This window comes from Sciurus carolinensis, chromosome 5, assembly GCF_902686445.1.
Source record: "Sciurus carolinensis chromosome 5, mSciCar1.2, whole genome shotgun sequence".
In the NCBI taxonomy this organism is placed as follows: Eukaryota; Metazoa; Chordata; class Mammalia; order Rodentia; family Sciuridae; genus Sciurus; species Sciurus carolinensis.
In genome coordinates, this window is record NC_062217.1 from 121,310,004 (window position 1) to 121,582,719 (window position 272,716).

General features: G+C 51.8%; 1 protein-coding gene and 1 non-coding gene across 2 annotated transcripts; both read left to right on the forward strand.

Moving 5' to 3' along the window:
- The first annotated feature begins 14,078 nt into the window (after positions 1-14,078).
- Positions 14,079-14,151, forward strand: Trnaa-ugc (transfer RNA alanine (anticodon UGC)). Its single transcript has one exon. It is a non-coding gene; the product is annotated as a tRNA-Ala (tRNA).
- A 46,402-nt stretch (positions 14,152-60,553) lies between these two features.
- Positions 60,554-201,047, forward strand: Col13a1 (collagen type XIII alpha 1 chain). Its single transcript, XM_047553785.1, has 41 exons — positions 60,554-61,368; positions 77,938-78,007; positions 119,182-119,246; positions 123,680-123,706; positions 126,523-126,558; positions 129,909-129,935; positions 132,040-132,090; positions 139,304-139,339; positions 140,128-140,154; positions 141,147-141,173; positions 142,516-142,542; positions 142,638-142,664; positions 143,299-143,325; positions 146,401-146,466; positions 149,959-150,066; positions 152,348-152,374; positions 153,147-153,182; positions 162,527-162,571; positions 163,467-163,532; positions 164,201-164,227; positions 166,848-166,901; positions 167,871-167,957; positions 169,441-169,494; positions 170,631-170,675; positions 170,984-171,052; positions 172,112-172,135; positions 173,383-173,445; positions 174,210-174,254; positions 174,574-174,726; positions 175,297-175,395; positions 176,585-176,629; positions 179,077-179,118; positions 180,162-180,188; positions 181,023-181,103; positions 184,559-184,594; positions 187,384-187,437; positions 188,539-188,592; positions 189,955-189,990; positions 194,759-194,845; positions 198,910-198,948; positions 200,596-201,047. Exons 1-41 carry the CDS (start codon positions 61,075-61,077, stop codon positions 200,596-200,598), a joined length of 2,313 nt encoding a protein of 770 aa, XP_047409741.1. The 5' UTR covers positions 60,554-61,074; the 3' UTR covers positions 200,599-201,047.
- The last annotated feature ends 71,669 nt before the right edge of the window (positions 201,048-272,716 follow it).

Here is a 272,716-nt window from a genome sequence, read left to right on the forward strand (position 1 = left end):
CTGCTCTGTCCCGTGAGCAACTCCCAAGGGTTTCTGGGGGCCCAACCTAGGCACTCTTCTCCCCACAGCATCATCTGCATGTGGAGAATTTCGCATGGAGCCAGTGGGCTGCCAGGGGCCATTCCTTTTCCTCGGCTGGAACTCGGGAGAGAGGGGCAGCAGGAAGTCAGGCCAGGCCCTCCTCCTAGGCTGGTGGGCGGCAGGGGGATGCCATGTTCCCGAGGTTCCAAGAGCAGGGGCCGCTTCCCGAAGGACAAGTTGCTCCCTGTGGTAGAGGGAGCTGTGGCCAGCAGGCTATTTATTTCCTGTCCCTAAGCCTTTAAGTCATCTGTTTACACAGGGAGGAAAGGGAGCTGGGCTCCTGTCCCTGCCCAGGCCCCCTCCCCCGCTGAGCCTTGCAGGCTGAGTCAGGGACCCTGAGAGCTAGTGGCAGTAGTGGACAGGGGACAGTTCTGGGGCCTGGAATCAGGGCTGAGATATGGACTGGTCCTGGCCAATGCCTTTCCAGGGACAGGGGAAGTCCTCAGGCCTGCCAGGGTGGGGCGGGCCACACAGGGCCAGGCCAGGCTGAAGGTAGCCTCACTTCCTGTGCCTCCTCCCGCACTGCCCTCCTGGGCCAACAGCCTCCGGCCTCTCCCCTCTCCTCATCCCAGCTCCAGAGCAGTCAGACAGCAGCCACTCACAACCTAGTGAGAAAGCTCACCAGCCCACGTCACCCTCCCCTCTTCCTCCTGCTGGGAAGGGACATCGAGTCCCCACAACAGAGGCCCTCGGGGAAGGCCACACAGGGGTCAGGGCCAGGCATGGGAGCGGGGAGCTTCCTGGGCTCTGAGCACCTCAGAAAGACAGGTTCTGCTCCTCGAGGCTGCTCTGGACACCCCGACGGAGTCCCCAGGCTTGAAGAAAGACCCCGAGCTGGCTGGGCCAGGTCAGAGGCGCGGCTGCAGTGTAGCGGGCGGTGGGAGGGACCTCCAGGGCTGTGGACAAGCCATTTCTAGAACATGCAGGCTGTCCACCAGGAAAACACAGGAGGAAGCCGCTCGTTTCCAGAGGGGAGCTGAGGCACCGCGGGAGGAGCGGCGTCTCCCCGCGCCTGGGGCTCCCTTCTCTCTGGGGCTGTGTTTCTGGAGGGTGGGGGACCCTATCAGCATATCTGAAACAGCTCTGGACCGCCAGTTGGGGGCCGGGGCTGCCTGGGCTCATCGCTGCCCGGTGGGGGACCCCGTGCGCCCACCTCGCCTCGGCTTCCGGTGAGTAAGACCAACCGGCCGTCCTGGGCCAGGTGAGGTCAGCCCAGAGCTTGTGCAAGGCCACACTGACAACCGGCCACTGGAGAGGCCTCCCGGGAGGCTGCCCCGAGGCTGGGCCTCCTCCCAACCACTTCCCCACCCCGGGCCGCTGGCTGGGTTGCACAAAGCAGCAAAGGGATCAAAGAGCTGAGGCCAGGGTCCGTGTGATGTCCCAGGGGCCTGGCCCACCTGGCAGTGCTGGAAGGAAGCCCCCACCCCGTGGCTCCCCTGACCCTCATCCCCTGGATGCTGGAAAAGTCACAGACAAGAAGGGTCCAGTCTCTGTCCTCCAGTGGGGCAGGGGTCCTCACCTTTTCCTGAAGGATGAGGGTAGGATTTCCTGGGGGTTCCCAGGCCAAGGCCAAGGCTTCCTGGGCTCCTGCAGGCAGGCCTGTTGCAGAGGACCCACAGCTGGCCTGGCCTGAGATGCCCAGGAGGAGAGGGGCGCTGCCAGGAGGGGCCCGCAGCAGCCTCGGACCCCACCTCCCGCTGGGGACTGCCAGGGGGGCCCTCCAGGCTCTGGCTCCTAGGCGTCAACTTAGGTCTGATTCGCTGGGTGACCTCAGACCACTCACGTGTCCTCTCTGTGCCTGAGCTTCTCCTTGGGACGATGTCAAGAAAACTTTTTGTTTTTCTCTTCCTTCTCCCACTTGGAAGGTGTGGGAGGGTCGGTGAGGAGGCTCCGGTCGACGCGGCTATCATGAGTTCCACGAAGGGTGCAGGACAGACACGTGAACCCGAAGCCCCCTCTGCCTCTGAGCCCTCGTACACACAGGCACACCCTCGTGGACGCAGTGACACACACACACACCTACGTGTATCAGCACGCACGCTAATCTGCCTCCCCTTTCATTCCTTCAACTTTGCCAATTCAGCTCGACTTTTTGATACCAGAGACCAAAGAAGAGGCCCCAGGTCTTGAGTTCGCCTGTGAAGGCACAGAGTCGGGCGTACCCACGCAGAGGCAGTGGTACGGCTGTGTGAGCCATGGAGGTGGCTGGCGATGTGGTGATTATGGAGGCAACAGAAGCCGTGGTCTACGTCTCCTATGATCAGATGATATGATGATTTATTTGGTACTGGGGATTGAATCCAGGCGTGCTTATCCACTGAGCCACATCCCCAGTCCTTTTTAATATTCTATTTAGAGACAGAGTCTCGCTGAGTTGCTTAGGGCCTTGCTAAGTTGCTGAGGCTGTCCTCAAACTTTTGATCCTCCTGCCTCAGCCTCCCGTGTAGCTGGGATGACAGGTGTGCCCAGCATGATCAGCTTATTTTCAAAGTCCTAATTTCATTTCTGAAGATATTAGCACTCTGTCTCCCAGTCCACCCCTCCTAAAAAAGCAATCCCTTCATAACTTTAGAGTTAAGGTCAAGAAGTCACAGAGAGGTACATCTGCTGGTCCAGGGTCCCACCGTCGGTTTCAAGGAGAGGCCAAAGCTGCCTGGTGCCCATGCCTGACTCAGCTTCCCTGTCACATCCAGGCTCTCACTGAAAAGACCTTGGAGATCAGCTCATTCAGTCTGGGGTCTTGTCCTGGGTCTGAGACCACACTGGGGACAAACAAGGGACCAACGCTGAGAGCAGAAAGTGGCCAGAAACAGAGTGGACTCCAGAGTGACTCTGCTCCTGGCATCTCCTGGGGGCTGGCCAGTGGAGCAGCTGTGGCCGGAGGGCTGGCCTGAGCCCCTGACCTGGCCCTGGAGCCGACTGGCAGACTCCGGGCTTCCTCTCTGGGGCCAGCACCTTCCACGAGCCACCCTGGCAGGACAACTGCTGCCCGGGCCTTTGCAGATCGAGAGGGCCCAGCCATGAGGTCATCCAACTGCCCTCTTCTCTCCCTGTGGTCAGTCCACAGAGGCCTGAGGTCACCACACCTGTCCCCTGGCACTCCTGGGGCAGGGCCTGGCAGGAACCTTCTCTGTCCACTGAGCACCGTCCAGTCTCCCCGTCCCCTCCCACGATGCTGGTTTGGCGGGGCATGTTGGGAACGGAGGGGCTGTTCCTGGCGCAGAGGAGGGCCCAACTCGGCCTGGCACCGAGCTCCTCAGTACACTCCACCGCTGTCAGAGGCAGAACTCAGCACCAGCAAAATTGCCACGGCTGTCCCTTTAGTGAGCATGCAAGACTGTGGGGACAAGCGCAGGCAGGCAGATGGGTAAGGAGAAGGGGTTGGCCCATCTGCCTTCATAATATTAAAGGTGAAATAGCAACAACAATGGCTAATTCCTCTCCTACTGACCATTAGCCAGACACTCTTAGCACCTCTCACATTAAAACAGCTCATTCTCATCACCCTATGATGTGGGTATTATCATATCATCCCTATTTCATGGATAAGGAAAACAAGGCTCAGAGAAGTCAAGTGTGTCGTCTGAAGTCACACAGCAAGGGGGTCCGATAGCAGCAGTTGGGCCCACAGCCCCTGCTCTAAAGCACTTTTGCTGACTGCTTCTGCATGCTTAGGTGGTTCAGCGGTCCTGCCATGAACTTGTTGAGTCCTAATCGGGTCCTACAAATTCTTCTTGGATGGTGCAAAAGCCCATGCCAGCCCAGACTGACGTCCAGGTTGTTTTGTGAAGAACTGACATCACTGGGTCCTCTTAGGTCCTTCTTGGCCACTGCTGCCCACCCTCCTGCCCGCCCTCCCTCTGCCTGGCCTGGCCCCACCGCTCTTCTGCTGGGATCGTGGCACCCACAGCGGGCCTGGTTCTGCCGGGGTGAGGATGGCACCCTCCTGGGGAAAGTCTCCTGCTCCCCCCCAGCCCCCACCCCTCGTCCTCCCCAAATAGCTGAAGCTGTGCAATGTGAGAGGAGAGTGGACTTGCCAGAGGTTTCCGGAAAGCATCCAGAGGTCGCTCTGGTGGCTCCAGCCCTGACCACCGCTCTGAATAGCCACCCGTCTCACGCTCCCTGGGCTGGCTCCCTCAGCCACCGGGTGGGCAGTGGAGGCTGGGCTGGTGTGCTGCTGAAGGGAGGCCACGGGAGAGCTGAGCATTTGACTCAGCAGCTGGCCAAACCCGGAGGCCAAAGGGAGGGAGGAAGGAGCCCCCAGCCTCTCCAGCCTATGCCTGCCATCCCGGGTCAGTCCCCGTTCACACCTGGCCCAGCTGCACCTCCACCTGCCAGCTGACCTCCCTCACCTCCCAGCCCACCCAGCACCCGAGCATCCCCAGGGCTCCCCTCACACTACCTGGCCTAGGTGCCTCCATCAACCACGCTCAGCCCCTCCATCCCCAGGTCCGTTCGTTCCATGCCCAGCCGGTGGTTGGCTGGATACCCAACACCCATTGCCCCCTCCACAGGTTCAGCCCTGACTACTCGTAGAGCACCAGGTGACTGCCACACGCTCACCAGCACCTGTCCCCCATGGCACGTGGCCTAAACTGGAGCCACTATTTCCAGATCCAACTCCATCCAGGCTCCAAGGAGGTAGCTGGGCCCACACTTCCAGAATGCCCAAGAGTCATCTCGGGGGCTTCGGATATGGACAGGTATTCTCTACCCAGGTTGCGGGGCAGAGCAGGTGGGTGGGGCCACCTGAGAGAATTTGCCACTCCTGGGGAACCTCAGTGGCTTTCCCCACCTCTCACCCCCTCGGCTGTGAGACTCCTTGGGAAGACAGGAAGTTTCAAACATGAGGGGACAGGCTTAAGTTCCCAGCAGGTAACAAGTGTGGGAGGCCCAGGAGAGATGGACAGAGCTTCTGCGCCCACATGGCAATGCAGGGCTGGCAGAGTGGAGTCCTAGAAAGGTACCAGGTGAGGTTGGGCAGCTGGATTCCTTCCGCCCCACCATGCCCAGTGACCCTGGGCACTGCACCGTGAGGTCTGGGCTAACAGTCACCTTGTGGTTTGGTACATCGCCTGTCTCTCTGAGCTCTTGCATAAAACAAGAGTGTTGAACAAGACGGTTTCCACCCTCCCCAGGTGCTGAGGACAGGTGGAGAGCCCTCTCTGGCCTTGGTCTTCCACTACCAACCATAGGACTCCTGCTTCATCCATTGGCCAAGTCCCCCAGTACCTGGGTCCTGCATGGCAGGCTGGGGTTGAGTGGAGGACAAGCAGCAGGGAGCCGTCTCCAAGGACTCCCACACAGAGGGCCGTGAGCAACATCACCATGAGGGGTCCCCCAGGCGAGAGGGAGCACGTAGGCTTTCACAGGTCAGTGCCCTGGACTGCTTGGGGCTGCCTGGAGTTGTTCTGAGAAGGATCCTGCGCTCAGTGAGAAAGTGCCAAGATCAACTAGTGATGTCTGCACAGGACCTGAGTAGGAAAAGGAGACTCCATGCCGGAGAACTTGGAAACCCTCAGGGAGGTTCATGCTGGCCCCTGGGGTTATTTCCCTAGCACAGACCTCAGGCCTACAGCAGAGTCTTATTTGAAGACTCTCAGTTATATTGAAGAAAATTAAAACTGAAAAGTAAGAGTACCCCTGGATCAGATTCCGACTGGGAGAGAGCACCATCCCTGGGGTCACCAGGGTAACTCAGGGGCCATCCCAAGGAGATCTGCTCAGAAAAGCAACTATCAGGCAGCAAGGTGGCCCACTGTGGGCCTGTTTCCATTTTGACATTTTTTTAAAAGGATCTTATTTTTCCAAGAAAGTGCAAGTTCCCTGAGTCTTGTCTCAATCTGCTGTTTCCAGTGGAATCCCTACTGGCCCCGGAGGACCTGGGTGTGACAGTCATCATTCATTCATTCCACGCAGCAAACACTTGCCAGCCCATCTCACACCGACTGCCTGCAGAGGAGTCTGTCAAATCTTTCCAAGCCCGGAAGCACTCTGCAGATGATTAAAGGCGCCATTGGCTGGCAAGGTGGGGCGGGGCCTATCAAGACTCACGGTGTGGGCGTGGTCTCCCATCAGCCACGCCCCTCTTCAGCTCGTGTTCACCTGCTGGTGGCCAGTGGGCAGCCTGAGAAGGAAAAGGGAGGAACTTAAGAAGAGCAAGTGAAATGAACTCAAAAACCGTAACACCCACAATACAAATAACCCAATCAGTAAATGGGCAAAGGAACTGAACAGGCACTTCTTAGAAGAAGAACTGCAGTTGGTCTTATTTCTTCTTCTGTGAAGTGCCTGTTAACTAAAAAGAACAAATTAAAAAAAGAAGAAAAGAAATAAGATCGGTCAGAAAATATATAAGAAAGGGCCAACAATTCTAGCATTTAGAGAAATGCAAATTAAAACTACACTGAGACTTCACCTCACTCCAATCAGAATGGCAAGGATCAGGAATACAAGTAACAATAAATGTTGGCGAGGATGTGGGGAAAAGGTACACTCATACATTGCTGGTGGGACTGCAAATTGATGTGACCACTCTGGAAAGCAGTATGGAGATTCCTCAGAAAACTTGGAATGGAACCACCATTTGACCCAGTTATCCCACTCCTTGGTTTATACCCAAAGGACTTAAAATCAGCATACTACAGTGACCCAGCCACATCAATGTTCATAGCAGCTCAACTCACAATAGCTAAACTATGGAACCAACCTAGGTGCCCTTCAACAGATGAATGGATAAAGAAAATGTGGTACATATACACAATGACATATTACTCAGAGTTATGGTTTGGATGTGAGATGTCCCCCAAAAGCTCATGTGTGAGACGAGGCAGCAAGTTTGGGAGGAGAAATGATTGGATCATAGTCTTAACCTAACCAGGGAAATTAATCCCTGATGGGATTAACTGAGTGGTACCTGGAGGAGGTAGGGTGTGGCTGGAGGAAGTGGGGTGTGGCTGTGGGTGTGTACTTGTATCTGGAGAGTGGAGTCTCTCTGCTTCCTGAGCACCACATAAGTCGCTTCCCGCCTCCCTCTTCCCTCTGCCACACTTTTCCGCCATGATGTTCTGCCTCTCCTTCAGCCCCAAGGAACGGAGCTGGCCTTTTTTAGACTAGACCTCTGAAACTGTGAGCCCTCAATTCAAGTTTTCCTCCTCTACAGTTGTTCTGGTCAGGTCATTTAGTCACAGCATCTAAAAAGCTGGCTAAGCACTCACATAAAGAAGAATGAAGTGATGGCATTTGCTGGTAAATGGATGGAACTGGAGACTACCGTGCTAAGTGAAATAAACCAGTCCCAGACACCAAAGGCTGACTGTTCCCTCTGATATGTGGATGCTAACACAATAAGTGGTGGTGGGGGTGTTCATTCACTGGATTAGATAAAGGGGAATGAAGAGAAGGGAGAGGATGGGAATGGGAAAGACAGTGGAATGAATCAGACACAACTTCCCTATGTTCACATGAGAATACACCACCAGCGAAACTCCACATCACGTACAACCACAAGAACGGGATCCTAATTAGAGTAAGTTCTACTCCATGTATGTATAATATGTCAAAACACACTCTACTGTCATGTATATCTAAAAGAACAAATAATTTTTTTAAAAAAAGAAGGGCCGATAGCTCATCGTGTAGCGTGCTCGCCCAGCGTGTGCACGGACCTGGGTTCAAATCCCCGGCACCTGGGAGGAGAACCAACAGACCGAAAAAAGAAGGGCAGGTGAGACCCTTCCTGGCGATGATAACAGGGTCCAACTTCCTGCCCAGACCCGAGGGAGGGACAGGAGTGTCAGGACGGGCTGCGGGGACACCCAGCACCCAGGAGCTGTGGCCATGCTGACCCAGCTCCCAGCCAGGGGCACTCGTCTGAATGTGTGTTCATGTGGCAGCCCCAGCAGAGAGGGGGTTCCCAGCCTTCCTCAGAAGACTCTTCCTCAGCAGGAACCAGCAGCTCCCATCCCCCCTTTCTTCCTCCAAAGTCCGCCCCTGCCTCTCCATTGCAGGCGGCCTCTTTAGCAAAGTAGCAAGAGCTCGAACTGCCTGCTTCGAACCCTGGTCCTATCAACTGCTGGCCACTAGGCCTCAGGCAAGAAAGCTCCCCCTCCGACAACAGAGGAGCACTGGGATATTCTGGGAACAGGGGACCACAGTGCCTGCCCCTCTCTCTGCCCCCCTGTCTCAGTAAACACTGGGGCCTCCACTAACCCAGATGGGGAGGGGGAGGGAGCAAAGACCCATTTCCCAAAAACATTGGCTTCGACCTTGAACCCGAGCAGCTGGTCAGAGCTGGTGGCCTCTTTCTGGAAGCATTTGTGTAGTTCTTCTTGTAAACACAAAGGATGGAAAACAAACCCCCAAATTTAAAAATAAATGAATGAGGAGTCATCCGTGGGTAAAAGAGCAGGGCTGGACAGATGGGCCGCAGAGCATGGCCTGGGGATGAGTCTCTGGGTGGGGCTGGGGGCTTGCCCAAGACCCTCCGGTCACCCCCCACTCCCTGTTCTTGTTATAAACCCCAATTTTTCCCACCGGACAGGCCCAAATCCTACAGTGCTGTTACCCGGTCACCACCATGTTGAAAGCTATGGGCTCCTGCAAGGAACTGGCCCTCCCTGTGTGATCATGGGAAAGTTACTTTCTGTCTCTGGGCTGGTTTTGAAGACTTCCAGGTCCTCTTTCGGACTGACCTGCAGACAGTCTGTCCTGCTCAGAGGGCAGCTATGAGGACTTTGAGAAGAATAAAGAATCTCTTCATTAACCCCATGCTGGGGGATGAGGCGGCCCCGCTCCCCTGGGGATTGAACCCAGGGCCTTGCACAGGCAGCTCTGGTTTTCAAGGTCTGGTCTGGAATGGGGGATAGAGGCTCTGGGGTCATTGCCCTGAGATGGAAATATCAGTGTTCGCCAAGGGGGTAGGAGGAGCCCGGGGCTGGACAAGCAGCAGCAGGTGGTAGTCAGGAGGCCCTGGTCAGGCCCGGTCTCAGGGGGAGACTCGGCATTCTGACCGTCTGGTCCTTCATAGGTAACGTGTAGTTACTGAGCACCTACCTTGTGCCGGGGGCGTGGTACATTAATGAACAGCCTCGACCTTTGTCCTTGTAGAGCACCCTTTGGTACAGGGCCTGCCTCTCCATCACACCTGCGTGACCCCTCCTGCTCCTATGCCCCCTGCAGACATCACTAGTCAATCACAGCCCCTTCGTACCCAGCATGGCCATGACCTCAGGCTGTCTTCAAACCCAGCACGCCAGTGTCTCCAATCAACACCTCCCAGGTGGGGACTGTCCCCTGCTGTGCCTTCCTCACATGGTCACCCACAGAACAAAATTAGACTGTAGCTGGGGGAGGGGACCATGTCCAAAATCCAGGACAAGGGCCTGGAGTAACCCTGAGCGGCATGAGCATGCAGAGCTGCCAGTGGGACAGGAGGGGGCGCCCTTCCTCAAATGTCCTTGAGAATGAAAGGGCCGGGAGCGGTTTCTGTGCAGGCACCATGCCTGTCCCCCAGGTCCAGATCACGGCCTCGCGCCCTGCCTGTCCCACTGACGCTGGCTGGAAACAGCAGCGTGCCTTCGCATCCCAGCCCAGCCACGCTGTCACATGCCAGGACAAGGGGCCCTGTTTCCTGGCTCTTCCTCTGGAGCAGGTCAGCCCTGTCCCGAGGGCTGCAGGGACAGCTCCTCAGACGGCAGATCCAAGGCCCCGGGTGCGGGGAACTGCAGCCACGTGCCCCCGGGCCTCCCAAGCCTCTTCCTTTCCCTCTTGGCTGCAGCCTCCGGGGGTCGAGTGGGCCTTCCCAAAGTAGGGTGTGTGTCTGGTGCCTTCTCCCTCCCCACTCACCAGCTGGACGGCGGGTGGAAGCCCCTGGGGCTCTGGGGCCTGAGGATGCTCCCGGAATGTGACAACACCTAGGCGCTGACAGAGTGGGAGGGGACCACTCAGCAGCCTCCCTGGCTGGCCTCCACGGCCTGTGTGTTTCCAAAGCAGACAGGTGAGGATCGAGGAGGTGGCTTTCCCCAGGGGACAGAGTCTGAGCTCGGCGGGGCCTCTGCTCTGCTTGTTTATGAACTGGAGTCTGGCCGAGCAGCCCTTTCAACGCTCTCTCCCACCCTGTAGCTGATGTGAGGCGTATGAGGTCCAGTGAGAAAGGCAGACATCGTGGATCACCACTGCTGTGCCTATGGGAAGCTGGCCCAGAGAGGCTGAGCATCTCATCCTGGGTCACACAGCCTTCTGAGACTGGCCACACATCCATCCTTTCTGCCCACTTCAGGGAAACTTAGAGATGTCACAGCTTCAAAGTCCACAAAAGACTGCCCTGTGGGTGTAACAGAGGACTCTGGGTAAGCGCCTGGGCCCTGGACAGGCTGGACTGAAACCTTGCTCCTCTCACCTTCAAGACGTGGACTTGGGGCACATGGCTTAACCTTCCTGAGACTCATTGTCATTTGAAAACTTAGGGAATACCACCCAATTCATGAGGGGTTTAGATAATCAATCGATCGATCTCTCTCTCCCTCTCTCTCTCACATGTATTGGGATTTATTCTTTGCTACTGAGGCATAAAGCTGGACAATCTGTCATCTCTGCCCTTGAGCTTGATGTATAAAGACCACAGATAATAAATACATGGCTCAGACTTGCTCCTACTAGTGGCCTAGAGATGCTGAGGAAGAAATTGACGGGGGGCAGGGGGCCTGGGAAGTCACGGTGTGGGGGTGAGTAGGAGCTGCCCTAGGCACAGTGGGTACCCAGGCTCAGGGGGCCAGACAGCTTGTAGAGACGTGAGGTGTGAAAGGGCACGGCAGGTCTGGACAGTAGGAAGGGTTAGGGGTACTTGAGCTTCACCTTGGAGATGAGGCCTGAGCACAGGGGGCTTTGCAAAAGTCCCGGGCCCAAGAATACAGGGCCCCCTCCCAGAGGATCTCCGTGTGCAAGGGGGCCGAGACTTGGTTGGGGGCTACTGAAGAGATCCCAGAATCCTTGAGGCAGTGAGACGGGGTGGGGCCAAGGAAGGACCAGGAACCAGGGCCAATCCAGGAGCACAACCAGGAGCCGACCCCCAGGGCACCCAGGCCCCTGGGCCTCAGGCCGACCTGGGAAACTCACACTGCACCAGAAAAGCTGGGGGCCTGCCGGAGCAGCAGCCCACCCTTTGTGGTCTTGTCCTAGGGCTTCCCTTCCCAGGCATCACCCCAGGGAAAGAGGCCTCCTGGGCAGTGAGGACCAGATACCCCACTTCCCAGAGCAGAAGCCTCAAAGTTCAGAGAGCTCAACCAGCACATCCAAGGTCACACAGCAGGTCTGGAGCAGAGGAGAGACAGTATGGAGTGTTTCCAAAGATTTGAATACGCAAGTCTTGGCTCTGATCTCCCTGGGGAGGATGTGGAGCAGGCTGAGCAGGAGAAGCCACATAGGGTGCCTCACAGGAGCATGGGGGCAGCACCAGAAGCAGAAGTGAAAGGACAAGCCCAGTTTGGGGACTTCCATCTGTAAAACCCAGTATTTCAAAGGTCACGGTGCTGCTGTCCCGTGGGGTGGGGGCGGGAAGAACAGAGGGAAGGTGGGAGCTCTTCTTGAGAAGTTTCCTGACCCCCCAGTAGAAGAGATGGGTGTTTGTGGGAACCAAGGCTACGGAGAACAAAGCCCACCCTGGGGCAGGGCTCCTAAGATCTCTGACGAGGAAACCAGGGAGGCAGGAAGAGTGCCCGTACCCCTGAGAGCTGCAGACAGGCACCCTGGAACCAATGCAGCCCACCCCCAGATCCTGTGACCCCAGAGAGGAGCCCCCCCAAAACATGACCCTTTCTGGGCTTTTTCCTCCTCCCCTGGGGAACCCAAGGTCATCTCTAGAAATGACGACTCTCCCCTGATGCCTGTCTTAGTCCATTTGGGCTGCTGTAACAAACATCGCGGACAGGGTCATTTGTAAGCAACAGAAAGTTGTTGCTCACAGTTGTGGCATCGGGTAGTCCAAGATCATGGCAAGAGCAGATTCCGTGTCTGGTGCGGGCTTGTCCTCTGCTTCCAAGATGGCGGCCTCCTGTCCCTGGTGGACGGCTGCACCAGGAGCTCCCTCAGGAGAGTTTTATGAAACACTAGCCCCGTTCACAGGCGGGGAGCCCGCCTGACCTCGTTGTCACAAAGGCCCCCCCCTCGATACCGCCACGCTGCAGATCACGTTTCAACGTATGTTTTGGGGGGACAATGCCTAACTCAGAGCAGCGTCCAAGCAGGGGATCCTTCAGGCAAAAGAGGGTGGAGGTCACCCCAGGGAGGCGGGGCAGGAGGAGAAGCAGCTTATTACTGAGCCCTGGGAGGCAGCAGGATGTAATGGAAAGAGAAGGACACTCGGTGTCCCCCGCCTCACTCTGCCGTGGATGGGTTCTGTGTCCTGGGACATGGTGGTATCAGCCAGGATCAGTGCTGCCAGGCTGGGTTGAAGGAGCGACACACGGAGAGAAAGGACTGAAGCGCACTAACAGGGAGGGGCGGAATCCATCACCGGTAAGTGGAAAAGTGGACGAGGCTCTGAACAGGGATCGCAGGGAGAAAAACCAGAGGACCGACACCCAGGCACGCTCAGCCCCGTCAGTTATCAGGGAAATGTGAACCCTCAGTGACAAAGCGGGACCCTATAATGGTCAAAGGAAAGTAGACAGCGTGGGGCTGGGACCCAGACTGGAATGGAAATCGGAAGGGCTCATTTCCACATCAGTTCCACATGAACTGTTAAAACCGAAAATGCACGTAGCCCGTGATGCCTGTAGTGCACTTCTGGGAACCTACTCTAGGTACCTACCCTGAAGAAACACTAGCAACTGCACAGGGTTTTCACTGCAGTGTTGATAAACAAAAATGGAAAGCAAACTAAATATTCCCAGTACAGAATAGCTACCAGAAATGGGATCTATTCCAAGATGGAACACAATTCACTAGTTAAAAGAAAATCCCTATGTGCTCTCGTAGATAAATCTCAAGATCACTGTTAAGTAGATAAAGCCACATACATATGCAGTACAATCCTTATAATCCTGAGTCAAGATTCCTTTGTGTTGTAAATAAGAAAAGACTCAAACTACTATAGTTTAAATGGGGAAGAACTTATTTTTTTCAAATAGCAGAGTCCAAAAGTAACAGTTGCTGGAATTGGGATGGCAGCTCAGTAATGTACCCCAGTGATTCTCAGTGGTTCTCTTGGCTTTTCTCTTTTGGTCATTGCCTTATAGTCATGAAGTGGCTACTGTAGCTCCAGACATCACATTTGTATTCAATGTAGAAAGAAGGGGAGAGTGAAAGGGTTTTTTGTTCACAAAGCTTTCTTGTCTTTTTCTTTGGTAAGGGACGCCTTCCACCATAAAATTTCCCCTATGTCCCATTAGCAAGAACTGGGTCATCTGTTCATATTTAGACCATTTCATTAGAGACTTTTTGTTTTGGTTTAGTTTTTGCAGCACTGAGTATTGGTCCCAGGGGTGCTCTATGACTGAACTGCTTTCCCAGCCTTTTTATTTTCATTTTTGATTTTGCAACAGGGTCTTAGCAAGTTGCCCAGCCTGGTCTTGAACTTGTGATCCTCCTCAGCAGCGGGGATTGCAGGCATGTGCCACCATGCCCAGTTAAGAAGGGAGATCATTAAGACCCGCGTAGGCAGTCCCGATTCATTTTCTAGTGACTGGGAAAGGGACACTCCTGGCTGGAGAGCAAGAGATGTCTGTCCCCTCCTTCCATGTCAGTTTCTGACTGAGAAGAGAGGGTGTCTCCGTCTGCGAGGGCAGGTGGGCACGGCCATGTCTGCTGCAGACGCGGTCCACACAGAAGAGAAAACACACCTAAGTGTGCCACCTACTTTGCGCCAAAGGCAGTCTTAGAAGTGGGGGTGGTGGAGACAGAGAGGAAGCGCGCAGGGAAGGGGCTTGGGAGGGACACTCGAAGGACCTCTGGTCTTACTTGCAATCCTTTAATTTTTAAAGAATAAAGACATCGGGGCTGGGGATGTAGCTCAGTTGGTAGAGTGCTTGCCTTGCAAGCACAAGGCCCTGGGTTCGATCCCCAGCACCCCCCCCAAAAAAAAAAAAAAAAAAAGAGTAAAGACGTCACGTGTTCCTGTAAAATCCTGGCGGTGACCAGCTTTCCTGTCCCCGGATTGGTCCAATCCCAAATGTGCAGAAGCAAATGGCTGGGTCCTCAGGGGAGGGGAGGGGCAGGCAGGAGAGGAGGGAGGGATCCAGACAGGTGGGCAGGGGTCCCTTAGGGCTGAGCACCCTTTCCACCAGGTTCTCTGTGACAGACAGAACGTCAGAGGTGGGTCTTACCTTGCAGATTTCCGGGACTTCCCTCTGGGATCCTCCCTCGTTCTTCAAATAGAAACTGCGGTGTCTGATGAGCCCGCCTGTCAAAGACCCAAAGATGGACAGATGCAGCTGGCATCCTTGATCCCACTTACAAGGTGATGCAGGGCACAGGGGTGGCCGGGACCCACGGGGTGCTACCTTCACAGGCTAGCAGGACCAGGATGGGGCCGGGGGCCCCTGCAGTCACTGGGTCCTCGGGAGTGGGCCAGGCAGAGCTGAGCGGGGCACAGAGTGGTCCTGCTGCTTACTCCACCCAGCGTCCACTGCTATTTACGTTTCAAGAAAGAGGGACTGGGAAGGAAATCGCCCAGCTTCACCCAGCACAGAGGGGCTCAGATCAGTCACTGGGCCCAGGAAAGACCCCCGGGATATCTGGGGCAGCCAAGGGGAGACCGTGGGTAGGACGGCTCCTCCGCGCCCCCTCTGCGTTCTTCAGGCACCCCACACGCTCAGCTGACATCCCCAGCCAGAGACCGCAAGGTTAGCACTGAGGAAGGTCCTTGGAGTCACGTTGTCCTGGGTGGATTTTCAAGAGTAGGTGCAGAAACCAGCTTCAAACACAAAATAAGCCAACCCCAAAAAACCAAAGGCCGAATGTTTTCCCTAAAAGTGGATGATGATATATAATGGGGGTGGGGGGATGAGGGGTGAGAGAAGAATGGGGGAGCTTTAAATTACGTAGAGGGAAATGAGAGGGGGAGGGCTATGAAAGATGGTGGACTGAGACAGACGTCCTCACCCTACGTACACGAATGGTGTGACTCTACATCGTGCACAGCCATAGAAACGAAATGATGCACCCCATCTGTGTACGATGAATCAAAATGCAGTCTGTAAAAATAAAAAATAAAAAAATGAGAAAATATCAGCATGCATGGCAAAGGTGTTTCTTACTCTGATTGCAGTTGAAGGAAAGAGGAAGGAAGGAAGGAAGGAAGGAGGAGAAGGAAATGAAAGAAAAAGAAAAAGAAGGGAAAGAGAAAGAAAAGGAAAGAGGAGAGCTGCTGTCTGGCCCGAGGCCTGGCTTCATGGAAGGGAGCCTGAGGCCAGGAGGCATGTGGCTGTGCAGGCCCTGCGGTGAGCAGGGGCCAGGACTGTCCCCACTGGGAGGGCGTCCCTGGGGCTGCCTCTCAGTGTGGCCCTGTCTGGACCTGCAAACCCGAGTCCTCATCCTGCTGTCCCCCGCCTTGCTGCCTGACGTTGGGTTTCCTTCCCTGTTAAATCAGGTAGCTGTCTGCCCCCAGCGCCCCGGCTGCAAGGAGCACGTGAGATCAGCTTTGATGCACCATCTCACCATCTGGGACATCAGTGGGTTTCTCCTGACCTGTGTCCCTCTTCCTCTCTCCCTTTCTGCCACTGGTACCCAGTGTCCCTTGGAGAACCCGCTTGTCTCAGTTAGTCCCTAGGGTTGATGTGGCTGGCCACCCCTCCCAGGTGCACGCTGACCCAGGCTTAGTAAATCAGCATGCTCCACCTCCCTCCCGGCCTGGGGTGTTTCAGGAATGAATGGGATTGAGCCTTGGGACCCCGGCCAGCCCTACCGCAGGATGACTGGGTTGGTACAGGAGCCCGAGACGCAGGGAGCCACAGTTGGAGGAGTCAGATCCAGGAGCCCAGAGAGTGTTGCCAACATTGCTTGGCCCTCTAATCCAGGTAGACCAGAGCAAACCCCAGCTCTGTCAGCCTCTTAAAGGCAATGAATTCTCCTTGTGAGTTAGTTTGACTTAGTTTCTTCCATTGGCAGCTGAGAATCCTGACTAAGCCAGTAGTCAAATATATACATAAAGTGTTAATCAAAAAAAGGTACGTTTTCTCCCACGGGGGCCTCCTAGACCCCTGTCTCCTCCTCTGCCGGCAGCAGCATCCACTGCCTTTCCCAGAAGGCACCTCTGTATTCAATGGCTGGGGAAGGGTCATGCTCTCTCTCCTGTGAACCCATCCTGGCCACACTGGAAGGTAAGAGGGCCATTGACAGCCATTATTAGTTTGGACATTGATTTCCTGTGTAGGACCCCAGCCTGCCCAGTTCTGCTCCTCCTGCCATGTTGATCCCATGCTGCTTTGGGAGGCCCAGCAGGCCTGCAGGCCTCTCTGACCTTCTCCGCCATGCGGTATCTACACTCTGCGTCTGAAATGCCTCACACCCACCAAGCGGCCCAAGCGTGTGCTGGGCTCCAGCCCCGCCCCTCCTCGGCTCCAGCCCCGCCCCTCCTTGGCTCCAGCCCCGCCTCTCCTCCCCATCTCTGCTCCCATTTCCACCTCATTTGGAGTCTGGGCCTTGGCTCTTTCTTTCTGACTCCACCTTGGCAGCCTCTGCTCTGGCTTTTGGTGCCTTCCAGGTGCAGATGGGCAGGGCCTTGTGTCCCATTGTGGCTTCTGGGCCTCCCTCGGGAGTAGGGCCCCTTCTCCCATCCCCTCCTGATGGGATGGCGCACCATCCACAGACCTGGCCCTTCACGCTGGGTTTAACCCACTGACTCCAGAGTGGGCTGCTCCAGTCTGGACTTCCACACCTCCTCTCCTGAGGGCCAGGAGAGGTCCTCCCAAGTCCCTCCTTCAAAGCATGGGTCATACATCCACAGTCCACAGTCAGCATCAACCTGAGACAAGGTCAAGGGTGGCTTGCCAGAGAAAATTCAAGACACCTTGTTAAAAGCCCATCACGTTGAACTGGAGACTATCGTGCTAAGCGAAATAAGCCCATCCCTGAAAACCAAAGGCCACATGTTCTCTCTGATATTGGGATACTAACACATAACCAGGGGGAGGGGAGAATAGAAGTTCAGTGGATTAGACCAAGGGGAACGCAGGGAAGGGAGGGGTGGGAATGGGAAAGATAGGGAATGGATCTGACATTCCTTCCCTATGTTCGCATATGAACACAGACCGGTGAAACTCCACGTCACATAAAACCACAACGACGGGATCCTCATCAGAATAAGTTATACTCCACGTATGTATAATATGTCAAAACACGCTCTACTGTCATGTTCATCTAAAAAGAACAAATGTTTTAAAAAGTACATCACAAGTAAGTAACAAATGGCTTTGCAGTATAAGTATATCCCAAAGAGTGCATGGTATATACTTATACTAAAATTGTTTCTTGCTTATTTAAAATCAAAATACATCTGAACACCCTGTTCATTTGTTTATGCTTTAGTTAAATCTGGCAACCCTAGTCATGAGGGTAAAATGGGAGTTTGCCGTAGGTGGTAGAAGCAGCCCAGATCTTGGAACTGGTACCCAGGGTGCATCTACCCCTGCAGGACTTTAAGAAGAGAAAAAATTCTAAAAAGCAGATCAGTCCTCTCTTTAGAGGTGGATGCTTCCAGGACTCTGCTGGCTCTGAGTGGGTGACTCCGGGATCCCTCGAGCCTGTGTTTTGGGATCTGGTTGTGTTTCAAGTTCTTGAGCTCTGAAGTGCCCCCCAACCATCTTCTGTAGGAGGATTTCACGGTGTCTGTTGGCACTGTGGAAAGCAAGTGTGAGTGACCCTAAATGCCCAAGGCCCTGAAGAACAAAGCGGGTATAGGAGGGGGGTTGCTGCAGATGTTAGCAGGAGGGAAATCAGTCTTCAAATCAGTTTCCACATATTGAGTCCTAATTTTTCATTGATTTTAATTGTCAAGTTAGAAATGGATTCCTCTGGAAGGAAAATTTTGAATCCCAGATGTAATTAAATGACAGTTTTCCCCCCCCAAAGCTAAATTAAATATTTAAAGGGAAAATATTTTTCCAGTGTAAGAATGGTAATATTCAAAATAAGTGGCCAAGCATAAACACAAAGTGACCAGAAGTGAGTTTTTGTGTTTGGCCCGTAGTTTCTGAACACCCAGGGGCAGCTGCGAGGAGCCGAACACTAGAGCTCATGGAGATCATTCCTCAGCTTCACACAGCCGCAGACAGGGCTGCACCTCTTGGCTGCGATGAGTCACATTTAAGGGCACTGTGGCAGCCCCCACGGGACCCGTGGGGTCCAAGTTCCTCCAGGCAAAGCCAGGCACATGTGCTGGCTTCACAGTTAGGAAGGGAGGCGCCCAGGAGCAGCAGGCCATGGACAAAGACTGTGTGGCTGCTGGGAAGAATCAGGGAGAAGGGCTGCCATGGAATGTTCTAGAAGGTGTACCTCTAGGTTTCGCATTTAGACCCAACATCTAGGTGAACAACAAAACAAATGCATGGCTCTGTTGGTGGCATTTCTAGGTTCGAAGTTCCATCTACAAACAGCAAGGCCAGAGCTGGATGACTTCTGGAAGGCGGAACTCATAATGTGAGAGGTCCAGCCCGGGCGAGGAGAGAGTGGCTGGCGGGCAGACCTGCAGCCTTGGCCACAACGCTTGATATTTGCAAGTCTGGACCACAGTGTGTCTCTCTGCTTCTCGCTGCCCCGCCCCACCTGGCTCCGTCACCTCCAATTTCCCCATCTTCCCCACTTGGGCCTGCTCTTCCCGAAGGGCCCAGGCGGGGGTGTATCCTGGGCTGGGCCGTCCCTGGGCTCTGGCCTGAGTGGTGTGTGCCGGTGGGTGTGCTGGGGCGGGCTGGGCTCGTGAGCATGGAAATTCTTTTTCCCAGTGCAGAATCTCGCCTCGGTGGGGGCTGGCAGATCTTTCTGGACACAGTGTACCAGGCGCGGCTCTGGGGTGTCGACCGAGCACGAGGAGGCTCAGGTGGGGATTCGGAGGAGGATTTAGGCCTGTTTTCTCCCTCTGAAGAAGAGGCCAGTAGTAAACAACATTCCCAAAGAAAGAGGTAAACAGAAGGCTCTGGGTTTGGGCCAAACCCGCAGCAGAGCCCAGAGGTGACTAATAAATGGGTCAATTCTGAGGAAATCGTGGAGGACGGGCGAGGGAGAGCTGGGAGCATCTGGAGAGGGGATGTCTGAGCTCCTGGAGAGAAGGGTGGGGGGAGAGGATCCAGGGGGAGCCTGCAGGGCCGAGGAGGAGTCCCAGAAAGGCCACGTGCAGAGGGGGACTCCTTCCCCAGCCAGGAGGCCAGCGTCCTGAAGACGGTGAGGGGCGCAGCGCCTGCTCTCCATTCGTTCTTCCTTTCTCACTGAGCGTCTCCTCTGTGCCTGGCTGTGACCTCGAGCTTCCTGCTCGGGAAGCTCCTGGCTGGTGGGAAGCACCGTGCTGAACATCTCCATCCGCCACAGCCTTGGAGAGGTGGGGCGCTGCCCATTGTCCATCGACCCCTCTGGGGCTCACTGGGCCAGCTGGACTCCCCCATCTTGGCCCATTCAAGTGGGGCTTCCTGTCACTGCTGGCGCTGGGACGATTCCATTCCAGCCCCCGGTCGCCCTCCCACAGACATCCCCTCTGAGAAAGAGGAGTCGAGTCAGACGTCAGGGCTTCGAGGACAAAGGCAGGGAGGCAGGGGAGGAGCAGGCCTCACCAGGCTTCTCCAAGTCCCTCCAGTCCTTCCAAAACCTGCTCTGGGAATGCGTGCCCCGACATGGACAGGCCTAAAAACAGTGGGACCAAATAATCTGGGACTGAAATCCCCAAACTATAAGCCAAAGTGAACCTTTTCTCTTTGTACATTTATTATCCCAGGTTATTTGTTATAGTAACAGAAATCTAACTAAAACTGTCTACCTAACACCTACCTATATCTATCATGTGTCTGTCCATTTACTTATCTATCTATAAGCCTACCATCTAGTTATAATCTCTATCTACTAGCCCATCTGTGTCTATCATATAACTCTATCATCCATCTATCTATCATCTATGTTACAAAGCTAGAACAGAGGGAAAGATCCACCATGACAAAAGAGCATGGAGTCAAACCTGGAGGTTCACTTTTTGTGAAATGGAGCTCATTTCCTCCTAGACTTTTCACTTTGTCAGATGTATTGAATATGCAGACATATTGAATATCTCTCTGTACATCTATACATTTTGTGAAGATAAGGACACTTTTCCAGAGTCTAGTTTGCTCCCTTGCTTTTATTTCGTGGTGTGGCCTTTCTGGGGAATCCAGGCCTGACAGAGATGGATTAGAGCCAGAGGGTGGGTGGGCAGCACCGGCTGGCGGGTGGGAGAAGGCCTGGACCCTCACCTGTTCTGCCTCCCCTATCGGGTCTCAAGGGGCAGCTGAGAATGGGGGTGCCCCATGCACCTCCAGGGGCTCTTTCAGCTCCTAGGCATAGGGAACTTACGGTACAGTCTCCATTTAGCTCCCACAGGACTCTGCATGGGCACCATCACCATTTAAAACCCAGGTACAGTGACCAAGGTGACTTCAAGGTCGTTCAGCAGTGCATGATCTGTTAGGGTTGGAACTCGGGTCAGTGTGATAGAGCCTGTGCCTGCAGCCACCATACCCTCTGCCTCTGCCAGAGCACATGTCAGAGGCCCTGGGAGGCACACTCCAGGACGAGGAGGGCCAGTGGTACATGGGCTGGTGAGGACTTTGGTTCCGGGTCACTGGGTCAAAGTTTATACAGTAAAGTAAGGCAGACACTTCTCCCAGAAGGAGTTGGCTTTAACCCTGAGCTCGGTGGATTCAGGGGGCAGCGATGGCAGGGAGAGAACAGGTCTGGGGCATAGCTCAGCTGCCCTCTGGGGTAGAACCAGTGCTTTTAGTCCAAACTGAACCCTAAGCCTCCAGGAGTTTGTCAGGGGGAGTGCAGGTCTGGATGAACCCAGCCGCCCAATCCCCAGAGAGCCCCAAACACAACTCTCCTGAGGCTCAAAGGTCTAAGGGTGGTGTTCATTCATCCCTGAGAGGGTCTGTCTACCAGGAGACCCCGGGTCAGCATCCAGCTGCCTCTGCTGAAACGTCACCCCTCCCCCAGACCATCATCCCACACAGACCGACATGGCCGGTCTCCGTATCCTCTGTTATTTATTTACACCCCGCCACCCCAGCTATCCGCATCTTCTGGCTGGCCTCAAGCCACGCGGCTTTCCTCCGGGTCTTGGCTGCAGTGACCGGAGAGGAGAGGGCAAGTGCTTGCCGTAGCTCTGGGCACATCCGCAGCGGGACCTGGAGCCCCGCCCTCGCTTTCTGTCCCTCCCCTCCCCCACTGCCAGCCGCCCACCAGCACACGCTCCGCCTGCGATTGAACCCAGATGCCAGGAAATGGCTGGTTGTACGGCTGAAGTGGAAACACGTGGACCGGGCGCAGCGCTTCTCCGTTAGTTCCGTTACTGTCATCTTGGAAACTTGCAGATGGAGCGGGTCCTGGGAGCCCCGGGTGGAGCCAGCATGCAGGGGCTCGGTGGGGACGCCCCAGCCGCACGCAGTGCCCATCGGCTCCTGGGCTGGGCCCACGGGGCTTGAGGCGGACCGGGAAGGGACAGGAGGTCCTCACTCCTCCCCACTCTGCTGCTTCCTTCTCAGGGAATTTAGGATACCAGCGCCTCAGTCTTGACCCTGACATTCACTGGCTGTGTGACTTTAGGCAAGTCACATCACTTCTCTGAGCATTCATTTTGGAATCCATAAGGTGATGATAAAAATGTCTTTTTTTTTTTTTTTTTTTTGGAGTTGCAGCGTAGCAACAGGTAATTTGGGAACAGAAAAATAATCTGAGGCTATAAGGGATTCATAATGCAGCCCCACGATCCCTAATCTACCATGGGCAAACCCACAACTTGGAGAACGCAGGCTTTCTGTGGTTCATTTGGTGGGAAAGGCTGAGCTGAAGGGCCCCATATATTGCACATATTTATCCCCCTGCTGTAGAAGTCTTCCCACGTAGCATAGTGAGGTCAGGGTCTCCCGTGCGCATGCTGGTAAGCACTCTGCCGCTGAGCTCCCAGGGTTAGTGCTTACTAACCCTCTGAGCTGTGGAACCAGGCAGGGGCTGTCTTGGACAGGGCACTCTGTGAGCCCACGCCGGAAGGGGGCTCTTCTGCTCGCCCCTCCAGAGCTCTGCCTGGCCCAGCCAAGGCTCTCTTCCCAGACCCAGGCCTGAACCTCCTTCCTTCTCACACGTGTCTGCCCTTTTCTTTCCGGTTGCAGGAAAGAAAATCATCCCTGAGACCTACTTCCTCTTTCCTTCGGTGGGATGAGGGGTTCCCAGAGTCCCTCAGACACTGCCCTGTTGGCTGTGATTCTGAGTCGCCCATCCACCCAGGGGGTCTTATAATTTCCACAAGACTCATTCGGACCAGCTGGATAAGGTCCCAGATGGCCATGGGCCTGTCGAGTGGGAGGCAATACTGACCCCAGGAGCCATGTCCAGCAGCTGCCTTGGGGACATCGCTCTGGGGACACCCCAGGGATCTCCCAAGGGCTCGACCCTTCTCTGGTCCATCTGCTCAGCTGCCCCAGTGGAAACCCAGCTCCCCGCCTCCTGCCACCCAGGTCACCTCCACCGAGAGCAGACAGCCTGGGCGTGGCTCTGGGTTTGAATCACACCAGAGAACCACGCACCCGTCCTCCGTGGGAGGAAGCCATCCACCAGCACGCAGTGGACAGTGACCATCCCCTCACCCAGCCTCTCCCCGGGGTGACTGCTGTTTACAGCGGTGTCCTCGCAGCCTGTTTTCTTGGTGTCTGTTCACACATGGGTGTCATTTGGCTTTGGGGCACTTGGTGTGCACAGCTCACATCGTGTCCAGCGGCTCATCCTCTCCTGCACAACAGGTCTTGGGGACATGCCCAGGTCAGTTCCCACGAGGTGCCTGGTTCGCTCTCCCTGCTGCCTCCTCCTCGCTGGGTGCACGGGGCTCGGGGAAGCCCCCACCCTGACTGGCCCGGGAGCTGTCCCCCGACCTCCTTGCAGCGGCATGATGCCCAGGGTGGCTGCCGGGAGCCCTGCATGTGTGTGGACCCAGCACCCACGGGGCGTGCCAAGTGAGCATCCCTGCATGTCCCCAGCCCGTCAGGAAGGGAAACAGCTGCGCCAGAGAGTGACATTCTTAATTTGTGCTAACTTGTGCCAAATCGTCCTCTGACAGGCTGAATAAATGGAGGTCTCACTAATGGGAGTCAGCCTGTTGGGGAGGGCGGGTACCGCCGGCCAGTCTGGGGTCGAGGCTGCCCCTCTGTGGCAGCGTCCTGGTGCCTGGGTCACACGTGGAGGTCAGCAGAGTGATCAGATACCACGGTGATTAAAAGCAGAGGCTGCGGAGGCTTTTGAGTCCTGGGCCGTCACCCGCAAGCTGCGTGATTGACCCGGCTGATTCTCCTCATCTGAAAAACAGGAGTGACGGGTCCCCAGGAGGCGCGGCCCTCGGCGTGGTCATGCAGAGCAGGTGGGGATGCTGGGAGACGGGCCTTTCCTATGATCGTGAGCCTGACCACCTCTGGGGACGTGGCTCCCTGTCCCCAGCTTGTCCCCACAACCCCTGCAGGTACCGCGTGGGTCTACCTGTAGCTACCGCGTGCAGAGGGCAGAGCCCACGGGGAGCGGGTGCTGGTCCCCAGGAGGAAGGACTCGCGATCTGGCTTGGCTGCCGGAAGGGTAGACAGGACACAACCGGACAAACACCAGTCGACAGAGGCGGCCAGTCCTGTGGACAGGGCCGTGCCAGGGGGCGTCTCCCAGATGGACGCGCCAGAGCCAGCGGGGCAGATGCGGGGTGCGGGTGGGTGGGGTGTGGGCAGGAGGCGGCAGGAGGGTGCAGCCAGACAGACGGAAGAGCCCGGACAGGCAGAGTGGAGGACGGACGTGGCCGGGGTGCCCGGGCAGCCAGTGTGGGGTGGGAGGGTGCCTGGACCGCCAGCCTCAGGACCCACAGTCCAGGTCCCTGCCCTGCCCTCACAGGCGCTAGCCTTGGCTGAACCCGCTCCCCTTCCTGGGCCTTGTTTTGAGCATCTGTAAAATGGGACAGGGGTGTGGGGGGCCTTAGACACCAGGGGCTCCGTCTAGAATCCCTTCCCGCAGAGACTTCCAGGAATCCCTGCCCCATCACGAAATCTCTCCTGGAGCTCTCAGCCCACCTCTGAGTCACAGAGGCCCCGGCCTAATCCCTCCAAAGTGCCCGCACTCGACAGTTGGTGACTGTATTCCCACCTGCTCCCTCGTCCAGTTCTGCCACCAGCCTTGGGTAAAGGTGAATGTGAGATTCGAATCTCGCTTTGCAGAGGAGGGTTCTGGGCTGGACCTGAGCAGAGGCAAGCAGAGAATCAGGAAGGTGGGGGACTGATGGAAATAGTACCAGCAAGAGTCACTGTTCACCTAGGCCCTGTGCTCAAGACTTGGTTGAGCCTTTAACCATTTATACTCATAAGAACCTTATAAAGGCAGGTGTTTGCCTCAGAGGTAAAGTAACTGGCACAGAGAGGTCAAGTAACTTGCTCAAGGTCACACAGCTCTAAATGACAGTGTTAGTTTGGCCTGAGCACTCGGCTGCTGATGGGAGGAAAGGGTGGAGCAGGGCATTCACAGATAGGAGTCCCCCTCCCGGTCTGAGACCTGCCAGGGTCCCACGTCTCCTAGAGGGAGCAGGGAGAGTGTCCCGTGTGCCCTCTGGCCCTCCACTGGGTCCTTCCTTCCAGCTCGCGGGAGGGAGGGGAGCCCAGCCCCCTCCTTTCGCTGCTGACTGGAGACCTGTGCTGAGCAAAGAAGCCGCTGGCTGCCCTGGCCCGTCTGCCGGTGGCCCTGAGGCTGTGAGCCCTGGCGTGGCTGCCGGGAGGCAGTTCACACAGCTGCTGTGCACAGCAGCCAGGCTCCCGGCAGCTCCCCGGGGCCCAGAGAATGTTCCAGAACATCTTGGAGTCATTAGGCACTCTGTGCTCACCGCTGGTGGTGACAGCTGGAATTCAGACCCAGGGGCTCTCTGCTGCCCACCCTTCTCTTGTTCCCTCACATAGCCGGTGAGCCCCCACCCGCCCTGCAGGAAGCAGGGACAGGAATATGGCTCAGTTCCCCAACATGACTTCCACTCTTGAGCTTGGCCTCTCTCTGATCCCCCATGGTGGCTTCTCCCACTGCTCAAGAAATGAGTCACTGTGGCCCTTGGAAGGCCATGAAAGGAAGGCTAGGTTCTGGGGCTGCTTCTGCTGTGTGACTTTGGGCAGGTCACATAACCTCTCTGGACATCTGTCTCCTTTGTTTGTTGGCAGGAGCTCTTGGTTCCTGCCCTCCTTCCTCCTTTGTGGAGATGAGCAAAGCATGCCTGAAAAATACTGATGTGGGAAAACAGATGCTCACAGAGGGTGAACTCATGTCATTTGGTGTGTGGGGGTCAGGCCACGGTGAGCTCAGGGGACACTGGCGCGCAGAGCTGAACGGGGGTTCAGGAGCACACGGAGAAGCCACCTCACTGTAAGGGTGGGGAGGCTGAGGCCAGGCCAGTGCCAAGAAGGCTGGAGTTGGAAGCCAGCCGCCGTCCCCTGCGCCACGTCCTCCTTGATGGCAGTCCAGGAAACATGGACTTGAGGAACTTTCTGAGCGCTCTCTGTGTTCCGTGTCCCCTCGCCCTTGGGAAGTGGGTCTAGTGGCATCCGGGCTGGGCCTGTGGACGGGATGTCCCGTCTGCCGGCTTCAACGGCAGTCCTTTCTAGACCTAGAAAACCTAAGCGGGAATCTGTGCTTGGCGGACACAGAAGGAACAGGTCTCCCTGTGGACCTCACTGTCCGGTTGGATGAGAGAGGGGGTTGCTTTCTGGCCCCCGCGGGCAGTCTGCCTTCTGGGGTCAGTGTGGCTGGCCCGGGACCTGCTGCCGGGACTCTCTCCCAAGCCGCCTCCTCAGCCTGTGGTGGGGCAGGGCGGGCAGGGCCGGGGGCATCGCCAGCAGAGGAGGGAGGACGGAGAGAGGCCAGGGCCCGCCCGGGTCTGGACCCCGACTGCCTGCACTGCCTTTGCGAGTCTGACGTTAGGCGCTGTGACACCTCTAAGCTCCTCTCCCGTCTGTAAAACCATCCCCGTTAACGATCTCCTTAAAAGATTTGGAGTAACTCATGGGGTGCATGGGACGTGGGTACCCCATCGCTGTCACGGGACCACTGACAAAGACAGCGGGGCTGCATGGAGAGGGCTGGCGTGGCCTGCGGAAGGAAGCCGGGCCGTCAGCGGCCAGCTGGGAAGAGGGGCAGGTGGCAGGGCCTTTCGGCCCTGGTGTTGGCGCCCGCCGCCACTCAGCCACCTCCCGGCTCGGGGCTCTTGGGGTCCAGCCCCGCCTCGCTCAGTCACACGGGCTCTGGCGGAGACCTCGATTTCTCCTCTGAACCCTGTTCTTCCTGCCAAGGGCAGCAAGAGGCAGCCAGGTCGCTGGCGGCACTGGAGTCCTGCTGGCCCCCGCTGCCCTGCCTGGTCCTCGGCCTTGGGGTCCGTCCTCAGTCTGGCCTCCAGAGGCTGCGCCGTCTGGGAAGCAGTGAGAGAGTCGCCCCAAGGGCTCTCCCTCCACCTCTGGCTGCCGGGCTCCTCAGGAGGGCCACAGACGTCCAGGTGGCTCTGGGCCTTCTGGTGTGAGCTGAGGGCCCCCAGGAAACTGCGTCGCTTTCCTTTTTCAGGCAAAGCCCCTGAGTGGAGGGCTCCGGCCCCAAGGCCATTCCCGGGGTGCCAAGAAGAATGGCTGCCTTCCCCAGCTCCGAGCCACCTCCAAGGCCCACGTGTGTGTGCACACGTGAACAGGGGTGCGCTGTACATGTCTGCGCGCGTCTGCGTGGTGTGCACGTGAGTGTGGCTGTGTCGGGTGGCGTGGGGGGTGCCCGAGTCTGGGGACCGACACCAGGCCCTCAGAGGGGGCGGTGGCTGCAGTGAGCTGAGCCCACAGGCCAGCCGCCCCTCTGCCCCTTCTCCTTTCAAGTCCCGGACCGGCTCTGCGGCGGGTGCCTCAGGGACAGTGTGGAGGAGAGCGTCCACCCCGTCCTCAGGGAGCTTGCCTTCTGAGGGGACAGAACCAACAAACGGGCGCTGTGGCGGTCACCCTGCCGTTTTCTCTTCCCTTCTGCTCTCTGATCTTGGGGGGCAGCAGGTGAGGGGAGGCGTGCCAGCCAGGAGGTCATGGGAGGCTCAGGGTGTGGGCGGGGCCCTGTGGAGACCACAGGGACACCTGCTGGCCTCGGCACCTGTCCAAGGTCTTGGTTCCAGCAGCCCGTGTCACCGCCGCAGGGCTTCTGGTGGCAAGAGGGGTCCCACCCTTTCATTCCAGAGTCTGGTGAGTTTGCAGCTGGGGGGAGAAAGAAGAAGCGGGAGCTCATTTCGACTCTGGCCCGAGCGCACGCCCCGCCTGCCTCCCGCCTCTCTCTCTCCTTCCCTTTCCTTTTCCTTGTTCTAAGCGTAGAGTGACCCCAGGGACACAGGCATAAGGCTCTCAGGATGAACCCCACTTTCTTGTTCTGTGAAGAGCAGAGGGACACGGGCAGCAGCAAGGACGCTGGGGGACTGACCAGGGACCCGGACGCTACCTACCAGAAGGAAGGCCCCCAGGAGGCCAGAGGCGGCACGGAGGCCTGGCCCCCTGCTCTCGGCTGTCGGGAGAGGTCATCCACTTCATCCACAGTGGGTTGACACTGTGGCTCAGTCACCTTCTCTCTCTGGTGACATCAGTTGGTCTCCCTGTCCCCTCCGCATTGTGCCTGGGCTCTGAAGGAGGACGCTTGACACCGGGTTGTGGAGGAAGGCCTTGGAGACCCCGGCGTCTCCGTGTGGTGCCTCCCCTTCCCACGCTGCCTTGCACCTTGCATGCCTGACGCTCAGACTCTGCAGTTGGCGCCTGAAGGGGCCAGCACTGCAAGGGGCCTGTTGGCCTCCAGGGAGAGGCCGGTGGAGGGCCTTCCAGGAAGCGGGTGTGGTGGGAGTCTCCTCCCCTGGCATCATGGCGGCCTGCGATGATGGGGAACCGGCCATCCAGAGGCACCGCCTCCTGGGAGAGTTGGAACCTCCCTATCTCCTGATCCAGTAGCTCAGAGACTCAAATACAGCAGAGGTTCCCAGGTCAGTGAGGGACCCCACGCTGTGCCCGCTGGGCCTGTATCTGCTCCTCCATCTCGCCAGCATCCAATCCCAAGCCATCTACAGCCCGTCAGGCTCTGCGTGAGCCCCGTGAGTCCAAGACGAGTCAGGCTTGAGGTCACCTGGGTTGGTCGCAGGCCCCTAGCCAGGGGGTCTCCACAGCAGGGACCATCCTCTATTTCTGCCCACTTCCATACCTCCCCACCGAGGCCAGGGAAGGAAGGCGATGGGCAGTGTCTGTTCACCCCCACAACGGAAACCATTTCTTCCAGGCAACCTGTGTTCTTGCAGCCTGAAGCCCGGAGCCTTTGACTGTGGCAGTGAACAGGGAGGGTCACCTCAGAAAGAAGAGACCTAAGGAAGGGCTAGATCTCTCACCGGAGGCACAACAGAGAGGCTGGGAGGGCAGGACCTGGAGCTGGACAGTCTGACCCAACCTCAGCTCCACACTGAGAAGCCGCATGGCAGAATCCTGAGCCTGCTGAGCTGCAGCCTCGGCCGTCAAACGGAAATGGTAAGAGAGGCTTCCCCACAGGATCGCCGTGAGCCGAACCGTGAGCCGAACCGAGCAGACGTGGCGGGCGTGAGTCCAGCGCCAGGCACACACGTGCACGTGGAGAGCTGGATAAATAGGAGCCTCTATTATTTTCCCATGGAAATATAAATATTAATTATTAATTATAAATAAATAATAAATATTATTTTCCATAGGAAATAATAATAGATGACAGGTGAGCACCTGAGAATAGAGTCCCTTTACAAGATCAGGCTATGGAGGCTGGCCTGCTGACTGCAGTCTGGGCCGGGGTCCCCCTGCAGGATATTTGGCACAGGGAGAAGTGGGGACAGACAACACCAACACTGTGCGTCAGGCCTGGAGGTAGTGTCTAAGGCGGTTATTCCAACATGGTCATTTGACAGAATGGAAGACTGAGGCCCAGACATGGGAAGGGACTTGCAAAAGTCAGGCTGGTGGTTGATAAAATGTTCCGTTAGCATTAACCCCCGAGTCTGCTGGCGTGCTACCTGGTTCCCTTGCGTCTCTCTTTTGCTCAGACTTTCTGGTGAGGGACCCCAAGAAATCCCTTCTGTCTCTGTCCCAGGCTTCCCTCCTTCCCTAGCTCTTGACACAGCAGGCAGACTGCTGGGCTGTCCCCCAGGGAGAGCTTCAGAAGCCGGGTCAAATCTGAACCAAAGAAATCAGAGTGTGCAGAGGTGGCTCTGCAGGCCCTGGGGCTGGGAGTGACAGCAGAGAGGCACAAGCTTGGGGCACAGAGGTGCCCTCCCTGGAGCCCTGGGCCCCTCCCTCCCCCAGCCTCCGTCTGAAAGATCTCCACGCTGTCGGTGCCCTGCTTGAGGGCCCGGGGAGACCTGAGGTTAATGATGACAGGTGAGCGCCCGAGAATATGGTCCCTTTACAAGATCAGGCTGCGGAAGCTGGCCCGCGGGCTGGGGTCTGGGCTGGGGGTCCCGCCGCAGGATATTTGGCACAGAGGGAGATGCGGGTACAGACAAAACATCCCCGTTTGCATCTGGAGTCTCGTCTCGGGCCAAACCTTCTTCCTGCCTTGTCTTCCTGCTGCTGCTTCTCCCTCGCCACCACTGCACATCTGTCAAGGTTCCAGCATGATGACATGCAACTCACACATGTGGCCAGGGAGGAAGCAGAGGAAGACATGGCTATCATCAGGCTGGCCCACGGGAACGGGGAAGTCAGTGCAATGCGGTGAGGAGCCACCAGCCCTGAACCCTAGCTTAAGTTCCCTGGCAAATTCCCTGTGTGGCTTTGAGCAACTCACAGCTCCATTCTGGGGTGGGCCCTCCAGCCTGCCTTCAAGGGCTCTTGCAGTTCTGATAGTCTAGAATCAGTGCCTACCAGCAAGGCTCAGCTGACAAGCAATTACTGAGTGCTTACTAAGCACTCATCATGTGCTATGCACCTACTAAGTGCTCTACTCTGGTCTTCAGGCAAGGAAGGTGTATCAGTTAGCTATTGCCACAATACTGGTGTATAACAAATGACTCCAGACTTGGTGACTTAACATAGCAATCATTTATTCTCAAGGAGGTTGGCTGAGGCTAAGCTGATCTGGGCTAGGCTTGGCTGGGTGGCTCTGCTTCAACCCACTCCTTATTGTAGGTGGAGACAGTCAGAGGGGGACATTCTGCCTGCAGAGACATTGTGTCTCTCACCCTCCGGCACAAGGGAGTTACTGGGACATGTTCCTTCCATGACAGCAGCGGAGGCGTAGAGGGATGCAGAAGCACATGGAGTAACCGGTGCCTTTTCATTTCTGTCCTAGGCTGTTGGCCAAGCAAGTCACATGGCCAATCCCAGAGTCAAGAGGCAGGAAAACACTCCACCACCGTGAGACTTGGCAAGGACCAGCTGCCTTGAGGAGCCAAGAGCTAGGGCTATACCTTGCCAATGCCCCACGGTGGTGGAGTGTGTCTTCCTGCCTCTTGACTCTGCAATAAAAGATTCTGCGTCTTTTATTCTGGAAGTTAAACCCTTTTGCTCTCTCCCTGTTGCACTGGAAGAAACTGAGTGCAAACATGTCCCTTCACTCACTGGAGGGTTTGAGACTTGAGACTGAAGTATTAAACAAACCATCACGAACAAAGGAAAGAGAGCTTTCCCTTTGCTGGGAGGAAGGGACAGGTCACGAGGTGGCAGGACCTGAGGGGAAGAGGGTCTAAGACCAGCCCTGGGGTGTGGAGGGATTTGAGGGATGTGAACCGTGTGAATGGGGGAAAGCTGGGGATCTGAGTGTGGGGAAGTCACTGAGCTGATGGGGTAAGAGACCTCACGGAGCACCATGTTGGACAGTCTGGGAGCTTCGAGGCCACACCCACCAACCCAAGGGCAAGACACTTCCATTCTCCTGGGTGTGCACCTGCCCTGGCTGACTGACCCAAGATTTCATGTTACTCCTTATGAACTAACTAAGCATCAGGCCAGAGAGAATGTCCACCCAGGTCACTGGACTTGACTGAGCCCCTGTCTGGTCATCCTGTATGACATTTTCCATCACCCATGGCTAGGTACCTGTTATGGTTTAGACATGAGTATCCTCCATCAGAGGTGGCAGGATTCTATGATAAGAGGTGTAGATCAGTGGATTAATCCTCAGATGTGGGTTGGGTGATTCCTTTAAGCAGGAATGTTGTGATTGCAGGAACTAGTTCACTGAGGGTGTCCTTTGGGGTTATATTTTGTCCCTGGTTGAGCAGAGTGTGTTCCCTACCCTGCCCCCTCCTTCCTGGTTGCCATGTCCTGAGCTGCTTTCCGCTTCCACACCTTTTGACCATAATGTCCTGCCTCACCTTGGGTCCAAAGTTATGAAGTCAGCAGACCAGAAAACCATAAGCCTCTAAAACCATAAGGCAAAATAAACTTTTTCTCCTTTAAAGTTGTTCTTTTCAGGTCTTATGGCCCCAACAACACAAACTGACTAAAACAGTCCCCATGAGCAGGTCTCATCAGGGGGCCAGAGGTAAGAGTATAAATGGCGTCCCACACACCCTAGGCTGGAAGTCTTCTCCTCACCATCCGATCCACTGAGAAACTTCCCAGTCACCTTCCCAGGCACCTCCCAGTCCCTTACGCCCCAGGGGAATCCAAGAAGGCAAAAGGACAGTCCCTGCCTGTTCAGAATCCACCAACCAGCTGAGAAAACTAGCTCATGTTCAGAAAGCCTTCATGAGTCACATGCGTAAGAACCTCTCAACAGAGCGACACCCAACCTTCCACAAGGCATGGAGATCACCAGGACCCAGAGAACAGCATTGACGGAAGCATCCAGAATGTAGGAGGATGGAGAAAGGATCGTGCACGGAGCTAGTTAGACCCAGTTCGCTCTTCATTTAGTCCACAGCCACCCCGTGCCAGGCTCTGGAGCAGGCACCCAGAGTCGCATTGACTGAGACGCACTTTCTGATCTCAAGGTGTTAATCATCTCCGACAAAGATCTGCAGAGGCTTCTTGGGAGGGAAGGAATTTCATCTACCTTTGAAAGAATATAACAAATTGGGGTAGACAGAGGAGGGGTCCCTGGAAAGCAGTCCCTGGAAGGAGAAGAGGGACTTCCTTCCACAGGAAATTTGACTTGCAAGAGTTCCACAGGAAAGGGGACCAGGCGGTTGAAAGGAGTGACTCTGGATGGCAGGATAGTGCTAAGTAGGCCCGTCGGAGACGGGCCTATGGGATACCAACCAAGGCACTGGGTTCGCAGCCACCCCTCCACGGGCGCTGCCGCCCAGCCTGGTCATCACGGCGTGGGCAAGCTTCCACAGCTTCTCCGAGGCATGGCAGGCTCCCTCCACAGTCTCTCCTCCCAAGCCATGACTCCTTGCTTCTGGAAATCCAACACGCCTTCCGAGACAAGTACCATGGAAACCTCCTCACAAACACAAGCTTCCCTGATTGTCCTAATTAAAGGGAAAGGCTGGTGGAAAAACAATTTGAAGGAAACACGCTTTATTATTTTTAAGTTAATCCACTTACTCCAGAGAGCTAACCACTAAGCATTGCACAGGGAGGGTCTGCAGGGGACCTGCTCTAGTGTTCTTTGTTCATTTATTCAGTCATTCAGCTTTCTTTTTAAGGTACTGGGGATTGAACCCAGGGGCACTTGACCACTGAGCTCCATCTCCAGCCTTTTTGTATGTTTTGTTTTGAGACAGGGTCTTGCTAAGTTGCCCAGGATGGTCTTGAACTTGCTCGTGATCCTCCCACCTCAGGTCCCTGAGTAGCTGGGATTACAGGCGAGCGCCACAGTGCCTTGAGCTAATAATAGTCATCCCAGGCTGGAGGCCAGCCGTCCAAGGCTGCGTCAGTCCCCACCTCTGCCCTTGGGAGCTCAGACTGGAGAGAGTAGGTACAGAACCATAATTACAAAGCCAAGGATGAGAAGACAGAACAGGAGCAGCGGTGGGGGCTGCAGGGCATAGCCCAGGATGAGCATATGAGGGGTGGGTCATCGGGAGCTCGCTCTTGGAGCAGTGATACATGCTTGCAAGAGAAAAGTTGGAGGTGGGGACAGGAGTGTCAGGGAGGCCTCTCGTGCGATGGGCACAGCATGCTCGAAGGTTCAAAGGAGAGGCGCAGGTGATGGATAGGACCTGAAATTGGTGAGGCTGGGATGGAAAGAGAAGCCAGGCAACAGCGAGAGGTGGCACTGGAGCCGGCAGCAAGGCCAGACCTGGGTCACCTGCAAGCTCCCCTCAGGGTTAGACAACAGGGGGGCTCTGGGTAGTTCAGCAGGGGAGTGAGGCAGGTAAATTCGTGTTGCAGGAGCAGAGTGGAGGATGCACTGGCAGCCCAGGGTCAGCGGCAGGAGGCCAGGAGAGAGAGCGCAGGGTCTCCTCCCAGGGCAGGGAAGGGGATGGACCTGAGAGACAGTGGAGCCTGTCAATTTGTGGATACAAGAAGGAGAGGGAGAATTCTAGAATGACAGCCAGACTTTCAGCTTGGATTGGAAAGTGGATGGTGGTAACCCCGACTAAGGTTGAGAATTTTGAGAAAAGGCAATTTAGAAGGGGGAGAGACATTAGGATGGGTTTCAAATGCTGAATTTGAAGAACCTGGGGGCCTGGGAACCTGCGGCCCTCCAGTGGAGAGGATCCGCAGGCCGGGCGTTGAGCTCGCCTCTGCGGAGGAAGAGCCAGGCTGCAGACAAAGCCTGGGCCTTTAGAAGCCACATAAGAGGTGGGCACCCGCCTGTTCAACAGGATGTTCTAGGTGACAGGGAACAGAACACACTTCAAAGCGGCCCCCAGGATAAGGACTTTTATTTATTTACTTGGCCTTTTTTTTTTTTTTTTTTTTGGAGGTGGGTCGTAGGTTTCTTCATCATCTTACCATGTAATCGAGGATCCAGATCTGGATATACCTTAACTCTGCCACCTCAACTCATCAGTGAGTGTATGTCCTGCAGTAACAGGGAGGCACCTGGAGGGTGTGCACCGGGGAGGAGCTGAGGAAACGACTTGTTAACAGATGCGGTGTCTGCCTTCGGTCGGGTTTGATGGTACACACCAAGGATCGGGCTTACCTAGGAACGGGCTGCCCAGCCAGCCGGGAGGAGAGGAGGTTACAAATCCACAAATAGCGCCCGAGGGGTCGGAAGAGGCAGCTACTTCTTAAGCTAAATGGGAAAAGGCACAGTTGAGACATGCTTTCCGTAAGGAAGGCTGGTGGACACTGGTCCCTGTGGACATCTCTGCTTTAAACTTCGATGGAGGAACTGATACCCAACCAGCCCCCAGCCACCCCTACAAGTAGGAAGATGGATCAAACAGAGGAAACATCTGGATTCTGATATTAGATAGCCAGAAGAACTAGACCTTGTTCCCTAGGAAAAGGAGAACAAATAAAATGAACTCTGGCCAATCTGACTTTGTGCCTAGAGGCAGTGAGCCAACCGCAGCCCCAGGAGCAGGGAACCCAGCAGAGCAGAACGCTTGCTGTGGTAGGAGACAGGGATCAGAATTCTGAGAACTGGTGCAGCTGGAATTTGCAGGGCAGAGTACTGGAGAGGAGGGAGCTGTGAGAGAAGGAGCTTCAGAAACAGCATAGGGCTCATTCTGAGTCTTTGGCTAAATACTATGTATAGGATGAGGTCCACGTTCACGTTCATGGGGTCAGGCAAAGAAGACATTCTGGAGAAAGAATCATTACTGGAGAGTTGTAAATGAACAACACTCTGAACTCAAAGTTAGGATAAATTCATGTTTAGGGCAACCAGAGTGCAAAGATCCCATTGAGCACCCAGAGTATCCAGTAGAAACAGAACAGCTGTACCATAGGGGTCAAGCTCAGCTAGCAAGCCCTAGCATGAAGGCCATTCTAGACCCTAACAAAGTCTCGAAAGGATCAAATAGCTCCAAGTCAGTTGCTAGAATACAACTCAACACTCTTTAAAGAAAGATAAGAAAATTGAACACTCAGTTATCATAATATTCAAAATGTCTACCTTCCAATCAATAATTACTAGATATAAGAAGTGAAGAAATGAATGGTACCATAACCAAGAAAAAAATCAGGCAATAGAAACAAACCCAGGGACAGCTTATGGAATTCTCAGGAGAGAACCTTCAAATAGCTATTATAAATAGATTCAAGGATTTAAAGGAAAACATAACCATCATGAGGAAAGAAAAGGAATATATGAAAAAAGGGGGGGGGCACACAAAATCTTTAAGAACTAAAAAATGCAGGTTTATTCCAGCAATTTTTAGGAAATAAAAATTTCATGGTAGGTTTAAAAGCAAATCAGACATGGCAGAAAAAAAATGTCAGTGAACTTGAAGACAAATTGAAGGCTAGAGAGGAAAATAAGTCTGAGAAAAACATTAACAGAGCCTCTAACAGAGCCTCAGTGACTCATTGGACAAATGGCCTTAAATACATGATGTAATTAGAGTCCAAGAGAAAGAGTTGAGTCGGGGAGCAAATATTTGAAAAAATTTGACCAATTATTTTCCAAATTTGGTGAAAACTATAATCCAGTAGATTAAAAAAAAAAAAAACAATGAATTTCAACCAGGAAAAACAAAGAAAACCATACCACGGCATATCACAATGGTGCTTTAAATTTTTTTGTCCATTATTGAAGATTAAACCCAGGGTCTCAGTTATGCTAGGCAAGCAGCTCGACCACCACTGAGCCACCTCACCAGCCCAGAAAACCAGTGACGAAGCAAAGTCTTCAAATACAGCCAGAGAAAGACATGAGCCCATGACCAAATTAATGGAGCGGTTATCACATCCATTGTTGGAAACTCTGATCAGACTGAAGTGAATCTTTTTCTCCCTTTCTTTTTCTTTCCTTTCCTTCCTTTTCCTTTTCCTTTTCCTTTCCTTCTGGGGATTGAACCCAGGGGTGTGTAACCACTGAGCCACACCCCCAGCCCTCTTGTGTATTGTATTTAGAGACAGCATCTCTCTGGGCCTCCTAAGTTGCTGAGGCTGCCTTTGAACTTGTGACCCTCCTGCTTCAGTCTTTCGAGTTGCTGGGGTCACAGGCATGTGCCACTGTGTCCAGCTGTGAATCTTTTTAATCAGACATATTGGTTCAGGAAAAAAAGCTTGCAGGAACGGCCTTCCTACCTGAGTCTGTTAGGCTCATCTTGCTGTAGTTAATTACTCCAAAAACTTAGCAGCTTCTAGGAAATGGGACCAAAGGGGACAAGAGAGAAATTCAGAAAATTTGAAATATGTTTCTGAAATTCAGACCATGAATGTGACTCTTGATACCTGCAGTTGCCCGGAATCAAGTAAATAAGAAAGCTATGTCTTTAAGTGAGTTATGCTGGGAAAAAATTCACAACCCTGGACATCAGAGATTTAATATTTGGACTTTCAAAATTCTACAGGCTGGAAACAGGCTGGTAAAGCTGCTCACCACCCAAAAAGGGCCTGTTCACCAGTGGTGACTCATGACGGGGCCAAGGAGGTTGGTGGCCGGGAGGGTCACCGCACAAAGGCAGACGTTGTCGCTCTGGGCATTACGTGGACATTTGAAAGCTGCAGGGTAAAAGGAGAGCCTTTCCTTAACCTCCCTCTTTTCAAGGAGGGGCTAAGACTGGGCCTTGTGGCCACACTCTAGCTGCAAGGCAGGACGGTCGAGTAGCTAGCTATCTGGGCGTTCCAGCCTCAGTTTTGGGAGGTGGATTTTTCCAGCAAGGGAGAAATGGGGAGTGGGGTTGGGCCGGCAACTGGAGAGGCGAGCCGTGGTGTCTGCCTGCCCCAGGAGTGCCAGAGTGAGAAACCAGCAGAACCCCAGGGGACAGCGCGACACTTTGTGGGACTCCATGGAGGCGGTCAGGAAAGGGAGTCTGGTTTCTGAGTAACAAGGGGCCCCCAAACTTAGTAGTTTAAAGCGACCAGCATTGATTTCCTCGTGCTGGGAACAGCTTAGCCGTTTGGTTGTGACTCAGGTGTCTCCTGAGGTGCAGTCATCTGACAGGTGGGGCTATGATCACCTCATCTGGGGCAGGATCCGCCTGCAGGAAGGCTCACTCACCAGCCGGTGACTGGAGTCCTGTTCCTCACTGTCGACTGGCCTCTTAGGCTGCCTGAGGGTCCTCAGTGTGTGTCACCTGGCTTCTCCTGGAGTAAGTGAATGAGAAAAGGACCAAGATGGAGACCTGCTGTCTTTTATCGCCTTATCTTGCAGGCGACATACCATCACTTCCACCATATTCTCTTGGTTGCATTCTCCAGCCCTGGTACAGCATGGGAGGGGATCGTGCAAGGTGAACTCCAGGAGGTAGACATCTTTGGGGGACTCTGTGGGACCTGGCTAGGACAGAGCCCTTGAGCGAGATAGAAAAGAAGACATGAGACCTAAGGTGAGCCCAGAGAAACTGGTATCCCAGGGGTCAAGAGAGAGAGTTCCAGAAGAGAAACATTCAATGCTTTTTAATGCAACAGTGAGAACCAGTAACAAAGGGCTGGAAAATGACCACTGGATTTGTCAACCAATGTCATTGGGGTCATTAAGAGCGACCAGAAGCAATTCCCATGGGCCAGTTTGCAGTGGACTGAGATCTGAGCAGGTGGGCCGAGCAGGTGTGGACTGCTTTTTCAAGATGATTGGATAAGAAGGAGAGAGGGGAGATTTGGACAGAGCTAGAGGAGAACAGGGAAAGATTTAGTTTTTCTGGCTATAAACAGACTGATTCTCTTTGGGGGTGGGAGAAGCAGCCTGAGGCCTGGAAGAGGTGAAGATCCAGGGGCGGGGAGGATGATGGATGAGGCAGCCTCTTTCAGGAGGCAGGAGGACGGGAGGTCAAGGACACAGGTGGGCCAGTTGGCTTTGTACGGAGATGAGGCCGGAGATGGGAGGCTCTGGGCTGCGAGACCTGAGGGCGAGGACGCCTGGGAATTGGGAATTCCTACCTGATGGTCTGGATTTTCTTGGGAAGAGAGGGAGGCAGGGGTGCGAACTGAGTGAACGTGGTGTGATCTCCCTGGTGATTGCTTGCATATGACGGAGGCCAGGAGACGGTCTGTTCTCCCTCGGGAGCTCACGTACTCTGTCTCATTTTTCATGGTTGGCGATGCCTCCCGACAGCACCTGCCTGAGTTGCCACAAGGTATGAATTAGTGGAATTGAAATGAATGAGGTGAAAGATAGTGGAACTCGGTGGGCGCCAAGAATCACGACATCACAGGGAGCCGGGGACATCGGGGTCTCAACTGATGTCCTACCATCCAGGGTTGGTCCCTCCTCTGCTTCATCAACCCCCTCGCAGGGAACCCTTCCCCACAGAGGTCTTTCCATTTGCAAACGGATCCTTAAGACTTTGCTTTGCAGGAGCTGAAGTCTGACTCCGCGTCCCTCAGGTCCTCTAGGAAGTCCCGGAACTGGCCCTTCCCCTACCCTCCAGCCCTTCCGTGACGTGAGTCTCTCCTCTAGAATAAGCATTCTCTGTTCTTCCAGCCTCTCTCCTTCACCTTCTCTCCCAGATTTTCTCCAAGGCAACAATGACCCTCAAGACTCAGCCTCGACCGGGGTCTCCTTGCTTCTTGAGCTTCCTAAAGTTCTTGGAAGGGTGCTCAGCAATTTGCCACACCCAGGGCCTGTGCCGCACTTCCTCTCCCAGGAGGGTCTGATGGGCCTGGGGTCCTGCAGGTCTCATCCCCTCCGTCCTGACGTCAGGTCCCCGGGGCACCCTGGCTGTCGACAGCGTGCCCGAGTGATAGGTTCCTTCCGGACCCTACATTTCTGTGCCCAGACTCCTTCCTCATCATAAATCAAAGAGATGCTCAAATCCTAAACTTTGGCAAGCAGAAAGAGGTCCCAGGTTCCCACTTGGAATCTGTCTGTGACAGTGGCGTTATCTTTGCAGGTTCTGTCTGGTTTTCAGGGGAGACTTCAGGTCAGTGTCTTGAAGTATAAATCAACATTTCGCCCGATGACATTTCCCCTTCCCACACCTTACCCCATTCCTAATCACCCCTCCCAAATTTTGTCCATTGACTTGGGGAAGGGGCGTGACCCCAGAAAGCAGAGGAAGGTGTCTCCTGGCTTTGAGTTGAAAAGAGTTGGGCTGTAAGGCAGCAGAAGGGACTCCTCAGCAAGATTTGGAAGGAAACCAAGCAAGGGAATGTGTCCATAGCAAAGTCTTCAAAGGAGCCGCTTCCCAGAGGTGGGAGTAGGGGCCTGGGGGAGGGTCAGAGGCCGCGGGAGTGAGGATCGTAAAGGTTTCAGGCAGAGGGTCCCAGAGAACTTTGGAGAATCTTAGAGTGGAGGAGACCTGGGTCCCCTTATCCAGTGATCCCTGGGAAGTGTCAAGGCCTCAGGGAAAGAAAATGGTTTTGTGGAATGTTCTGGAAGCAAAGTCTTAGGCAGTCTTGCTACTCCCAAGATCAGCCTGAAACAAACACCAAAAGGGGCGGATCAGGGACAAAGGCCACCTACCTCCACAGCAACCTGCAGGGATCCATGAACAAGGACATCCATGGTGACAGACAAGACAGATGACAAGGACCAGAAGCCTGGGTGCCACCATGGATGAGGAGAGGGACCCCAAACCGACTGCGTTGCTCCCACTGGGGCAGGACGAGGCCCTGAAACACGAGTCCAGTGGCAAGGAACAGAGACAGGGCGTCCTCTCTGCCTGGGTCTGACCTGGGATTCACCCGCCCTGGTCACGTCCCCGTCCTTCTGCTTTCCCACAGCCCTGCACACGCTCAGCAGGCAGGGCCCAGCAATGAGAGGCTGCTGGGGCAGGAGGACGCAGGTGGGGACCTCACAGGGTCCTAAAACCAGTGGGTCACATCCAGGGAATGAGAAGAGAAGTGGGACTCAGGGGCCAGCCGTGGCAGGTGGGCTGGGGACGGGGCTGGGAGAGCCGCTGACCCCCCCAGAGTGCGGGAAGTTCCACCTGCAGCCTCCAGGAGATGAGGGTAAGGGTCCTGGGGGCTGGCCAGAGGTCAGCGAGCCCAAGCCTGTCCACCCTCTGCTTCTGCTTCCGCAGCCCCTTCCCTCACCCAGGGTCCCTGCTCCAGGGCATCCCTGCCGCCTCCCCCAGAAGCAGCTGAGGTCAGGGGAACCCCGGGATGTTTTTGGGGAGGCTGCTCCCGAGGGCCCCATTTTCCTTTCTGACCGGCTGGGAGGCTGCCCTCCTCCTCTCCAGGGCCTCCCAGGCTGGCTGAGCATGCCTGGCCTCCCCCCCACACCATCCCCCTGCAGAACAAGACCCTCCAAACCCCCTCGCCCGCAGCACAGCCTGGCGCGGCCCCGCTTGGATGCTATTTGGGTCTCCTACCCTGCTCCTGTCTCTACTTCTGAGGAAGGTAGCAATGACTTCAGTTCCAGATCCAGAAGCTTCCCTTCCCCTTTGCCTTCTGTTTGACCAAGAGACAACTCAGGATTTCTGAGCAGCCAGGGTGACACCAGCCACCCTCCCCTTTCATGCCTCACACAATTCATGTTGATCTGGCTTCGCAGACAGAGCCACTGGCTCACATGGCTCCTTTGGGAAAATTAGAAAAATACATCCCTCTAGGTCGAGCAACCCTGCAATGCGACAACTTGTTAAGTGGAGCACGGCTGACTTTCAAGACTCACCTAGGGGAAGGCACATTTGTGCAGTGAACATCCTGCAAAACCATACATGGCAGCTGTGACCACAGATATTGTTTTATTTGAGTTTAACAGGAAGTCTTAGGAGGTAGGCAGGGAAGGTGTTTACTTCATGAGATGTGTCAAGGTCACACAGTGAGTAAATGGAAATGACAATGATCACCAAGCCGTTTGTACTTCCACCTTTCTCTGTGTAGGTAACAGCCCATTGCACAGTCCCCAGGTCACTGCTCTTTGACTCTCAGGCAGCTACTTGTGTGGATAAGGAACTCTGAGTCAGGTAGGGTGTGGTGGTAAGCACCCACCAACCCAGCACTCAGGGGTTGAGGCGGGAGGCTCACTTGAGTCCAGGAGTTCGAAGCCAGCCTGGGCAACACAGAGAGCCCCTGTCTCCCCCCGCAAAAAAAGGAACCCGACATACACCTGAGTGCTGTGGTCCTCTCTCCTACCTCCTGTGCTCTGAAGTGCTTTTTTTTCAAATGTCTTTGACCATTTTCTTGCCTTAAAGCACCATGAATTAGCTGGGTGTGATTGCGCACACCTGTAATCCCAGCAGCTCAGGAGACTGAGGCTGGAGGATCACGAGTTCAAAGCCAGCCTTGGTAATTTATCAAGGCCCTGAGTAATTGGGCAAGACCCTGTCTCAAAATAAAAAATAAAAATGGCTGGGGATGTGGCTCAGTGGTTAAGCACCCCTGGGTTCAATCCCTGGTACCAAAGCAAAAACAAAAACAAAAACCCTATTGTTACGGTTTGGATGTGAGGTGTCCCCCAAAATCTCACGTGAGACAATGCAAGAAGGTTCAGAGGAGAAACGATCGGGTTATGAGAGTCATCTGTGCATTAATCCCCTGATAAGGATTAATCGAGTGGTAACTGAAGAGGTAGGTGTGGCTGGAGGGGGTGGGAACTGGGGGTCCCTTTGGGTATATATTTGTATCTGGAGAGTGCAGTCTCCGCTTCCTGGTCACCGTGTGGGCTGCTTCCCTCTGCCTCACCTGGATCCTGGAGGCCCGGGGCAGGCTGTCTATGAACTGAGACCTCTGAAACCGTGAGCCCTCAAATAAACCTCTCCTCCTCTAGAATCGTGCTAGTCGGGTCCTCGAGTCACAGCGGCAAAAAAGCTGACTAAAACCCCTCCCGTGAATGATTTTTGCCACTAGAGAATGACCCTGGTTCCGGGAGCCTGGGTGTGCCCTGCGGGATCAGTGCTCTGCAGAGTGCGTCTGACCACAAGAGCCCTGAGCTCTCGGGGGCGGGGGTTTTCACTGTGTGCTCAGGGTAATGACCTTGGGTTACTGTTATTTTGCTCATTTTCCTAAAAGGACTTGAAATAAGCATGAGTGATTGAGGCCGACGTGGAGAGAGAAAATGAGCTTTCCTGTCCTCGGGGACAACAGCTGGCAGGCTCTGGCGACACCCAAAGCCCCCTCTTGGGCCGTGCTGGCCGCTTCACCTCTCAGACCCATGCGCGGGGACTCAGCTCCTCTGCAAGACGTCAGCCCCTGTCCTTCGCCCCCTCCTCACCCACTCCCCATCCCTGCTGGCCCCTTGGCCCTGCGTCCTCAGGTGACCCGTCCTACAGAAACACCCTGGAACTCCACTGGCCCTGTGTCTGCTCTCGGTGACAAGATCCCGCACTCCGGGCTGACACGGGATGTCCGTCAGCTTTTTCTTGCCGTGACCAAAATATAGGACAAGAAGAACTAGGAGGAGAAAAGGCTTCTTTGGGCTCAGGGTTTCCACGGTTTCAGCCCGTGGTCGGCTGGCGCCATTGCTTTGGGCCTGAAGCAAGAGGACATCATGGTGGAAGGGCCTGAAGAAGGAATCTCCTCATCTCATGGCAGCTGGGAAGCAGAGACACGGAGAGGAAGGGGCCAGGGACAAGACAGAGTCCCCAAGGGCATGCCCCCCCACGGTGACCCACCTCCTCCAACTAGGTTCTACCTCCCAGAAGTCCATGAAGCCACCGGTGTAGTGACCCACTGATGAGGTCAGAGCCCTTGTGATCCAATCGCTCCCCCAAGTCCCTACTTCTGAACACATGAGACTTTGGGGGACATTCTAGATTCAAACCGTAGCACCCTGTAATGAGACGAGGCTTTGGGGGACTCAAGAAGGGTGAGTGTCCTTTTGAATGTGGGCAGGTCACGCATTGCCAGGAGCCAGGGGGAGCATGGTGGCTTCCACGATGGCGCCCATCCTTGGTGGTGGTAGGTGGCTTCCAAGATGGCGCCCAGTGGCCCTCAGGTCCTGATCTGCATCCTTGGTAATCCATCCCTCGCGAAAACAGGGCTAACCTGTGTGACCTGGGTGGCTTCTACAAGTCAATCATAAGAGGTGTGGCAGTCTCTGCCTTGGTCTCTTGGATCCCTGGCACTGGGGGAAGCCAGCAGCCATGTCATGAAGAGACTCAGCAGCACTATGGAGATGACCTGAGAAGAACTGAGTCCTATCACACAAGCCCCAGGGCCACCTTGGAAGTGGCTCCATTCCATCAAGCCTCAGATAAGTTTAGTCCCATCTGAGAGCTGGCTTCAGCCTCACAGGAGACTGCAAGCTGGAACTCTGATCTCTCCTAAATTCCTCATGTGCAGAAACTGCGAAGTCATGAATAATTGAAGTTGCTTCAAATCACTAGGCTTTGAGCAATTCAGTCACTAACACTGCCTTCTTCACTGTCAGAGGTTTCAATGTTTTTCTCCCTTCTAAATGAAGCACAGAGATGTTGAGAGGCAGTCCCAAGTCACACAGCAACGTTATCAGGTTTCAATATAATACTCAGCTCCTATGCTCTTATATAGAGCGCCTAAAGCCACAGCAACCTCTTCAGCACCCTCTCTCCTTTCTGGGCCTTATCTTCCTTCAGCTCATGCCCCCCACTTCCCAGTACCCCACTACTGTCTCTTTGGCAACAGGCTCATTCTTCGTTTCTCAAATCCTCACGCCCCAGCCCACTCCAAAGTGGAAATGGTTAACAAGCCCTGCTTGTGAGCTAATAAAATCCAGCATGGTCAACTGGGACAGATGAAGCGAGAACTGCCAGTAGGTTTTCCCCTAGAAGGCTGGTTCACAAACCCCTGTGCTGCTGCCAAACACACAGTTCTTGGTTTTGCTTTGAGCTTCTTGGATGGGCTCAAAGAAAGGAGAATCCTGGCCGAAGAACAAGAACTTAAAGATAAGAGCCACGATGTGACCACAAAGGCCCAGTTTCAACCGTTCGTCCCTTGAAGGTGATCTTTTCATAACTCCCTATGAGCTTTAGAGGTAGAAACCCAGCCGTGGAAACAGCCCAAGGAAGACAGGGGAGGATGAACACATGGCCTTGCATCTTGCTCATCTCTGCTCCCACGGTCCCCTGGCCTTCCAGCCTCTCTCTGGAGTGAAGCTCCTCAGACCTGGAAGGTAGGCCCCACTGGGGGGCCCTGCAGAAGCTGCCAGACCCACCCCTGCACACCCCTCCCCCCAGCGTCCTCACAGGGCAGGGCTGCACCTCTCCCGGGCTGTCCTTCTCTCCACCCTGCATGACAGTTTGTTTTTCAGTATCCTATCTTCCCCATTCGGATCCCTTTGAGCAGCAAGCATCACCTCAGGCAATGCCAACACTCCCCAGGGTGCCCGGCCAAACCTGGGCACTCCTGGATGTGTGGATAGAGAAGATGCTCAGAGACATGTCTGCTGATCCAGGCACAGCTACGCAGTGGGCCAGTTGACACGTGGTCGCCCGAGTTATGGAATTCTATTAACTTGAATTCCACAAGAAGAATGTGTCTGTCGGGTTGAACTTGGCTGGCGGGACAGACTGACCGGGCAAAGAGCATGTGGAATGAAAAATACATAGCAAAGCCCTTCGGATTATTTAGCCATTTGAGGAAGGACTTGCGTGGAAACAGCCGGCAGGCCGTGCACATTCTCTTGGGAAACAGTCCCAACAGGCCTGGCTTAATTTCCCCGGGGAGCGACCTACGCAGCACCCCCGTGATGCCTTCGTAAGGGGGTGGCCTTGCCTGTCTTTGGCTTCTGCTCCCTCTGGAGCGCCTCCTTCTCCCGTATTTTTCAGAAAGGACCCTGTTCCTCCCTGGCCAGGGGAGATGGCCTGGCAGGACGACTCTGACCCACTGCAGACAGCAGCGTTCGCTTCTCAGCCGGCCCAGTTTCGACAGTCCCAAGCAGAAGTGGCTGGCAGGGACACTACCCCCTCGCTCACAGGCGAGGCTCTGCGCAGGCCAATCAGTTGTCAGCTCACTGCCAGGGCCTGAAAACCCAGCTCGACTGGCTTTGGCCCAAAGAGAAATCGCCGGAATGTGCTCTGAAGTGTCCAAGAGAGCTATCTTCAGGTGAAGCTTGCTCCAGGTTTCAAATGGTCACTAGGGAGCAGTCTTGGTCCATTCTCGGCCCCGCTCCTTTTCAGGCATCAAATTGTGGTTTCAAGGCTGTCCGCAGCTCCAGGTCACCCCCTCCCAGGTTCAAAGGCAGCGGAAGGGAAGAACCGATCCTCCTCCGTTGGTGGGAGGCCAACTCCTGCGCTGGCCGCCATTGGTCCAGAGTGGATCACGTGCCTCCCTCCGACCCAATCCCTGACGCCGAGAAGCTGGAATGCACTGATTGGCTAATCCTAAATCACATGGCCCCATTCAAGTCCCAGGGGCGAAGAAGGCGGGTGGGTCCATCCCCAAAGGGAATCTGGGGTGCTGAGCAAGGTGTGAAGATTTGAAGTGTAATAAAGAACAAAGCGCCCACCACACCCCGGGGAGAAACTCGGCCCTTTCCACAGCCACACGCAGGGCAGCCTGGGGCATCCACAGCGCTAGCCTGGCTGAGAGGCATCGCGAAACGTCTTATGCTATTCTTGAGGTATTTCAATGTGTTTTGACTGAAAAAGAGGTCGTGCACCATGGAACACGCAGGCATTTGCTGGTCGTCCCTCGGGACCCATTCCTAATAGCTCTGTTTTCTGTCTGGGGACAGTAGCTCAGGAGAATGGGCTCCATCCTCACTCTACGCCAGGAAAGAAGCCGCTGAGCCCTGCCCTCCTCCTGCCCAATGGCTAGCCTAGTGACCCAAGCTAGGCCAGTTGGAGGGGCTCTCAGGACTTCGTGACGGTGTGGAGGGAAGGAAGCAGGATGTCAGTAGGAAAGCCTGTAACTCTGGGAGCTGTGGGCAGTCATCTTGGAACCACGGGAAAGTGGGGCTGAAGGTGATGGTACCTGGGGGAAGAAGCAGGAGGGGTAGTGAGGGAGGGAGAGAGAAAGGAATGAAAGGAAAAGAAGGAAAGGAGGGAGGGAAGGAAGGAGGAAACAGTCCTTGCACTCTGGATCAAGCCTCACTTGAAAGCAGACCTGCTTCTGGATTTTTCAATCATATAGATCTTTATTGTTCCAATCCACATGGGTCAGGCTTCCTGTAACTTGCAACCCAGAGCATTCTAACTGATACACTTCAAACACTTTGATCTGTTTCCAATCCAGGCAGCCCATGGAAGTGGCTGCATACATGAGCGTCCAGCACTGGTGCAGTGACACTACCTCTATTCAGGGTGGTATGGTTTGGATGTGAGGTGTCCCCCTAAAACTCATGTGTGAGAACATGCAAGAAGGGTTAGAGGAGAAATGATTGAGTTATGAGAGCCTTAACCCAATCCAGGCATTAATCACCTTATGGGATTAGCTGATGGTAATTGAAGTCTGGCTGGAGGAGGTGGGTCACTGGGGGGCGTGGCTTTGGGATATATATTTGTACCTGACAAGTGGAGTCTCTCTCTGCTTTCTGATCATCATGTGAGCTGCTTCCCTCTCCACACTCTTCCACCCTGACATTCTGCCTCCCTTGAGCCCAAACCAGCCTTTTATAGACTGAGATCTCAAATAAACTTTTCCTCCCCTAAAATCGTCCTGGTCAGATCTTTTAGTCCCAGCAGGGAAAAAACTGACTAAAACACAGGACAACTCTGGAGGGTATCTGAGCTCTGAGCTCCTCTAGGGCGTGGCTGAGATCTCTCTTGGTACTGCATTGCAGTTGAACTTTGACCTCCGTTCCGCTCACATGCCCACCATGCCTTCTGCTGCACTCTCCTGTCTCAGAGAGCATCTCCTGAGAACCGAAGCCACAACATCAGGCGAGGCCCGTGTCTGTCCATGTGGCACGATGTCAGAGGCCTGATTCCAACCACACATCACATAATGGTGGGAATACATGCAGAGATCTGCTTCACTATTTAATCCTTGTGCAAACATCACAAAGTGTATTCACGTGCACTATGATGGCTATGACGTCCTAGGCAATGTCATCTCACGGCACCCTGCTATAGATGCAGCCTCTCATGGACCACAGTGACACCATGCTGTGCGTGACCGTCGCTTTTCCCAGGCTGATGGGAAGAGTGTTCAGAAAGGAAATGCAATTGAGAAGCACAGAGATTTTGTTTGAGTTTTATTTCAAAATAGAAGAAATATTTTTATTAGAGAAGCAATGTATGTTCATTGTATTTAAAAAATCCCAAATAACTAAATAAACAAATTAATTAAAAGACCCCCACAGGGGCTGGGGTTGAAGCTCCATGGTAGAGTGTTTTCCTAGCATGTGTGAGGCCCTGGGTTCAATTCTGACCACCACATATAAATAAGTGAGTAAAATAAAGGTCTATCAGCATCAAAAAAAAAAAAAAAAAAAAAAGACCCCCACCATTTTCCACGAAAAACAGTGATGGTTTTGTGTGATTTAAATTTGAAAATATGTATCAAGTCCTTTCCATATTGAAGGCACTTTGTGCTACCACCAGCCTGAGAAGCCAGGACACTTATCCCTGAGGGGTTACACCGTGGGGTGCAGAGGGCAAAGAGCAGATAGAGCCCCTGTCTTCTGACTCCAGATTTATCACTTTCCTCATTAGGTCGACATCAACAGATTGATGTCAGAATTTCTGAGCATGTGCTTTGATGGGGCAGATGTTGGTGTGTTTGGAAGAGTCTTTCTAGGCCAGGAAACCAAAACCTCTAGTTCTGGCTCTGCCATTTACTTTCTGATTGACCTTAGACGAGTATTTCACCTGGTGGGGGTCTCTGTGCACTAACCCTGGGGTCTATGCGCACCATGTTGGAAACCATAGATAACTATCAACAGGATTAGGAATGCAGTGACCCTGCCTGCCTGCAGGGGGCACCACTAAGAAGAAGAAGACAAAACTAAACTTGGGCATATGGGACACCCCTCCCCCAACAAAAAGATAGTATCTCAAGGAAGACTCCCCATAGGCCTCCCAGGGCACTAGGGAGGGGACTCCAATAAAGCCAGCACCAGGCAGGGTGGGGCCCAGAGCTGGAAGCTGGTGTGTCTGAGGAAAAGGCTTAATTTATCTTTCTCAGTCCTCTTTGGCCAAGGGAGACGACAGGAGTATGTTTTACTTTCGTTCTTTTTTTCTTTTAAGAAAACTTTCCATTGTGGAAATGGCATGTGTTTATTTTTAAAAATCCAGCCACAGGGCTATGTAACTTCTGGGGGCGGGAGGAGGCTCAGGGGCCAATACTGACCCTTTCTGCTCTTAAATTCACGTCTGGGTTTCTTTAGCTGGTTGATCTTTCCCTCCTGGGCCTCTCTCCTTTTAGCAGAGCAGAAATCTTGCTCCTGGATGAGAAGGGAGATGACAAAGAGGAGAAGTGAAGTCCAGGGAATTAAAATGCTGTTAGAATAGTTATGGCTGACATTTATTGAGGACTTCCTAGTGCCAAGCCGTGGGCTAAGCGCTTGACACAATGAATGTTCCAGATAACCCTGGGAGGTAGGTATTGTTATCTGGACTTTACAGGTGCGGAGATCTAGTCTTAGAGAAGTAGTTACCAGCCCAGGGTGGTGAAGTGAGAATTACACACAGGTCTGACTGACCCTGGAGCAGTGACTTATGTCTTCTTTTGCGGCAGAATCTTGGAGCTCTGAGCTTTCAGAGGCAGGTAGGATCCTTCTTCCTTGGATCCTGAACTCCAAGGAAGGGGGTGCCATCCCAACAGCCCAGCCCGCCTCTGTCAGCGCTCCCCCTACCTTAGGCCATTCAGTTCCCTAAAGCAGATAGCCTCTTCCAAGGGACCCAGCAAAATTCACTTCCTCCCTCTTGTTCTCAGGCCCTCCCTCTGGAAAGTTGTCTCCTGAGTAGCAGGGGCTGAAGAAAGGAGGCAGTTGAGGAAGAAGGCGGATCAGAAGCATTGCTCAGGGGGGGTATAGAAGCTCCCCCTAACTGAGATGAGTTGGGGGAGGCACCCAGAGTCCGGACCACGTGGCTTTCCACCCTCCCTTCTGAGCAGCGTGACTTGGTGAGTTACATAATCTCTCTGCACCTGGGCTTCCTCATCTGTCAACTAGGGGATAGAAACCCCCACTGTGGTGAGGATTTCATCACGTGCAGTGAGGCATATAAAGCACTTAGAACAGTGCCTGGCCCATAGTAAATGCTCCGCAAAAATTAGCTCCTGTTATTCTCCAGGAGCAACTCATTTTTTCACCAAGTAGAACATGGTGAGCAAATATTCATAGATATGTACAGCTCAAGTATAAATACTCTAGGTCAGCTCTCCCAGGGGCCGGAGTATAGCCCTACCCCACGTTCTTCTTGCCAGTTTGAACCTGGCTACTCCTCTTGGTTGCAGGGGCTGACATTCTTCCAAAAGGATCTGAAGGGGATGGGGAACCCCAATTCTCTCTGTTCCAGAACATTCTGATATGGTTCTGAAGGTCTATGGGACCCCATCTGTTACTCCTCTCCTCTGCAGGCCCAGGTTGAGCTAGGAGTTAGCCAGTTAAGAACAAGGACAGCGCCTGACATTCTGGAAGGATTTGTTCTCCCTGCTCCACCTAAAGACCCTTTTCTAATGATCCTTTCTTGGGTGAGTTGGGCCTGTATATCTACATTCCAGATCAGGCTGGAGAAGATTCAGCATCTTCTCCATCACAATCCACCACATGGTCACTGCCGTCATCAACGGTGTCATCTTGGCAACGTCACCGTCATCTAAGCCAGGATTGTCACCAGCTCCGCATCTCACAACCCCCTCACTTGTGTGGTCTTTGCCATTTCCATCTTCCTCTCTACCATCAGCGCTGCTGGAATCTCTCCTACACAAAGAGTTTTACACTCGCACCATCACCTGCTGCTCACGGTCAGTCAGAATCCTCTGGCAGGAACAGGTAGCAGAAATCCACGTCAATGAACTTAAGAAAATAAAATGTGACTGGGGGTTTATGTCTCACCCACCCAAAACAGAGGGAGTAAGACTAGCCTAGTGACTGAGCTCAAGGCACTCAAATACCCAAACACAATTAGGAAGATTTCTTTCTGTCCATCTCTGCTTTTCTCCTCTGTTTAGTTCATTCTTTTTTGCAGACAGACCCCTATCCATGTGAGCTTCATGTATTTCTATGCTGACTGTATAGTGAGTGACCCAAAAGCAAAAGAAATTTCATCTCTCAAGTTCTTACTGAAAAATCCCAAGAAAGTTCTCTGATTGCTTGAACTTGGTTACCCTTTGGGCTGAGATCACAGGGGTTGGGATGTGTGGTTCTGTGATTGACCCATCTCGGACATGTGCCTAGCAAAGACAGGGAACTGGAACAAACTTGGCAAACAGGTGATCGCCTTAGTTTGTGTCCATATTCACACCTTCCACCAGCACCATCACCACCACCACCACCATCACCATCATCACCACCATCATCATTACCACCACCACCACCATCACCATCATCACCACCATAATTATCTCCATCACCATCACCATAATCATCACCACCACCATCACCATCACCACCACCATCATCATCACCACCATCATCATCACCACCATCACCACCATCATCACCACCATCACCATCATCACCACCACCACCACCACCACCATCATCATCACCACCACCACCATCACCATCATCACCATCACCACCACCACCACCATCATCACCACCATCACCATCATCACCACCACCACCACCATCATTACCATCATCACTACCACCACCACCACCATCACCATCATCATCACCAACCATTATCATCACCATCGCCACCAGCCTCACCAGCATCACTGCCACCATCATCATCATCACCATGGGCATCATCTCCACCACCACCACCTCTATTATCGCCCCCGCCACTGTAACTGTTTTGCTAAGAACTATCCTATGCCCAGCCTTGAACTTCACATTTGGAACTGCAACAAATTTGATTTTGATGAAGTCTCTCAGACCTATGGGAACTTATCGTTTGGGGGAAACAGAGTTAATACATCAAGGAGTTCGACTCCTAGCCCTTGGCCACGAGGGGAGCATGAGGAGAAGCATGAGGACAGAGCCTGCCCTGCAGCACTGGCCCTAAGCCCTAGGCAGGCCCAGCATCCTTGGAAACCTCTGAGGCTCTACTGATGGGCCAGGCTATTTGGTAAATGGCCACCTGTGCCTGGCCCAGAGAGGGACACATTCCTTCATGCCTGCACAGCTCCTACCCCAGCCCGTTGCCCTGTGCCCCGCCAGAGCCCTCACCACAACTGCCCCTCCCCAAGGGCTGAGGCTTGTTTTTGGCTCCAGGCCTTCTGTTCCTGCTCCATCTCTGAGCAAACATCTGTTTCCAGATGTTGTCCCAGAGCCTTATAAAGTTAAGGAAAGGCCCGAGTTAATATATCTACAGCAGACCCGCCTGCCGGCAGCGAGCTGATGTCAGGAATGGATCACTCAAGGAAAGCAAGACCCCTCATTTCCTGAGGGGGCGGGGTGTACAGGAAAGACGAACAGGGCATCCCCCTCCCCATTTCAGAAATGACCTTAACAAAGTCACCGCCTTCAGGAAGAAGAGAGAAAAGGCCTTTGTGATGAGGTTTGCAGGAACGAATGTTCCAGGCTGTTCTGCCTTCACAGCTACTGCTGGGGAAGGAAACAGAGGGAGAGAAGCTCAGCCGGACAGCGGAGCCTCCTCTGGATTTACTGGCCATTAGCCACAATCTGAGTTTGACCCTGGGGGCTGTGAGGTGCCTGGCAGGGAAGAGACCGGCTGGAGTCTGGCTTTGACACCAGTGCGCTGGATGACCTTGGACCACACTCTGACCTCTCCGCGCTCGGTGTCTGCAGGTGTCGCACACAGTGGAGCCTTGGAAGATTTATGAAGGTCTTTCTGGACCAGAGTCGGGGCTCCTCTGCACTTCAAACTGGGAGAGCGACTCCTAAGAAGAGATTCCAAGGCAAAGGGTTCAGAGTGGCGGGGTGAGCCCAAGGCCGGGGGCAGGAGACAAGCAAGGACCCCGGGCCTCGACTTCACCTCCCAGGGACTAGTAAATAGGATCGGCTTCAGTCGACGAATCCAGCTCTTTGTTATGTGTCTGTCATCAACCAAAAGCATCTGTCTCTTGACGGCAGTGCCTGCCTTCCCGGCAGATCTCCCGCCTCTCATGGGAACTCGGGTCCTGGGCTGCTTCTCAGGCACATGCTTGGGGCGCCCTTCCACCCTCTCTGTGCTGAGGCCCAGATTCCCAGCCCTGTTTCCACAGGCTGACAGCTCGGAGGGCCGGCGTCTCTCTCACTCCTCAGATGAATGTACTTCCTCCAAAAAGCTGTGAACGGGGCCCTAACGGACGTGTTCGCTGATGGTTTCTGACGTCTGGCTGCAACACGGCCATCGCCATCCCCTCTTCTGGGTTTTGTGCTTTATTAGGGCCTCGCGCACATGACCTCATTTGAGTGTTTCAGCATTCCCCGGAGTGGGAGCGAATATTCCCCCGCCCTGGACAGGAGGATGAGTTCCAGAGAGGGTCAAACATTTACTGAAAGGCACATAGTTTTCAGAAATTGGAGCTTTTGGGTGCCTTGTTTCAAACAGAATTAACAGAATGGTTTTATCTCCAGTGCTAATCTCACTAGATTGATAATAGCTTCCTGTTTTGAGAAATTTAAGAAGTGTGTGGGTGTGTCGAGAGTGTGCGGGTGTTCTGTAGTTGATTAGTGATGTCTGCCATTGGTGTGGGAATAGGAGTGTTGGCATGGCCAGACCATGCCACAGAGAAGGGAGAAATGGAAGCAGCTAAAGGTTGAGGACATTGGCATTAGGAGGTCATTTATGCATCCCAGTCATTTGCAGTCATTTGATGGCAAAGATGGACCACAAAGTTGGACCTTCTGTTCGATTCTCCCAGTCCTCTTCTCTATCTGGATCCTTCCATGCTCTAAGGCCCAACTCAGGACTTCCTCATCCAGAAAGCCTTCAGGAACCTTCATCCCAACTCTGTCTTCAGTCCCCTTCTCCAAGTCCCAAGGCACTAGTCATCTGCCTGCTTCCTTGGCCCTCAGTTCATGCTGCTGGACATAGCTCTTCTCTTTCCTGAAGTCCCCAAAGGCCCCACAGGATTGTGAGCCCTGTGAGAACCTGGTCTGGGTTTTGTCCCACCAGGAGCTCAGTACCAGATGTGGGCTGACACATGGATCAAGGGCCTAGACCCTAGACTGGGCAAGCAGCGGCCTTCCTCCCAGCCACAGGAACACAGACTTAAAGGTAGGCGAGACCCCCGTTCCATCTCTTTTGTCTGATCTTCGTCATGTTTGCCCGTCTCTGCAGTTATCATGGTGACCCCACAGGCTAAGCTGGGGACTCTGCACCTGTACACATGGCTGCATCCAATTCTCATGCTCCCGGAGAGAGAAAGCTATTCTCCCAGAGATCAGAATCCAAGCTCAGAGTTTGAGCAATTCGCCCAAATCACATGGATGGAAACAGCGGAGTCAGTTCTGGAACTACCTGCAACAGCCTCCAAGTGCAGAGAGAATGAGTCCCCGCTCCGCCCATGCCCAGCCCTGGGGAAGGCCAAGTGGGAGACGCCCGCGGAGTTATTCTGAAACCCCCGAGACCAGAGGGACATGGGCTGCTGGGGGCTTCCAGCTGCTCCTGGAGGAAGTCAGCAGGAGGAGAGCTGGGCTGGGAAGGAAGGCTCTGGCTGGCTCTAGGGTTAGCAGCTGGGCATGGCCTTTGCTGACCACAACACTCCTCAGATCCATTCTTCAGGACCAAGTGGTGCTGGACAGGCCCACCCCACCAGGCCTTTGTTCCTTACGGGGGTAAACACATCTGTGGCCTCCAGCGCACCATGCATCTTGGTGTCCTGGGTAGTTCTGGGCTTGGCCCTGTGACTCGCACCACATGTCACATGAGCAGAGGAACTTGGAGCTCTCCTTTGAAAGTCAAGTTCCCATGCCGTAAAGCAGCTCAGGAGAGACTGCAGAATGTTCCAGGGACATGCTCAGAGGGTGAGAGAGGATGGTCCCAGTGGAGCGCCCTGCCAAGTCCCCACAACGCAACCAGCCACACGAGTGACCTTGGTCATAGTACCTAGAGCAGAAGAACCACCCCGCTGAGCCCTGTCAATTTGCAGAATTAAAGGAAAAAATTATTCCGTGTGTAAGCCTCTGGGTTGGAGCTGTTTGTTGGCAGCTACGGGTGACAGAGATACTGTCCTCCTTGCCGTCATTTCTAGACATGGTTGGGGACCTGACCATTCAGAAGCATGAGCATTTAGACCAAAGCAAGCCACACACAGGGGGTCAGCACACATCCCTTTCGGGTGCATATAGGGGCACACCCTCCCCAACACACGCACACTGAGAGCCAGCCACGCGTGCCTTGGGACAGCCCTGGGCATCCACCACATTTGCTCTCTGGCACACGCCTGCAGAAACGTACATGATCTCCTGGGCCCCAAAGCACCACAGCAGATAAGACCCCGAGTAAATGACAGCGAAGGGTCACACCCACGTAAGCAAAGTCACTCATGGCCTGACAGCATAAACACCCACCTTCCTCGTTGGGCCCGCTGCCTGTAGAAGAGGGTCCCTCAGTGTTTTCATCAGCCCTGGCTCTGTTCTTAATTAGGGAATTTGTTTTGGCTCCAGTTAATAAGGCTCCCAGGGCCGGCCAGGCCCTCCTCCGCACATCTGCAGCCCTGCCCCTCGACCCCAGCCCCCTTTCCTGCAGGGTCACAGCCAGTGACCTGATGCAGGCAGCTGAGTGGGAAGGAAGTGAGGCCTCGGGAAAAGGCATTTCCACATGTTGATGTCCGGATTGCAGCTCACCAGCCTTCTCAGGCCGGGCCTGAGGCCCCAGGTGCCCTCCCAGTGACACTACATACTGCCATCCTGGGGTAAGAATTTAATTTTACAGCCTGTACCAAGGCAATTCGGGGAGTCAAAGTTCCAGAGAGTGGCTGCCTTGTTCGTACTGGCTCTTCTTGGGGTGGGCTTCAGTTCCTATTCTGTGGGCTCCATGTCTGGCACACATCAATAGCACCCGCGGCCAACGGAGGAGCATCACATCTTTGATGGGCCCATTTGCCTTCAGGACCAAGTCCAAAGCCCCTACAATGCTGGGCCCCTTCCCTTTGCAGGCCGCATTTCAGCCACAATGAGCCACACCACTTCCCCCAAAGCACTATGGGCTTTTGTGCCTCCGGGCCTTTGCACAAGCAGGTCCCTCTGTCTATGTCTTCACCTGGCTACTTTGCTTACCTCTCAGGTACCTGCCTGACCTGGCAGGGCTCCACGTCCACACTGTTGCCTGCACTGCGGTGCCTAGCAGCCTTACTGGCACCACCAGCTGGCCTTGTTCGTATCTGTGTCCCCAACACCCGTGCAGAGCCCAGCACTAAGAAGGGCTCCGTATTTGCTGAATGAATGGATTTTGGAGATGGAAAGGCTCTTACCCACTCCCTTCCTTGCCCACCAGTCTCTGCATGTCACACAAGAGGACACGGAGGCTGGGGTAGTGACTGAGCTGGGAGAGCGCCAGAACTAGAATCCACCTGTGTCCTGGTGGGCGGTGCCCTCGTTCAGTCCGGCCGCCATTTCCAGGACATCTGCAATGCTGAGGGCACAGAGGTGGACACAGGCAGCCGGTTGCCCAGAAGCTTACAGCCTGGGGGACAGACACGGAGGAGTTAGGCTAGAGCTCAGACCCAGAAGGACCATGGTGATTTCTCATTCACCGCAAGTCTAGGCTTGCGTGGCGACTGGACTCCACCCAGCCACCGGGCCCAGGGCCCTGCTGTCCTGCTGCCCACCACACACAGGAGTCAAAAGCAGGAAAGGCCGGTTGTCCTGCCAGAAATCAGGAAGCCTGGGAAAGAAATACGGAATGGGGAGTCTGGAGCGTGCGTGGGAGGCTCTGGCAGGTTCCTGATCCCGGCCTCCCTGGGTCAGGTTTGCCAGTTGCAGTGGGAGAGGGGCGGGAGGGTTGGACCCGGGCGAAGGGGTGGGCTGGCCAGGCAGCAGGAGCGGAGAAAGAAGCGAGGCAGAGCGGGTCCGAAAGAAACGCTGCAGAGTAGCCCACGGGACCAGGCCTGGCTGGTGAAGGAGGCGAGGTGGGGACAGAGCCAATGTCCAGCCTGTGCCACAGTGTGATGCCAGTGGTTCCACCAAGGGGACAGCCGGGGAGCCGGGGGAGCTGGAGGGAGCTCCTCCATCCCCCCAGGAAGCAACTGAGATGCGGGGGAGACGTCCAGGGAGCAGGACGTGAGCTGTAGGTTTGCAGAGGAGGCTTGTGGACGGAGAGAGGGGAGAGAGGCCAGGAGGGACAAGTCCTCCCAGGGCCAGCGTTGGGGGGCAGTGGTTCTCTCCTGGAGGCACCTCTGTTCCCCCGGGAGCTGTCCCGAGCAGGACAGGGACTTGGGAACTCCTCCCACCAACCCAAAGAGTTTGGGGTCTGTAAGGTGGGATAGGACCTCCATGGTGACCTCCGGGTGTGCAAGAAAAGAAGCCAAATTCACACTGGCTCCAGCAAACCCACTCATAGCACTGGACGGCTCGGCCTTAGCGGGCCTCTTGCTGGTGCTCCAAGGGCACAATGTCTTAAGGACTCATTTCCCATGGCCTCCCTGTTGGCTTCATCTCAGGGAGACATCACCCCCAGTGACAAGGTGCCCCCTGCAGCTACAGTTGGGGCCATTTTAGAAAAACCTTGCCAAAGGACTTCTCAGTCCTTCCAGCCCCTTTCTTGTGGCCTGAAATGAGCCCTGGGCCCATCTCTGACCCAGTCACTAGCCAGGGGAGATGGGAGAAGCTGACTGGTTAGTAAGGTTTTATACCCGACAGGGCCAGGTATGGCGTTAAACCATCACAGTCACATGGACTGAAAGGAAGAGGGTTCCCCAAAGGGAACCGAGTCACAGTTTCTAGGAGAATGGGAAATAGGCTCACACTGGATAAAACGACAGATGTCTGCTCTCCTGTGACTCGGGGTGATTCCGATGTGCAGCTGGGTCAGGAACCACGGGGAGAACGGCCCACCCAGGGGCCGTGCCAGTCCTGAGGAGGCTCGACTGCCACGTTTGACTTGGTGAGTGGGAGAGCAGTGTTTGGGGAAGACTGGAAAGCAGGCAAGAGATGCAGGAGACGGGATGGGAAGGTCGAGAAGAAGGTCACGGCCACAGGGAGAAGAAGTGGGTTCGTTTGATAAAACCACACTTGCAGCCAAAGGCAGGATTGATTTTTATTTTTGTTTTTTTGGTACTGGGAATTGAACCCAGAGGTCCTTAACCACTGAGACACATCCCCGGCCATTTTTAATATTTTATTTAGAGACAGGGTCTCACTGAGTTGCTTGGGCCTCACTAAGTTACGAGGCCAAGTACAGAGGAGAGTAAAGAGTGGCCTTCTGGGCAGGGGTCCAGCAGGAGCAAATGTGTAGAAGAAGAAAAACACAGAAAATTCTTGAAGAACAGTACCTGCTATATTTGTGGGGGTATGTTTCCACTTAGTTTTCCATCCGGGTACCCCTAAATGTCCATTTTTATCTGGGAGTATAACCAAGACCACAGATCACAGTCAAATTCCTTGGCTTAGCACTAAAGTCCCTCTCTTCTTGCTGTGAACAAGAAATTCTGTTTCCTAGGGACTCTGCTGAGGCCATTCTTCCTGGGGACCCCTGAAGCTTCAAATGGACTTCAGACAATCTGTGGATGACTTAGTACCTACTGGACTCTGAGCTCCTGGAAGGCAGGGTCTTTTCACCTCTGAGTCCCCAGGTCCTGGCTCCCACTTCCTAAGAAAGAGGGATTCAAGATAAGCCTAGTTACGCTGTGACATTCATTTGGGGTGTGCAATACTAAGGCTGAAGGGAAAATCTCCAGGGTCAGAATTTCAGACAGTGTTGGAAGAAGGGGAGCACGTCTGGGGATAGGGCACCTCAACCCAGGTGAAGGGTCACTTCCTATACACTGCTAGCTCTCAGCTGTGGAAAATCGGAGGCTAACAGTGACCCATTTGCTTTCTCCTGGGATCCAATTTTTTTTTTTTTCACATTACAACTGGGAGCCCAGAAGTAGCTGAGTCTTAGCAACTGTGATTTCCAAGCAGATACCATTTATCAAGTCCCTACTATGTGTCAAGTACCATTTTAAGTGCTTATATGTATTTCTTCATTACGTCCTCCCAAGCAGGTATTTTTGATATGTGTCCATTTTATAAATGAGGAAACTGAGGCTTAGAGGCAGTAACTCACGTATTGATAGAAGTGGGATGTATATCTGGATGTCTCTGACCCCAGGGTCCCCAGGAAGGCCTCGGATTTGGACATGCTTCCAGGGCTGAGCTCAGGTCAGGCTAGCACAGCACCTTCCTCCTGCAGTTCCCAATCCCCAAAATGCTGCAGCTCCAAACTTTTTCGGCTTCACTGCCTTTGCATTCCTGGGAGCCCCAAAAGTCCCGAAAAGGAAAATATCAACTTGCAGAACAAGGAAGAAATGAAACTGACTCCCTAGTTCAAATACCTTCTTTCAGTTTGGTCTGGGAGGAGGGCGGGGGAAGCCCCAAATCCCTGAATTTCCTGGCCTCTACCTCCCTGCAGAGAAACTCTCCAGCTCCCCCTAGTGGTCTTTTATACCACTGCTTTCTCAAGGACTGGTCCTCAGGGTACCCTGACTGGTACATCCTAAGGCCTCAGAGATGGGGAAACAGAGGTGTCTTCCTCAGTGAGGTACCTCAAGGGAACCCAGAGCTCCTGGCCACCAGCCCTTTCTGCAGCATCCCTTCCCATCCCAGTAACCCTCCATGTTATTTGATTGGCTCAGCAATTGTTATAACATTTATCATACATGTAAGTACTGTGTTACAAGGTCAATGCACTCCGACATATCTATTAGATGTGCTGCGATACTGGATTGTGAATCAGTCTTCCTCCAGTCAATATGTAAAATGTGAGGTTCGTAATGGCCCGTTCTGTTATCACAAAAAGAAATCCCAATTCCCCTGTCACCTCCGCCTCTATTTCACATTTCAAAGGCCAGCTTCTCTCTTCAGCCTGCTGTTCCTGAGTGACTGGCTTCCTCCAGAAACTCAATCCCACCATGTCATTTGCAGGAACGTCAAGAGACACAAAGAGATACACTCACTTGGGACACAAATGTTACTTAAAGTAGGAAAGGTGACAAAATATGAAGAAAACTACGAAATGCAAAATACCCTTCAGACCACCAGTTTTTCTCTTGTGGAGTTCCAATAGGAAATGACAGTAGCAGAGTGTGGTGGCACACACCTGTCATCCCAGCAACTCAGGAGGCTGAAGCAGGAGGACTGAAAGTTCAAAGACAGCCTCAGCAATTTAGCGAGACCCTCAGCAACTTAGTAAAACCCTAAGCAATTAGTGAGAAACTTTCTCTAAATAAAACATTTTAAAAAGTCCTGAAATGTGGTCAGTGGTTCACCTCTGGGTTCAATCCCTGGTACCAAAAAATTAATAATAAGGAAGCTAAATGTGAATTGACAGCTGGAGGGAGGAGGGGTAGCCTTAAGGTGGGACTCACACAGGCCTGGAGGATGAGCAGGTGTAGGAATTGCTTGCCTTTGATGACTTGGGATGGTGGGGTGGTCTGATCTGGTAGCAGAGCGATGGATGGAATGGGAAAAGGGGAGAAATTAGGAAATTCCAGAAGCAGGACTGACCTGCCTCTAGATAACCTGGAATTAAAACAGCGGAGGGGGCAAACTGCCTCACAAGATCTTGGTCCTGAAAGAGAGAAGGGGCATCTTTTCTCTTGTCCCTGGAAGGCTGGCTTTTCACTCCAGAGTAAAGATGCAGCTGGCAGAATGGGTCCACCCATGGGTGCTGGTGGAATCATTGGACTCAGGAGATATGGCACCCAAGATGCCAGGGGTAGAGGAGAGAAGCTGGGGTGAGAGTTGGCGGGAGCTGCTAGGACAGCGGAAGGGATTCAAATTGTCCTGCCGGGGATGTGAAGGTCCATCAGACGCCCTGGTAATAACGCAGTGGGGTGTCTGTAAGTGGGGTGTCTCAAAGGCTGGCTTTGCCAACTTCTTGAAAAATGGAGTGGGGTGAGGCGTGGCCCCTTGACTTTGGCGGAAGGCGAAATGGGCCCTCGCTGTGAATCTGGAGAAAGGGAGAGAAGTGCAGCCCCAGCTCCACTCCACACCCCCTTCCTGCCTATAAATAACCCCAAGTGTCACTTCAAAGAGGACAGGGAGCGCGGGAGAGGGGCTCCTGGCCGGCTGATGAGGGTAGCGGCCCTGCACACCACGCCCCCCACCCCGGGCGAGTTTGCATAAATAAACAAATCCAAGCAGGAGGCGGAGGGGGAGTGGAGGGGAGGAGGAGGGAGGGGGCGGGAGAGATTAGTTTGGGAAGTAGCAGGGATTGCTCATCCGATCCGTGCAGCCGCAGAGAGTGTGTCAAGTTACAGAGGCGCCGGAATCTGCCCCAGCGCTCCTCGGCAGCGGCCGCGACCCACCTCAGCCCATGGGGCCCTCCATGTGCGCCCCTTCACCCGGGGACTGAAACTGGCTCTCCCGGGAGAGGCAAGACATCCAGAAGGACCGGCAGCGCGGCACCAGCTCGAGGACTCTGCAGACTCTTGAAGGGGAAGACAGGCGGGGAGCCGGCCAGATTCCCCTAACTTTCCTGGACTTGGAGCGTTCTTCAAAATAACTTTTTCCTCACTTTGGTGTACCCCGATTACCGCTGGTTGTGATTTTCGGCTTTCCGCCTCCTACTGCTAATTTTTCCGTCCTCTTTGCCGGAAGCAAAGGAAAGGGACGTTTTCCAGCCACACAAGTCCTTTCCCCCTGCCCCACAGTTTGGATCGCGCCTTTCTCGGCAGCGGCTCTTACTTTTATTTATTCTATTTATTTATTTATTGGTTCTCAAGACGCAAGGGGATGGTAGCGGAGCGAGCCCGCAAAGCGGCAGCCGCCGGTACCCGCGACCCCGGGGAGCTGGGCGCGCCCGGGACTGTGGTGCTGGCGGCGGCGCGAGCCGAGCGCTGCGCGCGGCTGCCCAGCCCAGGGTCGTGCGGGTTGCTGGCGCTGACCCTCTGCTCGCTGGCGCTCAGCCTGCTCGCCCACTTTCGGACCGCGGAGCTGCAGGCCCGGGTGCTGCGCCTGGAAGCAGACCGCGGGGAGCAGCAAATGGAGACGGCTATTTTGGGACGAGTCAACCAACTGCTGGACGAGGTCTGTGCTCTTTGTTGCTGACTTTTATCCCTCCCCGCGGCGCCCCCTCGCGCAGCCTCCAGGCCGTCCACAGCCAGTGCCGGTGGGTGCTCGCCCTCCGCGCCGCCGGGTGCGCCCTGGGCTAGCACGAGTTGTCTGCGGGACGGGTGGGGGCACAGATCGACGCCGTGCTGCCAGGGATCCGGAGAAACTGGTCGGCTCCGCTCTCAACGGGCGCCCCCATGTCCGACCCTGGGAGCACCCTGGGCGCGCCAGGCAGGTGGAGGAAGGCAGGGCGCACGAAGGAGGCAAGCTCCACTTCATCCGCCGGGACTGACAGGGGTGGTGTGAGAGGTCCCCGCGCCCACGCCGGGGGCAGCATGCCAGGCCCGGCAGCCGGCCCAGGTGATGAGCCCCTGTGGTCTCCCCTCCACCCCACCAGGTTAGGCGCTGCCTGTTTTATTGCCACTGTGGGAAGAGGGAGTGACGAATTGAGTCATCCAAGGGTCTGCGAGGAGGGGGCATGCAGGGGACAGTACTGGGGGGGGGGGGGTTGTCATGGTCTTTGCTCATTGGTCCAGGGGCTCGAGCCCCTAGTGTGGGTCTCCAGCCCCTAGTGTGGGTCTCCTGGCTCTGCTGTCGTTGGGCATGAATTAGCCCATACTTTCTTGTTCCCAAGCTGGGGTTCTTATGCAGGGGCCCTTGGAAGGGTCCCTAACCTTTTTTCTGCATAAATGATTCTGAGCTTTCTCCCGTTTCCCAAATTTCCTTGATCCAAGTAGATGAAAAACTAATTATGTCACTTAGCCATGGTACTCTTGGGAGTGCATGAAGGGATGGTGCCTCCCCAGAAGGAGGGACAGGCCTTCACCTTGGGCTATCAGAGGCAAGTTTGGACCTTGCTGGAGTCTGGACTGCACAGAGAATCCAGGCAGGTGAGGACCGCAGAAGCCGGAAAGTGGTCCTGGAACAGGTGTGGCGGTGGCGGGTTTCCACGGGGAGAAGTGGAAGGAGTCTGTTCCCTAGTTGGAGGTGGTATGGAACAGCAGAGAAAGAGCAGGTGCTGGTGTCTGGTCACTCTAGGTTTTCATTCCTGCTGTGCTACTTGGAAGCTGTGCAACCTGGAACAAATATGCTGACCTCTCTGAGCTTGCAGAGTCGTGGTGATGATGGCAAACCTCGGAGGCCAGCTCTCACAGTGGTGAATGCTGTGGCCATTTGCTTCCCTAAAGCCTGGTTCCTCCCCAGTACCTTTCCCAGAGTGCTTCTCCAGACTGGTCAGGGAGGGGGTGTTCACAGGGCCAGAGCCGAAGGGCGGCCATACGGCAGTGACTGCTGCTAGTAGTGCCACCAGGGCTGCTGCTATCAGCTCATTCCCACGCCCTCCAGGCCCCAGGGAATCCAGAGGACTCGTCAGGACGCCCACAGTCCCCTGCCCCCAGGCTGAGCAGCAGGCGCAGGCAGCCTCTGCTGGTCGGCCGAGTGTGCAGATGGGACTGGCTGAGAGGGTGTCAGATGCCGCCTCCAGGGAGCCCGGGTGCCTGGCTGCCAGTGGCAGCATCTGGCCCTGGAGACCCCTCAGTTCTCTCCACCCTCTCCCTGCCCAGGACCCCCGGTCGGGCAGGGTGAGCCCCAGCCCTTCCCAGCTCCGCGCTTTCTCTGCTGATGATGTAGCCGCACCAAGTCGCATGCTCCCGGGGCCTTGGGACTAACGACCTGCCATGCCCACCCGTCCTCTCGAGAACAGCTTCGTGTTTACCCCCTAAACCCCCAGATCGCCTCTGCAGAGCTGAGCGTCAACCCAGAGATCATCTAATGTGACCCCACTTTACAGATGGAAAAACTGAGGCCCAGAGAAGGGCAGCAGGTTGCTCGAGGTCAGATGGTGAGACCCGGGACTCCAGCCTCCTGACCTGGTGTAAGGTGTCTTTGGTGTCCTGCCAGGGCTTCCTGAGAGCCAGCTGTGGGCCAGGCCCTGTGGGAGACTCACGTCTGCCTCTTAAACTCAGTGGTACATGGGACACAGAAAGAAAATGGGTCGTGACCTTGTCATGTAGAAAATATTGCAATAACGAAAGGGGGCTGGGAACCACGTTCCATGTGACATGATCTGATGGTGGTGGTCATGGTGGGCTTCGGGGGAGTTAAGTGAAGATCGAAAGGGTGAATAGGAGTTTGCTAGGGGAAAGAGGGGGAGGGTGTGACCTGGTGCTAAGGGGCCAAGGGACCCGTTCTGGAGACTGGAGCCAGAGGGTAGGGTTTTCCTTGGGGTGCTGAGGAAATTCCAAGACCCCACGGGCTGGGAGGACAGGAGGGTCGAAGATATGGCCACAGAGAGAGATGGGAGCCGAGGCCAAGAGGGAGGCAGAGCTCTGTGAGGACAGTGGGGAGCCACCGGCGGGTTCGGAGGAGGGCGCTGTGTCCCCAGAGTGAGAGCCCAAGGCAGGCAGATGGGACACCACTGCAGGGAGAGGGGCGGTGACCTGGAGCAGAGTGGAAGCAGGGTCCAGAGGAGCGCCTGGACGGGGGCTGCAAGGGTGGGACCCGAGCTCTGTAGGGAAGGTGCGGGGACCCACGGGAGAGTGGGAGCCGTCCTGCGGGTGAAGGCCTGGCCCGTGCGGAGGGGTGGCTATAGTCCTGGGGCTTCTGGAGGGACACACGGGTCACATGGTCCCATACAGTAACCACTGGTCACATGTGACTTACATTTGCATTCATTAAAATTAAGTAAAAGTTAAATTTTCATGTCCAGTCACACCGGCTCCACTTTAAGGGCTCAGTCGCTGTGGTACCAGCAGCACAGCTGGCGGAAAGTCCTGCTGGACAGCACCGTTGGGGGCAGCGTCCAGACCTGCAAAAGTGTCCCCAGGCAACTTGGGGGGATCCACCCTCTGTTTTCTTTCCCAGCTGTGGGCAGAAGCAAAGGAGAGGCACAGGAGAGGCGGGCCAGGCAGGAGCAGGCCCGGCAGAGCCATGGGGGACGAGGAACAGGCAGAAAGGAGAGCAGGTCTGTGGAAGGTCGGGCAGAGGTCCAGCCTCGTGGGGCCACACCACAGGCGACCAGCTTAAGGCCAAGAACAGGATTCTAGCGGGACTTCGCCAAGCGGCCCTCAGGTTCCTCCTCTGTACAGAGCAAGCCCTGCCTCCCTCCTGGGATCGCTGCAAGACCCTCTGGAGAGGCAGCCGGGAGCAGACACGGAAAAGTGCCACCAGCAAGAGCTACCCAGGACCAAATGAGCGCGCAGTGGGGGCGGCCAGGCCGGGGGCGGGCAGCCTCAGGACAGTAGTCCTGGGGCGCCCACCAAGGAGGGTGGAGGGCCTTGGGCAGGACACCTGGAGAGGCACAGCCCTGCAGTGGCCTGGAGGCAGGAGCCCGGGCGCACAGTGGGCAGGGGCTGGGCTCTGTCTGCAAGGTGGAGGGAGGAGGGAGCTGGGAGGCCAGGCCAGGCTGGGGACCCAGTAGGAGAGGAGCCTGAGACAAAGGCGAGGGGCCCAGCCACTGAGCGTGTGGGTCGGAGCCGGGACGGACGGGGGAGCTGGAAGTGAGGCCTCCAGTCAGGGCCCCACTCTTCCCCGTCGGCGCCTCTCCCCTGGTCGGGGACCCTTAACGAGCACTCCAGCTGCCTGTTATTTGATTTGCTTGCTGTGAAGAAAGAAACTGGAATGTCCCAAATGGAGAAAATCAGATGACACCTAGGACAGGGCAGCGGGCGTGCAGCAAGAGGAAGGAGCGGACTTGACACCAGGCAAATGCGTCCTGAAGGGCCAGGGGGCGTGGAGGACGGTGTGGGCAGTCACCTCCAAGGTCAATTTAAGGGCCACCAGGCAGGATCCCCAGTCCCAATAATAATAACGGCAACTCTAATAAGACGTGGGGTTTCCGGGGCAGAGAGTACAGGACCCAGGCCATGCAGTTACCAGCCCGGCTCTTTCCAGCCTCAGAGCTTCCAGAAGGATGGCCACTCTCCTTAACCATCGTACAGTTGAGAAGACCCCCATCACCTCCACCACACTCTTGGTGATCCTTTCCTTCAGACGTTAAGGAATCCCCTGGGAGAGGAAGTGGTCAGGCTAAAATGTCAATGTACCCCAGGCAGACTGCGCTGGGCCCTAGAAATAGCCATGGCAATAGGAACGTCGTATATTTACAGCCTGTGCACAGGGGCCTTCTTTTGGGTCTTTTTCCAAAGAAGTATTTAGGGGTGCAATGAATGGCTTACTTACTGTGGCTCTGGATGAGGTTCCCAGGACTGAGATGGTAGGATGAGGGTGGGCACAGGGTAGTCTGTGCAGTGTCCTGGGAGTGTGGGGACCACAGCTGCCTGGACCTCAGGAAGTGGACAGACCCTAGATCCAGGCACCCTCCAGTGTAGCCTAGCACTCTCCTGTGTCAGTCCCAAATCTGGTCCTTCTTGCAGGTCAGGAGCCAAGTCCGGGCCCCTCATTCTATGGCTGGGGAAAAGATCCAAAGGGTGCTCTCAGCAGCCAGCATCTCTCCTCCACACCACCCCTTCTCCTTTCCAATTAACTGGGTGACCAATATGTGGCAAGTGTACCCTGCTCCCTTCCCATTCCAGGGCCCTCAGCAGACATTGCTAATCAATTGCAGCCTACTCTCCACCTCCTCAGACCCTGGGTTTTCAACTCCATTTTCCAGGAAGCCACTTGTAACTAGTGGGCGAGTTGGTGTTCGGCTCTGAGATTCTTTCATGATTCTAAGTATTTTTGTTTTTCCAAATACAAGGTGCTTTGTGATGGGTAAAGTCAAGGAGAGTCATTACAGCCTTACAGCTTCTCCAGAGACCTTAAAAAAAGCAAGTAACTCCAAATCAGACAGAGGACCTCATCATGTAGCCAGAGGTGGAGACAAAAGCCAAGTTCCATCTATCACAATTTGATCACTCCCAGGAAGGTGTCTTTTCTTTCTCCTTATTCTGAATCATTCTAGATTTGTCCCCAGGCACCATGGAAAAAGCCTTCTCAAATCGTCCCAACCCAGTCCAGGCTCTCTCCCTGCTCTGACTTCCTGTGGCTCTTCCTGGCTGACATTTAACTCAGAGGAGCTAAACGCTATTGGCTTCCCTGTCCCAGACCCATGGCAGACCTTACTAATCACTGCACACTGTGTCCACTGAACCTAGATGGGCCTTGGGATCCTTCTCACACAGGGTGCCAGTGAGCAAGGTAAAGTCTGCTGCACGCAAGGCTTCCCCACCCCACCGTGCCTTTAAATGTCTCATCTCTCCATTCAGCCATATGCAATCCGATGACAGAGACGGCTACTCCCTAGTCTCTGGGTCTCTTATCGAGCCCAGTCCAGGGTTTTGCAGGCAGGAGGCAGACCTGGCCGTAAGTTTCTGCTGATAGAGGCCACAGAAGTCATCTTGGCCAGTTATGCCCGCCTCGTCCCCAATCCAGGACCCAGCTATAGGCTCAGCATTTGCTCAGGGACAGTGTCACCTGGATGGAAGGTTTCCCAGCAGCCAGCAGCCAGCAGACGGTGACATGATTAACTCCTCTAAGTCAGGGCAGCTGCCTGGTCCTGGCAGGGGAGGGAGGGCTCTGTGCAATGGTTCCACAGGACGCCGCAGCGGGGGTGCTGTCCCCACCCGTCCCCTACTCTGGAGGTCGGGAGCCGCTTCTTCACCTGCTCAGGCTGCCTGGCAAGTCTTCCTTTTTCTTTCGGCAGGGGACAGGGACCCAGCAGTGAAGCAGGCTGGTGCACAGCCCTTGGTACCGTGTAGATCTCTGCAGCGAGTTGTGGGACCTGAGCCTCAGGCTCCGGGTGGGGAAAGTGGAGATGACAACGTCCTCCTCACAGGGTGGCAGGATTAAACCGGACCACGCACCCAATGTCATCTGTGACCCTTCCCACCTCATTCATTGCTGGAGGGGATGAGATGGGGCCACTCTGGGTCCACAGCTTTTATTCAGAGCTAATATTTAGTGAGCACTTACTGTGTACCAAGCACTATTCAGAGAGGTTTAGATCTATGGGTTCACAGAATCCTCACCCTGACCCTCTCAGTGGTTGCTATTTATTTATTTATTTACTCATCCCTTTTTACAGAAAAGTAAAGGAGCCCCAGGGAGGTGAAGTAACTTTCTCGAGATCACACAGCTAGGGAGCAGTAGAGACAGGTCTTGCCTCCAGGCCGTGTGGCACCACAGTTGGCTTCTGAGCCACCATCTATTCTTGCCTGCATCGAGGACCACACTCCTGTGGCTGCTGAGGCTGGCCTGGTCAGCCGGGGTCTGAAGAACCATTTGCTGGGTCTGGGGTCCCCCAGAGGTGGCGTTCACTGAACCCACTGGACAAGGGGCCTGCATTACCACCTTTGTTGTCAGAATGACCCTGAAGATGTCATTCATGTCGTCTGAGCTGGGTGATGAGGACCCTTCCTCGAGTCCTTGTCCAGCCCTGGCGTGTGGAATGCTGGGGCTCCCAGGAAGGGACGGGCCTGTGACTGTCTCCTGGACTCAGAAATGGCCGAGAGGGAGCAGAGCACCCTGTCTGGGGCTCGCGCCCGGCACAGCGTGGTCCCGGGCAGGGGTTTTGTATGAACGGCAGTCCCAGTTCCACTTGCTCGCGGACCTGCCTTTCCTTCTGTGGGCTGTCTGTCCGTCTGATCAGTTGCTCCAATGCCCTTTAGAAGCAGGATGGGGTTCAAAGTTTTGAAGCAACTGGACATTTTAAGTGACTCTCATTCCTTCTCATCGGATCTAGAAGCCCTCAAAGGCCTGACCTGGACCAGTGACCTGCTGGCTGCCACCTTCTCCCCGAGTGGGGGTCCCTGAGGGTCAGGCCCGCCAGCGCGACATGCACAGACTCCACGGGGCGCTGGCTCTGCAGCCGGGGCCCCCCCGCGCAGGAGTTTGGGTATAGCCCGGTGCTCAGAGCATCCTGTGCAATGTGACCCAGACCCCTCCCAGGGTCCCCCCAGTGCCTGAGGGGCTGAGAGCGGCAGCAGCGGGTCACAGTGGGAAGTCAGTGGGAGTCCTACTGTGTGCTGAGCAGTCTGAAAGACTGGAGGTTTCAAGAAGGGCGAGCAGTAGGTTCTTCTGGGGTGTTTCCAAAAACTGAAGCCAGTGAGGGCTTGTCATTTAGAAGAGAGGTTTCTAGAAAGGCCTGGAAATTCTTCTGCCACCTCTTTTTTTTCCCTGCCCCCAGTGCAGTGGGTCACCCCAGGGCCTCACGCGAGCTAGGCCAGCGCTCTGCCGGAGCCGCCCTTCCCTGCCGCTGGTGGTGGGATTCTGGACCCAGAGTCACCTATTGGGTCCTCGGGAAGTGAGGGGCGAACACTGCCCTCCAAGGGACACTGAGGCCCAGGGCTGTTGGGGACGCTGGGGCTCGCTGGACTAGGCTCTCCTGGGCGTCGCCTGGGCCCCAGCAGGCGCCAGCAGCAGCACCCCTGCTGACTCTCCAGCCTCCCACGTGGCCAGTGCTGCCATCGCCCTAGGGACAGGGTGTCACAGGTTCCGTGGCTCGAAGGGTGGGAGGGAGCTGCTGGCGGCCGGTGCTCCCTGGTCCTTCCAAGAGCATAGGCACACTAACACAAAGGGGCGGAACTGGCCGCCCAAGAGTCTGGGCATGACACCAAAGGGACACCGGGCTCCTGTCGCCCTCCTTGGGGGCTATTGTGGGGTTTCCCAGGCACCACGTGGCCAAGTGCACTTGGGCTGGGCCTGGGAGGCCCCTTCCCTCCCTCACCCCCACCCCAGCTGCGGGGGCCCCTGGTTGGCTGCAGTGGCCTTGGTCCGTCCCCTGAGTGTGACTCTGGTGCTCCCTCCGAGCAGGCCCTCCCGCCACCCCAGCTGGCTTCCCGCAGGGGCCTCCTTGTTCTTCACGGTGCAGCGGGAGGCTGGCTGCCCCTCTCTGTCCTGGGGCTTCCACCACCAAGAGACTCTGCGCCCGCAGCCACCTGTGCAGCTACAGGCGTCCTGAGAGGGCACTTCTTCTGTGTCGGGTCATGCTCTGACCAAGTGGCCTGCAGGGCAGGCCAGGGAGCGTGACCTCTGGGGACAGGGACACAGGAAGGGCAGTGGGTTAAAGGCCACTCTCGGGGGCTCTTCCTCTACCTGCCGCAGGCTGGCACTCGAAGTTTCCTGGGCACGGAGGAGGCTTGTGACCTAGGAAGTCACCTGCCACTCCAGCCTCCCCCACTTATAAAGTCAGAGTGTGGGAGGGAAGGGCCTGCGTGAGTCACGTGCCGCCCAGGACTTGCCCCCAGCAACCCTGGGTTCGCACACCCTGGGTGACGGAGAGCTCACTCCTCGTGCTGCGGGCCATGTCACTGGGGCCAGAGCTCCACCACGCCCACCATGCACGACTCCTGAGGGTCTCAGAGCACCTCAAACTCAATGCGTCTAAACCGAGCAAAGCCCAGCTTCCCCCTCGGCACAGACGACCACGACGTCTCGGCCTCTTCCCTCCATCACTGTCTGCCCCTCATCCACTCTGCCCTGACCCTCTTTCCCACCGGCAGCCACACAGTCACATCATCTCCCTGATTAAAACTCTTTAGTAACGACCCATCGCTCTCAGGTCAGAGGCAAATATTTTCGGGCTTACCACGCTCTCCGGTCTCATGACTTGCTTGCTTTTGGCTTTCAGAGCCCAGCCATATGGCGGTGCACAGTCATGGCTGGGGACACAGACTCTGGAGTCAGTTTGCTGGGTTCAAGTCCAACTCTGCTAATGGCTGGCTGTGTGACCTTGAGCAAGTTGTTCAACCTCTCTGTGCTTGGATGGTCTCTGTGTCAGATTAGGGTTGATGCTAATGAGAGTGTCTCTCCCTATAAGGGTTGTTTTTAGGATTAAGTCAAAACATAAAGTGCTTTGAGCGGCGCCTGGTCCTCTGGTAATGGATATTTTAATCTCCTTGAACAAGCCAAGCTCCAGCTGTCACGGTCACAGAATTAGGGCACGGGCTCTGAGCCAGGCTTCCTGGGTTCAAATCCTGCCTCTGGCCCTCCTGGCTGATGCCGACTGGCAGGTTACTGCCCCTCTCTCTCTTCCTCAGTTTTCTTGCTCATAAAATGGGTGGCTGTTGGCACAGAATGAATGAGTGTTGGCAAGAGGTTTGCCTGTTTCCTAAGAAATGCACTGTTGTGCAAGCTTTGTCCCCTTGGCTGGCTGGTGCCCGTGTCCCCAGCACAGCTACCACTTCCTTGTGATGAGCCCAGTCCCTGGCCACTCTCCCCGTCGGCCACAGCCCTGCTGACCGTGGCTGCCCCCATCACGTGCGTGGTCCTGTGTGGCTCTCGCCAGCTCAGTGGGGACAGTCTGCACCTCTCGGCTGGGGCGCGTGTCTCCAGGAAAGAGGCTCCAGCTTCTGCCCAGGACTCTTGCCGTCAGCAGCCAGCTCCGTGGTCAGGGCCCCGCCTCGTCCTGCACAGGCCCGGAGAGGAGCCCTGACCCGCTGAGCCCCTGGGGGTCCTGCACCCCATGCCGCCGGCTCCCACCCACAGCCGGCTGCGGGACTCAGCCCTTGACTCCCCAGCAGTGCAGCAGCAGGGCCTTAGGGTAGCAGAGAGGAAGGACTTCCCCATCCGAAGGCCAGAAAACTTGCACAGAGGCGTGAGCCTCCTTGTTCTAGCTTTCTGAACTGATTGGAGCTCGGGGTGGCGTTTGTCTGTGGTTCGGATGGAACGCAGTCAGTGGCAGCTCGCGGCATCCGGCGGACCCTCCGGCCCCTGTCTCATGGCCCTGGGAGTCTGTGATCAGGAGCCAAGGCCCTTGACAAAGAGGGCTGCGGAGGGAAGGAGACAGCTCCAGCACCCCCTCGCGCCCCTCCCGGCCACAGCACCCAGCCCGGAGTGACTGGGCGCGGCCTCTCTGGGTGGGCGTGGGTGGGATGCCCAGTTTCCTCTGCTTTGATTTTGCGCTGCCGGCTGCCTGTACCCTGGGGCGCGTGGTGGTGCGTGGTGTGGGATCAGTCCGCTTCTGCGGTCCCTGGGGTCCGGCCTTCGCCCTAGGGAGTCAGCACCGAGCAGCCTGGTCCTCCCCAGCCTTGAAGGCCTTCCCGCCCCTTCACCACGAGCCCCACCCCGCCGGAGCCCCGCCCACAGCCCACCTCCCTCCTCCACAGGGGCCAGGCCCCGAGCTGGCCCAGAAGTAAGGGGTGTGGTTCTCCAGGGGATCAGAGACGCCAGAGCGGCCCTGTCCTCAGGGCCAGCTGGGGCTGCAGCCCAGGAGGCCCTGGAGGAGGCCGGAGCACAGCCCTGTGCCAGGATCAGGGTGTGGCGCACCTGCCACGGTCAGACCCTGGCGCTTCCTCTACTTCAGCATCTAGTCCTCCTGCCCGCAGGACAGGGCTGGGGCCAGGAAACCTGACCACTCTGAAGGGGCCAGGCCAGCAGGAGGTGCAGGCAGTGAGGCGGGCCTGGCAGCAGCTCCAGACAGGAGTGGCCTTCACCTGGCCTGCGAGCTGCACGCAGCTGGACAGGTGCCCCCTCGCGGGCCTGGCCCCCTTCTCCTTTTCTCTTCCCGTTTTTGTCCCTCCAGCTAATATTATCCCGACTCCAGGGCCAAGGAAATCGAGGTCCTGTGGGGTCAGACCTTCCTATATGTCGAGGTGGAACACGGGGTCTAGACACCAGCTCCACCCGCCTGGCCAAGCTCCGCCACAGATAGTGACGCTGCGTTGGCGTTTGGAGTTCATCCACACCAACCCAAAGACAGTCCCCAGGGCAGGTGCTGCTAGAAGAATTCATACTCTAATAATAACAAAACATCACTCATTAAGGGACTGTGGTAGAGCGCTTGACACATTGCCCAAGGCCCTGGCTTCAATCCCTAGGCTGCTCACACAAGCACACCATGAACTCACAGCTTCTTTTTAAAAACATTAATTAAGGCCGGGCACAGAGGGGCACACCTGTAATCCCAGAGGCTGGGGAGGCTGAGGCAGGAGGATCACAAATTCAGCCAGCCTCCGCAACTTAGCAAGACCCTAAGCAACTTAGTGAGACTCTGTCTCTAAATAAAATATAAAAAGGGGTGGGGATGTGACTCAGTGATTAAGCGCCCCTGGGTTCAATCTCCAGCACCAAAAAAAAAAAAGAAAAAATTTTTTTTAATTAAGTGATTTTTTTTCCCTAGCACTTAGCACAGAGCCTGGCGTCTGGTGCTCAGTGAGTGGCCACGATTGCTATTCATGCATCCTGTGTGTCATCTCGTTCAGTCTCACGTCAGCACTTCGGAGGTGGCAGCCGTGCCACAGGCCATGGAGTGGAACTCAGAGTCCCGGCCTCTCTCTGGGCTCCCTCCCATACCATGACTGGGACCCAGCAGGCATGACAGAGGCCCCAGGAGCAGGTCCCTTTAAGAGCCCCGAGGTTGGGGCCTGGGGAGGGCCCCTGGCCGGCCGTCCGCAGCTGCATTCTCTGGGGCAGCGAGAGGCCGCCTGGCATTTCCCGCTTTGATACTGATACAGGCATTTTAATAGCTGGGACCCATCGGGCGGGCGGTGTTTCAGCTCTGGCCACACAGGGCATTCCAGGAGGCCCCGGCCACCAGCAGGGGCGAAGCAGGAAGGCTTCTCAGCTTTGGTGGCTGGGGATCCCACTTACCCCTGAGATTCTCACTAGGGGTCTCAAACTCAGATGCCTCAGGGAGCAAGCTGGTGTCCTAAATAGGTACCACTGGCCACACAAAAAGAGTGCCCCTGTGATGTGGGTGGCATATTCATGTACGGGGGGCAGCTGCCACGCAGGGCCACCTGATGGGACTGTGGCCCACGACTGCCAGCGGTCAGGCCCTGCCACTGTACAGGAGACAGGAAATCAGAACCTAATGGGACCTCACCTGATGTGTAAACCACCAATATTTACTGAGCACCTACTGGGTGCCAGGCCCTGTTCTAGACACTAGGGACGTGGTAGTGAATGAAACAGAACAGAATCCACATCCTTGTGGAATTGACCTTGTGGTGGAGAGAAGCTATAAACAAGATAAACAACCAAATACCTAAGGAGGAGATGACAGAGGGAGAGGATAGGAAGCACATGGGGGAGGGTAGTAAAAGCAAAGAAGGTCTCATTGGGAGCATGCCGGGTGGACAGCTAGGGAAAAGCATCCCAGGCAGAGAGACCAGTAAGTGCAAAGGCCCTGAGGCAGAACACTGGCAGCGTGTGAGGGAGCAAGAGGCCTGTGGGGTCGCCTGGCTGCTGTGTTGAGGATGGGCTGTGGAACCAGAGCAGAAGCAGCAGGCTCCTTCAGAAGGCTTTCGCAGTAATCCATGATGAGGCTCGGACCAGGTGGTCACGGTGGAGGTGGGAGAAGGGCGAAGTCCTGAAGTGTCCGAAAGGCAGGGAACAGGAGTTGCTCAGGAGGCCTGGGTGAGAGGATCCTGAGGTTTCCATGGGTTGTTGGTACTGTGTGGGGAAGTCACCCGGAGGCGCAGGCCCGGGGAGGGCGCTCCTTTGTGCAGGGCCTGGGTGGACGCGTGGGGCAGGTGGCTGGGTGGACGGGACCGTCCAGCAACATGAGGTCACTGGGTTGGAACCTTTGCCAGGAGGGGAGGGCTGAAGGCAGCCAAGAGGGGACCAGGACGGCAGGAGGAGGCAAGCAGGAGGCAGCCGAGGTGGACCGCGGTCGGCCGGGAGCTCTCCTGGGGAGAGAGGGAAGCGCCATCAAGCGCGGTGGCTCGTTCCTTTTCCACAGCGTGTGCCTGACGATCATGGGCGGGCAGATGGCCGCTGCGCCCGGCTCGCGGGGTGCACCCCTTTTCTGGGAACGGCCACACTGACCTGCTTTGGAATCGTCTGTCTTCTTTCACCTGAACAGTCGAGTCCTTTTGATGGGACCTAGACTATTTCCCAGGGGGCCCTGGGCAGAAAGCCTGTGCTGGCCCTGATCTAAGTGAGCGGCCCAGAGGAGGACGCTGGCCAGGCAGGAGGGCGGGGGCTCGCTGGCGGCACCTCCCTGGGCCCGCGGAGCGTGAGGCCCGGGTGCGTGGCGGGGCGGCCTTAGCCTGGAGCACAGATGGTGAGAGGGGAGAGGGGCGCTTGGCACTGACGCAGATGGACAGGCACGTGCGGGGATCATCTCTGGAGCCCCAGGCTGCTCCTGCCCGGTGCTGTTGCCCGCTCCATGGGTCCTGTTGTCCTTGACCAGCTCCACCCATCAGCAGACCTAGGTCACACACCTGCCCACACCAGGCCACAGGCCATTGGTGGGAAGGGGTGAAATAGATTCTTGGAGTCCCTTACTGGAAAGTGGCACTCATGAGCCAGGCTCAGAGTCCGGCAATGGAGGGGCTGGCACCAGACTTTGTCCTGGGAGGTCACATGCTAGCCAGTGGCCACTCCCCCCAACTGGCCTCCACACGCACCCACCTTGGGTCCTGTGCCCAGCCTCCTCTTTCTAAGTGAGGGTCTCCCCTTGGGGTGTTCCCCTTCTTCCCTTCTGCTTTGATCTTCAGCCGCCTTCTGCCCTCAGAGCCCCCCACCCATCCTGTCACTGTGCTCCCTCACCAGGGTTGGTACTCTCTTTTTTTTTAACTTTTATTTATTTATTTTCATTAATTTTTTTGACAGAGATAAATATTTTTTAAAATTCTTTTCACACATGTATATAGGATAATAATGTCTGTCTTAATCTGCCCTCTGTCCCATCCCCACCATCCCACCCCTCCCCCCACTCCCCTCTGTACATTCCAAAGTTCCTTCATTCTTCCTTACCCACCCCCCACTATGGATCAGCATCCATTTATCAGAGAAAACATTCGACCTTTGGATTTTGGGATTGACTTATTTCACTTAGCATCCTATTCTCTGGTTCCATCCATTTGCTTGCAAATGCCATAATTTCATTCTTCTTTAAGGCTGAGTAATACTCCATTGTGTATATGTACCACATTTTCTTTATCCATTCATCTGTTGAAGGGCACTTAATTTGGTTCCAGAGCTTAACTATTGTGAATTGAGCTGCTATAAACATTGATGTGGCTGTGTCACTGTAGTATGCTAACTTTAAGTCCTTTAGGTATAAACAAGGAGTGGGATAACTGGGTCAAATGGTGGTTCCATTCCAAGTTTTCTTAGGAATCTCCACACTGCTTTCCAGAGTGGCTGCACCAATCTGCAGTCCCACTAGCAATGTATGAGTGTACCTTTCTCCCCACATCCTCACCAACACTTATTATTGCTTATATTCTTGGTAATTGTCATTCGGACTGTAGTGAGATGAAGTCTTAGAGCAGTTTTGATTTGCATTTCTCTAATTGCAAGAGATGATGAACTTTTCTTCATGTTTGTTGATCGATGGTATTTCTTCTTCTGTGAAGTGTCTATTCAGTTCCTTAACCCATTTCTTGATTGGGTTATTTGATTTTTTGGTGTTAAGTTTTTTGAGTTCTTTATATAACCTGGAGATTAATGCTTTATCTGAGGTGCATGTGGTAAAGATTTTCTCCCATTCTGTAGGTTCTCACTTCATGTTATTGATTGTTTCATTTGCTAAGAAGAAGCTTTTTAGCTTAAATCCATCCCATTTATTGATTCTTAATTTTACTCCTTGTGCTTTAGGAATTTTGGTAGGTAAGTCAGGTTCTAAGCCAACATGATGAAGATTTGCACCTTCTTTTTCTTCTATTAGGCACAGGGTCTTTGTTCTACTGCTTAAGTCTTTGATCCACTTTGAGTTGATTTTTGTGCAGTGTGAGAGACAGAGGTTTAATTTTATTTTGTTACATGTGGATTTCCAGTTTTCCCAGTACCAATAGACTATCTTTTCTCCAATGTATATTTGTGGACTCTTTGTCTAGTATGAGATAACCATATTTATGTGGGTTTGTCTCTTTGTACAGATTGGTGGGGGTACTGGGGATTGAACCTAGGGCCATTTAACCACTGAGCCACATCCCCAGCCGTTTTTTATATTTTCTTTAGAGACAGGATCTTGCTGAGTTGCTTAGGGCCTCACTAAATTGCTGAAGCTGATCTGACCTTGAACTCACAATCCTCCCACCTCAGCCTCCCAAGCTGCTGGGATTGCAGGCCTTGCCGCCACGCCTGGCTAGGGGAGTGGACTTTACCTAAGAAGGCCTGAGTTCATAGCTCAGATCAGCATGGGCTGACTGTGTGACCTTTGGCAAAGCATTCAGTCTCTGAGTCTGTTTTCTTAAGTATTGAATGAGGTCCCTGTTAAACCTACTTTAGAGTTTGGTTATGAAAAATTGATGTGACTCTATATCCAAGCACCCAGCTGAGTGCCAGTCCTCAGCAGGAGGCCGAGCAGATGTTAAGTTGCTACAAATCCTCTTGAAGTTTCCCGACCTTCCCTCCCCACGCCCAGCATCAACTCCTATGGCCCCCGTGACAAAATGACGAGGTAGTGAGGAAGCAAATGTCACAAAAGTGCTTGGAGGGGGGGGGCCACTGGCACCCAGAGTGGCCAGCACCATCCAGGGGGGACTACAGTGCCCTGGATCTAGCCAGTCACTGGCCACTGGAGTGCAGACCCCCTTCTGGGCAGATCTTTGGATTTTCTAAGAGAAATTAGAAATGCAAATTTGCGTGGGGAAACACCCCCTTCAAAATGTTGTCAACAAATCCAATAATGATTTTAAAAATCACTGTGGGAACCAGGTGAAATCCACCGAGGCCCAATGTGTGTCTAGGACCCAGCACCACCCCCGCCCCCGCGGTGACCTTGGCTGGCTGCAGCCTCCTGGGTCTTCAGGTCCCTCACCTGTAACAGGAGCGCAGCAGAAGCCAATACGCTGAGGCTGAGCGCTTCCTAGGACTCGGGCGCCAATCTCTGTATGTTCCAGCATTTTCAATGGGGTCTCTGTGGGGTTGGGACTGTTACCAGCCCCGGGTCCCAGACCCGTGTGGGAACCTGGCAGCCTGACCCGGGACGGTCTCTGCAAACCCCCATGCTAGTCTGGCCGCCTCGTTGCGAGGATCAAGTCTGAGTGCTTCCTAAGGCCCTCCGCCCTCAGCCTGGCAGCGCGAGCCCACGGCAGGTGAGCACCTGCCACGCGGGCAGTTCTGCATGAACTGTCCACTTGCCACCAGGCATGTGGCAGCTTCCTGAGGCTAGGGGCCACGACCTCTTTGGAGCCCCTGCCTCTTTGGTGCCTTCCGGCGTGGCTCCAGGAAGAGCTCCGGTGGAGCCTGCCAGGGGCCTGCCCAGGGCCTGCCCAGCTCCCTTCTCCCCCACCTCTGCCCACCTGCCTGAGCCAGAACAGAAGGCACTGCCCCTCCCGTGGGATCCATCAGAAGCCCAGTCAGTCCCAGAAGGGAAGCAATTAGCAGAGAACCCAGAAAAGCTTGTCATTGCGCACATGGGTGAGGGGCCTGGGGGCTGGGGTTAATTTCTTTAAGAGCGCTCTGAAGAGACACTGAGATTACCAAGATGGGCCTTCTCCTCTGCTTCTTATTACCAGAGGCCTGGTGGCCGGTGGAGGGCCATTAACCACCAGCCTTTGATCCCCGAACGGCCCCCTGCAGCTCCCCCAGGTGGCCCCTCCTCTCCTGCCCCTCCTCCCCTCCCCCCTCCCCCGCCCCACAGCGGCTCCAGCTTCAGGGCTGCACGTTTACGAGCTCCTGGTGACTCCTCTTGTCTGTCTCTTCGTGCAGAAATGGAAGCTCCACTCACGGAGGCGCCGAGAGGCCCCAAAGATGTCTCCAGGATGTATCTGCCCACCAGGTAAGGAGCCCTGCTACTGCGTGAGGTCGGGCGTCCCTAGGACAGATGCCACGTGCCACGCCCTTCCGCAGTGGTCATGCTACGTTCCCGCCACGCTCGGGACATCAATTCTCTGTTGAATGATGGGAACAGCAATATCCATGATGGTGACTTTGCATCCACCCACTGGTGGGCGGCCCGTCCCCCTCCATCCTTCCTCTGTCAATGCGGGCACACGTTCCTTCATGAACCTCTTCCTCGGGCCTCACGCTCTTTGACACGGGTTGTGGTTAAGTCAGATAAGATGATGGACGTGGTTACGTTTGGAAATCATAACGTTGTGCAGAACCCGAGGGCAGGTCAGCCCCAGGAGGGCGAGGGTCCCCCTTGCCGTGTTCACTAGTGCTCCTGGTGTAGCCGGTGCACAAAAATGTTTGTCACTTGAACGAATGAATGACTCCCTGATGATAAGACTTGGTTTGCCCCGACTAGGTGACTTGGGGTGATGTGTGTCCATTGTGTGGCATCCAGACTGCCTGTATACACCAAGGAATCAAGACATGGCTGAGGGTTGACAGGTCACATGGTGCAGTGATTTAACCGGTCCAATCAGGATTCAAATTCTGCTTTGGCCATTTACTAGCGTTGCGTGGGCAGGTTCCTTAAGGAGGATGTCTCTGGTGCTTTGCGGGGCAAGCCTTCTCCACGCTCCGTCTTTTGATGGACTTCAAGCTGTGTGCAGAGTGTCTGCTCTGGACTGGGCACCACGTTGGGTGTTGGGTTCAAGTGCATTGTCCGTGGTTAATAGCACTGATGAGTGATAGCTCTTGAGAACCTCTCAGAATCCTGACCATGTTGGTCAACTATGAGAAGGACAGATGAATAAGTCACACTGTTCCCTTGAGTAACTGAAACGGGGCGTGCCCTAGGGGGTAGGGAAGGAAGTCTTTAAAAAGGGTTGGGGGAGACAAGATAATATATTTAAGTGAGTTCAGGGAGTTTTGTCCTGCTCAGTGTCTCTGCCACACCAGTGTGGTTTCCTTAGCACCTGTGGGGGAAACTGGCCTTGGGAGGGGTCTTACTAGGCTCTCTGGCAGGTCCTCCTCTGGCCTCAGGACCCTGAGGCTGTAGAAACCCTCACACAGGGTCCTTAAGCCAGGGAAGAGAGGCTAACAGATGTGAAGCACATGGGACACGGAGGGACCCCATTGGCTGGGAGTGAGTGGGCCGGGGTGGGAGTCACAGTTCAGGCAGGCCATCCTGGGAGACTGGGACAGTGAAGGGATTCAGCTGGCCCCAGGCAGCAGAGGGTCATCTGGGGTTAATTAAAAGGGTATCCAAAAGCCTTGGGAAGCTCCCTCCCTCCCTCCGGGCCTGGGAGATTGGGCCCTGGGGTCTGGGAACACTTCCTGGAGGGAAATGCTGAGGTGAACAAGATGAGGTAGGGGTGAGCGGGCAGCAGGGCCTGGCAGGGCCACTGTGGACTTCCAAGTGTCTGCGGCTTCTCACATTTCACATAATTGTGTCTGCCGCTCCGTAACTCTTAGGCAATTGCAACTGATTTTGCTCGAAGTGTAGAATACTGATTAAGGCCAGGAGATCTGGGGCCATTTCTTAACCTCCCGGTGCCTTCATTGCTTTATCTGAAAAAAAACAGGGACAACAGTCACGGTGCAAATATGTGTTAGAGACTCCGAGGAATGATCCAGGCTCGGCCGGACGTTAACACCTTGTCTGATCCGTAGTAAGCACTATCATTGCTATTATTTCCTCCATTGCCTCTTATACTTCAAGGACGCACAGAAATCCTCACCAAGCACCATATCCTAGGGTTCTGGGCGACCTGCACACCTGTGGCCTGGCAGAGGCTGTCCCTGCCCCGTCCCCGTTTGCTGGGGAAAGCAGAGCAGCTGTCTGGTGGCCTGGCCACCATCAGAGTGGCTGCCTCACCAACAGGCCTCGCTTCTGTGCTTCAGAAGATCCGGCTCAGGCCGTCCTGGGGAGGCAGAGCTGGGGAGGGACGAGGGATGAGGCAGGAGGGAAGGAGGATTTGGAAGAGCTCTTTGTCCCCTCCAGGCCTGCTAGGAGGTCACGTGGGGCCAGGGGTCTTGGTGTGGTGGGGAGGAGGGACACAGGGGGAGAAGGAAGGGTTTAAGCAGGTCCCGTGTGGGGAGGGGACACCAGCAGGGATTGGGCGGGGCAGGCCCAGGAGAGCGAGAGAGCAGGGCTTCGGGAAGGGTACCCCAGGGGTCGGGCATTTCCCAGAGGGCAGTGTGGCCCGATATAGAAATCAGAGCCAAGCGGGGAAGGCCAGGAGGATGGAAAGAGGAGGCCCCACCAGGAGGCAGAATCAGGAGGGCACCCAGGGGCTCCCCAACTTTCCAGAAAGTCAGGCCAAGGACTGGAAAGTCTGCACAAGGGCATGTGACATCTTGGACTCTCAGAGCACAACTGCCAGGGTGGACTAGGTCCTGCTGGGTCCCTGGACCTGCCTTCCCCGGAGCCTGCCATAAAGGAACCTCCTCAACATGAAAACCAGCCCGCTTCACATAATGGCAATTCTGTTGCCGCTCCTAACTGAGCACCTACTATGAGCCAGGCACAGTACTGATGCTGCATATTGATGGGTGACCCTCCTCAGAACGCTTGAAAATCTCAAATGTCTGAGTGAAGCCCCCTCTCCTTGCGCCAGCCTCCCGGATGTCTCTCGTTAGGGACGTGGCCGCTCCTGGTGCTTGCAGAAGGGCTCATGAAGCCGTGGAAACAGAAAGTCTCACCAGCACTTAGTCTTGCTCCCCTACATAGAGGCTCTGAATGTTTAGTCCACCCAGTAATCACTCCTGAGGACTGGATCCTCCTTGTGGTCTCCAGCTGCTCTCTGGCCTCACACACCTGGTCCCCTCACACCCCTGGTCTTGCCTGAAGCTAAAAGCACCACCATTGGGACTCAACCAAAAAACACATTCTCCTTGCCCACGGTGGCCACTGGGATCCCAGCCTCCAGCTCCAAAGCCTGGCCTGCCCTGTTTTTCTGTGTGGTCAGCTAGGCTGAGGCGGAGTCCTGTGGTGGGTGTGTTCTTCCTTGTGGCAGCGCTGGGACCCTGGGTAGCATCCAGAGGGTTGGGGACACATAATCGTGGGCAGAAAACCTGCGTCCTTCCCCTCCTGCTGACCCTGCCAGCATCCTCCTGGGATCCTCCCTGTCCCAAAATAGCCCTCCCCTGGCTGAGAGCTGGCTGCATCCTGCTCCGGGGCTAGAGGCGCTGCCTGCCAGGGAGTGATGGGCGGGCGTGCAGGCCGGGGACGGGATGCCAAAGGTCCTCCTCAGTGAGGAGGGTCACGGTGTCCAGAGGTTCAGAGGAATAGGTGTGGGCCGTTCACAAAGCCTGACCCTGGTGAGGCAGGAGAAGCAGCTCGGGAACAGAGGTACATACCGTGGGACTTCCTGGGCCACTTGAGACAAATACAAAGATCAGGAAAATTCGCCCATTCTCTGTCCCGATCCTTCTTAACAAACGAGGAGCAGGACAATATAGGTTCCAGCTGGCAAGGAAGCAGCTCCTTCAAGCCCGCCACGCTGGGGCTGGGCAGGGCTGCTCCTCACCGCGTCCAGGCTGGGCTGGCAGTGGGAACCCATGGCCAGCTCAGCCGCTGGAACCAATCACTTTGCAGCCTGGACCTCGGTTCTAAGGGGAAGAGCGGGGCAGGGCCATCTTGGCTGCCAAGCGAAGGGGCTTGGGCTGCAGCAGTGGGGGCCAGGGCAACACGGGGTGAGCTCCGTGTGTGAGCGCCATAACCAGCTCTCCTGTGGAGGACAGTGGCCGGCAGCAGCCAGCGCTATTCCCTGGCTCAGATGTGCTGGTGAAGAGCTGGGCACCCATGGAGATTGGGGCTCCAGCAAGACTTCACTGAGGAGGTGGCTCTGAGGGCTGGTCCCAAGGAACCAGGAAGCAGGTGGGAGGGTCTAGACAGTTAGGGCGGAGACTCAGCTGCCACCCGGCAAAATCCCCCTCAAACGGGGACTTCAGCAAAGCAAAGGTAGAGGTCTCCCTTCCTCGGCAGGAGCATGGCCCAGGCCTGGGATGATGCCGCTCTTCGTCTTGGGACTTCCATCTCTGGGCTCTCACAGCTGTTTTGTCCTTGCCATCCACTGGCGGGCACGAAAGGAGAAGGGACTAGGGGACTGCAGGCTCCAACCCCAGGAGCAGACCTGGAAGAGGAGACACTTCACTTCTGCTCACATCACTGGCCAGAACTTAGCTGCATGGGTGCCCAGGCCCGTGGGAGGCCAGACAGTATTTTTGACGGGTAGCCAAGACACAGATAGCACCTTGTCACTGTGGAAGACGGGGGAACAGATTTCCAGTCATCCCAGGAACCATCAAGGATAAAAGCTTGGAGAAATAGGTTCACAGATGACCAGGCAGGTTGAGAAATCTGGAGCACAGAGCAGTGATGGGGAGCAGATGGGCAGAGATGAGGGTGGAAAGAGATGTCGAGATGGCAGAGACCTAGGCTGAGGAGATTGGCTCTCTCTGTTCAATGGGAGGCAAATGGTTTCCATGCCAAGGATGATTGATTGGTAATGGCTGCCAGGAAGGTTGTGCCAAGTCAGCAGAAAATGGGTGATCGCTTAACGATGTCTGCCAGGGGTACAGGAGTGGTGAGCAGGAATGCCTGCAGTCTGGCTGCGTTACTGCTGTTGTTACTGACATTCAGACGCTCCCTTGTTCTGCTGCAGCCCAAAGGATGTGCTTTCCACCTTCTGGATCTCTGTCCTGTCCCCTCCCCCTGACTGGACAGTCCTTTTCATGACCCATCTGACATCCCAAAGGCCAGGCTGGGTCCTGCAGCAGCAGCCCTGAGGCCTCCTTCACCCTGCAACCCCTCAGTTGCTGGGGCCCGTCAGTTCCATTCCTCTGCTCAAGAACCATCCATGGCTCCATGGTGCTCAGGCGTCCCCTCCCCACCCCGGTGACGGCCCTCATTGTCTCTCCAGCCTGCACTCTGATCCATCCCCTCCAGTCCTTCTTTTCTTTTCATAAAACCAGTCTGTGCCCCGCCAGGCCTGCAAGGTCCCCCGCACACTCTTCTCCCGCAGTCCTGACACCTGTGTCCCCCGCTTCCCTGAGCCCCTTCAAGCCTGTCACCTTGTGCTGACGATATAAGCCATCCCGTAGGACGCTGACTTTGCAAGCAGAAAGGCCGGGGTTCAAATCCCCAGCACCATGGCGTGGAAAAAAGAAATAAAAAACAACAAGAAAAGCCTGTCACCCGGCCCTCCCGCCCTTCTCCTCCTGCCTTAGCCTGTCTGTCCGCTCCGCGCCTGAGCTCTGTGGACACAGCGTGCTCAGCGTAGGAGGCGTGCACCTTGAAGGTGTCTCCCTGGCTGCAACCATTAATTGCCTGATGTAGATTCTAGGTGTCTGAGACCATTGGTGAAGGATCCCGGGCTGATCCAGGACCGTGGTCGTGTGTACTTTAGAGATCAAGCTGCCCCGGCTGGCAGTTCCAAATGAGGACGCTTCCTTCGCCTTTTCAGCCCCTCCTCGGGCACCCTGCTAGCTCCAGAAAGGACGCCCTCCGTTGTCTTGAAGAGGGCGCCTGCCCTGACGGAAGCCCCCCAGTCGCAGCTCCTGCCCCTCCTGGGAAGCAGGGTCAGGTGGCTGGCGTGGGAAGAGCCCGAGCAGCCCCAGCTGCTGGAAGACCAGTGCCACAGCGACGCAGGAGCCTCCACCGGCTGCCCCCGCAAGGGCCTCTCCCTCCAGGCCCCAGCCTGGGTTTGAGAGTCGCCTGGGGAATTCTCCCAAGCTCATTTCTTCCCCATTTCCTCCCAAAGCACTTCCAGATCCCAGCCCTCCTGGACTGTGCTGATAATGTGCTTCTCCTAGATCAGCTCTGATAACGCCCGGGTGGTCGAGGTGATTTGTGGGGAAATAAAAAGAAGGAAATGGAGGGTTCCGGCAAGGCCAGAAGAGGCCCGGACTGGGAAGGATTCCCAGACCCTGAGGGACTCTGAGCAGGTTCTCCTCGCTCTGGTCCTTTGTTTCCTCAGTTACCCAAAGGGGTGAGCGACTTCCAAGAACTATTTGGCAGTATCTGGTAAGGGGAAGATTAACCCCCCAAGAAGATTTACCCCCACAGAGGAGCCAAGGGGGCCCTGGGGCAGCGCTGTTCCCACCACTGGATCAAGGGAAGGAAGAGAATAGCCAAATACTCATCAGGAGGAGACAGACAGGCATGTTGAAGGGTAGATAAGTTGCAGAACTTTTATTAAAGAAATACCACCACAGCGAACATAAATCAATAGACCTACAATCCAGCAATTCTATGGATGAATTTCATCCTGTGGAGGAAAATAGGCAATGGCAAGAGAATCTTTACAATATAATTTATTTGTAAAGTAAAAAATATAAAGGGCTGGGCATGACAGCTGGTGCACACCTGTAATCCCAGTGACTGGGGAGGCTGAGACAGGAGGATCAAAAATTTGAGGCCAGCCTCGGCAGCTTGGCGAGACTGTGTCTCCAAGGACTGGGGATGTAGCTCAGTGGGTTCAATCCCAGTATCACACACACAAAAAATTAAAGCAACATAGCACATTGTTCAGGAAATATATACTTGTCATGAACATATAACAAGTATATGGGAATGATCAACCATATTAGATGGGGAGGAGGGTCACAGTGGAGATTGAGGGTCACCAGGGGTTCTGGTGAGCTGGGTGGTATGTCAGGTCCATAACGACTTTATTGAGATATAATTCACATGTCAAACAATTCACCCCTTTAAAGTGTACCGTTTTTTGTACAGTCACAGAGTACCATCATCACCAATGGCATTTTTAGAACATTTTCATCCCCCCAAAAAGGAACACCACACCCTTCAGAGGTCACCCCCCACCCCCACCCCCGGTTCCCACCATCACTCATCTCCTGTCTGTGAATTTATTTTCCACGGTTATCCATGTTGTAGCCTGGCTCAGTACTTTGTTCCTTCAATGGTCAAATAATACATCACATTCTTTTAAGCCTGCCTGGATATCTGAAATATTTCAAGAAAACACATGTTTAAATCGGGAGGCCAATCAGAGGGTGTGGTTGGATTTGCTGTTAAGGAATCTTTCAGGCCTGACTCTCCTCCAGTGAGGACGTACCTTCGCTTGGCGCTTAAATCGCTCAGCCACCTTGGGCTGGTGGCCATAATGCCAGTCCTCCTAGAAGCCAGGACCAGGATGTTGACGCCCGCCAAGGCACATCTGGACTCCAACACCGGATGCCCGGGTAGTACTGCACGGTCCCCTGCGCATCCTCTGCCCCTGTGAGTGTCACCACCTCTGTGACATCTCCCATGAGTCCCCGGGCACATCAGGTAGCCTGTGTCCTGAGCCCCTGCAGCATTGTGTTCCTGCCACTGCTCTGCCCACCCGGGAAGCAGCAGCCAGGCTCACAGCCCAGCAGGGTCCTTCACTGTTCCAAGCGTCAGACCTCATCACAGTACAGTGACGTGGGCACCCATCTGATGGATGGGAGGGGCCTCGTCAACCCTGTCCGTCATGTGGGGAAGGACATCCACTGGAAGGTCTCCAACTGCCCCTCTGGACAGGAAGGTGGCCGTGGGCAGGTGCTGTGTTTTCTGTAGGAAGGGTAAATTGCCTGGCTTCGGTGGCACCCAGTTGACAGGGGCAGGCTAACCTGGTGGCCACAGGTAGGTGTGGGCTCAGAATTCCCACCACCCTGGGTTCAAATCCCAGGAACCCCGGTTCTACACCATCCTAGCCCTGGGGCTGTGGATGAGTCCTCTCCTGACTCACGGAACTGACATCCTGGCTGCTGGGCTGCACCTGGGGCCCGGTTTGCTGCGCTCCAAGTGACTGTCGGTCGCCATGGCCCTGTGATGATGACGTTCTGAGTGGAACAGAGCTTCTGGTGACATGGGGTTCTGAGAGCTGCAGCCAGCCTGGGGTCCTGGGGGACGATGCCACCTTTGCCACTGAGTGCAGTGGGGAAATAGGACCGAGGCTGCCCCGGCGCCGCACCTCCCTCTCTGCCCGCTGGAGGCCAGGCCCCTCCAGCGCTGAGGGGAGCTTGGTCTCCTCTACTGGCACTGCAGCATGTAAAGTGGGTCAGATGCCTGCCTGTCCCCCAAGACGGGACGCAGTACTTGCTGTGGGGAGAAGCCCTCTTCTGGATCCAGCTCTCCACCCAAGGAAAGCCTCCTCCCTCCCTCGGCTCCCATTGACTCATCTCTCACATAGAAAGAAGGATGACCTGGGGTTCTTGGGAAAGTTCTTGGCTGCTGTGCCAATGACAGATGTTGGGGAGGGTTAACTTGCCTGCGACCCCGTTCTCTTTTTTTAACATCACCTCAATTTTGTTTCATTTATTTATTTTTTATTTGCTGTGTAGTGACACATGGCAGTCGAGTGTGTTTTGACACATACACAGAGCGTAGCTTCCCACTCCTGTGGATGGACGTGGAGTGGAGTTTCACGGGCCACATGTTCCCATAGGAGCACAGGCGAGTGCTGTTCCCTGCGCTCTGCTGTCTTTCCCTGCCCACCCCTCTCCTCCCACGTGCCCCCTGGTCTGATCCAATGAACTTCTGCTGCGACGCGGTTCTTTAGTAGAAGGCAGACTGTCGAGGGCTGTGGGATATAAACCCAGGGCCGTCCGTGGACCACGGGTTAATTACAAGAAGGACGTTGGACTCACTAGTGATACTCAGGGTCAGAGCCTTGGGACCCCTGGTTCATGAAGAGAGATTCGCCCTCCCTTTATCCCACTCCATCCAGCCACCACGTGGGCTGGGAGCCACCGGAGAGTGGAGCTTGTCTTAGGGGGGCCACATTCATATCCCTTGTCCTGAAGACTCACTGTCCTCAGGGGAAATGGGCCGTGGACTCGCCGATGTTGGTTGGCACGGGGGGAGTCCTTGATTTTCACAGGCGCTCCATTGCCCATGGAATGCTGGGGACCGTGAAAAGAGGACATGAGACAGCCATCTGGCCAGGTAGACAGCAGCACGCAGCATGGGGTCATTTCTCCCCATCTTTTGGACTTCCTGCCTCAGAAGCCAGCAGAGGCAGACTGGAGACAGGAAAGGCCACTCTGTCCCTGCTCTTGGAGGCTCATACCCCCCAGAGGTGATTCCACAAGTTTGTCAGAGTGGCTCTTAGACGCTGCCCTGTCAGGGTAAAAGCCACACTAGGGAGGCAAGCGGACCCCCACCTCCCGCCCACCACCCCACTGAGCAGAGAGGACAGCGACCTGTGGCCGGATTCCTGGGCTGACCACGTGCTCTCAGGGCTCCAGGATGCCTGTGGGCCACATCAGCAAGTGACCAGGGCCCACCAGTGGGTGCAGAGCAGCTCCAGGACCCTGCTCAGGGCTGTGGGTAGATGAGACACAGGGCCTCCTGTCCAGGTGAGGGACATGCCAAACAGAAGCAGAGGCCACCTTTAGAAAATGCAAGATCAGGCATAAGGGAGGATCTGGGGGTTTCACTGAAGAAGCGGCCTTCAAGGGAGACCCTGAAGGACAAGCAAGACTTCAGGAAACAAAAACATAGATAAGGAACTAAGGCAAGGACTCAGCATAACCAAAGAACAGGACCTGGAGGACTGGGAAATGAGGAAGAATCTGGAATGGTTGGAACAAGCTCACCTGGAGGATGGAGAGAGGCTGGACGGCAAAGTGGGGTGGAGGGAGGTGGGCCCTCAGGGAGCTGGAGCCACCCACTGCTCTGGGTGGGCCTGGCATCAGCAGAAGATGTCTGCAGAGGCATGCGAGGTGACCTCCTGGGGAGCTGTAGTGTAGAGGATGCATGAGGACAGGGACAGCAGCCAGGAAGAGACTACAGTGGCCCTGCCAAGAGAAGACCTTGAAGAGCACAGGGAAGGGGTGGGGGCCGAGGGAGACATTGCAGAGGGTCACCTGCTACGCGTGGGCCCAGGAGACCCAACGTGATCATGGCACCTGTTTCAGGAGGAGACGACCTCACACCCCTGTGCTCATGCTCCGCCCCAGCACCCCCGACTCGTAGGCTGTGGTTTACGCCCAGTTCAAAGACTAAAGGAGGCTCGGAGATGCTAAAGGATCATCCGAGGTCCACAGCTAAGAGCCACAGCCAGACTTGAGGCCAAGACTTAGATGTCAGTGCCACTGCCCTCAGGGCACAGGGAACAGCGGGAGGGGCAGGATGCGGAGCTCAGCGTGGGGCAGCTGAAGGTGGGGCGGAGGATGCAGGAAACCCCTGTGGAAGCGCCCAAGGCCCTGGAAGGGCTGGTCCCAGGGAGGAGTCAAAGAGCAGCTCTGATGGCGATCTCCGTGGCCAGCGTCTGGCTGGCTGCCAGGGTCGCCGCTCAGGGCAGGGAGAGGACGGGTGTGCTCGCTGGAGACCCAGCTGCAGACCCAGGGGCTAAAGGTGTTCAGCCCCAGGAGAACCTCTCACCCGCCCAGGGCTAGCCCCGCCCAGAGCCAGGCCCCGCCCAGAGCCAGCCCCGCCCAGAGCCAGGCCCCGCCCAGAGCCGGCCCCGCCCAGAGACAGGCCCCACCCAGAGACAGGCCCCGCCCAGAGCCGGCCCCGCCCACAGGTGCTGCGGAGCCTGTCCCAGGCTGCGCTGGGCACAGAGCCCCCTCCCTTATTCAGGGGAGGGCATCTTGGTCTGGCCTCCTGCTGCTCAGCCTGCCAGGTCCTCTGAGAATGTTCCCACGGGTGACTCTAAAGAACATAGGATGGTACTTTAGAGGAAGGGGACAGTCAGGAGGGACCAGCCCTGGGTTCTTCTCCCAGAGCCCCTCTGGCTGTCCCTACTCCTTGTCACACCTGCTCCCTGGCAGATTCCTGTTTGGCCACCAGGGTGGCCTGGACGGTCCCTGCTGTGGAGGGTGTCATCACTCCCATACACCTTGTCCCCTGAGTGCAGCCCCCAAGGTGGCTCTGAACTTACCATTCATGTTGCCAACCCTTTCCTGATGAGAACACTGAAGCTCAGAGTACTTTTTTAAAAAATCTGTTTTTAGACATACATGACAGTGGAGTGTGTTTCCACATCTCACACACACATGGAGTACGACTTCCCGTTCTTGTGGTTGGACATGAGGCGGAGTTACCTGTATTCATATGTGAACATAAGTTGTGTCGGATTCATTCTACTCTCTTTCCTGTTCCCACCTCCTCCCTTCCCCTCATTTCCCTTTGTCTAATCCAGTGAACTTCTATTCTTCCCCCTTCTGCCCCCCAATCCCACCCCACTCCCACTTATTGTGAGTCAGCATCCACATATCAGAGCGAACATTGGGCCTTTGGATTTTGGGGACTGGTTTATTTCATTTAGCATGATAGTCTCCAGTTCCATCCATTTAACAGCAAATGCCATAATTCCATTCTTCTTTATGGCTGAGTAATATTCCGTTTTGTATATATACCTCACTTTCTTTATCCGTTCATCTGTGGAAGGGCACCTAGGTTGTTTCCACAGCTTAGCTACTGTGATTTGAAGCTCACAGTACTTTACTAAGGATACAGAGCTGGGAAGTGCTGGGGCCAGGACTGGAAACCAGCTCCCAGACATCAGAAGGTCATTGCCCCATGGTGACTTGAGGGCTACCCTGGGGTACCGCAAGGAAACCGAAGACAGATGATGACCACGAGTCTTGTCCAGGGAGAGTGCAGTTAGGTAGGGCCAGAGGACATTCATTAGTCATCATAACAACATGTATGAAATGCTTACCGTATGCCAGGCACCGTGACTGTGTGTTGCATGATCTCATTTCTCCCGGTAGCTGCCTAATGTGGCAGATACTATTGCTATGTCCACTTTACGGCTGAGGAGATTGAGGCCTCAAAGAGCTTATGTGACAAGGCCAAGGCCACAGAGCTAGTGTGTGGGGGTCAGAATTTGCACCCTGGGCAAAGCCAAGCACGTGGGAATGCAGAGGCGTCTCCCTCTCTCCTGCTCTGCCGCTCAGTGCAGTTCCTGAGCCCTGGTTTTGAGACACGTCCTGTCTAGAGGAAGGAAGGTAAGGCTGCCTCACCAGGCCAGGTACAGTGGTGCCCAGTAAAGCAGCCGATGCCACCGGGGACAAGGGCTCCACCGTGGGCACCTGGGCGCCCGCATGGGCTCAGTCCTGGGGCCTCACCCTCATCATCCCAGCTGCTGTGAGGTTGGTTCCAAGCAAGTCAGGGGCCAAGGCAAGGACAGGGGTCCAGAACCACGCCGCTGGCGTTTGGCCCTAAAACACCAGATCCAGGGTCAGAAGGGAGCCCCCAACTCGGTTGGTGAGGAGCAGGAGAAGCCCCCCACCCCACCCCGTGTAGCAGGGGCAGGCTTTGCATGTGGGTGGGGCTGGGGGTGGAAGAGAGGAGGGGAGGGGAGGGGCGGAGCCTCCAGCTGCTGATTGGCAGCAGGGCCCCGCCCCTCCTCCTCTCGGCTCACTTCACGGTTTCCGGTCACCACTCCAGCCTCTGCCCTGTCTCTGTGTGGCAGGTACACCCGGCAAGGCACTGTGGGAATGTCCCCAGCAGGTGGGGGACTGGTAGCTCAGGAGGAGATGGGTCTGTACCCCTGTCCTCAACCTGATGCAGACCGTGGGGAGCCCCTGGAGCCTGGAATGAGCGTGGAGCCTGGACAGGGGATCCGGCAGTGCTGGCCTGCCACTTGACACCCCAACTGGGGAGGAAACGCCATGAGCCCTCCTGGCACGGGGCCATCGGAGAGTACCAGCCCGCGACGTGTGTATAAGTGGATGCCAGCTCCCTGCATAGCTATGTGAGCTGTCACAGGGCGGCCTGGCACCGAGACGGCCGCGCGGAGGGCCGGGCAGCCTGGACACGGCCTTGCCCTGTGCGCCCCAGGCCTGCCGCGTGGTGGCGGGGAGGGGTCTCCTGGGCCCGCCTTCGTTCTCCAGGACACCTGGGGCCACACGCCCTCTTGGGTGTCCTCTGAGCTTGCCCCCTGGAGGTGCGTCCTTCTGGGGAAGAGCCTCCTCCCCTTGTGCTGGTCACGAGTCTAGACGCCGGCATCCAGGTCAGCCTCTGCGGGGCCTCTGCCGCGTGGTCGTGACGGGTGGGCCCGAGCCCGGGGCGAGGTCTTCAACTTGAGCGCGTCACCCTGACAGCGTCATCCTTTGATGATTGGCCCCCAGGCACGTGGCTGGCTGTGTGGCTTCCATTTTACTTCAGGAAATAGGAGTGAGTCAGGGGCAGGTGGTCCACTGGGTGGGCTGAGTGCTGACTCAGTCTGTGGAGAGTTTTGAAAAGCTCTGTTGGATGATCATTTTGAAGTCTCGCCCCCCTTTCTTCTGAAAGTGTGGCGCTCTGGGTAACTGAGCTCCTTTCTGGTGAGTCGAGGATGTGTCCGATGATCGGCATTCCTTTTTTCCTAATTTTATAGACTCAGGAGATTCATTTCCCATCCCCATTCTGTCCCTTTGTTTCCTCTTCACCAATCGTGAATAAAAGAGAGAAAATCTGGCTTTGGAAAGTCCTTTCAATTCTAGGAGAATCCAGCTCCCAACCCTGATGATCTCAATGCAGGCGCCAGCCCTCTGCTCCCCACTTAGCTGGGAAAGGAGCAGGAAGTCACAAGCAAGGAAAGGAGCTTTCCTTTCAAGGAAATTAATATATATATATATATATATATATATATATATATATATATATTTTATATATATATTTTATATATATATATATTCATTCTGGGGATTTAACCCAGAGACGCTCACTGAGCTCCATCCCCAGCCCTTTTTTATTCTTATTTTGAGACAGAGTCCAACCAAGTCATGTAGAGCCTTGCTAAGTGGCTGAGGCTGGTCTTGAACTGGCAATCCTCCTGCCTCAGCCTCCTGAGTCGCTGGGATCACAGGCGTGCACGCCTGCCCCTGGCTCTTTTGAGGAAATCTTACATGAGCCCCACCTACACTCTGGGTACACGTAAGAGCAAGCCCTGAGGCAGGGGCTGGGGTCCTCGAGTGCCCAGCGTGTGTCCTCCTGGTAACTCCCTCCAGGTGCCCCCAGAGACCCCAGATCTCTGTCAGCACAATGTCAGATCCACCAATGTCACCCAACCTCTTCATTTTACAGTTAAGAGGCCAGTGTGGAAGGACGCTTAATCCAGCCCACACGGCCACGGGGGGTACAAGGTCTGCCAATGAACCAGAATCCGTCCGCCATATGTTATCTCCTACATGGGTCCCCAGAGCTACTGCCGGTGTCCCAGGGAGGCAGGAGTTTGATGGAAACTGAGGCAAGGTGACCCCAGTGGCCAAGGTCAGCCAGTGCTACAGGCCCCTGTGCCTCCTGAGGCCAAGAGCTCCCGCCAAGCTGGGCATGTGGTTCCGGATTCATCCGTTCACTGACAGCTTGTCCTTCCTGACAGGTGATACCTTGGGTAAAGCGGGACAAAAGATGCTGCCACAGCCTAAAACCAATTGGCCCCTCCAGCCACCACCCACCGCACAGCTATTTCCAGGGGTGAGGTCATGTCCCACATGTCAATCTTTAGTCTCCCACGGGCAGTCCGCTGCCCCACCAGCTGGCTTCGGTAGGTCCACCGGAGAGCACTTGGCCTGACACTTACCCTTCTCCACCCTGCAGGCCCCCCTTGGGGGGCGGTCACCTGGGGCAGTGCCCTCATGTTCTGTAGAAAGGTAGACTCCAGGATGCTGCCCCCCACAAGGAACCGACACATGGGAATAAAATGAAAGCATCAGGTTTTATTAGCGAAGGAAGCTCAGGTCAGGGCTGATTTCCGATGCACGTTCTAGCCGCGCCTGGTGGAGCGGGGTGCTACTCGGAGGCTTCGCCCACCTTAAAATCCCCCTATGAGATGAGGAGTTGCTTTCTTGGTCTTGAGGGTCTCCAAGACCCCTCAGCCCTCTTCGTTCCTGTGTGACTTCACCTTTGTCCTCTGGCCCGCACAGGAGTCTGGGCACCGTGACTGGTTACTTTGGGCAGTTCCCCACTCCATGGCACTCAGGCAGCGAGGGACCCAGGAGACAGCTGCACTATGTCTGCCCCACTGTGCGTCAGAGTTGGACAGGCCTGAATGGAATCTGGTAGGAACCTGAGCTTCACAGACAAAGTCTAAAACCCAGAGAAGGCAAGGAACTTTCCGAAGTCACCCAGCAGTTCCTGGAAGTGCCTGGACTAATGAGTGGCAGGATTGTGTGCCGGCTGTGTGCTGGGATCCTTGCGCCGGCGAATCAACCTCTCTGATTCTCAACTTCTCACCTGTAAAACTGGGATAAGGACCACCTCTACCTCTCATGGGGGTGCAGCTCAGCAAATGCTCGTCCCTCTCGTCTCCCAGTTCTCCTGAAACCAGCCCACGGCTGTTTTGACCCCTGTCCCTGTCCCCCACTCCCCAGCCTCTGAAACACCGTTGCCCTGGGGACCAGCCCTTGCAGAGCAATCCGTTTGGACGTGAGCACTTCCAATTGCCTGCCAGTTACAGTACATGCAGCGTCTGCACCAGGTGCTCAGGTGGCGGCAGGGAAGACGCAGGTCTGCGCCGTGACGTGGCCAGAGCCTGGCTCCTGTGGGCGCCATGCAGCCGCAACTCTGCAGACCCCACTTCCCACCTCTGTGAGGGGGGTTCCAGCGGCCCCCGCGAGCGGTGGCAGGAGGCCAGCCGGGTCCCTGTGCGTGGAGCTCCCTTGAGCTCCGCAGTGGGTTGCTGTTCGCTGCACGGGCACCACTTGTTATTTTCAGATTTACGTGATGACGGACGAGACCTGACCCTGCCTTCTAGAAACCTTTCCCCTGCCTGGGCCTCTGAGCAGTGTCCACAGGAAATATTTCACCAATTATATCCTGCAGTCTGTCCATGCCAGCTGTGGCGCTGAGAGAGCGTGCTGGGCTCAGAGGCCTTCCCGGGGCAGGTGACGGGTCCTTTGTTCACTCATTTGATGACTCCGTGCCAGAACCTGCCCGGAGCAGGCGCGGCTCTGGGCAGAGAGGGGCCAACCTGACTGGATCTTGCCACCTCACAGGAGAGACCCACAAAATAAACCCGTACAGAAAGCTTTTATTACAAAGAATAAAAATCAAGGGGTTCTTTTTAAGGACCCCCCAGTTTTATTGGAATATAATTAGCAAATAAAAATGGTATATATTCAAGGTTTACAACTTAGTCAAGGGGATATTTTCAACAGGGCCTGGCGGGGTGCAGTGCTCTCTGTGCTAGATGGTGGTCAGAGAAGGCCTCCACCAGAAGGGAACATTCCCAATGACAAACCAGACTGACTATGAGAAGAGTTCATTTAACAATGATTCAGAGCATGAGGAGGGCTTGGACCGAGCCTGGTGTGGTGTAAGCTATAAAAGCGTCTTTTAAATAACTAAATCTGAGGATGGGGGATGAGTGTTTTGATCAGCAGGAACAGTGTGTGCAGAGACCCTGGGATAGGAATGAGTTTGGCTTGTATGAAGAAGAGAAAGAAGGTCCGAGTGGCCCTGTGAAAGGAATGAGAGGGTGAGGGCTGAGACAGCTCAGAGAAGGGGTGTGGCCAACCCCGCGGGGCTCCGTGAGACTCTGGCCTGTGAAGTTTATAAATTTCTCCCTCAGTGAACCAGGAAGGCCCTGGAGAGTCCTGAGAGGGGGAGCCACAGGTTCTGGGTCCCGCAGGTAGAGAGCCGATTAGAGAGTCAGAGCGGAGAGGCCGGGGTGGGGGCCTATTGCGAGCATGCAGGGGAAAGGCCATGGAGACAGAGGAGATGGGGACGGTGGACATCCTTGGGGTGGGCAGGCCTTGCTGATGGCTGGTTGCGGTTAGAGACAGAGGGAAGGGAACCAAATTTCAGGCTTTGGACTTGAGCGGTCGTGCGGGGCGTGGAAGGGGTGGAGCTGGGGACGGTGCAGCCCAGGTGCTGGCGGGAGCAGCTTTCCTGGCGGGATGGGGACAGGAAGGTCAGGCTGGCCCGGAAGGACCGGCAGACTTGGGGTCCCAGAGGCAGCGCTCCTGGGCTGCGGCCGGAGAAGCCTGGCTCACTCCTGCTCATCAGCGCCGCTGGCTCAGGAGCAGAGGGGCCAGCTGGGGAGGGGGCCGCGGGGGCCTGTTGGTGGTGTGAGGGGCTCTGGAGTCCCCAGTTCCCCTCCCAGCCGGCTGGTTTCCTCTCTAAATCCTGGACCACAGGACGACAGGCCCTGGAACCGCAGGAGGTGAGATGGGGACAGGAAGCCCTGCTTCCCACGGAGACTTGGCCGGGAGGGGTGGTCCTGGCGGGACGGACGTGCAATGCAGCCCCCAGGGATCGGGGTGAAGTAAGAGGACGGGGCCTCCACACCCGGGAGCAAACCTGGGACTCGCGTGACCTTTAGGTTGACGTCAGGAGGAACACCAGTCTCCTGAGGCTTCTGCTGGCAGCCAAGGCAGAGCCATCCCGACCCAGCCCAGCGTGCCCGGCCCGGGGCTCCCCGACCCGGCACCAGTGCTGCGGGCCCAGACTGCCCGGTTCGGTCTTCTCCTTTCACTCAGAAGGACACTCTTCTGTCGCCCCTCTGCGGGAACCCCATGGTGGCACCAGCCCGTCGAGGCCCCGCTTCACTGTCCTCACTGAAGCCCCACCATCTAGGGCTCGGGGGTTGGGCTCTCGCCCAGGCCTTTGCTCCTTCTCTGTCCTGGGTCAAGAAGGTCATCGTCGTTGTCCTCTCCTGGACACCCCCTGATCCTCAGGGCACAGGGAATCCTCCCAACTTCGTTTTTGTACTAGGGATCGAACCCAGGGATGCTTTACCAGTGAGCTCCATCCCAGCCCTTTTTATTTTTTATCTTAAGACAAGGTCTTGCTAAGTTGCTGAGGCTGGCCTCAAACTTTCCATCCTCCTGCCTCAGCCTCCCTAGTCACTGGAATTACAGGCATGCACCGCTGCACCCAGATTTGGAGCCTAGTCGTAACCAGCTGGGTCCTGTGACCTGTTCACACATCTGCTGCCCCTCTGCACAGTTAGCTCTGCGTGGTGTAGGGCTCTTCAAACCACCATTAAGGGTATCGGGCCCAGAGAGTTTGCCTGGCACAAAATTCATAACAGTGCCAATTCATTCATTCATTCACACATCCAACGTGCATCCCTGAGCACCTACTGTATGCCAGGCCTTTGCTTGGTGCTGGGTACCCAAAGAGAAGCACAACGTCATCCTTGCCCTCACAGAACTTAGTCACACTGGCGACTGTCAAATTGCCAAGGTGACAAGTACCACCAAAGGACCTGCAGGGCTTCATGAGGAACTAGGCAGCATCCTTAGTCAGAGATGCAGGAAGGCTGCCCTGAGGAAGGGACCCTTGAGAGGTGGCCTTGCAGGGCAGTAGGACTGACCAGGTGCAGGGAGAAGGGAGGGCATCCCGGCAGAGGGAACAGCATGTGATGTGCAGTGACCCCGAGGGGGGAGAGTGGAGAAAACGAGGCGCGGAAGGAAGAGCAGCGTGGCTGTAGTGGACCTTAGGGGCAGAGCGTGTTGAAGTGAGGTTTCGGGGTCAGCAGCAGCTGGCCGTGTGGGGCTTTGAGATTATTTTACAGTTTGAATTTTTAGCCCAAGAGCAATAGGGAGCCACTGAAGGGTCTTGAGCAGGGTCATGCCCTGACCAGATTGGTATTGTGGGAGCTCACACTGGTTTCTTTACAGAGCAGGGACCAGACCCCAGTTTCCTGACACTCAACCCCTGAGAATGTGACACCCACATTCTACAGCTCCCCCTCCCCCCAGGGCCTTCCATGGGCCCATGGTCCTTCCTTGAATGCCAGCTTTCCCGGGCCTTGGCACAGCTGTGCTCCACCAAGCTGAAATCTACTCCTACCCCCTTGTGTCCAGCAGCAGGATGGGCTGTGGGCGCCTGACCCCGTGTGGGCACTGGTGCCCGAGTGTGAGGACGACTTCACTGGGTCTGCTTCTTTGGGCACAGGGAGCCCAGCTCCCTGCCACGGCTGCAGGGTCCCGCGTGAGTGTTTAGACAGGAGCCCCGCGGGGGTCCCCGGCAGCGCTGCAGACAGAGCGGACACCAAGCCGAAGCCCTTCTTTGCCGCCCGTCTGCACATGTGGAATTGGCGGCAGGACCCGGCAAGGTGGAGTCCCCCAAGATCCCCAGCTGCAGACACACGGCGACAGGCAACTGCGTGTGTTCCCTGACCACGGAGCAGAGGCCTAAGGCTTCCTGAAAAGACACTGCCATGTGGGAACGTGGGGACCATCCCCTCCGGGCCCCGCTGTCACAGCAGGGCTGGGTCCCAGGGAGGTGCAGAGCCTCAGCCATGGCACGCGGCTCACGTCTCCGAAGGGCGCAGCAGAGCTGGGTGATCTGATTCCTTCCTCTCCACCGTGACCCAGGGGCGAGGAAAGGAGACGGAGCTCAAGGCGGGGGTTCAAAATCTGGGTTTCAGAGCCAAAGGACCCTGAGTTCAAGTCTTGCCCTTGTCACTTGTCAACTGCAGGCTCTGGGGGGAGGTTCTTAGCCTCTGGGGTCTTTCTTCATCTGTACTTCAGTGTCTGTTATGACTGCCGCAAACCACATGGACGCTTTATGCTGAAATGAAACAAAATGAAATTTAAAACGCAGTTTCTCAGTTTCCCCAGGGGTACTTCCAGTGCTCCTCTGGCGCCTTTGTGGCCAGGGCATTGGACAACATTTCCATCACTGGACAGCTTCCGTCTCTAAAATGAGGATTGTGACACTTGTTCTATGGCTTATGATAAGGATGCCAGGAGACAGTGACTGTAAAGTGACCTGGCAAAGTGCCACCATATACTAGGTGCACAACTAACCTTTAGCGTGACAATGTTGGCAGCGATGGGGTTAGTGCAGCCCATTCATGTCTGCGTGCGTTCTCTGCAGGACAGGTGCTGTAGCCAGTAGAAAGGTACTAGAGGGAGGCCACCATCCTCCTGGATTGATTGGTTGAAGATTGATCGATCGGTGGATCATTGACTCTGAGCCAGGCGCTGTGGTAGGTTTGTGACTCGGCATAAACTCAAACAAGACACGGTCTCTGCCCACTAGGAGAGATGTGCAATATGAAACGCAGCATGTGCAAAGCACCCAGGAGTGTCAGGAGGAAAGGGGAAGGAACAGCAAAGCCCTGATTATGTGAGGAACCCTGGACCTGGGGTTAGGCTTGGCTCAGTGCCTGGCACACAGTAGGCCTTCAGTCTGTGCCAACAGACATGGCCTAGGTGACAAGGGTCCTTGATGCTCAGCACATCTCCTGCTCAACTCCAAGCAGCCCAGGGGTTCCTAACAAGGTATCCTTAGCAAGATAAGGACACGTCTCCCTCCCAAGACCCGGAGTGGCCAAGCCTGCTCTGTGGACAGGGACAGACTGGCAGCCTGTCACCAGCCAGGGTGTGAGGAGACAGACCTCGGGTGGGGCCCCTCATCTCCGCGGGACTCGGTTTCCCCTTCTGTAGCATGGCCTGTGCTTGTGCTGACCCCCCGAGTCAGATTCAGGAGACGAGTGTACTTGGACTTCAGGTCGTGCCTTCCAGACAGGCTGCCGGGCAGTCCCCGCGAACCTCCTCTCCTGGGAGGCTCTCTTCTCCTCTGCAGCTCCGGCTCTGCTGGGTTTCTCATGCCTTCGCTCTCAGACATCCCTGCCACCTCCCCTGGAATCCTCGCCTGCATCCTACCCGCTTTCCAGAGCGATCACATTGACCGGCCCAGGGACTCCCTTTTCCATGGACAGCAGGTGTGGGTCACAGCGAATCAGGTTGGGAAATCAATTTACTGAGTTGGGACCACATATTTTTTCAATGAAATGAAGAAACACAGAATCGCACCTATCAAGGGTCCTGTGACTAGTCAGGGAGCGACCGACCCTGCAGGAGGCTTTTGGTTCTGGCGGGTGAGTTCCAGACGCTGCTTTTCTTATACTGGGTCAGGCAAACGTCGAAGGCCACAGACTGAGGTTTTACCAGGTTTTCCAAACCCATGTCTTCAGCCCCGGCTTCCTGCCTGTCTTCTGGACCTAAGCGTCCAGTTGTCCACTGCCCACGTGCCCCAGGAGGGCCGCAGGGTCTCCAAATTGAAGTCCAACAACACGCACCATTTTCCTCCTGAACAGCCCCAGGAGAAGCCCCTTCTGCCCCTTACCCAGCCTGGAAGGCAGGAGGCACCCTGGTAGCTTCCTCCCTCAGTCTGCCAGGCCCTCTACCCGAGGATCCAGGCTCCTTGGCATCGTCCATCCGGCCCTTCCTCCGCCCAGCCGCTGCCTTCCTCAGGGATGCTTGCCCGCCTCCTGACACCACCCTCCTCCATCGCACCCCTCACCTCTTCCCACCAGGCAGCTCAGAGAGCCCTTCCAAACTGGGGACCCAGTCAAGAGGCCCCCTTGCTTGAAGTCCAAGGCATGTCCAAGATCTCACTCTCTCCAGCCACCAGCCCACCAACCCCTTCCTCTCCGCAGCAGGAAGCAGCGTCACGTGCCCTCCTGGGGAGCCCGTCCTGCACCCACACTGCCCTCCATCCCATGCCCTGTTCTGCACATTCCGGTCTTTCTCCAAATCAGCTCTGACATCCACCTGCAGCAGAATCACTTGCTCTAATGCAGACACACAGGCCCCGGGTGGGACCTGCGCCGACGTCACACTCATCTCACCCTCCGAGGCTTGGCCTGCACGTCTGCATTGAGCTCAGCGTCCAGGTCGCCCTTTGGCCCATTAGGTTTAGAAGCCCCTGCAATCTGTTTCCATCTGAGCGTGCCCGTCCTCATCTCTTCCCCCACCAGACAGGGCTCTCCAAGGGGCTGGGGTGGGGACAGGGACGGCGCCTTGCTATCTGTTTTCCCAGGGCCTGGTGCTGAGCCTGGCACAGAGCCGGTGCCCAGGCAGTTCTGAATGAACCGTTCCTGGACATGATTCCCGTCCCTCCCTCCTTCCAGCCTGAGCCGGAAATAACCTTTCATGCAGGAGTGGTCTGTGAGCTCTCTGGGAGACGCAGGTCTCCCTTGAACAAGGAGGATCCTAGATGAAGAACAGCCAGTTTGGGGTGACAAGGGGCTGGAGGTGGCCCTAGGACAGGGAGTCTGGATGAGGAGGGGTCTGGTAGAACGGGGAGGGGTTTGGGGGAGAGCGTCCTGATTCCTAATCAACAGGAAGGGCCTTCTTCCTCCTGGATCACTTTTCAGCCCAGCTGCTTGGACAGAACCTGAGCTGGGGGTTGGGGCCGTGGGGGAGGGGCGGCGACAGACAGGCTGATGGGGAGGCCAGCGCTGGGACAGACAGACAGCCAGCCCAGCACGGCCAGCGGGCTCCCACATACCCCCCGGTGCTCAGCAAGGCCTGCCCAGGAGCGAGCTCAGCTGGGAAGCACAGAGCACCCTCCTGCTCCCTCCCCCAGCCCTCTCTTGCCTCCTGCTCTCTCCAAGTCCAGGGACATTCAATCCTTCCTTTGATGGACAGCCAAGAAAAGACTTCTTCCACATCCTAAATTTGTTAGCACCCGCTAATCATCTTAACCTTAGTCCCTCCCAACAGGCGCCTGCTTAAAGACACAGGGTGCCTTTTTTCCTCCTCAGCAGGGAGTCCCAGGAGGGAACAAATTCCCACAGGAGACAGATGTTTCCCTGGGAGGAGCCCCCCCTGTGCAGCGCTTGGTGCAGGCTTGTGGGGTGGAGGCAGTAGGAGCAGCCCTGCAGCTTAGGTTGGACTCCTCTGTCTGCCTCGGGATTCCTGGTGGGAGTCCCCAGGTCCTCCCTAGGAGCTCACCCCCAGGTGCTGCTGGAAAACCGAAGCTGACCAAATCCCGGAGGAGGCCAGCAGAGGGATTCTCCAGCTCGGACTCTCTTAACCCCCTGCTGTCTTCTCAGAGTCTCACTGTCTCTGGAAGCTTCTTCCTCCCTTTCAGCTGCACCCTGTTGAGCGCTTCCCAGGCCAGGAGCCTTGCTGAGGTCTGACGGCGGCTCCTTCAGAGCCCTAAGAGGCAGGAACTCTCAGCCCCATTTTACAGAGGAGAAATAATGTGTCTATGTTGAAGGTCATCCCTAACGGGCGAAGCTGGGGCACCGGACCGTCCTGTCCCCAAAACACATTCCCACCCTGCTCACGCCTGCGCACAAAGTCGCTAACGGTGATCTGTTAAATGAGATCACTCCTACAAACACTTGAGCTCCCCTTCCTCCATCCTTCCTCTCTCTGTCCCCTCTGCTCCCTCCCTCCCTGCTCACAACCCAGGTGAGAAAAGCCAGGACCCCAGAGAATGTGGCTGAGCTCTGGGCCTCTGGGCCTCATCCTGGCCCTAAGCCTCCCAGTAAATAACGGGTTCTGCGCCTAGGCCTCCGGCTCTGCAGCATCTCAGCGCAGGAGGTCAGGCTGGGTGAGGGACCAGCAGCCCTGGGCGGCAGGGAGAGGGGTCTCCATTAAACGGCAAGGTCCCCTCCCTTTCTCCTCTCCATGTGTGACTGAGGATCATGGCAGGCCCCTCAAAAGTACCCAAGAAACCTGAAAGAAAGGTCAATAGGTTCTCAATGTCAGTTCCTCAGCAGGAGTGGGACTGGCCCCCAGGGGAGGGTCCCCCTCTCTGCTGAGGGTGGGACTCTGCTTCCAGGGAGTGTGAGGACCTTCCGAGACCCAGTGCCCCTGCAGGGCCCTGCCCTCGGCTCCAGCCCCACCCTCCTCCCCTGTCCAGCTGTCCGGGCTCCTACAGCCGGGCTGCCTGGCCAGATGGAGCCTCGGGTCCTTGGTTGAAGTCCTCGAGGTCACCGAGCTGGGGAAAGCACGGGGCCAGCTGGACGCAGGGGCTCTGGGAGAGAGTTTCCAAGCAGAAGGAGCAGATGGTTGCACAAGGGTCTCAAGGGGGTTTGGCTGAAGTGCTGACGAAGGTAGCAAGACGTCCCCAAACCCACAGGTGGCTTAGCAGCAAGGGCTGAAGCTGCCCTCTACTCTCTGGGAAGGGCAGGACCTCGCACGCACACGCACGGCTCACCCCCGGGACCTTCCCATGAGCTCCGTTTTATCAACAGGGCGGCACCGGGGCTCAGTGAAGTGCAGGAGACTCACCTGGGTCCAGGCTGGAGAGTGGCCGGGAGCTGAGCCCAAGCCTGGCTGGCTCAGCAAAAAGCTCTGCGGCTGTCGGGAAGCATGCCCGCAGCAGACAGGAGCTCCTCAGAGTGAGAGGGCGACAGCCTGGCCCGGCCAGTCCCTGTCCCTCAGCTGCCCTCCAACTCACCTGTCCTCCCCGCCCCGATACCAGCCGTGCCTCTCTGGAGGCAAAGGGACAAGGATGCCTCCCTGGACCAGGAAGGAACGTCCTTCCCTTGTGAGACCAAATGAAGCATCCCCACAGAGGAATGGCCGGCCCCCAGAGGGGCAGCGGGGACAAATGAGGGTCATGGCCACACCACCCGCCCTCATGTCCCATCCGACAGTTCACCCTCTCCTGGGGGCCATTTCTGCTGCCACAGCTGTTACCTGCAGCCCATGATGGTTCCTGCGTCCTGTCTGGCAGGTCCTCCTGGACGCGGACTCCCGGGGTGCCCTACCCCATTCCGTCTCCCTGTTCCCCTCCAGCTCAGTTGGACCACAACCATCTCAGCACGTTTTATGGAACCCAAAGAGAAATATTAAAAACACTTCTCGATGTCTTAGACTTCTCAAAGTTTCTCACATCAGGGCACGTACAGAGAGCATGTTCCCGACCCTCACTGATGGAAGCTGGCCCCCAGGTTTCTGGTCACATCAGAGTCTTTTCTTGCCTCAGAGGCAGAGGGGGCTTCCCGCCCCTCGAATTCCTTTCCCAGTTCTTCTGAGATGCTCTGGTCATCCGGTTTGGTCTTCAGGGGGCCTCAGGCAGCAATGCCACCCTTGTCATTTCTCAGCATGGAGGCCCAGCATGGAGGCCCAGTGTGGAGGCCCAGCATGGAGGCCCACCATCAGGACCTAGCTTGGCAGCCCTCCTGCTTGTCTTTGGGAAGAGCTGTGGTTTTCTTTCTTCACAATGGCAGCATTTATTCTTATTTGTTTTTATTATAAAAGAGAACATGGTTTCTCAGTTTTTCCATCTCCTTTTGATCTTGGCCCCAGCCCTCCCACTGTCCCCAATTCTGCAGGACCGTCTGGCCCTGGAAGCATATGGGTCCTGTTCTTCAGAAGTCAACTGTGGTCTTCTGATGCGTTCAGGGCTGGGGACAAAGACGGTGTTTCCTGCCATCTCTCCAGGATACTTCCCCCTGTCCCCAGGGCAGATGGCGGCTAAGATCCTCCGGTGGCTCCTTTATGGGTGTTTTTCCCAAACGCTGAAGTCACCGTGGTCCTGGCCTGCTGCCAGTCCTCCTTGTCTAGTGTGAGCTGCCTGGGGTCGCGCCCCTGGGTGAGGTCAGAGGTCATGGGTCTGTTCCATCTAATGATTTCTTAGCCACTGTCCCCATTAGGGGCCGTTAGCACATCGCAGCAGTACTGGTAGAGGCTGGGAAAGTAGAGACCGTGACAGTGACGCGCAGCAGCTGGTAGCTGTGGCTGAGTCGTAAGATCCCCACTGGGGGAGGTGAACCAGAGGGAGGGGTGGGTCACTTTGGTCTCTGACCACAGAGAAGGCAGGCGAGATTCAAATGTCCACCTTCCTTAAGATGAACCCAAGTGCTAACTCCTGAGGCTCCTGAGCTGGCAGGGAGTTCGGGCTGTGTGGCACCGTGTGGCACCGAGTGGCACCGAGTGGCACCAATGGCCCTGGGCCTCAGGAGCAGAAGCTGGAGTCGGAACAATCTGGGTTCAAATCCCAGGGGCGGCACTGGAGGCCACAGGATGCGGGCTCCCTGGAGGCTCGGCTGTGTCTGCGGGGGGTGGGGCCACCACACCTCTCACTGGAGAGGCCTGGAGAGGGACCGGGCACGGAGCGACACCCACGGGCGCATTTCCTTCCACACAGGGCAGGTCCGGTGCGGGGGCTCTCTGGGGTCTTTCCGGCCGCCTCCCCATTTGGAGGAAGCCGCCCTCTTACAGGTCCCTGCCAGTCCGGTCAGCGTTGTTTAGCGCTGTCACCTTGGCGACCGCTCTTCCTGGACTCCTTGACGTGCTCTGACCAACACAGGGACAGGGCTGCTCCCTGTGGCGTTGAGGGGCCCAGGCAGGTGGGTTCCCCGGGAGACTGGCTTTGAAATGGAGGGAGCTGCCAGCTGAGGAGCGAGGGCAGGAAGCAGAGGGAGAGGCTCCACTCTGACAGGGCCACCTCATGGCCTCGCCGACCAGGGGCTCTGAACTGCGATGGCCCCTCAGAATCCTGAGTAGGGCTTGACAGCTGTACCTCCAAGGGGAGCCTGGGACAAGGTGGCTGTCTCCAGCCACGCCCTGAAGGGGGTGATGCCCAGGAAGGTCCGCAGGTCGCCTCTCAGTGTCGGGGACGGTCGTTCATCCCCTGGAGGGTGCCGTCAGCGCCGCGTCACTGCGGGTGCCAGGACATGGGCCGGTGATCCCGAGACCCACGCTCCCGTTCTGCCTTCACTGAGGGCAGCCGGGGATGCCGCCGCCCCGCAAGTGTCTGTGGCTTTCCTTTCTGCCCTTCAGAACTTGTAGGTTTGGAAAAATGAGACCACGGGGCTCAGCAGACCCCTCTGTTGCGCTGGGCTCTGACTTCTAAGATTCTTAGGCTCAGGGAAGGAGGAGAATTAGAGAGAGTGTCCCCGCGCCCGCTGCACGCGCAAGCCACAGCGAGTGTGCCAAAGTACAGACACCCCAGCGGATGCCCAGCGCTGGGCTCCCTGCTCTGACCTTGGAAGGCTGGCCCTCCTGCCTCTCCTGCCTCAGCTCATGTTGATCTTGTGTTTTCCCCCAAACTCCAGGGCACAGCTGCTTAATAGAGCTTTTTAAAATGTTAAAAATATTTTAGGCCTGGCTGGCGTGGCTCAGGGCGAGAGTACCTGCGTGCGCAATGTGAGTGACATCCTGGGTTCTACCCCCAGCACTGCAAAAAAAAAAATCTTCTAAAGGACACCCGAGTTGGTGATACCGTTGCCTCTAGCCACATGTGACTATTGAACACTTGAGAGATGGTTAATGAGACGAGGGCCTGAATCGAATTTTCATTTTTATTTTAGTGGATTTAATTTAATGACTGCAACTTAATTTGAATGGCTAGCAGCTACAGGCCTTTTTTTCTGTTTCCCAGACCTGCAAGCGAATTCCTACCTCAGGACCTTTGTACTTGCTGTTGCTCGTAGGGAATGATTATCCCTTGGGTGCTCTCGGGCTGCCAGGAGAGGCTGGGCTGCTGTGGCCCCCGGAAGGCCTCTGACCCCGGGTGTGGGCTCAGGCTCTAGCTCCATGGAGCTCCAGGCTGGAAGCATGGGCTGGGGCAAGGACAGAGGAATTGCCAAATAGGGCCTCAGTCACACCCTCCCTGTTCTAGGAGACACCGAGGCCTGGCGGGGGACAGGAGTGGGCCTGAGGCAGCCTCTGCCAGTCCTCAGCATGGCCATCCTCAGGCCCAGGCCCCGCTGAGGCCGGGGCTGCGGGCCTGTTTATTGTGTTTTCCCAGGGCCTCAGGCAAAGGAACCGGAGCCGAGACCACCCAGTCTTTCCCTCTGCTGAGAGCTCACGCCCACCGCCCTCCCCTCCAGAGGGCTGGCCTGGGGGGTGGGGGGACAGCTGCCGGTGTGGAGCGGCCTGTGTAGCCCAGGAGGAGGGCGAGGTGCTGCGGGGAGCTCCTTCATGGGAACCGGCGCCTGATAACACAGCCGGCCCCCATGCCCCTCCCCCCACAGCATCTTCTTTTAATTAAAAAATCAGGCGGACCTCCTGTTGGGAGGGACATTCCAGGAGGAGGGGAAGCCACCAGAGAGGCTTGGGCCTCCTGGTGATGCCTCTGTCCCTGTTTCCGGTGCCCTGGCCATCCCCCCCACCTCCCCTCCTCACACCCAGGGCTTCTGGGTAGGAAAGGGCTTTGGACCAGGACCTGAATGGCCAACTGCCAGGTCCTACCACACTTCTCTGCTCAGTGACCTGGAGAAGTTTCTTGGCCTCCCAGCCTCAGAGTCCTTGTGGGTTCAGAGGAACACAGGAGCCCTCCTAGGATGGTGGCGTCGGCGCCCAGGGAAGAAGAGTCCAGAGTCTTCACGTGGGAGGTCAAAACCAAGTGCACGCCCACGCTCCTACCTAGGGACAGTCCTGCTAGGTCTGTGTTCCTGCACCAGCTCCGCTGTCCTAGCCTAAGAAACAGTGCGTCAGAAGAAAAGTGCTAGGCCTACGGAGATGCTCATCGCAGAATGCAAAAGCCTGGACACGTGGCGGGCAGTCACCAAGAACAGGCAAACTGCTCCCCAGGCAGCCATTTCAGAAGTGGAACTCGAGGGCCGCATAACCGCGGACATGGGTCTGTCTTGCCCTGTTAGGTGGAAGAAGCGAAGGACCAGGTTACTTGCATGCTGATTTCTGCTCCAGGAACAGGTTGATGAGGTGCCCGTGAGTGGGGTTGGGAGAGGACCCGGGAAAATGGCAACAGTGGGGCGCGGGGGGTGGGGCGGGGATCAGGGAAGATGCTTGTCTTTCATAAATGTTCTTTAATGTTCTTAAAGAGCTGGGGTTTGTTGTTTTTTGTTTGGTTGGTTGGTTTTGGCACTGGGGATTGAACTCAGGACCACTGAGCCACATCCCCAGCCCTATTTTGTATTTTATTTAGAGACAGTGTCTCACTGAGTTGCTTAGCACCTTGCTTTTGCTGAGGCTGGCTTTGAACTCGCGATCCTCCTGCCTCGGACCCCCCGAACTGCTGGGATTACTGGCGTGTGCCACCAAGCCCAGTTTAAAGACCTGTTTTGACAATAAATGAATGTCAGAAAAACAAACCAATTATAAAAAAAGGAAAAAGCAAAGACAGTAAGAGCCAAAGAGTTTTCACTCTCATCAGCTCCGAGGGACACCCAGCAGTTCCTCTGCTCCTCGGTCACACGGCACTCCACACACCCAGCCTAGGAGGCCAGGCAGCCAGCTGTGCGATCCAGGCCCAACCCCCACCTCTCCGGTCTGGTGCCTGGGGACACAAAGCAGACCTTCATCCTTCTGGTTCCTTCTGTTCCGCCTCCTCTCCCAGGCTTAAGTCCTTTTCAGTTCCCAAGACAGTGCTTTCTACCACCTCTACTTGCACCAGACTCTGTCTAGAGCTTCTACATCCTCGATCAGGAAAGAGCTTTCCCTTCTAGTTGTGCTGAGAGCCAGCTCTGACCGATTGGTTGTGGCTGCCAGAAGGACAAGAATCAGCACTGCAGTCGACTAGTTATGTCTGCACGGGCTCTGGACAGAGGAGTCATGGCAGGATTCCCAGACTTTTGCCATCCCAGACGGATCCAGCCTGAAATGCAGGCCTCTGACATCTGGGCTTTCATCCGTTTTCTGGAGTATTATGGGTACTGTGTGGCCTTGTCCTGTGTACAGGGAGGGAGAGGCCTGAGTTTTCCAGGGTGGGCTGGCAGGATGGGCATGGCCTCTGTAGCCTCACGGGCCCGAACGGGAACCCCAGCTCCGTCACGCCTTGGTCACTTGACCTTGAGCAATCTGTTGAACTATGGGGCCTGGGGTTTTCTTCTGTAAGCTAGAACCCTTGCAGGTAAGCTGGGTTGAAAGATTAGAAATAGTGGATAGAAGGGCCCAGTCTCCTGCTGGCCCAGAGCAGATGTTAAACACAGAGTAGCTGTGATCGGGGTCACCTGTGACGTTCAGAGGGCTTGTCGGTGCCAGTCAGGCAGGTGGTGTGGCAGAAGGCACCCACGGGGTGTCAGGCTGCTGCCCTGAGGCTGTGTGTGTGTGTGTCTTATGTCTCTGTGTGTTTGCTTTGGTAATTCTTTTTAAATTATAAATATTAACCCATAGTAGTTCTACAAATCAATGGGTTTCATGGTGACATTTCCATAACGCACGGATGGTGTTTTAGTTCTGTCCCCCGACCTGCCGCTGCCATGTCATCGTCACGCCTCCCTGACCCACCATAGGGGGGCACACCTAACCACGGACAATACCACGGCTGCTGGAGATGAGGCGAAGGGAGACAAAGACAGAAATGATGTTTCACTCAGTTGTGGGATTAGAAGTTAAGACACTTTAATAAAACCAAATACCAGCATTTCTTTATTATCAGTCACATTATACATTTTTTTTAATTGTACACAATTGTAAATATAAGATTTAAGAAAAATAAGTACCCAGGGGTAATTCAGAGTCTCACAAATTATTAACTATTCCTGATCACTGGTCCACACAGCTGTGCTTTTCCTCCAGGCCTGGGAGAAACAGCCTTATGACCAGACGTGGTGGCACATGCCTGTATTCCCAGTAGCTCAGGAGGCTGAGGCAGGAGGATCGCAAGTTCAAGGCCAGTAATTTAGCAAGGCCCTAAGCAACTCAATGAGACCCTGTCTCTAAATAAAAAATAAAAAGAGTTGGGAATGTGGCTCAGTGGTTGAGTGGGTTCAATTCCTGGTACCCACTCCCAACAAAAGGAAGAAAGAAACAGGCTTCTGAGTCACCTGACACCCTGAAGCCTGGCCCAGCAGAAGTAGGGAGGCCCAGACAAGTGCAGAGAGGGAGGCAGAGCCAGCAGTTCCCCTGTGAGTAAAGCCAGCTGTCAGACACAAGTGCAGCCTGCACGCTGTCAAGGCGCTTCTCCTCCACAGCTACCAACCCAGGTGGCAGCTGTGGGTCCTCCCTCCTGTGATTCTACCCAAGTGTCCAGTGAGGATTTACTGCACACATGCTCTGGTCCAGAAGTTCTGGGTTAGCCGGGTGCCGTGGTGCACGCCTGTAATCCCAGTCGCTTGGGAGGCTGAGGCAGGAGGATCGTGAGTTCAAAGCCAGCCTCAGCAACTCAGCAAGGTCCTGAGCAACTCAGTGAGACCCTATCTTTAAATAAAATATTTTAAAAAGGGCTGGGGGTGTGCTCAGTGGTTAAGCACCCCTGGGTTCAATCCCTGGTACCAAAAAAAAAAAAAGTTCTGGGTTGCAGAATTCAACAGTGCAGGGGGAAGATCCCAAGATGGACAGTATGTTGTGAATTAGCAGGACTAAATGCAATTCCCTCACTGGTTTCATTTGGCTTATAGTATTAAATTGTATCAACATTTAGAAATAGGAGATTTTTGCATGAAATATCAAATATTTAAGATTTTTTTCTTGAGTAGTTTCAAGATTGGGCAATAGTAGATCTGTCTCCCCAAACTGGCAGTATTTACTTGCAGGTGAGGGGTGGTTAGTCCATCTTGGACACACACGCACGTGCTTGGTACTTTGCCACAGTCTCCACCACTCCCTATTGCATGACACCTGGTCCGCTTCCTTCATTACTGTGCTCTTCACAGCCACCAGAGCGTGAAGCCACTAGTGTCCCTCAACTCCTCTTGGAGAAATGACTGAAAGAATTAATAACTGTGCCATCATAAATCTTCTAGACTAACAGAAAAGACAAGAAGAAAAACATGGAATTGGTATCCACCCAGACAAGGACAATAATAAACTGAATATCTTGGTATCATGGGGTTGCAGTAAATGAAAGCCCACTGCCTGGAGGAGGTGGCGTGGGGCTGGGTGTGCATGCCATGACCTTTTCTGGAGCCCCGTGCCTTTTGGTTGTGGAAGAGGGACGGCAACTTGTACAACGGCTGACTTTCTGGGAGGGACCCAGGGGCGAGGGCCTGGGGGGGTGGGAAGTCACTCTCCCTGGGAAGATGTTTCCAGGTCGTGTGGGAGGATGTCACTGCTGCTGGGAGATTCAGTCAAGAGTGACAAGTTCAAGTTCAAGTTCAGAGACCCTGAGACTGCAGATCCTTGTCAAAACAGAAGCGAGGGGTCAGAGCCAGCACCACCCAGCGGGCGAGCCCTGGCCCGCAGTTTCCCCTGTGCCCACACCAGGAGGGACTTGACCAAGAGCCTGTCCCCTTGCCCGGACCTGCGGCCCCCATCCGTGCCGCTGGCCCCTCAGCCCCGTGCCAGAGGTCACGCCAGGAAACGCCCAGCCTGAGAACAATGCCTGCCCTTGGCCTGAGCCTGCAGAATGGCCTGTAATCTCCCCAGCAAGACCTACCCCAGACTTCCTCGTCCCGGGCTTCGGAGGCCGACCCCAGCGAGGAAGTGTGGGGGCCCGCGGAAGAAAGACGCAGCTTGTCCCCCAGTCCAAAGCTGGTGACGCTGACCTGGGCTGTTTTATTCAAAGGCCCACCCGGCCCCGGGCATCCTGCTCTGCTTATCTCCGTGCATCCTGAGCCCTGCCTGTTTGCCCTGCTCAGTTTCCAGGGTTTCGGGGCCCCTCGGAGAGGCAGTGCAGCTGAGTGGTTAGCAGCCTGGACCTTGGATCAGCCTGCCCCTCACCAGCTGGAGACCCCAGGCAGGAGGTGAAGACCCTCTGCACCTCAGTTTCCTCACACATAAAATGAGGGTAACAATGGTGCCCATCCCAAAAAGCAGGGAGCTGAATAGGGTGACATCCATAGAACGTTAAGAACCCATGAGGAGCCGGGCGCCGTGGCGCATCCCTGTAATCCCAGCGGCTCGGGAGGCTGAGGCAGGAGGATGGAGAGTTCAAAGCCAGCCTCAGCAACTTAGCGAGACCCTAAGCAACTCAGTGAGACCCTGTCTCTAAACAAAATACAAAAAAGGGCTGGGGGTGTGGCTCAGTGGTTAAATGTCCCTGGGTTCAGTCCCCTGTACCAAAAAAAAAAAAAAAAAAACAACCAGCGAGAACTCGCAGGAAGAGCTCCCTAAGTGTCAGCCGTTCTTCTGGGCAGGCCATGGAGAAAGGTGACCCATGCCCCTGGGATCGCAGCTCATTATTTCCAACTTCCTAACCACAGCGACTGTCGTAGCTGTCATTGTCACACACTTCCTCTACGCCAGGAAGGGTGCCAAACAGTTTACTCGTAGTCTCTCGTTTGCTCCTCCAAATCCAGCAAGGTCGATACTATGATTACCCTCATTTCGCAGAGATGAACAGTGTGACTCAGAGAGGCTCAGCAATTTGCCCAAAGTCACACAGCTCGTAAGCAGCATTGTCAAGATTCTAACCTGCGGCTCCGTGGCTCCACAGCCCATGCCCTTGTACATCTCTGGACGGGAGCCTGTTTCCATTCCTCCTAAGTAAAGGGAGAGACCGTGAAACCTGGAGGCTGCGTGTGCTCAGCTGGTTGTCATTCTGCCTGGGATGGGCCACGTCTGGATGGGGTTAGCAGTCAGGCCTCTGTGGAGGCTCCAGGAGGCAGTTTTAGGAGAGAAATGAGAGTGATCTGAATTTGGCCCAGGGATGAGGCCACATGGTCCTCAAAGGGACTTGAAAGGACGTCTTACAGATTTTCCTCCTCAGCCGTCTAAACATCTCCCACCACTGCCTCAGTCTTGGCGACTCTTAATTTGCTTTCACAGCTGAAGCAATAACTATACGGGTCAGGAGGACAAGCTTAAGGATATAGCGGATTCCAATCGCTCATTCTACCACTTACTAGCTGTGTGATCTTAGGAAAAATACTTAACTTCTCTGAGCTGCAACAGCACCATCTACTAAACGGGGCAATAAAGCACCGAGCCTTCAGTCAGGCAGTGAGGTAATGCATTCCCTCAGGGCCTAAGGCATGTCTGGGTCCCGGCTGGGCTGCAGGACCGTGGGCTGGGGACTTGACCTCCCTGCCCCTGTGTCTCTGCCTGCCAGGGGAGGGGCAATGGCGCTACTTCACAGCACTGCTGTGCCGAGTAACCGAGGCGACGCTGGTGTGCGCGGCAGATGCCAGTGTGTGTGACGATGAGGCTCAGGTCTCAGATGAAGCCAGCAGAGATGGGTTGTCAACCAGTGAGACTTTAAAAATTAAAAGCCCGTCCTTGGGAGACACAGGCCTGGTTGTGAAAACAAGACCTAAGAAGTTTGCAGCCTCTTGGCCTCAGAGGGTGGCTTTCGGCCTTGATCTGACCAGGTCGCGACCTCCCTCCGCCCTCCTCTCCGCTCCTGCAGCAGAGGCCTGGGGTGGAGGCTGATCCTCTCCGAGCAGGACCCTGCCCTGCAAAATCGGATGCAGTGGCAAGATCAGGCGTCAGGGAGTGTTCCTGGGCCTGAGGTGTGGTGTCACAGAGACTGGTCCTCCCGCAGGGACCCGAGTGACACACTGCCCTCAGGGCTCCAGGGCAGGGGCAGGCAGTCGGGGGCCCTGCTAAGCCCACGTGTCCCCACAATCCAGCTGCTGGCCACTGGGCCCAGGTCCACAGGCAAGCGCTGCTGGAGAGCCGGAGGCTGAGGAGGAGACCGGAGTCCACCAGGAATTCTCTGAGAGGTTCTGGTGGCACTGTCCCTCTCCGCCCTCAAGTCTGTCACGAGGCGGGGCTACTCCAGGGTTGTTTCCTGGCTCAATTGAGAGACAGTGAAACAGGAGCCTTGGGAGGTTCCAGGACAGGCCGCAGCTCACGGAGGAGTGGAGACCGTCACAAGTCAGGGGGGCGGGGCCGGCGTCACTCCGGAGGTCACGGTCAGGAAGCCTGAACCCGGGTAGGCGGCGTGGGGTTGCAGTGACTCTTCAGATAGCTGGCCTCAGTCTGGAGGGTCTTCTGGAAACAGGAGGTGAGCCCTAACTTCAAGGGAGAAGTGGCCAGAGCCTAAGCCTAAGGATAGAGTGTCAGGGGACTCGGGTGGGGGTAAATCCTGAGCCACACAGGAAGCCCCCCAGGACGGGCAGCACCTAACATTCCAGCATCCAGGACAGCTGCCGCCACAGAGCAGCCCCTCCTCCTCACCTCTGGGGGACACATGCCAAGACCCCCGTGAATGCCTGGGACCCCAGAGAGTGCCGAACCCCATACACACGCCTATGATAAGGTTAAGGTGTAAACTCAGGCACAGTAAGAAATCGACCACGAGGGGCTGGGGCTCAGGGGTAGAGCGCTCGCCTAGCCTGCGTGAGGCCCTGGGTTCCACCTCAGCACCGCCTAAAAATAAAATAAAGGTATTGTGTCCACCTACAACTAAAAAATAATTTTAAACAAAGAAATCAACTATGATAACTAATAATAAAAGGAGACAATTGTAACCATATACTGTAACAATTTGGGACCGCGGTTACCGGTTACTTGAGCACAATCACTGTGATACCAGGCAGTCGATCTGACGACACAGAGGCTACTCAGGGACTAACGGGCAGGTAGCATATAGAGTATGGATACGCTGCACAAAGGGAGGATTCCCACCCCAGGCAGAGCAGAGCGCGACAGCACAGGATGTCATCACTCAAGGCAGAAAGAATGGCATGAGATTTCAAATGTACGGATTGTGGTTGACTGCAGGTGACAAACTGGGAGAATGAAACCACGGATCAGGACCTCCAGTCTCTCTGCCAATCATAACTGCTGAGCGGGGGCAGGGAGGGGAGGCCTACAATTTGTTACCATCCCTACACCTGGTATGAAGGGCCTCTGAAGAGTCCAGTCCAGCCTATCCACCTCCATCTCTGCTGCCCACCAAGGCAGAAGCCCGTTCTGCCTCATACGTCAGGAAGGGGCCTTTGTGCTCCACCTGCAGCCTCCCCTGTGTCTTTCCCAAAGATGGTTCTAGCTCTAGGTTCCATCTGACCTGCCAGTCCCTGCTGACTGACAGTGGTCATGTTGGAAAGAATTGTGAAGCTTTGTCTAAACTCACTGAGGAAGAGTAGCTGTGATTGATTAGCAATGTCTGCCAAGAGTGCAGAAATGGAAAGTGTGTATGTGTCTGTGTGTGATGTAAACTGCTGTCCACACCTCCAGGGACTTATCATTTTCTATTCACCAGAGCCAGGGGATGTCTTAGGCTAAGAGACATGGTCACAGCACAGATCCCAACAAATATTGAACATTGGGCTCTTGGGGCAGGGAGGCTGCTTTGTAGATTTGACCAACTTCCACCGTAGCCATTTTTTAGCTGCTAATGAAAAGTCACCAAGTTAGGGCGAGATGCACTCCATTAGCCCTCCCAGGACTGTCTGTGCTGGTCCCGAATGGTTATGATTTTTCCCCAAGCTCTGCCAATGGCAGGCTGTTCTGGGAAGAGCGCTAGACTAGGCTCAGGATCTCTTACCACCAGAAACTCCCGGCATCCTTTTCTGAGCCTCCATCTCCTCCCCACACAAGGGGGCTGGTCAGGGTAAGCGACCCTGGGAGGGGGTTCTTGGTCAGTCACCAAGCAGGGCTGTCAGATGCACTCCAGGAGCATCAGCTCCAGAAGGTCAGCCCTCCCTGGAGAGCCGGGGTCTTGGCTGGAGGGGATAAGAGAGGGCTCAGTTGGCCTTTGATGTCAGCCTCAAAGACCAGACACTGCGACAGAGTGCGCTGGGTTCCCTGATCAACCACCACGCCCACCACAGACAGATTTCTCTAGGCGGTTCTTGAAGACTTAAGGTTTTTCTTCTTGGTTGCTCTTTTTTTTTGGACCCGGGATTGAACCCAGGGGTGCTTAACCACTGAGCCACATCCCCAGCCCTGTTTTCTATTTTATTTAGAGACAGGATCTTTCTGAGTTGCTTAGGGCCTCACTGAGTTGCAGAGGCTGGCTTTGAACTCGCGATCCTCCTGCCTCAGCCTCCCGAGCCACTGGGATGACAGGCACGTGCCACCCTGCCTGGCTCTCGGCTGCTCTTTGAGGCAGCCTGTTTCTCGGATTCCTTCAGGCCTCTGGGGGCCGCGTCCTGAGAGGCTGCACTTCACCACGCCAAGCTGTGCTTGCGCTGTGGTGGCATTGGACCCAGCTTTGAATACCAGCTACGGTGTCTGCGACCTCTGCCACCCCCAGCACACACCTTAAGCACTGTGAGCCTCATCCTTTCCCATCTGCAGAGTGGGAATGACGATCTTCGTGGCTACCACTGGACTGCTGGGCAGGCTGAGTGAAACCAGGCACGCACAGTACTTGGCACGGTGTTGGGCACAGAGTAAATGCTCAGTGTGGGAATCCCCATTCATCTGGCAAGGTCTTGGGTGGAGGCTGAACAGGCAAATCTATCAAAGAATAGGATCCCAAAAGGTGGCAGAGCACAGGTGAGTCAGGCCTGAGGTCTCGACAGGGGCATGGTGGACGTGAGCCTGAAGGACCACGTGGCAGAGTCCCAGCAGTCCAGGGCAGGGGCTTCTCATCCTGGCGCTAGTGACATTTGGTGCCAGATGCGTCTTTGTTGTCGGGGGCTCCGCACATCGTCTGTTTAGCAGCAGCCCTGGCCTCTACCTGCTGGAGACCAGGGACAGCTTCCCCATTGGGACCATTGAAAATGTCTCCAGACATTGTCAGCTGTCCCCTGGGGCAACACTGCCCTCGTTTGAGAACCCCTCCCTGGCAGGCAGAGCGTGACCAGTACCATCAGTTACCCAAGGTCCAAAGGAAGCCAGAGATGCAGAGCATCTGTCCTGGCAGAGATGGGTGGGCAGGCACGTGGCAGAGCCAAGTGGCAGGTGGTCAGCTGGGGGAGGCCTGGCAGCAGGCGCCAGCCAGCAGGCACGGGTCAGGGCTCGGACCCCAGCTGCTGGGATCACTGCGGTCAGCCAGGGTCAGGACACAGCTCAAGTGACACGGAACCTGCAGCACCCGTGCCTCCTTCACCCGCTGCCCAGGACCAGAACTGGATCCGAGACGGCAGGGATGAGCAGGCCGTGCCTTCCTCCTTGGGGACCTTTCGACCTCCAGCCTGGAGGACACAGGCTGGAGCCGGGAGACACCAGGCTCAAATCCAGGCCCTACCACTGGGAACTAGGCCTGAAAAATATTAAGATTTTGAAAAACAGGTGCCGCCTCTGGTAACCGCCTCTGGTGGGTCGCTTCACCTCAAGGCTCTGGTCTCACCTGTGAAGTGGGAACAACTGCGCCCACCTCAGCAGATGGTTGCAAGGGCTAACGTCATAGTTGTGCCACTTAGCATCCTGCCACACAGCAGGCACGCAGCAGACGCAGCTGGTTGGGTGAATGAATGAACCAACGAACGACTTCTCTTCCAGCAAGTCTTTCTCCCCAAATTCTCAGTCATTTCAATTCTCTTCTGTTGGAAATTCTCCTGCTTTCTCGCATAGAAAACTTGACATCTCAGCAGGAGGAAATGAGTTCCTTGTCTCTGTATTACCAGAGTTTAGCTTTGAGCCTGGCAGGTGATAAACCAGGCCTGGTGGCTTAGGAGGCTGAGGTAGGAGGATCGTGAGTTCAAAGCCAGCCTCAGCAACTGAGCAAGGCCCTAAGCAATTCAGTGAGACCCTGTGTCTAAATAAAAAATAAAAATGGGCTGAAGACGTAGCTCAGTGGTTAGGCAGCCCCGGGAAGTTTCCCTCCTCAAGGGGCAATGACTGCCTCGTTCAGTTATGAAACCGTAGCCCAGCACAATGAGGGACACACGGTAGGCTTTCCTACCAGAGGTGGATGAATGAGTGAATGGAGACCAAAAAGTGGCTAAAACTTGCTTCACAGGGTCCCTTCCTGCCTGTCCGTGTCGGGGGAAAAGGCTGCCCTGCTGGAGGAGGTGGGTCAAGCCCTGGGGGAGATCAGCAGGAAGCTGAAGAGGCAGGGGACAGACCTGGGAAGGAAGGTCTTAGTTAGAAGTCCCCATAGTGGTTGACCGCTGTGGACCTTCCCCAAGAATCCTGCTGCAGGTCACTTGACCCACCCTGGGGAGCTGGGACCATCTCCATAATCCTCCTGGCTACAAGGAAAGGCTCCTGTGTTCAGCATCATGTGCACAGTGGCATAGACACAGTGTCCTCTTTCCCTCAGAATGTGGTGCTGTGGGCGGCGGCTCGGCAGGATCCCCTCCGCTGGCCTTGGGACACCATGTGCTTTGTTAGGAAGACCCCTGGATGGGGACCCGGGTCACCATCCCCGTCAGTGGTCGCTAACCCCCTGGATTCCCTTTCCTAATCTGTATAATAGAGCCTTGGCGGTACCTTGGGATGACTCTGTCCTTTGGAAACACACCAAACAGCCATGTGACTGAGCCTGGCCGCACGGCCTATCTGGGAGACCAACTAGTGAGAAGGAGGCACTGCTTGATTTTGCAAGGCCATGGGCTCCCCGGCCACCGTAGAGCTGCCAGGAGTGTTGCAGACGGCCCCAGATGAAGGATCAGCTCTGAAATTCAGGGGTCCCCTCTGTGGACCTGGTTGATGAGAGTTGGCAGGGCCAAGACAGTAGCTGGATTTCCCAAGGGCCTAATGACCTTCCAGAAGGATACATGGAAGGGAGATGATCTCATCCTGGTCAGGGGAAATCTCAGTGATGGAGAAATCCTTCTTTTTAACGCCCCCCCACCCCTTGGGTCTCTTTCCCTTCCAACCACACAGTGTCAGACATAGGGACTTTTCTCTCTCTTGAAGAGACAGATGGGGACAGTGGCACCCTGGAAGAGTTTGGCAAAGTCAAATTCCCTTGCGTAAGACAAAGGAGCCAAACGAGATGAAAGGGTGGGGTCTGGAGGGAGGAGCAGAGCGGGGACTTGACGGGTGTCCCAGGGAGAAGTGGGTCCGCAGGCGATTGGGGGTGGGATGGGTTGTGTTCTGAGTGACAGGCATGGAGAAAGGCACTGTGGCCGTGGGTTGAGGAACTAGCTCTTCCAGGTACTAACTGCTTGGCCACAGGGGAGTCGCTCAATTTTTCCTTGCCCCAGTTTCTTGATCTGCAATCTGGGGACAATAGAATTTGCTTCATAATGGAAAACACTCAGAACTGTACCTGGCACCTAGTAAAGACCTTAGAAGTACATGCAGTGCTGATGGTGGTGATAGAGAAACCCTAGAAGTCTCCAGAACAACTGCTATCCCTCGGGGTGCTCTCAAGGGACCAGGCCAAGCGCCCATCCTGGATTAGCTCCCTGTGCAGTGGAGACACTCACCACAGGCGGGGCCCTGGCCCGGGTCACTGGGAACTTCCCCAGAACTTGCTGCGCTGGGAGCCCAGGTCACGCCAGGCCTGGCGGGTGCAGAACATCTGCCCTCCATGTGGCTGAACCATCCAGAAATTGCCACAGGCTGAACTTTGTCACCAGCCTGCTTCTCATGCCGAGGACACATCCCCCAGCGGGAGGCAGGGTGGACTCTCCAGCTGGGCCAGCCCCTTTGGCAGACTGCACCCAGGGGGTGTTTTTTCAGATTCTGGGTGACATTCCCCTGCCCCTCAGCCTAATAGGTCCCAGATGCTCCCTCTCCCCTCTCCGTCCCACGCTGCTGCTGCTGCGTGTCTGGGCCTTCCTGGTCGGTCACTACACCTCTTGACATTTTTTCTGTTTTGTTTTTAATTCAAAACATTTTGTCCGCCCTTCACATGAGGACTTGACAAAGGCCAGCGTGAGATGGGCCGCTTCCTCTGGATGGGACCAGGGCTGAGAACCGGGCAGACAGAGGAGAGAAGGAAACTGGCCTCGGGAATCTGAGGAGCAAGGGGAAACACAGGGAGCCTTTATTGGCTGAGCATAAAAGCAGCACAGGAGCAGCAGCTGAGTCGAAGTGGCCAGGTCACTAGGGGCTGGGCAGAGGCACAGGCCTAGCTGGAAACCAGGGCCCTGGCGCTCTGTGGCTCGCTTGCCCCAAGGCCGCCTATCCTAAGGCCTCAGTCCTCTGCCTTCCTTGCTCCGGGGCCCCCACTCCTTCACTCCCTCCTCGAAACACTTGAACTGGTCATTCTTGCCAGTAATGAGATGGGACTGGGCGGCGGAGGGAGAGGGGACCCCAGGAGGAAGGGAAGAGAGGCGTGTGTGGAGAGCTGGCTGGAGGCCCAGAGGTGGGCGCTGGGAAAGCAGCGGGCGGCAGACCCAGGAGGGGTCAAGACGCCTGACTCAGCGCCTCACAGAAATCAGGGCAGGCCCGATAGACATCAGACGTGACCGAGTGAGAAGGACTAAGAGCAGCCCCGCCCCGCCCCTCTCTGCTGGTTTTCCACCAGCGGGGACCCCGGAGCGCACTGCCAACCCTGATCTCTTCTGGTTGTTATGTTGACCTTTCTCAGGCGCCTTGGTGCCCACTGTCCCACGATGTGGAAAGCCACCTGGATGGTGAGCCCAAGCAGGTCCCAGGGAGCCCATTTTGTGGGGAGGGAAACTGAGGCCTGGGGACCACCACCCGGAGTCCAGCGGAACTGAGCCTGGGCCCCAGACCTCCGCGTTTCTCATCCAGTAATGAAAACATGGAGATGAAATTAAGAGGGAGAGGATTATATTGGTAAAAGCGCGTCAGGAAAACACAAACTTCCTGAAGAATTCCTGGATGCTGCCTCCCGTGTCCCCTCCTGTCAGCTGTGGCACTGACCAGCACTTTCTCTCTCTCTTTCAGGACCTCCTGTAAGTACTCACACGGCAGCCAGCTCTCAGGCGTCTGAAAGGCTGTGTCATCTACCGGTAACAGGGTCCCGGGTGGGGCACAGGCAGCTGTCTACCAGGGGGCTCCCAGGCAGACAGCTTCTGCAAGGCCTTCCAGAAGGTTCACCCGGGGACAGAGGCCACTGTTTTGCTCTGCACACACCTCTGTGCCCACGTAGGGCAAGACAGTGGCTGCTCCAGGGGCAAACCAGGCCCTAACTTCATGCTGAAAGTCTAGCTCGACCCGTGTTAGACCAGCTCCTTTGTCCTTCAAAGAAGCAACAGGAGTCAAAAGAGCGGCAGGTACTAGAAAGAAGGCGATCACCTGCTCACTCTGCTCCTTGAACAAAGCAGGTCGGGGAGTGGCTCTGGGACACTGGATGTCCACGCCCCTGGGTAGGCAGCTCCATTCTGACCAAGTCACTTGGGGCAGGCGGAGCTGGTGGCCGACTGAACGAGAGCAGCATTGGGCGGTCAGCTCGGGAGACGACACGTAGGTTAGAGCCACCAGGTCACTCTTCTTCCTGGGCTCCACTCCCAGGGTGGGCAGCGGGGGATCTGGGTCATTTCCAAAGAACCCAAGAAGAGCCCAAGGAGACCGTCTCCCCGTCTCCCCGAGGTAATGGATCCAGGGAACAGGAGCATGTGTTTTTGAGGGACAGCATTTGATATCCCAACAAAAGACCCAGCGGGCACTGGGGGAGGACTGAGGACTGAGCTGAAGGGCCCCAGCCCTCGCATCAGACCTTCCTCAAGGTCACCGCCCCTCGCTTGCAGAAATCACTTCCACAGTTGTTTACCCGGGAGAGCAGCCTGCCTGACTTTTAATGAGACCATGATTGATATAATATTCCATCTGTGCCCTGGAACGCCCTCAGACCCAGGCTGGGGATCCTGTCTGGTAGGCTCCCTGTCTGGCAGATCACACCAAGAGAGGAAAATCTAGTCATTCCTTGAAAGGAAGAGGGGCAATTTATCATGGCATGTTGGGAACGTCAGATTGAAATTCCTATCATCTGTCTTCCAAAATAAACTGCTGCAGCTGGAGGGTTGGGCTCCCTGTCCCCCGTCATCTTATTGATAAAGCCGAAAAGTCCTCATTGCCCACCCCCCACCCCACTCCCTGCTGGAGCTTCCTCCAGGACCAACATGCTGGGACACCCCGGGGACATCAGCTGAGTCCCCGCCCGGCTGGAGGAGCTTTTTCTCAATAGCGATCTAGCATTCTGAGAGTTCGTGCCTGCGTCACCCGGAAGTTGATCCCAGCTAGAGTGGGTGCTGCCACTCTGGGGTCTGTGGTGAAGGATCAAGTGAGGAGAAGGGATACGAGTCTCTGCCCACCTGCCCGCCAGCCAGGGAGTGAGGGGAAGGGCCAGGTAGCTCCTGCCCAGAAAAGGCACCCTGAACCTTTGCTGGCTGCAACCACAAGGCAGAAGGAGGAAGGAGCAGAAAGCAGGCCAAGGCAGGAACACCTCCTCAACCCTGTTCTCTCCACTTCCTGCAGAAGAAGGACGCTAGTGGTCAGAGGCGAGGGCTAACCGGATGCCTGTCTGCTGCCCTCTGGGTGTATCTCGGGGGCTGGCTCTGTCCTCCAAAGGGAAGATCCAGCTTCCGGTGGACGCCAGGTCTACGCATAACCATGGCAGATGGGTTGATGCTGCAGCAGGAACCACTGAAGTTCCATCACTGCCCCACCCTCCTGCCCAGGCAGGCATGGCTAATCAATTCCATCAGTTATTCCCAATCCATCAGAGTGGGTGCTCCAGCTGACACCCGTCTGCCATCCCCGAGTTAGATCAGAAGATGTTCTTAATACTGGGAACTGCAAGCCTGAATCAGATGCCCAAGGGAAGTAGGGAGGAATATAGGGAAATACTGAATGTCAGCTGCCAGGCAAGTCTGAGCATGACCCTTGCCAAAACTCAAGCTCTCACTTATTACGTGTGAAGTGCTCTTGGGTTTTCGTGCAGGCTGTGTGACCCAGTGATTAGGAGACGGACTCTGGAGTCCAACCACACATGCTTCAATCTTGTCCCTGCCACTCCTAACTATGACGTGGCAAGTTATTTAACCTCTCTGTGCCTCAGTTGCCTCATCTATAAAATGGGAATAGTGATGGTTTCCGGCTGTTGTGGGGGATACATATGTATATGAATGTTACATATGTGTATATATTTTCTTCCACTTAGAATATGTTAATTCATTTTGTCCTAGAAACAGGGCTTTCTTAGATGAGTCCCCAAAAGGTCTTTAATTTGAAGGAGGAGATTGTTATCCTGTGAACTTTTACTCATTTATTATTTTGTTAATTTCTACCCTACCTCATTCTGAGGAGGGGATTTATAAGCTGGTCAAGCAAATGGAGAGCAAAGGCAGGAAAACTTGGCCTTGAGCTCCCTGGTGGTCAGAGAAAGAGCAAAGCAGAGTTGGGAGCAGACTCAGACCACAGTGTACCTGTGGTTGGGGAAGCACAGCTTTTCTTGGTCCTGGGCCTGAGATAAGACCCTCCTGTGTGTTCTCACGAGGGTCACACGACCTGGATGACCAGGTTTTACATACAAGGGGCCGTGAGTCAAGCATCCCTTCTGTTCCTGGATAGACCCCCTGCGGGAGGCTGGAAACCCCCCAGGCTGATTCTTCCCTGGGGCAGGAGAAGGTCACCACCCCACCTCCTGTCCCACTGGGTTGTGTTAGGGAACAGGCTGGTTGGAAGTTAAAGGCATGGGCTCCTTGCTGACGGGTGTGAGGAGAGAGTCTCTGGACCTCTGCCCTCTTTGTTGGAGTCTGAGACAACTGGAGCCTGGGCTGCCAGGTTCATTCATTCACAATGACTAGGAGCTCCGTTGTCCTCTGCGGGCACATGCGTGAGAGAAGCAGGAATGCCCCTCCCCTGATGCGGGGGCAAAATCAGGCAGAGCAGGGAGATGGAGATGAGTCCCGCCCCCATTACCCAACGTTCTCCTGGCTATCGAGAGTCACTGCACCATTGCTGAGGACAGGGGACAGAAGGGGACAACTCACCCCTGGTGCTGCCTGAGTTTGCCCCAGCAGTTCCTCAGGGGATGGACTTGTCTCTCCCAGGGACACCCAGGACCCACTCCTGCCTGCCTGAGGTCGATGGGAAGAGCAGCGTGTCTGGAAGGGGAGACGCTGTACCCAGGGGAATCCAGCCCAGCTCCATGCCCCTCCCCCATTCGTTCCCTTTCCTCCAACCCCAGTGCTCCCTGCCAGGCCCAGCTCAGCGCTTTACACCCAATATCTCATTTAATCCTAAAAGATAGGGCATGAGCATTCTCCCATTTTCAAGGAAACAAAGATACAAAGAAACCAGACTGCTTGCTTAAGGTCACTCAACTAGTAAGTGGCAGAGCCAAGAGTTGAGCTCAGGTGGGCTGTTCCTTACCCATCCGTCCTGCATCCCAGACCCCAGCAAAATCAGGGCCAGGGGTCAGTTCCTGATGATCCCCGGGAGTGTCTCCCCTCCTGGCAAGGTGCTGCCTGGTGCTCAGGAGGCAGCCAGCAGGACAGCTTCTCAGCCACCCTCTTGGATCAGATCCATCTGGAAGGTGGCACCCCATGGGAAAAAGACAGACTGTCTTGGGACTCAACTGCTCTTGAACTGCTTCCCATGCACGTTGCTATGACGATACCTACTGTAGTTGATGATGAGTTTCGCTGGCTGTCCTCCTGTCCGTGGGATTTCCAATCCATTTTGCAGAGTCTTCCTGTGCCCACACTGTGCCAGGCAGAATGCTGAGGTTGTGAATAGTGGCTTCCAGAAAGACAGAGCTGTGGTCCGTGAACACAGGCTGCTGGAGCCTCGGAGCCCCATGTGCCAAGGCCCAGCCTCCCGCTTCCGCCTCCCACCCAGCACTGATCCGCCATGGAATGGGTGGCGTGACTCTGGTCAGGGCCATTAAAGGAACAACCACTGCTTCCCTCAGGATCCTCTGGGGATGGTCCCCCTGTGCCTCCATGATCACAAGCCATTGACTCAGAGGAGCCATCGACAGGTCCTACGGGAGCTTCCCAGTGGGTGACAGGAGCCCCCCTGCACGGTGGGACAGGGAAGACCAATCCCTGATGCCCATCCCCACCCTTTCCTGGGCCAAGGCCAGCACCCATGAGTGGTGAACAGAGGATCACCCTGAGCAAGGCAGAAGGGCTCAGAGAGCCGGACTTGCTCGTGGGACCCACGGTCCTAATGGTCCTGGGTCCTGAGGAGGGACAGTCTTGTCTCCTTGTCCCCTGTTCCCACCCCTGGGCCTGGCATCCCAGAGACCCTGGTCGCCTGGTTTTTTGAATGAATGAATGTGAGGACTGAAGGGAGGCCTGGTCATTTACTGGAAGTAAGAGGAAAGCTTGGAACCCAGGGGACAGCCCTGGTGGCGCTGCTGGCTGCCACAGGGCTGTGGTCAGCTACTCCAGCAGCCCGGCCCGCATTGACTTCATTCTTCGCTCCTTTATTTCAGGGCCCCACTGGAAGACCCGGGCTCCCAGTAAGTAAATTTCATCCTTTATTTTTATCTGTTTATTGACTTTGCGGTGCTGGGGGTGGTTCACAGGACCTTGTGCCCCACCACTGAGCCACACAGCCAGCCCTCTGCCTGCTCTTTCTCAGTCTGAGGGCTGGCTGGACCGGGCCGCTGGTTCTCCTCTGGGTGTCTCTGAGTGAGAGGTCTCTCTGGAGTCCCTTATCTGCAGCCTGGGTGAAGGCCACTGCCAGTCCCTCCACCTTGGAGCATCTGGAGCTGCAGCTGCAGCTGGGGCTCTGGGTGTCCCTCCTGGGGCATCGGGCAGGTGAATCACGGCAGCAGACCCTTCCGAGGCTGGAACTTGTGTCTACAGAGGATCTATCGCCTGGTGCACAGGACCCTCCTGCACACCAGCTAACATTCAAACCACGGGTCCCCTCCTCCCTCCATGCCTCTGGTAAAAGAGTGAACTCAAAAACTTGGTTTTCCCCTCGTCATTCTTTCTGAATTCTAGAGAGGCTGTGCCCAGGAATCATGGGAACTTTGAGACAAGAGTAGAAATAATACCAATGGCCACCTCCTACTGAAGCCTTAATAGGTGTCCACTCTGCTAATCGCTCTTCAGACTTGACTTGTTCAACAACTCAGCGCAATGGGTATTTTCATGCCCAATTAAGAGATGAGGAAACTGAGACTCAGAGAGGTAAAATACATTGTCCAACTAGCCACACATCAGTGGTAGCCTGGTTGAGGCCCACATTATCACATCCCATTCCATACCACTGCTCCCTGTGGTCCATGCTTAACATTTGAGAACCACCCTTAGAGTCTTCTAGAACATGGCTGTGGAGTCAGGCCGGGATGGATGAGATAAGTCCTGGGAATGGATACCATGGGCCCTTGGGTGGGGCACAGCTCAGACAAGATGCTGTAGCCAACCAGAGAGCTGAGGTGGGGCGTGGAGTGGGAGCTGGGGCAGCACCTGTCTGCCCTGTCCCTCTTTGCCAAGGCCACATCCACTGGATCCCACGCCGGTCTGTGTGTCCCTCCTACTCCTCCGTTAGACCATTTGACTAATCCAACAGCTTCTAGAATTCATGCCCAGCAGAGGCTTTCTTAATGAATTGCATGTGGGAGAATGTTCAGCCCTGAAAACGGAAACTCTCCCAGTTCGAGTGCGCGGCGGAGCAGCAGAGCGCGGTGAATGGGTCCTGTGAAATCCAAGGAGGGGAAAGTCAGATGACCGAGGGGAACGTGGGCAGACTTTGGTTTCTTATTTTTCTTACAAAGTCCACCTTTAAAAAACATTTAGAGGGCAATCCACAGAGCGGGGACTGCTGTACAGTTTCCAGTCTCTGGCCATTCCTCGCCGGTCCCTAACCTGAGCATTTTATGGCCGGGACTGCAAAGAACATTAGTTTTAAAAAAGAAATGAAAAAAAAAAAAAAAATGAATCCAAACACACATCCTGAAATATCATTCTAAAGCCCCAGAGTGAGTGGACCATGGGGACGTCACAGCCAACCACCAGCCCTGGCCTGGCGTCTCAGCTGGACGAACAAATTTCAAATCCGTGGGTCCTGGCCCTGGCTACGCTGCCACGTGAAGGGACCTGGGAGTGACCCATGTCACTGCTGATGCTGATGATTGCTGATGCTGGCCCCATCGTGAAATGCAAACGGCCGTGCTGGGCTTCATCAACACTAACCAAGTGCCAGGCGCCAGGCGGAAGCATTGTCTCTGGGATCCTCCCAGCAACCCACGAGAAACAGACTCTTGTTATCCCCATTCAACCAACCGATGCCACGGAAGGTCAAGGAAACAGTCAGTGCTCATAACACGCACCGCTACCTTGCCATTTTTGAGCAAAGTTAGAACACCGTGGGTCTGGACGACATAGTGTTACCAAGAGCCTGATTCCAGAGCCGACTGCTGTTCTCCTGTGTGTCCCACATATGCCTCGGGATGCCAAGGGTCCCTGTGGGCATTTTGCCCCCGTGGGGTCAGCCAATGCACCGTCCCCCCAGCAAACACCTGCACATTCCAGAGGGATACGAGAACACAGTTCTCTCCCGCCCAGCCGGCCAGATAAACGTGATCCTATTTTCTGCACCCCATCACCTTCCCTCCTTCCAGGCCCCACCCTAGATTTTACGATGTCTGCGTGCGTATGATGGCAAAAAAATATTTTCTACCAAAAGGGAGAGAAACAAAACTTAATAAGCAGATTTCCAGAGCAAGAAGATGTAACCCCTGGCTAGGAAGCAAAGCGGCTCCCTCGGAGCATCTGAGACTCGTGATGCGGCTGAATCCACGCGGTCTTTTCTGCCCCAGCTGGAGGTGGCTGTGGGGAGGCAGGACTCCATCCGTCGCCTCCACTGGCAGAGAGATTGGAGGAGCAAGGAGCACAGGCGCCGCTCCCCGACGTTGGCAGACAGACCGAGGAAAGCGATTCACCCATCTGTCACACGGGAGCCGCCCATCACCTTGCTGTGTACATTGAAGCTAAGGGTGAAGACGAGGCCCGCTCTGGCCGCCACTGGATGGGTCTCGCTCGACAGCGGAAGTCTAAGGGAGGAAGGACCTTGGGAGCAAGCAGGGAACCCGAGGCCCAGGCGGGGCCCAGATCCCGGTGACTCTCATTCACGCCATGCCTGCGTGTGGGTGGCAGGGGTCCCCCTGGGAAGCCGAGCCACATGCCACGGGCATCATGCCAGAGGTCGCCACAGCCATTCATGCAGGCCATGCAGGCTGGCGGTGCCCCAAACGTGTGCACAGCTAGCCGTGGGTCACATTGGTGGGTTCCAGCCACAACTGATTATTCATGCCTCCTTCATTAGGGGGACAAAGGTGCCATTGGGATGCCTGGACGTGTGGTGAGTCCGCCCATTTGTACCTGCTCGGGGGGCCATTGCTTGCTTCTCCATGCTGGCCTGTCCTCCAAACCTTGGCAGGGTGCTGCCACCCAGCCCCAGGGAAACGGGCAGCTTCAGGGAGGGACGGGAAAGAGAAGGGAAGAAATTTTGTTCTGGTCTTCAGACCTCACAATAGGGTTCGCCCATCCTCCACAGTTTCTGTGGTTAACCCTGGTCCAAAACTACAGCTATGTATAATAAGCCAGGCACGACAGCACACGCCTGCGATCCCAACAACTCGGCAGGCAGAGGCAGGAGGGTTGCAAGCTTGAGGCCAGCCTGGGTGACTTAGGGAAGCCTTGTCTCAAAATAAAAAATAAAAAGAACCCAGCCTGGTGATGCACACCTGTAATCCCAGCAGCTCAGGAGGCTGAGGCAGGAGGATCTTGAGTTCAAAGTCAGCCTCGGCAAAAAGCAAGTGCTAAGCAACTCAGTGAGACCCTGTCTCTAAATAAAACACAAAATAGGGCTGGGGTTGTGACTCAGTGGTCGAGTACCCCTGAGTTCAATCCCTAGTACCCCAAAATTAATAATAATAAAAAAAAGGACTGAGGAATGTAGCTCCATGGTAAAGCAAATCTGGGTTCAATCCCCAGTACTAAAATAATAATAAGATATTTTGAGAGACCACATTTGCATAACTTTTTTAAAAATGTTGTTGTAATTATTCTATTTTATTATAGTTTTTGTTAATATCTAAATGTGCCTACTTCATAAATCAAACTTGATCATAGATATATATGTATGTATCCAAAAAAAAAACAGTACACAGGGACCATTACAATCTAAAGTTTCTGATGTCCACTGGGGGTCTTGGAAGATGACCCCTGTGGATAAACTGGGACCACTGTGCCCCATAAAAAAAACTGCCACAGCAAGAGAAAAAAAAATCCCCAAAAGTTGCACCAACAAAGCTCTTTGTGGATCACCTCCTGGGTGACAGGGTGAGGCTGAGCCTCTACATTGGGAGGACTCCACTCCCCTCCTCGAGGACAGCAGCTCACCCTCAGATTTACAGCTGTTCCTGCCTCCAACCCCCAGGAGGACCAAAGTTTCCAGAAGTTTCTTGGGTAGAGGGAGACTCACTCAAAGATGTTGAAGACAGGGCCTGCTTCCAGGCGGTGCCTCCAGAGCCTCACCAGGAGGCTGGGCGTGGAAATATTTAATGTCTCCTGCTGAAAAATGAAGACAGAGACAGGAGATGAGGACGGAGTAAAGGGAGAGGGTTTCCCAGAAATGGAAAGGCTGGCAGCAGGCCCCAAGGTCCTGGCACCAGATGCTGGTCTCCAGAGGGCAGGAAAGGCCGCAGCCTGGGAAGTGATGGCCCTGCACCAGCCTCCGGCCGCACAGCCTGGTCTAGGACCAGGCATCTGATTCCTAACTCCCCAGCAGCCCCGCCTCAGCCTCCAGCCTGGCTCCCCAGACGCTTCCCCTCCTCCACCCCTGTGTCCTTCCTGGCTTTGCCTCTGAACCTCGCCTCCTGGGCTGGGATTGCCTTGGGCATGGCTCTGGCATCCTTGTGGCATTTGCATGCCTGGTGTGAGCTTGGGGGACAAGGCCAGCGCTGACTCCATGCTGGGCCTTGTGCCAGGGCTTCACACGCGTTATTAGCTCATTCGGTCCTCACGAGAACTGCATGAGGCGGCCATCACTGCCATTCCCATTTTCCAGATGAGAAAACGGAGTCCTAGAAGTTAAATGTCTTTCTCAAGGTCACACAGTCAGGAAGTGGCTGAGGAGGGACTTGAACCTGGACAGTCCTACTCCAGACTCTTGACCCTGGCAATGCGCCCACAGTGCCACAGCTCTAAGGAGGGTCTGGTCCTGGGGCCGAAGCCGCCAGGGCCTGAGACAGTCCAGGGTTCAGGGCAAGTATTCCATGCCTGGCGGCTGTGGGTTCCCCGGGCCCGCCCCAGCCTGTCTGTCAAGGAATGGGAGTTGGCAGCCCTGGGCCACCTCAAAGCTCTCCCACTATCCCAGACCAGAACACTGTCGCCTCCGCCTGGCCCCGGCACTCTGCTTCCGTCTCTAACTGCTAAACCCTGAGTCCACCCAAGCAGTCTCTGGGTCCTGAACTGAGCAGGGAAACTGTCCTGCAGCCTCTGTCCTGGGCTTGCTGTTAGGGGCCACACCCCGTGTGTAGGGGCTGCCTGAAGGGAGGGCTGCAAAATACACAGTGGCACTCCTGCCTCTGCCTCCGCCTTCCTGCATTCCTCCTTGGGCCCTGATGCCATCTGCCCGCCCTCCCGCAGGAAGTGCCCCTCTGAGTTTATCTTGACCCACAGCAGTGGGGAGAGGTGGGACCACAGGAGGCCTCCCACTTCCTTCTGGGCAAGGCTACTTTCATGACACTTTGGGGCGTCACACTGCCTGTGCTATTTTAAAGTGACCATGGGCCCATTTGGCAGCCCACTAGGGGTCCTGGCATGAGCCTCCTGATTAAGGACAGCTTGTGAAATTCCCGCGTCGTTACCAGGCTTCACCAGAGGGGGCACCATTGGCTTGTCGGGAGCAGGGCGGATCTGGGCTAGCCATCCTCTGGTCACTGTGTTATAGGGGACGCTTGGCCAACCCCCCAGCTTTCTCTGCATGCCGACCCACCCAGACTTGCAGATGTGTGTGTCCACCGATGTCCCTCTGCCTCCTTGTTCCACCTGGCCTGGCCAATCCTAATGGTTCTGGGTTTGCCTAGGCTGGCAGAGCTTGGTACCTGGTCACCAACTGGGCCTTCAAAGCTCCTGAAGCCCACCACAGCACATTCTTGGGAAACTGCCCCACCTCCACCTCCCAGTGACTCGGCCAGTTGGGTCATGGCTGCTTGGCAGACCTACTGACCTGCATTGGGTCTCGTGTTCTCTCTCTCTCACACACTCATGCACACACACTCACACTCGCAAACATGCACATGCACACTCACACACATGCACATGCACACTCACACACACACGCTCTGCACACACATGCACACTCACACGCACACACTCATGCTCACATTCACACACACCCACGCACACGCGATCACTCACACATGCACGTCCTTGGAAAGGACCTCCTGCCGCCCCAGGCGCTGTTCACTGCGGTCATCTGGAGCGGCCAGCCGGGCCGGGAGCAGGGGTGAGGCCGTGTGCTTCCACAAGCGTGGCTTCTTGGCGGGGGACGTGTCGCGTGTCAGCATCTGCATTTTGCTGTTTCTTATTTCACGGTGATCTCGTTTGTTGGCTGTGCCATGATGGGCGTTCCTGCCTGTCTCTCACCTTCTTGCTCTCTCTCCTCCCCCTCGTCCCTATGCCGTGTCACCTGTGGCTGCCCAGGGAGTGAAGGGCCAACCAGGCGAGAAGGTGAGTCCTCACTTGCCCCGTCCGCCCCACCCGGCCGCGGGTTCCGGCAGACTCTTGGTGGTAGGGAAGGGTCCCCGACAGCGCCGCCTCCCAGCCTCCCTGCCACACTCCCCCGCAGAGCCTGCAGCAGGCCTGTCCTGGTCGCCAGCTTCCTAACAGCTTCCGCGCCCTCAAGCCCCAGTCTTGGGGTTCCCGGGCCACCACCCCAGCCCTCCTGGTGGAGCGCGTCTCCCTGCCCTGTCATTGTGACTTCACGGGGCCTGGTGGCTCTGAGTCCCTGCCAGGCTGTCACCTTTCTCCAAGGCAAGGAGGCCAGCTCATCGCTGTTGTGTGGCTGGAAATGCCCCCGGGGGGCCCTGGGGATCTAGAGAGGAGCCCCTAGGGAGCCAGAGCCCAGGAACCCGGCCCTGGTGCACCCTTGAGAAACTTCAGGACACACCCTGTCCAACCAGCTCATTTGACAGAGAAGGGCTGGGGCTGCCCCAGGTCCCTCAGCCATAGTGACCAGCAGGGTCTAGAAGCCAAACCTCCAGGAGCCGAGCTCCGCCCTTCCCGACTCCATGGGAGGTATTTCCTCAGTCGAGCCTCCGGGCTCCAAAATAACGATGGTAATAATAATAACAGCAGCTACCGTGTGTGAAGCACGCCGAGTCAGGACCCACTTTAAGTGTTTGTGTCACTGACACAACCCCGTGTACCTGAGAGCAGAGAGGCCAAGTCACATGCCCGAGATCACACAGCTAGAGAGTGTCAGAGCTGGAGAGGATGCCAGCATGCCCCTGACCGCCAGGCTCTGCTGTCCTCCAGACGCACGCACGGAGACTGTGGTCCCGCCTGGCAGGGGGACCATGGCCAGGAGAAAGGCACAGGCCCTTTGTGAACCAGGCGTTGTTTTAAGCACTCTGCCGCTTCGTGCGTGAAGTGTCCCCGTCAGCTCTACGGGACAGGCGCGCTCACTCCTGCCGTAGACCAGCCTGCCCCAGGTCACCCCGCTGGGGAGAAGCAGAGCTGGCCTTCAAACCCAAGCATTCGGCTCTTAACCACCATGCTACGCTGCCCGGTGTGATCTCCCTCGCTGTGCAGGAGCAGGACGCTGTTCCAAACGCATTCCTCCCTGTCCCCCGGGCTGCCTGGCACTCAGCACTGCTGTTCCCGTGCAGCCTATGGGCTCTGGTTTCTGCACCTTGCCCGGCACGGCAAGACCTTGAACTCAGGCCCTGGGCCTTGTCACTCCCCTTCCCTCTTCCTGGAGGGACGGGGCTTCCTGCCTCCTCGCAGCAGGGCATGGTCTCGGCCTCCTTGCCAGAGCTGCCCCGGCCTCTCCGTGCCGCTCCACACAGCCTTCCTCCTCTGCCTCGCGCACATGCGCACACACACACAGCACCCGCCATCTCGCAGGGCTGAAGTGTGCCCCAGCCTCAGCCCCCGTGGCGTTCTCAAACCAGGCCTAGAGGGTTCAAGCCCCTCCACCTTTCAGTCTGGGCGCTGCTGGGCGCAGGTGGTTAGTGGGCGTCACCTGTTCTCGCAGACCACGCTCAGGGCAGGGCTCTGTCCACCCATGGCAAGGTCTGCCGCCAGATAGGTATTTAGGGGTGGACAGGGAGGAAGACCTGGGGGCTCTGAGATGTGGCGAGGCCTGGGGGCCTGGACAGCCATGGCTGACCTGCCCCTTCCCTGTGTCCCTCTTGCTGGCCATGCCCTTCCCCTTCCCCCTTTCCTCTGCACCCCACACCTCGCCCACGTCTCTTCTCATCTCTGCTGCTTCCTGCGGCTGTTCTCAACCCATCCTGAACCTTCCATTCACTCCCTTCATGCCTCCCTTTCCCTTGAACTCTACACTCTGGCCTCCCCCATTCCCTTGTCCTCTACACTCTGGCCTCTCCCATTCCCTTGTCCTCTACACTCTGGCCTCTCCCATTCCCTTGTCCTCTACACTCTGGCCTCTCCCATTCCCTTGTCCTCTACACTCTGGCCTCCCCCATTCCCTTGTCCTCTGGGCTCTGGCCTCCCACCCCCCCACCTGCCAGCGCCTCTCTTTTGTCTCCTTCGCCCCACTCCTCTCCGCCCCTGCCCCACGCTCCTCTCCCCTCTTCCTTCCCCACAGGGTGCCCCTGGAGATGCCGGGATGTCCATCATCGGTCCCCGTGGCCCCCCTGTAAGTTGCTGCTCTTTGGGGAGGCGTGGGGGATGGGAGAGGTGGTGGAAAAGGTCTCGAGGGGACTGGGGAGGGTGAGGCTTGGCCGGGTCCCTGGGTGCGGCAGCCGCATGTGAGCGGTCAGTGCTGCCGGCCTCGGGCTGCTGTGGACATGAGGGAAAGCGGCCTGACTAAATATACCTCCGTCGCAGCCCGGGAGGCTTGGAGTCCGCGCCCAGCCACAAACCCGCGGCTCGGGCGGCCCTGCCGTTCCAAGCCACCCGCTGGGTGGGTGCGCCAGCTCTCCCGGGAGCAAGGCCGCCGGGTCCCCAGAAGCCAAGTCCGAGGTCCTCCTGGCCTTGGAGGAGCCTCGTCCACCGTCCGCCCTCGGGCTCCTTCTGGGGCAGCGCTGGCTCCTGCGTGTTCATCAGCAGGGACTCTGCAGAGCTTGGGAAAATCAGTGTGGCGTTCCCTGGGACGCGCTTCCTTGGGGACCAGGGGGACGTGGGCGAGGGAGCCTGCAGAGCGTGGCCTGGGAAGGAGGGCGGCTGCCGTTCCCACAGTGCCACCCAGGGGCTTCCAGAAGAGCACCGAGTGTCGTGGGGTTGCAGTCGCGGGACCCCAGATGTGGTCCAGCACGGTCCTCTCCAAAAGGGAAACTGAGGCCCGGGGAGGGGAAAGGGCTTGGTGCCCAGGCGTTCAGGTGGCAGCAGGCGGCTCCATGTCACACTGCTATCTTCCTGAGCTCCCGTGCGCAGAGAGGGTCAGGACCCAGCAGAGGAGGGTGAAGCCCAGCCGGCCCGCAGTCCTGCCCTCAACAAAGACAGCCAGGGCAGAGCGGGCGCCTCTCCTACCATGGGCAAGGGAGAAGGGTCAGGAAACATAGCACCAAGATATACCCAGGGCAGGAGGCCCCCCAGGGCTGGGCCGAGCCAAGGGCGGGGAGCCGAGAGGCCGAGCCAGTCAGACGGCTTGGAGACCCCAGAGGGCAAGAGCAGGGGCAGAGGAGGAGCAGGGCCTGGGCTGGAGGCAGCTGGAGGATGACCTGGAGGAGGACCCTTGTCCTCAACTAGCTTTCTTCTGGACTCCGCCCACATAGTCATGGTGGGGAGTGACACTAGTCTGTGGCAGTATCTCGAGACTGTCACACGTATGACCTCACTTAAGTCTCACACAAGAACCTCACCAGGCACGGTGACGACGCCTGTAATCCCAGCAGCTTGGGAGGCTGAGGCAGGAGGATCGAGAGTTCAAAGCAGCCTTAGCAACTTAGTGAGGCCCTAAGCTCAGTGAGACCCTGTCTCTAAGTAAAATACAAAATAGGGCTGGGGGTGTGCTCAGTGGTGGAGTTCAATCCCCAGCACCAAAAAAAAAAAAGAACCTCAAGAGGTAAGAACTGTTTTACCTCCACTTTTCAGATAAGAAAACCAGGGCACAGAGAGGCACAGCTAGACAGCGGCCACCCTGGGGGTGATCAGCCAGCCATGGTGGTGTGACTCCTGAGTAGCCCAGGCATGTGACGGGAAGGTCCTAAGAAAGAAGACAGTCCCCGGGTCTGGCGTGGAGGATGGATCCTGGGGTGGGCCTGATAGTGGGACCGAGGAGGAACACAGGACAGGCCCACCCTGAGGCCACCGCTGCTGCCTGCTCCTGCTAGGACCACAGGTGCTCTGCTGCGTGGCTCAGGTGGGGGTCCTCTGCCGTCCCCTCAGCAAACCCTGAGAGGCTACCTCAGGGCCGTGCGAGGCTCCCCTCTGCAGCGTGTGCTCAGGCCCCGCAGGCGGGAGGCCAGGAGGGAATAGACGACCACGCCAGCTTTGAATCCGGCCGGGAGAAGCACCTTCTGCAGTGACAGAGGTGACGTCCCTCTCCTGGCACCGGTCACTTCCTGGGCCTCCTTAGTCCTCTGGCGCAGGCAGCCTCATCAGCCCATTTTCCAGAAGGAGACCAGACTCGCCCAGGCACTCCCGGGGCCATGAGCGCTGGGGCCGGGGTTTGGCCAGGCCGGCCTCCCTCCTAGGAGGCACCAACATACACACAGGGCCTTCACCCTCAGGACAAAACCTTGGCCCTGCGGGTGCCCGAGTTGGTGCTAGGAAAGGCTTTCTGGCCCCAGGAGTCCTGACCAAGCCCACGGTCTTTCAACATTGGCCTGTGTGGGTGGCCGTCACCAGGGTGCCTGGGCCGCCCTGGCCGAGTCCTCACCAGGCTGCAGGGACCACCCTTCAGCGCCTCCTGCTGCCCTGGGCTGGGGAGAGCAGGGGAGGGGGAGAGAGGGTCTGCTCCTTGTCAGGACCGAGGTCGTGAGCAAGTCCGAGGCAGCAGCTGGGGGTGATGGAAACACGTGGCCTTCCACTCAGCCAGGAAGGGCCCAGGACACACGCTGCTAATCAGAAGCACTCTTGCCACTCCCAGGGCCACCTGCCCCGTCCCCTGGAGCTTGATGAATGGTCTGAGCAAAGGGGGAACCTGTGGAAGGATTGTTCACGTTCCGGTCAGGCCAGCGGCCAGAGCAGAGTGTCTGGGCGCGAGGGCTCCTGAGAGCCTGTTCCGCAGCGGGGCCGGGCAGGTCATCTGCCAGGTCAGGGGATACCCTGTCTCACAGGGCTCCCGAGCCCCCAGCTGCTCCTCGGAGGCCTGGAGGGGGACCTAAGCTTCTCACTCCCTTCCCCAGGGAGCCGCTCCTGGCCAGGAAGACATGCCTGCTGAGCATCCCCGTTAGGAACCCAGGTGCCAGGTAGACAGTGGGACCCTGCCCGTGGCCCACCTGTCCCTCCAGGCCCTCGGAGAGCCCAGCACTCCCATCAACCATTGCAGTTCAGACGGGAAGTGCTCAGGGAAGAGTCAGGGAGCTGTGGGGACGTGGAGGGAGCACTGGACCTGGGCTGATCGAGGCAAGAAAGGCTTCAGGGAGGATGGGGTAACTAATCTGCTGGAGGACTTGCAGAGGTTACCCAGGCACGGCGCTCGCGGCCCGGGAGGAGTGCTCAGCCCGAACCTGGAGAAGCACCTAGAACCTGAAGAGAGGAAAGCCTTTCTGGAGGAGAGCCGGGGCACGCTGGTGAGAGGCCAGGTGGCAAGGCCAGGGGGCGAGGCCAGTGGGCCTGGTTGCAGGGAGTCCAATACCAGGTTCGGGAGCCAGAGCTGCACCCCGAGGGCAGTGGAAAGGCAGTGGGGAGCCCTCGGCTTGAGTGACCCGACGAGGGACACCATCTGATGTGCGGTCAGGACAGCCTGCTCCTCCCGGCTCCTGAGGGAGCTGCTCAGAGGAGGCTGCGTGTGGAGACTGGAAGGTGCCACAGTCCCCAAGGCCTGAACTGGAGCCGAGTCGGTGGCTCTGGCAGGGGTGGACCTAGGGACATTTCAGAGGTGGAGTTGATGAATTTTGTGATAGCAGAGTGGGGCTTGAGGGAGAAGGAGGCACACAGGATGCGCACAGGATGCGCTTGCAGCCAGGGGGATGAGTTTCCCTGGAGCAGGAAGTATCGAGGTGTCCTCAGGACATGGGGGAGGGAACCGGGCACGGGCTGCTGGAGGCTCAGGGTGCAGGGTGCTGTGCTGGAGCCCCGGTGACTCCTCAGCCCTCCATCTGTCCCTCCTCCCAGTGGGGTCTGGTGACCTCACATCGATAGCTCAAAACTGGCCACCGTGAGAGGATTCTCACCACAGGCATCGGCCATGGGGTGCAAGCAGTGTGCTCCTCTCCTGCCCCCTGAGCCCCATCAGGGATCCAGTGGTCCCCAGGAACCACAAGGTGGGGTTGGTCAGCTCTGATGTGGAGGCAGGCCCCAGGCAGATACAGGACTGACCCTCTTTGGGGCATCAAATAGGAGAAGGAAGGAGACTTCCCCGTAGGCTCTTGCCAGACAGAACTTCTCGCCTATGTTACTCTGCCCCACAAAGAAAGACCAGGAAGGGGTCCACTTTCAGAAGGTGAGGCCCCCTGGGCTCCCTGTCTGTCCTGGCCTTGAATTAGGGGAGGAGATTGCAGAGACCTATGCAAAGTCCGTCTCCCTCGTTCTTGGATGGAAGGGATAATGCTAATGTACAAATTCATCTGCAAGCAGATCTGTTATCTAACCCTTTAAGGCGCTCCTCGTCCCAGTGAACATTGTATGAGGCTGGGCTTCCAGTGAAACATTGAATTTCATTCAGAAAAAAAATTAAGCTTGGAAGAATGTCAGGAAAATTCTGGGAAGTGGGGCGAGGGGGTGGAGAAGGAGGGGAGTCATTGTTCTACTAGATATCAAAATGTATCATAAAAGCAGAACGATCGAAACAAATGGGTAGGACAGAAAGAGGAGACCAGACATAGAGGCGAATGCATCTGGGATTTGGTACATGATAGGGCTTCATTTCAGAGTAGCAAGAGAAAGGAGGCGTTCAGGAAGTGGGGCTGGGGCCACTGGCAGGTAAACTGAAGAAGTTCTGCTTTTAAATAGATGAATCTCTACCCCACTCCTTATATCAGGAGAAATGATAGGATGAATAAAGTACTTAGATGTAAAACATAAACCACAACTTATGAGGACAAAGCATGAATGAATGCTTTATGACTCTTTAGAAACGTAACATTAAACCCAAAGTTACGGGCAAACATTAGTAATTTAGAATGTGGAAGAAAATATGCCATAAACAAAGTCCAATACAAAGGAGAGTTAGAAAGTATTTGCAACACATCCGACTATTAAAGAGTTATTATTCTCAGCCAGGCATGGTGGTGCACGCCTGTAATCCCAGCAGTTGGGGAGGCTGAGGCAGGAGGATCTCAAGTTCAAGGCCAGCCTCAGAAATTTAGTAAGCAACTTAGTGAGATTCTGTCTCAAAGTTAAAAATAAAGTACTGGAGATGTGTCTCAGTGGGTAAGCATCTCTGGGTTCAATCCCCAGTTACTGGAAAAAAAAGAAAAGAGAGAGTTAATATTCTTGACAAAGAGATAAAAGGTAAACAACCCAGTAGAAAATACTATTAAAATTTGGGTGCGCTGGCCTGCGCCTGTCATCCCAGCTACTGGAGAGGCTGAGGCAGGAGGAGGTGGCTTGAGCAGGAGTTCAAGGCCAGCCTGAGCAACATAGTGAGATCCTATCTAAAACTTTATATACATATGTGAAGAATACAAACAGGCAGCTCACTGACCTGAAATAGGACTGGTCAAGGAACACTGGAAGAGATGCCTGGCTCGGTGGCACCCACTTGGGAGGCTGAGGCAGGAGGATGCCAAGTTCAAGTCCAGCCTGGGTAACTTAGTGAGACCCTGTCTCAAAATTAAAAAGAGAGAGAGAAAGGAGGGGACGCTCAGTGTAGAGAGGCTGCCCAGTATGTGCAAGGCCTGGGTTCAGTCCTCAGTACCAAAAATAGAAAAAAAGGGGAAAAAAATTGGAAGAAATGTCTCAGCTTAGTATATAATTGAGAAGATATAAATTAAAACTCAGTTCCAAGTCTCCTTAAGTGCCTTCCGCAGGCCCAACATCTCCGGGAAGTAGAGTCCCAGTTTCCATTTGGTCATTCTTACCAAAATCCCTGAAAAAGGCCTGGTTGGGGTGGGCTTGGCCCTGGGCTGGAGAGCTGTGTCCTGCTCGCAGGGCCAGCTCTGTCATTAGGAAACCGTGTGATTATCCCTACCACGTAAACATTATCCAGGATGAGCCCTGAAGACGTTTCTTGGAATCCTCTCCTCCTGACCTTTTCTTCGGGCCTCTCTCAGCGTTCAGAATAGTTTACAGAGTTTACGCTGCGAGGCTTCGGAGATTACATTGCTTGGTTTCCGGGGTTTCTCCTCAGGGCTATTCTTAGCATCATTTATCCTTGAGAGGAGAAAAACCGAGGGCCCTTCTGACATCTGAGTGGCATCTCCTCCCTCTTGTCCCTTGGGTGCCGGCCACAAGTCCATCCTGAGCCTGCAGGAGATTTCAGCTTGCTCCCTGCTGGACCAGCAAGCACACTGACATGGCAGGCAGGGCCCCACCCTACCCAGCCAGGGTGGCCTCCGTGTACCCTGAGCAGAGGTCTCTGGACACTCCTGTCAGAGGATCCAGGCAGCCTGGAGATATTTCAGGGTCACAGCCGACGCATCCAAAGAAGTCTTGATTCTGGAACTACTTGACAGGACAAACATCCACTGAAACCCAGATCTGTTGAGCGTCAAAGCAACCTTGCTTTATTCTGGTACCTGTCCATTCAGGTCAATTCAACAAAAATCCAGTGAGCATGGCTACCATTTTGATTTACAAATATCATGGAATGTATTTCTGTGACTCTGAGTTTATACGGTTATCTCCATTCTACAGACGAGGCTCAGGGAGGTTAGACAACTTGCTCAGAGTCACCCAGCCATGGTTGGTAGAGGCAGGATTAAAACTCAGTGCCCCAGACTCAAAAGCCCATTCCTGGGAAGGACTGTGACCATCTAAGCCAAGGGCAACCCCAAGCAGAGAGCTGGGCAGGTGTTTTCTGGGAAAGGCAAGTGAGCAGGGTGGCTGGGCAGACAGTGGTGGGAGGCAGAGGCAGGAGAGGAAACTAAACGGTCCAGCGGGCAGAGCCGGAGGACACCTGGAAGGAGTTAGGGGAGCTCGGGTGGCTCTTGAGAACACGTGAGGGGGTTCCAGTTGTGTAGTTCTCGCTGACCTCCTGACCAGCCTCCCAGCTGGGCGTCTCACGGCCTCGGGCTGCTTCTAACCTCTCTTTTGTCCTGCTTGACCACAAGCCACTGGGCTCTGACCATTGAGCCGGACTGTCTCTCTGGGCCCCACCCTGCACCTCCAGGGAAAGGGGAACGGATTTCCAGGAGGGTGAGCCCAGGGATGCTGGGAGAAGCGTCTGGCCAGGGCAAGGCGAGAGTGAGCCATCTGACCGATTCTAGTCTGAAGACACACATCCCAAAGGGCAGGGGTCTGCTGCTGGCCAAACCATCCCCGATAAGTGGCCGGGAACAGTGGCTGTAAATAAAAAGGAGTGGAGGCCTTGGACCTAGGAGGCCAGTGCACCATGGCCAAGTCCCAGCTCCTGGAAGCAGGAGCTGCTGGCCCTCGCCTTCCTCCCTGCGTCGCTATCCTTCACGGATTTGCTGTGAAGATCCATTTCCACTGTTCTCTGTCCTCCCTGCAGCTGATGCATGTGGCGAGTGTGTCCCACAGATGGCCACGCCGCCATGGAGGGTTGGGTGCCAAGAGGCGCCGGGGAGCTGGGCCGGCTCCAGCCTCCTGGCCCGTCCTCACCGCGCTCCCGTTCTTTGCAGGGCCAGCCAGGCACCCGAGGCTTTCCTGGATTTCCGGTGAGTGAGGAGGCCAGGTGAGCTGTGCCAGGTAGGCTCTGGGTCTGGTCAGGCCACTCCCTGTCCACGCCAGTCAGCCCTGACGCTGCCCTCCCCCGCCAGACCCTGGTGCTGAAGGACCCGCTTCTGCACCTTCCCCAGACACTGGCCAGGAGAGTAGCTCAGCGTTGGGCTCCTGTCCTGGTGGAGAACAGGACAGGAACATAAATACACATGCAAATAAAGGGGCAGTAGGACCAGGACCCAGGGAAGCCGAAAGCTGAAGGCCCCAGTGGGACCCCCGGGACGTGGACTGGGAAGCACCCTGGGGATGGGCCCCCAGTGGGACTCAGAGGAGGCTCCCCAGGACGGGGCGTGGGTGGCCGTGTGAGTGTCCTTGACTGCTGCCCCTGGGGCCTTAGACAGGTTCGGAGAGGCAGGACCAGGGGAGCAGCTAGTTCCTCTACCCTGGGCCACTCTGCTGAGCACCCGGGCGTCCACTCCCTACCTGGGGTAAGCCTTCTTTGGTATCAGTGACAAGGCACCCATTGGCTTCTGCCTGACAGGCAGTGCCCATCCCTCCTCACAAGGGCCCCTTGGGCAAGGCTCTGTTACTCTTGTCCCCCTCTCAGGATGGGACATGGAGGCCTGGGCTTACCCATGGCCCCAGGACCAGGAAACGGTCAAGCAGGGCTGGGCCCCAACCCTGGGAAGGGAGCGGAGCCCACACACCCACCCCCTCACCAGGCTGCCTCCTTGGCAAGAGGCCTGGGGTGCTCCGTCTTGACCTCTGGTTTTTCTGCTTTCAGGGTCCCATTGGGCTGGATGGCAAACCGGTAAGTGGACCCTCTCAGGCTGGGGTCTCCTCGCCTAGTGGGGTCTAGCTCACTCAGCCTGGGCCTATTCATCCTCCTGCAAGACCCTGACTCTTTGCAAGATGCTCCTGATAGAAAGAAAATCGCTGGCCGGAAGTGTTGCTGGTGGGAAGGGGAGGGGAGGCATCTGTACGAGCACCCCACCCTGGCAGGTGTCCCCAGAGCACAGGTTCACAGCGGCCAAGCTGGCCTTGGTCTCCGGGAGCAGGAGCCATGTATAGAATTTGGTGACCCTGGGATGCTCCTGGGTGGCCCGGGCAGGGCAAGGGGCAGCAGCAGGCAGGGGAACGGAGAGCTCTGCAGGTGATCCTAAGAGTCTGCCACCGGCCCCCAGTACCAGCAAAGTGCCCACGCGTCTCCTGCTCACCTTGGGTTGCAGTCTCCCTCCCCACCTGAGGCCTCCACACGCTCAAGTCCACAGGGACACTGCTTCCCCTCTGCGGCTCCTCCCTCTGCTCCGTGGCAGATAGGGTCTGATCCCCTCCTGGCCTGGGTCCCCTCACACATTCATGGGGAAGGAGGCTCCTCCCCACTCCTAGGAAGAGCTGAGCCCAGCCTCCAAGCTCTGAAGGTACTGGCGCGTGTGCTCACCTCTGCCAGAGCCTGGCCACCTCTCAGATGGGGATCTGGCCACCCGCCCTGCAGGCCAGCAAGCCATGCAGCCCAGAGGCCCAAGGTGGTCATGTCCACTCATTTCTCTGGACCAGACATCCCTCAAAGCCAGAGACCAGTCCCACCTCGGCTCCCCTCTGAAGAGCAGGCAGCTGCCAGTAAGGCCCAGAGAGGGCTGGGGTGAGGGGTTAGGGACTGGGTGGCCCAGCCAGCAAGGGAGCGACCAGGTGAGAAAGGAAGGAGCCAGCAGTGTACTGAGGATGGGTAGCCTTGTGGGGGGCAGGGCAGGGGCATCTGCATGGCCAACCGTGTACCTGGCACTCACTCCCTTCTCCTTCCAGGGCCATCCCGGACCAAAAGGGGACATGGTAAGACCCCAACTTTCTTGCCTTCCTGAGATGGGTTGGAGGGTCAGCCTGGGCTCACTGCCCAGGAAAGGGACTATGGAAGTGGCTGCAGGCCCAGGATCCTTATGGCATGCATGGAGGGCAGATGGGTGAGGGTTCCGACTCCTCTCTCCCACATCAGGCATTTGTACTAAGCCTGACTCCCCTGTCCCACATCAGGTATTTGTACTTAGCCTGATTCCCCTCTCCCACTGCAGTCATTTGTACTAAGCCTGACTCCCCTCTCCCCCATCAGGCATTTGTACTTAGCCTGATTCCCCTCTCCCACTGCAGTCATTTGTACTAAACCTGACTCCCCTCTCCCACTTAACCTGATTTCCGCTGCAGTCTCGGCCCTGAGTTGCCCCAGTTGGGCACAGAGGAGAAGCAAACTTCAGCCCAATCTGCCTCCTGACCCTTCCACCTTGTGCAGAGCATTTAAAGGGAACCAGGGCTGCCCACACCCAGTGAGTGGCCAGTTCTCAGCAGAGACTGACAGGCCGTTGAGAGCAAGTGGGCCACCTGAGCCAGTTACCTCCCTGCCTCCCAAGTTCTGCCTCCCATCCCACCAATTGGTGGCAGGACTAGATTCTGCTGGGTGGTGGGGGTGAGAGCCAGCAGCAGGCTCCCCTGTCCTGGCAGATAGGGTCTGATCCCCTCCTTGCTCCACTCGTGACCCAGGACCCAGACACTGCCAGGTCACGGAGAGAGGCAGATCATCCGTGAAGGGAAAGGGGGACGTGCACCTGTGCCCAGCGCCGCACCTCTATCCAGAAGCACAGGCGCCCGGGCCCTTGCTCTCCAGGGCCTCCTCAAGGAAGGCAGGGCTTTCCTGACCCTGAATTTGACAAGACAACCTTGAAGGACACCTCGAGACCCCTTGAGTTCCTCCCTGGAGCACGGAACGTGGCTCAGGCTAGGGGCCAACCCCAGCCTCCTCAGGACCAAGGTTTCTCCAAAGCCCCGGGGTCCACAGCACTGGCCTCCCAGGCCTCCCTGTGCCCCTGAAGCCCTCCGGCTCGGTGGCAGAAGACAGCACATGCTGTGTGGGACCTCCCAGAGGGCCACCTGGCACGGGTGCCTCTCCCCGTGGGGCTCCCGTGAGGCGCGAGTGGTTGGAGGAATGGCATCTGGGGGACACAGCCCACCTGTCGTGCCCACACCACCTGGAACAGGTCAGGCACAGGGAAGCTGGCTGAGACCAGCCTTCAGGACCCCAGGACCCTCTGGAAGCCCAGAACCCGTCCCAACGCCCGCCCAGCCGTGGGTGTCAGGTCGCCCCTCCGCGTCTGCCCACTGACCTGTGCGTGTTTCCTCTCCACAGGGCCTGGCCGGTCCCCGCGGACAGCCGGTGGGTACCTCCTCTTCCTGGTTCACCGTGGGGAGGTTCGGGCCCCTTCGTCCTGGGCCTCGATCCCTAACTCTCTCATTTCCGTCTCTCTGTAGGGACCCCAAGGACAAAAAGGAGAAAAGGTAGGCACGGGGCGGGGGCTGGACACCCTCTGCATGGCCTCCAACAGTGGGGAGGGGTCGCCATGGTCATTTTCAAACTTGAGTTCAGTGGACAGGGTCCAGGAGAGCCCTGAGGCCCCAGAGGATGGGACAGGAAGGACGCTGCCCTGGGTAGCTGGGCAGCTGAGTGGCTTTCCATCTTGGCGGAGGGGGCTGCTCCCAGCCTGGCCCTGCGGGGCTCCTTCCTCCGCCCCTCCACCTGCCACGCCCTGGCCATGGGCCTGCAGGGATGTGAGGTACTGATTTGTACACCAGTGGTACTCTTGGCTTAGAGAAGGCGTCCCCAGCCCTGGGGCCTGCGTCCAGGCTGGTGGGTGGTAACTCCGACTCTGCTGATGGCAGGTGGTGGGTTGATGAATCTGCCCTGGGGCCTCCCTGGGGCGATTTCCCAGCAGACCCTGGGGTTTCTTCCCTGCTGCCAGCCAGGGGCAAGGGCGGGAAGTGGCTCTCCTGCCTCAGAGGGCTCAGACCAGGGCCTGGGCAGCAGGGCTGTCCGGTGGAGAGAGGCTTTGTGTGTCCATAGGTCTTGGGGGCCCTGCGGAGCAGGTCCCTCAACAAGGACCTAATCACCCCTTTCCTTCCCTCCCTCCCCCAGGGTCAGTGTGGCGAGTACCCACACCGGGTAAGTGAGCCCCCAAACTGGGCAGGGCCCTTGGACCCCTCCCTGAGGCACAGGCCCACCCACCTCATGTCCCCTGATTCTCTGGCACCCAGAGCCTAGGGAACGGGAGCCTATGGCCCACTGCGCTCAGCAGCAGGACAGGGCTCACGGGGGTGGCCATGGGCTGAGTCAGCGCCACTGGCCGTCTCGGGGATCAGGGACCGTTGTGTGCGCTTGCGTGGGGCTGACTTCCAGCGTCCCCGTCTGTCTGTCCTTCTGTCGCTGGCTGGGTGTGCGTGGAGTCTCCCAAATGTGTCTGGACCGCCAGCTGCCTGCCCCTCACCCTCTCTGTGCACCCGTGACTCGGATGGTCTGTGAACCCCCTGCCTGCGTCGAGAGCTTGTGTGTCTCACGTGCGAGTGTCCACGTGTGACAGCCTCCCCGGACAAATATCAGGGGCTTGGGGTTTGTCGTTGCATCACGTGACCCAACTCTGGAGAAGGGGAAAGCGTGGGGCCACTGTCCCCGATCAGGGAGAGTCTCCGCTTGGCTGTGGAGGACACAGGGAGCCCTCCTCTGGCTGCATGGGGGTTTCCAGGCTGAGATGCCTCCTCCCCGCCCACCACCTGGGGTTGCTCCCTCCCGAATACAGATCCAGAAAGACTGCCGTGGGCCCAGAGGGGTCCTCACTGTGCACCAACAACAGGCACCATGCTGGGGACAGGAGAGGGCCGCCCAGTGAGCCGGCACCAGCATGCCTTGGGCACAGGCCTGGTTTCTTTCGAGCAGGCGGGGGCAGTAAGTACAGAGAGGAGAGCTTGCCTAGGTGGCCACCCTCTGTCACAGCCTCTTCGTGCCCGGAAACATGTGGTTCTCTTGGCTACCCGCCACTTCCCAGCAGGTACCAGGGCGGGGGTCTTAGGGGCCGGAGACCGGCACAGACCAGGCACAGCTCAGATGGACCGACCCTGGAGAGGCCCGTGAGGACCTGGCCAGCAGGGGCTGGCCTCTTCCAGCCACTCGGTTGGCAGGAAGGCATGCCTGTCTCTGACCTCTGTATTCCTTAGCAGAGAGGCCACAGTGGGCCTGGACCAGGAGAGAAGGGGTTAGGTGTGAGGCCAAGCCTGGGCCAGGCCTGGGCTAGGGAACCCAGGCCGTCCGCGGCGCAGACAGAGCCCTGTGGCATGTGCTCCAGGGCGCAGGGTCCTGGTGTTCCAGCCATCCTGATCCCAGTACAATGACAGTATGTCAGCTGTGTTTATTTGAAATGATGGGCTCACAGGACTGTGATGATACCCGAAAGAAAGTCAGCATCCCCAGCACAAAAGACAACTCCCCACAGACACTTAGGCAGTGTGTCCTTGGCCTTGAGTGAACACTTAGGGCAGGAGAGGAGGATCCTGCCCCTCAGCCCAACCCCAGGATAGGGAAGACAGCAGTGATGGAAGGTTCCAGAAGCACCCTGGCCACAGAGTGCAGCCAAGCATAGCCTTAGGCCTGAGGCAGTCCCTGGAGCAACTCGGGTGGGGGCGGAAGTGGATTTGAGACCCCTGGTGACGGACAGAGTAAGTTGACTCAGAGGAGGGTGGGAAAGCAGGGTGCGGCGGAGTGGCAGGTCTCCCCGAGAGCCAGGCCGGTTCCTGAAGGCCGGGCCCTCCCTCTCACTCTGCCCAACACCCTGTCTCTGCCGCCTTCATCCCCCTCTGCCCAACCAGGAGTACCTGAGCAGCACCCACGCAGCTCTGCGCTCCAACCAGATAATCACGCTGAAGGTTGGTGGGTTCTGGAAGGTCTCTGGCCCCTCCTTCTCTGCTGAGAGGCTTCCTGGACGCGGAGCCCAACATTGCACACCCCCGGACCCCGCAGCGGGAGTGGCGGGGCCCTTGAGTGGCCACTGCCGTGGTGGTGACCTGGAGGGGCCCGGCGGTGGGGCTCCCAGCTCCCCAGCTGGGCACATTCTTGGCGCAGGTCACTCCTGGTTCTTATGGCCCATTGCAGGGGGCCCCCGTCAAAGTGGGTTGAAGTGCTTTTGACAACAAGTGGTTGATTCTCAACCATCTTTGTTTGCACACAGATTCTAACTGCTTCCACGGGTCACTCAGCTCTCAATGGATAGAGGGACAGGAAGCAGCAAAATCTTTAAGAACTAATAAAAAAAAAAATCACATTAAGAAACCAGGCCTGGTGGCACACACCAGTATTCCCAGCTACTTGGAGGCCGAGGCAGGAGATCACAAATTTGAGGCCAGCCTCGGCAACTTAGACCATGTCTCAAAATAAATTAAATTTAAAGGGCTGGTGGGGTTCGCTCGGTGGCAGGGCTCTTGCCTAGCAGGCGTCAGGCCCTGGTTTTTCAGTCCCCAGTACTGGGGAAAAAAAAAAAAAAAAATCACATTGAATAATGCGATTGCAAATTGCCCTCCCCCCAAAACAGTGGTTGACCACTCCGGAGTCCTCTTCACCCCGCCCGTTTTCCAACCCACCAGCCCCAGAGAGGGACCTCGGCAGCGCTCAGCAAGCCCACAGGCACCACACCCTGGGCCGGCTCAGCCCCAGGCCCCAGCTTGACATCCTCCACAGAGTAGCTGACATCAGCCCTTCTCGTCCTCCCAAAAGATCCCAAAGGGGGCCGCACGCCCGCCTAGCTTCAAGTACCAATTTAGCTGGTCCTGTGGCTTCCAAGCCAGAGCCTCCGAGTCTGCAGTGGTCAGCGTCTGTCCACCAAGCAGGGACAGGCGGGGCCGGCAGTGCCATGTTGGGCTGTGTGTCAGGGGCCGCAGCAGCCCAGCTCGGCCAGGGAGCCACTCTCCCATGCTCGGGGCTGCTGGTCAGCACCCGGCTCCAACCTGGAGGCCAAGGTAGGGAGCAGACTGAGGGCCACCCTCCTCGGAGGGCCAGCCGTGCCGTCCACGGGCAAGCCGAGAGTGCCTGTCCATGCCTCCCCGCTGGTCCCCAGGCTCACGCTAATCTCTCTTCTCTCTTCCTCTCCTACGACCCCCTTGGCCACTCTGCCCTCCTGGCGACTTTCGGCATCGTTCTGAATACCTGCGAACTTTGGCCTTTGCCCTCTGGCCTTCACCTCATCTTTCTCCTCAGCTGCTGCCTCTTCTCAATTCCGTGCGCCTGGCTCCACCCCCCGTCATTAAAAGGCGGACCTTCCAGGTAGACACCTTCTGTTTGCCGGACCTCCACCGCCTTCCCCAAGGGACTCAGCCGCTCTCGGGGCCCTGACAGGCAGGCCGGGGCTGTAGACAGAGCCAGAACCTCTCTAAGATGCTTAAATTTAATTTGACCAACATGGACCCATACCATAGACATGAAAATGCACAGTACCCAGCCCCACCAGCTACAGCTGTCACTGCGGCCAGGGACCATGTTAAACCACTTTTGGGGCCTGATTTTATTCAATTCTCTCAATAGAATTCAATTTGGGAATTAGGCATGATCATCCTTATTTCACAGATGAGGCATTCAAGGCTCAAAGAGGCGAAGTAAGTGAAGCAAAGTCACCCAGTCCATAAATCACAGAGCAGGGATTTGCATCCAGGTTCTTTTCCCAGGAATAGCTGGGTGATCTTCAGCAAGTTACTTAACCTCTCTGGGCTTCGGTTTCTCACTGTAGAATAAGGATAATAACAGTGTCTATTTCATAGGGCTATTTTCATACATGCAAAATACTCAGAATGGTTCCTGGCAGTGTGTTATAAGGTTAGCTGCTGTTGTTGCTGTTATTCATATTTGGAAACAAGGAAATTGAGGCTCAGAGAAAAGAGCTAATTGACCCGAAGTTGTACACACAGCAAGAGGGAGAATTGGAACAGGCAGCCAGGTCTCCTACCCCACATCCAGGGCTCTCAGTCAGACCTTCATCCTTTATACTTAGAAATACGAATTGCTTAGCATCTGATCACCTGTAATCTGAGTGTGAGGGGTGAGGGCTTTTGGAGAGGGACCACCAGTTGTGATCACTGTGAGCAACTACTTCCTTCTTCCTGCCTTGCTAACCCAGGAGTTTGGGATGGGAAATGAAGCAATTTCTCCCCTGCTCTCCAAAAGGTCACAGCTGGATTCCAGGCCAGGGAGCCCAGGGCTGCTTTCCTTGCCCCTCCCCACCCTTACACTGTGAGCCGAGTGCCCCGGCACAGGCATGCTGGCAGCGGCGGGCCCTGAGCCGTCTCTGGAAGCCTGGTGGCAGGATCAGGCACTGCAGGCTGCGCGCGCAGGCCCCTGACCCACCAAGTGCACAATCACTCCCGGGAATAGCTAAAAATACAGCGGACACGCAATGCATCCGCGACCCAAGGCCAAAGGCTGCGTGTCAGGTGACCCCGGCCAAATCCTCGAGAGTCTCCATGCACCCCCAGAGCAGCCCCGGGCCACCCAGCCCTGCCTGTGCCAGACCTACTGCAGCAGAGCCCATTCCCACACACGGCCACCTTGTGACCAGGGTGCCCACTGCCCTCTGTGGCGCCCTGGCTGGGTTCAGACGTTGTCGTGAGCATTCCACGCAGATCATCTCATGTCGCCCCACGCATCCCCCAGTGGCGGAGGCAGGCACCATGCTCACCATCCCCACTTTGGGCCCAGGATTCCATTCAGGCCACTGCAGGTTACTTTTCAAGCGCAAGGGGTAGCTGAGCCAGAACCTTCTGTGCTGCCCTGACCTGCTTTCCAAAGCAAAAGAGGGGCCCCTCTGCAGCCTGCTCCAAACTCTGCTTTTTATGCCGTGGGTCATCATGGGTCATAGAAAGCTTGTCCACTTCCTCTCGATAAACCAATATTGGTTTTACAGGCTTTGCAAGATGGCCCAAGATGAGTAGAAAGAGGAAACTTTACATAAGATCTGCTGTGCTTAGCAGACAGTGTTGGAGGGCATTTCCAAAGTGCAGAGACTTGGAAGGTGCGCCCTTGCCGGGGCTTGTTTAGATGGAACAGATAGAGTCTGGGCTTCTAAGCGGGGGTCCTGGCTTCAACCAGGATTCTCCACGTGACCTCTGTGAGAGCTCAACTTCTCTGAGCCTCGGTTTCCCTTCTGTGAAATGGAACTGGCGACATGAAAGATTCTAGAATTTCACGGTCAGAAGGGACCTCAGGAACTTGATTCAGATCAAGCCTTCTCTGCCTGGTGAATTATCCTTCAAAAATGTAGGAACACTCTGGAGAATCTAAGACAGTGGAGGGAAGCAGAGGATTCTGAGGATGATCGAGGACTGCAGGGGCTTAGTCAGGTTTAATCTGATTGGAAAGGAAGTTACAATGGTCCCTCTTCAAGACCAAGTTTAGTTAAGCAGCTCTGACTTCAGGAAACACAGGTCCCCTGGGACCTGTCAGCGACCCACATGAAGCAGACCAGAGGAAGGGTGACCCCTGAAGCAATTTCCGCACCCCGCACCTTCCACCTCCACTGTGGACAGACACCTGGAGCCCTAAAGTGGCTTCTCAGGAGCTGTGGCAGGATGAGGCCCAGGCCCCAGAGCCATGCCGCTGGGTGCATCCTCTGCCTCGGGACATTCCAGCTGTGAGCTGGTGCCAGCAGGCATTGCTAAAATCGTCCATCTCCCACTCCCAGGCCGTCTGCTCCTGTCTAGAGTCACCACAGCCCTCGTGGAGTCTGCAGCAAGCCTTTTGGGCTCCCCTCTTCCCACAGAAAAGCAGGAGACCCAGTGCAGCCCCTGGGACCCCACTGAGCAGGAAGGGCAGCCTGGAACTGGGGCCTCCTGTGCCCGCTGTGTCCAGGAGCTCTCCCACCACCGGCCACTCTGCTTAGCTGCCGAGGGATGGCCCCTCGCCACAGGAGCTGAGCCCCGGTCCTCCTGGAGGGGTCTTTTGAAAAACGATGTCATAGCGTGGGACATGGTCTAGGATGACTGGCTTGCCCCCAAGACCTAAGGCACATGGACCAGGCTCTGTCCTGCTGATGAGGGAATGCAGGGCCACCCTTGCCTTCCTGGGCTGTCAGCACATTCTAGGGACAGGTTGGTTTAATGGGGCAGCCGTTCCGTGATGCAGGAACGCGGGTCCACTGTTCCCTGGGCTCCAAGTTTTCTGTTTTTTATCAGTTGCCCCCAATCCAAATTGGTTACAAAAAATCTCCTGTTGAATTAGACAGTAAGCCAAACAAAATCCTGAGACCTCCGAACTGCAGGTCTCGTTTGATCATCTAGACCTGACCTTCAAGGACAGCTCAAAGCTGAGGCAGGAGACAAGGCGACTCTCTTCCCATCCTGGGGCTGAGAGGCTGAGTGAGGTGAAGGGACTGGACACACAGAGAGAGGGTAGCAGAGGGAGGCCGAGGTGGCAAACGCCTGGTCTGGACTCTGGACATCCAGCCAGCCTGGGAGCTGCTGAGGGCTGCGTCCCACTTCCCTGCCACTGCCACCCACACAGGGCTCTGCCCTGGGGACCAGCTGCCCTGCACAGAAAAGTTCTCTCTGGAAGCCCCGCTGCTGGGGACCTCATGTTTGCCCTCTTCTTGCTGCCACCAGCCCCTGCATGTCATCACAGCACCACAGCATCACCACCACCAGGCCACCATCTCACCCTCTGTCACTTCCCAGCAGAGCCACGGCAGGGCCTCACTGATGCATGGTACTGGGGTGGGACCGGGCTGTCTCTAGGGGTCTTCTCTCTAACCTTTGCTTCAATGAACCTCAGGGTGAGCAGGGCCAGGCTGGCATCCAAGGCCCACCAGGGCCACCAGGCCCTCCTGGACCAAGTGGACCTCTGGGGCACCCAGGACTGCCAGGGCCCATGGGGCCACCTGTAAGTATCCCTTCCCTCTCTCCTTCATCATTCAGCCCAAGAACTCTCTGGAAACCCCAAACCTTGAATAGCCAACAGGAACCGGGGTTCCCCCTAAAAGGCAGACGCAGCGTGGCAAGACTACTGGCCATGGTGGCCAGTGTGAGGAGCCGCCCACCTCTGGCCTTCACCTGTTGCCCTCCAGCTCTGCACGCACATCTGCTGAGTTCATGTCCACGCATGGCCTTCCGGGTGGGAGCGGGAGACTGCTAATAGGCCTCCCCTTTCCCAGCCTCAGCAGAGAGGGACTCGGAGGGAAAATCTCCAGGGCCACTCTCATGGCTGTGTCTGACCCCTGGGCTCAGGGAAACCCCAGTCGGAGGCAGTGGTTCTGAAAGCCTACGAGGGGACGAGAACACGCCTTCTGGGGTGCGTGTGTTTCACCCTGCTGGGCCACCTTCCTGCCAGTTAGAGGGACCGGCATCCAGTCAGAGAATTGGCAGGGCCTCCGCTGGGAGGAGCCCGGGGGCCTACTGGGACCCCCTCCAAGTGACAGGTCAAACTCAGTGGCCCCCCCTTCCAAGTGACAGGTCAAACCCAGCGGCCCCCACCTTGCCCATGTTCGAGCCTGGCCAAGACCCTTCTCCGCCCCAGCACATTAGCACAGCAGAGCAGCGGTAGGACACTGAGCGTGTGGCTGGACTTCTCCAGAGAGCGGTCCCCTCTCACAGAGAGGACTGCCCTTGCATATCCTCAGAGGGATTGGGTTAAGGCAACATCGGCTTGCCTTTTAATAATGATCTTCCTAGGAGTTGAAAAAGTATTTTCTCTCTTGTGACAAAGTCATCATGTGCTCATTGTGAAAAAAATAGGAACACAGACGAGGGAAATGTTTTAAGTGGTCCATTTCCCCACATTCAGAGTTCACCCCGCTAACGTTGTGGAGAGTCCTTCCATTTTTCTCCTTACACAGACCTGCCTTAAACATGGTCCAGGTTAGTAATGCTCTGGATCACCTGAGAGTTTGCATGTGAAGTTTTCCACTTAACGTCACGAAGCTGTACTGTATCGGAAAAGTCTCTCGTGATGTGATTTTACGTTTCCCGGGCCCATTTGTAACTTATCGAATGAGCCCACTTGTGCAATCCATATCCTGGAACATAAATGTCTGTACTCCTGTCCGAGGGTCGCTCTGAGACAGATCTCAGAGGTGGATCACCGGTCAGGGTGTTCCAGACAAACAGCTCTCACTGTGTATGGCCACATTCGAGATCAGTCTCCAGCCGGGGCCCCTCAGCTGCCTCAGGGGCCAATCTTGAAGCTCAGCATAGGGTCCCTCTGGGCTGAGTGACAGCTCTGTTGGGAAGACGGTTACCATAGTGTGAAAGTCGAAGTTCTGGAAGCTGGTTCCCCGGCTCAGCTTGGTCCCCAGCACAGATTTGAAATATTTCTAAAATTTCTCCCCATGAGCCCAGAGAGGGAGATTAGTCTAACTTCCACCAGTCTTTAGACGGGAAAATGGAAAACCTGAAAGGAAGTGCATTTAGAAAATTAAACCAAACCAAGCCAAGAAAACCAAAGTGCTCCGAATTCACTTCTCTGCTGACCGCCGCTCGCCTGCTCAGCACATGGGGCTCACCCTCATGCACCCACGCAGGCGGTTTTCTTTGTTAGGTTGTTTATAAGGAAAAAACCAGAAAGCATGTTCTTAAACCAACTGAAAGACCAGACCTAGGCATCGCGGTTCTCTGCAACCCACGTTTGCCTCCCAGACCCACGCCCGAGACCAAGGTGGAGCCCGCCTCCCCCGGCCTCCGCCTCGGGCTTCCAGGGGCCCCTGGACCCCCCAACTCACCACAGCCAGCCGCCGTGGTCTCAGTACCCTGGGCAGAGGGAGGCAGCAAGCTCCTCCGCAGGTGGGTAGGGTCAGGGCAAAACTGAGGCCTTGCTGGGTATGGTCCGCTTTCCAGGGAGGGGTCCCACTTAGGAGGTGGGTGGGTGAGGCTCTAGACCACACCACACGGTCAATTTAACTGAGGTCACTTGACCTACTTTCCAGTGGGCGAGCCCAGTGGAGTCACCCACGATGCCCACATGGCTCCAAAGGGGACAAAAGCCCGTTGTCCCCATGTGCCCTCTGCAGGTTTCAGATGCCCTTCTGGGTGCCCTGGAACTACTCTCCAGCACACCTGTCCTCTCGTTATGGCTGTTTGGGGGCCACCGTGGCCCTCCCTATAGTGGAAACACACCCAGCCTCCTGACCAGTGGAAACCATCCCACTCACCTATTTCTTCTTCCACAGGGTTTACCTGGGCCTCCTGGACCGAAGGTGAGTGTCCTCCTGGGTGGTGCAGTGAACAGGTGGGAGGTTCCCCGCAGGAGGGGACTGAGGAAGGAGCCGAGAGACGACACAGCTCGGCTCATTTCCAACTCCCCACCGTCCCCTCAGGAGCTACTCTGGTTCCAACGCCTCCTGCCCTTCCTGTGGGTTCAGGCTGACACAGCCTGAGCAGCCACTGCCGTAGGAAGCACAGTCCTGTCGGCCGAGGAGTTTACACTCTCCTCGGAAGCTCAAGGCGGATGCCCGTGACACCATCACAACATCCCAATAAATAGGGTTCCACAAGGTTACAGAGCGGGAAGCCACCTCTGGAGTCACCTGGTCTCTTATGAAACCTTGCATGGAAGCCCACAATGTCAAAGACGCTCTCCCTTTGAAGCCAAGGACTCCGAGGCTCTGGGGACAGGGCACTGATTCCGCCCTTCCATGTTACGAATGTGGACGCTGAGCACCCTGGGGAAAAGGGGCTTGTCCAGGTTCCATAGAGTCGTTGGTAGAACCAGAACTGATGGCCAAGGGTCCTGATTCCCTGCCAAGTTGGCCCTTCCCAGCATGCCTCAGCCACTGCACAGCAGGGCTGTGTTGATGAGCAGAACAGTCTCGAAGGACTGTTGCCCCAGGGATGGCTGGAGGTGGAGGTCGAAGGGGTTCCTAGAAGGATTTGGAGTCTCGGGAGGAAGAGAAGTGGTATTGTATGGGAAGCGGCACTGGCCATTTCAGAATTGGAAAAATCACCTGATAGCCTTCTCTTTCTTCCCAGGGAGACCCAGGGATCCAGGGTTACCATGGCCGGAAGGTAAGACAGAGGGGAGAATCCAGTCCCTGGGCACCATGGGGGACCCCACAGAGCACAGTGCTGGGACTTGGTTATGCACCGTGCATTTGGACAGGAACCACCCAGCATGAGCAGCACGTCACTCGAGAGGTTGCCTGAGCAGGTTTAGTATTTCCACCTGGGAAAGGAGAGGGGCAAAGGCGGGAGGACTTTGGGCAGGTAAGTGGGCCTGGCATCCCTCAGGCTCAGGAGGATCCCTCATGCCCACCTGGGTGGCCATGTCTGGACTGGCCCCCTGAAGGTCTGATAAGTAGAAGAAAGATTACAGGACCCTCCCTCGGCAGAGTTCCATGCTGAGCTTGGGGGACCATGATGGGACCACCCTGCTCTCTGGCAGCTACCAGATCAGGAGGCAGATGCATTCCTGTCCAAATAGAGGTGATGCAACAAAACAGTACCTTGCAAGATGCTCTGTGGGTACAGGGGGGATCCAGATAGGGAGGGGTTCCAGAAGTGCCCAGGGAGAAGATCAACTCTGATGAGTGGGGAGCCATGTCAGTCAGCTATTGCTGCGTAACAAACCATCCCACATGTCTGGCTTAAAACAATATTTATTCCACATGATTTATGGATTGGTGACCTGGGAGTTCTGCTGGTCTCACGTGGCCTTGCTCATGGGGTTGCTTATCAGATGGCAGCTAGAGGACCAGGATGGCCTCATCCTGTGTCTGATAGTCGATGCTGGCTGGGGGCCTCGGCTCTCTTCCACATGGCCCTCATCCTCCAGTTCCACAGGCTTCCCTCCAGCATGGCAGGCCCAGGACAGCATTCAAAATGAGCAAGTCCCAGGGTACGAGCACCTTCCCAGCATCTGCTGACATCACATTTTTGAATGCCCTTACAGTCAACGCAAGTCACATGACCCAGTCCCGTGCCTCAGCATGGTTCAGGTCTTAGTCTCAGAGGAAGCGCAGAGCATTTGTGGCCGTTCCCAATGCACTCCTGTCATCCTTTCAGCCAGCCAACTTGAAGGGAAATGGTATTTTAGACAGGAAACAATTTGAGCACAGGCACAGGAGCAGTCATTACAATTCCTGTAAGAGCACAGGAATAATTTTCATAATAGTCACTACTTACTGAACACCTGCTTCACTCCACGCACCATCCTGATCTATTTCTAGCAGATTGGCACGGCCATGCTTCTATTTAATAAATGGGAAACTGAGGCTAGCACCATGGCTTAGAAGTAGCCCAGCAAGGATTCAAGTTCAGATTTGAGTTCTTCCAGTCCCACCTGCTGCTAGGAGCTCATCCTTGCCCTCCAATCCAGGAACGGGAAGCTTCCAAAGCCTTCCAGAAGGAGAAGAGGCAGGAAGGAGCGGCACCAGGAGGGAGAGGGCTGTTGGAAAGGGAGGACCCATTCTACCAAGAAACACATTCCTCACTCGCTGCAACAGGGCGGCTGCCATCACCACGTTATTTTATGGGTGCTTGGTGGGTGAAATGGGGAGACCCGAGAGATCTTTAATTAGTTCTACATAAACTGAGAAGTTTGCATTATGTCAGAAAGTGGAAATTATAGCTCCCACGGTCGCCTCTATCCACTCGTGCAGACACAAAATTTACTGCCTCCCGGTGCAGCTCAGAGTTGGTTTTCCCATTAGAAGCCAGACCAGCTCTTTCCAGCATGAGGGGGCTGAGGGGCTGAAAGAGGGTCCCCAGGGGTCATGGTGATGCCCCTAGCTGGCATCATACCATGGTGGGCGCCTGCATCTGCTGCAAACCTGAAGTCCGGTTCCTCCTAAAAGGAACCTGGGAGCCTGTTGTGCTGGGGATGCCGAGGCCTCGGCTGAGGGCCGCGGTGCGTGGTGTTGGAGCACCGGGGCCAGGAGTGTGGCAACCCTAGGTGCAGATCGTAGTAAGGATCACTCGGCTCTGGCTGCCTCGACTGTGCAGAGAAAACAGTGTCGTGGGGCAGCTCCTGGCCCCAGGTTTGCTCTGGGGGAGAAGGAGGCTCCCTGAGGGCGTCACATGCTGGTCATCCTTCTTTCCAGGGACTAGGGATGGAGCAAATGCCTCAGGAAGAGGAAGCTTCCCAGCTTCCCTGCGACAGAGGGAGGGAGGGAAGGCAGGTGGGTAGGGGGCCCCCTCCCCGAGATGTTCAAGTGCAGGGTGGGTAATACTGCCCGAGTTGTGTTAAGATGGGAGGCTGGATTACCATCCCTTCCAGTTCAGGGAAGCCATGGCTTCCTGGGGACACACCGGCTGCACCTTGGCTCGAGGAGCAGCTCCCGGCTTTGTGAGGAGACTCCGGCTCCCTCTGCCTTTGTCCTTGTGAGGAGACTCTGGCTCCCTCTGCCTTTGTCCAAGTCTTTTAAACCCACATCCAGGGCTGTCGGAGGCATCGGCCCTCTTAGGACTCACAGGAACAGAGGAGAAGGAAGGCCCTCCTCTCCCTGATGGACTGGCGCCGCCTCTCGTCCCTTCTTCCCCTGCCAGACCACCCGCTCTGCTCCTCCCGGAGGCTGCTTCTCATGCAGCGTGGAGGGGCTGGGGACATGGCTCCCCCTCACTGCTTCTCTGACTCTCTGGAAGGCTCCTGCACCCATCAGCCTCCTACAGGCAGGTGGCTCCCAGCCTAGGACAGCCCCAGAGGGTCCCGCCCCCAAGGATGTGGGGTCGTACCTCAGCCCCACTGGGATGTAGGTGATTTGACCCTCGTGGCTGCCATGTCTAGATGGAAATTTGTTTCCCCTCAGAATTCTGAGATGAAGAGTGGTATTTGTTTTGGTTTGTTTTTTTATCTTTGAAACCCAAAGACAAGTTTGCTGTGCTTCACATCTCTAGGTTGGCCAGAGTTCAACCACACCTGTCTCATTTGGTCCTTATGGCCCAATGGTTAGAGCACTTCCTACACACTGTACAGATGAGCCGCTCACAGGTTAGCCCTTTGCCCAAGGTCATACAGCTAATGCATGCCCTTGCTGAATGAGAAGCCTGAGGGCAGCCTTAGGCCATCCTTCCTGTGGTTGCTCTGGGATGGGGAGGCTGATCTCCCCGCCTCCCTCCTGAGCCAGCAGTCCCCCTCCCTCTCTGCTTTCTGCTCTCTGCTTGGGTGAAGCCCGAATGTGAAGGGGGCGTGGTCACACATGCTCCTGCCCCGCCACCCCAGAGAGGAGCTGGAGCCAGGAGCCTGTGACAGAGACCACGTGGCTGCCCCTTGCTGTCAGGGTGTGAGGGGACCCAAGGGGTAATGCAGGGACCACCACGGGAGCTTCACTTGACCCAGGAGCAGGGAGGCTTCTTTCAGTCCAGGGTAGAACTGAACTTCTCAGCCTGCCGGGGATTAGCTCCGTCCACTGCTACCACAACCCCACTGCTGGACTGAGCCTGGTGTCCTCTCAAAGGCCAGCAAGGCCAGCTCCTCCACAGGCTCCTCCAGATCAAAGCCCAGCGTGGTCAGCAGTCCGTGCCACTCGGGCCAGCCCTCCCGCCTAGCCTAGACACTGCGAGTATTGTGGAACAACCATGCGGTACCAATTTGATCCAGATTTATGACATGGATCTACTTTAAATACGCGGCGAGACCCAAAGTGTGTGTAAAGCTTTACAACCTCGTCTCTCTCTCAAGAGGATCGATGAGCATCATCAGACTATGTGGGTCACAAAACCTGATGTGAGCGCACCTCCAAGTGTATCAGAGCTGGTTCTTGTCCGGCAGGGGAGGTGCCCCGGGGTGTCAGCCTCGGGGTTCCCGTGGAGGGCCAGGCTTGCTACCCACAGTGCCCCCTGCAGGCTGCAGGTTCTACAGCCCCAGACCAGGGCAGCCCGGATGCCAGAGCCGCTGGCGATCGCCCTTACTCCAGGAGGCCTTGAGGACAGTCCTCAGAGGAGGGACACCCAGGGAGGAGAGCCCATGAGCAGCCCTGGGGTATGATGATTCTGACCTGCCAGTCAGAGGGAGGGACCAGGCGGGGGACATCACTGTGTAGAACCTTGAGCTGTGTTGCTATGACTGCCTTTCTGAGGCTCCTCCTCAGACCAGGCTGTGTCCCAGGCTCTCGGTAAGCATCATTTCATGGCCTCCCCATGAAATGTGAGATGGGCCTCACTCCTATGCCCAACTTACAGGTGAGCACGAGTCTCTAGCCCCAGGCCCACAGACAAAAAGTGGCAGAGCCGGGGATATCTGACCCCAAGGCCTTCCTCTGAATGACTTTATTCCCTGTGTCATATGGGCTTCAGGGATCCCGGGATTTCCAGTCAACCTTCCTCCTTCTCGTTCCATGGAAGAAAGCAGAGGTGGAAGCTGAGCTGTAGTTATAAGAAGGCCATGACCGGATTCAGGCCATCTGGAGCCTCCAGCTCTGTGTGGCGAACCTGAAGCAGAATCCCGGGGGCTTGGTGTCTTGTTTAGTCAAAGACTAAGGAAGTGGAGGGCTTTTCTCACTAGCAGCCCCTCCAGTGATTCCCCAGGCAGTGGGGACTGTCCCTGACGTCCAGTACTGCCAGGCAGCTGGTCTCCCCCTCTGCAACAGCGACTCCTGAAAGTTCCCTGAACCCCTGCTGCTCCTAGAGGGCCAGAGTGACCCCGGGCCTCCAGGGGCGTTCCCATGCAGCAGAGGACTCCGGACAGATGGGAGTCTGCGGGTAGGGACAGCATTTTCTTTCAAAGCCATGAAATCTCAGTGGGGATGTCCAGACCATTTAAATTAAAGCAGATCAGAAAACGGAGACACCAGTCCCAGATCTGAGGCCCCCCGGGGGCTGAAGGGACTCAGCCCCCACCCTGTGCTCTCTGAGCCCTGTTTCTTCTGCACTCCAAAGTCCACAGATTAATTAGAGCTGACTTTTCTTTTTGGAACTAACTACAAAATCAACCGATCTCAAATTGAGATTACAAGCCAGCCGCCCTTCCAAAGCCCTGGCCTTCAATGGGGCGCCCGACCCCGGTAATTCCCTAGATCACTTCCTGCCGGCCCTAATTACCGGAGGACCTGGGATTTCCGTGGTTCCGGTCCTTATTGGTCTGGAGACTGCCTGGGGCAGGGAAGCAGGAACTGAGCTGCCTTTTTCCCGGAAGGGAGGCCTGGGAACTCTTTATGGGGGGAGAAAGGCAAGAGTGCACCCCACCCCTGCCATCTTTTCCAGTCCAGGAAAGGGCCCTGGTCCAGGTGTGCCCGCCTGCTGGCCCCAGCCCCTCACCCCCACTCTTGGCCCTTCCTCCTCCCCACAGAGAACAAAGACTCTGTGTTCCTCGCCCTCGGCCCAGGGCCCTCCCCACCCAGACCTTGCCTACCACAAAAGCCCAGGCTTCAGGTTAGAGGGATCCAGCATGTCCCAGAGTTTCCTGGCCTGACCTTTGTTGGACTGGGAGCTGACCTTGAAGCCCCCCACCTCCCTCTAGACCGTCTCCTTGCCAAGTCCCTGCCCCGCTAGCTCGTTCAACCGACGGTAAATCACCAATTAAGAAGCCACTCCTAGGAGACCAGAGCGCAGCCTGCGCACTCCAAAGCGCTTGCTCGGGCCTGTCATCTCCTGAAGGATGCGTCTTCCACCTGGAAGCTGCGCAGAACAGAGGACCTATTGATGCTGCCCTGCGCTCAAGTGCAGCACCCCCACCCTGCCCGGAGCCTGAGGGGCAGCTCCTAAGTGGAGGCTGGGGCGGGGACAGGCCTTTGAGATCATGCAGGGCCGCCTCTCTCACCGCGGGTCCTACCCGGGGGCCTCCTCAGCCTCAGCAACTGCAGCCCGCCTTTTCCAGGTCTTGGTTCTGGGCATCAAGTTTAAAGTGCCAGCCTTCCAGTGGGGGGCCAGCCACCTAAGAGTCACAGTTTCTGCAACTGCATGCCACACAAATAGACCAAGACCCTTTGTAACTCTTGGAATGCCCACTTCCCGCACCCTAAGATGACCCAGATCGGGGGCTGAGAGTCCGTGGGGAGCCTCCCAGGTCCCCACTGGGGAGACTAGGAAGTCAGGAGCAGAGAAGAATCAGAGCCCAGAAGCATCTGAAGACACGCCCAGTCCTGAGCCGGTGGATCAAAACTGCACCCAACTCCTAACCCAAAACTTTGAAATAAGACAGTCATCAGAAAAGAAGGGAGCTCTGGATACAGTTCACAAGGACATGACACAGGAATGGCTCCTCCGTTAGAGGCGCATCCCTATCCTCCTTCCGTAACCAACCCTCCATCTCCTGCCACTGTGCCCTTGCCTGGGTGACCCTGGCCCCCTCTCACCTCACCCACCCACCGCCAGGGAGCAAGGTCTCCTGCTCTGGGAGAGACTCAGCACCGCCCCCACCCCGAGGTCAGGCAGGCCAAGCCCACAGACGGGAGCCCCGAGCCTGACTCTAATGAGAGAGGAGCGAGCCGCAGGGGTAGAGGTCAACCAGGAGCCCCTGCTTCCTGCCCAGCAAAGCAGGCGTGGGGCCCGAGAGGGGGATCAAGGGAGCTCAGGTCATCTGCAGAATGAACAGACTTGACCCAGAGGGGAGGGAAGGGGCGAAGGTCAGCCACCCTGCCGAGGAGGTGCTTCCCTAGGAGGCTCCGGGGACCCGGAGCACACAGTGTGTCCTTCCGTTCTGGGCTGAGGACAGTTCCACTGAGCCTGGAAACCTCTCGCCCCATATTTTTTCTGCACAGTCTCTTCAGAGCAGAGCGTGAAGCAGGCCCCACCCTTCCAACTGCTCTCCAGTTTGAGGGTGCTTCTCCCCTGCAGGGGTGTCCGCGCATCTCGCAACACCGTGGGCAGGAGGAGGGGAGAGCAGAGCCCCCAGGCCCCTCCTAGAGCTGCATCTTGATTCACAGCTGAGTCTCCCTCCCCAGCGGAGCCTTTTTCAGGAGCCACCAACCTAGTAAAATGTCGTCACTCCAGCTTTGGCCCCTCTCCTGAGCGCGGTGCAGAGGAGCCAGGGCAGGGCTGGTGGCTGGGGAAGGGCAGGGGAGCAGGCTTCCGTCTAATCTAACTGTGAAAATGAGAAGATGGGCCCAGAGAGGGAAAGCAGCCTGCAAATAGTCACACAGATGCCCACAAAGGGCAGGAACCTTGGGGAAAACCTGAGGGAGAGAGAGAGGAAGGTGGGGAGAGGCCCCTGAGTGGTCAGGGGCTCATAAGTTGACTTCCCACCTGTACCCCACCCACAGAGGATTCTATCTGGGGGCTCCAGGCTGAGTCACCTGGAGTGTTAGCAAGGGACCCTGGTCCTCCAAAGGAAAGAGTGACAGAGTCCCTCAGCTGACGCTCCTGAGAAGAGCCTCTGAGCACCAGCGCGGCCAACTTTAGACAAGATCCTATCCCGCCCTCTGCTGGCCACAGTGCAGAACTACATGCCAGGCAGGCCCCGCATCATACTGGGCTAAGCAACCTTCACTGTGAGCTGAACTGCCTCCACCCCTAAGGGCCACAGACCGGAGGAACCAGAAGACAGGGTGCAGTCCTGCTTTCAGCTTGCTGCAACGATCTGATGGAGACAGATGGAGCAGCATTGTGTCCGACATTGGGGCAGTCAAGGAAAAAGTACCTGGGCCTCAACAGGCAACAGGCCTGCGTTCAAAGTCCTCCCCTGCATGAACTTGGCAGTCATCCCTGGCCTCTCTGAGCCACTGTTGCTTACCCAAGAGACGGGAAGAGCATCGCTCCACAGGAGAAGGGATGCTTGGAGGTCCGCTAGCCGGAGGATGGAAAGCTGAGAAGCCCAGGGCCAGACAGGGCATGTGCAGGAGATGGCTGCGCCTCTTTCCGCAGGATGGGACTTAGTGACTGGGGCAGACCTGGACTGCCCATTGTCTGCTGCAGCCACCTCCTGAGTCCAGCTCAGCCTCCCCCACCTGTGGATGAGGGGACATTAGTGGGGTCAGGGTGAAGGAGGGCTCTAGCATTTGAAGGTAAAAATTCTGGCCTTTGACAGAATTCAGAAACTGGCCCTGAAGAGGATGAAGGTGACGTCACCACAGGCTGATGTGACTCTTTGTGTGCAGATTGCAGATGTGAAGTGGTGGCCCGAGGAGCCAGCACTGGGCCGTGGGGCGGCGGGTAGCAAAGGGCTTCATGGAGCCGTGGTGTTGACGAGTTTTGAGTTGAGGAAATAGAAAGGCGTAGAGTCACGAGACTGGTGGTGTTTCCAGGGGTGCCCATAGGAGCCGACGCACACAGAATGCCAGGTGACAAGGCTAGGAAGGAAGGGGCAGCGGGTGTCTGAGCTGGGGGTCTCGGGACCCAGGCTGTGTCGGGAAACTGCCTGGATGCCAGTGGAGGAAGAGGGGGAGGTCGCATTGGCCTTGGCCAGGATGAGGGTGGACTAGGACTTCCTACAAGATGGCAGAGAGGGCAGAGGGGGCAGCTGGAAATCGAGGGGGCGGGGGCAGGTGGGACCAGATGCCCCTCTGCCTTTAGAAGCCTGAGAGGTTTGCAGACTGGCCTGCAGACCATGGCACTCAGACCCTGGGGACAGCTCACCGGGAGCAGGGTTTGTCAGGGCTCCGGTTGCCCATCTGCAGCACAGGCCCTCAGGCCGGGGAGACTGCAGCAGCCTGGCAGCTGTCACCTATTGCTGGACAACATTCTGGGCCCAACTGCAGCTTCCTGCTGGGCCATCATGCGGAATTCAGCTCGTAGAGACAGGAGTGGCCCTCCCCCTCCCCCGACAGAGCAGTTATAGTCCCGGGTCACCCACTCACCTCCAGCTTCACCTCCTTGTGGCGTGTGTCCTCTTCCTGATCTCACTCCCACCCACCCCCCTGTAGATCTGGCATTTTCAGGGGGACACAAAGAGGTTGAAGGTAAAGAGGGGAAGTGCTGAGGTGGCAGAGCAGACCCGTGACATCCCAGGCAGGTGACAGTTCAGCAGAAGCTTCTGGATGAACAGGAGCAGGAAAGGATTCAGAGAGATGGGCAGCACCCAGGCCCAGACCCACTGAGAAGCATTAGACCTAGTGACAGGGGAGGAAAAGACCCTCAGATGAAGAGATAGAGCAAGGCCGCATCTGGCCCAGCCGACAGGAACCTTGCTGGGCAGCCTGCTGGAATTAAAGTGGGGCGCAAACCTCCAGACGGGGGCCGAAGGGAAGGCTGTTGTTGGTAAGCAGCCACGTGGGCTGCACCACACTTCAGACCCTGCCTGGTCACACGGTGGCAGAAGATCTTGGGCACATCACCTCCCACTAAGATTCCACCAGGCTGGCCTCCATGGGGGCCCTTCCTGCAGGATCATAGCTTGGTCCTTCTGCGAGTTGACGTCACACAGCCGAGGGCTGTGGTCCACGCGGCTGCGCCCACAGCGGGGTCCTCAGAGCTGGACCTCCTTGCACGGCCCGGCCAGCATCTGGTCCTTTTCTCATTGTTTCTCTTCTTTCTTCCTCCAGGGAGAACGGGGGATGCCGGGGATGCCGGGCAAGCACGGAGCCAAGGTACCTGTCCCTCAAGCCCCCCAGGCGGCCCCAAGGCCCCTCCCCAGTGCCCAGCTCTCTCTCCCAAACTCTGGGGAATCCCCCTGAGTCCTGGTTCCTTCTTGGGCCTCCTTCCTCTTGCACCCTGCTGGGGAACGGGGTGCACACTTCCTCCCTGGACCCTCTCCCCTGTCCCGCTGGCCTGTCCCCCAGACAGGGGAGGGGTGGGGCTCTTTTTGGCCCATGAGCAATCTCTCGTCGGTGCCCCCCATGTGGCCAGGCCTCCACCTGGGTGTCTGGTCATAAAGGGACTTCTCAGGTCACTCAGCTCTGGCTGTGGTGAAAAGAAGGGACCCTTCAAAAATCACCTTCCCTGAGGACTTACTAAGTGGCACTGTGGGTCACCTGTTCACCTATGTAGGTCATCTTGAATTTATATAAATGTGGGTTCGTTCCCAGCCATCCCTAACCCATAAGGCAAAGGTCCAGGGAGTTAAGGGTGAGGCTGACCCCACGTCCACACTCTGGTTCACTGTACCTGGTAAAACCAGGCCCTTCGTTTTGTGTCATCTGCAATTCTCCCCTCCCCTGGGGTCTCCATTCCTGCCCCTCCCCCTCCCATCTTCTCCTTCTTCCATGTTCTGGTGAAGCCCCTCTTCCATTTCAGGGAAGCTCCCTGTAGCCCTATCAACCCGGGGTCCCTGCTGCACCTCTTGGAAGCCTGGCAGCTGGGCTGCCCGAGCCTCATGGTCAGTGGGTGCAGCTCAGAGTCGGGCACTCCGCAGGGGTGAGGATGCTGGGCAGCCAGCAGAAGTGAGCAGTCCTCCTTCACATCCTCCGCCCTGGAAAGGCCTGGAGCTTCCTCCATGCTGCCCCAACTGCAGAAAGCTTTCATGCCTCTTTTTCTCTCTGCCAGGGGGCTCCTGGGATCGCTGTGGCCGGGATGAAGGTCAGTGGATGCTGGAATTCTACACAAGGGCAGGTTTGGAGAGCTGGCCTGGGAGGACAGCTGGGGCAGCAGGGGCTCCGTGGGGGGGCCACTGGACTGAGGAGAGGGCAGCAGGATGAGGAAGCGTTTTCCTAAAAGCAGCATTCCTGCCAGATGCACAACCTTAAGACAGATGTTGACATCTTGCAACGGGAGGTTCACCAGGCCTCCCGAGCCTGCCAGTGCACGAAGGGAAGCCAGTCCGTTGCCGCCCCCTCTATAATTCAGCAACTCCATGTTTCTGAAGCTTCAGAGAGGACAGCAGGAGTTCTTGCCCTGAACCCCGACCCTAAGCACCACTGGGTGGCCACGTAGGAGAGGGGCACCTTGGAAGAACACCGCGCAGGTCTACCTAAAGGGGGCGCTGTGTCCAAGCCAAATGTCCATCCTTCCGCTCCTTCCTTTGGGTCCCCTGCTCAGGCTCACACCTGCCACCCCCTCACCTAGGGGAAGGGAAGGACCCTCTAAGGACCAGCAGCTCAGGAGGTCTCCCATGGCCTGGGGCTCCTGCCTGAGCAGAGGAAAGCCTGAACTGTCCCATGTCCCCTGACACCCCACATGCCCACAGTGCTTGGCTCTTTTACTTCTCTCTCTCTCTCTCTCTATCTTTCTTTCTCTCCCATTTCTTTACCTGTGTCTGTCTTTTTTTTTTATTCACACAGGGTGAGCCAGGGACCCCAGGAGCCAAGGTACTGATGCAGAGGGACTGTTCTGGGTGGCATGGAGCATGGATGGGTGGTGGGTGGTGGAGCAGCTGCTGCTTGTTTGCTCTTGGTCCCCTGGGGACAGCCCAGGGCTCTGCTGAGCAGAGAAAGTCCTCTTGTCAGGTGCACACTGCCAACGCCCTCCTCTTCCCTGGATCCTGGTCTGTATGCACGCCAGCTGCCGTGGACAGGGACAGTTATCCTCTGCACCTGCAGCTCTCTCTTTCTTGGCCACAATAAGAGAGGTCACATGAATTTTTTTCTTCCTCGGGCCTTCTCACCGCCTTTAAGATGCTAAATGTGCATTGAAAAGTCCAAAAAAGATATTATCTTATGCAGCACTTTCAAAACTTTTTTTTTTGGCAAGAGTACCCTTTCATTGAAGAGGAGAAGCTTAGGGACAAGTCTTCTGGAAACGCTGGTCTCCGATCACTGTCCACCCCTCTCCCCTCTCTTATTAATGACTTACTCAAAGGGGACCCAGGAGAAACAGGGGAAGCTGGGGCCCCCAGGTTTGCCCAGAAAGAGGGGGCAATGGGTAGGAGATGGTGTACTTGAGTGTGTGCCCCTCACCCTGGCCTCCCTGGGCCTTGGCTTCCTGTCACGCCCCCATGGCTGATGTGTTGTTGCCTTGGTGTGATGTGGGTCACATGTCCCTGGAAGAGGGAGACAGCAGGGTGGCCCAGCAAAGCTGCAGAAACCCACACTTTAGAACACCCAGCCCTTCTTGGAAGCCCTCGGCTCCCCAGCAAAATCCCAGCAGGCAGGGGAACTGCCTCCCCATCCCTGCCCCTGGTGGATCTCCTAGGCTGGACGCATATCCTTTCCCTGTAGATGTGGCCTGTTCTGGTGAAGGCCCAGCCCAGGATCAGCCTGGCAAAGCAAGACAGCAGCGACCCCATCAGGGCTCCCCTCCCTCCCCTCCCAGGGCACTGCCTGGCCCTCCTCAGTCCCTTGGGCAGCTTCAGGCCGTTTTGCCACACAGCCTCTATGCAGGGGCACATGGCAAGGGTGACACCCAGAGGCTTGGTGTGGCTTCTTTTGTGGCTCCAGCTAGAAAGTTCTTTGAGCTCTCTGATTGAATTGTGGTCCCAGGACCCCCAGTTTGTGTTTACATATGAGCACAGCTGTCCCTCAGCCCTGTGGAGACAGGAGCTTCTCGTGTCACCAGAGCACTGACATGGGACATTGCTGTGGACTAAATTGTGTCCCACCCCCACCCCCAGATTCATAGGTCAAAACCCTAACAACAGGGTGACTGTACAATGGGATAAGGTTGTTAGGAGATAATTAAGGCTAAGTGAGGTCATGAGGGTAGTCTCCTAACCCAATAGGTGGCCCTATAAGAAGGAGAGAGACCTTTCTCTCTCTCTGCCCTGTGAGAAGGCAGCAGAAGCTGGTGAGCAAGCCCCCACCAGACCCACCACGCTGCATCTCAGGACTCACAGCCTCCAGGGCCGTGTAAGACTGGCTTCTACCCAGGCTGTGGGATTGTGTTCCACCCACCCAAGATGAGCAACATAGTCACCTAGGCGCTGTGTGAGGCAGAGAGGAGATTCTGTGCTTAGAAGCAGAACAGCAGGAGGCCTGGACTGGACCAGCTCTGCTGCGGGCTCAGCAAGGGTCATCTATAGCTGCCTTACCTCCTGGGCCCTGGCTTGCTTCTGTGAAACGAGGCTGGGGTTCGAGTATCTCTAAGGGCCTCTCTGATCCACGTCGTGGGGGAAAATAAAGAGTTCCTCAATAGTGGAAGAAGCTGGTGGTGGCATCCAAGTGCCCTAGACTAGGGTACCTAACAACACACTGTATTCTAGAAGTTCTAGAGGTTGGAAGTGCAAAGCCAAGGTGTAGACAGGGCTGCTTCCTTCTGGGTGCAGGGGGAGAACCTGCCCCGGGCCTCTCTCCTTGCTGCTGGTGACTTGGGCCATCTTTGATGTCCCTTGATTTGCAGGAGCATCTCCTCACCTTGGCTCTGCCTCACAGGCTTTCTCCCTATGTGTGTGTCTGAAGGCCCCTGGCACATGGGATTAGGGGCCCACCCTAGCACGGTGCGACCTCATCTTAACCAATTACATCTGCAATGACCCTGTTTCCAAATAAGGCCACATTCTGAGGCACTGGGGATTAGAACTTCAACGTAGGAATGCGGAGGGAGACAGTGTGACCCACGACAGACACAAACTTCTCAAGCTATTCCTTCGAAAAGAAGGTTTCAGTTCGAAGGGTTTTGTCTTCCTGAGGCAGGAGGGGGTGGGCAGAAAGGTGAGGAAAGGACCGCAGGGACAGACATGAAAAACAGCACAGAAGATACAGGAAAGGAGGAGTCTCCAAATTTCTCGCTCTTCCCAGAGGATCTACAGGCTGCTGGCCTTTGCTATGGTCTGCGGCCAGAGTTACTCCTCTGTCCCAGGGGAGATGAGGGCCACGGTCACATGGGAACAGGGATGCAGGCATGCAGTTTGTCACCAGCGTGCAGTGGTCCAGGGAAGGACAGTCTGGAGGGATCCAGAAGTGGAGCCCTTCAGAGGACAGCCGAGGAGGGCCAGGTAGGAGCCAGGAGAGCAAGGCCCAAGACAGTTCCCAACCCCAGACTGTCTCCCCACAGGGCGAGAAGGGGGCTGCCGGCTCCTCTGGGCTCCCTGGGCTCCTGGGACAGAAGGTAGGTGTGTGCAGCCCTGAATGGTGGGCTCTCTGCAAGGCCTCCGTGTCCTTCCTAGTCCCGCGCATTCCCTGGGGACTCACATTGGAGGTGTCCTGATGGGTCTAAAAGCTGCCCCAATACAAAAATCCCAGTAGCTATGACCTGGGAAGATTGCTATTTATTTATTTATTTACTTATTTATTCATTTATTTACTTTGGTACCAGGGATTGAACTCAAGTGTGCTTGACCCCTGAGCCACATCCCCAGCCCTTACTATTTAGAGACAGAGTCTCACTAGGTTACTTACAGTCTCACTAAGTTGCTGAGGCTGGTTTCCAACCTGTGATTCTCCTACCTCAGCCTCTCGAGTTGCTGCTGGGATTACAGGTATGTGCCAGCGTGCCCGGCTGAGATTTCTTAATACACGCTCTGAAAACCTGCCCACAGTCTGCAAGCTTTGAAGGGTATTTCATTTAAAGTCATTTTTTAAAGGCTCAAGGCCACATGTGTCTGGGGAGAACTGCATGAGAGAGGTACCTTGGGAAGTCAGGGTGCACCTCAGCCTGCTAGAGGCTCTGAGCACCCCGCAGCAGAGGACCTGGCAAAGCTGCCCATCAGTCTCCACTCATCAACATCATGTAGCCACCAGACCCTTCTTCATGTTTCAAATAGCCCCAACCCACTGAGGAGTGTTCCACGGAACACACTTTGAGAAATGCCATGTAGTCCCAGGTCCTGAGGGGTCTTGTTTCAGCTCTAACCCTGTCCCGCTTCAGTGACCAGTGCCACACTCTCAATGCACAGCAGACCGAGGATCTAGAGCCCTGAGCAAAGCCCATTGGCCCCCTAGTGTCCCTCCTACACTCAACAGAGCCTGGCTTCCTGCCTCCTGTCCTCTAACTATAAGGAGACAAAGCAGCAGGTGAGGGAGCAATGTCCTTCTAGAGCTAGTGGAGTTGTGAATTAACCCTACTTTCCTCTCCCAGGGAGAGAAAGGTGACACCGGCAACTCCATTGGAGGAGGCAGGGGGGAGCCCGGCCCCCCAGGGCTCCCTGGGCCCCCAGGGCCAAAGGTGAGTGTTCCCTGAGTTCAATGTCAAGGAAGATATTTGTCTGTGGTCTTTATCTTTCTCGTGTTCTCAGGGACCCTACATCCTGGATGCCTCACCTTCTTTAACCTTCTCCTGGTTTTGCCCAGTAGATTCTAGAAAAGTCATATGAACTAAGCTCCTGCTTCCAAGCAAGTGACCAGCCTTCCAGGAGCCGTGTCTCCCGGGGGGCGGATGGAGGGTCCCACTGGTTAACTAATCAGGGATTGAGGGCAGCAGGCCTTAGCACAGCCAGGAGCCCTCACCTGGATCTGAAGAGGTTGTAGGTCAGTGTCAACTGGGCCCACCTGGCACAGACTCACTTGGAGGAGGGGGAGGAGGGGAGGGCAGCAAAGGAAGGAGCACCTGCACAGGGACCACCCTCCCTCACCTTTCACTGACTGGAGGCTGCAGTGGTACGGTCTGGGTTTCCCAGAGCGGATGTGGCCGGTGTTATTTATTTTTGCAGCTCCGGAAATGAAGGGTGTCTCTCTTTGCCCATTGTATCTCTACTGATCTGACGCAATCTGTTCATTCATTGCACCAACATTCAGCAGGGGCTGCCCCGGCCGAGCCCCACAAGGCAATGGGGCTGCAGAGAACCTTCCCTTGACTCATTCTCAGTAGAGCAGGAGAAGCAAACTCATGATCCACAGAGATAGATGCAGGGGATCCCAGTGCCCCCAATGGCAGGCAAGATGAAGGGGTGGGCAGGGTCTCCCCCACACGCCGTCCTCATTGGCTGGAGCCGAGCTTCTGGGCAGAAGCAGCAGCTTTGCTGAAGGCGGTCCTGACCTCCTGCCCCCCGCCCCCTGACAACCAGGTCCCAGGACCGTCCAGTGAGCCACAGGCAAGGGCCTGCCACGGCTCGGATCTCCACTGGCCACCACTGTCTCCATCTTTGAAACAAATGGAGGGAAAGCCAGAAGGCTGTGTCCCCAAACTCAGGTCTGCTTTTCAGATCCGAGAGAAATGTCTAATAAGTGAAGCGTTTGGAGTGGGCCTCCTCCACCTCGCCCTGCACCTCCTGTCCTGGGCTCTGCAGCCCCCTTCCCAGGGGGCCCCCATGTGCCCCTCTGTCCCCCAGGCAGGACCCCAGGAGACGGGACATGCCAAGTGCTGCAGCCTCCCTGCAGGTGGACAAGGGCAACCCTCAGTCCTGCTGGGGGCTGTGACACGGCTAACCCGTGTGTGCCAACCAAGGACTGAGGAGGGCCTGGCAGGGCAGGTGGACTCCAGTGAACAGTGCAGAGCTCAGAGAGGAGGGGAGCTCAGAGAGGGCTTCCAGAAGGTGAGGCCCAGGCTGGGCCACGAAGGGAGTCAGGACAGTTCACGTTAGTGGAAGTCAACTGGGAAGAGAAGCCCCCAACCATGCCCTGAACAAGAGCAGCAAGACCATCTCCGGCCCCTCGAGCAGCTGTCCCAGCTCCCCTTCCTGTCCTCATGCCGTCCCTCTCTTCTTCCCCAGGGAGAAGCAGGTGTCGATGGCCAGGCCGGTCCCCCAGGTCGACAAGGAGACAAGGTACAGAGGCTCCCCCATCTGACAGCTGCAGGAAGAGGGTCAGCCTGGGAGTGCCAGCCCTGGCTCAGGGAACAGCCCTGGCTGTCCCTACCATGGACCCTGGGCACAAGGTTGGCTGGCCATGACCTCGGGCCTCCATCTTTCTGGTCAACTTGGGCCTCAGAGAACCATCCCCTGAGAGCAGTCACACAAAAGCCAGCCCAGCCCAGGGAGGGCACACTTGGGCTGGAGAGTGACGCTGAGCCCCAGCGTCTGGTTGCTTCCCAAGCCTCGGGGTCAAGCAGCGCAACCATTTGAGACTTTCTGAGCTCCTCCAGGGCTGTGTGTCCCTCCCAGGTGCACAATGACTAAAATGCCACAGGGGCAGGAGGGTGGGGACAGAGCAGCTCCCCTGGAGGTGACAGCAGCTTCACACTCTACCAGCTGGCAGACCGCAAGGTCTCAGAGTTGAACCAAAGTTCCTTCGCTTTATCCTCACTTTCTATCTTGATTTTTTGCGTCGATATTCACGTTAGCCCAGAGAAGCTGGAACCGTGGCTTGTTCTTCACAGTTGACGCCACTGTTTCATCTATTCCCTTTCCCCACCCGCTCTGGGAGGTGGGCGTCCCTGCACCTGCCCCTGGTCCTCCTCACACCTCCCTGGCCCCCAGGTGTCATCCTGCAGGTTGGGTCCTTGACAAGGAGAGTGGACCTAAAAGAACCCCAGGGGCCCTAAAAGAACCAGGCAGTGGCCCTCAAGTGGCAGAGTCCTTGTTACCTGTACAGAGTGGAAATGAGAGAAAAGAAGGGCCGGGTCCCTGCTCCCTAGGAGGTAGCTGGCTGAGGAGACTGCGGGGTGGGGGAGGTGGCCAGAGGGACAAAGGGCAGTCGCTAACAACTAACACAGGACAGAAAGAAACAAGAGGAGCCCAGAGGGACTGGGAGGAAGAGAGGAGCGTGGCAGGGGTTCAGGGGATGTTTTCTGAAGGGGCGGAGCCTGCAGTCCAGTGGGCGGGGAGGTCTGAGTCCTGTTGGCCTGAGCTAGGATGAACCTCCTGGGCCCTCTGTGGCCCCCGACACATGGCCCATCTGGGGACGCCCGGTTCTCCTGTACCCAGCTTTATCAACCCATTTCATTCATTTTGTCATACCACAGGGGCAGCCCGGAGCAGCTGGAGAACAGGGACCAGCTGGCCCCAAGGTACGTGCATCTCTCGCCTGGAGTCAGTATGAAGCAACTTGACCTGAGTTGTTAAATGGGAGGAAGGGGAAGGCCCCGGTGGGAGGTCAGCACGGCCACCGGGTCTGACACAGGCTCCTCCAGCTACTGTCTAGTCCCCGCTACTCAAACGGAGGCTGCTCTGTGCAGCAGTCCTGCGCCTCCTGAGCCCCTGACCATCTGCCCAGTGGCCGTGGATTGCCAGTGTGCAGGCAGATGCAGCCAGTGCAGGCTGTGGGCCCGCAGGACCCCCAGTCCAGGCCCTGGTTGAGATCTTGTCTGCCTTTCAGGGCTCCAAGGGAGAACCAGGGAAAGGAGAGATGGTGGACTACAATGGAAACCTCAACGAGGCTCTCCAGGTGAGTGGGCAACAACCCGGCGAAGACCTGCAAGTCCGCGGGGACCTCGCCCTGACCCTTCACACAGCTGCCCTGCTGCCCTGCAGCCAGGCCCTTGGACAGACCTTCCGGGAGTCCCTCCTGCGTCCCCTCCCCTAGCCTCCCTCTGTGCAGGCTCCAGGCAAATGACCCCATTATTTGTGGCAGCAGGTGGCCTGGCTATCTGTCTGGGTCCAGCTGGCCAGTTATCTGGCTCTGGGCAGCTGAGAACCTCTTGGAAGCATCCTGGCACCCACAGGGCACTGCCCACCCGGGGATCTGGGGCACATGACTCCCCTTTCACATGATACCTTCTGACTTCCTGGAACACATCTCTCTTTTGTGTCAATTTTGCCCGATTTTGAGTTCATACACGCCCCACCTTTTAAAGCAGTGCCTCAGCCTTGGCACTGTGGACACCGGGGTCTGGACCATCGCTGGGGTGGGGAGGCAAGGCTACCCTATGCATTGTGGGAGATTTAGCAGCATCTCCACCCACTCGCTGCTGCAAGCACCCCGCCCTCAGTTGTGACCCCAAAGTATGTCTCCAGACCTCATCAAAGGTTGAGAACTGCTCCTTCAAAGGAGTATGTGTGTGTGTGAATCCAGCTACAAGTGCTAAAAGATTTTTAAAATGACAGTCGTCCCACCCATCTGACTTTTGAGTAGTTCGACGTTCTGCTATGCTGTGTCTATTTAAAGGGTGTCATAAGCTTGAAATTTGGGTTCTGGAAGAGGAGGGAGGATCAAGAGAGTGTCCCCAGCAGGTGATTAAGAGAAATCTGGGTGGGAGACTACAGTCCACCCCTGCCTGTCTGCCCTGTCACAGCACGCAGGGTACCGGCTTATACCATGCCTGCTCTGCTCTCTCCAGATGACAAGTCCTGAGGAGAGGTGGGGCGGGTGTGGGCTGGAGCCATGGAGGCCATCTGTGAGGGTTTCCCTGTACCCTGCTCCCTCAAGGGGCCATGACTGGGCAGAAGGAACCTTCCAGATGGCCCTGGACTTGCTCTTCAACTAATTGCTTGTGATTGTTTTTAGGAGATCCGAACACTGGCCTTGATGGTGAGTGTCCCCACACCCTCGCTTTCCTGAGCACTGGCTGGGGAGGGGCACCAGAGTCCAGAAGCACGGACTTGAATTCTTGCCTCCAGAAAGTGCACATTGGGTCCCTGGGCAGTGCTGGGCAGAGGGTGTGCTGAGCCTGGGGCAGGGCAGGCCTGGAGGTGGGCCCCTGGAGCTGCCCATGCCTGGATCAGGGCTGTTCTCCATGATGGCGCTTCACCAGGGCAGCTGTGCACTTGGTGACAGTGTATCTCGGCTCTGTTGATTACTGTGTGGCGGAAAGAGCAGTATCCAAGAGGATGCTTTTATTTTTCTCTTTTTTTCTGAAAAAAACTAGCCAACCTCCACATGTCCCTGTTTTCTAGATATCAAACTCATTATCTGCACTCAGAAAAACCAGTGAATTCCACACTGGGTTTTGCGTACATGTCTACTGGGGATGGGCCCTCAGTGAATATTTGCAGTTAAAACAGCTACCACTAAACTGCCCAGCAGGAGAGGGTAGGCAGGACCATAAAGTCCCTAGACTACAGGAATTTCAACCCACCTCATATTTTCCCATTCACTTAGGGATGACACAACTCAGAACAAAGCACCACGTCCATGACAACCCACTCTCAGATGTTGGTAGAAACTATGCGGTTCTGGAGTCAAGGACCTTCATTTGGGGGCATTAAAATACATTATTTGAAATAACTTAGAAATAAAACTTTCCTGGAAACTTCTTTTTTCTTTTAAAATCAATCTTAGGTATAGCCACCAATAAAATATATACATACTTAGTATAGAGGTTGATGGGTTTTCACAAATGTAAATATTTGTACGCATGACTCTGGTCACTACGGAAAGTTCCTTGGAGATTTGGGCAGCATATTCCACCATAAGGACATGCCATGTGTTCACCTGGTCGTAGACCTTTGGGCTGTTTCCTCATGACCTGACGCATTGCTGGGAAGGTCAGATCTTCTTGGAGCCCCAGAGGGAGAGGCCTCAGGGGAAAAGCTGTCGCCCCACTTTGATCCAGACACACTCGTGGTTATATCTGTTGGCACTGGGCTCACTGTGTTGTTTCCTTTGGAAAAAAAAAAAAAGAAAAGAAAAGAAAAAGAAATTTAAAGTATTTCTACTAGCAAAAAACTGTTGAATATGACTGGTCCCTAAAAGCCAGCCGCTAGCATGGTCCTCTGCTGATGGGCCACACCTCCAGGTTGGAAAGTTCTGCCATTTGCCTTTCCTCTCTCTCCTAGGGGCCTCCTGGTCTTCCTGGACAAATAGGCCCCCCCGGAGCTCCAGGGATCCCAGGCCAGAAGGTAAAATGGCCTTGACAAGGGGGACAAGGGGGACACCCTTCTGAGGTGATGGAGCCTGGAGACACACCCAGCCCCTGCTCCAGCAGACCACAGCTGGGACCCCAGCCACCCCTCAGGGAAGGTGGCATTTGAGCCCCGCCCTGCTCGCCCCTCCCTCGCTGCCTTTGCTTTCCTTGCCTCCTCCCATCCCACCCAGCCTTGTTTTAGAAGGACCACCCCTCTGTCCTCTGCCCAGGGATCCCTTTCCCTCCTCCCTGACTTTCAAAGACTTCTCATCTTCCAAGCCCAACTCAAAGGTCACCTCCTCCTTGAAGCCTCCTCTGCCTGACCCATCTGGCAGAATTCACTGCCCTTCCTCCCAGAGACACCTACTCATCTTGTCATACCGTCCTCGCCTCCTTAAGAAGCGGGTGGGCAAAGATGCCAGGAGCCGTGAGCACCAGGCCGGGAGGGCTGGTTCAGAGGGCCAGGGAGCCCCAGGTTGCTCAGGGTTCTGAGAGACGGCTGTGTGCGGTGAACACGGGCCGTGGAGCCAGGGTGCCCGGACTCGGATCCCAGTTCCCTTCCTCACTGACCATGAGCCTCGGAGGCATACTGTGTGCTTCGGGCCCTGATCTGTAAAACAGACACAATGACAGCCCGTGTCTCCCAAGACTGCCCTGTGGGAAAGTGAGAGACAGATGCCCGGTACCAGGAAATGCTGCCTAAGTGGCAGATATCATTGTCCCTGCTCTGAGAGTCACCTTCAATTGTTCTGGCTACAGGGGGAGATTGGATTGCCAGGCCCTCCCGGACACGATGGGGAAAAGGTAAGGAGAGCCAGTGCCAGACAAGCCTCTGAAAATGGTCCTTGATGGGGCTGAGGGGAAAACTCTGGAGCAGGCCCAGCTGTGCGCCCTCAGTGAAGGCAGGAGGGACGGAAGGGGCAGGGAGGGGCAGGGAGGGGCAGGGAGGCGCTCGTGCTGTAGCCCCAGGAGAGCCAAGAGCCAGCCTAGGGACTCCTTTGCCAGCTCCAATCAAGCACCAAAAGCCCACTCCTTTGGGCCTCGCATGCTGCTCCAGTCTTTCCCCCTCGCTCCTCTTTTCTCCATTGACATGCCTAAGAAGCACTATTGATATTTTCTAAAGGGACCTCGAGGCAAACCAGGAGACATGGGCCCCCCTGGCCCCCAAGGACCCCCAGGAAAGGACGGGCCTCCAGGAATGAAGGGAGAAAATGGATCCCCAGGGAACGCAGGAGAGAAGGGGGAGAAAGGGGAGACGGGACCAGCAGGCTCTCCGGTGAGTGGCAGGGCCATCAACCCCTCCCTGTACGTGACACCTGCATGCCTGTCCTTGGCTCTGCACAATGCCAGCTGCTGCCTGAGCTGGAAACCTGGAGGCAGGAATTAGGGGCAGGGGATGCACTCAGATCCCCGCACGCCACTCACTTTATGAAGGACAACTTCCTGACTTAGACCTGCCTAAGTCCTGTTCTGTCATTGTCTGTGTCCTTGAGAAAGTCACTGAGCCTGGCAGAGCCTCAATTCCCTCATCTCTAATTGGAGATAATAATGCCCTCCCTGGACACTGCATGGGTTTCTGGGAAAGAGATAGCGGTGGGCACAGAACTGCCTCATTGGAAGCACCGTTCCCCTGAGAGGTTGCATGCAGGAGTCCCTGCCCTCCAGCTAGGCTACCAACTTGATCTGGGGGCCTTCTTGGGGCCTCGGGGTTTTCCTCTGTGAAGTGGGCACCCTCCTAGGCACCCACCTGGGAGGAACGGAGCCAGGAATGTGTGCCATAGGTGGCCACAGACGCTCAACATCACGACCCTGAGTTTCACTAACAGAGATCTTTGTCAATCTGTAGGGTCTAGATGGCCCAACTGGGGAGAAAGGAGAACCAGGTGGCCAAGGGAGGCCCGGAGCGACAGGATCGCCTGGCCCCATCGGGCTCCCGGGATTTACAGTAAGGCCAGAGGACGGGGTATCGAGGGTGAAAGCAGACAGCTTCAGATGAGGCCACATGAGCCACCAGCCTAGGGTGCCTGGCACTGTGACAAGGCTGCTCTAACCCCGAGCTTGCCCACCTAGTCCTCTCGATGATCAGCTATTAGATTTGAGAGCAAACAGGGTCCCAGTCTCCTGAGCACACAGCACGGCGGCCTCTGTCGTCAGGGCCAAGCTAGTCCTGAAGTGTAGCACCGTGGACCTGGTCTTCCCTTCTTGGAGCAGAAAGAGCCCTGGAGGCTGATGGCCCCCCACGTCCTCTCTGTGGTGGGGCAGCTCCAAGATAGAGAGAGGCTCCCGCACGTGGCCATCAGGGTCCTCAGTGGCCTCCCCCGCCCCCTCAGAGGCCCCGGGCTCTGGACCTGTGTCCATTTCCTACCGCTGCAGAACAAATCGCCACAACTTCAGCAACTTCAAACTATACGCACCTACTGCCACAGTTTCTGTGGGTCAGGAGTGCAGGCACGTCATGGCAGGGCGCCTTTCCTGGGTCTCACAGGCTGCCATCGAGGTGCCGGGCAGCTGCGTGCTCATCTGGAGCCAGGTGTCCTCTTCCCAGATCACTGGCTGCTGGCAGAATTCAGTTCCATGTCATCATAGGGCCAAATCCCTCGGTTCCCGGAGGACAGTTCCCTGCCACTTGGCCCTCCCCATCGTAGACAGTTCACATTACGGCAGCTTACTTCCTCAAGGTCAAGATCAACAAGAGGGTCTCTGCCATGTCTAGTGCAGCAGGACAGAGCCCTGCGTGTGTGTGTGTGTGTGTGTGTGTGTGTGTGTGTGTGAGACATTTGCAACATAATCTCAACACGCTATGCCTTTTCAACAGGTGTGTTGTGTTGTGATTGCAACATGCTCACAGGAGTGACAGCTACCACCTTACATGTGCCCTCCCCATGGCTGAGAAAAGAGTCACAGGCCCACCCCAGGGTCTGTCCACTGCAGGAACCACATAGAACACAAGTCCCTCCCCGACTCTAGAGCCTCAGGTCCTTGCAGACATTGGTCAGAGCACCCACCAGCGAGCAGTCTGCTATCCGCAGCCTGATACCTGGCCCAGCCTAGTCCAGGTCGAGTTTGTCAAGGACGCGGGGGTGTGCCGTGCACTCACAGGTGCTGACTCACGTCCTGGTGTCTTGTGCCCACAGGGAGAGAAAGGAGAAGCCGGGGAGAAGGGGGACCCAGGAGCAGAGGTAGGTTATGCCTGCTCTTCCTTTTGTGGCATAGGCAATGATTTGACAGAGTCTTCATCAGTAAGGACAGACTCTCCAGGAAGCCCAGCATCTCTGTGCTCGAGGGTGAAACTCGCAGCTGCTTAACAGGAGAAGAGCAGGAGGCGGAGGGCTTGCTGGGCTTCCAGAGCAGCCCCCAGCTGGGCGCAGAGCCTCAGAGCTGCTGGGCTGTCTCCCCCTAGCCAGCGCCTCTCCGGTGTTCACAGAGCCCCTGCCAAGTTTCTGTCCTGCTGAGAGTCTACAGAGAGGAAAGTAAACAGAGCTGTCCCGCAGGCGGCCCACCGCCCCCAGTAATGGGCACTAGAGTGGCAGCCCCTCAGAGAACCAGGCGAGCATCTCAGATTGGATCTTAACGACGTCATAGGAGTTTGACTCAAACTTTAGAGGAAACTTCCCAGAGAGGCGCGATTCTCTGAGAACTGCGATAGCTACGTGAGAGGAGCTCAAGGCAGAGGCCAGGATGACAGAAGATGGGAGAGAACTGGGTCCCTCTTGGACTTGGGGGAAAGCCACAGAGGTCTAGATTCCTGAGGGAGAAGACATGTGGTGGGAAAGCCTGGGTAATCAAGAAACCCCTCAGAGCAAAGGGACAGGCCACCAAGCCTCCTCACTCCCCTGTGAGGTTCCTACCCTGTCACCCTTCACTGTCATCAGACCCTTCTGAATTTAGTGAAATAGACCTGATCCTATCTATGTATGTGACTTAGCAATGGACAGGCTCCTGAAGAAGTGAGCCTGAACCCGGGAAGAGCATTATACACAGAAACATTCTTCCCAGAAGTATTTAAAGTAAAAATTGGAAACAGCCCATGTTTAACAAGAAGAAAAGGATTGGATAACAGGCTAACAATACTAGGAGTGATAATCGCCACCGTGTCTGAGAGCTCTCCTGGTGACAGTTCTGCTACCAACCCTCGCTACCTGATACTCATTTCCATTCCACTCAGGAGAAATGGGTTCCATGTTAAGTGGAAAGAAGCAGAAAACCCAATTATATTTATATATTTATGTATCTATATATCATCACGAGTATGTACATACATCCAACTACATATTCTGCAACACAAAAAGTGTAAGGAAATTTAAAAAAAAAAAATATTAGCAGTGCTTCTCAGCTAGGTAAACCCAAAGATTTCTTTCTTTCTTTTTTTCTTTCTTTCTTTCAATTTGCTTAAATTCATCAGATATTTTAAGGAGTTTGCATTACATTTCAACTTTTATTTTTTAAAGGATCGTACAGGTAAAATTGGATTTGGGGGAGCATGCAAAATTCTGTGAATTTTAATGCATGTGGGGATTTGTATAACACTACCATAATCAGATCTGTGTAGTATTTATAGTAAGAAAACAAGGTAAACTTTTAAAATATTTTTTAGATGTTGATGGCCTTTTTTATTTTATTCATTTATTTATATGCAGTGCTGAGGATCGAACCCAGTGCCTCACACATGCTAGGCAAGCGCTCTCCCACTGAGCCACAACCCCAGCCCGCAATATAAACTTTTTCTAAAAAGGTAGTTTCCAAAGATTGTATTCCCTACAAGGAGACTAGAAAGAAGCTGAATGAAAAGCCCATAGGTCCAAGGGAGCACGGGGACATTAAAGGTCTGCCTGTCTGCCCAGTGCAGCGTGCCTGGCAGAGGATCTTCAACCTGGTGGCATTCTAGGTGATTCTATCCCTGGCAAAGGTGAGGCATCCAAGGAGAACCTTAAAGCTGAGGGTGGGGTGCCCAGCTCAGAAAGGGGCAAGCAGTGGCTGACCCTAGACAATGAGGGTCCATCTTCATCAGAGACAGACTCTGCAGTGGGCACCATCTCTGTGGAGGAGAAGGTAGCCTGGGCTCCTCCATCTTCACCATCCATGCTGAACCTCTCCGCTGCAACCTGCCCTTGGGGGAAATGGGATCCATAGTCCCTAGACTTTCTGTTACCCACCTGGGGGACTTGAGGAGTCCTTCAGAAACATCTCATTCTCCCCATTCCAGATAAGCTATCTCTGCTCCTCGAAGCAAAGGACCTCAAATTCAAATGCCTGTGGAGACCAGGCCAGGATGTCATGCCCCACGTGGAGGGAAACGCTCTTGCTCCTCCCAGGAGAGTTGTCAAGCACTGTTGCCATGGTGAACATGGTGTGAACATGGTTCCATGAGATTTTCCAGGGTTTCAAGAAAATATGGAAGAATGGATATTTTAGGGACATTTCCTGGCAATTTTTGGCAACACCATGTAGGCCAGTGGGTTGCTATGAGTTGCTGACTTGTCCTAAGTCTTCTTTTGGGACACTGTGCTGGGCTGACCTCCAGTGAGCAGCCCTGTCCTCCTATGGCCTTGCAGTCCCCCACAGACCCTGGGCCATGTCAGGAGGGAGGACTACCTGGTGTGTAACTGGGCTTTCCTTTGGCTTCCAGGTTCCTGGGCCACCAGGGCCAGAGGGGCCTCCTGGACCTCCGGTAAGTACGGAATGCTGTTGACAGAATTTCAGTCCAACGTGGTCAGGTCCCTAACCGCCACCACCACCTCCTAGGGCAGTCCCTACTCCTCTTCCCTCCCATATTATACAGGGCATCCCAAGGACACTGAAGAGCCTGGGCGTGGCCTGGGTCCTGGAAACTGTTAACCGGCATGGCAGCCCTGGGCTGACTTTGTCACTAAGCTGTGCCTGACATTTGCATAAACCTTTGCCATCCAACATCTCTTCTTCCTCTTCCTCCTTCCTGTTATCCAACTGGCAAGAAAACTGGATTGAAACAAAAAGTGACCCTTTAAAACCAGCCCCACTGGATTGGCCTTCCTGCAGTTACAGAAATGTAACTGTGGGACCCCTTTGCATCATACCTAGAGTGTCGCCAAGCACCCCGAGCCAACAAATGCCAGTCTGTACCTCTGCATGGTTCTGTGTCACTTGTTGTCATTGTAGAAGTAGTAGCAGCAATAAAGAGACTAATCGCCGGGCAGGGTAATCCCATGCCTGCAATCCCAGTGGCTCCGGAGGCTAAGGAAGGAGGATCATGAGTTCAAAGCCAGCCTCAGCAATGGCGAGGCGCTTAGCAACTCAGTGAGACCCTATCTCTAAATAAAATACAAAATAGGGCTGGGGATGTGGCTCAGTGGTCAAGTTCCCCTGAGTTCAATCCCCAGTATCCCCACCCCAAAATAATAACAATGATACTAACCAACATTTATTTAAACATTGCCAGATACTATTCTAAGTGCTTTTCATATGTTAATTGATTCAGTTTCTGTTCTCTTTCCTCAATGTTCCCATGGGGGCCACAGGGTTTTTTCTGTTGGCTCCTGACTGGGAAAGGCTGACTCAGACTCCACCCCAGGAAGCCCCACGCACGACCTCTCTTGAATTCCCTTCTACCTATTGTGGGCAGAGGTTCTAGACCACACTGCACCCAAAACCCTTCCTCTTCTGGGGTCCAGCCTGAGGATAGGAAGTTAACTAGAGATGCAATTCTAATGCACCTTGTTTTGATTCCAAATGCAGGGGCTCCAAGGTGTTCCTGGACCAAAGGTGAGAAGAGGTTACCTGGCGGGCTGGGCCAGGGTCGGGGAGGGGTTGCATCAGTGAGAGCAGAGAGGAGGGAAAGCGCTTCAGAGGCCCCGCCAACCCTTCTCCCTAAGTGGCATCGTGTGACACTCCAGCCAGTGGGGTGCCATCAGCATCCAGCACTGACACGCTCTGGAGGCAGGACTCTCCCATTCATGCATACAAAGTGGCAGGCTAGATCCTTAGCAAATGGGGAGATCGGTTTCCATTTCTCCTGCCCCATACTATCCACTCACCCTCAAGTAGAGGAGGAAGACAGACGCATGCAGTGTGGGACTCCTCCCCAGGTCTCAGCCCACTGGCTCAGTTTGTTCAGTTGCCTCCAAAGCATTTCAGATGAATAGGGAGGCTGGAGGCTGTTGGCATGACAACAGCCCGTGCTCCCTGCAGAGCATCCTGCAAGGGTCTTTGGGGAAGTTTCTTCTCCCAACTAGTTCATGAGCCTTGGTGCTCTGGTGGTGGAATTCCAGGCATCTGCCAGCAGATCCTGCAGGGTCCCAGTGTTCCTGCACTGCAAACGGTCACCTATGTCAAAGCCTGACCTGGAACTGTCCTGTGCATTGCTTCCACTCCATGCATCCCTTTTCCCTTTGGGGAACTCGGTGTCACCAGGGGATACTGGGGCAGAGACTAGGTAGCAGATCCTCTTGGAGTCTCCAGCCTGCCACCTATGGTCCAGCCATCTCCACCTCCTCTCGCCTCTACAAACCCCACCCCTGTCTCCAGACTCCAAGATGCAAGAATGGGTTGTCCATGACATGCCCTTCTGTGACCTCCTCTTGTCTCCTTCTCCTCCAGGGAGAAGCAGGACTAGATGGAGCAAAAGGAGAGAAGGGTGCCCAGGGAGAAAAAGGAGACCGAGGGCCTCTGGGCTTACCCGTAAGTATCTCAGAGCCAGCGAGGCTGCTGTGAGGAGCCCAGCTGGGTGGCCCTGACGGGGCCAGGAATGGGTGGGCAGGGCCCTGGGAGAAGGCCACTGGGAAACTCCAGGTTCTCGAGTCCCGAGCGTTTGTTCCAGAGCTCCCAGTGGCCTTCCTTTCCCACTGGGCAAAACCACAGGCTCTGATTCTCTTCCCGAGGGCCTCCTTGGAGGTGCTGGGAAGTGCGAAGCTAAATAAGACAGGGCCCCACCCCACGGCAAGTCCAGGGGAGAGACAAAGTGGCCTGAGACCAGCCCCAGGACCGGCTTGTGCCTGATGTGGGGCAATCTGCGTCTGCTCTTTGGGAGTCAAGCTTAGAGAGTTCGAGAAGAGCAGGACCATGGGAGGGATAGTCTTCATCCTACCCATTGTCCCAGAAGGACCCCCAAGAGAACCCCTGCTTTCTCCTCTTAAGCACTAGCCACATCACAGCATGTGAAAAGTCAGGGTCCCAGCAAGTTAAGGCCACTAGTACCCTAGGCTCCAGAGAGCTCTGGTCCCAGCCTGCCTAGGGCTCAAGGCCCGTTCCTGGTGAGGGTTGCTCAGAAGGAACCTTCCTGTCTGGAAGTAGGGCCTGGGCCGGATGAGTCCCTGTGCTCCCAACTGCAGGACCCGATGACCTTTTACGCCTCAGTGTGTCCTGGTGATCATGTCACAGTCCACTGAGATTGGCACTCTGAGTTTTTTTTTCAAGAGCTGGAAGTGACTTTAGTAATCCATCTCATCATTTTACTGATGGTCACTTGAGGTCACTTGTGAGGTTGGTGGCCAAGTTGGGCCAAAGGCTGCTTCTCCACTTCAGTGAAGTCACAGCCTTGCAAAGGGACTCCTCTCAGTCACTCAGACTTCTCCATCCCCATCCCAGGGAACCACAGAGAACAATGGGCAGCCACTTCCACTCTGGTTCCGCTACTCTCAGCCACCGGACAGCAAAACGAAAGGTGTAATTACACCCTCTTAATGCAACAAACACAAGGTTATTTCAGAAGCTGACTTGCTTGTCGAGCTACAGAAAACTAATGACTTCAGCAGACATTTTCCCCTGTCGCAAGCTGTGTCCGGAATGACTAAGTACACCTTCCCATGGACGCGCCTTCCTTCCCCCCAGCCACAGACCTCCCCTTGTCCACCCTCATGGCCCTGACCACCCGAGAGAATGTTGGAGAATTTAGTCAGAGATTGGCATGCCAATGGCAAGGCCACCACACAGGTAATAGAAACAAAGAAAGTGCCAGGTGAAGGACAAAGTCCCGGGTCTCTGTTTAATTCTTCAACATTCAGTAGAGCCGTGGGCCAGAGAAATCCCCTTCCCAGCTTAAGAAAACGGAACTGAGAACAAGTGTGTCCAAATGGCAAGACCCAGGGACTGCAGGGGTCAGTGGGGAGTCATGGCACCTGTGGAACCCCAGACCCACAATGCCCTTCCCCTGGGGAGCGGCCCCTTCTGGGCTCAGCGGACGGTTGCCTGGGAGGAAGGAGCATTTCACGGTCTTCCAGTTTTTCAAAGGAAGCTGGACATCCAGGATTTTGGGTGAAATCTCCCCATTTTCTAACATTAGATCAATTTTTTTTTGCCACACCGCAGGCCGGCATAAGGCCTGAACTTTGAAGTGTGCGTGTCCTCTGCTCCCAGCCTCTGCAGAGACACAGTAACTGGCTCTTAGCTCCGGTTGGTTTCCGACTGCAGCGAGCGCAGCCTGTTCCTCCACCCATATCCTATTGAGCTCCTCCCCATTTGCACTTCATAAGTGGTCCTCACTGCCGCGGCACCCTGAGTCACCGTACCATCACCCGGGCCCACTCGTGGAGACAGGTTGTGTCGGGCCAGGGGGTGTCTGAGCCTCTGTATCATGTAACTTCACTCCAAGGGATGCTACATGCTGGAGTTGAGGACCTCACTTCTGACCTGAGTCAAAGTCAGTCCCAAGTCCCTGTGGAATCCTTCTATCCAACTGGGAGAATCGTTTTTCACCCTTCTCTGTGGGTTTCCCTCCAACTTTAAAATCCCAAGGTTGAAGCCCCGGTATGGTGGCGCACACCTGTAATCCCAGTGGCTTGGGAGGCTGAGACAGGAGGATTGCAAGTTCAAAGCCAGCCTCAGCAAATTGGCAAGGCCCTAAACAACTTAGGGGGACCCTGTCTCAAAATTTAAAACAAAATATAGAGGGCTGGGGATTTTGCCCAATGGTTAAGTGACCCTGGGTTCAGTCCCCTGTACCAAAAAAAATGCTGAGGTTGAGGCCCCACTGGAAGCAATTTCCAAGAACTCAGCCCATAACTACCAACCCTCCACAGCCTCCTTCCTTCCTGGCTTGTCACACTGGATTCTTCAGAGAATGGCCCCCGGTTTTCCTAGGTGGATCACAGGGACAGCTGCATAGCCTAGCATTTAAGTGACAGCTCCATCCAGCCATGGATCCCTGGTCCACAAAGAGTGAGGTGGCTGCAGAGCAGAGGGCTCTGAGCAGCAGCCCATCTGCCCACCCACTTGCCACTGGGGACATGTGACTTAGGCCTATGATCCAGTCAGTGTTTTCTATAAAAGGGTTCTAGTTTGGGAGCATAAGGATGGATGGAGTTTGGGTCAAATTTTGCAAACTCCTAAGTGCCAGGGACCTGTCAGACACTATCATCACAGGCCAACTCCTCCCACCAGGCTGAAGTAGAAGTAGGCCAGCTCCCACCTGGGATTCAACGCACTAGAGCCAGGTGCAGTGGCGCCCGCCTGAAATCCCAGTGGCTCGGAGGCTGAGGCAGGAGGATCACGAGTTCAAAGTCAGCCTCAGCAACTCAGTGAGGCCCTAAGCAACTCAGTGAGACCCTGTCTTAAAATATTTTTTAAAAGGGCTGGGGGTTTGGCTCAGTGGTTAAGCACCCCTGGGTTCAATCCCTGCTACAAAAAACAACAATGTGCTGGAACTCAGAGCTGAGTCCCTGGGGGTTGGGGAAGGGGGTCTGATCTCAATAGATTTGCAAAAGAGGCTGGGAAGACCCCCTGACCTGGGCCCCCTCTGTGTCCCCCCTAGTGAAGCCCATCCTGGGAAGAACGGCTTCCAGAAGCCTCTCCAGGAATTCCGTTCTGAATCCCTTTCCCTGGAGCACTGACCGCCCTGGAGAGAGGGGCCCTGAGGGGTGGGAGGAGAGAGGGGCGGGTGCGGAGGACCTGAGCAGCCCCTGGCCTGGTCTGTCTGGCCGCTCTCCGCCGGCCACAGCCGGGTGTCTCCATGCTTTCGCTGGTCTCCGTGTGAACGCCGCTCCCTGTCCCCAGCTTGTCCTCCCGTCGTGTTGGAGTGCCAGCATTTGTGTCTGTCCACAGTCACTGCTCTACTCACCTCTCCCCTCCCTGTTGTCCCCTTTCTCTCCCCCCAACTCCTCCCTCCCCCTTCTTTTGGTCAAACTGTGCCCTTCGTCCAGGGAGCTTCAGGTTTGGACGGCAGGCCTGGGCCACCGGTGAGTGTCACTTCTCTGTTACCCCTCACCCCGCCCCACCCCACGCCTAGCCTGTGACCCCTCTCGTCTGTCCCACTGTGGCCTTGTCTCCCCCGTGAGTCACACCTTGTCCCTCCAAGACCAGTAGAAAGGTCCCACCCACGTCGAGTGCAGAAGAGCTCTTCCAGGCTCTGTCCATAGTCTGCACCCGGGAGCCCCAAACCTGCCAGGTGTCGGCCCGGGAGGCTGCTCCAGCAGCACCACCCTGACCTTGACGGAACGCAAGCGCACCCGGGGTCTTCGGACCCTGACTCCTCCTGGGGCACGGCAGTGTCTGCCTGTGCCCGTCACTCTGTGTCGTCTTCACGCTATGGCTCTGTCCATCTGTCTGCCCGTGAGGGCTTCCCAGTCCTGTGAAGGTGGGGGACAGTGGCGTGAAGGGTGAGGTCAGGCCAACCTGGAGGAGCACAGAGGCCTGTCCCAGCTTAGTGTCCCATGGGCACACCTCTGCCAGTGACACCACAGTCGCTCTGCAGTCCAGCAAAAGGACTTATTAGAGTGGGCGGGGTCCCGCAGCCCCCTCTCCATTCCTCATAAATCCAGACAACGGGCATCTCTCACTTCTGACCAGAAAGGCCCAGCACTTGTGCTTGTACCAGACAACTGAAGTGTCCTTCCGGCCCCCTCCCCGAACGCCCTGCGAGGTCATCAGAGCTGCGGTGCTCCTGGTTGACGCAGGGTACCGCTCCTGGGGCTGGAATCACTGGCCATCCAGGCCGGGAGGCTGGGCGTCCCTGCTCAGGAGCCCCCAGAGCTGCGCCTGGGCCGGGCCCCCTCCAGCCCGAGAGTCCCAGCTCTGCCTTGCACAGTGCTTTCAAGGCCTCACGGGCCTGTGTCCTCCCGGAAGATGAGCTTCTGCTGAGCTGGCGGGGTGGCGCTCGGGAGAGAGGAGAGCTTGCAGGGTCCGTTTATGGAGGGGAGGATGGCGCACAGGACAGAGGGATGCTGACCTTCCCAGGGGTCTGGTGGGGGGACTCAGGTGATGCCAGAAGCAGCTTAGAGCCTTCAGGGGGAGGAGGGCCACAGGTGACCCCATCAGAGCTGGACTTAATGAATGCCTGCCCTGTGCCGGCCTCTGAGGAGGTGAGCCAGGGCAGCAGTGCCCACCCAGGCTGGGGCGGGAGGAGCCCTGAGCCCATGAGTTTGAGGCCAACCTAGGCAACATCCTGGTAGCCATCCCCCCTCAGAAAAGAGAAGGTGACATGGACACAGCAAGCCCAAGATGCCACTTGTCTTCAGAGCCCCTGTGCATTGGTGGAGTTGGCACCCCAGTTCACCAACAAGCTGTGCCTGTTCTCCAGGCTCCTCCACCACAGCCCCCTCCCGTCCAGCGTCCTCACGGAGCACACCTGTCCCAGGTGCCCGGTCAGGGCTGCGGGTGGAGCTGACGATGTTGGCAGAGAAACTGTGACGCCGCCTGTGCTGCTCGTCCTTCCCTCTCGGGCAGGTGGAAGCAGTGCACCTCTGACCTCTCTGACCTCAGGCTTTATTTGTTTTATCACAACCTTGAAGGAGAATGTTCTGGAGAAAAAGGAATCCAGCCCTGCCAAAATGACTACTCCTGTAGGAAGGGGCATTGGCTAGTGTCAGGTGCAGCGTTCCCGCATCTAGACCTAACGCTGGCCTGGGAGCAGACCCTTAGGTCACCCTCTTCAGTTTAAAGAGGGGGAAACTGCCCCCCCAGACAGGCTCCAGAACCGCTCCAATATGGAAGTCTGCAGACCCTTGAGGCAGGGCCGGAGCCTGGCCCGGGGACTCCGAACCCTGTTCTGAGCTATCACCCTGATCTGGACTCAGTGACCTTTGTAGTTCTTCAGTGACAGATGCCCATGGCCTCCCTTGTTCCTCAGAGTTGCAAATCGGGCACTGAGCGGATCTAGTGGCTTTTCCTCATGTGGAGAAAATCAGCATTTTCCTCCTTGCTTAAGGCCCTCCTTTCCTGGCTACACTCAGAGCCCCACAAGTTGCCCCTGGGTCCAACCCAAGCCCCACGTCCTTGGGTGAGTGAGACAGTGAGGCCGAGAAAAGGGAGACTGAAATAGAGGCTCGGTCAGTCCAGCTGCAGCTGGGAAGCAGGGGAAGTGTCTGACGATGCCCAGGAAGCCCGGCTCCGGCTCTAAGCAGCGCAGCCACGGGGGCTTCAGCCCCAGCTCCCCAGCGCCCTGAGTTAGAGAGGTCATGCCCGTCTCTCTGCAGGCCCCCGTGGTGCAGGCTCCCAAGGCACCCTAACTAACCCCTCCAATCCAGTCTGTTCGGAGGACTCAGGGGTGGGGTCCGAAGCCGAGGCCAGGGACAGGTCTGCAGAATGGTCCCCTCACACCTGCCTCTGTGTGCGCGTCTGCATTGGTCTCTGTGGCATGAAGACCCTCCTGCTGCATGCGAAGCTGCGACAGCAAAGGGGTGCCCACCCTAGGCCCCGCCCCTGGGACAGGGTCACTTCCCTCCCAAGTGCTTCTGGGAGCAAACTCAGCAACCATTCTGCCATTTTCAGCCTTGGCAAGCTCGGCTGTGACATAGAAGGGTCTCATTCCCCAAATGGGGCTCTGAGGCAGGGGCCAGCGCTCTTTCCTCCAAGGCCTCCAAGCCCCAAAAGGATCAGAAATGGCCCCTCTAATGACCACCCCAAACAAGCCTGGCCTCGCCAACCCTGAAAACTGGGCCTGGGCCCTTGCTCATCTCCAGCTGGTGGGCGGGACTCCGGGGCTCCCCAGCGCCCGACCCCTCAAGGCTTCTTTCTTTCGCCTCCTCAGGGTACTCCAGGACCAATTGGAGTTCCAGGCCCAGCTGGACCAAAGGGCGAGAGGGTGAGAGCTGGGTGGGCTGGGAGCCTGGGCGGCAGGAGGGAGGGGGTGGGCCACCCTTCCTCAGCCTCAGCACCTATTAGGGTCACCACAACAGCCGCAGGGGACTCGGCCGTCATGGTGTCCTTCGGCCATGGCTCCTGCTCACTCTCCCAGCAGCCTGTGGGAGCCAGCGGGCCTGGGGGAGGAGAGCCCATGGAATGCTGGGAGAGAGAGATGAGGGGGACGCTCCCTCCACTTTGGTTTCTAATCACCTGTCATCTGTCATGCTTCAGTCTGGCAAGGCCCCAGGGATGTTATGGCTACACATGCCAAAATTTCATAATGATGAAGGGAAATGGCACAGAACAGAGTGTGGTGCTTAGAAAGTCCCTGGAGGATGTCAAGTTGTCGGGAGGCCAGGATGTTAGGCACAGTTCCCACAGTCACTAAGATGAGTGGCCTTGGCCATGTAAGGTGACACCCGAGGTCCAGCCCCATCCCATGTGGAGAGGATGTGTGAGAGGTGAGGTGCAGGGGACTCCACGGTGCAGGAGAGCCACCTGCCTTCCTGCGCCAGCTGCTCCCAGGAAGCCCCTGTTTCCACACTCTCAGGGCTGGGCAGGCTGGTCCCGGGGGGCGCCTGCTGGCTTCTCTGCCTGCATGAGCAGCTCCCTTCTCTCCACCCACCCACTTGCTGACTGTGGGTGGGCAGCTTCAGCAGAGAGGCCCGGCTTCTCTGAGGTCACTGCCACACAGGGAAATGAGTTGGCTGCTCTGAGATGACGCTGAGGTGTCAGAGCAGAAATCAAAGCTCTTTGGCCACCTTCCTGCTCCTTTTTCTCCTTCCCTGCTTCTCTCTCAGGTCAACCAGTACCCCAGGACAAGGCTGGGTCCTCCCAGAGGGCCTTGGGGGACAAGCACGACTGGAGGGAGAATGAGGGGTTCCGAGTCCCTCCGGGCAGAGTCTGCACCAGTGGCACCCCACCTCTCATGCAGACCTGGCCTCCAGAGGGTCCTTAGGGAGGCTGGAGAGGCTCCCAGGCTCCGCACCAGAATAGGAAATGGTAATGGAAGACTGGTGCCGCCCCAGGGAGGATTCACGGCTTCTTCCTCTCATTTCAGGGCAGCAAAGGAGACCCAGGGATGACAGGACCAACGGGAGCAGCTGGGCTTCCTGTGAGTCGAGTGGAGTCGGTTCTCCCTGCACACCCCACCCCCACAGAAGCAAGGTCAAAACAGTGTGCAGGACCCCAGCACGAATCTCAGGCCCAGGGAGAAGTCTCATTTCCATGACAGAAGAAGCTGCCATGAGGCAACTATAGTGGGCTAGAACTTCTGGGGGGCCCTGGTAGGGGCCGGAGCCCAACACTCTGGCCCATCTCAAGTGACACAGCAATGTCCCAAGCCCTTCTACTTGAGCCTCTGTAAAGGACACAGGGGCCTCCCAGGTGAACGTGCCATGGTCCCTGCCCTTGAGGAGGGGCAGAGTCAAATCCAGATCTGTGGCACAGAAGGACGCTTTCCCTGGGGAGCTGGACCTCAGGGAATGGACCTAGCTTCCATGTGCAGTGCAGTCACCTTTTGGTTTGTTGTAAAGGTCAAGTGTCCGACCAGAAGGGCCAGGACCTCTATTTTTTTTCCGTCATCGAAGGTTGAACGCGTGTTGGCTGGGTAGGCTTGTCTGGCCCGGTCTCCCTCCTGCCTGTTCCGCTAGAGCATTCTGCACCTTGAAAGAGGGTCTGAGAACACTGCAAAGTCATTTGCTAGCAAGGGCCTGGCAGGAGAGCCAGGGAATACTCCTCCACCAAGAGCGTTCTGTGCCCGGCGACATGTCCTCGGAAGCCCCCACTCGTCCATGTGAGTGATCTTGGAAGAACATGACTACAAGCCAGGGCACGACTGGAGAGCAAGACCAGCAAGATGGGCAGGTGGCTCCATGGTTAAGCACCCTGGGTCCAATCCCCAGTGCTAAGAAGGGGAAGGGGGAGGGGGAGGGAGAGGAGAAGGAGGGGGGGGGGAGAAGAAGAAGAAGAAGAAGAAGAAGAAGAGGAGGAGGAGGAGGAGGAGGAGGAAGAGGAGGAGGAGGAGGAAGAGGAAGAAGAAGAAGAAGAAGAAGAAGAAGAAGAAGAAGAAGAAGAAGAAGAAGAAGAGGAGGAGGAGGAGGAGGAGGAAGAGGAGGAGGAGGAGGAGGAAGAAGAAGAAGAAGAAGGAGAAGAAGAAGAGGAAGAAGAAGAAGAAGGAGGAGGAGAAAAGTAGGACGAGGAAGAAGAGAAGGAGGGAAGGAGGAGGAAGAGGAAGAGGAGGAGGAGGAGGAAGAGGCAGAAAAAGGAGGAGGAGGAGAAAAGAAAACTCATTTGCCTCTAGGTCAAGTCCCTGGAGGGATTGGCTTTACTGTCCCCCTTCTGTAATATGGGGATCCCCAAGCCTGTCCCTGCTGAATTAAGTGTCAGTACAGCACTTTCTGAGCCTGGAAGGAATGACTCTTGGACCATTCTGTCTTTCCCATTAATGTGTCTTTGTTTCTCTGATTCATTGCAGGGTTTACATGGACCACCCGGGGACAAAGGGAACCGGGTGAGTCTGAGCCCCACACTTCAGCTCTGCTTACTAATACCTTCCTGAAGGGCTGGAATGATTGACAAGGGATTCCTGACCCAACGTGGAAAATACAGCTTCTCCTGATAAATCAATTTAAATTGAAAGACTTTATAATAAGGGGTGTAATCCACAGCACGCAGAGAGCCCGGGGCCTAATCCCGAAATTGAAGTGTGTGTATTTCCACGTTTCCCAGGGACATTGAATTCCAGTGGCTGTCAGAGAAGCATTGCCACACAGAGCCAAGTGTCCAGCGCTCTCCGTGTTGCCCTGATAATGGACCCCTAAATGGTACCTTTAGATTCATTCCTACCTTGTCTTCACCTTCTGAGACAGTTCTACCAGGAATTCCAGGCTACTGGGAAGCAAGAAAGTAAATTCCAGAGAACAAGCCGACAGCTGCATTAGCAGCCAAACCTTTGAAAAAATATCACAATTTTAGAGTCGACAGGACTATGAAATGAATGGTGCTTTCCAGGTCCCTTCTTTCCTGCCATCTTCACAGGGACACACTGAATGTCCATGGCACCTACAGCCTCTTGATGGCATATGACACGTGCCACAGCCTCAGGCCTTTGGGTCCAGCTAGGATCATTTTAACTATATCTGACCTAGAGATGACCTGTAGGTCCTTTCTAGAAGGTCTCTGCTGCTGCTTCACAGGGGTTCTCCCTGGGCTGTGCATGGCCCCTAGAGGCCCAGGGGCATCTTCTAGTGGATCATAAAAATCCAAGGATCTTAGAAGGGAAGGAACGGAAGAAAGAGATTAATGGAGAAACGCAACCCAGAAAAATGATAAACTGTACTGAGGTCCCCCAGAGAACTAGGGGCAGAGCACCAGGATTCCAGAGCCCAGATCTGTGGCTGCTCTTTGAACACTGATACCATGTTCATGGACAGAAAGTGCCAGATTTATATGTGTTTATATATGGCAGAAGTTACTTCCATTTTCTTCCCTTTAAGAAGTGTTTACTGAGCACTTCTCTATTCCCAAACGTTCCTCATCGGCAGCTGGTCAAAACCACTTCAATTTTCCCCACAAATTCTATAAACAAGAGAAAGCAGACAGAGCTACCCCTACCAGATTGTCCGCGGCAAAACTCATTCTAGAAGCTGCTAGAACGAGCAGACCTACTTACGGCCAGCCTTTCAGGCCCCTATGAATTGTGATCATTCCACCTCTTCTTGGCATACTAACCTCTTTTCTAATTTATTTCTAAAGTGTTCTGGTTTTCTTTATGATAGTCCATTTGTGAAACCTATTTCTTAAGACACTTTCAGTTGGCTCAAGGCACTGAGCCACTTGAAGGTTGCGACCTTCAAGTGACAACAGCGGTATTGCCGGAGAGGTGCAGGCAGAGCAGGCAAAGTACCCTTGTCACAGAGGGAGGGAGGGAGAGGAGATGGACCGGCTGGAGGCTCTGATGCCGAAGCAACTGGTGTAATTGAATGATCCTCTGAGGCCCCAGTAACCAGTGGGAAGATACTTCCCTTCCCCTTCCTGGTGTTTAACACTGTCCCCATTCCATGTATAAATTAGGAATGTGTTAATTAGTCTACATCAAGTTCAGAAAACAGTGAAGTTGCACAACGCGCTTCCTTGGAGTCCTCCAGAAAGAACAGATTGACTTATCCCAAAGAGCAGGTTTAGAACCGAAGGCACATCATCCAAGAGAGTTGCTCTTCATCAGGAGATTCCACTTGCAGGCTACTAAATGTGCTCCAAGAGTCTCCTGGTCCACACCTCTCTACAGCCCCCTCTGAGAGATGAGAGGACTTGGTAATGACGCCTGCTAATAAAGTCGCCCCCCGCAGGCTGTGCAGGGCTTCAGGCTTCGTTTGGTTTTGTTTCTCTTCCTGAAAGCTCAGGATCTTGAGTTCCAATCCAGGTAAAATGCCAGAGGACTAAGACAACGTTCTGCTTAGAAGTCGCTTTGTTACCTGGGAGGGCGAAACTAGAGCCGTGCAAAGCCCTGCCCTGCCTGCGTCCGAGAGGAGCCTCCCTGTAAGACCGCCCCAAGCGCTGCCCTCATCAGCCTAGATCCCATCCGAGATGTGTTCTAGCTCACCGGGAACCAAGGCAACCTTACATCATGCTGCCCCGCGCCCCAGCCAAGGGTGGCTTTATAGCCCTTCCTGTTCATGGAAGAAGGAAAGAAGGTCCTCCTAGAGGTGAGCCAAGGCAGGGAGCCAGCTAAGGACGCATGTGACAGCCAGAACAATGTTCTACCCTGTCACTAAGGGCCTCCTCTCTGTCTCTAAGTAGCTCTGTGAAGGTGGCCCAAGAGTCATGTTTAGGATCAAAAAAATCAAAGACAAAGGGTAGCATGAATCCAGCCACGTGGTCTTCAGAGAGGATGGGTGTGCCAGGTGCTGCCTGAGGCCAGCCAACTGGAAAGGTCTGAGCATGCAGGAGGAGCCTTGCCATTCCCGACGCCTGCCTGCCTGCCTGCGTGTGTGCACGCCTGTGTGTGTGTGTGTGTGTGTGTGTGTGTGTGTGTGTGTGTGACTTCCCCGAGCCTCCGCGTCGCGGCTCCCCCTCCTCCACGCTCTCTCCCACCCTACGCACGCTTCTTCCTTTACTCTGGTCTTTCTCCCTCAGTATGCTCACTCCTTTGTAGCCCCATGACTCTCACCCTCTCCCTTCCCCTTCTCCCCTTGTGATTTATTTCCTCTGAAATCAATTTCATACATCTATTATTTTAAAAATCTCTGCACTTGACTTTATGTGCCCCTGTACCCCTTACCAGTTAGAATCCCTTCTGCAGGGCTTCTTCTGTCCCTCACTGCAGCTGGGGGACAGGGAGGATGCAGGCAAAGCTCCTAGTCGACACCTTTACAGGCTCAGAACATGGTGCCCCCAAGTGACCCTTATCAAGTTGAACACAGGATCCATCCTGTTACCCTCCGGCAAATCATCCAGGGCCTGGAATCTCCCGCCTCTGGGCAGCTTTGCCCACTGATCTCATGATTCAAAAAGAATGGGGGCCCACACTCCAAGGCACACCAGGGTTTCCCCTCCAAAGAGCTTATCTACCATTTGGGAATTGCTTATGCTATGACGTTCTTGTTGGTGGACGTGTCCTAGAGCCAAGGGGATTGTACCTAGTATGCACATACACAGTTTTAAATACATGTCATTTTCTAATTCACTTAGAATAATGCATTGTGCCAATTGAAGAAACCTCTGGAATCAAGAAATTTGGGCAATTTACAAAAATCCAGGGAAACATCAGAAGTATTTTTAAAATCAACCTCCTTCTAACAAACTTAAGACCATGCAGCTTGCCTCTGCAGGAATACTGCAGACACGAAACTCTGACACCAAGGTTTGCCTCTGGCAGCAACTTTAGTTCCTATTATTGACTATCAGGAAATAATAGTCATTATTATTATTATTAGCAACTATCACCTACTGAGTACACACAATATGCTAATATTATTAAGCATATAACATGCACAAAGATCTCACAACAAATCTTTGACATGGGTATTTTGTACCCATTTTACAGGTACCAAACCAAGACTCAGGTTGTGTAGCTTCCCAAAGTCAGAACCCCGACAGTTGGCAGAATTAGCTCTCATTCCAAGCCTTTCTTCTGATCTACATACAAGAGAAACCCTGTGCAAATCCCTAAGCATTCAATAACCAGTCTTCCCAAGAGAGTTCCTGAGAAGACTCTCAAGGGACATACTTGGCCACTTTTAAGGAAACAACATATGAAAATCCAAATTCAAGTTCAGTACAATGTTGATTCTTTTTTTATATATTTTTTATCAGGGATTGAATCCAGGGGGCTCTACCCCTGAGCTACATCCCTAGCCAGCACCCCCCGCCGTCTTTTTCATTGTATTGAGACAGTCTCACTAAATTGCTGAGGCTGGTCTTGAACTTGTGATCCTCCTGCCTCAGTCTCCTGAGTCACTGAGATTGTTGGCATGTACAGTCATGCCCTACTTGATAATTCCCTTTTAAAAATTTCCCGCCGCCCTTCTTTAGATGAACCCTGACATGTAAAAAGAAAAAAATAGGGCTCAGTTTAGAAAGATGACATTTCCTGAAGCTTTTCAGAAAGAAATGAATTCCTTGAACCAACATGCCCATCCACAAATAGCTGTCTATAACAAAACGAAGTATACAAGAACACCATCTGATTTCACACCCATGTGAACCAGACGCACACCAGATGGAAGGACCCCACTGAGAACACACACAGGTGCACACGCATGCACACCTACGGGCACAAGCACGGACCTGCACGCTGCACTCACACACACCAGCAGGTGCACACCCAAGGCTCCACCTAAAATCACCTTGGCCCCTGTAGAATATCAGAGGGCTGAAAACTAATGGGAACAAAAGTTTATCAGCCCAAAGGCCCTCAAAAATGGACCCTCCAACAGAGGGAAGGTGATGTCCCTTTATCATCCAGTTCATCTCAGACCCTCTCTGGGCATCAGCATCTTCAGTCCCCACTTCCCACCACCTCTGGCTTGAAGGTGCCCCCTGCCTCTGGCCCCCCTTTCCTCCCTGTCCCCCCACCTTCCTGGGTCCAACTCTCAGGTGCTTCAAGCAGGGAGGCGGGGATTGACCCCACATCCTGCTGGAGGCACTATCTAATTAAGAGCATCTACTTTTCTCTTTCATTTGCTTTTTCTGTCTCTAACCTTAACATATGAATGACCCTAAAGTTTTGATGTTTTGTTTTGTTTTTTCTTTTCCTTGAACTAAACCATTACTTACAGGGGGAAAGGGGGAAGAAAGGATCTAGGGGGCCTAAAGGGGATAAGGGAGACCAAGGAGCACCTGGATTAGATGCCCCCTGTCCACTGGTATGTTTTCATTTCTCACTTGCATTGTTCTGGTTTTTTCTTGAGATCTGCAAGCTGGAAACAAAGAAGGCAAATAGACGACACTGAGCTGCAGAGTAATGTGCACTTGGAATCCCGTGGCTGTTGGTGTTGCCTTAAAACCACAGCTGCAAATAATTAAGGCTAAATCCCTTTCCTTTGAATCCTCTTCCTTTGAAGATGCAGAACAATTGATGCTCAGAAGTGAAGAAACCAAGAGGAGAGGAATTTGGGGCGGAGGCCTTGGCTCTTGGTTCCAGTGTGGCTTTGGGAGCCCTTGTAGCCTTTGGGAGTCATGAATTTGCCTTCTTTGTTTGGGCCACTTCTGTGGCCAGCAGTTTTGTTGTCTGAATCTCCTCTGGGTCAGGATGCAGGACACCAGAGTTAGCATCTCCTGAGAGTCACTGATACTCTGGGCAGAATGAGGCCAGACCAGGGGCTTCTCCCCACAAAGCCTTGCAACACTCGCCAGTCAGCTAAAACCTAGAAAGCAGACGACCAGGATCGGAAGACAAGACACCCCACGGGAAGCCAGTCCAAATGAACCAGGATCTAAAGATATGTGGCGCATCTGCCAGGCTTCCCAAGCGCCTTTCAATCCATTTGAAGGTTCTAAAAATTATGATGGGCTGAAGCTGAAGGTTACCTGTGATTGCTCTGTGGGGGTCTGTAGAGGGAGGAGTGGGTCAGTGCAGAGGGCCCACAGTGAACTCTCCCGAGGGCAAACTTGGAGATGGGGGATCAGCTAGGATCTTGCCCTTATCCGTAGGTGCCTCAAGGGTCCTGCATCCTGGCCAGGGTAGGACTGCGCCTCTCCACTCCACACGTGGAGTTGGTCAGCCTTGACCTAAATAATCATCGTGGTTGGTTTCATGAACAGGGACACCGAGGTTTTAAAGGAGAGAAAGGGGAACCAGGGTTACCAGGGCTGGACGGACTGGATGCCCCCTGCCCATTGGTATGGCACCACCCTTTCTTGCCTGCATGGCCAATTTGGGCTTCCCTACGTGTGTGGTTTGTACCTGTGTGCCCCCCTACTCCTCTTCCTTCCTCCCAGTTCCCACTTCCTGAGGTGTCTGTAGACACCAAGGGTCGCCCTGTACCCTGGGGCACCCAGCCATACTGCCCTCTTGCATGCGAAGTTTGCTGGGGTGTTTTCTTGGCCTCCCCTGCAGCGGCTTCTGCAGCACATCACCTTGATCCAGCATCCTCCACCCTTGATGTAGGACACACGAGGGTGGACACCTGAGGAATTAGCAGGAAGCAGGTTCATGGGCTATAGCAGTCCAGAGAAAGCTTGTGCCTAAAAGGAAAAAAATCTCTGGACCATGAGTCTGGAAATTCTTTGAACTCTATACCCAGTGGGAGGAGGGGTTTGAAGGTTTACATGACAAGTGATTTTTGTTCCATTTTTTTAGACTAGACAGAGTTTTCACAAGTCTTTACCACAAAAAGCAGAAGTAACAATTCTTGTACATCATCAAGTTAGCGGGCAAACTTAGCTTTTGCAAGACACAGCACTTGGCCCGTACAGAAAATAGGAAGTTCCAAGCCACACCGAGTTCTTAGCAGAAATTTTTGCTGCTATTCTGTTAATAAGAACAATGTTGATGAGGGTCTCTGGAGAAGCTTAATTATGACAAGGGTCTCTTGGGTGGGGGTACCTGGTCTGCTTCACCCTGAGGCCAGTTTGGGCTGCATCTGATCCTCGTTGCCCAGTGCTTCTAGGCAGATCTGCCAACCGAGCCCAGACAGAAAAGAGCATCCTCTGGCTGGGTTCTTAGAACTGTGACTTCTTTTCTTCCTGTGCGCTGGCTGAACACGTGGCCCCCACTCCCCCGCCATTCCACCCCCTGGCAGTTTGGCAGGGGACAGGTGGACTTGCTTCTAGACGTAGGCTGAGACAGCCTACAACTGTGGTGGAGAAGGGGCTCCCTGCCTCTTCTTCCAGTCTGGGTCCTTGTCTAAGTGACGCCATCAGAACTAGGCGAACACCAAAATCAGGTGTTCAGATCCCAAACGGTTTGTCCTCATTTAAATCCCTGAAGACACTACAAGACCCACACTTGAGGTCCCCATCCCACATCTTCCAGGGGCTCCCACCGAAGAGTCTGGGGGGATGGAACAGGGAGGAGGTGGGGAGACGGCCAGAGACCCCACTCCCAAGCAGGAGGCCGGCTAAGAGGCTGCACTCCAACCTGTCCCAGTGCCTCTACAGGCAGGGACACTCTGAATCTCCACGTGATCCTCTTAACTAACTACAAGAGAAGAAGGTGACCCTCGATTCCAAGGGGATTGGTCCAAGAGGTTCCAGCTGGCCCTGCGCCTCCCCAGGAGGGCTGAGCGCTGGAGTTGATTTCATGTGGATGCCCAGCCTCACCCCGCCCTGGAGTCACTCGGGAATTCTTGAATGAAAATAGTTTAGAAAAATATGGGTAATGATAAGGCCTCTTGAAGGACACTAGGGACATTTTAGAACCAGCGTGTGCGACAAAAACGAGCAAAGGACACACATGCATAGGAGCGCCCTCCCTGACCCCGCCGTCCTGCGCGCGCAGACGCGGTTCTTAACCATGGTGCGTCAGCCCTGGGCTGCAACCCCTCCATCACCTGAGAACCCTCAGCTCCGTGACCACCACCCTGGCCACCCTGCTCCTCCCTGCACATTGCTTCCTCTTCTCTGCCAGCTGGCCCTCCAATGTCCATGCGACAGTCCCTGTGCAGAGTGCCACAGCGCGGCCTGGAGGGCTGGGAAGGGGGCAAAGGTCACCACGACACTGTGGGACGCACCTCTGCTGTCCCCTCCCATCGCAGAGGGGAAAGGAAGGGCATCCTTACTGAACCATTTCCACAGAGTGGCGTTTTCTCCAATAACATCCCATAACCGCATGTCATTTGCTTATTAATTTTCTGTGGAATGCCCATAGCTTCCCTTTCTTGTTCCCCATCCCGCCTCCGGCATTGTGTTCTTGTGACCCTGGGGACAGGGGAGCTGTCCATCATGACTTTTAGTACAAGATAACTAGACTTTGGCGTCCAGTCAGGGCCCGCGCTGCTGAATGGCAGGTGATGAGTGCTTCCATGCTGTGGGTAGGGGACGTGGGCCCAGGGCACAGAGGAGTCCCGTCCACCCTCCCTGAAGACTGAGCACTTGCTCCAGTCCCCTAAACCTGTGTCTACCTCTGTCTCCGCCCTGAAGCCTGAAACCCTGGAGTCTGGGCTGCCTTCCTGGGCCTGCCCTGGGTTCAGCTTCACCACCTCCCCCTGCCCGGCCGCCTTGCCTCTAGAAGATGTTGAGGTTCCCCAGGCCATGCCAGAAAGGCCAGGACGTTAGGCCAAGAGACTCAGGAAGATTGTAACTGTGGACAGAACATCCTGCGGTTACAGGGCACTCCGTGGTTGTCACCAGCAACGAGCTGTTGCTACCCACTCTGCTCCACCATGTTGCCCCAAATACCCCGCGGTGCCTAAAGGGGGGTCAGAAACCTTTGTTCCCTAGCTGAAGGCCTCTCTGGGTCATGCTGCAATACCCCTGAGGCTGCCTGACCCTGGCCCACCCACCATCAATCGGAACTGTCTAGAAGTCCTCCTCTAGAGAGACAAGTAAGAGATTGGAGAGTGTGTGGGCCAGGACAGTGCCTTCAGCTCTGCTTGCCCAGGTTTTGCAGATGAAGAAATTGAGGTCCAAGTGCTAGGTGACTTGAGCAGCCAGCACTTTACAGAGCTAGAGCAGAGACTGCCCTCTCAGGGCACTCAGGGACATCTGTGCTTGCTGACCCCACAGGTTAGGACAGTGCCTCTTGTCCTTACACTGCAGGTACATGGGACCTCAGCCAATGTCAAAGTCAAAACAAAAACAGCCACATCTGTTTCCCATACCCTTGCAAGGTATGGGAAACATACCTACTGACCTCGAGTAGAGAGAAGAAATAGGCCAAAGTGGGTGGGCCGTGTCTGATCAGTTGCTGGAATGTTTTGTGGTCCTTTTTACCCCTACCCTGCTTGCTTGGTCTGAGTCTGAGGCTCTCCTTCCCTTCTCCTTGCAGGGTGAAGATGGTTTACCAGTCCAGGGCTGCTGGAACAAGGTAAGCTTCTCAGAGGCTTGTGCTGCCTCGGGGACATAGGTGTACTGCCCCCTCCCCAGTAGTGCCCTAAAGTTTGCGGTTCCCATTCTGTCTTTCTGCAGATGAGGCAGGAAGACAAGGGTGGGACAAAGCCCTACTTCAAAGGCAGGGTGCCTGTTAAACATCCCAGGCACTGCTGCCGTCAGAGAACATTCCAAGATGCTTTCTAAGGTGTCAGCAAGCCCCAATGCATGGGATTTCCATGTAGCCACCCAGAAGTAGGAGCTCCAGGCCGTGTTTTGAAATAGATTAACAATGCCTGCTCTCATGGCATTCAGATGAGCTCATTTAAGCCACATAATGGCATTTATCCAGACGTAAAACATCTACGTTGCCTAAACTCTAAGCTCACATGGCTTCTATGCCTCTGGATGGCCTGGCTCACCACTCTGTGCCTCCCCTTGAACTTCAGCTCTCAGAGCCGCCATCTGCAGCCCAGCCTCTCCTGGGTTCCCAGAATCCCCACCAACAATGATACTTCACTTATTCTCACTGGCCTTGGCCTCTGCCATCATTGAAGCAGCCTGAGACCATAGAGTCGGCTCTTCCATGAGCTCTCCACTCAGCCACCACACCCAAAGGGACAGGATGCCCCGCCTAAAGGCAACCGGCTTGGAGATCCCGAAGCTTACCTTCATCCCTGGCACAAGTAGCAGCAGCTGGGCGGCCTCACGCACGTGCAAGGAGACAAATAAGTCCCCTGTGCTGTGACGATGCTCAGATGCTCACTGGCTCACAGGGTTGGGTAAAGCAGTGAAACCCTGGAGGCCTTATGTCCCAGGTTGAATACCACTCGCCAGGGTACCCGAAGTGCCCCTAACCAAGGACAGGAAAAGGCCAACGTTCAAGGGCCTCCCCAGGAATCTGCCCCTCACACCACCCTTCACCCTCTTCTCCAGTTCCGACATGACCTAGTTAAAATGTCACAGAAGCAGGCCAGAAGTATGTCCAGGAAGACCCAGGCGTTCGCCCCCTAAAAAAGAGATCTTCTTGTTTAAGTTTGCTGCCAGTAGTCAGGAGATAGAAATACTTGAGCTTAACAGAGGAACAACAGCCACTATCTAGAACTACAACAGAGCCAAGCATGGTGGCACAGGCTTGTGATCCCAGCGACATTCAAGGCTGAGGAAGGAGGATGGCAAGGTCAAGGCCAGCTGACAGGAGACCCTGTCTCAAAATAAAAATTATAAAGACCTGACGATGTAACTCAATGGTAGAGCATCCCTGGGTTCATCCTCCAGTACTGCAAAAAAATAAAAATAAACATAAAGGACCATGATACCTTAGGAAGCAACTGGAGGCCCTTTGTTCATTCAAATGGTGAATTCCCTCTGGGACCACGCTGTAATCAGCCGGGCCTCCAAGACAGCTCAGAGAGTGCCCTCTGTTGGGCACAGGGGAAATGACAGGAAGGTGAAGATGGGTTTCTCACCCTCAGGGTGCTTGAAGTCCACTGAGCTTCTTCCCACTAGAAGTTTATGATTCCCCACTTTCCCTATCAAGAGCTACCATGCAATTTAGAAAGAGGTACACCCCCTTTCTACGAGGAAGGAAGCATCCACAGACCCCCTGAAACTAACTGAACATTGTTTTGGTTTTATTTTGCAGTGATGCCTCTAACCTTGGATTGGCCTGTGTGTGTTTTGTACATAGAATATTTATTTTTATACAGTTTTCACTTTTTGAAAATGCCAGAAGTATGATACATCTTACAGATTATTAAAAGAGAGAGAGAGAGAGAGAGAGAGAGAAACCTGCATATTTTGTACAGAAAATAACCCCTTCCCTTTGGTTTACAAAATGTTTGTGTAAGTCTGTGTCTCTAATACACTTTCTGTTTGTGAGTACGGCCCTAATGTTTGCATGATATTTGTGCACACTTATTAAGTTTCAAAGCTTAATAAATTATTGTGTTCCAGTGCCAAAGGGAGCCAGCCAGCACCGAGGTGCTGCTAGCTTATGTGTGGATTCACATCAACGTGGAGGTCCGTGATGTTTGCCAGACTAGATGTATCTAAGAATATTGTAAACTCTTGTGGATTTTCATTATTAAAAAGAAAAAGAAATGAAACATGGCAATTCACAATCCTGATTAATCACTTAACAGTCTTTCTTGTGCAAGCAGGAAATCCCAGAAGCAGGGGTCCTCAGAAGTATGGAGCAATGTTTTGAAATGTTAAATCCAGCGAGAGAGGGAGGGTTCTCCATGAGGCAACGTCTATTATACCATCTCCCAAGTTCATCCCAGAGCCATTTAAGCAAGAGGGTTCATTTGTGCCCCAGACCTCCAGGAACACAAAGGGGCCATGTGCTTTTAGGTTTTGGTGGAATTTTTTGCTTTTTTTGTTTTTGTCTTTTGAGTTACCCTCACTACCACCGGCTACTGCAGGTCACATTGTTGGCTTATGGGAATGTGAGGGTCCACACACAGCTAGCCAGGGAAGAGGCTTCACTTTATGCTCTGTTCTACTCCAGCAAATAGTTAGAAAATTCACCAGATGCAGGCCAGATAGGGCTGGGCTGAAGTTGTTTTATATTTTTTAAAAGCGTTGTAGCGCTTTCCATTCATAGCTTGCTGCTTCATACAGGTCTCAGAACACCTGCTTTAAGGACGAGGAATCACTCTGGTGCAGCGTGCAGGTTTATTGTTAGCTATTTTACAACAAATCGGTGCTTCCAGAGGGCTCCAAAACAACCAACGACCCTGGGAGCTTCAACACACACGCCCATCGTGTGCACATTTTGCATTTTATATTGACATCTTTTCTTCACACTCGGCACAAGGGAAACTGAAAGCGTCCACACACAGGCTCTGCATCAGAGGGCTTCGCATTCCGGAGAGCCCTGCCCGGCTGGGGGTCACGCAGGCTCACTGACTTAGGCTGCCCAGACCCCAGGGGCAGTCCTAGTGTTTCTCTCTCTCTCTCTCTCTCTCTCTCTCTCTCTCTCTCTCTCTCTCTCTGGCCACTCTGTTATTTTGGAAACCAGATCACTGCCTCCTCTGAGTCTCAGTTTCTTTGTTTCCAAAGTAAAGCTGTTGAGCTAGAATTGATCCCTGTGGACACAAATGGAGCTCATCTGTCCCCTTCCCAGGAGGCAGGAGCATGCAGCCACCCAGGCCCCACACCTCCCGCTGGCCCCAGGTGCTTTTTCCACAGAGGCATGTGGCATGTTCCAGCTCATCCCAAGTCAGGGACACTTCTCAGCCTGAGCCAGACACCCACGACCCCACCCAGGGCAGCTTCCCCCTCGGATACAGTGGCCACTGAACTGGAACTACAGTTCTTTTAGGGGCCTCCAAAATATTTTAATGTTCAATGCTTTTAGATTCAGAAGGGGGGAAAGTGAATACAGAACAATGACTCCAGTCTGGACTGTATTTGTCTTTCTACAAACAGTCATAAACATGATTTTTATGTAGGAAGTAACCCATAAGGAGGAAAAAGTGCCCAGGAGCTCTGAAAGTCATAACGTGGCCTGTCATGTGCTCCGCTCCTTGAAATCCACCCTCATCCTGACTCTGCAGGTTGTCCCATCTCCGGGGCCGACACCCCTCCACCCCAGGGGAGGACCTGAGAAATCAAAGTTGCCTGCGCTCTGAACCCGCCATCTGATGGCTTTGGGGGCTCTGGTTGGAGCCATCACAGCTGCATGGCAACCTCAGCTGAGACTGCAGCTGATTGCCCTGCGGAGTCTGGGCTCACAGAATCCTCTCTCCTGTTTCAGACCGGGGGTGCCCATTGACTTACCACATCTCAGCTAACACGGCAAAGGACTAAGTCACTGATGGGATACATGCAAGAAAGTAGAAAAATATGTAGAAAGAAGTTTCAAAGTCAGAGCCAAGGAAAAATAGGTGGACGGTGGTGGCAGGGACGCCCTGCCTGGGCAGGAGATGTCCTCGCCATTACTGAGGTGCAGTCCCACACATCACTTCAAACCGTCCTCAGCCTGCTTATAGCCCCCCTACTGTCCTGCCCAGTGGGCTGCAGGCTACTGAGGTTTAGCCCCGAGTCCATAAGCACGTTATCTCCCTATGCAGTTGAGGTCCCTGGGTCTCTCTGCCAGGAACCCTCCCCTCCGTTACAGTGGCTCCTGACTCCAGCCTCTACCCGCAGCCCAGTCTTCTCCACTTGTGTCCTTAATTCTGTGTCCAGGACGGTGCAGGGAGGTTAGGAGTAGGAAGACAAGTGGCCCACAGTTTGCAGAGTCACTGGACATCAGTGCTAATGCTCAGAGGACCAGGACAATAGAAAGGGGGAATTATCTGGTGGGGGGATGGGAGGTGAGGGTAATTGCAGGAGAAATGGGGGACAGACGTAGAGAGGCTGGGGGCCCCAAGGGCACATGGAGGTTAAAGTCTTTGGCTCCATATGGGGAGCAACAAGGAGTCAGAGACGCACCAACCCTTGCCTGCTGGCGGACAGCCACCATGTTGGGGAAAACTTTGGCAAACTGTCTTGCAGCCCTTGCCTCCCATGGTTTCTCTCTGGTCCCAGTACCTCTTGCCGTGTTCTCTGCCACAGGGGGGACACGTGTTGCCCAGCATTTTCCACCTCCAGATATGCAAACATCTAGCTTGGCAAAGACTGACCCAATGCCCTGTGGGTGGCAGTGACAGGTTCATCCAGGCCCAAATAATGACTCTCCCAAGATGGGCAACTTACGAAGCTGTAGTCATGTGGGCCACAGGAAGCCTTGCCTTGCCCAAGGAAGGGACAGCCTTTTTCCCCACGCTCAGCCTGCCCCATCAGGCCCCCCAAACCACCCACCCGGTGCTGGGCAGCAAGTGCAGACATTCGGTCTCTGGTTCTCTCAGCTGCCAACTGTCTGACCTTGGGCAACTCACCTCAGGTCTCAATGTCCCAAGCATCAAACAAAGAAGTTAGATGTGAGTGGTCTCCATGGCCCCTCAAGCTCTGACACCCTAAAATCTTTTGATTCCACTGAGAGGTGAGCGCCTGGGGGACCTGACACTGGCACACAAGTGCCCCACCTGCAGGGTTATTCCTCTGGGACAGAACTATGCATGGACTTGGGGTTGCAGAACTGTGTGTGGCATGCATGTGGCCTGCGTGTGGCTTGCGTGTGCTTCATAACCCTCAATAACAAAGCGTGAGTGGGCCTGCAGCCCATGGCAGTAGAGCTTCCTGAGCAAACATGGAGGTAGCAGTCGCGTCTCACAGTGGCCTCCATTATTACTGGAGAATAAGCAACACAGCTTCAACCACCTGGCACATGGGGGCTCCCCAAGGATCCCCAAATGCTCAGGAACACTGGCCAGCATGGTAAAGTTTGCCACCTTCCCTATCAGGCCCCCCACCCCATGTCCCTTCCACCCATGACCCCACACAGGCGACTTGAGACATCAATCACCTGAGATTCTAAAATATTTCAAAAGAGGAGAAAGATGGGTTTCTGATGAGTGGTTCAGTAGAGACCCCACCAAGATGGAGAGCAGAGGAGGGAAGCCAGGGGTGGCCAGAGTCTTCGAGGGCTGTAGCTGCTGCTCAAGATGGTGCAGGGGAGGGTGGCGTTGCAGGGAAGGAAACACTACTCAGACCCTCGGGCAGAACCCCACGAGCAGAGTCACCCTCCAGTTCTGGAAAAACTGTCTCTGAGAAACAGCCGAGCCGTTGTGGAAGGAAGATACAGCTGGAGAAGGGCTGAGCTGGGAACTGGGAACCAGGCCCCCCGCAGGCCTTCCAGGGTCTTCTCAGGGCCCTCCATGGATGCCTCTGCTCTCCCTGCCCATCACCCATATTGGGCCCTCTGCCTGAAACCCTTCTTCCCCATCTGTTCCCATGGCTCAGATGCCAAGGCCCTGGGAAGGTGCTCTGGGTTCCTTGGCTGGCTGTACCTCTCCCTTCTCTATTATCCAGAGTGTTCTTTTCTTCTTCCACCTTACGTTAGGGTGGTAGAGGGGCGTCCCTGTAGGTGGTGAACAGAGAGGGCAAGAACTTCCCTATTCGTTGGTCTCCTGAGGTCCTCACTCAGTGTCCCCCAGGTCAGGGCTTGTCCACATTTGTGGAGCTACCAGTCAGCTTTATGAAGCACCTGCTATGTGCAGGCTCTGTGCTTCCCACCAGTCAGAGAGAGGCAAGGGAAGGGGCCACCATGGCCCATAGGACGTCCTGCCCTCCAGGACTAGCAGTAGCCAGCAGTGCCAGGATGTGTGTGTTCAGGATTCAACGGGGCACAACCAACCAGGGCTTGGGGTCCTGAGGACAGAGGACACTATGGTAGCTAGCATGACCAGGAGGAAGAAAGGATGGGTCCCCCAGGAGAGGGAGGAGCTGGCCACTGTCCACAGGGCGTCCCCTCCCCTGGCTTATGCTCCTTTCCCTGTTAGAATCTTCCAGTGAATATAAGCCTGGGCTGTGCTCCCTTCTCAAGTCAGGGGAGGACAAGGGTGATCGTATGGGAAAAAAAGCGGAGAGAGGACAGGTCCCAACCCCGAGGGCTGGGAGTCTGGCCAGGTCGCAGTTGGGCTGGGGGACTCTCTGGCCCTAAGAGGCACCCCTGAAATGTGCCGATCTCCAGCAAACCTCCTTCTCAAACACCTCCCTCTCTGCACCTCCTCAAGGGCCAGAGTCCTTGGTTAGTGGCCAAGAAGTGAGGCCAGCCAGCCAGCCCAGCGCCTCGGGGAAAGCACCCTGCCCTGGAAAAGGAAGATGGAGGAGCTGCCCCTGGACAGAGGGTCGCCGGCCGAACCCTTCCCAAGGGCCTGGTTTGAGGGGCTGATCAGAGTGTGACCAGGGGAGAGCGAGTTCCGCTGGAGGCGCCCGGGCCCCTCCCCGCTCCTCCAGCTGCAGCGACCTCCGACCTCCGTGGCCGCCACAGGCAGTTCCAAGCTCGAGGACGTCCTTCCCTCAGAACTGCAGGAGGGGCTGTCAGAGCCTTCCCAGGAGGCCGTGGCCAGGCCGTCACGTGGCCAGCTCCTCCTCAAAAGAGGCCCTGCGGCCTCCTGTGGTGCTGCCCCTTCCACCCTTTCACTTCCGGGTTCCTTAACCTGTCGTGAGTGTCTGTCCACTCCACGCTGGAAAGCAGGCCGCGCTCGCCTCAGAAGGACAAGGACGTGGCAGAGGAGAGAAGCTCACAAGCCAGGCTGGGCCATCATGTTGGCCGCCTGGCTGGCCCTCAGAGCCAAGCGCCCCACACCCCGGGATGCCGCAGGCGCCCCTGAACCACCGTGGAGGACAGAAGCAGCCGTCCGCACAGCTCCCAGAGGGTCTGCAGGAAGCCCCCTTCCTTCAGCAGAATGGCTGATGGAGATGAACCGCCTACGTCTCCCTTTGTCGTGATACTGCAGCTGTTTCTTCAGTGACAAGGGTGACCATATTCTCTTGTCCAATCCAGGACACTTGCAAGTAAAGGAGGACACTGTTCATAATTATACTGTGACAACAGATGCCAACCTGGCAAACCAGGAAGGGAGGTCACACTAACAGTGACCCGACACCCACATCATCCTCCGGCCATCAACGCCTCTTCCTACTCAGACCATTTGCTGATGGCGCCAGGTGGCCTCAGAACCAGGTGGACAATGTGTGGAGAACAGAGGGGAATAGACCCCTGTCCTCGCCTCTGGCAGGAAGGTAAAACCAGCACACGGAGGACCCCCTTAAAATGGGGGGCAGGCCAGAGGGAGAGTGACACAGAGGGCGGGGGCGTTCAAAGGAGAGGGAGAGATCTTGAATAAACTGACGTCTCAAAGGAACCTCTCCCCAAGACTATGTCAAGGCGGAGGGTATCCTGGTGACTCGACCTTAAGATCTAGGATGTTGACTTTATATCCCTAACAGCATCTTTTCTCAGCCCTGGAAGGTTAAGGAACAAAATTTGGGGCCTTATCCCTCCCCCTCCCCCATTCACAGTGTCTGACTCACAACGCTTGCAAAATGCCACCCTCATCGTCACATGATCATTTCACCTCCACCCTCTCTGGGGACTCATGACACAGTAGGGACAGCAGCTCTTCACATGAGCGGGAGGAGTACGTCCAGGGCTGCAGAGAGATTGCATGGGTCCACCTTGGACCCCTTGGGGTCAAGGACGTATGTGCATAACTGGACACGGCAAGAGCCATAGCTGATGGATCCAGACACGGCACAGGACTCAATGGGTACTGTGGAACTTTTCATTACCACGGTAACCAGTCACCCAACCCTCTGGCCAACCCCAGGGCATGGGAGAAATAAAAAGCTTCCCTATAAACAGACGCAAGCGAAGGGGCTGAGGACTTGATGGCTCCCAGGATCCTGGTCCACTCAAATGATCTTCATCATCCGCCAGCAAACAGCCGCCCTGAGCCAACAACAGCTGAAGGAGACAAAGCCATCTCGCCCTCCTTTTCAGAGAGGAGATGGCCTGGTCCCAGGGCTCACTGTAAGAAAGGCAGTGAAACTTCTTGCTAAGAGACATTTCTTGCACTCCATTCATTCCAAAGACCAAGTGTTTTACTGAGAAGTCTTCCCCCAAATGTGCCCCCAGCCAGGTGGAAAGTGCTGGAACCGGGAGAAAGGAAGCCGCCCACTCACCCTGACTGCGACTTGCTCTGGGTGACTTGAGCAAGTACCTCCTACTCCAGCCTCCACGATCTCCTCTGCACAGGGGCAGTGCTGCCTGCCTCCCTGTGCTGCGAGGGCTGTCTCTGGGAAGGCACTTGGAACACGAACAGGCAGCACAAAGGCCAGCCTGTAGGACCGCTAGTGTTCACTGTTTAGGAAAAGAAAATCTTCCTTTTGACAGACAAACCTCAATTAACTGGAATCACTCAAAGAATGGTTCGTTAAAATTTCTGGCAAAATTCCTTTCAGGGAGACCCTCCTCTAGCCAAGCAGGAGATCCCATGGATAATGCTGTGGATGCTGAGTAACAAAGATGGAGAAATGTTGGCCAACTTGGGGTGGGACAGAAGGACGGACTGACCCCTAAGAAGTTGCTTCTTAAAACTAAATTCCATAAACATTCGTAGGGTTTTTATTTTCTATTTCCTAAAAAAAAGAAAAAGAAAAAGAAAAAGTCAGCAACTTAAAAAAAAAAAAAAAAACTCTTCTTGCTTTAAAATTCCATTTACCCATAATCCCAGTTAAATAAGGCTAGTGCTACTTCCATCTCCCCCACAGCTTCCCTCCCTTCTATCACTCATCTCTGTCACCCTTCTGTGCCCTCTTAGACACATGGACTCATTCCCCGTGTGGCCAACCTGATGTCTTAAGTTTAAAAATCATTACCTCAGTATTTCATTAGAAAAGGTTCTATTTTTTGTGTGTCTTGTGGTAACTTCAGTCTGGTTAATTGAGGCTTTAATGCATTTTCTTAAAATTCGACAGAACTTACTTTTCAGAACTGCATCACATTGAAGGTCAGCAGCCTATCTGGTTACTCTGGAGGTTGGGCAGTGTGACAAAAACCTTTTTAGGAGTGATCCCTAGATGTGGAAAGCACTAATTTTTCCTGGTGGTAATAATTTTTGCTGAGAACCTGTCCATACTGCAGGCAGTAGATCTTTTATATGGAAAAAGAAAACATGAACTTGCCTATAGTTGGCTAACGGTGTGAGTTTTTCTATAATTTCTGTTTTGATGTTGAAGGAAGATGTCTTTTTACCAACTGTTGAATTCTTTGTATACTTTTTAAAAGTTGTTTCCCGTAACCTCTCCTTTGGGTCAGAAGTGTGTCCTGCCAGGTCACTTGGGGATGAGCCCCCACCTTCTCACCTACAGCTTCCCCTTGGTATGCATGACTGTCCCCTGCCAGGACCCCTAGCAGTGCCTTTTATCAGTAAGAGCTCACTCGTCAACACTCGGGGTCTTTCCTAGGCTGATGGGTGGTTGGTCCATGGTCTCCAGTGTGGGCCATTTGTGTAGCCATGGGGAGCCTGGCTGCTTCTCACTTACCCAGCAGCTGATAAGAGAGCCTGCAAGGTTTCTAACTTCTTGCTGCCTTTTGGCACTTTATCAAATGATTTCCAAAGCACCCCGCCCCCAGTCTTCCCTGACCCCCTTTTGGGTGGTCCTCTCCGCCATTGCTTTTCCTGGCTCTGCCCCTTTTATTTTTTGCATCCCATGATAGTTTCTCAACCCCTTCTCTCGCATCTGCCCTTAGTTTATTTCCTTTTCTTTTTTTTCCTCTCCTGTCACCGTCCCCATCTCCTTTTGTCTCCTTCTGCCTATCCCCAAATCCCCAAGAGCTCCCTGACTTCTTTGAATTCAGTCCACTGAGCCTGATCGCGGTTCACCTCTACCCGCTCCCCTAGGGAGGAAGAATCTGCAGTCTGTCAACTCGACTGACAGCTTTGTTTTCCGGCCTACCCCTCCCACTGCCTTCCATTGAAATTGACTCTTTGACAGATATATCTTATTATGTTCCCCATTAGAGGGGAAAGTACACACTTTCATTTGATTTGATTTTTAGTTCTATTTTAAGTCTGATAAAAACATCATTATCAGTATTACTAGTGAAGGAATATTTTGTTCTTTTCTTCGCTGTTTTTTTTTTTTTTTTTTGCCTTTGGGGTCATGAGCAAAGTCTCCACGGTTTCCTATTGGCTTGAAGTTCCATGTGTCACAGCAAGCGTCTTAGGATGGACCTGTGACATGCTACATCTCGGTGAAGGAAGGCAGCAGATTTAGTGCACAAGGTATAAAATAAAAGGGTGAGGCTGGACCTATTTATATTTTGTGATTCTATAATGAGTCACCTTTCTGTTCCATTTTCCTTATGCCTATCCGTGTTTTACTGTTTATAACCACATAGATGTCTATTTTTTCTAATTTGAAGAGATATTCTGGCTCAGGACTGAGTTGGTGCCCACCCCCCTCTTCCACCAAACCCGGATGGAAGGTGGGGAAGGGCTAAAAGTCCCTGCCCTGGAAAAGACCGGCAAACTGCTTCAAGCCATTCTTTCCTTCTCCCTTGGGAATCCTCTTGGGCTTCCTCTGGCACATGGACTGTTGGAATCTGGGATTAGGCTCCTAATAAGTGATGAAAGAGAAACACAGTGCCTGGTGTTCATGGCAGAAAATGGAAGAACTAACCTTTTTCTTTAAAACTAACTCTCTCATTCAAAGAATGAGCCAGTTCTTTGGCCATCCAGATCCCCGTGGAAGGTCCCAGTATCTCCCATGAAAGATCAGGGGTCTGCAGGGTCCCTGTCCCCATAGCCATTAGAGGTCAATGTGAGTGCTCTGGAATGTCAGGGTAAGCACGTAAAAGTCTGAGTGTTTCCCTAGCCAAAGGGTTTACAAAGACTGTGTTTAAGAGAAAATCAGAACCTGTATTTTCCATGGTGATAAAGAGGTTGGGGCAGGTTCATTTGAGACGCAGCGATGTCTCTGGGAATATGATTGGGCGTGAACCATGTTCAAACTCATGTCAGACGAGCCTTCACCCAGCAGAGGCAGAGACTGAGGAGAACACGCAGCGACACTGATTGGCCAAGATGGCTGCCCTTACCTGGCACAGAGACTCAGGAGGCTGCTGGGGCCATCCTCTGGTCCCCTGTCCAAACGTTAACTTCATCATAAAGCAACAATGCCCCCACTGGGAAGGGGACCCTGGAGGAAGTCTGGTTTCCAGCTGTCTTCTATTCTGAACGTGCCTACGGCCCTGGCTTAGGGCTCTTCCAAGTGTGTGCAGGGCTGGAGGTCACTGCTCAGGGCCCTCAGGCTGCCCATAGCAGGCTACTGACTGAGGGAGGAAGAAGTCTTCCCGTGGGGGGGCCCAGACATCAGAGAGCCGTCCCATGGTGAGGTGGTGAGGTGGTGACCCAGAGCATGACGGCCTTTGTGGGCCTCCCATGGGCTGGCCTCAAACCCAGCCTCTGGGGACCGACAAAAGGGACCCTCCTGGTCAGGACGGCTGAGCCGCAGACCAGGGCTTCCTCCAACAATCCAGAGCCCCCATCACTAGACTTCACCAAGCACAAAGCCATCTCGCCGCCTCTTTGGTTAAGGATCTAAAAGGAATTTTAATTACCCTATATATTTGATTGCTTTCTTTATAAGATCATAGAACCTCACATCATGTCTCAGTGATATAGTAAAGATGCCGTTTTTACCAGGAACACATTACTAAGAACCAGGCGTGGATTCCCCTATTCCTGACGCTGCCTTTCTGCCACATGAACACAGGGATCTCCACAGCGTCCTGGGCCCTTCTTACCAGCCAGTTTATCGAAGCCATTGGATTTTATGCCTTTGATCGCTTGACTCTTTCATTTAATCTTCCTGGCATCATGTGGCACATTTGGTAGATGATATCGAAATATACAGTATTTTATTTCCATGATGAACTTGACTATGTAATCGTTTCTCTTGCTTTGCACAGTCTTTGCATAATTTCAGAAATGTTTAAGTCTCCACTCCTACTTTATATATATTGTGCCGTAACTAATTTCACACATGTAAATACCTTTGGACATATCTCAGGGTTTTAAGTTCTGTTTGTTTTTTTATTGTGATCATTATTGTTATGATCCCATTCTCATTCTTAATTTTGGATTTTTTTTTTTTCTGGTACACTCAATTTATTCTTTTTAATCACCCTGAATATTTTGAACTTTTTTTTTTTTTTTTTTTTTTTTTAGTTATTTCTGTAAGTAGATGGGGAAACAAAAGTGTTTTATTTAAGCAGAAAACTCTTTGATAATATTGACCTTAAAAGTTTGGTTCTTTTAAAGCTACCTACACCTTCCCATTATCAGGTGCTATTTCAACCAAAAAAAAGAAAAAAGAAAAAGAAAAAGAAAACTTGTTTCTTTGCTGGATTTTTCTGTCCTTGCCATTTCTGACTTTGATTTTTAATTGTCCATGATTCAATTTGCTGATGCCAAACTATACCAGGTCAAAGATATTTCCCTGGACAGTATATAACTCCAGGCTAAAAAAGAAAGGCAGGAAAAATGTGCCCCTTCCCCACTGAGAGACCAGGGTTGGCCTAAGTTCCCACTCACCAGATGGCTTCACAAGTGGCTCCTCAGGTGTTTGGGGATGGGGGACATGTCCCCAATGAACCCACAACCTCACCTGTTTGAAAATTCCTGCCTCCACCTTCCCCACCTCCAGGTAGGCTTCAGCTGACTCCAGAAGTACAGGACAAGCCAGCCCCTGCTCTGCAAGGAGGCAGCAGGCACAGAGGTAACAGTGTGACGCAGGGTAAAGTTCCCTTGTGGGGGGACAGAGGGCTCAGTTCTAGTCCCATTCTGTCACTGGCGCACCAAGCGGTAGCCTTTCTGGGCCTCAGTTCTTTAAAGTGCAGAGGACATTGACAACAACTTGAATAGTCTGACTTAACTCAACCAGTCAGTCTGTTCCTTGAAATGTAATTTTGCCACTGGCCAGATGTGGAGGATTTTAGCCAAGGAGTACAACCGTTCTTTTCAGGAAGAGGTCCTACCCCCTGGAACCCGCAGGGGCCGAGGACTTGAACTGCAGTGAGATCATCAGTATGCTAAAGATCAAAGGTGAACCCAAGAGGGTGATTTGGAAAGATGAGTTACTAATGACATGGAACAAAGGCTCTTTTGAAGAGGCCATCAAGCTAAAAAGTGGAAACAGTGACTAGCTAAATTAGCAAAATAAGTAGACAACTGTTAGTCTTAGGCACTTCAACTTGGAAAAACAGAGCCAGAAAATTCCTTGCCAAAAGTGTGGTCCTTGCTGTCTGTGTTGTCCTGAAGTTTTATATTGTTATTTTGTATTTATTCTCTATGATGTAAATACTTTTCATTGTAAAAAAAAATATGTAAATATTAATTATATATTTTGTTCTTGTCTTTTTTAAAATGAAAGTTGATCCAAGTAATAAATCACAAATCATCTACATCTTGTTCTTTCTTTCTTTTTAGAAGTTAAATATTTAAACATCTTTCGGAAGGGAGAGGGTTTCATGATTAAAGAGAGCCCTCATTCCTAACTAATGGAAGTAAGATGGTGCTCTGTAGAGGCAAGGGGTAGGGTTGGGGCCTCTTTCAGTTCTGACTCGTTTACTAACAGGTGGGAGATCCTGACTGAGCCACAACCTCTTGGAGCTTCATCTGAAAATGAAAACAGCTGCCACTGCTGTTTTAAAACTCAACAAAGTAACAAATGCAAAATATTCTGAAAATAGAAAGCTGTTCTCAAAGGCATGGAACTGCCACACCCTAACTATAATGCTGTCTGTAGGTTGTGGATGGATATTTTATAGATGGGAAATTTGTTCAATATTTTATTTTGCTCAAATCCTATTTGGGGACAAAAGCAACAACAAATTGAGTATAAAGTCAACTTCTGTTGGTGCTTCCAAAGACCTATGATGGATCATCACAATTATCTTATGAACTTCAAAAGAATTGGGGGGAAGAAATAAGTTTTAATAATTCTCAAGAAAATTCTTGAGCCTTAAATATGTTCTTGGTTTGACCAAAATTTCTTCATCAATGTCTATCACCCCATGCAGAAGGGACCTAAAATTGACAATCCACCCAAAGTAAGCAGGAACTCAAGACCATCCCAAGCAATTCTACTTTGTATAAAATAACATGAAACTGAGAAATGCCCTCTTCTTTGTGAATAACCAGACTGAAGCAAAGAGAGAGGGATGGGTATCAGGTTGCCTCCCCTTCAACTGACAGAAGGCTTGACCTTGAAGCTTACCATGTCAGCCAATCCTGAACTTCTCTCAGCTCCTGGATGCAAAACTGATAAAGCAGATAGGTTTTGTAGAACTTAGTACTGTGGTGTTCAGCTAATCAGCCTGACAACTGAGAAAACAGTATTCAAGAAAGAATTCCAGATGTTATTTTTTTTAAATGACTGATGTTTAAAAGTTCTATTAAAAAGTCTCCGAGAACTGATCTAGCAACCCAAATCTCAGAACAAGGAAAAAGAGAGGCTGAACCTTTCTAAAGCAAGCAGTCTATGGGAGGATTTTGTGTTAAAAGATAATATACAGAAAGAAGTAAAATCACGCTCATAAAGATATTAAAATGAACACATGTTAAAGATTTTATTTAACTCATATGATGATGGAGCCAGACAGCTATATTAGCAGGTTCAAAAGAAAAAAACAAAAAAGCACAAATTTATATAAAGAAAAGGATCGTTGAGATGAATGGGAAATGGAAACAAAGTCGATTATCACTATCAGACAGGACAGAAATTACCTATCTATCTTCACCTACAGTTTATAAAGGGCTGCAAAGTCACTCAAAGACAATGAACAGGACCAGAATCTAGTGACCCAGAAAGGACTGCTACAGATGAGGTACAGTTTTCCACTGACACTCCAAATTTTTGTACGATCCTAAAGCGAATGATCTGCTTTCTTTAATAACCAGACCTATTTTGCAGACTTTAAGACACATCATCATTTTCAACTCAAACGTTATGCTGGCAAATGAGCCACCAGGGGAAACAAAAAAACAAAACACTAAGCAGATACTGATGGAGCCCTGTATGAGGGTTGACCTCCTGACCTCTGACCTCTGAGCCCTTCGCCCCTCTCGCTCAGTGTCTCCGCTCCACTCTGGTCCCCATGGTAGTTTGGGGCTAAAAACTCTTGACATAAATAACTACCTCTGCAGGGCTGATCAAAAGCAGATGTAGGAAAGGCTGTTGAGCCTAAATCTCACAGCACTCATCTCTAGCCGAGCCATAAATCTCTAGGTTTATAAGGCCAGAGTCTTTCCTCTGTATTAAAGACCCCTAGCCTTCCCAGTGGTGGCTGCCAACTGGGAAGAACCTCTTTTGCTACTGGCCCCTTAATTCAACGTGCTGACGTGAAGATGCTCTTAGAATAAGGCATTGCAGTGTCTCTTTTTGACCTCACGGAGCCCCATCCAATGCTGCTTCATGCATCTCGTCCTCCTGGTATTTTTAATTGAGCTGGCAGAACCATAGCATCTTAGTCCTGGACACACAGACTATGACTCCCTCACCCCCCTTTTCCAGTATTGATGAATGTGGTCATCGTATTCTCGCCATTGCTGAAGAGTGGTTTCCTTAGCAGCACTGCATCATTTCACGTTTAAATAATAAATCAGAATATTAATTCAAGATGTGTGGGTGGAACTCAGAAGTTATGTGGCCTTCGCCAGCCCTTCGTCTCCCGTGGCCTCTACTTCTTCACAGAGGTGAAGATACGGAACTCTAAATCTCTTCTGATGCTATCATGTTCTACAGCCATGGCTGGAGATATATTGTGGCTATTGGCGTTTTCATTTTGATGTAACTAAAGTTGCTGTTGACAAGTGTGATTGACAAAGGCACCTCTTGGACATAGATCTGCCAAGTGGGGTCTGGGGAAAGTTGGGCCTGGACAGATGTAACCACACAGAGAGCTCCTTCCTGGCTCATCCTCCCGGGAGAAAGCAGGAAACTCCCCCGGAAGTTGCTGCCACATGGCATCTCCAGGGACTCTGAGTTTGAACAGGCCTCGGGGAGTTGGGGGATTAGATATACCAAAAGCAGGCAGTTTGTCTCAGGCTTTGAAGAGTGAGGACGGACGGCGTGGAGTTAAATCCACTCTGATTCAGTCCCTCTACCTCCAAATTCTCACTGGCAACACTGAATAAAGATAGTGTAAGAGAGGGACAGTCAAAAAAAAACACATTAATACCATGAAAGACAAAGACGAGGAACTGATCCAAAGTAACAGTGAGATCAAAGAGACACGGACACTAAAAGGGTCCTGAGCCTGGCGGGGGGCATGCTATGAAGTTCATTATAGGGCAGCTGGCAATTTGTGAGTATGTTCTGAGGTGACATCATGGCACATTCTCGCCCTTTGAAAACACACTGAAGTATCTGGAAGTAAAGGGGAAGCATCTACAACTTGCCCTCACACAGATCAGTAAAGAAAAAAAAAATACAAAGTGAAAAACAACTATAGGAAACAACAAAACTTGTATAACTCTGGGTGAAGAGTGGGTATGAGTTCTTGATACTGTTGTAATTCTTCCTGGTACAGGAAATTATTTCAAAAATAGATTTAAAAGATGACAAGGTAGAGATAATTCCCAAGTTCTAAAACAGAATGATTTTGAACCTCAATTCTCTAACCAACCAAACCATTATTCAAATGTATCAGAACAAAATAAACTCCTGTTCAGATCACAGGACTCAGGATATTTCTTAGACCATAAACCCTGCCAACATTAGTAACAGAAAATGTCCTCCAGCAAAAAGAAAGACATGGAGACAAGAAATACTGTGTACAAAAATTAGTGAAATTTATGACTAAGCCTAAATTACAGTGGTTGTTTCGTTGACGGAATCTAGAAGGATGAAACTCCCAACAGCCCCAGCAAGAAGAGTGATCGAGGCCGGGGGAGGAGGAAACACCACCAGGCAGGTGACTCCGTTTTCTGAGTAAGGAAGGAGAGGAAAACAGATCCCCTGCGGACGTGCACAGCAGACGCCGTGGGCTAGGAAGCTAAAGGTGTCCAAGTGACATCCTCGAGAATGGTACAACGGAGAGTTCAGGACATTCTTCCATAAAATCAACCAGAACAACAATGGAAAATTATCAGAATCAACTTCTCAGAAGTCTGGAAATTAATGAAATTAATGAAAACATGCAGCGATCCAGGGAGTGCTTATTCGAGAAAACTGGCTGAAACCTGGTAAGAACAGAGGTCTGCGGAGTTTTAACCTGCCCTGCTCCTGGGTCCCTCCTTGTCCAGCAGTAGCCTTGAAAATGTGGACACCTGCAGCTGTGGCCACTGGGTTGCAGGGGGCGTGACCATGTGGGTTTGGACCAGGTTGGAGCTCCCAACCTCAAGGCCAGCTTTGCAGAAAATGTGGTTCCTTGGTCCGCCTCCTTTCTCTTCTGAGTTTCCTTTTCTCGTGCCTCTCCTTCAGCCACGTGTTCCTGTTCCCACCTAACTCCTACCTCACGTTCATGGCGTCACTTGTTCTTTTTAATTTTTTTTTCAGTAATATATGACAGTAGAGTATATTTTAACATATCATGCATACGTGGAGTATGACTTGCCATTCTTGTGGTTGAACATAATATGGAGTTTCACTGGTCGTGTATTCATATGTGAACATGGGAAAGTGATGTCTGATTCATTCCACTGTCTTTCCTATTCCCACCCCTCCCTTCCCTTCATTCCCTTTTGTCTAATCCACTGAACTTCTACTCTTCCCTCCTCCCCTTACTGTGTGTTAGCATCCTCATATCAGCGAGAACATTCGGCCTTTGGTTTTTGAGATTGGTTTATTTCACTTGGCATAATAGTCTCCAGTTCCATCCATTTACAGCAAATACCATCATTTCATTCTTCTTTAAGGCTGAGTAATATTCCAATGTGTATTCCACATTTTCTTTATCCATTCATCTGTTGAAGGGTACCTAGTTTGGTTCTATGGCTTATCTATTGTGAATTGAGCTTCTATAAACATTGATGTGGGTGTGTCTCTATAGAATGCTGTATTTTAAGTCCTTTGGGTATAGGCCAAAAGGAGTGGGATAACTGGGTCAAAAGGTGGTTCCATTCCAAGTTTTCTTTTCTTTCTTTTTCTTTTCTTTCTTTTTTATTTTTTATTTATTTATTTATTTTTTTTGGTACCAAGATTTGAACCCAAGGACTCTTAACCACTGAACCAGACCACCAGCTTTTTTAAATATATATTTTATTTAGAGATAGGGTCTTGCTGAGTTGCTTAGAGCCTTGCTAAGTTGCTGAGGCTGGCTTTGAACTTGAGATCCTCCTGCTTCAGCCTCTGCCTGGCTTCCATTCCAAGTTTTCTGAGGAATCTCCACACTGCTTTCCAGAGCAGTTGTACTAATTTGCAGTCCCACCGGCAGTACATGAGTGTACATCCTCACCAACATTTATCACTGCTTGTATTCTTGATAACTGCCATTCTGACCGGAGTGAGCTGGAATCTCAGTGTAGCTTTAGTTTGCATTTCTCTAGTTGCTAGAGATGTTGAACATTTTTCGTCTGTTTGTTGACCAGTGATATTTCTTCTGTGAAGTGCCTGTTCAGTTCCTTGGCCCATTTATTGATTGGGTTATTGGTTTTTGGTGTTACATTTTTTGAGTGCTTTGAATATCCTGGAGGCGAGTGCGCTGGTTTTCTCCCCTTCTGTCGGCTCTTCACGGTGTCCCTTGACTGATGGTTTTCTCTGTGCTGTGTGGCACCTACCGCTGTTCTGCTCATCGTGGCCCCAAGCACACAAAACCCACTGCGAATGTTATCAGTGAGAGGCCACATTGAGTGGCTGTCCTGGAAACAAAGTCCAAGGTGATTAACGACGTCGGAGGTGGAAAGCAGCCGTGCTTATCCTTTACCGTCAGACGGGTCCCGCTCGCCGCGGCTGTGAACTTGACAAGAACAGAATGAGGGAAGCGAGAGATGATCCACCTCCTTGAAGGCAACGAGACCCCAAAAGCCTGACTAGAGACAAAGGAGGACCTTGTCAAATGATAAGAGCCAACCCATCAAGAAGAAACATTACACTTACGCCCCTAAAGGCAGGGTCCCCCAAACACACAAGCAAAAGTCAACAGAATCGAAAGAAAAAATAGACTCAAAAAATAATAGTTGAGGTTTCAATATGCCCCTTTCAATAATGCATAAAATAGCAAAGCAGAAGGTAAGCAGGAAATGGAAGATCTGATGGCACTGTAAACCAGGTGACCGGACAGACGCCCATGGACCACCCCATCCCACAGCCACAGAATGCACATGCGGAACCTGTCAAGGACCGACCACATCCCAGGCCACGGGTGTCCACGAATTGTAAAAGATAAAAATGACCACACGAAAGTAAACTAGAAATCAGTAACAGGCGTCCTTGGAAAATTCACAAATACATAGAAATTAACAACATACTCCTAAATAACCAGTGGGTCAAAAAGAAGAAGAATCTCAATAACCTTAATTTTTTTTACCTTAAGAAAATAGAAAAAAAAAAAGGGCAAGCTATTCCGGATGCAGTGGCGCACGCCTGTAATCCCAGCAACTTGGGAGGCCAAGGCAGGAGGATTACAAGTTCAAAGTCAGCCTTAGCAACTTAGTGAGGCCCTAAGCAACTCAGTGAGACCCCATCTCTAAATAAAATATAAAAAAGGGCTGGGGATGTGGCTCAGTGGTTAAGTGCCCCTGGGGTCAATCCCTGATACCAAACATAAAATTTTTTTTAAAAGATGGAAAAACAAGAATGCAGAAAACCCAAAGCCCTAATAAACTGCTAATTGGGTTACAAAATGGTATGACCACTTTAGAGAACAGTTTGGCAGTTCCTCAAAAAGTTAAGCATAGAGTTTCCACATGACCCAGAGATTCCACTCTTAGGTCCATACCCAACAGAACTGAAAACATATTCACACAAAAATCTGTACACTAAAGTTTACAGCAGTATTACTCACAATAGAAAGACAACCCAAGTGACTGTCGATTAATTAATGAATAAACAGAATATGGTATATCAAGGCAATTAAATATTATTCAACCAAAAAAAGGAATGAAGCCTGAAAACATCGAATGAAGTGAAAGAAGCCAGATACAAAAAGGCCACACGTTGTATGACCTCATTTATATGAAATACCAACAGGAAAGGCCATGGAGACAGAGGATGGACTAGTGGTTACTAGGCTGGGTCTCTTGGGGGTGGGGTCGGGTGACCGCTGATAGGTACAGGGCTTCTTTGCAGGTAGATGAAATATTCTAGAATTATATAGTGATAATGGTTGCACAACTTCTTTGATATATCAAAACCCAGGATTTTTATGGTATTTGAATTACATCCCAATAAAAATGATAAATAAGTCATTTAAAGGTATCCTTCTGAAAAAGAAGACATAAGATCTTAACATTCCAAATAATTAAAAGGAAAAACTAAGACAAGAAAAACTTAATCTAAGAAAAACCAGGCAAGGAAAAAAAGAAAAGAAAAATTTATATTTATAAAATGTAAAGGTAAAATATCTAGGTAATCACTTTGAAAAAGCAAATGTGTTTAAATACTGTGCCAAAAGAAAACAAATACCTAAAAGGAAATGTCATGGGAAGACTGAGAATAAATGATGGGGGGAAAGTAACAGAGAAGGTGAATAAACAAAATTAATGTAAAATAAAATAAAAATCACGGTAAAACATACACATGTATGTCTTTTTCTTGCTGTGCTGGGAGTCAAACCCAGGGCCTCGCTCATGCTAGGCAAAGTGTCCCATCACTAAGCTCCGTCCCCAGCCCAAGGGGACATGCATGTAAAAGGACATAGAAACAATTCTTATTAACTCAGGTTAAAATTCAATCAAGGAGACATATAATAGTCATAAATTTTTACACCCAGGAATAAACTGATACATGTGAAAGAAGACATTTAAAAATCCAAAATAATGCAATATTTTTAATCCATTTCTCTCAGAATAAGAAGGTTAAAAAAAAAAAAGCTAAGAATATCAATTACATAGCAGGGGTCATACTGAGAATATGGCTTTCCTTTAAAAAACTTGTGGAAGATTAGTAACATTTGACCATATTTTACACTAAAAAGGAAAATAATGACCTCGAAAGAAGAAATCATAAAGTTTTCAATCACTCTGTCCATAGCAGAGTAGATTTTAAAATGAATCATTAAGGATAGCCAAATAAGACATGTATTTTCATTCACACGGACATTTTAAAGCACCATTTTTAATCATTGTGATTAAAGAGGCAATCAGAACAAATCGCAAATTATTTTGAAATCTGTGACACTAAACAGCAGGCAAAACTTACAGGTGAAAACAAAACAGGAATCGGAAGAAGATTTAAAACTTTCATTAAAAGAATGACTGAAACTAACCCAAAGCTACAAAAAAGGAAAATCAAAAATTCCAGTGAAAATAGAAGGAAAGAATTAGTGAGGATTAAAAACAGAAATGGATTCAGTTATAAATTCCTTTGGGCTGGGGAGATAGCTCAGTCGGTAGAGTACTTGCAATCACAAGGCCCTGGGTTTGATCCCCAGCACCGCAAAAAAAAAAAAAATTTCTTTGAAATGCCCAACAAAATGGGCAGAACTCTGATAAGTTTATATATTTAGTGTAGAAAAAGAAACAAAGCAAAAATAAGGAATGTAAACATAAGGAAGTAAGCCAGGTGAGGTAAAGCACACCTGTAATCCCAGCAGCTCAGGAGGCTGAGGCAGGAGGATCGCGAGTTCAAAGCCAGCCTTAGCAAAAGCAAGGAGCTAAGCAACTCAGTGAGACCCTGTCTCTAAATAAAAATATAAAAAAAAGGCTGGGGATGTGACTCAGTGATTGAGTGTCCCTGGGTTCAATCCCTGGAAATTAATAATAATAATAATAATAATAATAAGGCAGTGCATTGTAAATACAGAGGTACAGTTTTGACTTATGAGATATGCATAGCTTATGCCACAGAGTGGTTTAATGGGTATTCTTCATATATTCTGGGAATTTCTCCACTATTGAAAATATTTTCATATTGTCTTTTCATATTGTCTTTTTTATAAATGAGCAGCTTGACCCATTTTAAGTGAGGGAGATGAAAAGACGATTTACATAGACATATGTATAGACCTGGAATATGAAAACAAACATGAAATGGAGGGGAAGCTGATTTCTTGCACAGGGGAAGAGAGAAATCCATTGAACTTTCATTGAACGGCATATATTTTCATATAAGAATTCTTTTGCATCAGTATCAGTTATCTCCAATGTGCAGAACTATAAAATAACTCAGAGGCAATGGCGGGGCTAGATTCTGGCTACCTGGAGGAGTGTGCATGAAAAATGCATAGCTTGCCCCTGCAGACTCCATCCTTTTCCCTTATCCTAAACTTCCCTGCACGGTGTATCTTTCTGGTTGACAGGGAGCCTACCTCTCTGCTTCTCTTCTGCATATTTGTGCATCTGTTTCCTCCTGCTAGATATTGAACTTCTTTTTTTTTAGAGTGTATTTTTTAATTTGTTCTAATTAGTCATACATGACAGCAGAATGCATTTTGATTCATTATACATGAATGGAGCACAACTATTCATTTCTCTGATAGTACATGATGTAGAGTCACAACATTCATGCGATCATACGTTTACCCAGGGTAAAAATGTCCATCTCATTCTACCACCTCTCACACCCCCATGCCCCCTCCCCTTCCCTCACTCCCTATCCAAAGTTCCTCCATTCTTCCCTGCACCCCCCCCAGCCCACTCCCATTATGGATCAGAATCCACATATCAGAGAAAAAATTTGGCCTTTGGTTTTTTGGGATTGGCTTATTTCACTTAGCGTGATATTCTCCAACTCCATCCATAATTTCATTCTTCTTTAAGATTGAGTAATATTCCATAGTGTATATATAACACATTTTCTTTATCCATTCATCTGTTGAAGGGCATCTAGGTTGGTTCCTTAGTTTAGCTACTGTGAATTGAGCTGCTATAAACATTAATTTGGCTACATCACTGTAGTATGCTGATTTTTTTGTTTTACATATATATGTAAAATTTTTATTATTTTATTTTTTACAGACTGCATTTTGATTCACTGTACACAAATGGGGTGCATCATTTCATTTCTATGATTGTGCACAATGTAGATTCACACCATTCATGTAATCATAAATGTACAGGGGGTGATGATGTCTATCTCTATTGAACTTCTTAATGGCAAGAACAGTCCTGTATTCTTTTTGTTTCTCTCAATTTTTCCATGTCATATTGGAAGAAAAATTCATACTTCTTAACTAGTTAGTAGAATTGTTTTATCAGAATTAGGAGTTATTGGTCAACTAAAATGGGATGTTTGATCTTCATGGCATGTTATCCAATAGTTCCCCAGGGGAGGAAAAATGTCCTTGGAAACCTATGGAAAATGAAATTTTAAATTTTGAAGGAACCAACTGTAAATCTTTTATTTTATGGCATATGGATTTTATATGTTCTTTGAAAAAAACTATGTTAGCTTTACAGTAGAAGTTCAAAACCTTTTCATCTGTTTCTATACACTTTTTATTGTATTATAGTTGTACATAATGGTGGGACTTGTTGATTTGTACATGCACACAATATAAAAATATAATTGGGCCAATATCTGTTTCTATATACACTTTTTTTTTTTTTTTTTTTTGGCACTTGAGATTGAACCCAGAGGCACTTTTCCACTGAACTACATCCCCGGTCCTTTTCATTTTTTATTTTGAGACAGCATGTCATTAAGTTGCCGAGGGTCTCACTAGGTTGCCGAGGCTGGCCCCAAACTTGCAATCCTCAGGCCTCAGCCTCTGGAATGGCTGGGATTACAGGCATGTGCCACTATGCCTGATTTCTACATACTTTGATAGTTAATATAACATGGTAATTAACTATTTATTGAAAACTTGATAGAACTTGCCTGTCAAACTGTTGGAGTATGGTGCTATTGATGAATTTTTACAATTATTTGTTTATTCAGGCCCTTATCTCTTACCAAGCCGATTAAAATATATTCTATTCCCTGGAAATCATCAGCTTCATCTAGGTTCATTTAGCACACTTAATGACTGTAAGAAGACAATGCAATACACTGAAACTAACTCTAAGATGTACTATAAACTGAAAAAGCAAGATACATGATATGGACATGAACCTATATGCAGAAGATAAGAAATACATGTATATGTATTCGTATGTCTGTAGCCACTTAGAAATAAAATTGGAATTATGCTCATATTTTATTAGTTATCAGTAATTTACTTCTAGAGGGGGGAACTGAGAGTTCAAAAAGAAAGGGGCACTTCATGTTTCCTCTCTAATAATTATTTTGATTTTTTACAGTAAGAATGTATTCATGTATTCTTTAATTTTTTATTTAAAAAAGACAAGAAAAGAAATGAATAGGGGGATCCAAGATGGCGGACTAAAGGGAGGCTGCGTTCCTTGTCACTCCGTAACTCCGGTTTCAAGCAGAAGATATCTGTTTCTTGATTGCTCACTGTCAGGCGCCTATCATCCGCCATTTGCCTGCCTCTGGCCAGTCCATCGCCTGCCTTACACCTATCCTATCCATCACCCAACACACGAGGTTCACCTCCCCATCGTCGGACAACAGTCAGCAAACCGATCTCCGACTGCCAGTGCCTGCTGTTGCTTGGAAGTTCACTGTTACAGTACCTGTAGGTTTGATTACACGTGGCTGCCGCCATTTTGAGACAACAGCCAGGCCCCATAGGACCCCTGGCCGGACTGACTGAGCCCCGTCTCCAGGATCCCTCAGCCTGACCCATCACTCCCTGCCTCTGGGGCCCTCACATCGACTGACTGCTCCATGCCGCCAGGACCCCAGACCAACTGACTGCACCCTATCACCGGGACCCCAGACCGACTGATTGCACCCCGCCTCCAGGATCCCACAACCACACCAAACACACCAGACCTCCAGGACCCCTGCCGGACCAACTGCATCCCGTCTCCAGGACCTCCAGCTGACCACGTCCACCCATGAGCTGCAGCTCCCCATTTGCCAACACATTTCGAAGCCAGAGCGGCCATCTTGGATAATCCTGGAAGCTGTAGCTCTGATCTTTAGGTGGGGCAAATCCCATCCTGAGACGCCTGCTGGAGGCTTGAAGCTCATTGTCAGGTACCTCTCATGCATCAGGCTACTGAACTCTGGGAGGTTTCATTACTATATGACTGTTATACTGTAGATTTTCTTTTTTCTCCTTATTGAAAAATTTAAGAAATGAATGGACATTCTAATTATGAAAAAAGTAGAGGAAAATAACACTCAGTACAATTGGAGGAATTAAGGATGATTCTCTTCCTTCTTCCTCCGCCTTCTCTTTCCCTTCCTCTACCTCTTCTCCTTCTCCCTCTCCAAATTTTCTGTAACAGAATTGATTTGTTTTGGGATGAAAACTTTTTTCTTTCTAATTGGCCTCTGAGCTCACTGGGCACCTGGTACTTCTCTAGTTCACATCCTGTAAAGAGCCAGCCTTCCTTAAGTAGAGGTCAGAAGACCCATGGAAATTCAGGAAAAGGGGTGGTTTCCACAAAACAGTCACGTGACTTTCTTATTTCATCTTTTCAGATGATAATTATAAAGATGGTAAAAGACTCTGTAGCTATGTGGGGAATGGTCTCCACAATTTTAAGTGGGATTTTGTTTTATTTATTTACTTATTTTTAAATTTTGGTACTGGGGAATTGAACCCAGAGGTTCCTAACCACTGAGCCACATCCCCAGCCCTTTTTTTTTTTTTTTTTTAATCTTTTTTTGAAAGTCAGGGTCTCACTGAGTTGTTTAGGGCCTTACTAAATTGCTGAGGCTGGCCTGGAATTTGTGATCCTCCTGCCTCAGCCTCCTGAGTCACTGGGATTACAGGTGGGCACCACCACACCTGAATTTTAAAAATGCAGGAAACAAAATTGTAGACTCTTATTACATATGGATACAATAAAAAATGTCACTCAAAGAAAATGTATCTCACAAATGTTTCTGAGGCAGAGCAATGAGATTATGAATGTTTGAGGGTTTTTTTGGGGGGGTGGTCAATGTTACCTTTAAGATTGTTCTAAGAGTAGATAAAAATCAAAGTGGTAGGGAAGGAAACAGGCAGAAAATAAAATAAATGGGAAATAACTTCCTGGTAATACAGAAGTAGAATTGTCTATTGCGATAAGGACAATAATTCTTATCAATGGTTCTAGAAATTACTTTCATACAACTCTGAAATATTTTTCAGTCTGTGATACATATTTATAGCTCACAACATCTCTTTTCTATTTGAAACATGGAATTAGGAAGGTATTTTCTCAAAATCAAATTCATAGGCATAAGATCTAAAAAGGCTTTATAATCTCCTTCCTATAGTATACTCAGATTAACTGGATGATTATATTCCCAAAGGAAGTCTGTCAAACATTTCCATTTCTGGGGGAATTAAAAAACTGAATGGGGCGGGACTGGGGCTGTAGCTCAGTGGTAGAGCACTTGCCTAGCATGGGTGAGGCCCTGGTTTCAATCCTCAGTACCACATAAAAAAATAAAATAAGGGCTGGGGAGATAGCTCAGTTGGTAGAGTGCTTGCCTTGCAAGCACAAGGCCCTGGGTTCAATTCCCAGCACCGCAAAAAAAAAAAAAAAAGTTTAAATTCTTCAAAAGAAAAAAAAAAAAAAAAAAAAACAGAATGCAGTCCATTCCTAAGATAATTGTGTTTAGTTTTAATCATTGAAAATAACATCAATACAACAGGCAAACAATACCAAAGTTTATTCAAGAAAATGGATGGAATAATTTACATAAAATAAACCACAAAGTTTTGGGATACAGATGATCCTCTTTTATGGGACAACTTTTCTGAATTCCTACAACACACAGTAGGAAACCATTCACCAACAGAGAGAATTAATTTTTTTTATATATCATTTCTTTTATTTAGTTGTAGATAGACACAATACCTTCATTTTATTTATATTTTTATGTGGTGCTGAGGATGGAACCCAGTGCCTCACACGTGCTAGGTAAGTGCTCTACCACTGAGCCACAACCCCAGGCCCCAAAATTAGTTCTTAGGGAACAACTCTTAGGACCATGGTGGTTGCCACAGATAAACATAAAATGTCCAGTTCCAGGGCTGAGGAGATGGTTCAGCTGGTAGGTTGCTTGCCTTGCAAGCATAAGGCCCTGAGTTTGATCCCCAGTACCGAAAAAAAAAAAAAAAAAAAAAAAGTCCAGTTCCATGAAGGAAGACCAGAATTTCTTTTTTTCTCCCCACAAATATTCTGTTCAGAAAGTCCTGAAATTCCTAGATAATTTTCTTAAGAATTATTGATTCCAGCTGGGCATGGTTACATACACCTGTGATCCCAGCTACTCAGGAGGCTGAGGCAGGAGGATGGCAAGTTTAAGGCCAGACTCAGCAACTCAGTGGACCCAGTCTCAAAATAAAAAATAAAAAGGACTGGGGATGTAGCTCAGTGGTAGAGCCCCCTCGGTTCAATCCCTGGTACCACAAAAATATATATATGAAGACTCCAGCAATAATTTTTAAACTCTAAAACCTCTGTTAAACTTCCCAGCCAAAGAAGTTTATTGGATTAGACAAAGGGGACAAATGGGATCAGTGATGGGAATGGGAGAGATGGTGGAATGAATCAAACATAACTTTCCTCGGGTCATGTCTGAACACACGACCAGTGAAACTCCGCACTGTGCGCAACCACAAGAACGGGGTCCTAATCAGAGTAAGTCATGTATGTATGTATACTCCATGTATGTATAATATGTCAATACACTCTACTGTCATGTATGCCTTAAAAGAACAAATTTTAAAAATAACTTCTCAGCCAAGTACTCAACAATGCCATTTGCAGTTTACAGTCTTTGAAGCAGATTGCAAGCCATGTGACTCTTTCTAACTCCAAGCCATCTTCAATTTTGCTAGTAAAATTTTCAAACATTGTTTGAAATGTGTTACTAACATGTATGCATATAACACCTACTGCATCCTCTCTAATTTAAAAACTATCAAAATAAGCTGCAAAATGTTGCCTGATTATAACCTTATTTTTAAAAATAAACCCGCCCTGCTAAAAATTCACAGTTCCTTATCCTGCTGGTCATTAGCCAGTTCTCTCCATTCCCTTACCGTGCACTCAAAACCATCAGCAGGTTTCACATAGGAACATTCTCATGATAACACCCATTCTTACAAGTGTCTTCTCCTTAACCACCAGTGTTACCTACCCTGATGGCAAAAGAAACAGCCACAGGTTTCAGTGGGTGAAAGGCCAGTCTCTTCCAGTCCCAACCCATCCCAAGGGACAACGGTAGAGCTTAGGGTTAGCCAAGGGAGTGTCAGGCAAGGATCTCAGCCCAAGACAGCCAAATCGGGGAGAGAAGAAAACCAGCATCTTAGAGGGCACAGCCTTGAGCCTAAGCCAGAGAGAACAGTTGCCAAAATCCTTAATCCCTTTGGGAATAAAATTTGAGATTAAGGCCAAACGAAACTGAATGACAGTTACAGATATTCAGGTGGCTGGACATCACTGGGCAACCCGAATTTTTCAGTTTCATTATAATCTTACGGGACCTGTTATACTCACAGTTCATCATTGATGGAAATATGTGGCCTGTGACTATACAAAATCATGTTGTTTTTGAGTAAAGAGAGTTTAGTCTCCCCAATCTCGATATTTCTTCTTTTTTTTCTCCTTTCCTTCTTCCCTCCCTCGTTTCTTTCCCTTCTTTCCGACCTTCCTTCCTTTCCTGATTGTCCTGGATGAAACCTGCCTTATGATATTGAAAGGCAGCGAGGGTGGACATTCTTGGTTTTGTATCTGCTGTTGGGGGAAAGCACCCCCTATCCACCACTAAGTAAACTGTTAAGTTTCTTTGTGGATGTCCCTTTCAGCTTGAGGATGCTCCCCCTATGTGTTAGTATGTAAGCTGTGGCTCAAATTGTGACTGCACCAGACTTTGTCTCAGAATTCACTTCTGTCGTGGCAGCTACAAAAGTGGACCCTTTGGTGACATGATTAAATAATAAGGACTCCTCATTAAGTAATGAGAATTAGTCCCTCCTACAGGGCTGGAGGGACCAACTTTGGACCTTCAGACCCTTGGTCTTCCACTCTTCTGCCACACGAGGGACACTTGGTCTGTGTTGTCTATGTGTCTTCATCAGATACCAAACCTGCTGGCATCCGATCCTGGACTTCCCAGCCTCTATTACAGTGAGAAGTAAGTTTCTGTTCTTTTATAAATTACCTGGTCTATGATATGTTGTTTTAGCAATGCCAATGTACTAAAGCAATATATATATGTATACACATATATATAAATACATATACACATATATATAAATTATGAAGAAGTATTGGATTTTGTCAAATGCTTTTCTGCATTTATTCAAAGAAACATGTGAATGTCCCCAAAGGTTTGTGTGCTAATGGCTTTGTGTTCAGCTTGGCATTATTGGAAGGTGATGGAAACCTTTAAGCCTAGTGGGAGATTTTAGGTCATTGAGGGCATGCCCTTAAAGAGAAATTATGGGACACCAGTCTCTTTCTCTCTCATTCGCTTTCATGTCCCAGCCATGGAGTGAGCAGGCTTTGGCCCATGCTCCCATGCCGTACTGCCTCACCACAGGCCCAGAGCAACAGAGTCAATGGATCACAAAGTGAAACCTCTGAACCTGGAGCCAAAATAAGACTTTCCTAATTATAAGTTTATTACCTCAGGTATTTTGTTACAGCAATGGAAATCTGACTGACATAATGGAAGTACTCATCAAAGTGTTCTACAGGTTTAATACAATTCCTATCAAAATTCCAATGGTCATTTTTGCAGAAATTGACAGCTCATGCTAAAATTTGTATGCAAATTCAAGGGAGCTGGAATAGCCTAAGGAATCTTGAAAAAGAAGAATAAAATTGGAAGACTCATACTTTCCAACTTCAAAGCCTACTATATAGTAAGACAATGTGGTACTAGAATAATGAAAACCCATATAGATCAATGGAATAGGATTGAGTGTCCATAAATGAAACCTCTTGTTTTGAAGATTTAAAACAAGTGTATCAAGACTCTTCAATGGGAAAAGAATCATCTTCAACCAATGGTGCTGTGAGAATACACATCTAGGTGTAAAAGAATAACTCTGGACTTCTTCCACACACCTTCATGATAAAGATCATGCAGAACAGATCCTAAAACAATATGAGAGAGAAAACTATAAAATCTTAAAAGAAAATATAGAAGTCTTATGACCTTTATTTAGGCAAAGTCTTCTTAGATACAAAATCAAAAGCACAAGCAACAAAAGAAAAATAAATTGAACTTTATCAAAATTTAAAATGCGTGTGTCTCAAAGGATACCAAACTTTGTGCCTCAAAACAGACCATCAAGAAAGAGAAAAAAGCTGGGTTTGGTGGTATATGCCTCTAATGCCAGCAACTAAGGAGGCTAAGGCAGGAGGATCCCAAGTTTGAGGCCAACCTGGGAAATTTATTAAGAACCTGTCTCAAAGTAATAAATTAAAAGGATTGGGGATGTGGCTCAGTGGTAGAGCACTTACATAGTATGTGTGAGGCCTTAGGTTTGATTTCCAGCACTACAAAATTTTTTTTAATTAAAAAAAAAATTCTTTAAGTGAAAAAGATAAACCAGAGCATGGGAGACAGTAGTTGCAAGTTCTATATCTAATAAGACTTTTGTCTAGAACATGAAAAACACACTTAACAACTCAATAACTACAAGGACAAATAACCTTGCTTTAAAAGTAGGAAAAGGATTACAATAGACATTTTTTCAAAAACAAATATATCAATGCTAATAAGCACATGAAAAGATGCTCATCAACATGAACCATCAGGAAATGCAAAATTAAACCACAAGATTTTACTTCACAACACCAGAGTGGCTATAATTATATATATATATATATATATATATATATATATATGTATGTGTATATATATATATATACACATATATATATTATATAATGTTATAAAATTATATATAAAAATGGATATATATATCCATTATGATTATATATAATAATATACATATTATTATATGTGGGTAATTCCAAGGGTCGGAGAGATGAGGAGACTCACTCATGTCCCACGTGGGCAAGGGAAAGGGCTTCTGTGGGAGGGATGGGTTGTTTGTGAAATAAAAGTTAAGAAGTGAATGTATCAGAAATAAAGACAAAAAGGCAAGAATGTTTTTGAAGCAGGGGCGTGATGGGCTGAGCCGTTCACCAGGGTCTGACTCTAACAAGCAGCCCGCGCTTGCTTTGTTTATAGTGGTACAGACCAAGGGGCCTGGTAGGAGCTGCTTCTCAAAACAGCATGCAGGTGGAGGTAAGCAGGCCGTTTGGCTCTAGTGGGACATTCCCACCTCTGGCGCCTGTACTGGACCTGAGCGGTGAGCTAACACAGGATGACCACGCAACCCAGGCATTCTTGACCAGTGGATCTCCAACTGCGAGTTCCTGAGCCAGGCATCTCTGGTTAATGGCTCGAATTTGCCTGATTCTCACACCAGACACGGGTGACTCCGGGCAGAGGAGAGGTTGCAATCTTCACACGCTGCTGATTAGAATGTGAAATGGTGCAACCACTTTGGAAAACAGTGACATTTCCTCAAAAGGATAAACCACATAAAGTTATCATGTTCCCACCAACTCCAACCATTGTATGTATCAAACAGAAATGAGGACATGTGGACAAACATTTGTGTACAAAATACACATAGCAACATTAATAGTAGTCAAAAGGTGGAGGAGAAAACCAGTGTCCATCGACTGATACATGGATAAATAAAAGGTGGTATCTGTGTACAAGGGAATGTTATTCAGCCAACCAAAGCCTGAAGTGCTGATCCATGATGAAACACAGGTGCACTTTGAAACATTCCATTAAGTGAACCAGCCTGACACAGAAAGCTGTGTGTTGTGTGTTTCCATTTATATGAAACATCCAGAACAGGGAAAATCCACAGAGACACAAAGCAGATCAGTGGTGCCAGGGAATGGAAGGTGACTTCTTATGAATACGGGGATTTGGGGGGATGATAGGAATGTTCTGGAAATAACTCGTTGTGATGATTGCACAAAATTGTGAATATATTAAAAACCATGAATTATACATTTTTATATGGTTACAATAGTGATGTGAATTATCCCTATTTTTTAAGCAATGGACAATATCTCAAAACCTGATAATACGGTGTGAGTGCATACATTGTCAAAACTTCCCAACATAACCTTTAAGATGTGTGTATTTTATTATTTGTACATTATGTAGCTAGCGGGGAAACCCTGGATGGTAAGCAATCCCCACAAGCACCTAAAGACACCTGGGCACAAAACCCCCCTCACCACAAGACCTGCATCAGCACCAGTGCCGGCCAGCAGAGGAGGACAACAGGGGTCGGATCTGACAGATGCAGGAATAGGAAAACCCTCAAGGTATCCAGTAGGCAATGGAGGAAAGATAGTGGGAGATTTTAATTTGGCCGCTGGAAGAGTGGGCTTCGCACAGTCCAGTCACAAGTGAGCGGGAGAGGAGCTGAGGAAGGCCTGCAGGACCAGGAGCTCTCCACCCTACCAGTTCTCAAAACTGACTCCGAGGTTCCCTTCAAGGACAAGGACGTACCTTGTAGGGAAACAGACGAAGAAAAGAGAAGGTCCACATAAAAATAGAGGAGGTGGACCAGGTCACAGAGCTTCAGCCGGCACGCACCAGGTTTTCCACAGTCCACAAAGCAACAGAAGAGGGAGCAGCAACTGCCCCGATCTCAGCTCCTCCCAAAGGTGCAAGAAAACTAGCTTCACACGGAAATAATAACAGAAAAGCATGCAGGCCAAAGTCCAGCTAAAGTTGCTATTTTTAAAAAAAGAAAGGCAAAAAGGAAGAAAATAACATCCCTACAAACAAAAGAGGGATCAAAACTGTAACCCTCTAATCCAACATGAGATAAACGGCTTTTTTGGTTTGTTTCTGTTTTGTTTTGTTTGTTTGTTTGTTTGTTTGTTTTAATTGTTTTGTTTTTGAGATGTGCCTTCTTGTGTTGCTCAGGCTGGTCCCAAACTCCTGGACTTCAGTGATCCTCCCGCCTCAGCCTCCCAAGTGCTGGGACCATAGCAAATGGTATTTTTAAATGATACAAGACATGAAATAAAAACATAAGAACTGGAAAACTCAAAATGAGGTGCCAGGCAGCTCCTCACTCGAAACCCAGAGACAGGTGTTTGGAAAATTGCTGGGCTGAATCTGCTGCAAAGCGTGTGGTCCAGAGGCTGCTGGGAGTTGGTCCTTGTTCCCTTTCTCCTCAGCCCCAGAAGAAGGAAGGAAGGAAGGAAGGAAGGAAGGAAGGAAGGAAGGAAGGAAGGAAGGAAGGAAGGGGAAAGGAAAGGAAAGGAAAGAAGGAAGGAAGGGAGGGAAGAAGGGAGGAAGGGAAGGAAGGAAGGGAGGGAAGAAGGGAGGAAGGGAGGGAGGGAAAAGAGAGAGAAAGAGAAGGAGGGAGGGAAAGAGGGAGGAAGGAAAGGTTGAAAGAAAAGGAAGGAAGGAAGGAAAGAGGGAAGGGAAGGCGGGGGGGGAGGGGAAGAGAGGGGGAGGGGAGGAAGGAGAAGGAGAAGGGGAAGGTGAAGGGGAAAGGAAGGGGAAGAAAGGAGCCCAACACAGTGGCCCATGGCACGCCTGTAATCCCAGCGGCTCAGGAGACTAAAGCAGGGGGATCACAAGTTCAAAGCCAGTCTCAGCAAAAATGAGACACTAGGCAACTCAGTGAGACCCTGTCTCTAAATAAAATACAAAATAGGTCTGGGGATGTGGCTCAGTGGTTCAGTGCCCCTGGGTTCAATTCCCGGGGCTAAAAAAAAAAGAACTCCACGAGACCCACTTCTAGGGAAAACACATACAGTTTGTGATTTTTTTTTTTTTTTTTACCTTCCGGAGATTTACAAAATGTTCAAAGTGAAGATTAAAGAAAATCGCTTTCAGCTTTCAGTAGCGGGAGGATAACAAGTCATGGCGAAGGGAGGCAGGGAGCAAAAGGTGCGATTTTGAAACACATGGGAACATTCTGCTCTTAAGCAGGCCTGCCCTCAAGTGAAACCACTTTACCACAGCGGAACTGACGGTTTTATCAGAGCCCAACAGACGTGGGGAAGGTCGATACCTCACTCCAGTCCTCTCTAGCCATCTCTTCCCACCTAAGGGGGTTGGGACTGAGAAACACTCAGTGAAGTTAGAAGTACAGAGGGACAGGATCCCTGAAAGTCCAGGACCTATCATAGGACAGTGCACCACTTCCTGTCCCCCTATGCCTGGCCACCAAATCTGTAAAGGCCTAGTTACCACAGTTCCTTTTGCCCAGTACATGATGTCTGGCTTTCAACAAAATAAAATTACAAGGCATACTACAAGACAAAAAAAAAAAAAAAAAAACCAGCTTGAAAAAACAGAGTAAGGATCAGAGCCAGACAGCTATGTCAAGGGTTTTGGAATTATCAGACCACCAATTTAAATTTAAAATAACTATGCCTGCATATGCTAAAGGAACTAATGGCAGAAGTGGACAACATACACATAACTTCTATTACAACATATTAGTATAATTGTTATATTTCACTATTAGTTGTTGTTGATCTCTTACTGTGCCTAATTGATAAGTCTTCAGCATAGGTATGTATAGAAGAAACATAATATATATGTGGAGTTCAGTACTATCTCTGTTTCCAGGTGCCCACTGAGGATCTTGGACCATACCCTCCATGGACTACTGCATGTGAATACTCACTTTAACATCAGTGGTCTAGATAACCAACTAAAGACAGAAGTCATCAGCATGGATCAAAAAACAAGACTCAACTATATGTCATTTACAAAAATCCACCTGAATACAAAAGCACCTAAATTAAAAGTAAAGGAGTGGACAAATTTGCCAATGGTTTTCTGGATATGACATCAAAATCACATGCAACAAAGGTTAAAAAAAATAGATAAATGGCACTACATCATGCTTAAAATCTTCTATGCATTAAAGGAAAAGAATGGAAGCAAATATTTGCAAATCATTCATAGGATAAGAGGTTAATCACCACAACATATAAAGAACGTCTACAACTCAACAACAACAAAAAAATTTGAAATGGCCAATGAAAGGCACTTTTTTCAAAGATATTATACAATAGGAAAGTATATGAAAAGATGTTTACCATCAACTAATCATTAGAGAAACACAAATCAAAATCAAAATGAGATACCACCTTGTACGCATTAGGTATCAAAAACAAGACAAAAAATAACAGAAACAGATGAGAAACTGGAGTATTTATACATTCTTGCCACTCTGGAAAACAGTATAGTGAGTTCTCAAAATATTAAAAATATAATTATCAAAAAATTGAGAGAGAGATCCAAGATGGCAGACTAGACTGTATTCCTTGTCACTCCATAACTTAGGTTTCAAGCAGAGGATATCTGTTTCTTGGTGAGGCAGTTTTTGCTACTTATCAATCCCCTGCTGTTTACCTCATTTGTCTACTGTGATCACCTGCAGTCTGCCAGCATATCGACGCCTTTTTGAGTGCAGATTGCTCACTGTCAGGCGCCTACCATCCGCCATTTGCCTGCCGCTTGCCTGTCCATCACCTGCCCTTCACCTATCCATCACCCACTGCAGGAGGTTCACCTCCCAATCATCAACAGCAGTCAGTAAACTGACGGCAGACTGCCAGTGGAGCGCCAGCTGCCTGCTGTTGCCTGGAAGTTCACTGTCACAGTACCTGCAGGTTTGATTACACATGGCTGCCGCCATTTTGAGACAACAGCCAGGCCCCATAGGACCCCTGGCTGGACTGACTAAGCCCCATCGCTAGGATCCCTCAACCTCACCGATCACTCCCTGTCTCCCAGGCCTTCACATCGACTGACTGCTCCCCACTACCAGGACCCCCAGACAGGCTGACCCCACCCCCAGGATCCCACAACCAGACTGACCACACCCCACCTCCAGGACCCCTGCCCAACCAACCACACCCCACCTCCAGGACCTCCAGCAGACCATGCCCACACCCTGAGTTGAAGCTCCCCATTTGCCAACACATTTGGAAGCCAGAGTGGCCATCTTGGATAATCCTGGAAGCTGTAGCTCCCATCTTTAGGTGGGGCAAATATCATCCTGAGACACCTGCTGGAGACTGGAAGCTCATTGTCAGGTACCTCTCATGCATCAGTCTACTGAACTCTGGGAGGTTTGAATACTATGTGACTGTTATAGTATAGATTTTCTTTTTTCTCCTCATTGAAAAATTTTAAGTTTTTATTTCTTTACTTTTCTCACTCTCTTTTCCTTTTATTTACCTGTTCCCTCAGAGTCTCTTTCTCCCTTTTCCCATGCTAACAACCAACTTCTTTTGATGACACTGTCACTCTATTATCTAGAACTTCTATATATTCTTTTCTTATGCCATTAACAGCTTATGCCCCTCCACATCCTCTTTGTCCTCCATTAGAAACTGCAGACCTTATTGCAAATCTATTTGTTATACTGAAGATAATAATTGAACTCATTCTGTTTATTATGACAATATTGTTAACGTCCTCATAGGGGCTATTTGGTCTATGGTTGCATACTGTCTGAACTGGGCACTGCTAATATTGATATCCCCCTTAAAGAAAAGGTTTTGGAAACCTATAGGGTCACTATAAGCCTATAGGGGGGAAACTGCAATACCCCAGATCTGCACTGATAGAGGGGAAGATACATGAACAACATGAAAAAACAAGGGAAGAAAATCATCCAAACAAATCTAGATTCTATATTACTAGAATCCAGTGACAGTATGGTAGAAGAAATGTCAGAAAAGGACTTCAGATTATAAATGATTAAGATGATTCATGAAGCAAAGGATAAGATAAGAGAGCAAATGCAGGCAATGAATGATCATACCAATAAGCAATTGAAAGAACAACTACAGGAAGCAAAAGATCATTTCAACAAAGAGAGAGAGATTCTAAAAAAACAACAACAACAAAAAAAAAAACCAGAAATCCTTAAAATGAAGGAAACAATAAACCAAATTTAAAAACTCAATGGAAAGCATCACCAACAGATTAGACCATTTGGAAGACAGAAACTCAGACAATGAAGACAAAATAATTAATTTTGAAAATAAAGTTGCCCAAACAGAGAAGATGGTAAGAAATCATGAACAGAATCTCCAAGAACTATGGTACATATGAAAAGACAAAATTTAAGAATTATCAGGATTGAGGAAGGCACAGAGATACAAACCAAAGGAATGAACAACCTGTTCAATGAAATAATATCAGAAAATTTCCCAACCCTGAAGAATGAAATGGAAAATCAAATACAAGAGGCTTACAGAACACCAAATGCACAAAATCACAACAGATCCACACCAAGGCACATTATAATGAAAATACCTGACATACAAAATAAAATAGGATTTTGAAGACTGCAAGAAAAAAGCATCAGATTACATATAGGGGAAGACCAATACGGATAGCAGCAGACTTCTCAACCCAGACTCTAAAAGCTAGAAGGGCCTGGAACAACATATTTCAAGCTCTGAAAGAACATGGTTGCCAACCAAGAATCCTATACACAGCAAAACTAACCTTCAGATTTGAAGATGAAATAAAATCCTTCCATGATAAACAAAAGTTAAAAGAATTTACAAATAGAAAGCCTGCACTACAGAATATTCTCAACAAAATATTCCATGAGCAGGAAGTGAAAAATAATGTAGGTCAGCAAAGGGAGAAACTACCTTAAAGGAAAATCCATTCAAAGGAGAAACCAAGCCAAGTTAAAAACCAAAAATAAGCCCAAATGACTGGGAATAGAAATCATATCTCAATAATAACCCTGAATGCTAATGGCCTAAACTCATCAATCAAAAGACATAGACTGGCAGAATGGATTAAAAAGAAAGCCCTAACAATATGCTGCCTTCAAGAGACTCATCTCATAGAAAAAGACATCCACAGACTAAAGGTGAAAGGATGGGAAAAAATCTACCATGCACACAGACTCAGTAAAAAAGTGGGGGTTTCCACCCTTATTTATCTAATTCCATCCACTTTATCTAAGTGGACTTCAAGCCAAAGTTAGTCAGAAGGGATAAAGAAGGACATTTCATACTGCTTAAGGGAAACATAAATCAGGAAGACATAATGATCATAAATATTTATGCCCCAAGCAACGGTGCATCCATGTACATCAAACAAATCCTTCTCAATTCCAGGAATCAAATAGACCACAATGCAATAATTCTGGGTGACTTTAACACACCGCTCTCACCACTGGATAGATCTTCCAAACAAAAACTAAGCAAAGAAACCCATAGAACTCAATAACACAATCAATAACCTAGACTTAATAGACATATATTGAATATTCCATCCATCAAAGAGTGAATTCACTTTCGTCTCAGCAACACATAGAACCTTCTTGAAAATAGACCATATGTTATGTCACAAAGCAGCTCTTAATAAATGCAAAAAACTAGAGATACTACCTTGTGTTCTATCAGATCATAATGGACTGAGAGTAGAAATCAATGACAAAATAAAAAACAGAAATTACTCCAACACCTGGAGACTAAATAATATGCTATTGAATGAAACATGGATAACAGAAAACATCAGGGAGGAGATAAAAAAATTCTTAGAGGTAAATGAGAATGATGATACAACATATCAAAATCTCTGGGACACTATGAAAGCAGTACTAAGAGGAAAATTCATTGCATGGAGCACATTCAAGTAAAGAATAAAAAGTCAATGACTAAATGACCTAACATTACAGCTGAAAGCCCTAGGAAAAGAAGAACAGAATAACAGTAAAAGTAGTAGAAGACAGGATATAATTAAAATCAGAGCTGAAATCAATGAAATTGAAACAAAAGAAACAATTCAAAAAATTGACAAAACAAAAATTTGGTTCTTTGAGAAAGTAAACAAAATAGACAAACCCTTAGCCACACTAACAAACAGGAGAGAGAAAACTCAAATTACTAAAATTCGTGATGAAAAAGGAAATATCATGACAGACACCACTGAGATACAGAACATAATGAGAAGCTACTTTAAAAATCTGTATTCCAAGAAAATAGAAACTACTGAAGACATTGACAAATTTCTAGAGACATATGCTCCTCCCAAACTGAACCAGGAGGACATACACAATTTAAACAGATCAATATCAAGCAATGAAATAGAAGAAGCCATTAAAAATCTACCATCCACGAAAAGCCCAGGACCAGACGGATTCTCAGCCGAGTTCTACAAGACCTTCAAAGAAGAACTCATTCCAATACTTCTCAAAGTATTCCAGGAAATAGAAGAGGGTACCCTACCAAACTCATTCTATGAAGCTAATATCACACTCATACCCAAAACAGGCAAAGACACATCAAGGAAAGAAAATTTTAGACCAATATCCTTGATGAATATAGATGCAAAGATCCTTCACAAAATGCTGGCAAACCGTATCCAAAAACATATTAAGAAAATTGTGCACCACAATCAAGTGGGGTTCATCCCTGGAATGCAAGGATGGCTTAACATCCGTAAATCAATAAACGTAATCCATCATGTCAATAGACTTAAGGATAAGAATCATATGGTTATTTCAATTGATGCAGAAAAAGCATTTGATGAAATACAACACCCCTTCATGCTCAAAACACTAGAAAAAATAGGGACAGTAGGAACATACCTGAACATTGTAAAGGCTATTTATGCTAAGCCCATGACCAACATCATTCTTAATGGAGAAAAGCTGAAACCATTCCCTTTAAAAACGGGAACAAAACAGGGATGCCCTCTTTTACCACTTCTTAAACATCGTCCTGGAAATACTAGCCAGAGCAATTAGACAGACTAAAGAAATTAAAGGGATACAAATAGGAAAAGAGGAACTTAAGCTGTCACTATTTGCTGATGACATGATTCTCTATATTTAGAGGATCCAAAAAACTCCTCCAGAAAACTCATAAATGAATTCAGCAAAATAGCAGTTTATAAAATCAACACAAATCTAAAGCATTTTTATTCACAAGCAACGAAACATCTGAAAGGGAAATGAGGAAAACAACTCCATTTGCAATAGCCTCAAAAAAAATAAAATACTTGGGAATCAATCTAACCAAAGAGGTGAAAGATCTCTACAATGAAAACTACAAAACATTGAAGAAAGAAATTGAGGAAGACCTTAGAAGATGGAAAGATCTCCCATGTTCTTGGCTATGCAGAATTAATATTATCAAAATGGTCATCCTTCCAAAGGCGCTATCAGATTTAACCAATTCCAATTAAAATCCCTATGACATTTTTCATAGAAACAGAAAAAGCAATCATGAAATTCATCTGGAAGAACAAAAGACCCAGAATAGCCAAAGCAATCCTGGGCAGGAAGAGTGATGCAGGAGGTATCACTATACCAGACCTTAAACTCTATGACAGGGCAATAGTAACAAAAACAGCATGGTACTGGCACCAAAATAGACAGGTAGACCAATGGTACAGAATAGAAGACACAGAGACATACCCACATAAGTACAGTAACCTCATACTAGACAAAGGTGCCAAAAACATACAATGGAGAAAAGATAGCCTCTTCAATAAATGGTGCTGGGAAAACTGGAAATCCATATGCAGTAAAATGAAACTAAACCCCTTTCACCCCACACAAAATTCAACTCGAAATGGATCAAGGATCTAGGAATTAGGCCTGAGACCCTTCACCAAATAGAAGAAAAAGTAGGCCCAAATCTCCATCATGTTGGCTTAGGACCAGACTTCCTTAACAAGACCGCAGAGCACAAGAAATAAAAGCAAGAATCAATAAATGGGATAGATTCAAACTAAATTTTTTTTTCTCAGCACAGGAAACAATCAATAATGTGAAAAGAGAGCCTACAGAGTGGGAGAAAATCTTTTCCACACACACTTCAGACAGAGCACTCATCTCCAAAGTTTATAAAGAACTTAAAAATTTTTACACCCAAAATACAAAGAACCCAATCAGTAAATGGGCTAAGGAAATGGGCAGACACTTCACAGAAGAAGATATACAGGTGATCAACAAATATATGAAAAAGTCCTCATCATCCCTAGTAATTAGAATAATGCAAATTAAAACCACCCTAAGATTTCATCTAACTCCAATTAGAATGGCTATTATCAAGAACACAAGCAATAATAAGTGTTGCTGTGGATGTGGGGAAAAAGGTACACATACATTGCTGGTGGAGTTGCAAATTGGTACAGCCACTCTGGAAAGCAGTATGGAGATTCCTCAGAAAACTTGGAATGGACCCACCATTCGACCTAGCTATCCCACTCCTCCGTTTATACCCAAAGGACTTAAAATCAACATACTATAGTGATGCAGCCACATCAATGTTCATAGCAGTTCAATTCACAATAGCTAGATTGTGGAACCAACCTAGATGACCTTCAATTGATTAATGGATAAAGAAACTGTGGTATATATACACAATGGAATATTACTCAGCCATAAAGAAGAATAAAATTACGGCATTTGCTGTTTAGTGGATGAAGTTGGAAAATATCATGCTAAGTGAAATAGGCTGAGCCCAAAAAACCAAAGGCTGAATGTTTTCTCTGATTAGTGCATGACAAAATATAATGATTGGAGTTGGTGGGGGAAGAGAAGAATGAAGGAACTTTGGATGGTGTAGAGGAAAAAGGGATGGGAGGGGGTGGGAATGGAAAAACAGTAGAATGAAACAGCCAGTATTACCCTATATATATGTATGATTACATGAATGGTGTGAATACACATTGTGTACAACCATAGAAATGAAAAGTTGTACCCCATTTGTGTATAATGAATCAGCATGTGCCTGTAAAAATAAAAAATATTTTAATTAAAAATAATCAAACTTTTTCAAAAATGTTTCAGAAAACCCATTTCTGGACACATATCCAAAATAACGAAAGCAAGATTTTGAAGACATAGTTACAGAACCATATTCATAGTAGCATTATTCATAATAGCAAATACAGGTGGAGACAAAATATCTATCAATGAATGAATGGATAAACAAAATAACTGTACACTTACCAATGGTTATGATGATAAATCTTATGTTGTATATTTTTTACCAAAATTTGAGATTTTTTAAAATAAAAAGATTGAGAAAGATATACTATACTGAAACTATGAAAATAAAACTGGAGAAGATATATGTTCACACAGAACAGACAATGGAGGAAGAAAAATTATCAAGGATAAAGAGAAGCATTATGTAATAATAAAAAGCCAAATCTCCAAAATGATATACAATTTTCAATGAGTAAGCACCTAACAATAGACCATCCAAATATATAAGGCAAAAAGTGACAGAAGTTCAAGAAAAAATCTACTATTATAATTGAAGATTCACCATCCCTTCCTCAGAAATAGATCAAGCAAACAGAAATTCAGTAAGGACAGAGTTGAACTTAATAGCACCATCAAAAAAAACTGGAAGTAATTGACCTCTACAGATTTTTTCATCCACCTGAATATACCTTATACTCAAGGTCACTGGAACATTCACTTTGATCACATTTTGGACCATAAAACATGAGTTGAGAAATTTAAGAGTATAGAAATCATTCAGTGCAGCCTCTTAGACAGCATAGAACTGAACTAGAAATCAACAACAGATATGTTAAGATTAAACACAAACTTTTAAATAATACATGAACCAAAGAAGAAATCTCAAGAGAAATTTAAAAATATTTTGTATTAAATGAAAACCCAACTTATCAAAATTTGTGAAATGCAATGAAAGCACTGCTTAGAAGGCAATTTATAGCATTTAATGCATTTATTAGAAAAGAAGAAATACCTAATATACTAAGCTTCTATCTTAGGAAACTAGAAATACAAGAGCAAATTAAATCCATTATAAGCAGAATAGAACAAATCATCAAAATTAGAACAGAAATCAGAATTGCAAACAGAAAATCAATAGAGAAAATCTATAAGGGACTGGTGTTGTGGCTTAGTGGGAGTGCACTCACCTAGTGTGTGTGAGGTCCAAGGTTTGATCCTCAGCACCACATAAAAATAAAGGTATTATGTCCACCTACAACTAAAATATATATATATAATATATATTTATATTTATATATAAATATATTTATATATTTTTATATATAAAATTTTTTTTAAAAAATCAATGAAACCATAAACTGGTTTTCTGAAAAGACCAATAAAATTGATAAGCCTCTAAGAAAAAAGAGAGAAAAGACAAATTACTTTCTTATCAGAAAAGATGAAGAGGACATCACCTAAGATCCCATAGACATTATAAGAATAATGAAGGAATTCTGTGAACAAATCTATGCTCACAAATTTGATAACTTATATGAAATGTACCATTTCTCTGAAAGACACAATCCTCCAAAATTCATGCAAGAAGAACTAGACAGCCAGGCATAGTGGTGAATGCCTGTAATCCCAGTGGCTGAGGAAACAGAGACAGGAGGATCACAAGATCAAAACCAGCCTCAGCAACTTAGCAAGGTCCTGCAATTTCGTGAGACCCTGTCTCAAAATTTAAAAAAAGGGGGTTGGGGGGGCCTGGGGATGTGGCTAAGCACCCCTTGATTCAATCCTTGGAAGGAGGAGAAGGAAGAGAAGAGAAAGAAGAAGCAGGAGGAGGAGGAGGAGGAAGAAACAACTTTAATGGGCCTATATCTGTTAAATAAATTGAGTCATTAATAATCTTCCAAAAAAGTAATTACCAGGAAACAATGTGTTCACTAGCAAATTCTACCAAATATTTAAGGAAGAAATTATATCAACTCTCTACAATTTCTTCCAGAAAACAGAAGTTGTGAGAATGTTTCTTAACTCATATTGCCAGAATTATTTGAATCCCCAAGCCAAACAACACACACACACACACACACACACACACACACACTATATCTCATGAACAGAAATGCAAAAATCCTCCAAAAAATTAGCAAATTGAATTCAACAACTTACGAAAAAAATTGCACAATATAATTAAGCAAGATTTATTCCAGGTGTGCAATGTTGAGTCACGTTCAAAAATAATGAATCCTAATCCATAATATAAACCGACTAAAGAAAAATATCACACAACTATGTCAAAATTACATAAGAGGCATTTGACATAGTCCAACATCCACTTCTGATTTTAAAAAAGAAGGAAAAACTCTCAGCAAACTAGGACTAGAACAGAACTTTACCAACGTCATAAAAAATTTTTTTGCTTATGTCATAATTAATGGTGAGGAACTAGAAGCTTTCCTGATAAGATCAGGAACAAGACAGGATGTCTCTCTCACCTCTCCATTGTGTTGAAAGTCCTAATTAATGCAATAAGACAAGAAAAAGGAAATAAAAGGTATAAATATTAGAAAGAAAGAAAGAAAACCAACTTTGCTCACAAATGTCATGACTGTCTATATACAGAATCCTAAAGAACTGACCACAGAGATTCAAGATGGCTAATTAGAGGAAGTCTGAGCTTTCAGTTGCTCTGTGCCTCAGGATTCAAACAGCAGGAGTACTGCTTCTCAGCAAGTTGAGTGAAAGAGGGACTTCACTGAAATTCAATAAGAGGTAGTCTTGTAGGCTCAGAAATTCAGGTGCATTGAACAAAGGGCAAGAAAAAGAACATTGGAACCAAGCTGGTTGTGGCAGCAGCAGCAGCACCAGTGCCCTACAGAGGGGAGAGATTGCACAGAGAAACACAGTAGACAACTTTTTATGGAAAACCTGTAGAACAGAAGAGCAGCCTGAATTTAGCAGATGCAGAGGCTTCACAGCGAACTAGATTTTGAAGAGTGCTCTGTGTCTCTGAAGTGGCAGGAGGAGAGCTAAGACTGAGAGCCATCTTGAGGAGACCATGCTGAGTTTGCTGCTGCAGGAACCCAGCAGATCATAACAAATACTGCCATACTTCCCAGCAAGCCCTATAGTAACCTGCCAGAAGGTTATTGAAATAGGTACTGAGATTGTACCAAGGGAATTCAAGTCAGAGATGTAGAGGGGAGTACAGCTCACTTTCCCTTTGATTCTGGTGGCTCATATGATGAGCTCACATGACTAGCTGAAGAGGGTCAGTAAACTGAACAGGCGACCATGACTACACTTGGGGACTGAGCCTGAGAAGGCCACAATCATGGGCAGAAGAGTAGGTGAAACCTGGGGAAGACTGGTTCCCCTGCCATTCAAGTAGAATGCTTTGGACACTCCTGAGAACCAGACTCCCAGCAAAGACCAGCATCTGCCTGGCCCTAGGGATGTGTTGATCTAATCTCCCCAAAGCAGGTGCCACCCAACAAAGTTCCAAAGGCCTATTTAGAACTAAGCCCCATCCACCAGAACTCTCTTGTTAAAACTCTGCAACATGCCCACCATGGGAGGGCATTGATCTATTCTATTGAGACAAAATGCCAGCCAACAGTGCTTCCCGTTACATCCTATATTACACTGGTGAGAAGGGAAGCTGACAAGCATTTTAACCAGCTTCACTTTTAGTCAACTTCAGCTCACAGCTTGGTGAGCAACACACACCAACAACCCCAGTTTTTGCTCTCCCTAAGGGGTACACAGCCCAAGAGGAAACAAGCACTGGGCACGGGTAATGGTCATCTATCCCCACTGACAATTTTGACACCTCATTGGAGATCTTTTTTTTTTCATTAAGATTTTTTTCCTTTTATTTTTTATTTCTTGATGTTCTTGCTCTGCTGATTGATTCCTGGAAATAGATAGATAGATAGATAGATAGATAGATAGATAGATAGATAATTTGTCAATCGAGTTTGCTATATCCAGCAAAGTTATCCTTCAGAATCATAGAAGAAATTAAAACTTTCTAAGATATGCATAAACTAAAAGAATTCATAATGACTAACCAAGTACAATGGAAAATACTGAAAGAAATATTACTCACAGAAGAAATCAAAAATAAACCCCAAAACACACAAATAGACAAATCTCATTTGAAGAGTAGCGAAGCAAATGAGAAACAGGAGCAAATTAAACATTAGAAATAAATCAAAATGATAGGAATTAATAAATATCTCTCTATAATAACATTGTAAATGGTCTAAAATCTTTAATTAAAGGACATAGACTAGCATAATGGATGAAAAAACAAGATCCAACTACATGTTGTTTGTAAGAGATTCACTTCACAGGAAAAGAGGGTCACAGGGTGAAAGTAAAAAAATGGAAATTTATGTACCATGCAAATGGAACCCAAAAACAAGGAGTAGATACTCTCATATCTGACAAAGCTGTCTTCAAGTCAAAATTAAACAGAAGAGACAAAGAAGGTCACTTCAAACTAGTAAATGGAATAATTCAATAAGAAGATATAACAACAATAAATATTTATGCCCCCAACATTGATGCACCTAAATACCTTTTAAAAAGACACTATTTGACTTAAAGACTTAGGTAGACTTCAGTAAAATAATATTGGGTTATTTCAACACACCTCTATCACCAATAGATAGGTCATCCAGACATAAATTAAGTAGAGTAAAAAAAAGTAAAACATATTACCTAACTTACCTAAAACAAATTATAAATCAAATGGGCTTAAGAGACATCCACAGAATATTTCATCCAACAACAGCTAAAGTATCAGCTACTGATGGAACCTTCCCCCAAACAGACTATATTTTAAGCCACAAAGCAATTTTTAGCAAATAAAAAATTGATATAATTCCTTGCATCTTATCGGATCATAATGGAATGAAATTAGAAACCAACCAAAAAAAAAAAAAAAAAAACTACAGAAACTACATAAACATATGAAGACTGAACAATACAATTTTGAATGATGAATGGGTGATAGAAGAAATCATGGGAGAAATTAAATTCTTAGAATGGTAACACACTGGAACTTCTTGGATACTCTGAAGGCAGTTATAAGAAGACAGTTTAGCTATGAGCGCCTACATAAGAAAATCAGAAAGATCACATATAACCTAATGACGCAGCCAAAGGCCCTTGAAAAACAAGAACAAACCAATCCCAAAACCAGTAGAAGGAACAAAATAATTATTATCAGAGTTGAAATCAATGACATACAGAATCAGGAAGAAAACAATACCAAGGATCAATAAAATGAAGAGTTGGTTCTTTGAAAAAATAAACAATATTGGTAAACTCCTAACCAAACTAACCACAAGAAAAATAAATAAGACCCAAATTTTTAAAATTAGAGAGGAAAAATGAGAAATCACTGTAGACATCACAGAAATCCAGAGAATCATTAGGGGTTATTTTGAAAACTTATATTTCAATGAATTATAAAACCTATAGAAATGGATACATTTCTAGACACATATGACCTACCAAAGGTAAATGAAGAGGATGCAAAACCTAAAGAGAATAACTAGCAGTGAGATAGAAGCAGTGATAAAAAGCCTTCCAGCAAAGAAAAGATCAGAACCCAATGGATTCTCAGCTGGATTCTACCAAATCTTCAAAGAAGAACTAATGCAAATGCTTTTCAAACTATTCCATGACTTAGGGATAGAACTCTACCAAATTCATTCTGTGAAGTCAGTACTACCCTAATACCAAAACCAGAAAAGAACATATCAAGGTAGAAAAACTACAAATACACCTCATGAATTTAGATGTAAAAATTCTTAAATAAAATAGCATCAAAATCATATTCAACATCACATCACGAGGTTTGTACATAATGACAAGCTGGTTTTATTCCAGTGTTACAAGTATGGTTTAACATATGCAAATCAAATAATGTAATTTGCCACATAAATAAAATGAAGGACAGATATCACATGATTATTTCAATAGATGCAGAGAGAGCCTTTGACAAAATTCAGCACCCATTCATGGTAAAAAACACTAAAGACTCTAGGAGTAAAAGAAACTTCCCTCAATATCATAAAAGCTATATATGACAAACCCAAATCCAACAGTATAGTAAATGAGGTAAAACTGAAAGTATTTTCTTTAAAATTCAGAATAAGACAAAGATGTCCATTCTCACCACTCTTATTAAATTTAGTACTAGAAATTATAACCAGAACAGTGGACAAGAGAAGGAAATAAAAGGGATAAAAATAGAAAATGGAGAAATTAAATTATCATTGTTTTCAAATGGCTTGCAAATTGATATGATCCTATATTTGAAAATCCCAAAATCTCCACCAGAAGAATGCTAGAGCAAGTAAACAAATTCAGCAAAGTGACAGGTTACAAAATCAACATACAAAAATCAATAGTTTTCCTATACACCAATAATGAATCTGTTGAGAAAGAAATCAGGAAAACAATCCAACTCACAAGAACCCTAAAAAAAAAATCTAGGAATAAATAAATCAAGGAGGTGACAAAAGTAAAAACCATAAGACACTGAAGAAAGAAATAGAAGAAGACACAAAAAGATGGAAAGAACTCCCATGTTCATGGATAGGCAGAATTAATATTGTTTAAATGAACATATTACCAGAAGTAACACACAAATTCAATGTAACCCCCATCAAAATGACAATGACTGGGTCTGGGGATGTAGCTCAGTGTGTAGAGTGCTTGCCTCACATGCACAAGGCCCTGGGTTCAATTCCCAACACCACAAAAAAAAAAAAAAAAAAAAATGACAATGACATTCCTCAGAGAACTAGAAAAAAAAAGTACTAAAATGTATTTGGAAGAATAAAAAACCCAAGATAGCCAAAGCAATTCTGCCAGAAAAGCAAATAGGAAACATCACCACACCTGACTTCAAATTACATTACAGAGCTACTATAACAAAAACTGTATGGTACTGGCACAAAAACAGACCCAGAGCCAATGGAACAGAATAGAAGACACAGAGACAACCCACACAGATACAGTCATCTGATCCTTGACAAAGGTGCCAAAAACATGTTGGAGAAAAGACAGGCTTTTTTTTAACAAATGGTACTGGGAAAACCAGTTATCCAGAAGAAAGAAGCTAGATCCTTCTCTCATCCTGCGCAAAAGTCAATTCAAAGTGGATCAAAGCTCTAGGAATTAGACCAGAAACCATGTGACTCTTAAAAGAAAATGTAGTGACAAAACTCCAAAATGTAAGTGTAGGCAAAAACTTTCTCAAAAGAAGACCTGTAAAGCTTAGAAAATAATGACAAGAGTTAATAAATGGAATGGCAACAAATTAAAAAGCTTCTGCCCAGCAAAGGAAAATTAAGAATGCAAAGAGAGAAGCTACAGAATGGGAGAAAATCTTTGCTAGCTACTCTGCTGACAGAGGATTAATCTCCAGAATATATAAAGACCCTAAAAAACTTTACACCAAAAAAAAGTATACCAATTAATAAGTGGGCAAATGAAATAAACAGACACTTCTCAAAAGAAACAAAAGGGTCAACAAATATATAGGAAAATGATCAACATCTTTAGCAATTAGGGAAAAACAAATCAAGAAATTTCCTCTAACTCCAGGCAGAATGGCAGTCATTAAATATATATTTGATTACATGAATGGTGTGAATCTACATTGTGTTCAACCACAGAAATGAAAAGTTGTACCCCACTTGTGTACAAGGAACCAAAATGTCATCTGCAAAAATAAAAAAATTTAATAAAATATATTTTTTAAAAAGAATACAAATGATAAGAAATGCTGGAGAAGATGTGGGAAAAAAGGAACATCTTTACTCTCTGGATGGGACTGTAAATTAGTACAACCACTGTGAAAATCAGTACAAAGGTTACACAAAAGACTGGGAATGGAACCACTATATGACCCAGCCATGCCACTCCTCGGTATTCATCCTAGTTAGTCAAATAATGGAACAAGCCAAGGTGTCTGTCAGTGAATGGATAGATTTTTTTAAGTGGTATAGATACACAATGGAGTTTTATTCAACCATAATTATGTCACTTGCAGGAAAATGAATGGAACTAGAGACTATTATGTTATGTGAAAAAAGTCAAACTCTGAAGGCCAAGCATTGTATTTTTCTCTCACAGGCAGAAGCTAGAGAGGAAAAAGAAAAAGAAAGGTGGGAGGGATCTCATGAAAATTAAAGGGAGATCAGTAGAGGAAAGGAACCAGGAGGGAGAAGGGAAGGACTGAGGGGTGATATTGACCACATTATATTGTTACATTGTGTGCATGTACGAATATATAACAACCCACCCCATCATTATGTACAACTATAATGCACCAATCCAAACCATGAAAAATAAAAGAACTAACCAGAAAAAAATCCTGGAACTAATAATTGGTAACAGCAAGGTTGCAGGATACAAGGTTAATATTAAAAGGTTGATTGCTTTCATAAATAAAAGCAGTAAGCAAGCAGGAACTCTCTGTACTCAAATTTTTTATTTGTTCTACCTACTTATACATGACCAAATGCATTTTGACACATCATACATAAATGGAGTATAATTTCTCGTTCTTCCAGTTGTACATGACGTAGAGTTATACTAGTCATGTAATCATATATGCACATAGGCTAATAATGTCCAATTCATTCTACTATTCCTCCTACCCCGAAATTCCCTCCCTTCCCCTCCCCTCTTTCTAAACCTCTGTTCATCTCTAGTGAACACCCTTATTGTGAATTAGCATCCCCATATCAGAGAAAACATTCAGCCTTTGGTTCTTTGGGATTGACTCATTTCCCTTAGCGTGATATCCTCCAGCTTCATGCATTTACCAACAAATGCCATAATTTCATTCTTCTTTAAGGCTGAGTAAAATTTCATTGTGAATATATACCACATTTTCTTTATCCATTCATCTGTTCAAGGGCACTTAGGTTGGTTCCATCATTTAGCTATTGTGAATTGAGCTACTATGAACATTGACGTGGCTGTGTCACTGTAGTACGCTGATTTTAATTCTTTTGTGTATAAATGGAGGAGTGAGATAGCTGGGTGAAATGGTGGTTCCATTCCAAGTTTTCTGAGGAATCTCCATACTGCTTTCCAGAGTGGCTGCACCAATTTGCAGTTCCACCAGCAATGTATGTGTGCTCAATTGTTTTGTAAACCATAAAACTGCTCTAAAACATAAAGACTTTTAAAGGAGAAATTTTAAAAGTGATGAAAATGATTAGAGAAGAACTAAGGAATATTGAAGATAGGAGCCAGGCATGGTGGCACACGCCTGTAATCCCAGCAGCTCGGGAGACTGAGGCAGGAGGATCACAAGTTCAAAGCCAGCCTCAGCAAAAGCGAGGTGCTAAGTGATTCAGTGAGACCCTGTCTCTAAATAAAATACAAAATAAGGTTGGGGATGTGACTCAGTGGCCAAGTGCCCGAGTTCAACCCCGGTACTCCCCCAGCAAAAAAAATTTTTGAAGATAGGCAAAGAAGAGTCAAACTATGACTAATAGTGATCCCCAAAGAAAATGAAAGACAACAGAACAAGTACCAAAAACTGCAATTTAAGAAAACTTTGTCACTGTATGGGAAAAAAATGTTCTGAAACTACATTTTTTTTTTAAACAACACACCTACCAGTGCAATGATGTATGCTTGTGTCCCAGCAACTCCAGAAACTGAAGCAGGATGGCTTGAGTCTAGGAGTTCAGGACTACCCTGGGCAATATAGTAAGATCCTGTATAAACAAATAACAAGTGACTTGGGAGCTGAGGTAGGAGGATCACAAGTTCAAGGCAAGTTTCAGTGACTTAGCAAGACACAAGCAACTTAGCAAGACCCTGTCTCAAAATAAAAAAATAAAGAAGGCTGGGGATATAGCTTGGTGATAAAGTGTCCCTGGGTTCAGTCCCCAGAATAATAATAATAACATTAATGCAATAAAAGAACATGCTATGGGCCTAAGAATGTTGACCAAGAATGACCCATATCATAAAGATTCTAACGAAACTACTAAACTACTATACTTAAAAGAAAAAGAGAAACCCTTGAGCACTTAGGCAAAAAATAGTAAATGAGTTATAATAGCAGGAAAATTAGATTATCATGACATGTTTCCATACCAATAGTTCTCCAGAAGCAAACAGAAACATATTTGAGATACCTAGAAACAGAAAACATGAGCCAAGAATTTCATAGCTGTCATTCAAGGATGAAGGATATAAAATGTAGAGAATATTGGTCTCGTGCGACCTCTTTGAGAAACATACTTAAAAGTGAGCTTCAGGGGCTGGGGTTGGGGCTCAGTGGTAGAGCGCATGCCTAGCATGTGTGAGGCACTGGGTTCAATTCTCAGCACCACATATGATTAAATGAAAAAAATAAAGGTCTATCAACACCTAAAAAAATTTTTTTTTAAAAAAGTAAGCTTCAACATAATGGGGAGTGGGAGTGAGGCAAGAATGGAGGAAGAAGGGACTTTATAGAGAAAAAAGAGGGGTGAGAGGGGTGGAGGGAAGGAAAAATAACAGAATGAATCAAACACCATTACCCTATGTGAATGTATGATTACACACATGGTATGCCTCTACTTCATGTACAAACAGAGAAACAAGTTGTACCCCATTTGTTTACAATAAAAAAATAAAAATAAGTAAATAAAAAGTGAGCATCAGTCAGGCAAAATGACTAAGGAAACATTTAATATAAGGACTGGTGATAAGCATGTAGTTATTTATAGAACTAATACTAGGTGAGGGATAAAAGGAAAAGCTGGTAATGGGACAATATGAATCGCTTTTTTTGCAACATCAGGAATCAAACCCAAGGTTACATAAGTGCTCTCCCACAGACCTACATCCCCAGCCTTGCAAAATACATAATTTAACTGCCCTCAGTGATAACTATTATTAATTATTCTGGAGGTGTTTTGTGTCGATGTGGGCTGAAACAAATGAGTAATTATGGCATATTCTACATTTTTCGTGTTTGGGGGTTAAAAGTAAGTATTTTGTATAAACTCATGAAATATATGATCTAAAAAGACAAAAAGGACCCACGAACCCTCACGATCTTAGCTCTGTTCAGTAAAGGGGACTAAACGCAATAGCAACCTGAGAGCTCTGATCATCTAGCACACAGATTGCCAAAAATAACCATTTTCCACAAAGCAAAAAGAGGGCTTCTTGGGAAATTTTCTCATTTCTGTTTGGGGGCAGCAAAAGTAAATATGGGCCTAGAATATCTTGTCATACTACACAAGAGGAAGTTATCAAACTACTATGGTGTAAAAAGAACCCAGGGTAAATTTGAAGAAGTTCCCACTAGCCAGAAATGGGACAATTCAAACTTCCAAAAGGATAATAGCAATTGAGTAAAACCCATCAATTAATGAGTTCATAATTATATTTAAGATTGTTTAAAAAAACTAATGGGCAACCTTGAGAGAATGATATGAAACCAACTCATTATCTTAAATGAAACATTTAGTCTGCCTTCCCACATAAACTGTACTATGGGTAATAAAATAGTAATGAGGATACATGCCTCTTTATAAAGATACTCTAATAAATGAAAAAGAAGTTGAAAAATTATAATATCATCATTCTTCAATCCCCAATGAATTAATAAATGTAGGCATTTAGCATTAATGGCTGCTAACATCATAAGAAGAGAGAGGATCAGATATTGTGTGCCTACTGGTGAAAGGACAGAGCACTGCAGTCTTGCCAAAGGTATTGGACCCAAGCCTAATCCAGTCTCTGAATCTAGCTGCCTATTTTCTGGAAATAAAAAGACTAGAACAGGACCAGGGAGGTAGCTCAGTGGCAGAGTGGTTGCCTAGCATGTGAGGCCCGAGTTCAATCCCCAACACCTCCTAAAAAAAGAAAAAGAAAGAAAAGGAAAAAGGACCAGGACAAGGCACTGAAACAGAACCTCACATGTGCATCCGCAAGTTCCAGTCTATGGGGAGCTGCCTCTCAAACAGCCCAGTTCTTCAGTAGATAAAATTAAAGGAAAAGGAAGGGACGGAGAAGGTCTGTATCTTAAAAGACACCTAGAAGATGTGTGCTCGTTTTCAAGGGCAAGACTAAGCTGTGTTGTCTAGACATGGACACTGGATAAAACTGGAAAATACATGTACACATGATAAACTATAAAATAACCTAAGGAAATGATCACTGTAAGTTCAGGATCAGGTTTTTGAGTTCTGATTAAAATGGAGCAATAGGGACCAGATTTACCCTCCTGTAAAAAATAACTGAAATACTAAGCCAAACATATGAAGGTAGAAAAACACTGTTTTTAGACACTGGATAGAATTCTTCAAAGAATATTAGCAAAGGAAGTGAGCGCAAAAGTGCCCCAGCTTACTGATGAAGAGAATACGCAGGTGGAACCCAAAGAGGGCGACCAACAGTCTCCCTGAGTTAAGGAGGCAAAACTGGGAGTTTAAGGAGGCCAATATAGCTCCAGTGCACAGAGCAGGTGCTGAAGAGGAGACGGGTGCACAGCAGGAGCTCCAGAGAGGGGAAGAGGGCACCCCTTGAATACTCAGCAGCAGTGACCGCATGAGACTTGAGAAAGAACCACTGGGAAAAAGCAAGGTGAATATTTTGGGGAATTTACATAGAACCAGGGCAAGCCCATGGTCTTGCTCACCACCATAGAAAGGCTTGTCATTCACAAGGCATTGAGCAGTGAGGCAAATCAGCCCTAGAACAAAGCCTCTCCGATCCCACTTAACAAAGCTTAAAAGCAAGCCTCAGAATGATCAAACTGTTTCCAAGTAACTTAACTACATCTGAAATAAACTCAAGAATGTTTGCAAGAATGCAAAATATTCAGTACATCACATTATAAAATTCACAATGTCTGGATCCAATAAAAATTTACCAGATATGGAAAGGAAGAGTAGAATACAACTGATACTGAGTAGATAAAAATAAAACAAATAATGGAATTAGTAGGTGAGATGTAAAAGTTATTAAAATTATAGTCTATATATTCAATAAAGTAGAGGGGGAAGTTGAGCATGTTAAAGACTTGAAAATACTTTGTTAAAAGACCCAAATAAATCTCTAGAGTTGAAAACTACAACAATGGAGATTTTGTAAACACACTGGGAAGGAAGAATACCATGTTAGCAATTGCAAAAGAAAAAGTTAACAAACTTGAAATCAAAACAAGGTAACACAGAGGGGAAATAGGATGTGGGGAAAAAACAGCATAAGAGAGCATTAGGATAACTTCCAGCAGCCTAAAAATGTATAATTCAAGTCCCCAAAGGGCAAGAAAGGGGAAAACAGGACAAAAAAATTTTTTGAAGAAATAATAGCTGACATTTTTCTAAATCAGATCAAAATCATTGAAAACTAGATTTAAGAAGCACAATGAACCCAAAGTACAAGAAATAAGAAATAAATTCTACCAAGGCATATCAAAATAAAATAGCTTAAAACCAGTGCTAAAACCAAATCTTATAAACAGACAGAACAAAGATAAAAATACAACTGTCTCTGCGATGGGAACAATGTAAGCCAGAAAACCATAGAGCAACATTTTCCAAATTCTGAATGATGCCAACAACAAAAACTATCATTACATAATTTTATACCCAGCAAAAATATCTTACGAAAAACAAGTGAAGTAAAGACTTTTTCCAGGCATAGAAAAACTGAAAGAACCTCACTTTAGGAAATGTTAAAGGAAGCTCTTCAGGCAGACAGAAAATCTGGGTGGAATTTTGGATCTATACAAAAGAATGAAGAGCACCAGAAATGGTAAACATATGGGTTAATAGAAAAGGGGGGGTATTTTTTCTTTTAAAAATAATCTCTTTAAGAGATCATTGACAGTTTAAAGCAAAAATAGTAATGATGTATTATGGGATTTTAACATATGTGGATGTTATAAATGACAAAATGTTAGATATATTGGAAGTAAGAATGGGAAGCCAGTGGGGTGAGGTGGTATGGGGGCCTATGGAGGAACTTCTTTCCATTTGGGTATTTGTTTGATAATTCATGTTAATACATACATTTGTGTTGTTCTCATATGACTTTTTATCTTATAATGTGAAAGTTTTTAAAAGCAATTACAAAGTGAATCACTCCATTTTTATGAATTGTATAGATGTGTAGGGAAAAAAGACCAAAAAGATATCAAGTGAGAAGTTAATACCCACTCATGGGTGTTGGGATGAAGGATGATGGCTGATTTTCTAGCTTTTCCAAAATGCCTCCGATGACTATCTTCACTTTTGTCATTAAGAAAAAATAAATAGGAGCTGGGGAGATAGCTCAGTTGGTAGAGTGCTTGCCTTGCAAGCACAAGGCCCTGGGTTCGATCCCCAGCACCAAAAAATAAAATTAAATTAAATTAAATAAATAAATAAATAAAAATAAATATTTTAAGTGGAAATATTTTATCCACAAATTGTACCTATGTTCCTCGGGAGCAAATTCATACCTCTGGACTACTTTCACTATCTCTGCTACTTTCTTTTCATTACATGGATGCAAATTCAAGGCCAGTCTTGGTAACTTAGCAAGACCCTGACTCAATTTTTGTTTTGTTTTGTTGCGGTGCTGGGGATTGAACCCAGGGCCTTGTGCATGCAAGGCAAGCACTCTACCAACTGAGCCATATCCCCAGCCCCTGACTCAAAATTTTAAAATTAAATAAAAAGAACTCGGGATATAGCTCAATGGTAGAAGATACCCTGGGTTCCCAGGACTACAAAATAATAAATGAATAAATAAATAAACAAATAGACCTTCTTGTTCTAAATATTTGACTGAGAGGAGATGCAAGGTGAAGGGTACTAATTCCAAAGCCAGCACTGGCAATCTGCTACCCTTGGGATTTTGCTCAGAGGCTCTAACACGGTTCAGAGGATTTTTTGTCTGCTTGTATGAGCAAAAAGTCCGAGGTATTGCATTTACAAATTCTATCAAAAGATCCCTGTACTTTTAATTCCCCATACAAAAGGAAAAGAGTGCCTCTAAATTTCATCTGACAGAAACCTTTTATCTGTACCCAAAACAAGAACAATCCTAAATGAAGACTGCCACAAAGTGAGTCTTTAGCATCACCAAAGACTGTCCCAAGGGAGAGGAAATCAACAGAAGGAAAATACCAGGCTTGACTAGAAATCTGAGGACCTGATAAAGACACAGCCTACCCCCAAATTAACTGCTCCCAGAGCAAGCAGGAGAGCGGAGAAAACACCATGACATCTGCGGTTTGTGAACGAGTAGGGTTGACTCAATCACGATTAGCCACGGAGAATATCAACCCTCTTATCTTTCTCAAGAACACACCTCATACATTCTAAAGGATGACAGTGTAGTTAAAATAAAAGGAATACTCAGGTTGATTACTGATTTAAAAAAAAAAATTCACAAATATGCAAAGGAGTGTCATAAGGTACACGGGATGTCATGTGACCTCACTGAGCATAATAAAGGTTTGCTTTGTGATAACAGAATTTTTAAATTGGGATTTTTATCTCATCTTTGAGAAATATAAGAAAAAATTTAATACTTCCAAAAGAGGTGTTGGGAGCTATTAATTCAATTGAATTATGAATACACACAATGGTTTTCAGGATATGTAAGTGTGAGCTAAAGGTTATCGGGACACTCGCTCTGCTAGGAAAATGAAAACAGGTGCATGCGGAGGTTACTCTCCAGAATTCATTCTAAAACAGAAACTGTTTTTTAAAAATATGATGGGTGAGTATCTGTTTCTTTGGGTTCTGTGCAATCGTAGCCCTGTGGCCACATGGGTTGATGGAGCAGCTCACACATTACTGCAGCACTTGGGAGCTTCACACACAGTCCTTTAAGTCAACCCTCAGATGTATGATGCAGATCGGAAAACGTTTCCCAGGCAGAGGACCACGAGCAACAACCCTTAACAGCAGGTTCCCAGGGGCATATGGAAAGCAGGATTCCCAGAGGCTGCGCTGGGCAGTCACCATGAATGAAATAACACTTTGGACTTAAGCCTGCAGCCCTGCTCCTGGGCACGGGCGGGTTGGAAGCCAATGGCTCCTGAGCACATGTGTGGCAGCTCACACGGAGTTCTGCAGGGATGTCTTTCTGGAAGTTCTTGAAGATCTTCATTGTGACCACCCACTCTGGTTCTCAGTAAGGTCGTTCTTGCTCACTTACCATATAATTTGGGAGTAATTTTATCACAGCACAGAACAAAGCAGAGAATACCCTTATCTAATGAGCTAAGGCGAAAGGAAAAACCTCAGGGAGAGGCCACATGGTGTTTAGAAAGAAAACTGGCCTCCTGACAAAGCCGAGTCTTAGGACAGGCTGCTGTGACCTGGTACTGCTAAGGTAACTCATGAGTAAAATAGTCGAGCAGATTTACGAATACATCAGGGGATTCCAGGTAGACCTGGTCAATGTGCCCCTTCCAAGAAGATTGTCTTAAGAACACACACATCCACCATAGCAAGTACCTTTTTATGAAAATAAGCATGTGCAATAAAGAGATTGGCACTAGGAATGTAGTTCGATGTCAGAGTCCTTGCCTAGTATATGCAAGGACCTGGAATTGATCCCCAGCAGCACAAGACAAAAACAAAACAATTGGGCCATATTAACTTCCCCATTTAAAGCACAACTGCAACCATTTTGGGGGCAGCAGGGCAATGGGTACTAAGGATTGAAATCGGGGCACTTGACCACTGAGCCACATCCCCAGCCCTATTTTGTATTTTATTTAGAGACAGAGTCTCACTGAGTTGCTTAGTGCCTCGTGCTTTTGCTGAGGCTGGTTTTGAACTTGCAATCCTCCTGCCTCAGCCTCCCCAGTCACTGGGATTACAGGCATGAGCCACTGCGCCAGGCAAAACTGCAACAATTTTTTTTTTTTTTTTTTGCGGTGCTGGGGATCGAACCCAGGACTTTGTGCTTGCAAGGCAAGCACTCTACCAACTGAGCTATCTCCCCAGCCCAACAATTTTTATGTTACTCATTTTGGATTGTATTTTAGCCTTTGACATCATATGAAATATTATATATATATATATATATGGTGTGTATGTATATATATATATGTACATACATATACACAGTCATCTGTGAAGGATTGATTCTGGGACCTCAACATATACCAAAATCCAAAGATGCTCAAATCCCTTATAAAAAATGACAAAGAGCGGCTCAGGAGGCTGAGGTTGGAGGATCGTGAGTTCAAAGCCAGCTTCAGCAAAAGCAAGGTGCTAAGCAACTCAGTGGGTCCCTGTCTCTAAGTAAAATACAAAATAGGGCTGGGGATACAGCTCAGTGGTCAAGTGCCCCTGAGTTCAATCCCCAGTACCCCCCCTCCAAAAAATGGTATAGTATTTGTGCTATAATCCATGTACATCCTCCCATATTTTTTAAATCATCTCTAAATTACTTATAATACCTAATACAATGTAAATGCTACTCAAAATAGTTGTTATACTATATCGTTTAGGGAATAAGCACAAGGAAAAAAGTCTGTACATGTACATTTCAAAATTTTTTCCAAATATTTTCTACTCATAGTTGGTTGAATCCACAGATACAGAACCAATTTTACACATATATATTAGATATGCCATATATATAACATATACAACATATATATATGTATACATACACACATATATATGATACACACAAACACACACACACACACACCAGACAAAAGGATGGTAGGCGAGCTCACCTGGGGCGGTGAGGTGGATGGAGAGAACCTAGAATCTAGAACTCCTCTCAGAAGGTGCAAGCTCTTGTCCCCCCACCCCGGGCTGCTACCTGGCTGTGTGATCTAGGGCACACAGGACGAGGGTAGATGGCAGGATCTCTCTGAGACTGCAAAGTGAGCATGCCTCTTGGCAGAGAGACTCTCAGAGAAAGTGGGAGGAGAAAGGAAGACAGAGCCTGCCCCGTACATTCTCACCATTGAAATGTAAATGTAAAAAGCCACCGTTTCATCTCTCTTTCAAAACCATAGTTTCAACATGCATCCTTAGTTTTGAAAACGTAGTAAGCTGTCCTGCTTATGCAGTAGAGAAAGTTACAATGCTGCTGCGTAAAAAGAAACAGGATTCCGTTGCTGGGAGCCAGCAGGTCCCTGCTCCCCAGGTTGGAAGGGACTTCTCCAGTCTGGAGTCTCATGTTAGGCCCTCCTGCTTTAGGGCCTCAGTCCACCATTCCAAAGACACCTTCCTGTGCAGCTGCTCTCTTGGCCCCAGGGACCCACCAGACTGGGACACAGGTCATGTCCCAGCTTCCAGCTTCCAGCTTCTACCTCTGATCCAGCTTTCTCTCCTCTCTACCTACTGAAGTCCCAGGTGGCCTTCCACATTCAGCTCAGACACCAACTTCTTCATGAAATCATCATGGGGTGGGGGAAGGGACAGGGACACAATCCTGAGAGATGTGCAGCCGCGTGGTGGTTTTAACTTTGCAAGGCAGCAGGTGACATTGGGGCTTCCTGCGTCACCTAATAGTGGCACTAACACCAATGAAACAGTGAAGCTCAGCCAGGGAGTGTTGAGAGAAATCCTAGTTCTTGGCTGGTAGCAGTGAAGGTCTCAAGATTTACCTGCCTTCATCAAGGACTGCAGGCAAGGAGCTGCTAATTAATGCCCCTGGGCCCTTGCCTGCCTGAATCACTTTGGCCCTCCCCTGCCCATGGCTTCTCACTTAATGCAAAACCAGGCCTAGTCCCAGCAGGAAGGAGAGACAAGGGGGAGAGAACTGGAGAACAAAAGAGACCTTAACCTATAAAGGATGTAGGGTGCGCTCACTTCTTGGGACTTTAGAACATCAGCCATGGCCCCTTCTCTCTCCCGGGAGAGGTCTGTGTTATCACCTGTCAATAGAACCTGCTTAATAGGCTAAGTCCTACTATAATGTTAAGATTAGCCTGTATATACTTCCTTATAATACTTGCAGTTCTGAAATGTTTGTGGTCCATTTTCAACAAAAGAATCACAAGGGTTCAGGTCAATCAAGTCCTCCTGAAGGAATCCCTTGTCCAAATTAATAAAAATGGGGGAAATGTTGGGAGAAACCCCAGTTCTTGGCTGGCAGCAGTGAATGTCTCAAGTGTGTAAACCTGTGGGGAGGAGCGTTCCGCTTCAACTACCTAGGAAAGTAAACAACTGCCCCAAATTGACTCAGTGTCACCAAGGGAACCCGTATAGGAACCTGGTGTTCTGATCCCCTGTGGCACATTGTGATTGGGCAAGAAACCTATAAAATGTATAGCTGGTCCCACAAAAACGAGTTTGCAGGCTGCTCACCACAAACCTGCTTCCACCCAACTCTCGGAGTCTGGGTCTTGACTCCGCGCCCTTACCCCACGTATGAGCTCGCCTGGCACAAGAGAAACTACAAGGGAGGTGTTGAAACAGAGGCTGGGACCATCTGTCCAGGCTGTCACAGAAGGAAGCCCACACTGAGGGAGGTTGAACGGGACATCCTGCATCCCATCCAGGATCTGAGTCACACCCTGGCCACGGGTTCCCCATAATGCATTTCAAGGTAGGGGCAAATTTCCTCTAATCTTACCTGCTTGTTATAATCATAAGTGTTTCTTTTAAAAAAATAAGAGAGGGGCTGGGGATATGGCGCAGTGGTAGATTGCCTACCTTGCCTGCGTGAGGCCCTGGGTTCCATCCCCAGCACTGCAGGAAAGAAATTTAGAAATAAGATAAAACACTGGGTCACAGTGGAATAAAGGGTGATGGGGCGGAGTAAGAGCAAAGGCTGTGGGACTGGCCTGCACAGGGATGTGAGCCTGACTTTGGGCAAGTTCATGACCTCTGCAGGCCTTTCCTCATGACAAAACGGACTGAATAACAAAGCTAACTCGAGAGGCTGCTGTAGGGAGCACAGAGGCAAACACACCGAGCACGCAGCACGTGGCCCGTGATGGTCAGGCCGTGGGGGTTTATTGTCATTAACATCAGTACTATTATTAAAGTCTTCATAGTCCCCGACACACAGAAAAGGCTTAATAAATAGCAGCTATTAATATTATGATAATACGTGTGAGTCTGCATATTAAATAGCATTCATTTTAAAGACTCTCACTTTAGATTTGTTTTAAAGCAAATATTTAAAGACATAATGACAAGGGGCTGGGGTTGTGGCTCAGTGCTGGAGCACTTGCCTGGTGTGTGTGAGGCACTGGGTTCGATTCTCAGCACCACATATAAATAAATGAATAAAATAAAGGGCTGTCAACATCTAAAAAAAATTTTTTTTTAAAAAGACATAATGACAAAAGCAGAATGTGGTGCTTGCTGCCTTCTTCTTCTCCTTCCCCTTCCTCTTTCCCCTTCTCCTCCTTTTTAGTACTAAATATCAACCCCAGGGCCTTGGGCCTGCTAGGTAAGGCCCCTACCACTGAGCTACCTGTCCAGCCCTTGCCCACTCCTCTTTAACCACTGTTATCACTTCATAGATGAAGACACTAAGCCCCGAAGAGATTCCACCACTCGCCAAGGTCACACAATGAAGGAGCTGGATTAAAAATGGAGTCTTTAAACTCATTCTTCCTCCCTCAAATAAAGCAGGCAAAACTGAAATGAATTGGAAGAGTGCCAACAGTTGATCTGTTCACCCACCCGAGAGATGTGTCTCTTCCTCCATTATTTATCATCTTTGAGCCCTTTCTTCCCCTTATGTGGTAAAAGACAAGGGACTTTTATACAACGGGCCGTGCAGAACGTAGCTTCCGCTAACAGGGACTCAGATAAGGTGGATGTGGAGTTCCCTCCCTCATGATATGGAGGTCCAGCCAGCCCGGGGCAGACAGGTATTCTATGGTGTTGGGGACCCACACTCCTCCCTTGCTGCTCAGCCTTCCTGGGGTGTGCCCCCTTCTGCCTGGTGAGGATGGCTGTCCATCAGGGCATGTCCCCCACAACAGGATGGAGAAGAAGACAGGCATCTCAGCTCTAAGAGTATGACTGGGCAGTTCACACACAGTGAGCTGAACTGTCCCAAACTGAGTGGTACCGTCATGTCCAGCTGCAAGGGAGCCCAGGAAATGCAGTCTTTATTCTAGCAGTCTATTCAAATTTGGAGAATTCTGTGAATAAAGGAAAAAGACATTGAAAAGTAGGTGACAAGTAACCAATTCTGTTGCCAAGCTTACGTCCATTCCTCCAAGCTCAACTGAAGCAACAAAGGACCTCGGACATAAATCCTCAAGGAAGTGATCACAGATAAAAAAAAAGGTGAGGGTAAGATAATGATTTTTTTGAATATGAAAATATTTTACCTCCCATGTACCTTTTTTCAGAAAGTTCCGGGAAAACATGGCCCACCAAGTTAGTTGGTGTTCCACTACTATAATAAAATACATGAGATAATCCAATGTATAAAGGGAAAAAGGTTACCTTGGCTCACAGTTTTAGTTTTCAGTCCATGACTTGTTGCCCCTATTACTTTTATATCTGAGGCAAGGCACGTAGTGATGAGGAGTGCCAGGCTGAGCAAAGCCGCTCAATTCATGGCTCAGAAATGAAATAGGGAGAGAGGAAGAGACCAAGGTCCCATAATCCCTTTGGAGGGCATACCCCAATGACCTAAAGGCCTCCCATTAGATCCTGTCTCTTAAAGTTTCCACCACCTCTCAATAGTGTCAAGCTGAGAGCTAAGTCTTTCACACATGGGCCTTTGGGGAACATTCCAGATCCAAGTCATAGCACCCAAAAATAAGGAAAGTCACCCAGAAAATAAAGGATCCAGTACAAGAATGGAGGAAAGGAAATTGCCAAGGGGATGTCGAAGATAAGTTCAAAGAAAACGTACGTACCAGGCGCAGTGGTACATGCCTGTAATGCCAGTGATGCAGGAGGCTGAGGCAAGCAGATCACAAGTTCAAGGATAGTCTTAGCAACTTAGTGAGGCCCTAAGCAACTCGGCAAGCCCCTGTCTCAAAATAAAACACAAAAAAGGGCTGGGGATGTGGCTCAGTGGTTAAGTGCTCCTAGATTCAATCCCTGGTACCAAAAAAAAAAAGACTCCCCCAGAATCCCCTGGAGAATAAAACCATGACCTCTGTACTCAAAGAGAAACATGGACAAAAACCACCTGCTCAGAAAGACCCAGAAGAAACCAGGATTTCATTACCTTGAAAAGGACACCTGCTACCTGGAATTGCAGTCCCAGGGAAAGGACCATTGGATGGTCTCCCCTTGTACCTTTTGATTTCTGTGCTCTTTTCAAGTATTGTTTATGTTTTAAAATGTTTGGAAAGCAAAGAATAAATAAAACACTTGCTGGGAGAGATGATTTTGCTCCTTTTAAGAATATTTCAGAGGGAGACATAGCTTGTAGTAGAGCCCTTGCCTAGCATGTGTGAGGTCTGTGTTCACTCTCTAGTGCTGCTGAAAAGGAGGGGGAGGGGAGGAAGGGGGAGGGGGAGGAGAGAAAGGGGAAGGGGAGGGGGAAAAGGGGTGGGGAGGAGGGAGGAGTAAGAAAAGAAAACGATGCCTTTTTGTACCTCTCTTATGACTCCGCCTAGTTCTGTGAAGAGAATATGTACTGAAGAAGTACCATATGCAGCTGCTAATTCACAATGGTGGGGGGTGGGGAAGAACAGAGGTACTTTAGGTTAGGTAGAGGGGAGTGAAGGGAGGGGAGAGGGTATGGAGTAGGAAGGACAGTAGGATGAGTCGGACATTATTACCCTGTGTTCATATATAACGATGTGATCGGTGGGATTCTACATCATGTGCGACCAGAAGAATGAGAAACCACACTCCATTATATATGATGTATCAAAGTGCATTCTACTGTCATGTGGAACTATTTAAAACAAATAAAAAAATTTTAAATAAAATTTTAAAAAGCAAGATACATAAAAAGAAAGAGAAGTACTATATTTCATTCAAAACCAAATATCCAATGCCATCAACCGATCTTTGATAAGGGCACCAAAAATAGATAATGGGGAAAGGATGGTGTCTTCCAAAAACGATGCTGGAAAAACTGGAAATCCACACACAAAAGAATGACATGGGACTCCCATCTTAAACCGCTCATACAAATTAACTGGGAATGGATCAAAGATTTTAAACATAAGATCTCAAACTGTAAAGTTTCTGGAAGAAAACAAGGGGAACGTTTTTTGACATTAGTCTTGGCAATGATATTTTGGTTATGACATCAAAATCACAGGACACAAAAACAAAAGAAATCCAAGGGATTACATCAAACTCAAAAGTTTCTCTACAGCAAACATTCTACAAAGTGAAAAGACAACCTACGGAACAGGAGGGAACATTTGCAAACCATATGTCTAATAAGGGGTAAAGTCCCAATACGTCAGACACTCACACAACTCACAGCAAGAAAAAAAAAAAAAAGAGAGAGAGAGAGAGAGAGAGAGAGAGAGAGAGAGAGAGAGAAACCAAACAATCAAGAACATGAAGAGAGAGCCCACAGAATGGGAGAAAAATCACCCTGCACCTCAGATAGAGCCTTAATCTCCAGCGTAAACAAAGAATTCAAAAAACGTAACACCCAAAACCAATAACCCAATCAATAAATGGGCAAAGGAACTGAACAGACACTTCACAGAAGAAGAAATACAATCAGTCAACAAATATACGAAAAAATGTTCAACATCACTAGCAATTAGAGAAATGCAAATTAAAACTGCTCTGAGGTTTCCTCTCACTCTAGTCAGAATAGCAATTATCCAGAACACAAGTAACAATAAATATTGGCAAGGATGTGGGGGAAAAAGCACACTCATCCATTGCTGTTGGGACTGCAAATTGATACAACCACTCTGAAAAACAGTATGAAGATTCCTCAGAAAATGTGGAATAAAACCACCATTTGACTCAGTTAGCCCACTCCTTGGCATACACCCAAAAGACTTACATCAGCATACTATAGTGGCACAGCACATCAATGTTTATAGCAGCTCAATTACAATAGCTAACCTATGGAACCAACCGAGGTACCCTTCAACAGATGAATGGATAAAGAAAATGTGGTATATATACACAATGGAATATTACTCAGTCATAAAGAAGAATGAAACGATAGTATTTGCTGGTAAATGGATGGAGCTGGAGGCTATCGTGCTAAGTGAAATAAGCCAATCCCAAAAAACCAAAGGCTAAATATTCTCTTTGATATGCAGATGCTAACATACAATAAGTGGGGATAGAAGTTCATTGGATTAGACAAAGGGGAATGCAAGGAAGGAAGGAGGATGGGAATAGGAAAGACAGTAGAATGAATCAGACATAACTTTCTTATGTTCACATATGAATGCATGACCAGTGAAACTCCACATCAGGTAAAACCCCAAGTATGGAAAGTTATACTCCATGTAAATAAGATATGTCAAAACACACTCTACTGTCATGTATATAGAAAAAGAACAAATTTTTTTTAAAAAAAAGAAAAACCCACACAAATGATTCAATTAAAAGATAGGCAAACAGACATTTTTCCAAAGAAGACATACAAATGGTCAAGAGGTATTTTATGCTCAACAGCACTAATAACCAAAAAAACCTCAAAACCACAATGAGATATCACTTCATACCTGTTAGGAAGGCTGTTATCAACAAGACAAGAGAAGAATATTGGTGAGGGTGAGGGTGTCAGAGAAAGGAAACCCTTGTGCACTGTGTCTAGGATGTAAACTAGTCCAGCCTTTTGAAATACTGTATGGAAGTTTCTCGAAAAATTAAAATTAGGACTTGCCTATGATCCAGCAGTCCCATGTCTTGGAATGGAACCACCATTTGACTCCATTAGCCCACTGATTGGTTATGTACCAATAACCCAATCAATAAATGGGTACATGTCTAAAGTGAAAGAAAAGCAGCTCAAGGATGCACGGGCGCTCCCCTGTTCACTGCGGGGTCACGCACCACAGCCAGGACAAGGGAACCACCCAACTGTCTGCAGATGCATGAATGCAGAAAGAAAAAGGAGTGTGTACAGACAGTGAATTATCACTCAGCCATATAAAAAGGACAACACGAATGAGCTAAGTGAAAAAAGTCAGAGAAAGACAAACACTGTATGATCTCCCGTACGTGTGAAATTTTAAAAAGGGAAACTCACAGACAGTAGTGTTAGTTGCCAGAGGTCAGGGGTTGGGAAACATGGAGAGAGGTTGGTCAAAGAATACAGACTTTCCATCACAAAATGAACACGTTCCGAGGATCTCATGTGCAGCCCAATGACTATAGTTAAGACCATATCATCGGCTGGGCCTGGTGGCACAAGTTTGTAATGCCAATAGCTTGGGAGGCTGAGGCAGGAGGATCACCAGTTCTAAGCCAGCCTCAGCAACTTCACGAGGCCCCAAGCAACTCAACGAGAACCTGTCTCTAAATAAAATATTAAAAAAGGGCTGAGGATGTGACAGTGGTTGAGCACCCCTGAGTTCAATCCCCAGGTCAAAAAAAAAAAAAAAAAAAAAAACAAAACCATAATGCCGTATCTTGTATTCAAAATTTGCTAAGAGAATAGTTCTGAAATGCCCCTCACCACACACACACACACACACACACACACACACACACACACGACTGTTAGTTACATTTTATATTTTTATTCCACTTTATACATATATCATGCTGTACACCTTAAAACATATACAATTTTATTTGCCAGTTATTCTTCAATAAAGCTAGAGAGGGAAGGAAATAAATCCAGGAATAAATAAATCAGTCTTCTCTCCAGCTTCTCCTGCACGTGCAGGTGGCACAGAGACAGGGCACAGAGTCCTCCCGCTTCCACTTCTATTTCCCCAGCCCCACGTCCTTTTTACTTCGAGTATTAATAGTAAGATCTACTTTGCAACAAGGGCCAGCAATGACATCCACGGATCAAGTAGACAAGGTCATCGAGCAGATTTTTGTTCTCTTGTCCTCCAGAAAATAATCCAGGCTTGGGATCAAGCCGGTGGTTCTGTCCCCACTCAATCGGGCAGTGAGCTTCAACGTGTGGCCATAGCTCATTAAATGCTTTTCTTTGGATATTTTTTTTTCCTGAAGGGAACATGTTTCTCAAGCAGCAATCTTAATAGATGCAACTGGGCACCATTTCTTGGCTTCGAGGTAATGAAAAATTAATTACCATACTTTACAAGTAATAGTTTCCACTCATTGCACTCCCTTAGAAGTAAATATATCATAAATAGTTACTGTTACACCAGTGGTTGGTGAATTGGGCAGCCTATCCTCCATAAATCCTTTCTCAACAGACATGTTATTTCTTCTGGGGAACAAACAGATTTGTTTTAGATCAGAGAGTCAACTGACAGATGGCCTTTGTAAAAACACACCATTTGTATAAATAAATTATAGTTTTACTATGGTATTCTGCATTTGTGGATTTGGGAATTCAATGCCCCCTTTCTTTGGAATGGGCCTGAACTGTAAAGAGCAGTTTTGTTTAGGTGTAAGGTCACATTGCACAGCTCTGCCAACACAGTCACCGAGGTCCAAATTCTCTACATGCTTGCCGCCACTCCCGTCACAACTGTCGCAAAGAGCTCTGCCTGGGGGTGACAGGACGATCTCTGCCTGGAGGTAACACAAAGTGTCACCAAGCAGAGCAGAGATACCAGCTGGCACACTGCCCTCAGCCCTGGGTTCTGCTGCCTTTCGACTTAATGACACCACATGCTTTATTTTCCTAACCAAAACTTTGCATAATTGGGGATGGCAGCAAATTTGTCTTAAAGACCCAAAACGTTTAATTTTTTTCCTTTATAATATAATTTATTAGTTAGCCAGGTGTCATGGTGTACACCTATAATCCCAGAGGCTTGGGAGGCTGAGGCAGGAGGATCGCGAGCCACTCAGTGAGACACTAAGCAACTTAGCAAAACCCTGTCTCTAAATAAAATACAAAGAAGGGCTGGGGATGTGGCTCAGTGGTTGAGCACCCCTAAGTTCAATTCCCAGTACCAAATAAATACATAACAATATAGTTTATCAGTCATATGCTAAATATTTGGTAGATTCCTTTAAAATCCAGACCAACCTACTACAATTTCAGTCACTATCCATCTTACAACTATACACATGTAACATACATATGAAATACTTATGTATTTGTTTGTAGGTGCATACACATAGGCATGTATCTATATATACATAACCACCTGTGCAAATTCCCTTCTCAGAACCGAAGGTCAGAACTTAGTATAGGAAAGGACAGATTTTGTTATGTTTTTCAGAGCCAGGCAGGACTAGTAAACTGTTTCGTCTGTTAAGAGGCCAAAATATTTATTTCAGCCAGAAATGCTAAGAATGGGTTTTGCAGGCCTACTGATTGACTGTATGTCCTTTCTTTAAGGAAATTATCCCCTTCCATAAATGATTAAGATCCTAACGCCAACTGGCGCACACCTATAATCCCAGTAGCTCAGGAAACTGAGGCAGGAGGATCACGAGTTCAAAGCCAGCCTCAGCAACTTACCAAGGCCCTAAGCAACTTAGCAAGACCCTGCCTCTAAATAAAATATAAACAAGGGCTGGGGATGTGGCTCAGTGGTTGAGCACCCCCGGGTTCAATTCCCATAACAAAAACAAAACAAAAAAACACCAGATCCTAAAGCCATCAGTTCTGATCAAGAAAATAAAAATTTAACATAGATCATATTCAGCATTAAAAATATAACAATATGAAAGACTTTACATGTTTCTAGCTTTAAAAAAAATTAATGGGATGATTGCCTAGTATATTCCCAGCAACAAAGCATTTCTGAAAGCTTTAAAATATTGAGATACTATTAGCTGGTGTTTGTCTGCATTCACAGCCTCAGAGTCCTAAGTTGCTATTTAGAGTTATGCCAGTTGGTGCTTCGATGGAATTAATGAAGGCAGCATCCAGAGTTGCCCAACTTAGGTCCAAAGAAGAGTTTAAACCAATGCCTTCCATCTGTTTGTATGGTACTCCCAGGAAATCTCAGGTTACTTTAAAAGAGATCAGAAACTCTATAACAAAATTAATCTGAATACAGAAATCTGTCACACATATACTCACATATGCCAAATATAAATATATACCTACATGCACATATTCATTCTGGAAGAGACAAAGTCAGGAAATTCATAGGTTCCCAAGATCCTAGAAGGGCAAAATAGTCACAAATTATATCATACACTGGATTAGAACCAATTGTGGAAAATAAAAAGTCCACTTACTTTGTACATCATACATTGGATCACATGAAAGAAAAAAACAACTTTTGTGGGGCAAAATGAAAATCAATGATGCTGTTTTTTTAGATGGATGCTTTTGTGGATGACTTACCAATAGGTCCAACAGGATATGAACCTGATTGCATGGCTGACTTTTTGATCTGACTTTTGATCTTTTTTTTTTTATCTCTAAGTCATGCTACATGCTTGTCTCCCGAATGGAGAAGCAATCCATCCTGCATCTTAATAAAATTTTACTAGACATTCCTGTTGTTAATGGAGTCAAAGCAGAATCAATACATGTATTCATCATGTTATACACATACACAGGTCAAGGGTTAAGAAAACGTTTCAGTGAAGATGTAATCAGCCAAACCTCCTATCATTAGACTGTTGGCTGACTCCTTGAGGATATGTACTGGGAGGGATCCTAGGGGCTTTCAATCATGTTACTGAGGGCAAAATTCCTTTGCTTAAATCAAATGCACTTTCTGCCTATCAGATGAAAGAGGCAATCAAGAGCATGAACCTGTCGTTTTCTTATTCTCTGTGACCAAGTTTCCCTTTCCCTCTCTGCCTCAATTTTTCCTTCTGTAAAAAGGAAGAATAGTGCCTACCCATAGAACTGCTGTGAGAAGTAAATGAGTTATAAGATGATGTGCTTAGCACGGTGCCCACAGAAAGTCTTCAATAAGGTATGCTCAAAGGTCACCGAAGGACTCAAGATTTCTGATGAACTTACAATCATGTTGGCTACATTAAATGTATTTTAATTAAACAATAACCTCTTAGTGTTAGATTTTTTGTTAAATTTTCAGCATTAAACATATGTAATTCAACTTGATCTGCACATTAATTTGCATATTTGTCCCACATCCATTCTAAACAGCTTGGAGTTGATGGAAGGCTGCATTGAAGCTGGGTGAAGTGGCACATGCCTGTCATCCCAGCAGCTCAGGAGGCTGAGGCAGGAGGTTCATGAGTTCAAAGCCAGCCTCAGCAACTTAGCAAGGCCCTAAGCAACTCAGCAAGAACCTGTCTCTAAATAAAATACAAAACAGAGTTGGGAATGTGGCTCAGTGGTTAAGTGCCCCTGGGTTCAATCCCTGGCACCAAAAATAAATAAATAAAATAGAGTGCATTGGCCGGGTATATGGAAATATATTGGAAGTTCTACCGTGACGGCCACAAGTACCAGATTTCTCTCCTATAGCAAAGGGTTTGGGTCAGATGACCTCTCCGACACCTTCTATTCTTGAAACAAGAGTATTATGGAGCTGGCATCTGCCCTGAATTCTCTGAGCTGTGACTGCATAGCTTCCCTTACAGTGATTGCACTTACAGTTTTGCAGTTTTGCAATGGTGTGAAAGCAATAAGCACTCGGTAGAAACCCTTCTTGGAATTTTGTGTTGTGACCTGTTCCCAGGCTGGAGATGTTGCAGTGTGATCCTCTTCCTACGTTGGGCAGCTGTCAGTTCGCGTCAGCCAGGAGGTCATGCCAGGAAAGAACCTACATACAACTTGAACTACGCTGCCCAGCTAGGAAGTTCAGTACGCTGTGGGTACTTGCCTCTTCGCCTAAAGGATATTTTCAATTTACGATGGGTTTATGGGGAAATAATACCAGTATAAGTGGGAAGAGCATCTATATTTACAGAAACTAATATAAATTAAGAAAATCCGAACTAAAAAATCCCCTAGTCCAGCACTTCCCTGGATAGCATATAACCAAATGCTAGGGTGAAAGAAGTTATATAGAACTCACATAAAAATGACCGCGTCATTTCTTTATTGAGAAATTACAGGGAAAATACAAACTTAATATATACTGACAAATTATTCAACCATATTTCATTCAGTGTGACTGATTGGGGGACAAAGTATGAGTATTTTTCAGGCACTCCTAGAACTCTCTTGAATGTTGGCCTGAAGCTTATTTCTGAAGAAAGAACTAAGAAAGAAAAAAGAAAGAAGAGAGGCTTCCTCCAGCAATGGGGAAAGACACTATTAGGAGATGCCACAGAGAGTCATTTGAACTCCTTTAAATACACATCTCAGGAAAATGGACTTTATCCTACCTGGATTTCTAACCGACAAACAGACAAGTCATACGCAGAGAGCATGAATGGAAGAAGAGGGAAGGAAAACTGGATCAGCTGAGACCATAGCATCCAGGAGAGTTTGGGAAGCCACTGGAGATTTGAATGGTTTACTTGCACCTTTATGATACACGCACAATTCCGGGAGGGAGTCAGAGAGGAAGAGAGCTGACTTCTCGGCAAAACCATATTTAAAATGCACATGTTCTATCAGGGAAGGTGACACACATCCACCATCTTGAAGACTTAAGAGGCCAAGGTAGGAGGATCACAAGATCTAAACCAGTCTCTGCAACTTAGTGAGAACCTGTCTTGAAATAAAAAATAAAAAGGGCTGGGGTATAGCACCCCGGATTCAAACCCCAATACCACAAAAAAGAAACAAACAAACTAACATGTTCTACATACATCTCAAGTGCTATCTATAAATGTTAGTAACAACCCTGATTAACTTTAGTACAGGTACAGGGGAGTGGACATTTGGCTTCTTCCCATTCAGGCAAGCAGAGACTTTCAATCATCCCAAATTCCCCCACTAACTAAATACAAGTTTATAGCAGCAAATATACACAATATTACCAAATGGTAATACCAAATGGAAAAACATCCATTTGCCCAATGCTGGACAATCCTGTTTTCATCTAGGTTTCTCTTCTTGGAAGAAATTTAAATGTTGCTTTTTGGAATTCTTTGATTCTTCAAGGAGAATTCAGAGGAAATATGGATGGTCCCATAGCAAGTTAGCATTTCCTGCCGAACAAATTTCTTCAAGTGGCCCTCTAGCCATGAGCCAACATTTCACAATACAAAAGAGAACCCTGGCTTCCAGTAGGAATGGAGCAACTAATCCTCATTGTCTCACCCGATATTGTCCACCATACCTCCATAAGGATGTGTTTTGTATAAACTAATAAAAATTGGCCCTTAAGACAATAGCCGCGTGCTAACCTGACACCCGCTGAATATTGCAGATTAATACAGTGAAAGCAACCCAACCAAAAATCATGCCCAGACAGAGTCTCCCCCACCAAAACACAATCAACTACTCCAAATACTACATAACAACCTATTCTAAACAG

Bases quoted from the DNA above. Each gene is read 5' to 3' on its own strand.
- Col13a1 (XM_047553785.1), top strand. From the start codon at position 61,075: ATGGTAGCGGAGCGAGCCCGCAAAGCGGCAGCCGCCGGTACCCGCGAC. The intron at 132,091-139,303 runs GTAAGTTGCTGC...CGTTCTTTGCAG, and splicing joins TCGGTCCCCGTGGCCCCCCT to GGCCAGCCAGGCACCCGAGG. The intron at 164,228-166,847 runs GTACTGATGCAG...GTCTCCCCACAG, and splicing joins CAGGGACCCCAGGAGCCAAG to GGCGAGAAGGGGGCTGCCGG.